This window comes from Lissotriton vulgaris, chromosome 6, assembly GCF_964263255.1.
Source record: "Lissotriton vulgaris chromosome 6, aLisVul1.2, whole genome shotgun sequence".
Taxonomy (NCBI): domain Eukaryota; kingdom Metazoa; phylum Chordata; class Amphibia; order Caudata; family Salamandridae; genus Lissotriton; species Lissotriton vulgaris.
In genome coordinates, this window is record NC_141694.1 from 720,552,337 (window position 1) to 720,840,694 (window position 288,358).

A 288,358-nucleotide genomic window follows, 5' to 3' on the forward strand; every position below is an offset into this window, starting at 1 on the left:
CTCCTTGATGAGGACTATGTTATCTTTGGAGGTGACTGTAACCAAATTATAGACCCTATTTTAGATAGACGTTCCTCTGTTAAATTTTTTAATTCTAAGATACATTCGCAATTCTCCTCTACTGTACGCCGTAAAACTCTAATTGATACTTGGAGATTGTGAAATCCTGATTTACAGGAATGCACTTTTTATTCCCCTCCTCATAATTCACAATCCAGGATTGATTACCTTTTCTTTAGCAAGCCCCTTTCTCAATTTCTTTCCTATGCTGAAATTGGCTCCATCCTAATATCAGATCATGCCCCTGTGTGTGTAGACTTTGATTTGTTACCTTTCTCTCCTCCTTCAGGTAGATGGCGTTTTAACAACGCCCTCTTATTAGATACTACTTTCACAGGCCAATTCACTTCTTTTGCTACTGAGTTCTTTTCCATTAATTCTAGCCCAGATTCTTCTCCGGTTATGATCTGGGACTCATTTAAAGCAGCAGCGAGAGGTTATTTTAAGCTAAAAATGCTCGACTACTATCCAAAATTAAACGCCTTGAATACTGTTATTACCGGTCTAATTCTGAAGCAACACTAAAAGATCTCCTTGATGCAAACATTTTTTTAATAAATCTTCTACAGAAGCTGCTTCCTCATATCTATTAAAGAGCAGTGCCCGTTACTACGGCCGTCAAAATAAGATGGGTAAACTACTTGCTAATTACTTAAAAATTCGACCTGATAGAATTGAAATGTATTCCATCCGCACTACTACAGGTGCCTTGCTGTTTAAAGACACTGACATTCTCAATCAATTTGTTACTTTTTTAAAAACCTTATACACCCCTGAGCATTCCCCTTCCTCAGAAGCCCTCTCATCTTTCTTTCACTCGATACGCTCTCCTTCTTCCCATGATACCGATTTCATCCATTTAGAATCTGATATTACTCTTTCAGAAATTAAGACTGCTGTAGCAAAACTAAAAAGGGGGAAAGCTCCTGCCCAGATGGCTTTACTATTGAATTCTACAATCACTTTGCGTCTTTTCTACTTCCAGAACTTTTAGGGCTTTTTCATTCCTTTGTTAAAGATGCCTCGTCCTCAGGTTCCTTTCAGGAAGCGGTAATATGTTTAATTCCCTAAGAAAATAAGGACCCTTCTTTATGTAAAAACTATCACCCAATTTCCTTAGTAAATTTAGACTATAAAATCTTCGCAAAGATTATTGCCCTTCCTCTTGATCCTGTTTTACCCAACATTATTGGCCCTGAGCAATCTGGTTTCGTTAAAGGACGTTTATCTTCCGACAATTCTAGAGTTTTCTTTAATATTTTAAATAGAGCGTCTTCTCTGGATTATCCTATTGCTGCAATTGCACTTGATGCTGAGAAAGCATTTGACAGGATTGGTTGGGAGTGTATGTTTCAGGCACTTAAATGGATAAGACTTCCTATTAAATTAATTTCATATATTTCTTTATTATATTCCAATCCCAGAGCATCTATCTTTGTTAATGGAAAGATCTAAGATTATTTGTCTCTTTTTAGAGGAGTCCGTAAAGGTTGCCCTTTATCACCTCTTCTTTTTATAATTGCTCTAGAACCCTTCTTGTCAAAACTTAGGTCAGATGATCGAATTACTGATTTTGACTGTGGTACATCTCAAGTTAAATTATCTGCTTATGCAGACGACATCTTTTATATTGTTCCAATCCTTCTACATTTCTTCCTGCTTTTCTTTCTCAGGTTGAATCTTTCTCTCAGTTGTCCGGATATCGGCTTAACTCTGACAAATGTGAGATTCTTCCCCTCAGCGTCCATTGTTTGAAACAGGATTTTGTTTCTACTGGTTTTTCTTGGAATCCTTCTAAGATTAAATATCTAGGTTTATGGTTTTCACCCACTATCTCTGAAACTTTGAAAGTAAATTTTGACCATCTTTTCAAATCCTTATCTGTCTCTATAGATCGATGGCACCCTCTTTTTCTTTCATGGTGGGGTCGCCTAGATCCTATTAAAATGATGCTGTCTCCTCTTATTCTCTATCTTTTATCTATGATTCCAATACATATTCCTATTTTCTACTTTAAAAAAATTGATTCTCTGCTATCCAAGTTTCTTTGGAAAAATAAATCTCCCCGAATAGCTCTCAAACACTCTTAAAGCGGACAAAACTTCGGGGGGGCTTAAATTTCCTGATTTTAAATCATATCACCTCGCCTTCTCTTTGAAACAATCTTCTTGTTGGCTTTCAACAGATCAAAGCTCTCATTCACCTATTTGGTTGGCTATTGAAAGATATTTGATAACTTTCATCTACAGAATATTCTCCAAGGGCTTGAACTGTGCTTGCCTCCTGCTGAAGTCTCAGGGACAAAAGACTTCACCTCCAGCTCTTTCCTGAATTTCCTTGCTGGGAATTCTGACTCCAGACGCAACGTGGGAGAAGGGAGCCTCCGCCGCATCTACCTGGAAGCGTGTGTTCATCGAAGCTGCCTGCTGTCATATCACCAAAGAAGCGTGACACCATCAAGAGAGTCACCATTGCATCACCTGAGAAGCGTGTAGCAGGGCTTGGTGCGGCTCCAAAGTACAGAGTCATCGCAAGGCTGCCAGGGAGTCATCTCATCGTCATTGCATCGCCGCATCAAGGGTGCCATTTTGTGCACCGCAACGGTCCCGCAGATCGAAACTCTACACATCACCTCTGCACCGGTAATGCTCCCGACGAGTCACTTATTCTGCTCAAGCATTAAGGCAGGACGCAACCGTTCCCCCGGATCACGGAATCGACGCATCTCCCCTGTTGCAAGCCTTTTGTTTACTTTGCGTTACACATCCACAGGCGTACTTTGCGTTACACATCCACAGGCGCGGTGAGTCCATTAGGGTGAATGGGCGTTGCCCCACCGAGCGTTCCCGTCACACGTCTAACTCTGACTCACCACAATGCAATCCCTGTATCCAGTCCCAGGCCGATAGAGGCAGTCGTCTAAGAAACCGGGCGGGGCAGCTCTACAGCAGTTCAGCTGCAAGTGTTTGATTGACGTGACATCCACCATAACAACACATAACAGGTGGTCTGGAAGCCCACAGCAGGAGTGCGCATGGTCAGCTTAGGGCTTAAACATTTTGCACCAGCCCTGAGCATGCGCACACTAGGCTGCTCATTAGAAGTGCGAGGGTTGTTTAATGCCACTCTTCTAATGAGCAGCCTAGTGCGCATGCTCGGGCTCGTCGCAAAAAATGTTAAACCCTAAACACAACATGCGCATTACTGCTCAACACAATCCTGGCGCTGCTGCTGGAGCAGCGTCTGGATTGGCTGAGAGCAGGTGGTATTTGCCAAGGCGCCAATGCGGGAGTCGGACCTCGGACCAGGAGGACTAGCAGAGGCGGTGCGGATCCGGTAAGTTTATTTTTGTTTATGAAGGTTTTTTTTAATCTCTCCGAGCGATCCCCGACACCCCCCCCTTCCCCCTTCCCCCGCGAGTATTGTAGCGTGAGCCATGGCCCACCCGTGACTGCTGCTGCTAAACCATATTTCTGCGCAGTTTAGTGTGAGGAAACTGCTGGCTGACAATATCTTGAATACGAAAGAAGGGGCCTCAAGTAGATTCCTCTGAGAACTGCGAGTGCTAAATCGAAATGCCCTTGACTCTGTCTGGATTCTTTCAAACCGAGCAGAAGTATTGCATTAGCACCAGTTTTATGGTCTCGGGTTTATACTTTTATTTTCTAACTCTGCCTTTCCGAAATGAAAATAAATGGCCTGTCCTGCGTTTGGAAGCAGCCGGTCAACTTTTCAGACTTGTGAAGGAAATACTAGAGCAATTGTGGTTGGAAATCCGTTTGGGCAGTAGCAACTTGATAGCCTGCAGGAAGGCCGAGCTCCCGATTTTTTCTCTGCACTTCCAGATAGAAAGGGAATGATAATCGCAATTAATCAATTTGAAACGTTTCCAAATAACTTGGTGAAGACAGCGCGCCTGCCTGATTATGTCTGTATTTTTATTGCATGTGGCAGGCCAGTCGTCTTGAATGACGGTACCTGTCTGTAGAGCTTGGTGACAGCCTAGGCTGTGTCGGTCAAATGGTCGTAGTTCTATGTTATACTAAACATTCACACTGACTGTGCCCACTTCTGTTTTGTATAAGCTGGTAAAAAGTGCTGCCTCGGGAGGCATGAAAGATACACAGCCCTTGAAGTACTGTATTTTTCACCCTCCCAAACCATGCTTCTTCGTCGCTTACTTAAAGTACCACAAGACAAGATGTTATATTGGCAGAGGCCTGTGGTGTGCCCTTACTGCTATTGCAGGCACTTCCGCTATTAGGATATATGGTTATGGGTGAATGTGTTTGTGTGAGAGAAGCTTGCACAATGGCGTCTGCTTGCACTGTTCCTTGCTGTTGGCAGAGCTTTGTCTGCTGCTGTGCTCCCTGTTACTGAATCTAGGTAAAGCTCATTCAAGTATACAGAAGCCAGACCTATTGACTTTGTTTCCATTCTTTACCATGCAGATTTGGCCATTTATGTTTTTTTTCTGGAATTGCGGCATCCCTGACTGTAATCTATGGTTGGCAAGCATTAGTACATTCAGAGGCACAGCGGGCGATGGTTGACCTGCGGCACCCGGGGGCTGCAGACAGAGAAGGGACAGGAGAGGGAGGGAGTCTATACTGTGCTGTATCCCTCACAGCTGCTTTAAGCATGGTCTTCATCACAATACTATGCCTTATCACATGAAACTACATTTTTGCATGGACTTCTACCACCATACTGTGCCTTTTCTGTTACAGCTGCTGTTAGCATGATTTACCTTTACCTTACTGTTAGTTATCCCTCTCCACTACCTTTAGCATAGTCTTCCATCACCAGGAGCTTTGAGGGGCAGAGAAGGAGCTACCTGAGGCTGAAGCTCCATGTGCCTCTTAGAACTGTCAGTCTCGTTCGCTACGCCTCCCTCGCCATAGGCCACTCATCCCGAACTTTTACGCCCCACGACTTTCAAATATCACCAGCCGCCCCTGCACATCCAGGTACTTTGTTGAGAACTTTGTTGCATTTATCATCAACTTGAACTAAGCAACTTTAATCATCTTTTAAGCAATCTGAAGTGTAGTATTGTGGATTTTTGTCGTTTGTGGTCTTGTGTTTAAGTCTATATAAAGAATACTTATTTTTATAAAAACCTGTGTTGTGTCCATCTGTAGTGTTTTCACCGTATTACTGTGTATATTCACAAATGCTTAACACACTGCCTCTGAGATAAGCCTGTCTGCTTGTGCAAGCTACCAAGGGGGTGAGCAGGGGTTATTAAGGAGTGTAATCCCCTTATCCTGACTTAGAAGTAAGGGTCCCTATTTGGACAAAGGTGAACACCATTGCCAACTAGAGACCCCCAGATCTAACAGATCCCTTATCTAAGAACGAAATAATTAATTTTAAGAATGTTAAAAATTACATTATCTTCACAGGAGCTCACAATATTCTAAAGTTTAATGAATTTTCATCCACATGTTTGTGATGAGAGACCCATCAAAAATAAGGTTGATCTATACATTTTCTGCAATACTTTACAAGTTTACTCTTTTTTTGTTAAAAAACCAACTCTGCCTATTCTTGGTGTAAAAGAGCTGCTATGAATATCGATTGTGGTGCGAGCGTTCGCCTCAAGCAGCAACAATGGTTACCTTGATGGGGTTCCCTTGTCTACCCAACTTTTCAAAATTTCAGATAAAAGTAATTCTGTGAGTTAACAATGAGTTGACTCACACAGGTTTGCCTATTCGTAGTACCTGAGAAGATGATATATTACTAACATTTGCCTAGTGAAAATTCCAGTTGACCAGTTAATATTTTTAATGAATCGAGTTGCAGGCAGCATTATTTTATCTACTGAACTGCTATGGAAAAATTGAATTGCTGATTCCACTTGCATCTAATTGTTCCTTGTCACGTCTTGTCTGATTTGGGTGTTGGTATTTAACTAGTGGGGTTTTCCTCATTTTTAACCGGGCTTCTATCATATATTGTCCGAAATCTCACATAATAGAAAATGATCTAGCACAAAACTGCTGTGATTGGTCAATAGGTATTTTCACCAGGGTCCTCCCGTAAAAGTGAACATATGGCTGCTGTATAAATACAAAATATAATGTAATGTGTGGGGTGTATGGAAGTAAAATGGAAATGGCTATAAAACAGTTAAAATGTGGTGTGTGTGATGAGTGGGAGATACACCGAGTATTGGTTACTAGTCGACACGTGCATGAGTAGGACCCCCATATCACATGCATACGCGACAAGGTTGCAAGAAAGCACGAGAAGTGTGGGGTGACGCGCTTGGGTGCCTACTGCGTCCCGTGCGCAGTTCTATGTCATTACTGTTTGTACAGTTCCCGCCTGCTCCTGGGAGAGGCAGGTACTCTACACCTGCGCTCCTTGTTTACTATCCCTGGCGTTGGTTCATAGTAATTTAAAAGCTTGCTTTCAGCACAAATACGAGCAGATATGCCATCAACAATGAACAGTGAGCGGAAACTAGAGGCATGGGACACGCGTGTGCGTGGTGAGGGGGCAGTACCGTCAGCGGTGATATAGCTTATAGCAGCACCGAGTTTTTTTTTGTCCCAGTCTCTCCCGGGACTGGTCCAGCCAGCGTGCGCGTGCTCCCTTCCTGCCTCTGAGCGCGCGCTGCTGCTGCTGGCGCAGGGGCGCGCGCGAGAGACTCAGGTGGAGGGCGCGCGCGACCCCGTCCCGCTCCCCTTTGAGCGCAGGAGTTTTTGCTGCCGTCAGTCCTGTGCTGGGGGAAGGGGGCAGGAGTGGAACCGCAGCTCTCGGCAGCCCATCACCTCTACAGATGCCCAGCCACTGCCACTGCCGCCGCCGGGACAAGAGGAGAGGTGAGAAAATGGAAGAATCAAAGCGGAGAGCTATAATAATGCGATAATAACCAGTGTGTGCGGGATATGTGGGAGGTGGTAGCTAGCGGCTTTTAAAGTTAGCATAGAGCGACAGCATGCATCCGGAGAGTGAGTGAGTGTACCAGCTCGCCTGCTTGTACTGGGTGCACCGAGTTGCTCCCGGCTTGGCGAGAGGCGCCGCCGCCCTTTCCTCGGCGCTGCTCCATGCCGTCTGCAGGTATCCGGTGTCCGCCGCTGCCCCGCGTGCAACCCTAGAACTGTGCGAGCGCGAGGACCCCGGGCGCACGTGGGCTGAGCTGACAGCTGCGCTGCTCGGGGTCTCTTACTTGCAGTGTGACCCGAGCTCTTGGTATCTGCCCATGGACTGTACGCTACTGCTAGATGTAGCTTTATAATGGTAATGGGCGAGGGAGATAAGAGGGCAGTGCCAAGGGGTGCCAACGTTGGCAAACGTCTCGTGAGGAGAATCCGGAAACCACATGCAGCAGCAGCAGCTCCCATGCCAGCTTGAAAGCAAGGGCACATGCACGGGTACCGGGGGTGGCGTGCACCGCCTGGAGCTTTCCAAGGTGCTTACTTCAGGCAGGATGGCCGCACTTCCAAAGTTGGGTGCCCTGTTACTAATCCAGCCCTTTTAAAATAGAAATATGGAAGCGTAGGTACTCACTATTAAGAGTACCTGTTTGCTGCTGAGAAGTGGCAGATATTACACAACACCAGTATTTCTTCTGCTCTGCCTGGCGTTGTCCCGCTAGCAAGCTGGCCCCCTTTAACTGCGGGATCCAAGATGCACCCATTTCTGTTCCCTTAATGTCGCCCATACGTTCGTCACTGTCCCGGCGTCACCGCGCCTACTTCTGTCCCAGGGAGAGCCCTGGCCTTCCTCCCTTTTATATTTAGAGCGTATTGGTCTCAGCCGCGTTTAGGAACCGGAGGGTCAGTTTACCTCAGTAAAGAGACCCACCCCACGAACCAGTGTGCACCATGCCACGCGTCCGTGATAGTGTTGGACACGACTGATTGATTATGAATCATTGTTGGTATTGATTAGCTGTTCTTAACGTGTTCAAAGAGGGGGGCCCGCCCCCTCCCCAGTCCCCTATCCTCAAACAAGAATGAAACTTCAGTATTTCATGGTTGAAGCATACATGGACTGTCAGGGCTCATGGCCGGGTACAGTGGAGCCCTGGACCTGACCATATCATAATTTCACTGAGGCATAGCGTCTGATATATAAGATTGACTCAATGCCCCATTAGTACTTGAGGTTCAACGCCCTAATATTATTACAAGCCGGCTGCTTCTCAAGCATGGTTTTACCATGCGTCTCAGTTATCCTAATATTTTGATAGGATCAATTCTCTTTGAAGTTCATTCACCCTGGCCTTTGTACTGCATATAGTTCACTGACAACATAAGGAGAACCATAGACTCAACTGACTTGCTAGATGTTCAAGCAGCAGGGTATTGAACTTTGGTATACTCTTGTAAGTCGAAAGCACTGTTAATGCTGTTGCCTTATATGTTTCCAGATTGAACAAGAAGACGCACTTTGAATGTTGGATCCTCGTGAGGACACCATGATGTCAGAAGCGAAGCCCGCAATGCATGGACTTCTTTCCTAGGCAGTCATCGTTTTTGTTCTTTCCTCTTCCGATGACAAACTCAAGATTGCCAACTCCCTGTCATCCAGTCAACTTTTAATATTTATACGCACTGAAGCACTGTCATACTTTTTGTCAACGGTGGCCATCATAAATGCTGATAATCTTGACTTGTTCAGCAACATGTGATGTAGCATCATACACCAAGCCAGGAGCATGGGGCATTCCCCGCATCCAGTACAGAGAACAAGAAGTGCAAGATAAAAAAAAAAAACATGGAGTAAATACTGCTTCAAACAGCCCAGCCATGGGAGAAAACCTAACTTTTTGGGAGAGTTTAATAGTTGGACACCCAGTGTGCTCAAAGTGGAAACCTGAGGCGGAGGGATCTATTTATCACCTTGCTAGTGTTATGTTCATTTTGGGCTACATGGGAGGGAGCGGTTACTCGGGCCTCCTTTACGTCTTCATTTTTATGAGTTTGGGTTTTCTCTGTTCTTTGTTCTGGGCTTGGCTGGACGCCTGCGCCGCAGATGTCTTCTCCTGGAACTTTGCTCTGTTTGTGATATGCATCGTACAGATCATCCACGTGGCGTATCAGCTACGGAACATCTCCTTCGATAAGGAATTCCAGGAGGTATACAATTCCCTTTTTCAACCACTGGGGATCTCCTTGACGGTGTTTGGGAAGATCATGTCATATTGCAATGCAGAAGTGATCACTTTGGAGAAGGAACACTGTTATGCAATGCAAGGAAAAACTCCAATCGACAAACTCTCCTTACTTGTATCAGGAAGGTTTGTGAAAATTTACTGTCTATTTTGATTGATGCCTTAATCAAACACTTGCATGTTTTCTCTCAATGTGCTGAGTTTTCAGATCCAGTGAACATATCAATCACACAGTAGTTCTGAATGGCATAATATTAGAGTTGTATAATCATAATAATATGAGAGGTATCTTTAAAGCACAAGAATTTTTCATTAGATACATTTTTGTACACGTAACTCCTCATTATTAGTCCCGTGTAAATCCTTAATTGGAATGTAAGTTTTGCTAAATTTACAGCACATCAACATGTTTTCCTTTAAGTTTGCACCAGGAAAAAATGATATAATGTGCACAGGAAAAACTGTTTAAAAAGCGGTAAAATCTGCAGTGTTGGAGGGACGCAACTTTGATGCTACAGTTCATCTGTCATTCCAACCACAAAATCCAGGGCCCTTGGAATGTGGCCTTCAGCTTCTTAAGCATTATTAACTGGTACTGTAGCTATTTCACGAGCTAATTTCCTTTTTATCCAGGTGAGGGTTCCTAATCCGAAGAAAAACACCCCAACAATGGTGAAGTGCAGTTATCCACATAATAATGCCCGTTGTGCCAGTCACTTAACCCTATTACAACCGGTTCCTTTTGGGACACAGTGACAGTCACACGACTCCTAAAAGTATGTAGTGCCTTTCCTTTAGCTTCTGTTGTAGCTCTATTCACTGAATGGTGTTAGGAACATGAGTTTCTCATGATGGCATGTGGTTCTTACTGTAACTCTGCACATGTTCTTTGATGACATCAGCTGTGGTTGAAGGAAGCAGTTAGCTGACTCATCTTGTAAAAGGTCCCTACAGATGCTGAACATTCACATATCACAGTTACAGTAGGAGCTATTCTTGCCTTGCCCCTGCTCTGTCATTCGATGACAGCAGGAGCCAGGAGAGAGAAAATAAATACAGACAACTGAAGTATCCTCACCTAAGCCAGAGTTCTTAGAATGCTAATGATTAACATCAATGTCTATTCTACCGGGCATTACCATGATATAATTGACTGCCATATGGTACAAAATATGCCAGTATAGCATATTGTTGAAGAAAACATTTGTCTTTATGGTTTTATAGTGCTAATGTACGTTGTTTTAGGCTGTGTAATAAATAGTCATATAGGAAGAAGCAAAGAAGTATCACCTCCAAACAAATTGGTATCAAGTGTACCCTAGCATTGTGTTCTAAAAGTGATAGCCAAGGCTGACTGCTTCTCTTAACATAGGCGTTGACAGCTCTCACAATGAATCCATTGTGTTGTCACCAGTACTGCCTTAACCGTGCAATACATTATTAATTAATGCTTGAGCAACTGAATCTGTATCACAGTGCAAATAATGGAATAATGCAGTGTATACCCAAGTTACCCTGCACAACAATTGATCACCACACATATATTTTTCCTAAAATGCTGCGTGGAGTTGGGATAGGACCCATACATTACAAATATGCATGTCCATGGCCATGGGATAACTGTTTCAAAAGAGATTTTGAGTACACGCCTCGGTTTATTTCAGCATCACAGGCAAGGTCCTTTTTTTTCACCACATTCCCTTCTACACATATGCAAAGCAATCAGTCCCTCCCTCTTTCTACTTCTATTGCACTCTACAGAGAGCAGGCGAGCTCCAGGAGACAGTCGAGTGAATGAATGCATATGTATCACACTAAACACCATGCAGTTGAATTTTGGAGTTCTCATCTCAAGGAATTCTAGGTAACCGAAGTGTACTAGGGTGCATTTTTAAGCACATTAGAGAGTAACGTTGGTAAAACCCTGTTAGCACTTATCCTGTTAGCACTTGAAATGGGGACTTTTAAGAAGTAGCCCCACAAATGTTTGAGAATTATAGTTTTAGAATATCCATAGGATATTACACAAGGAGCATTTAAAGACCAACTTTGTTGGGGCTATGGTGGCGTGTTGTTCCCAGCCCGGTTGAGGGCACAATCCTAACCTTACAACATACACTTGAATTTGCCTAGATTTCAAATGAGCATCATATGTAGGCTTCAGTTATCATCTTTAGTCAAAAAATGAACAGGGCTCTTCTAGTCAGGCGTATACCCAGGGGCACTCAACAAACCATGCTGTTTTACTGGGATTGAAGCCTGCGACCTGCGTGCCCTGCAGTATGCCTCTGCAGTTAGTGGATTAAACCAATGAGCTGTCTTACTGGTATTGGAATCAACAAGCTGGCGTATGCACATTGATCTGTGGAGCAGAGAGCCAAATATTCATTCTGTTCAGTGCACTTGAGTGACAAGTTCCATTCGTATAAGCATTTCAATGTAAGACTGACTTGACAGGCTGAGAGAGATGTACTGCCGTCAGTGACCACTCTAGACTCATATAATTTTCCATGCCTATTTCATTATACATAAGCGGTCAAGTGAACCTTCTGCTATGTGCCTGTCTTGGCTTTTCAGACAGCCGAACTTTACTTTCTGGGATGAGTCACTTCATTTTTACTATTATAAGTATTGGTTTAAACATTCCACTGTTCAGAGGGCTTTTTATTAGAAGTGTATTGAATGGCATGTGACAGAGCGCCACATGGCAACTGAGAGTAAGGTATGTCAAAAACAGATACGATAAAATCTAGCACATCGCTATAGCCGGTAATATACACTATTAATACTACTGAACCATGACAATTAAAGTGCTGAAAGTGGTTACGTTTGATGGTTATCGATCGATATGGTCAATGTGACAAGCGTTTAGCTACTTGCTACAAAGTCAGTTATCTATTACTTTGTTTCAGTAACTGCTACAAGAGAAACAAGCATTGGCAATGGTAGTAGGTCTGCTTTATAAGTGACAGTGAAAGTGCCTTTTAATACACAATATAGGCTGGGCACTCCGTTACTCAGTATACATGCATACTGGTACTCCTCCTTGCTTACATGCACCCGTTCACCCATCCATTGACTCTTTCTTGCATTCAGACACTCACCCATCCAAAGTTAAATACAGGCACAGAAACTCAACAAGAGTTTGCAAGCGGAAATGGTGGAAAGACTATGCCCTGGAAAAGAGAGCAATTTTTAAAAAGCATCTTAAGGATAATTAAGTCTTGTTATTGCAGGCAAAGTCTTCCTTTTGTTGCTGACAAGATAGTACAATCTGCAAATAAATCAAAGAACATTTTCAAAATTGTGTCAGAATTATCTAAACACGACAGACTATCTCTTCTCTTTTCTACTTCCAGAATTTGTGCAATATGTTAAACTCTTTCTATGTTGAAAAGATTAAAACTATAAAGGATAGCATCCCTCTTGGCAAGGACAAGACGTTAATTAACTCGGAGGATAGGAACCCTACACTGGCGTAACGAAAATTGAGGGGGGTCTGAGGTCTCCCTGCACGGTACATAGAGGGGCCCCCTCCGGGCTCTATGAGGAGCTCTCCCGCCAGAGTGCAGTGCAGAGGGGGCCCCCAGGAGCTTGGGGCCCCCCGCACCGCTGGGGATGCGGGGGCCTGTGTTACACCACTGGAACCCTACTATTTTAGCTACTTTCCCTTCTGTTAGCTAAGAACGCTTTTCCGAACTGCTGTCTAAGATCAAACAAGGCTCTCCAATAGACCCTTGTCTGTCTAGGGTTCTTAAAACAGTTTTTTTACATCATCCCTGTTCCCTCATTGTGCTTACTTAACTCTTCTTTTTCCCAAGGATGTGTGCCCAGATCCTGTAAGGATGCAGTTGTTATCCCTCTTCAGAAGAAATCTGGCAAAGATCCTTTATTGTTAAAAAATCATCATCTCATCTCTCCTTTACCTTTTTTGGTAAAGTTGTTAGACACTCACATAGTATAGTCTTTGTTCACATTTAGAGGAGTCACAATTCTTAGGTGTGTGTCAAGCTAATTTTCAACCTGCACTATGTACTCAGGCATTTATCTTGTCAGTGGTGGATGATATGCATCAGAGTGTAAAGAAGGCTCCATTTCTGTGTTGGTTCTACTGGATCTGTCAGCGGCTTAAGATACAGTCCACCATAATATATTGGTGGACCGGGTCAAAACTGCTGGGCTTTGCAGTGCAGCCTTCAACTGGATTAAATCTTTCCTGTAGAATCGGACCCAGTTAGTCTGGCTTGCCCCTTGTAGGGCACCAGAAGTAAATCTGGATTGCAGGCTACCACAAGGCTCCTCTTTAGCCCCACACCGTTTCAACAGCTACATCCATCAACTCATCCAAGCATTAAGAAACATGACCTGCAAAATCTACAAGTACACAGATGATTTACAGCTACTCTTTATGCTTGATGGCTGTTGGGCCTCTAAAGATAATTTCCAAAATAAGATGCATTTCCTCCATGATTGGATGAGTAGCAATTATCTCAAACTCGGTGCGGATAAAACAAAGCAGTAAATTGAATTATTGGAAAGACTCCATTTGGCCCATCAACATAGAGGATCTGGCACCCCCAAAGAATCGGCCAAAAGTTTGGGAGTCATTATTGATAATGAGCTATCCTTAAGATATCAGTTATGAGCAGTAATCTTGTCCGGTTTCTTATATCTCCGAAAAGGATTAAAAAAAAATAGCCAGATTCCTTACTTTCGAAGCCTGACCCAAGTGATCATGGCTTTGGTTATTTCCTGTCTTGATTATGCTAATTTTCGATATATTGGCTTACCAAAATGATCACTTATTAGACTTAAGATTGTTTAGAATCAAGCAGCACGCCACACCTAGAAACAGCCCAGAAACTGTCACATTACTCCTCTTTTGAGAGACCTTCATTGGCTCCATCTGGAGCAAAGAATTATCTTTAAAATTGGTTGCATTACTTTTAAGGCTCTTGCTGAAGAAGGCCTCTCTTTTATTAAATCCAGATTCAAGAAATATACCCAGAGCCGGAGACTTCACACTTCTTCCCAGAATCTTATGGCTATTCCCAAATAAAAAAAGAAAAGGACGGGTGGCATCAGATTCGCTGTGCTAGCTCAGCGGAACTGGAACTCCTTTCCTCTCAAATTTGGCTCTCTCTGGACTACTTGAAGTTCAGGCAGGCGCTAAAGACCTGCTATTTTGGAAGCACATTGTTAGTGCAATTTTGATGGAGTTCTTTGATTGTGTTCCTTCTCTGTACCTCAGAGCCAAGAAACCTTTTGGTGTACGTGCACTTAACAAGCTCTTATAACAGAAAGATTAAAACAATACAAGTATAAAAAACAAAATGACACTTTCTAAACTTAGTGGACATATACTTGCAATAGAAAGTAAAATAAAATAAGCATAGCAGACTATGACCATGCTGAAATAGCATTTCATTTATAACTTTATATCGATTTACATAGAAATCACAAAAGTTAAAGCAACATATACATTAAAAAAAGGGTAGTTGGGCTACTCATTATAATTGTCAGAAGACAGAACAGGAGTTATACAAAATGTCCAGTCGAGCACCTAAAATATCATTATAAAAATTTTATTAAATATATATAAAACATTAAAACACAATCACGGCAAAAACCTAAAATAGGGGCCCTGTAATAACAGAGAGAAGATGATGTCAATATAGGGCTGTACATAATAAATGGTTCAAAATACAAAGAGCCTATCAAAAGTGGACCGATGCCGCTGGCTCTTCTCTTTCCAGCGGAGTACCCATACCCAACCCAAATACTTACCTACTGCAATCACATACGGCCCTGCTACTGACGATTTAAGGGTTCTGAGAGCCTCTACGCAGGACCTCGTGCCCAAATTGGCACAAGTGGGTTTCAACCATCTAGATCTAGATTTGTTGTAAACGGGACAGACGATAAAGATGTGACCTGGTGTTTCAGTCAGGTCCGGACAAAATGGGCAGTTGCTAGATTGTGGGTTACCCTACTTCAGAGGTCTTCAAACTTTTGGATGCAGAGACCCCACTGTCAACATTTTTAAGCGTAAGGACCCCCTCCTGACAAAAATTTCTAAGCCTCTAGGTTATGAGGAAAGTGAGGACCAAATTATGCGACAGGCTTCACTAAATTGTGTGAGTTGAAAATGTAAATAATGTTCTGTGATGCTGCGTATTTCGGGGTAGCATTACTTTATTATTTAGAATTTTTTTAAACGCAGTAATACTGAGGAAAGATTTCACCCCATCAGTACCAGTTTATAACCAAAATACAGCAAATAACATCAGAAAGATGTCTAGTCAACCTCTGTGAAGGGCCTCCCAATCCGCAGGAATACGCGCTGCCACATTAGAAGCTCACCTGGCCATGGCTGGGAGCAGCAAGGGTGCATTTAAACCGTGGTGGTCTTGTGCAGAGTTAAGCAGTTTACCCATGCCCCTTTTCTCTCACCCCCTTCCTTCCATCCCTCTCTTCTCTCCTCTCCCAAACCGGATCCCTCTCTCACATTTCAGGCAGATGGTCATTAGCCCTAGGACACCTTTTGGTAACAGCAGCGCACTACAAATGTAAATAATAGGCAGAAGCAGGGGATCCACTAGACCCAAACTTCGGGGGTGGGGGGGTTAACACTCCCAGCCAGGGCTGGCCCTAGCACTGGTCGCACATGGTGCAACAGTCTTTCCACCTTCTCCATGAATTCCCTCACTACTACTCCCCAACAATACACCTCATCTCTCTATAGCACCTGTCTGACAAACATTTCATTTTTTATAGCGCACTCATAGTTTACTCACACTCAGTTCTGTGATGTGCATGGTACATCTTCTTTGTACCCGGCACTTTAACCTTCCACACTGTGTGGGTGACAAGAGTGCCTATGTGACTGCACGGTGAGCAATGCAACAGTGTGAGAGTATGGTAAAAGGAGGGACTGCGGGGTGAGTGAGATGACCATAGGAATTTGGGTTTGGCTGTAAGTGAGGAGTGGTACGAATTAGTGCATGGTTAGTGATGGCCTTGTTTGAGTGAGCTACAGATTGAGCAGTAAGGGGGGGGACAGGTGAGTGGAGTGTCACATGAGTGCAGGGTGAGAAGTGTGCTCGTGTGACTGCAGGGTGAGGTACAGAGTGAACAATGCAAGCGAATTTTTAGTGCAGAGTGATCACTGTGAGAGCAGGGTGAGCGGGTGAATGTTGTGAGTGCATGGTGATCAGTGTGAGTGCATGGTGATCAGTGTGAGTGCAGGGTGAGCGGGTGAATAGTGTGAGTGCATGGTGATCAGTGTGAGTGCATTGTGATCGCTATGAGTGCCTGGTGATCGCTATGAGTGCATGGTGATAGTGTGAGTGCATTGTGATCGCTGGGAGTGCATGGTGATCGCTATGAGTGCATGGTGATAGTGTGAGTGCATTGTGATCGCTGGGAGTGCAGGGTGAACGTGAAAGTGAAGGCGAGAATGAGAAGTGAGTCGTTTGAAAGCAGGGTGCATTCCCAGAAACTTGAAGCGTAGGTTTTCAGATATAAGTTAAACTATTGCTATAATGGCATTAATCATGGTTCGAGGGTGGAGGAAATAAATAATGTGCTGATCCTGCAACAAACTTCCAGTCTAATGATTAGGGTTACCAGCTCATTATTTTGATGACCCAGAAATAAGCAGTCACATACAGCTGTATTTTTTGCACTTATCTGTGAATACTTAGAACAGCAAATATAAATAGAAAGCACTTTTAATTGTGTTCTAGGGATGCCTCAATGATCCATGACTAATAATTAAAGAAAATAAAGACAGAAAAGTCACATCACTAATTAATACATACATTTTTATTTATAACTCAATTTAGTGTCAAGAGCAGGTCTCTGCAGGATCTTTAACCAACACATAGCAGGCATGTTTCTTTTGGCAACCCAACTTTATATTTCTTTTCATTAAATGCATTGTCACACTACAGCAGTAAGTGTAAAAATACAAATGTAAGGAATAGGCAGAATGGGGGCTCAGGGGGTACTGGAACCATAAAAAAACGAAGCTTTGGTAATCAGTTAACAAAGGCATGTAAATATGCTAATGGTCTTTAAAGACCTGTGAAAAACTCAGGCCGGAGATAAGACTCCAGACACTGCCCAGCCGAGGCCCCAGGAGCGCGAGCTGCACTGCAGTAGCCCGGGATGAGACACAGGATGGGGGACGAGGGGGGCTGAAGCCCTGGAGGCCATGGCAGAAGTGACACTGTGAAGGCGCGACCCCCTTTGCATTGCTCCACGGCCCCCCTGGGGGTTGCGCCCCACAGTTTGAAGACCCCTGCCCTACTTTGATGTAAAGGTGTTAATCGGAAGCGTTCCCACCCTAAACTGGTGGAATAGCTTCCTATCACGGGTTGATAGTATTATATCCCAATACCCCTCATATTTTGGCTCCTGTTTATAATCCAGGAAAACACCGGAGAGAGAAGAGCTAGGAGTGGCCACTATACGCTTCCTATTAACCAGAGTCAAGAAGGCAGCTGTAAACTCCAGTTTAGATGGAAATATACTGTCAGCCGGGGAGGTCCACAAGTGGCTCATCCCCATGTCTGACAGCGTATTTTTAACACTCCTGAACCACATCAATTTCTTATTTACGTCTAAATCCCAGACTTCCACCAAAGACAGGGCATAGTGTGTGAGTTCAGGGGTGACCCAAAGCCTTCTCCAATAGGCAACCATCCTGTAGTGCGCAACATCCCTAATTTGATGGCACCCTAGATCCAAATAAATGGTACTAAAGGGGTCGATTGGGGGAGACCAATTATCGATCACAGGAATTTATTCTGGGCCGTAGCAAGGCAGTCCAAGTTAGCATAGCCCCAAAGCTCTGCTCCATAAAGTAACGAGACATTGATTTTTGAGTTGTAAAGCTGGAGCGCCGGTGCTATAGGTTTTGTGTAGGACTGGTTGTGCTCCTTCAGCAGAACCCTGTTAGTTGGGCGTGCCCAACAGCTAAACAGTTTATCTGAGGCTTCCAGTTTATCCTTCTATCTATTAAATCGCCCAGATAAGAAAAAGTCTCCGTTTGTCCCAGAGATCCCTCATTCATGCTGACGACACCAGTAGCCTTTGAGGAGTTCGTCAGGACCATGTACTTGGTCTTGTCAACATTGACAACAAGATCATGGTCCCGACAGAACTCCTCAAATCTGGACAGGGCACGCTGAAGGCCCTGCCTAGTTTTAGAGAGAATGAGGGTGTTGTCCGCGAACATCAATAGCAGAACCCTAGACCCTGCTAGGGTGGGAGCATCAGTAGGGATATCCATAAAATATTGAACAACCCCGTTAATACATAGTGAGAAAAGAGTGGGGACAAGAACACACCCTTGTCTCACCCCCCTTTCGACCAGAAATGTGTGTGTAGTATCGCCCCTAGCATCCCATCTAACCTGTGCGAAATTATTTGTGTATATTTCACCACAAGAGCCAACAGATCTAATGACATACCTAGCCTTAGTAGTGTACACCACAACTTATTGCGCGGGACCAAGTCAAAAGTCGACTTAAGGTCCACGAATGCTGCAAAGACGGTACTCCTCCCTATAGTTACAGTTCGCCTATAAATAAGAATGAACCTCATAACCTGGTCGACAGTGCTAGTGCATTGTCGGAAACCTGCTTGGAGATTAGATAGAATAACATGCTCCTCAGGCCAGGCCTGAATTCTGCCAAGCACCACCCTTGCAATAACTTTTTGGATACAGTCTATTAGGCTAATGGACCTATAATTGTCCGGAATCGACCGGTCCCCTTTTTGAAAAATGGGAAGGATTACAGCTCCTGCCCAGGTATCTGGTATGCGGGCGCCCCTAGCGATGGCATTGGCTAGGAGTTGAATGTATGCAGCTCACTGTCCTATATCTTGGAGAAAGAGATCAGCTGGGATGCAATCTAACCCCGGGGCCCTGCCCTTGGGTACCCGGAGTAGAGCATTTTCTACCTCTAACTTTGTTATATATAGAGTTGGGATTGCATTAGGCATCTCAATGAAAGCGCTTGCTACTGTGTCACAGGCGAATTGGCTTTGGAAGTAGGAAACCCATTTCTGGGGCTCCACGTGGTTTGTGGGTACATTGGCTAGTGAGCCCCTACCCCATTTCACCAAATGCCGAAACACGGTCATATCTCTCATAGAACAAGCCTCCAAAAGAGCAATCCAATGCTCTTCGTCCCAATCTCTTTTAGCCACTAACTGGGCAGTCTTATAATCTAACCTCCATTTTCTGATTAGAGCCCTATCTTTTCTCCTGATAGCTGCTGCGAGTGATCTATAAGCAATCCGATAGGACAAATTATACCACTCAGCAGCTATCTGTCTGACGGGTTTTGTTGGATCAATACGTTTTGTGATAAAAAAACTTTTTGAGTTCACTAAAAAGGTGCTCGTGGACATCTACTGCTCTATTGCTCGAACCTTCCTGCCCTTCCACTGTCTGTAATGTTAACATGGCACTAGATACCAGCACATTCATTTGATTCACACACTCTGCTTTACATGCCACCTTTGACCAATTAAGGTGACGTGTGTTATTGGACATTTGAGCCTCAACAAAGTCAGGGGGGGCCAGTCCCTCTGCCGAAATAGAATTAAAAGAACTTAAAGAAAGTAGCAGAGGGTTATGGTCACTTTCGGGGCGGTCTATTACCGCCATATCCAGTAGGCTTGACCATTGCTCTTTACTAAGCAGAAAAAAGTCTATACGACTAGTGCGCTGGCCGCTATTGAAGGTTGGCATCCCTAGTTTATCCGAGTTAGTGCGCCCGTTAGCTGCTTCTCATCCCATGTTCCAGACAGAAAACGTTCATTTGAATAGCTGCACTAGACCATTTTTTGATGACGGCGAGATCCAGTGTAGGGATGGACCAGGGTTTATCCTCTTCTGCACTCAAATACGAATTGTGAATATCCAGGGGTTCGAACGTGCAGGTAAAGTCACCACCTATTAAAAGCTTGTCTTGCACTAGGTTATTTAATAGAAAAAAGTCTAAAATTGCAACCGCTTCCGATTCCTTGCCACCTTGCATGCCCCTTGAGTAGACATTAATGAGTAGCATGCCCGGTAGACTCCCCACTTGTAGCTTAATGATAAGGATATCCCTACAGTCGATGTAAATCTCCTCATGTTTAAAACTATGGGACTGCCTAACCCATGTAATCAAGCCCCCCTTGGGTTTATCATGCAATCCCTGTTCGGCCTCCTTAAAAAAATGTAAGTAACCAGGACGAAAAACATTTTCCACGGCCCATGTCTCTTGAAATAAAACAATATCTTGTGGCTCTATAAGTGTAGACCATTCACTGGAAGGAGTTTTGCTGGCCAATCCAGCAATATTCCAGGAGACTAATTATGGGCCGTTACCATCATTATGAGAATCAATATTGCTTAATTGTGGACATAGACCAGACCCTTGTACAGAGAGATTAGTTTCATTGCCGTGGCCAATCTCTACTGGATCATGACAGCAAGAAAGTGCTTCAAAGGGTCCTGGAGAGGATAGGTGTACTACACCCATGGTTAACGTTCTATGGCCATTCAAGGGGGCAAAAGTACTTGGATTCAAAACATTTACAGATGCACCCCTCCCCTGATTGACCACTATAGGGGGAACCGTATGAAAAGGAGATGTACAACTCAGTCAATCAATGTCCTCTAAGCTTGTAAATAACTCAAATCTATTATGAACAGGTATATTAAAACCATTGCTCATCAGTCCCTGGGACCCATTCCATTGAGGACCCCTTCTGGGGGTATGCGGAATGTTATTGCGGTAAAAAAAACCAAGCAGCATTATGCATATACCATCTATATTCAGATCTCTTGCCCCTGCCCTTTCTAGAATTGTTCTTACCAATTGGGGAGACCCGAAATTCAGCACCATTCAATCACCACTGCATATTTTGGGTGAGGTACCAACCCAGGAGGTCCTACGGATCATTTTAAAATTCTAAAAGAGATGGGTACCCAGCCCTTTTCTAGAGTTTAATAAGTGTAGTGCGTTGTTTTTGAGGGCTGACCAATGTTCCTCAGAGCCTGAATGCAGTATTGGGACGTTGGTCAGTATGATGGTATATGGTGTGGATTCGGGCGGTAACTTTAGGCAATCCCCAGGCTTAGAGAAGCCACCCCCGGGCCTTCCTGAATCACCGCCCTCATTCACCACCAACGATTTCCCTGTCCCGGCTGATGTAGGATGTGTGATTACCGGATTTGCAGAGGAGGCACACACTGTCTTACTGGTGCTAGCTACAGCGTCTGTAAAAGATGTAGGTTTAGCATGCACTATAACTGACCTAGGCTCCTTAGAGATACTAGCAGTCTCATTCCGTGTTTGTGATTTCGGGAGGAGAAGATGGTGCTCAATTGTTTTAAGCCTTACTTCAGTATCTGACAGCTTAGTTAGTACGGGCTCTAACATTGCAGCAATTCTTTCCTCCAATTTGGCAAGCAAGTGATCTTTAGGTTCTTTCACACCCTGACTTAGAGGAACATGTGCACTATTGCCAGGAGAGTTTTGGGAGTTTGTTGTTGTTAAAACTGAAAAACTACTTTTTTTTACCTTGGGCCACCCCTCTCGTTTTTGCCATTTTATTGGCTTGCAGTGTGGCTAGAGGCAAAGTGCCTGCTTTCCTTTTTTTTGACTGAGTAACTCCGTCCCTTTCCCTCTCCTGTATTGAATGTTGCTTACGAGTACGAACCTGTCTTGGGGGGGAAGGGGTAGGGATCTGAGTATTAGAGATATTGACTGCAGACAATGAGACTTCAGCTTGACTAGGCAGTGAACTCGCCGAATCTAACAATGTGCAATCTGGAATTAGAGCAATGGATGACTGAGAATCGGCAATAGGATCAACTAACAAAGCAAATATCGGTTCCAATGAGAGTCTCCTTTGGGTGAGCTGTATTTCGTGGGTAAGGACTGACCCCGCCCGCTGCAAAAAAAGCATGCAATGTGCCTACCACCCCGGGTCCCCCTATCCCCTTATGGCTACCTTTACTCATAATATTTTAAATAAATAAATAAGATCTAAAATAACTATTACAGATTCAGTTCACACTAACAAGTCCTTGTCAGCTCTGGCTCACAGATGAAAGGGAGGTGGCCCTGCCCTGTCTCCTCCTGGCTTCGATGGGTGCGGGATGGGCCCGCCCTTGCCCCGGGCTGCGCCCGCGAGTGTGCCGCGCTGCGGGTGCCCTTGAAATATCATTATATATAGTGTATTAATGTACTACAATTCAAACTTGGTTCACAGAAGACATTTGTCCATTATATTGGAAAGGTAAAACAGTGATACATTATGATAGTGCCATTCCAGGATGGCCATTTATAAAAGAGGATTCAGAAAAGGGGGTGGTGATGAACAGAGTGTCTGAATTAAGCAGACCACTCTTACCCAGTCCAAAGATCAGGGCTTGATCCATCACCGTTATTTATCTCACTGCACCATCCCAGCTCAGAACCTGGCTATATGCAAATCAGTCTGTCCCTGGCCCAGTGCATCATGGGAACAGGGCAGACTAAACTACCAAGCCAATTCTTCACCAGAAAGGAGACAAGCTACCGGGGACCGGTTTCTGGCATTTCAGCCGTCTTCGACCCAGCTTGCTTGAATCCTGATGGTGCAGTGAGAAAGGGACTCATGTCTGAGTATACCCTGCCACACCTATTGTGGCCAAAAACGATTCAGAAAAGGGGGTGGTGATGAACAGAGTGTCTGAATTAAGCAGACCACTCTTACCCAGTCCAAAGATCAGGGCTTGATCCATCACCGTTATTTATCTCACTGCACCATCCCAGCTCAGAACCTGGCTATATGCAAATCAGTCTGTCCCTGGCCCAGTGCATCATGGGAACAGGGCAGACTAAACTACCAAGCCAATTCTTCACCAGAAAGGAGACAAGCTACCGGGGACCGGTTTCTGGCATTTCAGCCGTCTTCAGCCCAGCTTGCTTGAATCCTGATGGTGCAGTGAGAAAGGGACTCATGTCTGAGTATACCCTGCCACACCTATTGTGGCCAAAAACGATTCAGAAAAGGGGGGTGGTGATGAACAGAGTGTCTGAATTAAGCAGACCACTCTTACCCAGTCCAAAGATCAGGGCTTGATCCATCACCGTTATTTATCTCACTGCACCATCCCAGCTCAGAACCTGGCTATATGCAAATCAGTCTGTCCCTGGCCCAGTGCATCATGGGAACAGGGCAGACTAAACTACCAAGCCGGTAGCTTGTTTCCTTCCCAGTGTAAGAATTGGCTTTTGTAGTTTGGTTTGCCCTGTTCCCATCATGCACTGGGACAGGAACAGACTAATTTGCATACAGCCAGGTTCTGAAACTGGGATGGTGCAGTGAGCTAAAAAACGGTGTTGGATCTAGCCCTGATCTCTTGACTGGGTGAGAGTATTCTGCTTAATTCAGAGACTCTGTCCCTCACCACCCCTTGTTGTAAATATTTATAAAAGAGCACAGCGTGTGGCCATCTGTGAATAGTATAGTGCATATTGTATCATTGTTATACTGATCGAAATTGGCTAACACGTTGCTTGTAAACATGACAACCATTTTGGAATGTAACACAGTGTAAATATAATGCACTCTCAAATTTCTATTGGCTTTAATATATGCCTTTCACAACAAATAAGTCAAACCTACTGCCTTTGTCTCAACTTTATATAGTAAACAGACCAGACCAATACCATCTGCCAAAACATTTCCCAGTATGTGGCAAGTTCACTTCCACTTTTTGCCCATTGGCGAATTCCTCTCTGGCACCTCACCATGGGCGTAACTGCCACTACAATAGCTGGAAGGGATATTACCCAGCGCAGTGTCAACAGTGGGCTGTGGATTGACACCTTTTTGTTTGATAAAGTTGAATCGAGCAAGAGCAGCGAGCGACAGTGTTAAAGTGGAAGAGGAATGAGACATGAAAGAGGGCAGCAGTGCTTGCTTCTTTCCTAGGTTATGGCTAGATCAGGTCACCTCCATTACTGTGCAGTCTGCTTCCGCAGCCCATCTGTCACTCATCGCTTTCTGCACATTTTTGTTTTTAAAGGTTGGGCAGGTTTACATTGATGAAAAGAAAATGGAGCGGTCAGGTCAACACGTATGATAGAGGCATGCAAGGGATTTTAGTGCATGCTCTCATGTATGCTATAGAGACACCATTTTTGTAAAACATGTAAGCACCTGTGAGGAATTCACTGCAGGAACAACACCAACAGGTGACATTAGATGTCATTCTTCCAGTGAATTTACCTGGAACCAACCGTGACAAAGCCAGCATTTACTATCTTTGTGTTGACAGCAGACTTCTTCTACTAAAATGCACTAGAGCATTGTGATGAGCAAGTGTGCATCAAACATGCCTGCCCCATCTATCCATGCTTTGCCTTCCCATTGCTTGGAGGTATATGGTACAGTGCCTCGTTAGTTAAAAAATGTGCCTGGGCTCAAATATTTTCTTATGTTTCCACCACCAGCGCTCCCATATGCTGCCATTGCCAAATCCCAAGCCCACCTACTTTAGAATCAACCTCATTCCCCTTTCTTCCATCATTCTATCCTTCTTGTCTTTCTATCTCACTTTCAGGTTATTTTCATCTCTGTGTCACCGTTTCCTATATTTCTTATTTTTGTTTCTCAATACTTTATTGAAAATTAAAGATGAATATCTCAAAATAAGTAATGCACAGTATAATAGATTCACAGGGTACATTGTCATTACAGGTGTATGTGTTCAATTGAGAAATACAACTGTGCAGAACAAAGGGAGGAAAGGGAGGAGGTTGAGGGTATACAAGGGACCAGGAACAAGTAGAGGGAGAGAGGAAAGGAAGGGGCTAGAGGAGGGGAGAAGATAAGGATGGGGGGGTGGGGGTAAATGGTTATATATCAACATGAAAGGCAGACACTGTTGCATCCTTGTTCATTTTCCGCCTTTTTCTTCTGCTCTGGGTCAAAGTCTCATGATGATACATAAGTTCCGGTCTCAAAAACATGAATCTGTAGCCACATGCACAAATTAAGCATTGGTGGTGTTGTCCTTGGAGGGCGTACTGCAGCTTGCACAGGCCCAGCATAGCAGGCCAGTGCTTGCAAGCAAATCATACCCAAATTGCATGTTGCTACTGTAAATTGGATAAGGTTCCCACCGGCGCTTCACACTGTCTGAGCCAGGGATGGAACATGTTGCAATTTGCAGCTTTCTTATACTTCCTTAAAGCAGTAGAGGAAGTTCTCCAAATACACGCCTCATAAAATGAGAAAAAGGTTGCATTGCCGGTCTTAGGCAAGCAGAGGCATGGCTCACAGCAGCGGCCCGTGCAGGTAAGAGCAGTGGGAAGAAGGGGGGATTTCGACAGACAACTGCGAGGTAAAATTAATTATTTATTTAATTTCCCTTGTCGTATGTCGAAATCCCCCCACCCGACGCCAACGTCTCACCGCTCTTACCTGCTCAGGCAGCGGCTGATGGCGTAGTATGTACACCTACATACTTGTAGCGCCGTGGCAAAGCCAACATAGCTTATAGATGCTTCTGGCTGTATAGCTTTAATATTTGGAATAACCGCGTTAAGGAAATAAAAGTGTTTATGTACACCGGTCCTTGAGAGGCAAATAGTAGCACCAAGTAAACATCACCTTTTGGTCACACATTTAAAAAGATGTTCAGTTTGAAGAAATTACCCACTTTAGAGAAAAGGCTCAAAAGGGGTCAAACACCTTCGTGCAGTTGATTGTGAGACAGTCCTTGGTTTGTTTTCAGTTGTCTGACAGAATGAGGTGACTCAACAGTCTCTGGAGGCTAAGCGCTAGCCCAAGTCATTGCATAACTTGAATGAAATGCAAATTGATGTAAACTGTGAAAATTTGGTAAAGGAAACAGATATAGAAAATTCCATTGTTCCTCTGCATTGCTAATATCCATGTTCAGATGCATCTTACGACGGTTGCATTAGCATTTCCCTCTTTTAAGAGTTTATTTCTGTGCACCTTCTGCATTACCTTGCTTTAATACATGTATCAAAATGTTCTCCCTTTGTTTGCTGGTCAGGTGCTCCTGTGCCCTATCAATGTGCACGGAGTAGATCACTAGATGCATTCGCTTGCATTACGAATGAATCATGAAAGTTGGATTGTGAAGCACTTTCGAAAAAAACTGGAAGATATTCCAGTATTAATTTGATTGGAGTAAATACAGTCAAGTTTTGGGATGGCCTACTTCCTAACTGGACTGTGAGGAATGTGTTTGTCTTTCTGAGTTCTAGTCTCATTCCTATCATGACCACCGGCATTTTCTGTAGACATTGTAAAATCTTCTGGGCTTTGCTTAAATCTACTCTGACTACTTAACAGAGATGTAATAACTTATTGATGTAGCCATATAGTCAAATGTTAGTACTGTACTAATTTTCATTACAGTTTCACAGTTTGACTTTCATTTTGTGGTTTGAATACATTTTGATTTTTAAAGCCTTTTCTGAAAAGTTGTATTTTGTTAGAGCGTTTTCTTGAGAAAAAGAAACACATTATGCATATTCAACAAAATATATTTTGTGTCAAATATGCAAATTGCATATTCTCATTAGAATCTATTTACTGGGGTGCTCCAGAATTTTTTTAACCCGTCAGCACCAATCTTATTTATCAAAATGTCACCCAAAATATATGAAGAATGTCTGACATATTAGTCTCAATTTGGTGAAAAGATTAACAAAGCAACACATGGCCTTTGCATAAAGGTTGCTAGTTTCGTATATATTCTTAGTTACATTATTACCCGCTTTTCTACAGTAATTAACTTTTGCCTTTATTTTTGCATAATTCAAATCACAATGTGAATTGCACCTTGGTTCAGCAACTGTGCCAAGCTAAATAGTTACACCATCTTTGGTTTCTGGGAGAACGGGAGACGACAATTCATTCAATAGGACAACGAAAGACACCAGTGCCGCATATTGTGTATGTTTGAGTACAAGAATTAATTAACAGATATCAATTATTGGACAAGCATAACCATCCCTACAAGTAAAACTAAGGTTATCCACTTCATTATGACTATTTACGCAATGGACTAGATTCAAAGAAGCACACAAATGTGTGGCTGCCACTGTGGCTGCGATTCTTTTGAGCTCAGATCTCTATTCCCTGTCCAGACTTGCTTTCACAGGAGGTCCAAGCTGCCAGAGCAGGTGCTTAGTCACATGGTTATGGTGAGATAACCTGATGCTGATTTCAGCATGGTCTCGTGCCTGTGCTCGCATCACCCATTTGAGTGCATTGCCATGTACCAGCCTTTAAAGGTCTACACGTTAACACACTGAATTATATTTGTACCCCTCGGACGGGGGATACTGCAATTTTGTATTTCACGAGACGAGAGGTTTAGTCAAGGTCTTTAGTGGTGAAGGCTGAGGACATTCCTGTTCCCTGTAAGCATAGCACCTTTCTGGGCTAGTTTAGGAATGCCATTGGGGATTAGAAGGGGTTCCAGCTGCAGATCTATGTGCTTCGTTCCGTGGAGGGCGGATGTATCTTCACTCCCCCTCACCAAAAGGAGGTGCTTTTCTTGATTTGGTAATTAGTGAATGAAGCCCAATGAATTTACTAGTGTAATCACACCACACATCCATTTCTGAAAGCAGGCTAACTTTGAAAGAGTAAAAGCAATTCCCAATTCCTATGGCTCTTCTTATTTGAGAATGCATTCATTCTATGGTAATGAAAGAAAAACTTTTGATCACACATAAAATGAACATAGCATCTATTAACAAATGTAGTCCAGTTCCGTCTTTTGGGTCATTCACTATTGAGCGTAATAATTATTTTAGCATAAGTTTGTCTGTTCCTCTCCATCCACGGGTGACCACATATATGTCTTGCATTCTACAAGAGTACATTTTACAAACGTTGCTTATAACCTGATTTTTGTTCTTACAAACAGTCCTGAAAAATCTATATCCATAAATGGATGCAATTTAGGTGCTTAGGGCCATATGTATCAAGCCTTTTGCGATTCGTTAAGGCCGAAATTCGCAGAATTTCGGCCTTAGCGAATCGCAAACGGCCTTTTTACCGATTTTGTAATGTATGAAAAGTTAGCAAAATAAGGAATCGCAAAAAATTGCGATTCCTTATTTTGCTTGAGCATTTAAAGAATCGCAATTTTGCCATTCCTTAAATGCTATGTATGAAGCTTTTTAGAATTGCGATTTCAGGTTTAGAAATCGCAAATTACCACCAACTTGTAGTTGGTGGTAATTAGCGATTTCTTGTAAATATGCACAATTGTGCATTTGTGAGGGTGGCATATGACGCACATACATGCCCATCGGGCATGTATGTGCGCCATATGCACACACATGTAATTTACAGGGGTGCAGCAGGGTGTCCTTGAGACACCCCTGCACCCTTGAAATAATTCTCAAATTGCGATTAGCAAATTGTGAATTCGCAAATTGAGAATTATTTCACAGTCATTGCTATGGGCCTCCTGGCCCATAGAAATTAATGGGAAATTATTCCTTATTTGCGAATTCGCAAATTGCAAATTCGCAAATAAGGTATGATTGGAAATCGCTAAAAAATACCGATTTTGTACATACATACCATTTAGCGATTTCTTAATAGCGATTCCTTAAAATTCGCTATTTAGAAATCGCAAATGGTGATGATGATACATATGGCCCTTTCTGTTGTTTACTCTATCAAAATATGCTGTACAATAAATATTGCCTCTAACTTGCATCTCCTACAGAATGTCACCTTGCAAACCTTCCCACAAAATTGTAAGACTTCCTGGGAGCATTCATTAGAACTCAGCTACTTTACGCATTTTCAAAAAATTCCTTTGAAATGTGAAAACTGGTTCTTTATGGAAAACACTCTTGGCCTAATTTAGAAGGCATTGTTTTGCAAATGTTATCCTTTATCTCTATTTTCTTTTGCTTTTCACAATTCTTTATAAAAGATTTCCACTAAACAGTAACCAAAATATCAAGGAAAAAATTAATGAATACAATCAATGTGCAGTAACTTCTTGTTTCTTTCCTTCACTTTGAATTGTATTCCATACAACGCAACACAACCACATAGCGCTTAAGTGAAATACATCTGATTAAAGATTACACGTTAAATATACATTACAAAACTAAAGACAACATTTCAGCAAATATCATCGCATACAGAAATCTAGGAGAGGGTGTCAGGAAATACTATTCACCCATTTCCCTTGGAAGGACGCAGTGTTTAGCAAAGGTCATCTCCCACAGTGAAGTTAAACAAGGTGTCATGAAAGCGTGTTCACCAATTCCACTTTTAAGGAAGTGCACTTTATAACAATGTTCTGTAAAGGTCAACTCCCACAGTTCATGTAGAGCACGTTGTCTGAAAAGTCTGTTCACTCATTCCACTTTGAAGGAAATTAACCTACTAATAGTGTGTTAGGAAATGACGCATATCTCACTGAAATAATCCAGTCTGCCTCTTGAATAAAGGTTACTCTTTCCAGTTTGGCAAGTTTAGGGAGCTCCTTTAACCAATCACCAATACAATGCTACTGGTTAGTACAAAGTCCGTATCCAGACTGTCATAATCAATCAATCTATCAGCGGTTTATAGAGCGCGGCTATGTATGTATTGCGACTTATATAGCGCACGTATCACCCGAAGGCATCAAGGCGCTTGCCTTGGGAACCCGTCCTGGCTTTTCCCTGTGAGATAACCCCTACTGGGCACCCCCAAGGTGGAGGCCAGGCATCCCGCAGCGGGTGGGCTACCGTAGTGGAGATTAAGCAAGCTATTGCCCAGAGTTGCAGCATGGGACCCCATGATTAGAGTAGGCACCGAGGCTAGAATTATCGAATCTTTGGACATTTTTGGGCTCAGGACCCTGCCGCGTCAGGACCCTGGTCCCGGGCCAGACCTCTGCATCAGGGTCTGCCGCTCTAATCGGTGAGCCACACTCCTCCACTTACCTGTGAGGGTCTTAATGCCCTTGGTGGGGGGGAGGGGTTGCTGATCTGTCTGGGTGTGGATGTTCAGTCAAAGGGCCAGGACTAGAGATCCTTCGTGAACTGTGTCAACAACACGGATTGCTCGTGGTAGAGGGGCAGGGTGTTCAAGGTCTTGGCGGTAAGGTAGAAGAAGGACCTTCTTCCAAGTTCTGGTCTTGTATATCCGTGGAACGGAGACCAGGGCGATTTGGGCAGAACAAAGTACTCTGGCAGCTGTGTGGAAGGCATGGTGGTGGTTCAGCTATTCTGGTCCTGCGTTGTGGAGAGCTTTGTAGGCATGTGTGAGGAACTTTAACGTGATTCTCTTGTTGATAGGGAGCCAGTGGAGTTTTTGGGGGTGTTGTGTCATGTGGTTGTGGCGGGGGATGTCGAGGACCAGTCTGGTTGCGGCATTTTGGACGTTCTGTCATTTCCTGAGCTGTGTCTATGTGACGCTTGAGTAGAGAGCGTTGCTGTATCCCAGTCTACTGGGGATGAGTGCGTGGGTGACCGTCTTTCCTGATTTTGTGGGGAGCCATCTGAAAGCCTTTTGAAGTAGGCGGAGCTTGTGGAAACAGGATAAGGCTACTGCGTTGATTTGGCGTTTCATTGAGAGCAAGGAATCCAGTATGATGCCAAAGTTGCATGTGTGGTCTGTACCAGTAGTTGTCTCAGGCTGAGGGGGTGAGTCCAGGATGAGTACTTCGATTTTGTGTGAGTTGAACTTGGGGCTGCTGCCTTGCATCCAGGTAGCGACTGCCTTCATTCTGTTGTGAAAGTTGCTTCTGGCAGTAGTGGATTCGTTAGTGAGGGAGATGATCAGCTGTGTGTCATCGGCACAGGAGTCCATAGCTTCTGACAATGGCTGCGAGGGGGCCATGTTGATGTTGAAGAGGCTGGGGTAAGGGACGAGCCATGCGGCACTCTGCAGCTGATCTCTGTAGGTTCCACGAAGAACGGGGGTAGTCTGACTCACTGTGTTCGGCCGGTCAGGAAGGAGTGGATCCAGTCCAGTGCCTTGTCGTGGATGCCAAATTGGGAGGTGTCAATGACATGGTTCTCTTCAATGAACTTGGACAGTTGGGCGTTGATGTCCTTATCGATGACCTTGGTTGGGAAGGGGAGGAGGGAGATGGGTCTGAAGTTCTTGAGGTCTGTTGGGTCGGGGGACGGTTTCTTCAGCATTGGGCTGATCTTGCCGTTTTTGTAGTCGTCTGTGTAGGTGGTGGTTTCGTTGGAGCAGTTGATCGTGCGGCAAAGCTGGGGGGCTATGGGGCGGCTGCTCTGTGGAAGATGTGGTATGGGCAGGGATCCGATGGCTCTCCTGAGTAGATGCTCTTCATGGTCTTGAAGGTGTGTTCTTTGGTGAACGGAGTCCAGTTGAGCACAATCTGTTGGGGAGCTGCTTGGTTGCAGGGTCTTGGGTGTTGAAGCCGTTGTAGTTCTGCATGATCTTCTGGTGGAAGAAGGTGCAGAGTTTGTTGCAGAGGTTTTGGATGGATGGGACTTCCATGGTCCCACTGTTAGGTCTGGCAAACTCCTTGACGATGGCGAAGAGTTCTTTGCGGTTTTGTGTGTTGGCATTTATATGGTCTTGGAAGGCCGTTTTCTTTGTGGTTTTGAGGAGAAGGTGGTGTGTGTTGACAGCAGATTTGAAGGTTTCGTGGGTTTCTAGGGTTTTGGTGTTCCCTCATCTCTTCTCTAGTATCGGCAGGTGCGTCTGGACTCGTGGAGGGCGGATGTGAACCAACTGGCTTTCTTAGCGTGTTGCTTGCCTGGTGTCTTCTTGAGGGGTGCAAGAGTGTCGGCACAGTTGGAGATCCATCTGTGAAGGTTGTGAGCTGCAGTGTTGGCATCTGTTGGTGTTAGCGGGGTGGTTGTGCCAAGGAAAAACAGGGTTGAGCGCGTGTCAGGCTGTGTGGGTCGGTGCGGTCACTAGCTGCTTGAGTCTGATGTCTGGGCGGTTCTCCAGTAGGGAGGCAGTGTTCTGGTCACTGGGGTTGTCTAGGTGGAAGTTGAGGTCCCCCAAGTAGGATGTACTCAGTGGATACGTAAGCCTGGGGTGCGATGAGGTCTATGATAGCATCGGTGAATGGCAGTCGGGGGGACCTGTAGAGGAGGGTGCCGTGGAGGGAGGTCTTGGGTTGGTCTGGATCTGGAAGTGTAGATGTTCTATGGCTGTCATTGGGTCGTTTGAGTGCTTGGTCAGTCGGAGGATGTTCTTGTGGGCGATGGTGATGCCTCCTCCTGGTCAGTCGTCGATAGCTCTCTATAGCCATAACTTTGTTAATGGACCGTAAGTAGGTTGCTGTACCTGTCATTAAGTACCACCATTCTTTTTGAGATGTTTGACCTTTACTCATAATCAAACTCACTCACTGTGTAACCTTATTTCATGAAACGAATGTTGAGGTTAGGGACACTAGCCTCTGGACTGGGCTCTCCAATAATAACGAAAACAAAGTTTTCTCATTAGATTATTCACATTTATTTCAGTTCAAACATTTCAAATTTGTGCTTTTAGACGTGATATTCATATTTCTTGCCAACATAATGAAACTCTTATGTTGTGTTAACCATCGTTGAGTTAATCCAAGCTTTCAAAATACCCAATGCATTTCGGGTCAAACAACAGCCATGACCCTTCGTCAGGGGTCTAGATAAAGGAAATCAAACAGGACCAAATTAGTCACCCGACATCATGATCGACAATATTGTCACCTCACTGTACAACTGGCTATATGGTAAAGGAAAACGGAAAATCATGGTGAAACAAAAACCCAAATGAACCAAAGTGAAATGCCTAATGCCTAGCTACACAATGCTAAAACGAGCAAAAGAAGGCTCCACCTTCGTGCTGTAGGAGAATCCTAGCGTTAGTTACTGGCTTTTAGTTGAAACGCTCTAGCATAGATATACACAAAGAACGAAGTGAAAATATCATATACAAACTTACAGGTTTAAACGCGCGTTCGCGCTTCCATGGACATCAACAGGTTAGTCGCTGTCCAACTAACTTCGTTCTCATAGGCTGCAAAGTATGTCACGTGATCGCGGTTGCAACCAATGGCGTTGCAGAACCGCGGTCATGTGAGGCGAGTATCTTAACTTCAAAACAAAAATACGGTGATCGCGCTAGATCAACATGCACCCTCGGTAAAAAGGTTTACCAGCGCGCAGTTAACGTAAGACATAATGGATTGCATGTAAAGTTGAAGAAATTAAACAAAAAACAGAAAGGACACGATGTCAGCATAATTAAACATTGCTACAACCAAACTTCATCTCATTGCAATTTGACACATGTGTAGGGAAACAGGATCTGGGCACAAGTCGATGGCAGTCATAAAACCCACGCATACTCAATGCGATCATTCAACCCCATGGGCTGGGCAGAGTTCAATTTTTTGATCCAGTAAAACTCTGCTTTGAGTCTTTGTTTCATAGGATCCATGTCAGGGCGCTGATGGATGACCTCTAGAACCATGAATTTTAACTGAGATATTTGGTGATTGAATTCTTTCCAATTGCACGCTATTGCTGACTTAAGGTTACTGAGCCTAATATTACTTTTATGTTCTGTGATACGGATTTTCACTTTGCGTTCGGTTTGTCCAACATATACCTTGCCACATGGGCACTTTATTGAGTATATACAATTCATAGTATCACAATTGCCAGAATACTCCAATTCAATGGGGAAACCTTTGGTTGGATGCATCATGGTATTTCCGCAGATGACGTTATTGCAATGGATGCAATTAAAACATTTGGACATTCCTTTCCAGTTCTTTTTGTCTTTACTCGGGGTATTCAGCAATTCTTTCATATTTTTAGATCTTTGATATGCGAAGGTGACATGATCATTGTATATATCTTTCAAGTCCGGCTCATTTTGTACCAGGTGCCAATGCTTGTTAATGATTCTTTTGATTTTTTCAGAATCCGTTGAATATTTAAGTACACACACAGTTTTTTGGGTGGTTGGTTTGATTTTGGGTGTCAATAGATCAATTCTCTTTATTTTGTCGACTTTAGCTATGGCTTGTATAAGAATATCATCAGGATACCCTCGTTTTTTGTACTTTGCTGTTTGTTGCAACATTGATTTTTTGGCTTGTTCTCCGTCCGATGTTATTCTCTTCAGTCGTGTATATTGCGAAAATGGCAAATGTTTTTTCAATGGCTCCGGATGGAAGCTTTGAACGAGTAAACTTGAGTTTCTGTCAGTAGGTTTTTGGAACACTTTGGTGCTGATCTCATGATTGGCAATGTTGATGTGTACGTCAAGAAAAGATATCGAGTCTTGAGATATGGTGTGGGTAAATTTGATCCTTTCGTTTTGATCATTGAGTATCTTAATGTTGTCTTCTAACTCTTCTCTGGAACCGCACCAAATCAAAAAAATGTCATCGATAAATCTTTTAAACATGGTGAGACCTTCAGTCCATGTTCGATTGCCAAGTATATGATCACTTTCAAATTTTTGCATAAAAATGTTCGCGTATGAGGGGGCCCCCCCAAAACCCATGGAAGTTCCATTGGATTGATTGTAAAATGCTCCATTCCATTCAAAATAGCTATGATACAGTGCATACTGCATCAGTTCCAATATCAAAACTCTCTGATGATCTTCTAAGTCACTGTTCAATAAACTCCATTCCAGAGCTTCAATGCCCTCTTTGTGTGGGATTGAAGTATACAATGCCACGACGTCAATCGTGCATAACCAGTATGTTTCGCTGTGTGATAGTTTCACACTGTTTAACATATTCAAAAAAGATGTGGTGTCCTTGATGTATGTAACGCTTTTCTGAACAAGCGGTTGTAAAAATTTGTCGACAAACTTACCAATTTGTTCCGAGATCGACCCACAGGCCGAGACGATGGGTCTGAATGGTGGTCTAATGGGGTCCTTATGTATCTTGGGCAACATGTAGAGTTGCGGTCTCCTAGGAAATTTGAGATGAAAGAAAGCATGAGTCTTCTGGCTTATCCATTTCATACTCAGAGCGTGGTCTACAATTTGATGCAAAATTTTTTGATACTCTGCTGTAGGATCTGCGGTAAGTGGTAGATAAATGTCTTGATTCTGAACATGGTCATTGACGCTGGATGTGTAGAATTCAGTGTCCATTACTATCAGGGCACCTCCCTTGTCGGCTTTTTGAAAGGTTAGATCTTTGTCTTTACTGAGGTTTTTTAAAGTGTTCCATTCTTTGATGCTTAAGTTTGATCTCTTGGATTTGCTGAAGGAAATTTTTTGAATTTCAGACATCACCGATCTCTCAAATGCTTCTAATGTTTTATGAGTGGTTGGAGCACAAAAGGTGCTCGGTGGTTTGAATTCTTGATCCCAAACTGGGATGAGATTGGTTTGACTTGTATCTTTAAAGAAATATTTCAATTTCAAGTTCCTAAAGAACTTAAAGAGTGAAATTTCCGTCTCTCCGATGTTGGACCTGTATGTTGGTACAAACGTAGTGCCTTTGTTTAGTACTGCCAGCTGCATGGAGGTTAATGGTTTCTCCGAGATGTTGATCACTAGGTTATTTTCTGTACTTGACTCCGTGTTCGCTTCGCGATTTCCTCTGCTGTTTCTTTTCCTTTTTGCCCTTCTTGTTGCGGCGTGGTAGGTGGAGCGTTTGCTGCTGGACTTATGTCTAAAAAAGTCGGTTGTGACACATTTGCTTGGCCAGTTGATACCACTTCTGTGTGTTTGCTGATTTTTGTTAATGGTGGTCTGTTTTGCGCAATATCTGTGTCGGATACTACACTTTCTTGAGAGGATGTAGTTGCTGATTGTTTTTGTTGAGATTGTGGTTGCCATTTCCTCTTATTGTATATTTCAGCCCAAGAATAAACCTCTTCCAGTTTATAGTCTAATGTATCACGGCGATACTTGCGGATTTTCCTTTCGTTCACCTCTTTAGCGTATCTATCAAGTTTCAAGTTTACCTCCTCCAATAGTTTGTCTAGATCACGAATATTATTCAGCTCCTCTTTCACAGTTTTGATCTCTTCTTCTATTTCTAACAACACTTTAGATAGTTCCTCGACTATCAACAGTATCAAGTCAAGGGAACACTTGTTCAAAATTTGGTACCACTTTTCCAAAATTTTTTTGTTGTTAGAGCAAAGCATCGGCTTGAGCGCTATCCTGAGTCCCCTGGGGATCCTTTGGTTTTTGTGGTAGTGTATTAGGGTGGTTGCGTGAAACCGTTGATTTATTTCCTTTTTGCTTATGTATTCGAATTGCCTGAGAATTTGCGCGGTAGTAGTTTTTTGAGGGGTGATGCGTCTGGTCTCCTGGATGAGTCCATATATTTCCTTGGCGGCTTCTGTTGTATAAACTAAAGTTTCTGCTCTATTGGTCGTAGAGAGTGCTATATCATCCAATTGCATTTTTATGATTGGTGCTCAAGGATATATGAGGCTGTAATCCTGTGACAACAAATTGTGTTATCCTGAGCACTCTGTAGACAATTTTAACAAAAATTGCTTTGAATTTCCTGGTGGGTGCCCTCGTCGTCGCACGTAGCCTGAACGTGCCTTAGAAAATGAAACGAATGTTGAGGTTAGGGACACTAGCCTCTGGACTGGGCTCTCCAATAATAACGAAAACAAAGTTTTCTCATTAGATTATTCACATTTATTTCAGTTCAAACATTTCAAATTTGTGCTTTTAGACGTGATATTCATATTTCTTGCCAACATAATGAAACTCTTATGTTGTGTTAACCATCGTTGAGTTAATCCAAGCTTTCAAAATACCCAATGCATTTCGGGTCAAACAACAGCCATGACCCTTCGTTAGGGGTCTAGATAAAGGAAATCAAACAGGACCAAATTAGTCACCCGACATCATGATCGACAATATTGTCACCTCACTGTACAACTGGCTATATGGTAAAGGAAAACGGAAAATCATGGTGAAACAAAAACCCAAATGAACCAAAGTGAAATGCCTAATGCCTAGCTACACAATGCTAAAACGAGCAAAAGAAGGCTCCACCTTCGTGCTGTAGGAGAATCCTAGCGTTAGTTACTGGCTTTTAGTTGAAACGCTCTAGCATAGATATACACAAAGAACGAAGTGAAAATATCATATACAAACTTACAGGTTTAAACGCGCGTTCGCGCTTCCATGGACATCAACAGGTTAGTCGCTGTCCAACTAACTTCGTTCTCATAGGCTGCAAAGTATGTCACGTGATCGCGGTTGCAACCAATGGCGTTGCAGAACCGCGGTCATGGGAGGCGAGTATCTTAACTTCAAAACAAAAATACGGTGATCGCGCTAGATCAACATGCACCCTCGGTAAAAAGGTTTACCAGCGCGCAGTTACCGTAAGACATAATGGATTGCATGTAAAGTTGAAGAAATTAAACAAAAAACAGAAAGGACACGATGTCAGCATAATTAAACATTGCTACAACCAAACTTCATCTCATTGCAATTTGACACATGTGTAGGGAAACAGGATCTGGGCACAAGTCGATGGCAGTCATAAAACCCACGCATACTCAATGCGATCATTCAACCCCATGGGCTGGGCAGAGTTCAATTTTTTGATCCAGTAAAACTCTGCTTTGAGTCTTTGTTTCATAGGATCCATGTCAGGGCGCTGATGGATGACCTCTAGAACCATGAATTTTAACTGAGATATTTGGTGATTGAATTCTTTCCAATGGCACGCTATTGCTGACTTAAGGTTGCTGAGCCTAATATTACTTTTATGTTGCAATGGGGAATTGGAGTATTCTGGCAATTGTGATACTATGAATTGTATATACTCAATAAAGTGCCCATGTGGCAAGGTATATGTTGGACAAACCGAACGCAAAGTGAAAATCCGTATCACAGAACATAAAAGTAATATTAGGCTCAGTAACCTTAAGTCAGCAATAGCGTGCCATTGGAAAGAATTCAATCACCAAATATCTCAGTTAAAATTCATGGTTCTAGAGGTCATCCATCAGCGCCCTGACATGGATCCTATGAAACAAAGACTCAAAGCAGAGTTTTACTAGATCAAAAAATTGAACTCTGCCCAGCCCATGGGGTTGAATGATCGCATTGAGTATGCGTGGGTTTTATGACTGCCATCGACTTGTGCCCAGATCCTGTTTCCCTACACATGTGTCAAATTGCAATGAGATGAAGTTTGGTTGTAGCAATGTTTAATTATGCTGACATCGTGTCCTTTCTGTTTTTTGTTTAATTTCTTCAACTTTACATGCAATCCATTATGTCTTACGTTAACTGCGCGCTGGTAAACCTTTTTACCGAGGGTGCATGTTGATCTAGCGCGATCACCGTATTTTTGTTTTGAAGTTAAGATACTCGCCTCACATGACCGCGGTTCTGCAACGCCATTGGTTGCAACCGCGATCACGTGACATACTTTGCAGCCTATGAGAACGAAGTTAGTTGGACAGCGACTAACCTGTTGATGTCCATGGAAGCGCGAACGCGCGTTTAAACCTGTAAGTTTGTATATGATATTTTCACTTCGTTCTTTGTGTATATCTATGCTAGAGCGTTTCAACTAAAAGCCAGTAACTAACGCTAGGATTCTCCTACAGCACGAAGGTGGAGCCTTCTTTTGCTCGTTTTAGCATTGTGTAGCTAGGCATTAGGCATTTCACTTTGGTTCATTTGGGTTTTTGTTTCACCATGATTTTCCGTTTTCCTTTACCATATAGCCAGTTGTACAGTGAGGTGACAATATTGTCGATCATGATGTCGGGTGACTAATTTGGTCCTGTTTGATTTCCTTTATCTAGACCCCTGACGAAGGGTCATGGCTGTTGTTTGACCCGAAATGCATTGGGTATTTTGAAAGCTTGGATTAACTCAACGATGGTTAACACAACATAAGAGTTTCATTATGTTGGCAAGAAATATGAATATCACGTCTAAAAGCACAAATTTGAAATGTTTGAACTGAAATAAATGTGAATAATCTAATGAGAAAACTTTGTTTTCGTTATTATTGGAGAGCCCAGTCCAGAGGCTAGTGTCCCTAACCTCAACATTCGTTTCATTTTCTAAGGCACGTTCAGGCTACGTGCGACGACGAGGGCACCCACCAGGAAATTCAAAGCAATTTTTGTTAAAATTGTCTACAGAGTGCTCAGGATAACACAATTTGTTGTCACAGGATTACAGCCTCATATATCCTTGAGCACCAATCTTAAAAATGCAATTGGATGATATAGCACTCTCTACGACCAATAGAGCAGAAACTTTAGTTTATACAACAGAAGCCGCCAAGGAAATATATGGACTCATCCAGGAGACCAGACGCATCACCCCTCAAAAAACTACTACCGCGCAAATTCTCAGGCAATTCGAATACATAAGCAAAAAGGAAATAAATCAACGGTTGCACGCAACCACCCTAATACACTACCACAAAAACCAAAGGATCCCCAGGGGACTCAGGATAGCGCTCAAGCCGATGCTTTGCTCTAACAACAAAAAATTTTTGGAAAAGTGGTACCAAATTTTGAACAAGTGTTCCCTTGACTTGATACTGTTGATAGTCGAGGAACTATCTAAAGTGTTGTTAGAAATAGAAGAAGAGATCAAAACTGTGAAAGAGGAGCTGAATAATATTCCTGATCTAGACAAACTATTGGAGGAGGTAAACTTGAAACTTGATAGATACGCTAAGGAGGTGAACGAAAGGAAAATCCGCAAGTATCGCCGTGATACATTAGACTATAAACTGGAAGAGGTTTATTCTTGGGCTGAAATATACAATAAGAGGAAATGGCAACCACAATCTCAACAAAAACAATCAGCAACCACATCCTCTCAAGAAAGTGTAGTATCCGACACAGATATTGCGCAAAACAGACCACCATTAACAAAAATCAGCAAACACACAGAAGTGGTATCAACTGGCCAAGCAAATGTGTCACAACCGACTTTTTTAGACATAAGTCCAGCAGCAAACGCTCCACCTACCACGCCGCAACAAGAAGGGCAAAAAGGAAAAGAAACAGCAGAGGAAATCGCGAAGCGAACACGGAGTCAAGTACAGAAAATAACCTAGTGATCAACATCTCGGAGAAACCATTAACCTCCATGCAGCTGGCAGTACTAAACAAAGGCACTACGTTTGTACCAACATACAGGTCCAACATCGGAGAGACGGAAATTTCACTCTTTAAGTTCTTTAGGAACTTGAAATTGAAATATTTCTTTAAAGATACAAGTCAAACCAATCTCATCCCAGTTTGGGATCAAGAATTCAAACCACGAGCACCTTTTGTGCTCCAACCACTCATAAAACATTAGAAGCATTTGAGAGATCGGTGATGTCTGAAATTCAAAAAATTTCCTTCAGCAAATCCAAGAGATCAAACTTAAGCATCAAAGAATGGAACACTTTAAAAAACCTCAGTAAAGACAAAGATCTAACCTTTCAAAAAGCCGACAAGGGAGGTGCCCTGATAGTAATGGACACTGAATTCTACACATCCAGCGTCAATGACCATGTTCAGAATCAAGACATTTATCTACCACTTACCGCAGATCCTACAGCAGAGTATCAAAAAATTTTGCATCAAATTGTAGACCACGCTCTGAGTATGAAATGGATAAGCCAGAAGACTCATGCTTTCTTTCATCTCAAATTTCCTAGGAGACCGCAACTCTACATGTTGCCCAAGATACATAAGGACCCCATTAGACCACCATTCAGACCCATCGTCTCGGCCTGTGGGTCGATCTCGGAACCAATTGGTAAGTTTGCCGACAAATTTTTACAACCGCTTGTTCAGAAAAGCGTTACATACATCAAGGACACCACATCTTTTTTGAATATGTTAAACAGTGTGAAACTATCACACAGCGAAACATACTGGTTATGCACGATTGACGTCGTGGCATTGTATACTTCAATCCCACACAAAGAGGGCATTGAAGCTCTGGAATGGAGTTTATTGAACAGTGACTTAGAAGATCATCAGAGAGTTTTGATATTGGAACTGATGCAGTATGCACTGTATCATAGCTATTTTGAATGGAATGGAGCATTTTACAATCAATCCAATGGAACTTCCATGGGTTTTGGGGGGGCCCCCTCATACGCGAACATTTTTATGCAAAAATTTGAAAGTGATCATATACTTGGCAATCGAACATGGACTGAAGGTCTCACCATGTTTAAAAGATTTATCGATGACATTTTTTTTTTTTTCTTTTCTTTCTTTTTTTTTTTGATTTGGTGCGGTTCCAGAGAAGAGTTAGAAGACAACATTAAGATACTCAATGATCAAAACGAAAGGATCAAATTTACCCACACCATATCTCAAGACTCGATATCTTTTCTTGACGTACACCTCAACATTGCCAATCATGAGATCAGCACCAAAGTGTTCCAAAAACCTACTCAAGTTTACTCTTTCAAAGCTTCCATCCGGAGCCATTGAAAAAACATTTGCCATTTTCGCAATATACACGACTGAAGAGAATAACATCGGACGGAGAACAAGCCAAAAAATCAATGTTGCAACAAACAGCAAAGTACAAAAAACGAGGGTATCCTGATGATATTCTTATACAAGCCATAGCTAAAGTCGACAAAATAAAGAGAATTGATCTATTGACACCCAAAATCAAACCAACCACCCAAAAAACTGTATGTGTACTTAAATATTCAACGGATTCTGAAAAAATCAAAAGAATCATTAACAAGCATTGGCACCTGGTACAAAATGAGCCGGACTTGAAAGATATATACAATGATCATGTCACCTTCGCATATCAAAGATCTAAAAATATGAAAGAATTGCTGAATACCCCGAGTAAAGACAAAAAGAACTGGAAAGGAATGTCCAAATGTTTTAATTGCATCCATTGCAATAACGTCATCTGCGGAAATACCATGATGCATCCAACCAAAGGTTTCCCCATTGAATTGGAGTATTCTGGCAATTGTGATACTATGAATTGTATATACTCAATAAAGTGCCCATGTGGCAAGGTATATGTTGGACAAACCGAACGCAAAGTGAAAATCCGTATCACAGAACATAAAAGTAATATTAGGCTCAGTAACCTTAAGTCAGCAATAGCGTGCAATTGGAAAGAATTCAATCACCAAATATCTCAGTTAAAATTCATGGTTCTAGAGGTCATCCATCAGCGCCCTGACATGGATCCTATGAAACAAAGACTCAAAGCAGAGTTTTACTGGATCAAAAAATTGAACTCTGCCCAGCCCATGGGGTTGAATGATCGCATTGAGTATGCGTGGGTTTTATGACTGCCATCGACTTGTGCCCAGATCCTGTTTCCCTACACATGTGTCAAATTGCAATGAGATGAAGTTTGGTTGTAGCAATGTTTAATTATGCTGACATCGTGTCCTTTCTGTTTTTTGTTTAATTTCTTCAACTTTACATGCAATCCATTATGTCTTACGTTAACTGCGCGCTGGTAAACCTTTTTACCGAGGGTGCATGTTGATCTAGCGCGATCACCGTATTTTTGTTTTGAAGTTAAGATACTCGCCTCACATGACCGCGGTTCTGCAACGCCATTGGTTGCAACCGCGATCACGTGACATACTTTGCAGCCTATGAGAACGAAGTTAGTTGGACAGCGACTAACCTGTTGATGTCCATGGAAGCGCGAACGCGCGTTTAAACCTGTAAGTTTGTATATGATATTTTCACTTCGTTCTTTGTGTATATCTATGCTAGAGCGTTTCAACTAAAAGCCAGTAACTAACGCTAGGATTCTCCTACAGCACGAAGGTGGAGCCTTTTTTAGCTCGTTTTAGCATTGTGTAGCTAGGCATTAGGCATTTCACTTTGGTTCATTTGGGTTTTTGTTTCACCATGATTTTCCGTTTTCCTTTACCATATAGCCAGTTGTACAGTGAGGTGACAATATTGTCGATCATGATGTCGGGTGACTAATTTGGTCCTGTTTGATTTCCTTTATCTAGACCCCTGACGAAGGGTCATGGCTGTTGTTTGACCCGAAATGCATTGGGTATTTTGAAAGCTTGGATTAACTCAACGATGGTTAACACAACATAAGAGTTTCATTATGTTGGCAAGAAATATGAATATCACGTCTAAAAGCACAAATTTGAAATGTTTGAACTGAAATAAATGTGAATAATCTAATGAGAAAACTTTGTTTTCGTTATTATTGGAGAGCCCAGTCCAGAGGCTAGTGTCCCTAACCTCAACATTCGTTTCATTTTCTAAGGCACGTTCAGGCTACGTGCGACGACGAGGGCACCCACCAGGAAATTCAAAGCAATTTTTGTTAAAATTGTCTACAGAGTGCTCAGGATAACACAATTTGTAACCTTATTTCATACCACAAAGGTTTTATGTGACATATGCAACTCAACAAACAGAGATGTTACACGCACTACCAAAGGGTTCCAAATTTGAATCAATGTCGCGTGCTACTGAGGAGTCACTTTCCAATCCTTCAAGTGTTGTGAATGAAAAATTTGGGGATGTCCCTCATTGCACAGCAGTAGAGCCCCACTAGGCATTTATTTTTAGGAAAGGAGTAAACTTGCCGATGAATTCAGTTGCAGGATAGCATTTATATCACATCAATTTCACACATGAATTGTCTTCAGGAAATCTTAAATTCAGATAATCCAATAGCATTATTCAATCATATTCATCATTCCCAATGCACTTGGCTGACATATGTAACTCAGCCAAGCAATCAATCACTTTTTATAGAGCAGCTAATCACCAGAGAGGGTATCCAGGCGCTTGCAGGGCCAGAGGGACTCAGTCGAATTGCCAGGTCTTGAGCACTTTCGGAAGAAGAGGTCCAGAGCACTGGAGGTAGGAGAAAGAGCATCCTCTGCTCGTGCTCCTGTTGATGCGGGAAGTGTGGGCAAGCGAGAAGGAGGCGTAGTTTAGTTGTCTGGATGGTTAGGTAAGTTCAGGTGTCGGTTGATGTATGTCAGTCCGAGGTTTTGTAGGGCCTAGTATGTGTGGGTCAGCAGCTTGAACTGGCATCTCTTTTGTACAGGGAGCTGGTGGAGTTCCATGAAATGAGTGGTGATGTGGGTCCGTTGGGTAAGTTTGAGTACAAGTCTTGCTCCTGCATTCTGAATGGTCTATAGTTGCCATAGTCGAGTCTGGTGGGGGTGGGGGTGAGTGCTTGTGTCCAGGTGCGTCAGGGAGAGGCTCCCCCATGAAGATTCAGGGGGAGCCACTTGAAAATCTTTCGCAGCATGCATAGAGTAAAGAAACAGTCAGAGGAGAATTGTCGACCTGGGACTTCATGGTGAGCTTGCTGTCAAGTATCATGCCAAAGTTTCTGGCATTGTCTGGTGGGGAGGTGTTTGTCCTAGTTCCGCGGGCCACCAGGAAGTGTTGTAGTTGCCAAAGATTAGTACTTCCATTTTATCAGTGTTTATGCTTCAGGCAGTTGTTTCTCATCCAGTTGGCGATGTTTTCCATGCACCTAGGAAAGATGTTTCCGGTAGTGGTGGGGTCCTTGGAGAGGGAGAGGATGAGTTGAATATCGTCTGCATATGATATGATGTTGAGTCTGTGGGATCTGACGATGTTGGCCAGCGGTGTCATATATGTGTTGAAGTGGCTGGGGCTGAGTGATGAGCCTTGCAGGACCAATGGGTCATGCAAGATATGCACCCATGCATGTTTTTTTGAAGTTGGATACAAACTCTAGTACTGACTGTGCAACTTAATTTAATTTCTTAGAAATTTAGTTTTGTGTTGAACAAATAAAAGCAAGTCGGTCTGCATAGGTCTGGTTTACATGGGTACTTTTGACAGTAGTACCCATTCTCACACCACCCTCCCTGCCAAGTACAAACTTTGCATTTTCGATATGGATGTCTCTAATTTCTGTTGCAGCAATGCAATCAGCAGATATTCAACCCTTCCCCCTCACTATCTCCCCCAAAATGAATGAAGCGGAGGCTGTTTCCTTACCAGCATTGGGCCAACACAAGTCAAAGAAGGGCATTAGACTTCCAGTTGTACTATGTTGATAGCCAATATATGCATTGTGCATTGCCAGAAGCATCAGGGGGACAGCCAACGTATGCAAATTGCAGGTTTTACATGCGGCATCCTTTAGTTGTAGAATTGTTCAGTTTTTATGTACTCTATCCATGTTCTTGCTATAATCAAGTGTAAAGATGGGCTTATGTGCTTCTGCAATCTGACCCCCAAACCCTGACAGAAAGTGCTTTAATCACGCACTATAATAAGAACATGTACTTTCCGTGTTATAGAATTTCAGCAGTAGCAGTTCATTGTAATACCCCTAGGCATTGCACTCACTTTTTTATATTTTTTTACGAATAAGTTCATGAAGTTGCAGTTGTTTTGAATTGACCCACAGTCCAAGCATTGTACAGCACAATACACAATGCTTCGTCTTGCAACACACAAACATAAAGCCACACACACATAGCGTGATCAGCATCCTCAAAAAAGGCAAATCGAACATCAACAAGTAGTATTAACTTTTAGTTTCAAACGGTATGCTTGCTACAAAGAAAAACAGGAATAAAACATTATTCACAAATTACTGACAGATATTGAATGAATGAAGAAACTGAAATGTAATTACATTTACAAAAATAGAAATAGAAGCAACTAAACAAAACTGCACAGATCATGCAAAGCTCCTAAGACGCAAAACATTAGATTTCAGTTCCACTAGTTCTGTTTCATACTAATCGTATTTATACGTGTGCTTCTTTTCCTTCCTCACATGTTCAAGTATGAAAACCAGAAGGCAGAGTACAAAGGCAGAAACTGCAGTGGTCAACCAGTTTAGTCAAGACCAGCTGCAAATCTCAGAAGTGTGTGTTGAATACAAAGATAGTAAGTAAATGTGATAGAGTGAGTCTACGAGATATTTCAGCAAGACCAAAATAAGTGCATCCAGTTTTCACCCCCTACTGTTGCAATCTCTTGACATGCCAGAAAGCTGTTTTGAAAAGTTTTGCACAATGCAGAAAATAAAGGCCTGTGGCAGTTGGCAATCTTGCCATCATGCCAAGGCAATACATTCTTGGGTGGTATCCCACTGCAAAGAGAAGCCTCTTCCCTTTCCAGTGCTACATTTTCTTCCTACTGTTCCTTTGTGCTAAGAGTGACTAGGTGCCAGGGAATGATTGAAACAATTCAGCATCAATGATCAAGTTACAGATAGCAGCACTTCAGACAGAAATATATATGGAAGAGGCAGCATTTAAAAGAGGAGCCTCTATGCCCACCTGGAAGGGATTTTTGCTAAAGACACCCATGCATTCTTCTTTACAGGAGGGCCATTAGTGGGCCTACAAAAGGATACCTGTTCAGTTATCGGTTGTTGCCATTCCACAACATGTATTCTTTTCATTGGAGCACTGGCAAAGCATCACGGGTCTTAATGAAGACCATATTAGGACGTGACCGCCACATCATTACTTCTACTGAGATAGGACAGAAGACAAGTCATTGTGGGTTCTGTGGAGGGTTTTGACGTGTACAGGAAGTGTGGCACCTTAAATGGTAGCGGTGTGTGTTAGGTAAAAAACAACAATAATGAAGACGGTGCAGCAAGGTCAGAGCAGACCCCAAAACCTCTGCAGAGAGTGGCCAGTGCCCACTCCGTAATTATGACAAGAATCCTGTGCACACGTTAAGCGAGGTGTATACATGTATCATGCTTAATCAAAAGAACACAATAGGTAGTAAATGGAAAAAAGTGGACACAATAGAAAGTCTTTTTGTTCTTCAAAGGATTGTATTTGACCTTCCTTTGTTAAAAGGAAACTTCAAAAGCAAATGACCAGCCAACACGTGTTTCGTCAAGCGGGCAAGGAGCCCGTGACTCTTCGGGGCTGTGGGTGAGATGAAAAACATAGTACAGTATGGAAAAATATGTACATTGCTTATTGTCTGTGAAATGGTGCATAGCGCAGAAGATCACCTTACGTGAATGAAAACCCTTATGGATGTGAAAGTGAGAAAAAAATAAATACATCCGACATGTTAGGTAGTGACATCACACATGAGATAGGTAGAGACCAGGTGAGGAAATATAAAAATATGGTTCCGTGAATACTGATACGAAACCCAAGAAATCAAAAAACAACCAATAGAAGAACAGAGTCGGTACTCTGGCTAGGAACCCAAAAAAGAGGATAACGTGACGCATGAGATGGTGAGAATTGGACTGGTAGGTAACAGTATCAACAGTAAGAATTATATAGGTTTAGAAAAAGTCAACCATACAGTCTGGAAAGTAAGTCTCATCAGTTATGCCGGCAATATAAATGAAAAAATCAAAAATACGTTCCATTCAAAAGAACAAGCAGATTGTCTAGTTAGACAGAGAAATTCAATCAACATTTCATTCATGGTTAAGGGTAAAAACCTGGACGATGCACAAAAAGCAAAACATTAGTACTTAGTGAAAGAACAGTGTTAAAACGGTCCAGGGGCAGTCAGAGACAGATGTTATCAGGTCATATAACTTACATGACATGCAGAAAGTGTTAATGTTTAAGGTGGCCACGAGGTGAGTGAAGAAAGAACGGTAAGGTCACCGTAGAAAAAGAAAAAAGTGGGGGTGGGCGGGTGGGAGCATACTGGTGCAGCAGCAAAAGTTTAGGCGAAAGAAATACCTGTAAGCACAAATGGGGTAACGGTCCTGTTGAAAGAAAAGAAAAGGCAGGGGGGCAGTAAGTAACAGGTGAAGGCAGGGAACCCACAAGAAAGTTAAGACGTGTGGGCATGAAACGTTGACTCACCGTATAGCCGGTGATATTTCCGACCCGGCGTCTGGGGTCTGGGTTGAAAGAATCAGTGATAGTGAGTCACTGTGGACTCAGAGTCGGGCGGGTACATCCGTCTCAAACCAGCTAATGCCTAGCAAAATAAAGTCAAAACGAGGGCATGAGATTCCAGACTAGCCCTTGTTATCTGGGGGGACTCTTTCCTGGATATAGCAGCGGAGAGACGGGTCCTGTCTTCCTAAGGGGCTGGCAAGTGAGGGAGGTGCCGGTACTCAGTAGTTATAATGGAAACGGGCGGGAAAACCTGGTGCCTAGTTAGAACGCTAGACCGCTAGACCGCTAACCCGTGCAGGAACAGGAAGTGAGTAAATCGCCGGTATCATCGACATAAAAAAGGGACCTAAATGTAGATCGCTTGAGACTGGGCTGGAGAGAAGAGTTACTCCTGGGGATGGCAATGTAATCAAGGCGGCTGATAATATTATAGCATTATAACATTATAAAGGTATAAAGGAGAAAAAAAGTAATAAAAATGGAATAAGTGAAAGCAATGAGAAAGAATATTAATAGGCATAACCTTCTGTACAAATCATCAGAATATTTTTAGTAAAGCTCCATTACCATTGTCAATCATGTACAAAGTCAAGCTACAAGCAGAGAGTAACATTGTGGAACACGAAATTTCAACAATATGAAATCAAAGTTTTGTGTATGTAATAAGAAAAACAAAATTGGCACAAAATGTACGTGCTGCAACAGAAAGAGTAAATGCCAGGAAGTATATGATAACAGCAAACAATGTTCGCAAACTTTGGAAAATTCATACAATAATATGACAAGGTGTCTAAAACGATGATAAGGATATGAGGCCATAGGCCCATGAGAAGTCAGGCATGAGCACATTAGAACAGACTGTTATGATGTGGATGCCAGTCAAAAAAGAGAACATAGGTCTGCGGGAAGCTGGAAAATCATTGTTATCCATGTATAGTCCAAATTTCATCATATTCCCCAAAAGTATTGTAACTCATGATCAGAGTTCTGGCCGTGGCGGACTGATTGTAGATGCATGATCCAACTGGCTTCTTGGCGTCTGAGCCTGAGTTTCCGGTTGCCACCTCTTATGTTCGCCTCAGTGATGTCTATGCCAAAGAATTGAAATCTTTTGTGCGTGCCTTGTGATGGGCGTGAAGCAACATGTAGAGCCATAGAGTAGCGTGCATCCTGCTGGTGGATTGCTCTTATGTGTTCACTGATGCGTTCCTTGAGAGCTCGAACGGTGCTGCCTACATATTGGCTTTTGCAGGTGCATTCTAGGACATAGGTTACATATTTTGTGTTACATGTGATGTGGTTGATTTCATATTTTTTTTGTTGAAGCTATGAAAACTCTTGGTTCCATGGCATGCCCATTTACAGACCCCAGAGCATCCGCATTTGAAGAAGCCTGTGGAGTGAGGCATGAGCCATGTAGTAATCTTGGGTGTTTGGCACAGTCGAGCTGAGTCTGATTTTCAGATTTTTTCCCCGTCTATATGTGATCAGTGGTCTGCGTCCGATCACGTCTTTCAAAACTCTGTCACCAAGAAGTATACTCCAGTGTTTAGTGAGACTTTTTTTCATTATGTAGCTTACTTCATTGTAGTCCATAATCAGTCTGACAGGTTGAGTCTTGTTATGAGCCGGTTCTTTTTTCTTAAGTATCATGCTTCTGTCAATTTTGCTAACCCTTGTAGATGCTCTACGTATTATGTGTGGTTTGTACCCTCTACTGGCAAACCTCTTTTCCATATCCGTTATGAATTTTTTTGCATTCTCGTTCTTCACTGCAATTGCGTCAAGCGCGGATAAATTCAACGTAGGGGATGTTGTCTGTCTGATGTGGTGGATGGGAACTCTCTGTCTGGGAAGACAAGTCAATCGGATCGTCCACATTAGAAGGGTCAAAATAATTTTATACTTGGGTCCGCCTTATGATCTGGCCACAGATTTTGTTGTGGGTGGGAACTTCTGTTTGTGCTTAAAACACAATTATGATTCAGGTGTAAATTTCACCGAACACTGAAGTTTGCTCCCCTGATTTGCGGGAGGATAAGCCTACAGGAAATCTAAGTGAAGTACAAAAAGTGAACTTTTGTACTCCCAGTAATGGATGGAATCATGCACAAATTACATCTGATTCCCCATTGCAGAATTCAAAACCAAAAACCAATACAGATTTCACACCTGCTAATGCTTTCAGTCGATTCTATCTAAAATTTGTGGGTATGCAGTTTGCACCCTCCAGAGCCCAAGAAAGTCAACATGTTTATGTTTTACTTTCATTGAACTTGTTTGTGCATTACTCTCATCGAATGTGTTTGTGCTTCACTGTTCACTTATTTGTCACTTTTTTGCTTTATTGTGTTCTTTTTATTGGATAATGCTACATTAATTAGGTGTACGAATGAAACTGGGAGAGTTGCTGCCCAAACCATATAGAAGGGGTAGAACTGAAAAAGGGGAGACTCTCCCTTTTCCTCAATTACCTATCCTATCCCTCGCGCTGTCCAGGAGCTGCATTAGGCCCCCTTGTATCAAACTCATAAAAAATGACCACCATAACCCAACATGAATCCCCTGGTGTCTAGTAGGATTTTCACATCCCATAGGGTCTGACTGGGGAGTGATGCCCTCATCCCAGAAGGAAAAAGGCTTTGACAACATTATTTATCTCATGGGGAAACAGGCCCTTTGTCTGAGTTGCTGCCTCCCAAATGCCCATACAACACACGGGGAATGGGGCCAGCTGGTGCCTATCAATTAGGTGGCAGCAGAGTAAATAAAAACGGATCTGGATACATCTAATGGCATATGAGGACAAAACTAAAAAAGAAAAAAAGCACAAAAGGGGAATGAGAGGAATATTTTAAGAGCGTGAATACATGTCCTCCAAAAATACAACATATCACATGCTATGGAACTGTCAAACTCTGATGTTTGTTTTACATAGACTAGTGTGGTTTAACTGCTCATGATCATTGTGTTCTCTAATGATGACTTGTGTATCAAGTCCTGTTGGGATTTCTCTTTAGGTTGAGTGAAAACATTAGTATAAAATTGGGAGCGCCCCTTACCCACTGATAGTGGTATGCCATCAGCATCTCCAACACGAGCAACAATCATGGTGCTCACCAAGCTCCAGGTGAACTCTTGGAGATATTTCATTTTGATATGTATTGAGTGAGATAACAAGAGTCCAAAATTGATGGAATTAAAATTGTCGGATTAGGGATTGTAAGTGTGTATGTTTCTTGAAGTAATAAATAAAAATCCTAGCCTCTACAAGTTTGAAAGCAAAGACCAAGAATGAGGATGTTGACTATTAGTCAATTGGGAGCAAGAGGAAAAACCCTAGTAGTGTCGACATCCTGCCATGATCCCTGAACAGGAATCCCTCAGGAAGGGGCATCTTTAGAAAGAGGAGACTGGTCCCTTAACAGTGGTGCATCTCCTGTCTTTTTGACTGCCCAGAGGTGGTGTTATGCCCCCAGGTGTGGATCGTATAAACAATTGCTCTTCCCACAAATTCATCCTTGGTGTCTAGTGGACTTGCTCCTTCCTTGGGTTGCTGGGCTTCTTTGCCCAAACCTTTCACTTCAGGAAGTGAAAGGTTTTCAATATGGTTGGTCCTTGTGCATGGGGTGCAGCCCTACCATTCCAAACTCCATGTTGTTCCAGTGGATGGATCAAAAATCATTCAGTGGTGTAATTTCCATGTTCTTGAGTGATTTTATGCCCCCAGGTAGGATCTTATTAAAATAATTGTCTCTGCTACACATCGCTGGTGTCTAGTGGGCTTTGTCCTTCCCTTGGGGTCTAGTCAGGCAGACCAGGTCTGGATGAACTCCCTCATGGAAGGGAAAAGGCTTTCACTTTTATTTCTAAAGTGGGAGGCGGGGATGGGTTGGTCCCATGCTGGGGGCAGGACACTCCCAGTCCATATTCTCTATTAGTCCAGCTAATTGATTCCTGTTCAGCTATAACAGTTCGACAAAAATCCTGGAATCCATTTGAGAGAGTCACCACTGAAAAAGGAGGGTTTCTCCCTTTACAACAGTGCTGCTTCCTTCTTCTTTACTGCCCCAGTTTGGGCTGAATAAAAAGAAAAGGTAGGATCAATGCCTTTTCAGCCCTCGTGGAAAGGGAACATTTCAGGCTGAATGGCCCTACATTCCAATTACCATGATGCTCAAGTGGTTAGATTCCTGCTTGGCGATTGGAGCTGTGCTATAATCCCCAAAAAGTAGTCGATTGTGGATGGGTAGAGATGCAAAGGGGTGATTCTCTGCTTTCCAATGGTGTCACTCCTTTGTTCGGAGATGCTTGGAACGAGGACTTAGTGTCTTTCCTTCAAGGCTCACCGTGCCTACAGATGTCCACATCATCCTCAAGTTAATGACAGAAATGCACCTTGACCAATTCAACGCAAGCATTAACCATTGGTCAGTAATATGAATATGGCACATTTGTCACCAATTATGCCAATTCTGAAATGTCGAAAGCCTTCAAGGACCCATCCTGCAAATCATTTACATGAATTCTTTTTGTCAGGGTTCTTAATGTTGACAAATGTGTCGAAATCCGACCCAAACAAAACTTGGTTGCCTCTAAAATCTGCCTCTAGAAAGTCTCCTATAACATTAACATATCCTGAAAGTCCATGTTGCCTATAATTACATTTTAACTGCTTACAAATGCTCACTTTAGGAGTGCTTAAAATGTTCCCGAATTGATCCTAACATTACCCATATTACAAAAAACAACGCAGAGGACGTGTTTCTCTCTCCCTAAACACATTCTAAAATGTCGAAGGCTTTTGGTCAACCAACCTGCAAATGAAAGACATTAAGCCCTTTTTCAGATCTATTTAAAGTTACTGTGTTGTGATCTACATGTTTCCAAAACACTTACATATCCTGAAAAATTGCAATGCTTTCAGCTGCCCATCTTGCTAATATATATTATTTTGCACGTTTCGTTTCGATCTGCTTAAGGTATGGTCATTGCCCAAAACATTAATCATTTACCTGCCTTTCTCATGGTACTCTGGGGACCCTACATCCATTTTTAGACTCCAATTTAACGTATCCTCTCTCTCAGCTGTTTGCATGGGAAGGTCAGTTGTTAAAGAAGGACAGGTGAATAGTCCTAAATTAAAACAGGACTTCTGAAGCATGCAGCGGGTGTAGGTATTATCCAGCTGATTAATTTGACTGGTTAACAGTATCCTTAGTTGCATTGAGCACCAGCACCAGTATATTGCAGTCTGTGTCTGCACGAATAACAATTTTTACATTTCCCAAATTGTACCGCTTCGATGTGTAGTGTGTGTGTAACTAGTTCTTGCAAACCCGTGTTCCATCATTTGACACAATAGCCTACAACAAGGGCCCAGAAAAAGCAATGAATGTAGATAACATGCATGATTGGCAACTAAATGCCTTGGACTATTCAGAATAGATTGAGGAAGAGAAGCCATGTCCTGGGGAAAGTTAATTGGCAAATGGCTAATTTTCTTAGCACTTTTGACACTTCAAGCAATATTGAGCTCTCTAAAACGTGCATAGTGGACATACCATGGTTTAAGGATGTCTTAAGAACGTGTGATACATTTTGGGGGTCAATATTTTGAGGCCAAGTATTTATGTTTTAAGTTAGACAAGTTAAGCAACTTTAATGGTCATTACTGTCTTGTTTGCAAGATCTGTTTTCATCCTTACGGGGGTAATAAGAGCCGTTTGATCCAGCTAGTACCTAGAACGTTCAAGGATCAGGACCACTGATATAAACATCCCTGGCACACAGAATATGATGTGCCTACAAACAATCATCCTTCAGGCCTTCTGCATCATCACACACTCCTACAAAACAACTGAAATTCTAGGTCTAAATGCACTTCGAGCCTAATTCACTCATATACATCCACACGTGACAACTGACAGCCAACACTTGAGAAAAACTTCATGTTCTTTCTCAGACTATCAGGTACCAATAAAATCTTTGTTGAGGACTTTACCAACTTTACCAACCATGTTACTACCATGTAACTAAATAACACAGGTTTCATCCAATTGAGGACTTCGCCTGCCTACAGTTCACTACCATCTAGAAAACCAAAGTAGTCCTGTTCAGTCTTCTTTCCATCGAAGTTCACCCAACCTCCCACCAATCTCACACAACAGATTGGACCTGGCTGTGATCTCCAGGCGCTCATTTCAGTGCACGCACTTCACATCTGTATTGATCAGCCCTCTTTTCAATCCAACTCTCCATCCTCAACACCTCACCCATGTCCAAAAAGAAATCCATCAAACAGCTTTTGTTATCTTTTGAGATTTTCCTCCTTGAAGTGCGAGCTAGGATCTCACCACCTTGGCACCTTCCACATCTAATTTAACCAAGTTTGCGCACTATAAAACTCAAAATTAAATAAGTAAATATGGATATCTGGTAGCTCAAATTAACTGCATTTTAAAAGTCTAACAGCGACAAGCACCCAACCCACACATTCAGAGTTGGTAAGCCCACACCCTTTGATCCAGGATGTAGGCACGAGGTAAATGAATACATATGGGGTGTCCATAAATAAAAGAAGCTAAAGCACAATTATCAGTCAGTCACTGATCAGAAAGTGCTTAAAAGCCCCAGAAAGTCAACCACTACATCCAAAGTTGCTTACTATCAGTTCAAATAACAAGAGCAGGGAACTTTTCAACACTTTCAAATCCATCTTTTCAAACGGAAAACAATACAGCAAAAAATTAATTACCACTGATGAATTCTTCATTAAGAAGATCAGCGAAATTCAATATAATTATACATGTAGCGTACAAACCAACACAATTTCAAACAATCCTCCCCTGCAACAACTAGAGTTGGACTTCTTTCAAGCATCTTACACTAAGCCACAGCCTACTCCATGATTACCATTGAGGGGTTTGGCTTCTCTGTAGCATGTAAGTAGCCACCATTGATGTTACAGATGAAGTCTTTTCCATAATGAACTGTGGTCACCAAAGTGCCATTGTACTGCTAGATTCATCAGCAGCTTTAAACACCAAAGACCAAGCACAAGGCTTAGAGCTAACCAAATGGGGCTTTCCAGATTTAAAAGCGGCATCAGACATGTCAAGGTCCTCCATTTCCCTTCCTTGCCCTCTAATCTTCATCCTCCAAATAAAAACCCATAGGCATCTTCCTTCATAATCACAGACACCTTTGAAATTGAAATGGATGTGAAAGTCTGGATCGATACTGACATATATTGACATATGTTCTGTTTGTCATTCATCTAATAGTCTCTGTCCGAAGATACAGGATCCACACAGATCAGAGGGAGTTGGAAGGCAAAAGAAAAATGGCCAAAACGGGACAGCTGGTGCAGTTAATCAGAGACTTTCTCTCTTGGCAAAACTATTTATATGCCTCTGATTTATGTTCAGGCACATTCAAATACAGAAGGAAAAATAAGTGACCTGTAGAAGTGTTTAATTAGAAAAGTTTACAATTTGGAAAGATCAAAGCATTAGAACGTTGCCGATAGATTTATCAAGGGAGAAATATACTGGTACAAAAATTCTGTATTTTGCTATTTCCAGGAAGACCAACTAAAAGAAAAGCCATAGGATTAGGGAACTTTTTGAATGCTTCTTTAGAACACAAGTGGCGTTTATATTGATTAAGTTCACACATTAGGTCTAACAAAAAAAAGGGCTAAAAAAGCACTAAAGTTCCATAAGAAGCCATGGGATTTGCAGGTTGGGTCTGGAACATAGAAAAGCGTGGAAGGTGCCTAGTTAAATGAGTTGTCTGCGCTCATTAATGCATATTAACAGCACTCTAAAAAGTACTTGATGTGGATAATCAGCATTGTAGGTCACAGAAAGCTTGGGAACGTATATGACAGCTGTAGTAATTGGGCATTTTATCTACTGTGTCATAAACTATATTGCGAACTTTGCATATAATCATTTTTCTTACTAATCGTCATAGAATTTCAAAACATTGCTTGCTGTAAAAAAAAAATCAGTTTTGGGCACCGAAAGCCATACGCATTTATTTTTTTATGAATTAACTTGTGCCCTGTGCAAAATGTAGAAGCAAACAAGTTTAGAACAGGTGCATTTTGTCACGTTACGTTTTTCCGCATGAGGTTTGTTTTACATTAAACGTTTTTAAAAGTTAATAAGTCTAATAATAATAATTCTCAATATGTACGGCCCAATGTCCAGATTTTTTTGAGCATTGGTTTGGAGAATGGGTAACATGGTGGAGACACTATTTGCAAACAACATATTCATTTTCAGGCACATTTGCTTAAATTAATATTTTTTATATTTGTTTTATTAGGTTTCATAACACAATTTAATAACATGCATACAGGCTTGCACAAAGACTCGTCTGGGGGCCGCGAACAGTACTCCTCTTACCCAAAAAGTACACAGTCTTAGTGCCAACAACCCAGCAGGGGGCAGGCGGCGTATTACACTCTTTACGCAGTACCCCTTACCAATAGGCTGAATCTCCCAAGTCAGCTCTATGTCCCTGGTTCGCATTCTAAATCCCTCTCTGTCTCAGGGTGTACCACTGCGATGCGTTTCAGCCTCATCTTGACAGTCCTCCCTCGCAGACTCAGACTCCTCCTCCCCTCTGTGTATCCCAGATCTCATGCTTGCCAGGGCCTCCACTATCTCGTACTTCTCTATGGGAAGCATTAGAAATTCCCTTTGCGTGTTTGAGAGTGTCGGGAGGTCGATGTCTTCCAAGTAGTCTAGAATCTCCTCATCTAGATCCCCTGCTCTTGAGGTGTACAAGTCTGCGTAGTAATGTCAGAACCACTTCGCTATGTCAGCTTCTTCCGTTAGGGTCTCTCCCTCCTCTGACTTCACTGCTGTGATTTGCGTTCTCCTCCGTTTCTCACTTAGCGCCCTCGCAAGTACCGATCCTGGTCTGTCTCCTTCTCCATACGTGCGCACTGACGCGTATTTCCCCACTACCCTGTCTGCCTCCTCATGGTATTCGTCTAGCAATACCTTAATCTCCTCTAGATCCCCGCCATTGGCCGTCACCTTACGCATTTCCAATTGCCCCAGTTTCTGTTCCAAGTCGGCTAATCTTTGTCTTATAGCTGTAAGGACCCCTGAGTGCTTAGTCATTGCTATACCCCGAACATAAACCTTAAACGCCTCCCATATTGTTTGAAAGCTGTCAACTGAGCCTACGTTTGCCTCAAAGTACGTTTCTATTGCCTCCACAAGCTCCCCTTTGAAAAGTGGGTCCAGCAGTGAGTAGGGTGGAAAACGCCATGTGAATGGTCGTATCGTTTTCTTAGGGTTAGTTAGGGCTAGCAGTAACGATGAATGGTCTGAGAGCGTACGTGGCAGAACTCTTCATTCTCTGATGTGACTTAGCAGTGACGCAGAGGCTAGCCAATAATCTATGCGAGTGTGTATGTTGTGGAGGGCTGAGTAGTGCGTGTATGAACCCTGTTCCAGATTGCTTATTCTCCACACGTCCTCGAGATCCATAGTGACCATCACAGTGTCTAGCATTTTAGCAGCCACAGCTGGCCTCCGTGTGGGGCACGCCGATCTGTCCAGGTCCGGGTCCCTCACCAAATTAAAATCCCCACCCCATTAAAACTGTGCTGTGTGGTATCTACGAGTGGCTGCTGGGCAAACTAAAACTTTGGGCAATCATAGTTAGGACCGTATACGTTCACTAACACCAAGTCCATACCCTGTCCCTTTCATCGACATATTACAAAACGCCCTTCTGAGTCCGCCCTCAGCAGTTTTAGTGAGTACGCTGACCTGGGGTTCACACATGTCAGCACGACCCTGGCATGTGCAGTGAAGCCTGCCGAGGTTATATTGCCTGCAAGTCCCCTGCTACGTAGCATTGCACTCGCCTGCGGGAGGTGGGTCTTCTGGAGCATGGCTATGTCGATATTCTGTCTATGTAGATAGCTCAAAACCTTGCGCAGCTTGCGGTGGTCGTTGAGCCCCCTGACATTCCACGTCAGCGCTGTTACACTATCTGCCCTACGAGTGCTATCCACCTCCGCCTGTCCTGCCATCTGTGCCATCACTGTATATAGTAGGTGCTGGTGTGCTGCGTGTAGTCAAATTGTGCCCTGTATGTAAAAACCAAAACAATCCCTCTGAACATTCCCAAATCCCTCTTCGCATCTCGTCCTTCCCCTCCCCCTCCCACAGTTGACCTCCCCCAACATGGTCACACAGTACCCCAAGACCCGCCCTACCCGCCACTTAACGCTCCACCCAAACACACCCCGTTACAGGTTCTTGTGGTGCTTAGCACGCGTGGGCAGAGGTCGTTCCGTCTACAAAGAATGTAGTTTTATCTTCCTTTGCCTAGTGCCCTTGCACCCCGTCGTCGTGATACCCCATCTGCATCATTTGATACTAAAAATTCTCATGCACGCCTGGTGCATACGCCTACGCTTGTATTGCTTATGGGCCCCTTCACCCCTGAGATGGGCAGTGCGTTCTCTGGTCCGGTCCGGAACACTCTCACTCTGTTGGCTATGAGCAGCTCTCTACTCCTCCCTCCCACAGGATGTTAGCACTTCACTGTATCAACCGTCTGTCCCTTTCCCCCCACCAGCAGAGAGTGGGACCAATCACAACAGGGCCTTGCCTCCCCTACCGCTAATGTTCAGCCTTGTCAGTGCTGCTCCTCCATCGAGCCACCAGTTGCCTCCTCAACCACCTGCTGTTCCGGGACTTTGCGTTGTTCTTTTGACCACCCCTTTAGTGCCTGCTGCAAGGCCTTCGGGTCCGTGAAGATGTGGGATCTTCCTTGCCAGTTCAAACGTAACCTTGCCGGGTACAGCATAGCATAGTCGATACCCAGGTCTCGCAGTTGCCTCTTCATGGGTGCAAAGTGTTTCTGTGCTTCCTGCACCCTCGCTGTAAAGTCCAGATAGATCGCAATATCCGAACCCTCAAACCTCAGCGACTTCTTCTCCCGTGCCATGTGCAATGCTGCGCCCTGTCTCTATAATTCAGCAATTTTGCAATTATGGGACGCGGAGGGGCTCCCGGCCGTGGTCGGGGGCCAAGGGATCGATGAGCTCGTTCCACTACGAACATTGTAGAAAAAACTCCTTCTCCAAGCAGCATGACCAACAGTTTCTCTACAAACAGTTCCATATTCCCCGCGGGGGTTGTCTCCGGCAGTCCAGTAATTCTCAGGCTGCAGCGCCGCGATTGGGCCTCCAAGTCCTCAGTCTTATCCTGCAAAAATTGCATGAGTTTACCCAGTGTCTTATGGTCCGAGTCTTGAGTGGTCTGCGCCTCCTTCACCTCCGTGATCCGTCTTTCCGACATGTCCAGTCTTTCTGCGTGCTTGTCCATTCTTTCCGCCATTCTATCCATTCTGTAGGTCAGGGCGTTCATTTTTGTGCCCAGTGACGCTATCTCCATCTGTAGACTCTTCTCCATAGGCAAGAGTAAACTGCGTATGTCCGTGCCGGCGGGTTAGCTCTTTCTTGCCAGCATTCTCGCGGCTTCCGCATCAGCTGCGTCGTGGGATTTCGAGCGTTTTTGATCAAATGACAGTTTAGTCTGTGTCTTATCTCCTCTTCCTATGTTGCCCCGGGATCTAAAGGGCCCGCACGCTGGTCCCCAATCCCGGCTCGATCGTAGGTTGTCCGCACTACTCAAAGGCGGGGGGAGAAGGTTCCCCCCAGCGACTTTCTCAGGAGGATAACTTGTGCGTGTTGGCCAGTTCTAGTTGGCGCCCGGGCCGGTCTGATCCTGGTACTTTTCACCTCCTCTTCGCGGTGCAGGTCACTCGCCCCTATGGGGAGCCGCAGCTTATCTTCCGCCACCCACTACGGCGGTCGTCCTGCGTACGTGCAGCAGCCCTACAGGACTCCTCCACGCTGCCGTGGGCCGTTATCCAAGGTATGCTGGGGGTGGTTCCCTGCACCGCACCGCAGTTCTACCCTCGACTGGTGCTCTCTCCTTCCCTGGCACACTGAGGGGGCCCCCCGAATAGGGAGTGCGCAGTCCGCGCCTCGCTCACCAGACCGAGGCGCTGCACCTTTGCAGGCCTGTCTCCTCCGTGGCACAGCTTACCCCTTATGTAAATAGGAGTTGGGCGGCTCCAGCGTTCACAAAATGTTGTATTCGGGCTATGAGGTACTCCTCTGCCGCCTGTATAGTGTCAATCTGCCCGCAGCCTCATTAGTCCTGCTCCTGCTCCCTTAGCCTGGGCCTCTCCAGACCCCCACCCCACCCGCTGCCCTTGCATTCACTCTCCGCTGCACAGAGGGGGGGGGGGGAGAACTCGTCACCTCTTCACGCTCCCGCACCAAAATGCCTCACCGCTGGCAGCCGAATCCGTCCTCCCTCCATTCTCGTGGCCGCCGGAGGCACTCCTCGGGCTCTACCGCACTTCTCTCCAGCGGTGCGGGGGTGCCTCCGGTCTTCCCGCTCGCTTCAGCTCTCCCTGCACAATGATTCCCACTTCATGGGGGCAAACGCCGCAGCTTCTCCTCTCTCTGGGGTATCCAATCCCACCGCGGGCTCACCCTCACTTTTCCCGCTGACTCCGGCCCGAGGGAGTCAACCGCCGCGGCTCCTCCTTCCCTCTGACACTCACAGTATCTCCAGGGCTCTGAGGTCCACAGCCAGACGCCGCGCTTGCCGCCGCTGCACGTCCAGTGACTCAGCTCCGCCTCGCCGCCCACTCCAGTCCGTGGCTTGGCGGCCCAGGAACCGCTCCTGCTTCTCTCCGCGGGTTCTCCGGGTTGCCACAGCCGAATTCTCTCTGGGTTTCCCCCACCTGCGCCGCTCAGCCTCCTTTTCACTTTATCCGAGAAGTAGAGCTAATGGGACATCAAATTATGCAGGATAATTGATGAATATGTGCACGACTAGACAGAGCTCTGGGCTCAAGCGGCCATCTTGGTTGAATAATTTGTTGCTTTTTTATTCAAAAGCTATCGAATTTTTCTGATCACTTTAGAGGAGAATCATGTTGTTTGCATCATGTCAAGGCAAATTATGCATGCTTATGCACTTATTGGCATATTTTGCCTTTTCCCGTTTTAGAATGTCCACTGATTGGTTAAAGCCACTTATGTCACTATGATATGCTGCACCCTTTAATGTCTTTAAAGACATTTTCATATTTTGGTCCATTTTACCTCAGAGATTGGATGGTACTGCAAGTGGTGGCACATGCTGAACTGATGGATAACAAATTCTTGCTATGTCAATTTACCTACAGTGTGGACAGTATTTCACATATATTGGCATGCTGAATATTGATAATCTGAGTTTATCTATCGTTTTATTGTACCACTGTACATATTTATGTCAGATGGTATTGCACAAATGATCTTAAGTGATAGGTTTAGCCAGACCCACCAATTCCTAAAAACAGATCTGCTACCATTGTGTTTTGTTATATTTTCTTTCGTTGTTAATTTTTCTAATGGGATGTAGATTGTGACGGCACCTGAATGAATTTCTGTAGTTTCCTTTTCCATAGAGATCACCCAAACTGTAGGTTTGTGCTGCTCAGAATCACATGTTTGAGAACATTCCTGGGTCTCCCTATCTGAAAACCCTGCTTCTGCTGTTGGGGTCACTGATCACAAAAATTTACTTTAAAGTAAGAACGGAGTGGGAGATGAATGCAGTCGACAGAGGACAGCTCCATGTCCCATGTCTTGCTCTCCTTCTTGTACTGCTTGAAGGATTCTGGAAAGGACACAATCCCAGAAGTCTCCCAGAGTAGGGTAACTCTCCCTTAGTTTGATGGCTGACCCTTTCAAATTGAATTATGCACCGGACTTAGATTTGCAGAAAGCACCTCTCTAACTTTCGAGTTTTGGAAATGTAAACCGGAGCGGCCCTGAAGCTCACGGAATGTCTTTGGACTAGGACCTGCATGTGCCCCGTGATTGCATACACAGGATGTGGAGCCGAAGTTTGCCCACTTCCTCCTGAACAAGTCTAAGCCTAAAGGCCCCCTTTGCTGGACTGCCATGCTGCTACTCCTGCCTCACCCTGAAGAAGCCCCCAGCCAGACCAAGGAGACCAAAGGACTGACATAGTACCCTGAAGATCGCACCACAAGACCTGAGTCTAGCTGCTGAAGAATTGAACTCTTGACTGGAGGTGGGCTGACTGAGAGACTGTTTGCTTCTTGTACAGGTAAGACAATGGTGGCTGCCTTATGAGCTCACCCTTTCCTGCAATGACTTTTATTTTATTTTATTTTATTAGCTTTGTCATTTAAATGTAATGCTTCTTGACATGCTGAGTGTGGCAGTCCGGCACAGGGGTTGGTAGCTGGCTGGAGCCCAGAGTGCTCTTGGACTTGTTGGCATGTGTCGATCTTGAAAGCCGAGGTCAGCATGCCTTCCCATAGTCCATATACTCAACACACACACATTCTGTCCCCTTCCTTTGCATGTATCCATGCACAGTAGCTACAAATGTGTTTGCTTGTTCTGTGCTGTTTAAAGGAAAGGTTTACAAACCCTTTAGTACCCCAAACTTTAATACCAAAGAGATACAAAGTGACCTATTTTGGTGCAAAGAATGATGTGTTCTGTAAGACTACCACATTAGTTCAGTGTCTTTCCATTCGAGGTGTATTCCGAGCTGTGCACACTTTAGAGTTTTGTGAAAACTAGAAGTTTGTGAACATTATAGATTTGCGTACACGATACAGCCAGGATAGCTGGTTTTATTGCTCTATTGCCATTACTTTTTTTGGGGGTTGTGATTACCATTTTCATTTCAAATTACTGATTTCTTCGTGAAATTACAGTACTAATTGAAGCCTACCTGTTTCATTTTGGTATTACCATTTCATTTCAGGTATTGTGGGTTGCTTTGTGTTTTGTAAAATACCACTATTCTGATTAACTGATTATACTGTGGATATGTTTTTTATATTTTATTAAAAATGTTGTATTCTCATACAACCTTGATTGAACATACATACTTTATTGTAACTTTCGTGCCTGTCTTGTAGTGTACCTAGATTCACCCTACACATCTCCCTCGAGTTAAGCCATAGCTGCTTATTCACATCTATCCTGTGAACCAAGGGGTTTAAATGATGCCGCTTTCTGTAAGGACATTAGTTTCTTTAGCAGTGGTTACCAGGAACCCTCAGCCTTCGACCTTTAGGAGAGCAGAGTGAAACCCTGTTACTGTCTATCTTGTAGAAACTGGCATGACAATTCCTCTATGCTGTTATAGGCTTTGTCAGTTTTGAAAGAATTGAGCCTTTAGTCCAAGATTTTCCTGCAAAGAGCTTTTCCCCACCTTCGTCAATGGTTTCACCACACTTCATCAAGCAGCTCCCATATGACATCTCCTCGGACACAGCCTGCTGCCTTGTCCTACTGAACTCTATCTTCTCCTGAACTTTTCTTCAAAATTTCTTCCAAGTACAATGGCAAGCCGAGAACAGACTCAATCCAACTTGTGTATCCAAACCACACTCCATCGTGGTTGACCCTAAGTTTTTACTTTGCCTTGGTCTCACGCAACCAGTTACCCGCGGTTGGCGCTTGGATCTTTTAGGTGCTAGATTTCACTAAAAGGTTTCAAAAATTCATAACTCCAGTTCTACTGATTAGATTTAATCAGTTTTGTGTCATTTGATTTATTAAAAGGTACCCTTTTTTCCCAAAATTGGTGTGGATTGTGTCTTGTGTTGTGTTTTCACTTTATTACTGTTTCTGTTCTGCATAAATATTCAGCACAGTGCTTCTAGATTAAGCCAGACTGCTTTTATGCCAAGCTACCAGAGGGTTAGGCACAGGTTAATTTTGTGGCTTTTGTGGTTCACCCTGACAAGGATTGTGGTTGTCACTTGAGTAGGGTTTTCACCCCCTCAATAAAAAACCCAATTTCTTACAACCAGAATTTGGTCACATTTGCAATATGGAGTTCCGTTTTGTTTTAACCTTTTTGGGTAAGTTACCACAAGGAGATACATTTACCTCTTCAGAGTTTTCCAAGTTTACACATCATTGACCATTCTACTTATATAACAAGTCTTCTGCTTTGCAATGGTGTACCTGTTTATAGGTGTTGAAGAGCAGCTACCTTTTTGATCCTTTTGCTCTCTGTTAAACATGTCTTTTATTGATTTTCTGCACATCTTCAAGTACAATGCAAAGAAATGTTGATTGTGATTCCCATTGAAAATGAATAGACAATGTCCTGTTTTCAGGATAATGTTACAGAAAAGAGCTATAAGATATCACAGCATGTGCTAATTTTATTATAACTTCGGTTGATAGTTAACTATGCCAGTCTAAGGGCCTGATGTAGAGTGCAGAAGATGGGTTACTTTGTCACAGGTATCGCGGATATCCATCCGCCCCATTACAAGTGCCATAGAATATAATGCACTTTGTATAAGGTGGCCGGGATAGCCACCATAGTTGTGACAATCTAAGCTATCCACAAAGCACTAAATGAGGACCCAATTTTTCAGCAGAGATTGAAGAGGTCTCTAAGAGGGGGCCATTTCAACATCTTTATGTAACCCAGCTACAGAGTAGGCTCCATGTGTGCACCATCAGGATTGTTGACTGGGTTTACTTTAGACATTGTCTCTAGCGGATGCCCTAATGTGTGTTGGGATGTCTTCCGTTGTTAGATGCTAATATCAGATGATGTCAGATGATAATATCCATTTGGCTTGACCATCTGAGTGTGGCCCATCAAGCACTTCACAATTGGTGGCCAGGTCTTCATGCATTTTTCACTGTTTTAGGTCCAAAGTATTTTTTCATGCATGATGTTTCTCTGTATAACCAGTCTCTCTTTTAAGGCCTCTGCCAGTCTGTTTTAGGTTTTGGTTAATTACTGAAAAAGCATGTCCTCACACTGAAATGGTTCTTTCCTAGCTGTTGCATCACAGTGTAAGCAAAGCATCATACTTTCAGTTTCGGTCCATTTGAATGTGTCTAGGAAGCCTGTGTGTTGCTGCTGCCTCCCAGGCCATTGCAGTCTGCCTCTTGGCAACTACCGTTTTAAAGTCAATAACCTGATATTCTGCATTAGCAGCAACCCCAAGAGACAGACCTCTGACTAGACCAGCTTAGGTCCCCTTGTTATAGTATACACTTTGTCTGTTACTCCCCTCCATAAAGGTGTCTCCTCTGTTTTACCCTTGTGGTAAACGTTGGCTGCTTTCACCCCACATCTATGGAAATTGTCAGGTACCCCAGCATACATTCTGCTAAGGCACTCCGGGGTCAGGTAGGTCCGTTGTAAGTAATTGAACTGTAATAGTTGGAAACTAGTGTTTCTGCACAATGAAGGTATGTAACTCTAGGTGTGGTCCCAGTCCTTGTCACCTGTTTCCTTATCTAAATCTCTCTCACTCAAAGGCTCTTATCTTGCTCAGGTCAGCATTATCTCGGTGGCATATTGTGTTTTCCAGTTGGGTTATCACTTTTCTCCCATGTCCTATCTTTAGGAGTGTGTGTGAGATTCTATGTTCTAATGGCTCACTGTTTTCACAGCGCCATGTGCATCTCATGATGGCAAACAGGAGACTGTGGAATATTTGTTGTCCGTTGGGATCGCAAATTTGTGTCTTAGATCCTCTAGAGGGAAACGTGTGCTGACTTTGGGAAAGTTGCCCACCCTAGATATGCATGCTATGGTCCATTTGCCTTCCTTTGGTGACCTCTCATCTAGTTCAAATTCAGGAAAACACCACAGCAGTGGATCTGGTGCATATGCTTTTTCACCTGAGTCTGAACGAAACCATTATCATGCTCTGCTCCACCAGCGCCCTGAGGGTCCAACTGCGATTCCCAGACCTCGCCCTCATATTAGCCATCAGAGTGATCACCATGAGATGGAAATCGCCTAGATGCCCCCCACTCTCAGTATGGCAGGTCGGCATGCTCAAATGGGGCAGTGCCGAAAACGCAGCAATTAGGCACTTAGGCGAGAGGAGGCAAGAGGATTGCGTAAACGCCCCATTTCCATGGACTGGGACATCATGCTAGAGGACGTTAGACAGAAAACCCTCCTACCTACACATACCACTACTTCCCCATGATTTGCCCAACACCATATGAAGGTGTAGAGCAGTGGATGCCCTACATACACTATTGCGTTCCAGCGAAACATCAACAATATTCAATAGTTAGTGGTAACCTAGGAATGTACGACAGACCGATCAGTAGGCACCAACTGTATTATACTTGTGAGGACTATAGGAGGTTGCATGGATATGGTAATCTACTGTTTAGTTTGTATCACTAATGACTTGGGAACGATTGAAAAAACACAAAATGTTAACATTACAAAATTCTTGATAAGACGCATGGGCGTCATGTTGTCACACTCAATAAAGTTTGCTTTAAAAAATCATGCTCTGCTCACCAACAAGAGTAGATTCTTGTTTTTGAGTACTATGCCCCGTGTTATGGCTAAGGTACTACCGTTATTCTGTTCTCACCCAAAATTAGTTCCACAAGTTGCAAAGACTTGTACTTACAGACATTGCAAGCAAAAGACATTACAGAATGGTGGATTTAGCTGTATATTTAGCTGATATATTTAGTCTCTGAAATAGTTCAAATTTTCTGGCCCCTGTCATAGTTGGATGAGTGAAGAGGACACGTTGACTGTTCCATACCTCACTCTAGCAGGAATAGGCATGATTTGCATTAATTTACGTTTAGGCCTGACAGGTCTTCCAGACATTTCGAAGGAGCAAATTGCCGAAGTCACTTCTGCTGGATCATTTAGCTTTTGGAGTACATCATTGCAGAGAGTGAAATACGACCCCTTCGACAGAGTTGGTCCCCTCACATGACAAGCCAGTGCTCCATTGCTGGTGTGAATAGTAAGGCAGACGGCTTGCATCCTTGTCGTGTGCCCCTCTTTACTGAACAGTAACAGCAGGGACAAATTTATCCAGCAAGCATTCCAGGGAGGAAGAGTTTGTAGCCAAACCACAGAGCGCACAGAGACACCACCATCATTTACCAGTGTCCTTTGGTCCTGATAAATTAACTATTAACAAGTGGCGTAACACAAGCCCCTGCGGCCCCTGCAGCGCAGCCCCCCCCCTCCAACCCTTCAGGGGGGGCATGAGGGGAGCCCCCATTCATCCAACTGCCACTGAACAGCAGTGAGATATGGGAGACTCAGTGGCCCCACTTCATATTCTGCAGGAGGGACTGATTATTTTTCATTACGCTACTGCTATTAACTCAATGACGTCAAACACATCAGCCTTTACATAAAACAGGTATGCATAGTACGACAAAACTATTGTATTTTAAATATGAACCTGAATAAAGCCAAGTAGTGTTAAGGCACATTTTTAACCAGTTCCACAGCAGCCATTTTTAAGTTTCGCCAAAACAGTGCATGCGCTGACTTTGTGAGACGTGTTATTTACACACAGTGGACTTACATCCCAAACCAGAGCTTACCATTTGAGCTACTTTTTTCTTTGCGCTCAAGCACTCCACATGAGTGCTTGTGCCTTTAATCTGTCTCCACATCTGTGTCCTCCTTTCATGTTGCTTCGTTTGTTGCACACATCTACAATGTACTCTATGCCACTGTACTTTTATGCCACTGCACTCTACACCACTGCACTTTATGCCTTTGCACTCTATGCCACTGTACTTTACTCTGCACTACTCTACGCCACTGCAGAGTATGACTGCACTCTATGCCACTGCACTTTATGACACTGTACTCTACGCCACTGCACTCTACTTTGTACCTCTCTATGCCACTGCACATTGCACCACTGCACTTTAATCTGCATCCCTCTACGCTATACCACTGCACTATATGCCTTTCTACTCTGCTCCGCTGCACTCTTCTCTGCACTACTCTATTCCGCTGCACCCTGTGCCACTGCACTCTACTCTCACCACTCTACTCTATGAAACTGCAGTCTACTCCACTGCACTCTATAAAGCTGCACTTTATGCCACTGTACTCTACGCCACTGCACTCTATTTTGCACCTCTCTATGCCACTGCACACTGCACCACTGCAATTTAATCTGCACCCCTCTACTCTACACCACTGCAATATGTGCCTTTCTACTCTGCTCCTCTGCACTCTTCTCTGCACTACTCTATTCCACTGCACCCTGTGCCACTGCACTCTACTCAGTACCACTCTACAACACTGCACTCTACGCCTCTGTACTCTACACCATGCTAGTCTACGACACTACACTCTCACCACTGTGCTGTACTCTGCACCACTCTACTCTATGCCTCTGCACTCTATGACACTGCACTCTACTCTGCACTGCTTCCCTCTACGCTACTGCACTCTATGCCACTCTACTCTGCACCGCTGCACCCTTTGCCACTACACTCTATACCACTCGTCTGTGCACCACTCTATGCTACTTCACTCTATGCCACTCTACTCTACTCTGCACCACACTCCTCTATGCCACTGCACTCTGTACCACTGCTCTCTACACTATTGCATTCTACTTTGTGCCACTGCAAACCACATCACTGCACTGTAGACCAATCTACTCCATGACACTGCACTCTACAACACTCTATACCAGTGCAGTATAGGCCAGTCTACTCTACTCTTCTGCACTGTACGCCACTCCACACCACTCTACGCCATGCCACTCTACTCTAAGATGTTTCATACCACTCTAGTGTACCCCACTCCACTCTACTGTTCTCAACCCTACTCTATGCAAATGCACTCTACGTCACTACCTGCTACACAACTCTACTCTACTCCAGTCCAGTTCTCTCTACTCCATGCAACTCAACTCTATTTTAGGCTTCTCCACTGTATGCCACTGTACGTCACTCCACTCTACACCGCTGTACTCTCCGCAACTCTACTCTAATCTCTGCCACCCCAAACCACTCTACACCACTCTAAACCACTCTACTCTACTGCATTCCACTCTAGGCCATTCCACACCACTCTACGCCAAGCCACTCCACGCCTCTCTACGCCAAGCCACTCCACGCCTCTCTACTCTACTCAACGCTGTTGTACAACATGGCTAAAGACATTGGCAAAGCCAATAACTTTTTTCGTAGGCAGAATCTGTTGGCTTTGCCAACGCTTGTTTCGTAAGTTTGAAAACAGACACAACTCCACATTCTGATCCCTGTCTCCCACACAAACTGAGGGAGAGAAACAGTGATAGGGTAAGAATATAAGTGGCACATTACAGTTACTTTACAAAGAACAGAGAAGGGTGACGAGTGGTTTTGTTTTCAATCTGTACTGACCAGGTATTATTTGCTCAACTCTAATGAATACAATTGTTTCTGCCCAATGTATAAAGACTGCTTATTACCAGGATCACATTTTGGACCATGATTTCCAAATCATTTTGGCATATTGTATTGATGTTTAATAAAGGCATATATTATGCTTATGTGGTGTACAAACACATACAATGAGATACAAAGCACGACTGTAGCAACAGAGCATTTTGTCATCTATAAAATATAGTGTAATGTGCTCAAGAGCTTAAGTTTCCTAAACAGTCAGCGGAGTGAGAATTAGGGGGCTTCCATGTTGCAAATCTCAGTATCCCAAGTCTAGTTTTGCCAGATGTAGTATGCCACTACAGTTAGTGGTTTGGTGCCGTCTTCTTGTTCTCCCATCATTCTGGTCATATGCAATCAGTTTGCAAATGTGTAAATTTACCTTCCACTTTAGTTTTAGGAGGGTACAAGGTCTGTGAATAAAGCAGCTAGTATAAGAACATCTTCCAGATTGTGAGGTCCTCTTTTATCCATCTCACTAGCTTGAGGTACATGTCTTCCATGATGGCCAATTTATTTATGTCCATTAATCAATCCTGGATCCCTGGCCAGTCTGGACTTTACAAGGAAACTGGCCTTTCTGCCAGTGTGAGGCTACCATTGTCACAGCCTTCACATTTACTTTCTGTGGGTGTCAGTGAGATATTTAGAAAGCAGGTTTAAATACTTTTAGACACTTGTCATTCTGTTAGTATTACTTGCCTACCTATAAACTGCTCCCATTAAAGATGTGTCCCTGGGTAGTCCAGTGTCATGTGTATGGATATGGTCACGGGGTGTGTTTCGTCTTTACTGTGCATACTATGTGGAATCTGTGATGCCAGAAGTTGAATTGTGGTAGCTTGAAGTTGACACCACTAGATGCTGTAGTGTGTACATGCTGTAGACCACTCTTTGTTAAGCAAGTCAATCCCCCACTCCATGCCAATTTTTCTTCAACAACAGTGGCGTCTTGCATGCCATTTTGTTTGCCGTCATATGTCCTTAAAGCTTTCTGTCATTTGTCACCATATGTCCAACATGCATCAGTAATAGACTACCACGGAATCATTGAGAAGATAAAAGAGACATTGTGGTATGGTTGGGAGAACTCTTTGTTATAGAAATGCAGAAGGGATATCCATACAAGATGGGGGTGCTTCCCCTCATTCTCCCAGATCTCAGACTGAATCCTTCTAACACTGATCTATTGTGCGTGAATGCATGATCTTGATTCATGTTTTCCTGATTCCCTCTAAACCAGTGTTTCTTAACCTTGTGACTTCTGTGGAACCGCACTTAATCATTACTGGAATCCAGGGCCCCTCATTGAGTCATTACTGGAATCTGAGGACTACAGCTTAATAACAAGTTCGATGATTTGAACCTCAGAACAATACATACAATACTTAAACTAGCATACATCAAAAAAATACACAAATTATTAAATATTTTATTTAACTCAGAAACAAATATAGTCAATTAAAGTTGTCATTTTAATGGAAAGGTTGGTGCTTTTCTAAATTCAACTGAGGCCACCCATTGTCCGTGCTATATTCTATTTGATACATTTGCACTGTTCAAATAAATCAATCTGTGGGCACCAACTTAGGGGGTCATTACGATTGCGGTGAATCCACATACTCTGGGCCGGCGGAAGCTACCGCCGGCCCGTAGTATGCGAATTCACCGCGGCGGACACACAAATGACCCCCAGCCAGATTAGGATGGCTGGGGGGTCAATTTTACGTCCGCCGCTTTTCCGTCGCGGTCGCCTTCCGACCGCAGCGGAAAAGTTCTAACATGGCTGGCGGTGTCTATTAGACACCGCCAGCCATATTAAGATTTGAATTTTGTAATGCCTTTCCGCGGCGGCAATGCCGCTACGAAAAGGCATACAGACTTTTCTTTGGGGCCTGTTGCGGGCCCCCCCTGGTGAAGGGGGGTGGGGGTGCACATGGTGGGTACCTATGGTATCCCTCTGCATTTGCATGCACAAAGCGGCAGGCACCGCGCGGTGCCTGCCGCTTTGTGCATACAAATGCACTGATTGCATTTTTAACATTGCGGCGGTTGCTGCTTCAAGCAGCACCCGCCGCAATGTTAAACATACAGGATGTGACCTCCAGAGTGGCGGTCACATCCTAATTTGTATGGAGGGACCGCCGCTGCCCCTGCGGACGGTCCCTCCTCCTCTGGGGTGGCGGACGGACGCAGGTCCGTTCGCCATCCTAATAGGGCCCTTAATTTTTAGAGAGCGTTATACATTTTAAATGATGCTTCTTTTTTATATTCACTTAATAACCTGTTCAAATTAATTGATTGTCTAAGCATTTGTGGACCCCTGGATAGGAGTAATGAACTTCCAGGGGCTCCCATACCACAGGTTAAGAAATCCTGCTCTACACCACTCCGATGCTTTCTATTGAGGCTCACAATATATGAATTTGACACATACATTTGAGTTTTGCCCATGTTTAGTAGGTAAAACAGTGAATGAAATTGAGCTATATCACTATTTCCCTGAGAGGGTTTGTTCAGGTTGTATGATGTTAGAACACATTCAGTTGCAACACATGCCTTTACCACGCATGCATTACAAAGCGAATGCCATTACTATGCATCAACTTTACCACGAATATGCCTTTACCACGCATACCTTTACAATAAATTTTGTTGTAAAAGCATGCATGTTCAGGGCATATTCGTGGGTAAGGTTTTCCCCGTCCCCGTGCCCCAAGTCCTAAAACTGGTCCCCTGCGGTCCCCACACCACCACTCATCAGTACTTTTTATTAAAAAATACCCCTGCCCTGTACTCCTGCCCTAGAAGCTGACCCCTCCCTCCCCACCACCCAGCCTCCGGTGATGCATGCGTGGTTAAGGTTATGTGGGGAAAGCTTAAGATCCAGTTTCATATATGCTCCATTGGTAGATGCATCAATCATTTTTGCGAGCGCAAGCGGCGCGAATCGCAAAATTCGGCCATTTGCGCCCGCAAAAATGGCATTTGAGATGCATCAAGGTTCATGCACTCGCAATTGCGAATTTAAGAATTCGCAAATAATTGCGAGTTCTCAAATTGCGATTGCATTTAAGGAATTGTAATTTGCGATTCCTTGAATGCAATGCATGACCATTCCAAGATTGCGAAATCGCAATCTGGGGTCGCTATTTACCGCGAATCCAAACTACGTGGTAAAAAGCAAAAACTTAGAAATATGCACTTTAATGCATTTTTTTAAGTTGTATATTACACACACACATGTCCTTGGGATATGTGTGTGCGCAGCACCAGTGAACATTACCATTTCAGGGGTGCAACAGGGTGTCCTTTGGACACCCTGGCACCCTTGAAATTGCGGCACATTTCCGATTCGGTAATTGCTAATCGCAAAAAAGGAATGGCTTTCCCATTCATTCCTATGGGCCTAAGGCCCATAGGTATGAATGGGAAAGCCATTCCTTATTTGCTTAGGCCCATAGGAATGAATGGGAAAGCCATTCCTTATTTGCGATTAGCAATTAGTGAATCGCAAATAATAAATCAGTAGGAATCGCAAATAACATTGCGATTCCTACATGCATCCCGTTTTGCGAGTCTTTAATAGCGATTCCTTAAAATTCGCTATTAAGGACTCGCAAAACATAACTTTGATGCATCGGGGGGTAAATCTCCAAATGTGCATCGACAAATACCTTTTATGGATATCTGCAACTCGAGCATTAGCAAAAATGACATTTGCAGTCTCTTCACTTCACCAGACTTTGTGTGTAGGTAACAGGGTATTATCACAGTAAGAGGTAGAGAATCTTACTGAAGGTAGGGAATAGTGCAGTGAGAGGGTACTGCTGGTAAACATGATCACCTCTTACTTTGAAGCTCAAGAGTACTACTTTAACCGCGGTTGACACTGCCACTGGGCAAAAGCAAGCAACAATTCATTTCAGGTTTCCAGGAGGTTTAGATGATTCTTTAATATTTATCTATTACTTTTCTTGCTCTGATTGCGTGGTTTATAGGAGAGTGTAATTCGACAGTTTACTGCTTATGTGGCTCATAGGATAGTGTAGTTTGGTGGCATAACTGCCTGTGTGGTTAATAGATGGGTGTAGGCAGGCATCTTGCTACTTGTACAGTTTATAGGAGAGTATAGTTGGGCAGCTTACTACTTGTGCTGTCTATGGGAGGGTATAATCGAGCATCTTATGCTGTATGGTTTCACATGAGGGTGCAGTAGGGCAGCTTGCTGCTTTTGTGGTTTACAGGTGGGTATAGTCTGTTTGTGTGGTTTAAAGGAAGGTTTAGATGGGCAGCTTGATTCTTGTGCTGTTTATAGAAAGTCATAGTAAGGGGTTTGTTGCTGTATGGCTTTTAGGAAGCCAGGTGTCTGCTCTTCACAGCTCCACCTCATAGCCATATCTTCCGTAGTGATGATTGAATGGTTATTTAAGTTGTTCCCTTCCGTGCTAATTGCATTGAGTGAATATCTTGTAGGGCCATGAGCAGCCTCCATGCCAATTCAAATGTACTTTAGGTTTGTTCACAATAGGAAGCTGTGTTTAATACGAAGGGTGATCACTCGTGACTGGCAAAATATAATGCGTGAAATTCCAATAAGCAATGAAAGACTTCTCAGTGGTTCGCTGATATCTAAAGGCACGCACCTGGGTATTCAGCTTTAGTCCCACATGAATCGCTTTTAAATTTTACTAGGAATTTCTTAGCCATTTGTTTTTGTATTGTCACTGCAATCGAATGTACAAGCTGCTTTTCAATCTCACACTGGCTCATGCAGCTCCATTTTCTTTACAGGCAGTACTGCACAATGCATTCTTTCTTCTTCAAAGGTCTCACAATATTAAAGCAGAGCTTTTAATATCATTTACTTTTTTCTTGGTAGAGATGTCACCGCTCATGCTCAATAACTGTTTTTAAACCTTTTTTGCTCCCCTGGCTGTGTGTCCACGTAGAAAAGGACCTCTCATCTGAACGAGAGGGCTGTCTAGATATTGTGGTTACTCATGACTGCAATATCCAAGAAGCACCTTCATTGAAATGCTGTATCTACATTCTGTCCGTGGTTGATTTATTAACGGATATCGCAGCATGCCGTTCGTAGTACTCAATAATAAGTCATAAATTCACCTGTTTAGTTCATCAGACATGCATCACAGGCATTGCATCTAACCCTGTCTCTTATTTCAGCGAGGAGCGCAATGTATGCTGTGCTTTCCACAGCTCCTTGAAAAGTCCCAGCATGCACCAGCTGAGTGCACATCATATCAATGTCTATGCACAACCATCCCAGCAATGGGTAATCCTTACTTTACCAGCCTGTTTCCTGAAAAGAGCTCTGACATACCACAGCCCCCTCTTGGTGGACTGATACTCTTCTGCTGCTATCCTGGAGTGTTTCTTGGGTTAATGGTATCATGCTGTACTTACTACATCTTGCAGCAGCCCACAGCCCACATGCTGCTCATCCTCTGTCCTAGGCTGACTGTCATCATTATGACTGGTGCTGGCAACGGCAAACCTTCTGTTGGGCATGCCCTTTATTTGATAGGGGTGTGGTTGTTCCATGCACAAATCTGCAACAGATTCCAGGGTGTTAGGGACCTTATACATCAGGAACTCCTAACGGTGGATGTTTTTTTTTGAGTTATATATATATAGAGCTGATGGAACCCAAAGACTATTAGAGCCCTTTACAACAAAGCGTAATAGGATACAAACTTGCACAACATCGGCAAATAAAAGAGAAATTTAATATTATTTACACTGGTGTGGCAAGTGTGAGCTATAGTAATCGTTGGCATCAGTATAACCCTATAACATTTAAAAGATATATACATTTGTGGTTGGAAGCGATTAAGGATATATAGAAAAGAGCAGTACTGCAGCAAGGTATGTACATTTTTTTTATTTTTAATATGCAGCTTTTGTAGGAAAGTGGCCAAGCAGGTGTGGAGTTAGCTCTGCTTGTGGTCCAGATCTGTAACCATGCACTTTATTCCTGGCGAGCTCACTGTGAGGGCAGATTTTTACCTAGTGCCAGGCTCCTCAGTCCAAGTCTCATAGTACAGAGAATGTGTTACTGGGCTGGATGTTTGACTTTTCCTTCTGTTGTGTTTTGACAATGGGTGGGTCTTGCAACCTGCCAGCCAAACCTACGTTGGGGTGAAGTGTCTCAGGGCTGTCTCTGCAGGTTGCATTGGAGAAAGGGATGGGTCCTGTGATCATTTGCAAAGCCTTGCCATTAGTGTGTGTAATCAGTCAGCCTGGGATCTGGGAGGGCCTCCGGCTGCTTGGGTAATGTGCTACCTAGGTGTTTGTGAAGTACTTGCGTGTGTGAGGGGTGGGGCCTATCACGCCTGTGTATCCAAGATGTTTACGTTGATTCCAGAGTTAGATTGCTGAGTTTAATGGCCTGTTATATATATTACTAGAGCATAGACCAGAACATTCCAGAACAAGATATGGGGTAGCATAGGGAATTCCCCCACTTCAAAGGCTGGCACCAGTTATACATTTTGGACTCTCAGAACATCTCTTCAGTGCACTCCTGGACCTGTGGAAGACTTCAGAAGGACTTCCTTATACTCCAGGGAACTACCCTGCTGCTTGAGGCCTACCTTGTTCTCCAGAGCGGGGGCGTAGCTAGGTGGGGGGGGGGGGTGGCGGTAGGGTCCGTAACTAATTTTGGGGCAGTGGCCGCGCGGCACTGGTGGCCCGTTGCGGTGGCCTTTCTCATTTGTTTGGGACACTAGTGTCAGTGTCCCAAATAAATGAGAAAGGCCACCGCAACGGGCCACCAGTGCCGCGCGCGCAGTCCTATTTGAAGTGCAGGCGCAAGCGCACCGCCACCTGCAGCTTGTAACTGCTGCCTGTAGTTTGCAGCCCACGCACGTCACCACCACCTAGCCCGTAACGTCGCACAAGCCTCTGCGCGCCAGGCGGAGGCGTCCTGTGGTGGCAGGCCGACGGAGCTGCAGGCAGAGAGAACTGTTAGGCGCGGAGTGGTCAGAGGGAGCGGTAAGTAGAGGTGGCGCTGGAAAGGAGTGTGAGTCAGGCGGATTCTAGATCGGCCAGCTTTTCTTGAGCCAGATCCGGGCCAGTCCCAAAAATCCATCTTATTTGTGTCCATGTGCGGGGTGCTAACACCAGCCCACAGTAGGCCAGAAAGAATTTCCTTTTTTGTGTTCCTTCTGACGTTGAACAGTTGGAGTTCATCCTGAACACAGTTGGGCACAGGCACTTTGCTCATCGGGGAAAAGTGAATTGTATTTACCATTTCACAAACTTGCATGACTTGAGGTATGAACATTTTGATTGAGACCGTCACCCTGCATGCTCTCTGAGAAAGTTGGATACAGGGTAGGATTGGGAATGAAAATAAGCCCGGGCACGCCAAAAAAAAAAAAATCGCCCCACATTTGCATGAACTCTCCTCAAATCACTGTTTTGGTGTAATCTTATAAAAAAACTTTAAGGGGGGGGGGGTAAAAGAATACACGCGTTAGTTTACAGTGGTGAAACAAGTGAGGCCACTTCTACTCAGGCCCCCTGCCCCCGCTCAGTATGTGCAGACATTAATGGGCCGGTCCGAGAGACAAAGGGAGTGACACCTCTGCTAAACGGAGGTAATGAGCGCCCATCCGTCTCTAGAAAGGCCACTTAGACTCCCACTGGGCCGCTGACTGTATCAGAAGAACAGAGACAGTGCCCAAATAGCCCCCCAGACTGCTAAAAAAAAGCAGCCCACAGCAGAACTCGAACACCGGCCCCTCGGGCATTGCCCGAATGCCACTCGTTACCAATCCAACCCTGGTTGGATACATCTGCCTATATTGTAAAAGTACACTAATAATAAAACCAACATTGTCTGAATACGTTGATTTTTATCACCAAAAAATAAGTGCTTACTAGTAGCCAGCAAAAACCATTTTCAACCTTAGATTGCAATAACAAAGATGCAGTTACATCCTATACACTGAACCAGCCACATGAGCCCTTTGTACTTTTGTTTGATGCTACAAACATGTAATCAGTGATGGACAGTGGCGTAACAGAAAATGATGCATTCCCCCTGCAAAATGTGATGAGGGGCCTCTGAGCCTCCCATATCTCACATGTACTCATTGACCTTAGAGCGAATGGTGGACCCTTGGAGGATTTGGGGTCCCTAAAGGGCTGGGCGCCCTTGCACCACAAGGGCTGCAGGGGGGTGCATTAGGCCCCTAGTGATGGAGCACACATTTCTCCAGCCAGTGCATTAACTGGCAGACACACATAGTCCCTGCTCCAGGTGCCTTAACCCAGCATTTTCAAAGGGCCAGATCACGTGGGTACACAGTGCCAGCAAACAAAACAAGCATTAACAATGCCTATAGGTCTGTCCTTGGCAAGCTGGTGCGATGACGCCTTGTAGCTTTAATGCAAGCATAGGCCTTGCCGCTTAAATTTGTCAGCAATATGCTTAAAATAAAAGTTTTTTTTTTTTCACGAACCATCATATAATTTTAATGCAGGGAAAGACAGAACCTGGGAATCGGGGCCAGGATTACCAAGACCAGGGAAGCCAGGTGGACGAAGGCCAGGAGAACTTGGTTCAGGAGTTGGACCAGTGCTGGGGAAGGCCAACGGAGCTGCAGGCAGAGAGAAACAATACAAATCTGCGAGAGGTAAAGGGATGTACCGCCCTAGGCTCGAAGCAATTAATTGGCGGACTACAGGCAGGTCAGCGCAGGGCAGGGCAGAGCCCAGAGGAAGGGTCCACGGCACTTTCTGAGAACACCGGGCGCAAGAAGTAAGTGATTACAAAGTACAAAAGTCTTGTGAATTCTGCTATAGGCACAGTTGTTCCAATGTGCTTCCGTATTCTCACTCCACTGAGTGGGGGTGAAGGAGGGTGTGTTTGTGGTATGTTTATAGCTTCTTTAGTTTCTTAAATTAAACTTGCCATGGGTTTATGGTGAACCTGTGTGTCAGTGTTGAGCTGTGATATCTTGCAACCATACAGCATAACGCTACACATTCTGCAGTAAACATGTGGTAGGTGCATACCATCTTGAAATAGTTTTTTCACGTGTGCTGCACTGGACAGTCCATGAACTGATTGGCTACAGACCTCCACTGTTTCACAGCCTAGCTAATGCATGCAGTAGATGACCCAAGGCCTGGTGATTGCGTGGGAGTGAACAGGTGAATGTGTGCGAGCAGGTGATTGCTTGGTACTGAGATCACAGAGAGCCATCATTGGGTCCGATCTGTGGAAGTTCTGCATGCTTTCACAGATACACAGCACCGAGGGACAATGGCTGTCTCTTCAAAGCACCAGACAGAGGGGCCCATTAGGATGGCGGGCGGATTGCCCCCGCCAGGCCAGCGGTGACCACCACTGGCCTGGCGGGGCCAATCCCCCCGCCATCCGCTCCGGAATAACCCCGCCATATTAGTATGGCTGGGGGGTCCGCGGCGGACGGAAAGACCGTCCGCCGCTTTTCCGCTCCGGAAAAGGGTTTATATGGTGGCGGTGTCTATCAGACACTGCCAGCCATATTAGCATGGGCGTCTGTCAATGCCCTTCCATGGCGGCAGGAAAGGCATGCGGAGACTCCCTGCAGGGGCCCGTTGCGGGCCCCCAGGGACTCCAGGGGGGGTGCACATGGGGGTACCTATGGTACCCCCAGCAGTTCCATGCACAGCATGGCAGGCCCCACGCGGTGCCTGCCATGCAGTGCATGGAAGTGCACAGCATGCCTTCCTGCAATTGTGGCGGGCGGTGCTGAGTGCACCGCCCGCCACAATGGTAGGAATGCAGGATGCGCCCGCCACTGTGGAGGGCCCATCCTAATGCTGCCCACGGGAACCCCGCCCTTATGGCGTGTGGTCCCTTTCACCGACAGGATGGCGGGTGGGCAAAGTCCGCCCGCCATCCTACTGGGCCCCTTAGTCTGTATCTACCTGCTCCACAGGGTTGTATGTGACTGTTAGAAACTTTCGAGATGAAATGCATTTACCATTTCATAGAAGCCGATCAATAGAGTTAGCAGGCTTATTGTTTAAGGTGTAAATGAAACCCTTCAGGATGTCATGATTGCAAAAAAAAGATCACAATATCAGCACTTTTGTAAAAATGCCTCGTATTTTACAAAAGTGACTGTGAAATTTGGATAATGCTTACATTTTTGCCCTCCCCACCGCCCACTCGTGAGGTTGGAGCACTGCATTTCTAAAATATTTTAGTGGCACAGCCCCTGCGTCTTCTGCAGCAGAGCAACTCTTTCTCTCCTCTTCGGCACAAATATCCAAAAACCATTTTAGATTGGTGTTGGAATCTCTGACTAACACCGGGTGGCACCTTACCCCAACTAATTTAGCAGCAGAAATAGGCTCCAGCCTCTGAAGTGGGGCCAATCTGTGCGTTCCCTCTCTTTGGTAATATAAAACCTGCGGGACTGTGAAACTGAATAGCTCCTCTGCACTTCTTTCTGGACTGACTAGTTATGTTTCAAAATCTCACTCTACACTACGATGCGGAAGGATTGGGTGTAGGAGTTGTAATACGTCAATAGCCAGCAAGATGGCCCAGCAAGTTAAGACCTCTAGTTTTACCTGCAGGTCAGAAGTTTGAATCGCAGTAAAATGGATCTTAGCCTTTCATCCTTTCAAGGTCGATAACCAGAGCACTCTATGAGTAATTATAGAATGTTATTTAATTTGCAAAAAAAACCAATTTACTGTCATTGTAGTAATGCTTCAGGTGCCAATAACTCTTATTTATTTGATGTTTTTGAAAAGTGCTCTTACAATTGTCCTTTCTCACATTCTCCATGTATCCAAGGCTGACATTCAGTTCTCCAGTGTGCAGCATTGAAGTAACAATTACCATGCAGTACTGTACCCTGCCTTCTCATCACACCTCATGTCACATGTGGTTTTTCTGAGTCCCCAGATAGATCATGCAGTCTGTGTGTTCTCCTTTGTACTGCCGGTTACCGGTGTATTCAACTGTGTAGCCTTGGACCATGTTATGTGTGTGCATGTAACTTGCATGATCGAGGTAACTATTAGCGGCTATACTACATGTCTCTCGGACCTCTTTCAAGTGTGTGCTGTACTTTTTCCCCAGCAATCGCCCCCCCCCCCCCCACCCCCTCCCTCCAGGGCGGCAATCTGAGGGGTAGCCCCGGGCGCCACAAGCTCTAGCTATGCCACTGCTCCAGAGGACTGCTGTGCTGCTATCAGATGACTGCCAGCCTCTTGAGGCCTTCCATACTTCCAGAAGGACTGAACCTGCTACCAGAGGCCTGCCTTGCTGCTTGAAGGAGAGATTATCATCTCTTGAATTAGGATTTCCAGAGTAACTCCATGGGCTATTTTGCTAGCCACCTGTGTGAGCTACAGAGACATTACAAGCTCAAGAGACTTTGAACTCTTCACCTAGCCTCTGCTGGAGTGAGGCCTATGGGGGCCCCAAGGTCCTGGAGCCTTGGAAGTGGTGTTAGAGGTGCAGCACCTGCCTAACCGTAAAAGTTGGGACTTGGAAAAATGTTCATCAAAAATCTTGTTCTGCTGGACCACCAGTGATAGTAGATCTCTTCGCTGGCAGCTTGCAGATTCCACCCGCTGCAGGTTTTCAACATCCAAAAAGCTGTCTAGGTCTGAAGGTAAAAACCTTCATTCTCCTGTGACAAGCTCCCCATCGAGGATGAGGACCTCATCAGTCTGTAAATACAGCTTTTCCTGCGGGGAGCATATTCCCACCATCATCAATAATTTCACTGTATCTTCATTCAGCGGCTCGGATACAGCTTGCTGCCGTACCCCTGTGAACTCTATCTTTTCCTGAACTTTTCTTTAAAATTTGTACTAAGTCCAAAAGTAAGCCAAGACCAGGCCCCATCCATCCTGTGTATCTGAACCGCACTCCATCGCAGCCGGCCTTAAGATACCAGATACCAGCATTTGACGCTTTGATCTTTTAGGTTTTAGATTTCAGTGAAAATGCTTATAAATTCCTAGCTCCCGTTCTACTGATTGGATTTAATTTGATTTTGTGTAATTTTGTTTATTAAAGTGTACCCTATTTTTCTCGATTGGTGTGGGATTTTTCTTGTGTTGTGTTTTCCCTTTGTTACTAATTGTGTGCTGCATCAATACATAGTACAGTACCTCTGAGTTAAGCCTGACTACTTTTGTTCCAAGCTACCGGAGGGTTAAGCACAAGTTAAATCAGGGACATTTGTGTTTCAACCTGACGAGGATTGTGGTTGTCGCTTGAGTAGGGTTTTTACCCCCTCAATCAAAAACCCATGCTCTTACAACCAGAATTTGGTCACATTTGCCATATGGCATTCGTTTTGTTTTAACCTTTTTGGATGAGTTACCAAAAGGAGGTACATTTAAAAGAAACCTCTTCAGAGTTGACACTGTGCCTCATAGCTTCTTTCAAGTTTACACATTATTCATTGACCATTCTGCTTAGATAACAAGGTTTCTGCTTTGCCATGGTGTACCTGTTTGTAGGTGTTGAAAAGCTACTACCTTTTGGTCCTTTTCTCCTTTAAAAAAATATATTTTATTGATTTTTAAAAAATCTTCCAGTACAATGCAAAGAATTCACGTTATTGCCATCGAAAATATCTAAACAGTGTTCGGTTTTTATGATATTGTTATTGTTCTCCCATCATTCTGGTCTGTTTGCACATTTGTTCATTTACCTTCCGCTTTAGTGTTAGGAGGGTACAAGGTATATAAATAAAGTAGCGACTATAAAAATATCTTCCAGAGTGTGAGGTCCTCTTTTAACCATCTCACTAGTTTAAGGTACATGTAATCCATGCTGACCAATTTATCTATGTCCATTAATCAATCCTGGATTACTGGGCAGTCTTGATTTTACAAGGAAAATGTCCTTTTTTGCTAGTGTGAGGCTACAATTGCCACCGCCTTCAAGTTTGCTTTCTGTGGGAGTCAGTGAGATATCTAGAAAGCAGGTCTAAAGACTTTTAGACACCCAAAATTCAGTGAGTGTTACTTGCCTGCCTATAGACTGCTCCCACTGAAGAGGTATCCCTGGGTAGTCCAGTGCCATGTGTGTGAATGTGGTCACTGTATGTTTTGTTTATATTGTGCATACTATGTGGAATCATATCTGTGATGCAAGAAGGTGAATTGTGGTAGCCTAAAGGTGACACCACTAGATGCTTTAGTGTGTACATGTTGTAGACAATTATTTGTGAAACAAGTCAATCCCCCACTCCACATCCATTTTTCTTCAATACCAGTGGCATCTTGCACATCTTCTTATGTGGCGCTATATGTCTTTGAAGCTTTCTGTCCTTTATAACCATTTGTCCAACACGCATCAGTTATAGACTACCACAGGATCGTTGAGGAGATAAAAGAGACTTGGTATTGTTGGGAGAATTCTTTATTATAGGAATGCAGAAGGTATATCCATGGGGGGTACTTCCCCTCCTTCACCCAGGTATCAGACTGAATCATTCTAACCCTGATCTATTGTGCATGATCTTAAATCATGTTTCCTGATTCCCTCTACACCAGTGGTTCTTAACCTTGTGACTTCTGTGGAACCCCACTTAATCATTACTGGTATCCAGGGGACCCCACAGAGTCATTTACTGGAAGATGAGGACCATGGCTTAAAACAATTTTGAAGATTTGAACCTCAGAACAATAGATAAAATACTGAAACAAGCATTCATTAAAAAAAATCATAAATTATTAAATAGTTTATTTAACTCAGAAATAAATATAGACTCTTAAAATGTTCATTTTAATGGAAATGTTGGGGCTTTTCTAAATTCAACTGAGGGTGTGCAGACTAATATCGAGTTGTAAATTTCGAACTACAGAAATATTGAGTCTTAAATATCGTCAGTGAGAAATATCGACAGTTAGAATATCGTGGTCAAGAACATCGATCTGAAGGTAAGAAATATTGTTTTAAAAAATATAGAAGTCAGTAATATCGTTTGCAAAAATATAGTTGTTTAAAATGTCGATTTTTAATTAGTGTTATGTATTTTTGTATATATTTTAAATGTATGTGCTTTTTTGTATAAGTATTGTGTATGTTTTTTAATATATGTGTTAAATATTTAGTAGTTATCAATTTTATTTCAATTCAATGTCAGGACAGAGGCGAGGATTATGCAGTCCTTTCTTCTCTTTATTATAATAGCACTTCAAAGAAAAAACCAATCAGCACATAACAACTGAACCACAACTCCCATGAGCACATGGGGCACAGTGTCCATAGTAACCATCAGCCAAAAACAATGCTGTCCGTCGTATAACTATCCATGACGTCCCTTCCTCTTCCTCTTTCTTCTCTGCTCGTCAGATAAGTCACTCTATTTTTTCCTCTCTGACGTACTTTGTGATTTAGTATTATTGTCTGCCTGTGAAATAGCGCTGTTTCTGTTGTGCGCTTTTTCTCTGTGTTTGGCTCTCGACGGTCGACAAGCGACGAGTTCTGCTTGCGCCGTCACCGTCGATCTAACGCAGACTGTGTGAGGCGCGCTCCGCGCTTCCTCGGCTCTGTGGGGCGCCATCGTTGTGAGAAGGCTGCGCTCGCGGTTCTTTCTCCCTTTGGTGTGAGTGTCGAGGCGAACTATTACGGCCTCACCAACCCTCGCATTTGACACCGGTTCGGTGCTTCTTGAGTGCGCTGTGCGCGACGACACCTAGTGGCGGTTTTCAGTTACCGCAGGTTGGTTTGACAGCTAGGCTGTCGAGCACAGGCGAGGGGGCTACCTTTCAGATTTTAGGTATAAGGTGTATTTTGTGCTCACACCCTCACAGAATGCAGTCTGCTGAGCAGTCACAAGCCTCCATTCAGGGGGAAGAGGAGTTATGCTGCACCCAACCCTTGCCGCCGGCGGTGGGTCGCGCGCTTTCTCAGGCACTGGACACGGTGCTGGCGCCCCTGCGGGAGAGAGTGGATGCCCTCACCCAAAGTATCCCCGGGGTGTTCGGTAACGCAGTGCCTGCTGACCGCGGACCCAGAGGTGCGCAAGGTGGAGGGAAAAAGTCAGCCAAGCGGCACGCGGGGCACCTGGAGGAGTTCGACCGATTACGGGACTCCTTCCGTAAGAGTGCGCGAATGCTGAAAAATATACCCTGCCGGGAGGGCTTCTACCCCAGAGAAGATGGCGAAGAGGTCGCCCCAGACTCAGACCATGAGGATGGTTTCCCCGTGGAGGGGGAGGGTGTTACCGAGGACGATGATTCCTCGGAGGAGGAGGATGAGTATACCGGGCGGCCCTGGCGCCCGGCGTCTCAGTCTTCGGGGTCTGTAACGGGAGAGGATAAAACTCCCGATATGTTTGATCCTACAAGGATTTACCATCCACGTTCATCGGAATGGACCACTGACCCCAAGGTCGCTGCATATGTGGCGGGAAAAGTTCGCCAACCCCTGGAGAAGGAGGTTCGGACCCGCATCCGAGGTGAGTGCCCTCGCCCAAAACTTGAGGGCAGAGTGGCGGCCACCCGGACATCGACGAGAAACTCTATGCGTTCTACGCTAAATTTATGAAGGACCCTAGGAAGGGCATAGATCGTTCCTGGCGCAACTGCCAGGATAAGCTCCTGGACGCCGTGGGCCCCGTGACCCAGATCATCCAGCTAGCCGAGAGGGCCAAGGAATCGGGGACGGCGATGTCCACGGAGGTCGTGGCAGGTTGGGCGCAGCGAGCTCTGTGCTTCCTGGGCAACGCGAACTGCGCGTTGGCAGCGGAACGGAAAAAGTCTCTCCTCATAAAAATAGATCCTAAGCTGGGAGATTTAGCCACCTCGGAGGCAGGGCCTATTGCACAAGGCAAGTTGTTCGGTGAGCCCTTCATAAAGGAATTGAATAAATTTGTCACTACCTTTTCGGCTCTGGACAGGGCGCAGACGTCCATCAACTGGTGCAAAATCTCCTCAGACCCTTGGGTGCTTCAGATGGTCCGGGGCTTCCGTATAGAGTTCTATGGCACCCCCTGTCAGAGGGTTCGCCCTCGCCCCTTGGTTTTTTCAAGGTTCTAATCGAAAACGAAGTGTTGGAACTCCTCAGGAAAGGAGCGATCCGCAGGACTCGCCTGTACCCTTCGGGGTTCTTAAGCAACATCTTCCTAGTCCAGAAAAAGGACAAAGGGTTTCGCCCGGTTATCAACCTGAGGGAATTCAACGAGTGGCTTGTTTACCGCCACTTCAAGATGGAGGGAATCCATCTGTTACGCGACATTCTACTCCAGGGGGACTGGATGGTTCGCCTGGACTTGAAGGACGCGTATCTCACGGTGCCGACCTTCCCGCCTCACAGGCGATTTCTACAGTTCTTGTGGAATGGGGAAGTCTTCGAGTTCCAAGCACTCCCCTTCACCCTCTCGTCGGCCCCATGGTGCTTTACGAAGCTCCTACGGCCGGTAGTGGAGACTCTCCATGAGAGAGGCGTCCGAATGATCATTTATCTCGACGACATCCTGATCATGGATCAGTCGCCGGACCAGCTTCGTTCCCACCTGAACATGACTATTGCCCTGCTCCAGGACCTGGGGTTTGTGGTAAATGCTCAAAAGTCCGAACTTTGACCGAGCAAACAGATGGCCTTTCTGGGTTTTCTCATAGATTCGGAGACGGCTTGCCTCAGCCTTCCGAAACAGAAGGTGACCAAGATTCACAAAGAACTCTCCCAGACTCTTCGGAGAGACAGAATCTCCCTTCGGCACCAGGCTCGGATAGTGGACCTCCTCTCATCCTCGATTCAGGCGATCTTCCCGGGCCCGTTACACTACAGGGCCCTTCAACGAATGAAGGCTCAGCATCTCCGGAAAGGACTCACCTACTCTGAACTCATCTCCCTCACGGAGGAGACGAGGACGGAGTTGCGCTGGTGGATAGAGCACATGAGTGAATGGAACGGGAGAGCGATCTTTGGATCCAGCCCGGACCTTATCATCGAATCGGATGCCAGCAGAGCGGGCTGGGGAGCCCGCGCGGCGAGATCTCGATGGGGGGCCGTTGGTCGGAGGACGAGCTTCAGCTTCACATCAATTGCCTAGAGCTCCTGGCGGGCTCCTTTGTGGTGAAGTCTTTGACCCAGAACAAGGTGTCGTGCTGCATCCTGCTGCGCATGGACAATGTGTCAGCGGTGCAATACATCAATCGCCTGGGGGGACCTCGGTCCCGGGCCCTAGCAAACCTAGCGAAAGACTTCTGGCACTATTGCCTGGAGAAGCGGATTTCGGTGTCGGTAGAATATCTCCCGGGCACGCAAAACTCGATTGCGGACTGGCACTCCAGGAACTTCCACGATTTTAGCGACTGGAGACTTCACTCGGCGGTCTTCCAGGCTCTGATGACCAGTTGGGGACCATTCTCGATAGATCTGTTCGCTTCCCGTCTCAACCGTCAACTCCCGAGGTTCGTGAGCTGGAGGCCGGACCCGGAGGCGACGGCAGTGGACGCATTTCTTCAGGACTGGTCACGGGAACAGGCTTACACGTTCCCTCCCTTTCTAATGATTCCTCGAGTAGCGGCGCAGGTTCGCCGACAGCAAGCATCGCTGGTACTGGTGACCCCCTTTTGGAGGGCCCAGGCCTGGTTTCCCCCACTGCTAGAACTGTCGTGGGATTGTCCGATTCGACTGCCCTTGTTCCCTTCGTTACTGTCGAGTCCCATGGGAGAGGGTCACCCGCTGGTACTTCAAGGGACCCTACACCTCATGGCGTGGAGGATTTCAGGGGACGTTGGCAAGACGGACGCCTTTCGGCGCACGCTGGGGAACTCATCAGCAGGGCTTGGGCCCCAGGTACGGTCAAAAGGTACCGATCGGCTTGGCAACTGTGGCGTCGTTGGTGTCTGGGGAGACACACGATCCCGTGGGGGCCGATGTTACCCACATCCTGAATTTTTTGGCCGAATTGACTCATTCGGGTTTGGCCTATAGGTCTGTCAACTCTTTCAGATCCGCCATTTCGGCGGGGCATGCCCACATAGATGGGAAGCCGGCGGGCAAACATCCTTGGGTTTGCAAGCTCATGAAGGGAGCTAGGCTCTCCAAGCACCCGGAACCCAGATATCAGAAACTCTGGGATGTCAATATCATCCTGCGCTTCCTTTGCTCCTGGCGCGATAACCAGTACCTGAACAGGAAGGAATTGTCGTCTAAGTTGGCAATCCTTTTGTGTCTCATTTCGTGCAAACGCGTCTCCGACGTGCGAGCACTGGATCTCACGGCACAGATGTTCACTCCAGAGGGAGTTACATTCACAGTCGCTAGAAGGACCAAAACTAATATCAGATCGGTCTCCTATCCGACGTTTCCGGATCAACCGAAGCTGTGTGTGGTGCGCTGCCTCAAGGCGTACGAGGACATGACGGTGGAGTATCGCCCTCTGGGAGAACGTCAGCTCCTCATCTCTCTACAGAAGCCGTTTAAGGCGGTTTCAACCCCTTCCATCGCTAGGTGGGTCTGTTGGATCATGACTGAAGCGGGGGTGGATGTGTATAGATTTGGAGCTCACTCCACGAGAGGAGCAATGGCATCTAAAGCCATTCAAGTGGGCGGTAGGTTAGAGGACATCATGGTGGCGGCGGATTGGTCCTCGGAATCCACGTTAAAAAAGTTTTACTTCAAGCCTATCTATGGCGCAGCGGAACTGGTGGTGGATAAGCTTTGAAACTGCATAATCCTCGCCTCCGTCCTGACACAGAATGAAAAATTTCTTAGCTATCGTAACGGAAAGTTTCAATTCTATTAAGGACTAGGAGGCGAGGATTATCCCTCCCGAGACTTGCTGGTCTCGACCCACCCGAACACCTTCGTAATCCAGTAAGTATTAATTTATGATTTATTCCGCTACTATGCTGATACAACATGATGTGTTGAATCAGGAAAATGGATATGTATGTAAACGAAATCTTAGTTTTCTCACATGGTATAGCTCTGTACTGCTGGTAATTGCTGTGTACTGCCTCTCTTGATTTCTTTCGGGAAAGAAGAGCTGGATAACGGTTGTCTTGTTTGATTTAGGACAAGATCAGAAGGATTGATGAGCGTTCCTGTGGCTATTTCCTCACTGAGAAGAAGAGGAAGAGGAAGGGACGTCATGGATAGTTATACGACGGACAGCATCGTTATTGGCTGATGGTTACTATGGACACTGTGCCCCATGTGCTCATGGGAGTTGTGGATCAGTTGTTATGTGCTGATTGTTTTTTTCTTTGAAGTGCTATTATAATAAAGAGAAGAAAGGACTGCATAATCCTCGCCTCCTAGTCCTTAATAGAATTGAAATTTTCCGTTATGATAGCTAGGAAATTTGTCATTACATTTTATGTTTTTTAGTTCAGTAGTGGGTTGTGGGTTGATAGGGGAATAGGGTGGGAAGTAATTTAATGATAAAACATTAATGATATTTTTATATCTATTTATTTGAGTCTTCATAGTGTTAATTGTGGGAAGTAATTTATTTTTTATTAATTTGTTGTTAATTAATAACAATTAATTCATTGAAAATTAAATATTGAAATTGTGTAATTTTGGTGTGGATTGTGGGGTTTATAGGGGTAAAGCGTGGGAAGTAATTCATTTTTATTTAATTAACGATTCGTTGTTAATTATTAATTAATTAAAAATGTAATATGGAAATTGTCTACTTAATTTTAGGTTCAGTTTGTGAGGTTTATAGGGGTAAATGTTTGGAAGTAATTTATTTTTAAATCATTAATAATTAGTTGTTAATTAACATTAATTAATTAATTGAAAATTAAATATAGAAATTGAGTAATTATTTTTAGGTGTGGGTTGTGGGTTTATAGGGGTAAAGGCTGGGAAGTAATTTATTATGAATACATAATTAGTTGTTAATATTATTTTAATAATTGAAAATAAATTTGGGAACTGTGTAACTAATTTTAGGAGTGGGTTGTGGGGTAAAGGGTGGGAAGGTAATTAATTGTTATGTGCTTTAATTTGCTTTTTAATTAATACTATTTATTTAATTGATAATTCATTATGTTAATTATGGAAGTACATTTAATTTTTAATTTAGATGTGGGTTGTGAATTGTGTGGTGTTATAGGGTAGGATGTAAATGAAATAAATGTATGTAATAATGTTTTTTTTAATAAATAATTTCTAAGTAAAAATGCTTGAAAAATATTTTTATACTTGATTTAATATAGTATTTGAAGGTATTTGTGATATGTATTTAACATTATAACATGTTTTTATTTTTTTAAATTTATAATAGTAAATATATTTGTATTTTAATTTGTAACATATTTATATATTTTCTTTAATTTATTATGTTTTTCAAATATTTTTTGTTGATATTTTGTTTTTAATTTTGAATTGACTGTAGTATGTATAGTAATGTTTATCCCTATGCAATCCAACTCTTTTCCTACTGTTGCACTGATTGGAGTGGGAATAGTAATTTTTACCCCTCTGCTATCCAACACTTTCCCTACTGTTGCACTGACTGGAGTGGGAATAGTAATTGTTACCCCTCCGCTATCCAACACTTTCCCTACTGTTGCACTCATAGGGGTGGGAATAGTAATTTTTACTTCTACGATAGCCAACACTTTCCCTACTGTTGCAATGACTAGAGTGGGAACAGTAATTTTTACAACTCCGCTATCCAACACTTTCCCAACTGTTGCACTCAGTAGACTACGAATAGTATTTCTTACCCCTCCGCTATCCAACACTTTCCCTGCTGTTGCACTGACTGCAGTGGGAATAGAAAATTGTATCACTCTGCTATCCAACACTTTTCCAACTGTTTAAATCGCTGGAGTGGGAATGGTAATTTTTACCCCTCTGCTTTCCAACTCTTTCCCTACTGTTGCACTGACTGCAGTAGGAATAGTACATTTTATCCCTCCTCTATCCCACAGGTTCCCTACTGCTGCACTCACTGGAGTGGGAATAATAATTCTTACCCCTCTGCTATCCACCACTTTCCCTACTGTTGCATTGACTGGAGTGGGAAATGTAAGTTTAATATTTTGTGATAGTTTAATGTTTTAATTAATAATAGAATGTTTTTTAACATACATTTTATGTAATTGGTATATGCATATATATTTATTTGTTACATTTTACATATATGTAAAATTATCAAATACATTTAAATTATTAGTTTATTAATTGTTTTACAGTAAATATGTATAATGATTATATATGTGTAATTACCTTTTCTAAATGAAGTTTCTTTGTTATTTTTGTTAAAATGTATATCAAATCTATTTATATGTTTGAAATTAAGTTTATTATTTAATATATTTAATATGTATTATTTCAGTATATATATATAAATATATATATGTTAAAAACAATACTTTTTACATCTATATCTGTCATCAATATTTTTATCTATATCTTTGAACTTACCTTTATAAATATACGATGTCGATATTTTTGACATCTATATTTATGACTCAATATTGTGGTATGGGGATGTTTTGGGGGTCGATGCTTTGTCAGTGAACCCAACGCATCATCTGTGCTGTATTTTGTTTGATACTTTGCACTGCTCCCATATATCCAACTGCGGGCACCAACTTAATTTTTTGTCTCTAATTTCAGGCCCTTTCACATTCACAGAACGATTAAAAAATTTCAATTTTACTTTTTGCTTCTTTCTTTATATCCACTTTATTAATCTGTTAAATTAATTAATTGTCTAAGCAGTCGTGGACCCCTGGGTAGGCGTAGTGGACTCCCGCTGGCCCCGTACCACAGGTTAAGAAATGCTGCTCCACACCACTCCAATGCTTTCTATTGAGGCCCACAATATGTGAATGTGAGACATACATTTGTGTTTTGCCATAATTAGTAGTTAAAACCGTGAATGAAATTGAGCTATGTCACCATTTACCTGAAGTGCAGAAGATGCACTTGTGTTTTTACTTTGCTTCTGGCTGTTCGGATCAGATTCAAACTTAAAATCTTTTTTCATATATGATCCATTGTGACCAAATCTCCTTATATGCATCAGCAAATACCTTTTATGGATAACTACAACTCGAGCACTAGCGATTGGTGGCATAACTACCTGTGTGGTTAATAGAAGGGCGTAGGCAGGCGTCTTGCTACTAGTATAGTTTATGGGGAGTATAGTTGGGCAGCTTACCGCTTGCTCTGTCTGTCTGGAAGGTATAATCGAGCTAGTTATGCTTGTATGGTTTTACATGAGTGTGCAGTAGGGCAGCTTGGTGCTTTTGTGGTTTACAGGTTTACAGGAGGGTATAGTCTAATGGCATACTGTTTGTGTGGTTTATAGGAAGGTTTAAATGGGCGGCTTGGTTCTTGTCTCGTTTATAGAAGGTCATAGTCAGGGGCTTGTTGCTGTATGGTTTTTAGGAAGCCAGTTGTCCGCTCTTCTCAGCTCCACCTCATAGCCATATCTTCCATAGCGCTGATTGGTTATTGAAGTTGGCTCCATTCTGTACTAATTGCTAATACCTAAAGCGAAAGTCTCGGGCCATGAGCAGCCTCCATGCCAATTCAAATGTCCTTCAGGTTTCTTCACAATAGGGAACTGTCTTTAATAAAAAAGAGTGATCACTCGTGGCTTGCAAAATATAATGCATGAATTTCCAATAAGCAATGAAAGACTTCTCAGTTGTTCGCTGATATCTGAAGGCACGCAACTTGGTATTCAGCTTTAGTCTCACATGAATCCTTTTACATTTTATAAGGAATTTGTTTTCATTCTGTTACTGCCATCGACTTTTATTAAAGGAGATTTCTACAGGCTGCTTACTGTTCAATCTCACACTGGCTCATGTAGCTCAATTTTCAGTACAGCCAGTACTTCACAATGCATGCTTTCTTCTTCAAATGTCTCACAATTTTATAGCAGAGCTTTTAATATCATTCACTTTTTTCTTGGTAGAGATTTCACAGTTCCTGCTTAATAACTGTTTTTTAAACCTTTGCAGGTGCTCAAAGCCATTGTAATTCGACCACCAGAGGCAGAGACAAGCACTTAATACCATATTGGCTCCCCTAGGTGTATATGCATGAAGAAGATCATGTCCATGTAGAAATGTACCTCAGATCTGAACGAGGGGGCTCTCTAGATATTGTGGTTAGGCATGACTGCAATATCCAAGACGCACCTTCATTGAAATGATGTATCTACATGCTGTACGTCATTAATTTATTAAGGGATGTTGCAGCAGGCAGTTGTGCTAACTATAACTCGCGCGCCCGCAATCCACTGCTGATGATGTCACATATTACATCATTCATGACATGGTCAGTGACAGGTGTTTGTGAAGATATTGTGTGTGTGTGTGTGTGTGTGTGTGTGTGGGTGTGTGTATGCGTGTGTGTGTGTGTGTTGGGGACTATCATGCTTGTGTATCCAAGATGATTAAGTTGATACTAGAGTTAGACTGCTGAGTTAATGGCCTGTTATATATATTACTAGAACATAGACCGGAACATTCCAGGACAAAATGTGGGGTAGCAGAGGGAATCCTTCCACTTCAAAGGCTGGCACCAGGTATAAATATTGGACCCTCAGAACAACTCCTCAGTACACTTCTGGACCTGTGGAAGACTTCAGAGGGACTGCCTTGTACTGCAGAGAACTACCCTGCTTCTTGAGGCCTGCCTTGTTCTCCAGAGGATTGCCTTGCTGCTACCATATGACTGCCTGCTCCTTGAGGTCTTCTGTGCTCCCAAAGGGACTGCCCTGCTGCCTTAAGCCTTCCTTGCTGCTTGAAGGAGAGAGGATCACCTCCTTGAACATTGGATTTCCAAAGAAACTCCATGGGCTATTTGGCTAGCCTCCTGTGTGAGCTACAGTGACATAACAAGCTGAAGAGCCTTTGAACTCTGCACCTAGCCTTTGCCTCTGGAGAAAGTCCTAACCCATGAAGTGATGCTTCAATGTCCTGGAGCCTTGGAAGTGGTGTTAGAGGTGCAGCTCCTGCCTAACCCTAAAAGTTGGGACTTGAAAATCTTTTCATCAAAAAGTACCAGAAGAACCGACAGAAGACCAGAACCTACGTGCCAAGCAATCCACTCAAGGTGCATCACCGCTCGGCCTGACTTTGCAATAGCTCTCACTATATTCTTCTCCTAAGCAGTAAATCGTGTTCCATGGAACCAGCAGTGGTGGTATCCAACCTCATGGAGTCCTCTATGCTTACACCTTGCAGCTTCACTCCTCTGGAGATTTTTGACATCCAAAAAGGCTGTCTAAGTCTGAAGATAAAATCTTCACTGGATTCCTCGGCAACAACCTCCCCATCGAGGATGAGGACCTCCTCGGTTTGGAAATCCAGCTTTTCCCTCAGAGAGTTTATTCCCCCCATCGTCAGTTACTTCAATGAAACTTCATCCAGCGGTTCCCCATCAATGCCACCTTGGACAAAGCCTGCCGCCATGCCCTGATGATCTCTAGCTTTTCCTGAACTTCCATTCAAAATTTCTTTTAAGTCTGAAAGTAAGCCAAGACTAGGCCCAATCCAACTTGTGTATCTGAACCGCACTCCATTGTGGTCGGCCTTAAGATACCAGATACCTGTGGTTGGCGCTTTGATCTTTTAGGTGCTAGATTTCGCTAAAAACATTTTAAAATTCATAACTCCAGTTCTACTGATTAGATTTAAATAGTTGCTATACTATTTATTTATTAAAATGTACCCTATTTTTCAAAATTGGTGTGGGTTTTTTCATGTGTTGTGTTTTCACTTTGTTAGTGATTGTGTGCTGCATACAAACGTAGAACAGCACCTCTGAGGTAAGCCTGAATAATTTTGCGCCAAGCTACCAGAGGGTTAAGCACAGGTTAAATTAGTGACTTTTGTGTTTCACCCTGACAAGGATTGTAGTTGTTGCTTCAGTAGGGTTTGCACCCCCTCAATCTAAAGTGCAATTAGTTACAACCAGAATTTGGTGACATGTGTCATATGGTGGTCGGTTTTGTTTTAACCTTTTTGAGTGTGTTATGACAAGGAGGTAGATTTACAAGAAACCTCTTCAGAGTTGAAACTGTGGCTCGTAGGTTCTTTCAAGTTTACACATCATTCCTTGATCTTTCTGCTTAGTTAACAAGGTTTCTGCTTTGCCATGGTGCATCTGTTTATAGGTGTTAAAGAGCAGCTACATTTTTGGTCCTTTTGCTCCTTTTAAAAATGTCTATTATTGTTTTTCTGAAAATCTTCAAGTACAGTGCAAAGAAATATTGAAACGTGATTGCCATCGAAAATATCTAAACAGTGTTCAGTTTTTTGGATATTGTTAAAGAAAAGTGTTATAAGATATCACAGCATGTGCTAATTGTTTTATAACTTTGTTTGAGAGTTAACTATGCCAGTCTAAGAGGCTGATGTAGAGTGCGGTAGATGGGTCACCTCGTCACAAGTATGGCAGATATCCTTCCGCCTCATTACAAGTGCCTGAGAATGTAATGCACTTTTTAGGATGTAGGCGGGATATCCGCCACATTTGTAACAAAGTAAGATATCCACTAAGCACTAAATCAGGTCCCACATTTTCAGCAGAGATTGCCAAACATCTGTGACTCATTTCAACATCTGTATGTAACCCAGCTACAGAGTAGGGTCCATGTTTGCTCCATCTGGACTGATGACTGGGTCGACTTTAGATGTTATCACTAGAGGATGCCCTAATGTGTACATGCTCTCCGTGCACTTTTTGTTATTAGTCACATAATGTATGAGGTTAAGTATCGTATATGCAATACAGGCTATCCGAGTGCAGTTGCACTTTGCAAATTTGCGATGCACGGAAGGTTTTCCTTTCCCATTTTGGACCATGATTTCCAAATCACTTTAGCATATTGTATTGATTTTCATTGAAGGCACATATGATGTATATGGTATACAAACAGATACAATGAGATGCAAAGCATGGATGTAACAATAGAGCATTTTGTCACCTATAGCCTGTAGTATGTTGTGCTCAATATCTTAGTTTTCTGAACGTTCAGTTGAGTGAGAATTTAGGGGGCTGTCATGTTGCAAATGTAAGTAACCCAAACCTATTTGTGCCAGGTGCAGCACCCCACTACAATTAGGGGGTTGACGCGGTCCTAGCATTCGCCCATCATTCTGATTATATGCAATCAATATGCACATTTGCTCATTTGCCTTTTGCTTTAGGTTTTTGAGGGTAAGTCCTCTGGATAAAGCTGCAACTATAACAACATTTTCCAGTTTGTGAGGTTCTCCTTCATTGATCTCACTAGTTTAAGGTACATGTCTTCTGTGTTGTCCAATACATCTATGGATTGCTAGGCAGTCTGGACTCTAAATGAAAACTGACTTTTATGCCATTGTGAAGCTACAGTTGTCACCGGCTTCTCGTTTGTGTTCTGTGAGAGTCAGCGAGATATGTAGAAAGCAAAACTAAATACTTAGACACCTGTAATTCAGGGAGTGTTACTAGCCTACCCATAACCTGCACCCAATGAAGAAATATGCCTGGCTAGTCCAGTCCCATGTGTATAAATGTGCTCACTGGGCATTAGATGCTGTAGTGTGCACATGCTGTAGATCATTGTTTGTTAGACAAGTTGATCCCGCTCTCACACCCATTTTTCTTGAACACCAGTGGCGCCTTGCACATTTCATTTTGTTTGGCTTTATATGCCTTTGAAGCTTTCTGTATCTTGTCTTCGTATTTCCAAATGGCATAAGTTATGCAATACCATAAGATCATTGAGAAGATAAAGGAGACTTTTTTTTCAAATGTATTTATTTGGTTAGTTCATCTTTTAAAAGACGCACGGGGTAAGACGCACTCTTGCATTCAGGGAGCCATCAGCGGCGCTCTTTCGTATTTCGGGAGGAGCTCCTCTGCCTTCGTTCACCAGCTGCATTCCCAAGCCTCCTGATTCTGCAGAGTCCCCAAAGAAGTAAAAAGAGGACTCTTTTGAGACGCCCTCAGTATGCGTACTGCGTTAGCAACGCAAGCTTCTGCCAAGGGTTCCAGTCTTGCAGCTGTGGACAGGTAGGGAGCGTTTTAGTCAGCTGCTTTTAATTGACATTTTATCCCCCTCCCCCGAAAAAGGGGGAGGAAAATAACTACAAGGGCAAGACTAATACCAATGTAAAGCTCTGTGTTCAGTGTTTATTGAAGTAGTGTGTGACAATGTCTGAGAGTGATACCTGGGAGACGCCTAGCCCTCCCCTCAGTTAAGATACTTTTTTGACAGGAAATTCTAATTTTTCCTGAAAGAGGCGATGGAAGCAGTTTTTGCTAAAAGGAAAAGGGATTCGCCCTCTGAGGGAGTAGTTTTTCTCCTTTTCAGAGAAAGATACCCCTTTATTAGTTAGGAAGAGAGTTAATGCAACTAAAAAAACGAAACACCTCATGAGTGAGGAGCCCTCCTTGGCCAGCCTGATTGCTGCAATAGACTGTGAACAATCCTTGGGGAGCCTGAGCACTACAAAAGACTGTAGTGTCCATAGGGCACAATTAGCAGTAGCGACCATGTCGCAATTGATATAAGTGTCCCTCACGGCACAAAGAGAATGAGAGGCCTTCATGGCACAAAAGACTGCAATTTTGATTCTGATGACCATTACTCAGATGGTATTGAGATAGAGGACGGGGCCGATTAATATGTCATTGATCCTCTGGAGACATTGGATAATGATTTCCTTGACGATTTAGATCAGCCTTTGAGTTCAAAGGCTATTAAAGACCCTTTTGGTATGGAAATGTTCAGTCATACCCGCATTACTCACCCAAAGTGCTAGGATTGGTGGCCTATGGACCATGTGACCTCCTTTATTAAATTCTGGTTCCGTAAGTTTCTAGCTAAAGAGACGCTGAATCAGATGAGAGCCGAATGTCATAGACATTTCCTGGATAATAAGTCTGGAATAACACCTAATTTGGACCTGGTGCTCTTCACTTTATTTTTTGTAAGTACAGTAGACATCCTCGGATAGGTCTTGAGCTGCCTTTAGTAGTGCCAAGACAACTTATTAGACACTCTAGGTCCACTAGCCAGGATTTTAGGATACGGCTGAGGAGGCCTCCTTTAAGGCCATGCCTGTAGATGTGGAACTTCTCTGAGGCTGGCGCCAACTGGCCTTACGCCTACTTGTCAATGCCAAAGATGTTTAATTGCTAAGAGGAGGGCTATTCTGATGAGGATCAGCCCAAAGTTGGGCGATCTTGCCAACAAAGAGGGACCCAAATGTCCTCCTTTTTGAGTAAAAGTTTTATTAAAACCCTGAGAAAATATGTCTTCAGTAAGGCACAAACTAATATGAGATGAATGTTCAATATTCAAATTTTTGTAGAGGCTTACAGAAGGGCCTGGCTCTCAGCTGTGGGCTACCAAGGTCCCAATATTACCATCAGGGTCATGGAAGGAGTTTCCGTGCAAACAGCAGTTTCTTCCCACAAAAGGGATAAACCCCTAACTCAAAAGGCAGCAGGGACAGATTCCAGTGAGGTGGAGATCAAGGTAAGACTCGGTCCTACAGATGGTTCTTCCCATTCAAAGGTATGGGTAAGGTTACGTTTCTTCGCCCAGAATTGGTCTGCCATAACAAAGGATTCTTGGGTGTTACAGACTGTGAAAGGTTTCAAAATAGAGTTTTGCCATGTTCCTTACTAAAAGTGTTGGCCAATGGAGTTGTCCTTAGATTAGGAGCAATCGACCCTGGTAGATACAGAGGTGGCACAAATGTTGTTCAAGGGGGCAATTTGTAGGGTCACAGACTCAGCAAAGGGTTTTATAGGTACTGTTTTCCTAGTGAAGAAGAAGGACTAGGGCTGCCAACCCATATTGAACTTGAAGGAACTGAACAGGTTTTTGGTTTACAGACACTTCCAGATGGAAGGGATCCATCTTTTGTGGGATATTTTACAAGAAAATGACTAGCTTGTGAAGTTGTATCTTAACCCGTTTGTTGCTTTGAACGTTCTGCGCCAGTGCTGAACGTTCAAAGAAATGGGTGTGGCCGCGCAGCACTGGCAAGGTAGTGCTCGCGACGACCGCTGGCCGACAGCAGCACTAAAGGGGTTAAAAATGCCTACATCACAATTCTTATGGATCTAGATTCTCACAAGTGTTTCCTTTTCAGTTGGACAGGTATGTTGTACCAGTTTTCCTGTCTTCCCTTTGGTCTATCATCAGCCCCATTGTGCTTCACTAGTCCTGAGCCCAGTAATTGCTTTATTAAGAAAGAGAGGAGTACGCATGCTGATTTATCTAGACAACATGTTACTGATCTCTCAGGATCAGGTAGACTTGCTGAAGCCCATAAAGTGGTCAATGGATCTCTTACAAGCCTTAGGGTTCATAATCAATGTGGAGAAGTCAATCATGATTCCTACACCGAACTTGGGTTTTCGGGCTCTTCAGGTGAGTACCAATATGACACAGCTTTGTCTCCCTCAGAAACAAATTGTCAAAGATCAAGAAAGAGGTAACTCATGTTCTAGCAAAGGAAGTGGTAACTTTTATAGGTCGGGCAAGAGTGGTAGGACGTTTGTCATCCTCCATTAAGTCTATGTCCCTAGGACCGTTGCATTACAGGGCTCTTCAGAGACTGAAATCCATGGATTTGAGAAAAGGTCTGTGGTGTGCAGATACAATTCCCCTGTCACAGGAGGCTTGAAAGGACTTTCAATGCTGTTTGAGCAATCTGGGCAGCTGGAACAGCAAGGCAATATTTGGTAATGCTCTGGAATTTACTGTAGAGTCAAATGCAAACAACCTTGGTTTGGGTACGAGATTAAGGGAGATTGAAACTGGGGGGAAATAGTTCAGGGAGGAACTATCCTACACATAAATTGCTTGGAGATGTTGGCAGGCCTAAACGCTTTGATGGGTTTTAAGTCCATTCTAACAAACAGCGTAGCATTGATCCGAATGATCAATTTCACTGCAGTATCCTATATCAATCATCTAGGGGGAAAGCAAGATCAAAACAGCTTGCAGATACAGCCATGGTAATTTTGTAATTTTGTTGGAATCAGAAAATTCTTTTGAATGTGCAGTTTATCCCTGGTCATCAGAACAAGAGAGCAGACTGGAAAGATTTTTGAGAGACTCTAGTGACTGGAAGCTGAGTCCTGTGTTTTTCCATAGGATTCTGAAGCTGTGGGGCCCTTTTCAGATAGATCTCTTTGCCAGCAAACTGGCTTTTCAGGTTGATCGGTATTACAGCTGGAGTTCAGTTCCCAAGGAACAGAGAGAATAGCTATGCGTTCCCTCCATTTGCACTGATCCCGAGGGTGTTAGTAAAAGTACAGAGGGAAGGATGCAGTAACTCGTTTTGGAGCATGCAAGTGGGGTTCCCCGGAGTAATGGAACTAGCTGTGGAAGTTCCCTGCATGATACTAGGAACTCCAGGCCTTTTAGAAGGGTAGAAAGGAGAGGAGCATCATTAAGTGCTAGAAGGAAACTTAAACCTTCTTCTCTGGAGGATTTCAGGAGATCTGATAGATCCTCTGGTCTTTCAGGTGAGGCTAAGAACCTATTGCATACGTCATGGGCACTAGGTACCAGGAAAAGATATACAGAAGTATGGAGAAAGTGGTGTAGTTGGTGCTTGGAAAGGAATGTAGATCATGTGGAGGCTCCTACAATAGAAGTAGCGAATTTCTTCGCAGAGTTGTTTAAGTCTGGCCTGTCTTAAACTGTTAAGTGTTACAGATCTTGTGTTTCAGAAGGGAATTCCCTGGCTAATGGTTTTTCTATTGGTAGTGATCATTTTATCCACAGAGTAATGACGGGATAACACCTAGGCGTCCACCTAGAGCTAGGTATGAATCCTAATGGAATGTTAATCTTATTTTGAACTGTTTGTCTCCTTGCCTGATAATTCCTATCTTTCCGGGAGATAGCTGTCACAGAAGTTGGCAACTTTACTCTGTCTAAAATCATTTAGAAGAGTATTGGATGTTTAGGCATTAGAGGGTTGTAATTGGTTTTATTCCCCGGATGGGTTCCACTTTGAGATCTGGAAGAGGACCAAAACTATGACTGAAAACATCTTTTATCCCTTTTTCAATGGGTGTAAGAAATTATGTGTGGTGAGTTGCATGAAAATTTATGAACAAATTATGCTGGAATTTAGACCAAATGGTGAGAATCAGCTATTTATTTCCTATGTTAAAACCTATAGGGCAGTTTCTACAGCTACTATTTCACGATGTGTGAGGGCAGGGATGTCTGAGGCAGGAATTGATATATCCAAGTACAGAGCTCACTCTTTTAGGGGTGCAATGGCCAGAAAAGTATTTTGGGCAGCTGGTAAACTCGCAGACATTCTTAAAGCTGCAGACTGGTCAAGTGCTAACACATTTGCAAGCTTTTATCTTAAGCCAGTGGAGCATGTGGGCAGTGATGCCTTGGGGAGCTTTAAACCTCCATAATGGTAGCCTATGGACTTGTAGTGAAATGACGTTTCTCCGATTAACATATAGAGAGAATCTTGATTTCTTTAGAGACAGTGGAGGCTAAAATTATCCCACCCACCACACACATTTAATTATCTTTCAGTGGTGTACTTGAAGTAGTTGTTTACTATAATTAATGTAAATATATAATTAATTTGATGTTTTTCCTTATGGGAGTGAAGGATATATATTTTAGAATTATTTTCTTGGTGTTATCACTTTGGTTTCGTCTTTTAAAGATAATTCTTTGCAGCAAGAATTTTCTGATTCAAGCCAAAGGAGCAGTGTTTGTTTTTAGCAGCTTAAAGCGGAAGATGCATAGTGATATGTAGTTATATATTGTATTGAAAATTCTAAGATCAAATGTTTTATTTATGATGTAGTTTATCTTTTTGAGTCTCGCCTAGGCAGCGCATGCGCTGTCTCGTCGAGAGATGCTGTATACAGTATAGTGGGGGAAGCCCAGCCCACTTTACAGCCATACATTTGATTGGCTTCAATAATAAGATCTGCATTTTGATTGGTTTTAGACTTCTAAGTCCCGCTTCTTGACTGCCATGTCATAATTTTTGCTCTTCCGAGGCTATCAGTCCCTTTACTTGTAAAACCGTTTTGTTCCCTGTCTCTCCCCGTTCCCTTCCACAGTTTGTAACTTCTTGTACCACAACCACCTCCCAACCCTCTCCCGTTCGTGCCTTCTTTCATGCCTGCACTTCCATTTAAAATGCAATAGGTCTCGGGTAAATCAGAGTCCTATTGTATTTTCAAAGCTTGTTTGCAGTGTGATTGGTGGGTGAATTCACACTCTGTGTTGCATGCACGCGATGCCTTACATCGTTCGCATGCGCAACAAAATAGTGGCATTCGTAATTCATGGCGGGAGGCAGAGACCGCACAAGCAGCGAAGCAGGACAAGGTGAAGTGCGGAGGGTTCACCTCCATCCTCTCCACCCACAGATCACCCGCCTGACTACACAATGCTTGTTTCTTGGCATTGCTGCTGTTTTCTTTTCTCCTCTTCAGCGGCGCTCCACTCCCAGGAATACAGAGTACTGCAGGGGTCGGTCAGGAGGAAGCACTCCCGCGGTCCGCATGTCTCCTCCGCTCTTGTCTCAGCAGCCCTTCTCCAAAACCTCAGACGCAACGGACCAGCACACAGCACCTTTCCCCCGGCCGCCAGGCTGTCGTGATCCCAGAGCAAGGTAAGGCTGTTGTGTGCAGGTACTCCTGCCCTTTATGGGACCCGGCGTCCCCACTGTGGCACACGCCGGTGCAGGGTGCCACCCCAGGACACCTCATAACCCACGCACAAACACAGTGTGTGCACCAGAGAAGGATGTGAATAGGAAGGGTGTGGTTAGGGAGCTGCTAGAAGGCACTGGTGGTTGGGGAAGCGATTTAGCCCCTATGGTGGGCACAACGGGTCAGTTTTTATTATAGCGGGCCTTCTTCATCAGTCTTATGGTTTCAGGGGGACCAGATGCTGCATTCCATTTTGCTGACCCAGGACAGCAGGCAGACCAGAGTTGAAGAAACCGCACAGTTCACAACTGAACCTACATGAAGCATGTGCCCCGAACATTTCACTTAATAGGAAAAGCCCACTTCTGCTCTGCAACTTGTCAGCCTTGCTCCCTTTTGTGTCACGTCCAGCGAACACTTCACACATCGCAGGAATTAAGTCAGTAGCCTTATCAACAGTAAGTGGGACATTTCTCCCAAATCCTGCGTCGGTTCAGCCCAAAATAGTTTTCTTCATGAAACTCTACACACAGCTGCTCACTCCTGCATGCCTAAAAAGGACAAAATTACCCTCACTTTTCGAAGCAGAAGTGCTCAATGCTTTTCATTCATGCTTTATATGGGGGCCAAAGTTCACTTGAGTAAAAAATATTTAGCAAGCTGTTGATAAACATCTGTTGCAGTGTTGGGTGGCTATGCAAACTGGGTGAAAAGTAAAGTGAGTGGGGCCTCGACTCAAAACTGCATAGGTTGATGGTAATGTGAAGGGGAGGAGCGCTTGCTGGTTGATACTCCCCAATACTACAATCTGCAAATGGGGATGGGATTGGCGTTCCTGACCTTTTGCTCTCCTCTGAGTGAACTAATATTGTTCAGCAGTAATCCTGCAAGGATCTTCCTCTACTGGCCGTATGATGACAAGATATGACTAACCTTCAAGCAGACGTAGAACGCTATTCGAGTTCCCGTTTTCTAAAACAACTGGGTCATACTACTTAATCGATTGTTACCCGAGAGTTAGCCAACTGACGTGGCCTTATTAACTCATATTCAAGATTCAACTTGTGTGTGACATTGTGCTCCACTGCCGTTTTCTGCCACTCTTATTTGGCTATTCTTCGAAAGTTCCAGGGAGTCTTTTCAGCATTGAAAATATTCCGTCCTGATGATGGTCTATATGACGACTGCCTTCTAGACCGAAACGTCGACAGTACATCATCTCCTGAAATGTTGCTTTGGCACAAACTTACAACCATTTTCTATTAATTAATTTAGGTTGTTTGCCTTATCCTTGAGGAGATGATGTTTCTAGTTGTGAGCTGTAGATAAAAAATTGCTTGTCTCTGTTCATGACCTCTGTATTTATCTCCCTTATTTTGTGTTAGTAAATATAAATTTGCCAAATATATTTCTTTCTCTGTGTGCTCTCTCTTTACCTTCCATTAATTTATTTTGATTGCTTACAAAGACTGTTATCCTGTGGATACAATTGAGTGTGTTACATTTGTACAACTCATAAATCACACTGACTATTTTCTAAATAAGTCCCTTGTAGCATACTCTGACCTTAAACATACAGTGCCCAAGCCAACAAGGGTTTATTGGGGTTTCTCCTGCCTATAACAAGATATGATAACAGCTCCACCCCATGGACTAGGAATGGTTATATTTATGCTGTATGCTTGTTTTGTTGGAAAGATATGGTTTGTTTTCAAGCTGATAGCACTGATTTTGTGAAGTTTGGTTGAAGGAACGAGCATCTGTAACAGCAAGGCTCCTATATTTTCAGCTATATAACCACCGAAGGCCCTGATATTATATTAAAAACAGAGCGTTAGACTATTTCCCGCTAAAAGGCAATATTTCTCTCCATGTCTTCCCATACCTGGCATGTCATACAGTTTGGTGCTTACTTTCCCTCCATGTTGAAAAATAGGAGATGTTTCACCATCCAGGCTAAGGTGCTGCATAGCTAAATACTTATAAGGTCCCAAAGGCGAGGCCGTTTGCATTGCAAATGCTTGTTTAAGGGGCAGAAATAAAAGGTTACTGCATAATGTTAGCCTCTGTTATCTTTAATGAAATTAAGATTCTCTCTGTATGTTAATCGGAGAATCGCCATTCCCTCTACACCAATGCTTCTTAACCATGTGACTTCTGTGGAACCCTACTTAATCATTACTAGAATCCAGGGACCACACATTGATTCATTATGGGAATCCTGAGAACCCACCTGAGTCATTACTAGAAGCCTGGGCCTCTGTCTAAGCAATATTGATTACTTGAACCTCAGAACAATCAAAAACATGGAAACAAGCATTCATCCAGCAAATACACAAATGATTTCTTTTTATTTAATTTACAAACAAATATAATAAATTAAAATATTAATTTTAATGGGATGGTTGGGGCTTTTCTAAATTCAACTGAGCCTGCCCATCGTCCATGCTATATTCTGTTTGAAGCATCTGCACTGTCCCACACTAATCAATCTGTAGGGACCAATTTATTTTGTCGCCAATTTCAATTCTTTAACAATTACAGAACGTTTTTAAATTTTCAATTTTACATCTTTATTTATATTTACTTTATTAATCTGTTAATATTGCTCAATTTGCTAAGTAATTGCAGACCCCCAGGGATCACCGGACCATAGGTTAAGAACTGCTGCTCTATACCACTCCAGTGCTTTCTATTGAGGTCCACAATATATGAATTTTACACATTCATTTGAGTTTTGCCCATGTTTAGTAGTTAAAACTGTGAATGAAATTGAGCTGTACCACTATTTCCCTGAGATGCTTTGTGCAAGGATGTAAACAGAATGCCCCTGCGTTTTTACTTTGCTTCTAGCTGTTCAGAGCAGATTTAAGCTTGAAATCCTTTTCAAGCTATGGTCCATTGTGACCAAATCTCCAAATGTGCATCGGCAAATGTCTTTTATGGATAACTACTGCTCAAGCATTAGCAAAAATGACATTTGCAGTGTTTTCATTTTTGTGTGAGTAGGCAACAGGGAATTATCACAGTAATAAGTAGAGAATCGTATTGTAAGATAGGGAATAGTGCAAGCAGAGTTTACTTCTGGTAAACATGATCACCTTTTACTTTGAAGCTCTAGAGTCGGGCTGGACTAGCCGCTGCGGGCTCTGGACATTTTTTGCGGTAGGCCGTCAGGGTGGGGGCCAATTTTGGGGCCCTGAGGGGCCATTTTTGTTACAGGACCGTTTTTGCAACATAGCTGCAATATCGGCCCCTGTAACAAAATCCTGGCAAACAGCTGGCCACCCCCCAAACCCCCCCCAGGGGGCCGGCCGAGCACTTTGCCAGGGCCGGTTTTGGTTCCTAGTCCGACCCTGCTCAAGAGTACTACTTAAACCTGATCTGGCCCTGCCACTGGGCACAAGCATGCAACAATTCATTTCTGATGTCCTGGACATTTACACGATTCATTAATATGTGAATATATTGCTCTTCTTACTCTGCTTGTGTGGTTTATAAGAGGGTGAAGTCTGGCAGCATACTGTTTGTGTTGTTCATAGGAGGATATAGTTGGCTGGCTTCTTGCTTGTTTATTTTATAGGAGAGTGTAACCTGAGAGCTTACTGATTGTGTGGCTTCCAGGATAGTATAGCTGGGTAGCATAACTGCCTATGTGGCTTAAATGATAGTGTAGCTGGGTGGCATAACTGCCTGCGAGGTTTATGGGATAGTGTAGCTCAGTGACTTAACTGCCTGTGTGGTTTATAGGATAGTGTAGCTGGGTTTATAGGAGGATGTAAGCAGGCGTGTTGCTACTCGTACATTTTATAGGAGAGTATTATCTAGATACTTCTGTTTGTATGTTTTTAAAGGAGGGTGCCTTAGGGCAGCTTTCTGCTTTTGTGCTTTACAGGAGGATGTAGTCTGGTGGCATACTATTTGTTCGGTTTATAGGAAGGTTTAGTCGGCGGCTTGATTCTTGTGTCGTTTATAGATTGTCATAGTCAGGGGCTTGTTGCTGTATGGTTTTTAGGAAGCCAGGTGTCTGCTCCTCTCAGCTCCACCTCATAGCCATATCTTCCATAGTGATGATTGAATGGTTATTGAAGTTGGCTCCCTTCCGTGCTTATTGCATTGACTATACCTAAAGCGAACGTCTCACAGGGCCATGAGCAGCCTCCATGCCAATTCAAATGTCCTTTAGGTTTGTTCACAACAGGGAGCTGGGTTTAATACAAGGAGTGATCATTCATGGCTTGCGAAATATAATGCTTGAATTTCTAATAAGCAATGAAAGACTTCTCAGTTGTTCCCTGATACCTAGAGGCACGTATCTTTATATTCAGCATTAGTTTCACATGGATAGCTTAACATTTTACAAAGAATTTCACAGCCATTTGTTTTCATGTTGTCATTGCAATCGACTTTTTGTAAAAAGATTTGTATAAGCTGCGTTTCCATCTCACACTGGCTCATGTAGCTCAATTTTCTTTACAGGCAGTACTGCACAATGCATGCTTTCTTCTTCAAAGTTCCCACAATTTTAAAGCAGAGCTTTTAAGATCATTCACTTTTTTCCTGGTATAGGTTTCACAGTTCCTGCTTAATAACAGTTTTTTAATCCTTTGCATGTGCTCAAATCCATTATGTTTCGACCACCAGAGGCAGAGACTAGCATTTAATATCATAATGGCTCCCGTAGGTGTCTGTGCACGAAGATCATGTCCATGTAGAAATGAACCTCAGATCTGAACGAGAGGGCTATTAGATTTGGCTATTCTGGTTGGCTAGGGTATGCACCCAAGGCAGGCAGAACCCACATCTCTAGTCAGGGCAAGGGAGTTACACACCAAAGATAACCCCTACTCGCACACTTAGTAGCTTGTCAGAGCAGTCAGGCTTATCCCCGGGGCAATGTGTAAAGCATTTGCACAACACACACACACAGACATGACACACTAGGCACACCACAAAAGAGACTCCACACAAGGTTATATACAAATATCACTGTATTATTTATAAGACACATAGACCACAATCATATGAATCACTTTGCCACTAGGCAATTGTCATAACCGGACATAGATCAGAAATCACTTTGCCCTAAGGCAAAAGGCAATTGTCATAACAGTTAGTGCACTTATAGGTTTTACATGTCATAAAGGAAACATTATAAAAACAACACTCTACACCATCGCTGTACATAGTAGACAGTTTCTGAAAAGGATGCTCGTCATACTATCATTGGCAGGTGTAGAAGCCATCAAGCATACCAATAGAGTATGAAATGCTGTAGTTATTGGTTAATATAAATCCCCAGATAATTTTGTGCTAGATCACCAAATCCATATCATACACGCACCAGAAGCAACATCTGCACTCCTCCTACAAGCTCTATGGTGCTATTGTTCCTCATGCGGCTGGTACTGAGCCACCAACCTCCAAAGTAGGTGTGGAAGCAGACACTTCCAAAACAGTAAACAAGTGCTCAGGGTATCTGGGCCTCCGTTGAGGTATCACCCGTCCAGATGACCAAGGTGCCATACCCCTGGTCTGGGCCCAATCAAACAAAAGGAGGAGGAGGTACCCGCAATGGCCACATTGGTGGGGAGACCCCTCCCTCACAAGCGGTTATTGGTCTGCAACCTTGCGGTGCTGATACAGCCTCGAGATATCCCATTGCAACCCCAACACCAGCCTCCTGGGGTTTGTTGGAGGGCCACTTTACCCTCTGACCACAGGCTCCGGGAGAAGGAGGCCCAAATCGTGGACGTCACCGGGAGACCTCGCTTAGTTCTCCCCTCTCCTGCTAGAGGGGTGACACCTTCCTTGACAACCCTGCCCACCGAAGGATGACAGCAGAGCTCCTCCGCTCCCTTAGGCTGCACACAGTGCAGCTTCCTTTCCCAAGGGAGGGGGCCGCGCTGAAAGGGGATTTTGTGGTGCAGTGCTGGAGCGAGCAGCCCGCACTCAGTTGCAGGATGAGGCCACACCTCAGCACAGATTTTTAGCACATTGGCAAATCGCTCCACATGAGATGTGGTGAAATAACCAGGAAGAGATGACCAAATACATTGCTCCGTGCACTGGGAGGCAGGCAACTCCCAATGTGCGCTATCTTCATGAAATCCAGCGCTACAGTGGCGGCTGGTGACATTTGAAAGTGGTGTGTCGTAAAACAATTGTGGTAGAGCCTGAACCACCTATGGGGTGTTCGGGGGGGGGGTATTTTCCCTCCAAAACAATTTTGAAAAATTAGTGGGCAAAAGGTGCATTTTCATGCAAATTTGAGAAAGCGGGAAGGTGTCAAACACTCTGAGATCTGATGACAAGGCACCAGAGCCAGACAGCAGGGAAAGCTCTGCAAACAGTACGTGTCCTTGACCAAACCAACTGAAACAGGCAGCTCGAACATGATGTCACCCACTCTGCGGCACAATACTGTATCACGGCTAGAGAGACTCTGCATTTTGGTTTTTAGCGGGGGTCTATGGCACATCCCAGCTATTATATGTATTCCTACTTACACACATGTATTGATTCATAATGCCCTCCTGTATCCCATTACCTCTGTGCCTAACTACACCTCACAACTGATCCTTTTTTCCATACCTGTGCCTGGTGCCATTTTCTTCTCTTTTTGCAATCACAAAAGCAATCTATTTCTCTACATTCCCACAATAATCTGTATTAAAACTAAATTATCAGTTAAAAACAGACATACTTTCATAATTACATAATCCCAATTCATATAAGCAAAAACGAATTACAGTTCATCAAATTTTTGTATACATCACTTTAACACTCTTATTACAAGGAAAGAAGGATAATTATAAGGTTGCTTCTTGTCAAGCAATGGTCTGTACACCATTCTTTTCACGACGAAAATTAAGCCTTCTTACTAATTGAGAAAAAAGTCACGTCGATCTCAGCTGCTTTTTTTTTTAACTACAAGTAAGGTTTGTTTTGGCAACAGCACAGGCATTACCAAGATATTCAACATCAAAAGTATAGCGCTTAGAAAGAGAAGCCCCTTATAATTATGGCACTGTCAAGCTGTTATCTTTTAAGTACCTGATTTTTCCTAATCTCGACATCAAGAAATCCTCATTTTTTAAAAGGCGGAGGTGGTAGAAAATTACTTAGGAAAAAGGTAAACGCAACTCAAATGTCTGGGGTAAAGAAAGGGAATTCACTTCTCTTTCCATCCACAATTCAACTGCAAGGCGAAAATCAATTTGGAAAGAAACGCGCATCCCCTTACATGCAGAATACCCTAAACGGCGGGACTCTGAACTACTAGACAGACCTGACAGAGTTCGAACGTACACAAAATATCTCTCAGGTTATTGTCTTACTCGCCCCTGCGCGCGCTTGAGGCAGCTGCATAACTCAGTGTTACTACTAGTACACGTTTCTCTCAACTCAGAGCACAACGAGAAAGATTTTCTGTTAGCACTTACGAGAGCCTTTCTAGCAAAACAACAAGCACTATTGTGTCAGCGTGTATACAATATAATGGAGAGCACGGGGGAGACACAGGGTTAAGTAAAAAAATGGATGTAAAATCGAGCGACATACTCTTCTGTGCTTTTATAAGCACGCTGATCCCACATGGTCTGAATATATTATGGTATGTATGCCAGAAGTGGAGTATAGATAAGAATGAATGAGGGGCGATTGTGTGTATGTAATGGGGCGCATCTAGCGATACAGTCTGTAAGGCCAGACAGAGGGGGTTCCAAAACAGTAGGTGATGATGCAATCTCCCTCCATACTTTCACCCCAGACTACGCTTTGGAATGGATACCCTTTCTCTGTTCCAGCCCCGGTGAGAATGCGTAAGAGACGGGGACATATGTCCAGTAAAGCAGGATTTCCTACAGTGCGCAACACAAACATGACAAGAAGTATTTATTAAAGAAACAAACAAAAAGAACAATACATTCGTCACACGTACTCAGACTGTAGAAATTCAAAAGGTGCACGTTATTTATTTTAGCGAAAAGCTGACAAGGGAACTGAGCCTTTCCTGCTCGTGGGCCGGGGTTCCGCGCTCTTCAAACAGCCAGGAACAGCTGCAACGTCACTGCCAACCCCTCTGTATCTGCTCCAGCAGCACCAGGATTGGATGAGGGCAGGGAGTTTCCCTGCCCATTAAGAGACCGGGGCTGCGGCATGAGGCAACCCTCGGTCTGTTAGGGGCAAGGCTACGGCGCATGTTTGGGCTAATAGTGGAAATTGCAAGCCCAAATATTAACATGCGCACTTGCTGTGACTAGTGCGTACAGCGCTGCTGTCACTCACTCCCAGACTGCTACCGCAGCCTCGCCCCCACCCCCCTCCCACCCCCTTCAGCGTCAGCGAGTGTCCCCCGGCCTCGTCTACTTCTCCGACGCTAATTCCAATCAGGAGTCCTGATTGAAATTATTAGCGTCAGAGAAGTAGAACGATTAAACAAAGAATTTGAATGGGGCCGGCCCTGTCATTGGTGAGGCAACGCCCCAGCGCCCCCAATGGATGCACCGCCACTTCAGGCAAAAAGCACTTTTGTAGATGAATAATACAGCACTCACTACACAATGTTTGACAAATGCTGAAAGAACAGTACAGTCCTTTCTCCTACTCCAGACAGGAGCAGCAACTGCAGGCTGTCCTACCCCCACACACCTCAGGGGCAGCACTCCTCACACAGTTCCTAGCCCTCCTTCCAAGCAGGACACTTAAATATCCAGCAAAGATCTTTCTTGAAATCTTTTATCTCCCTGGGATTTCCAACAGGAGGCAAGCACACACAAGCCCTTGGAGAGTCCTTCACAAGTAGGCTACCACAGCAGAGCAAGAAGAGTCAGCCCTTTTCCTCCACCACAGACAGAAGCAGCAACTGCAGGCCAGCACAACCCTCACTTAGAAAAGGCAGCTCTTCTCACATAATTCTCCCACTCTTCTTCTTGGCAGGGTCCTCTTGTTTCTTGAAGTAATATAAAGTTGAGGGGTTTTAGGTCCAATACTAATGCCCCATTTTGTCATTGTTCTCTTTGTGGCAAGGGTCTTTGAATCCATTCTAAACCAGTCCTGTCCTCCCTGGTGCAGTATGACCACAGGGGGCAGAGACAGCATTGTGAAAAGAAGACACAGCCTATTCAGGTGCAAGCAAAACTCCTTCCACCACTCTAAATGCAAACCAGGTCTGTTCAGGCCAGCGATGAGTCACCTAGGCAAGACAGGGCACACACCAACACCCCAGTGACTGTCTAGAGTGAATGCACATCCCCAGCTCCTGTCACTCCAACACCTGGTGCTGAATACACAAACAGTCAGAAGCACACTGGATGGGAAAGTAAGAAAATGCCCACTCTCTTAAAGTGGCATTTTCAAACACAGAATTTAAAAACTTCCTTCACCAAAAGGTGTGTTAATAAATTCTGAGTTCAGAGAGCCTATACCCAATTTCTCTACCTTGTCACTAGGAAAGTTATACTTGTAAGGTGTTACAAAGCTTCTCCCATATTAGCTTATGTGACAGATAGTGAAAAACGATACTGGCAGTAATTGCTTATCAGAACATGTCACACATACATATACATGCCCACCTTTCACATACATTGTAACCTGCCCATGGGGGTACCTAGGGCCTACCTTAGGGGTGCCTTACATGTATGAAAAAAGGAAGGTTTGGGCCTGACAAGTGGGTTCAATTGCCAGGGCAACATGGCAGTTAACAACTGTGCAAGCAGACACTATAGTGGTAGGTCCAAGACACATATCCAGGGCTACTCATATGGGTGGCACAACCAGTGCTGCAAGCCCACTAGTAGCAGTTGATTTACAGGCCCTGGCACACACACATGCACTTTACTAGGGATTTACCAGTTAATCAATATGCCAATCATGGATTACCAATCATATCACACCTTATGCAGAGAGAACATGCACATTAGCACTGATCAGCAGTGGCAAAGTGCCCAGAATACTATAGTCAGCAAAACCAGGGTCAGAAAAATAGGAGGCAAAAGGCAAAAAGTTTGGGGTAATCCTGCGAAAAGAGGCCAATTCCAACAAGGGCTCCCTAGATATTGTGGTTAGGCATTATTGCAAAATCCAAGAAGCACCTTCATTGAAATATTGTGTCTACATGCTGTCCTTCGTTAATTTACTAAGGAATATAGCAGCAGGAGAGTGGAGAGTTGTAGGAAGCACTATCTACAATGGACAGGGGTAAAATGACGGGTTCACCCCGAGATCAGGGTGCCTACATCAGCCAGAGGGTGGCCCTGTTAGCAGAATATACTGAAGAAGCTGAGCAGGAGGCACACTAACTACTTGGGTAAATATGTGAAGGCTCGCAGATATGGTGAGGGAGAAAGGCCAGCGCGCAGGCTCACTCGCTTACTTCGACCGCATTATACTCAGAACTACATTATTAAGCTTCGTGAGTGGGATGGAGCGGTGGCAATGGGCACGGCTACCATAGGACAGGCGTTGCTGCAATACTATAGAGACCTATATACTGCAAAAGAAACGACCAGTCCAGACGGGATTCAGGGATATCGCAATGAGATTACCTTGGTCTGGTTACCAGATGTGCATAGAAAGTTTCTCAGTGAGCCGTTTTCAGTAGATGAGATCGAGCAGGCCATCAAGGCTATTGATGGCTTCAAAGCCCCAGGTCTCGATGGCTTCACTGGGGTCTTTTATGAAACCTACAAGCACTTATTGGCCCCCCCATTTACTGGAATTGTACGTAGAAGCCTTGGAGGATGGAATACTGCACCCCCCCCCCCCTTATTCAGGGAAGCGGTCTTGATTCCTTTACCAAGGCCTGGTAAGGATCCCAAACAATGTGGCTCTTTTTTTATAATCAATTTTATTAGGTTTATTACAACAAAATAATTCATTGGTTGCAGTTCAATAGACGTCAGGAAAGAAAATAACAGTACATACGAACGTCATAAAGCAAGACTGTCCTTCACGGTGAACAAGACAGAACATACACAAGGGAGAGTTGCACATAGATGGGGATGGAGTAAAAATACAGTGAACAGGGAAATAGGCAGTTCCTCAAGGGGGAAGCATATGGAACCGTTTACCCCACACTTTATTAAATAAATCAGGGCACCCCCGAGCTTCCAACATGGCTTCCTCTTGGATCCCGCACCAGTCCACTCCCCTCCTCCAACCCTTTATCGTGGGCGCCTTACCCTGGGACCAGTGCGCTGCTATATCTCTCTTGGCCACCGCCGGAACCCCTGCAAGGACGAGACCTCCTGCATGCATCCAGGACCCTTGCCATAATGGCGTCTGCCGTGTTAGTTTCTGATCCCACCGCACATGGCGTAGGGCCATGCCCAGGCCAGAAACATCGTCTGGCGACCGGGGGCAGGGCCTGCGGGACTGGGCTGCTGTATAAAAAGGCCTGGATCTGTGGAAAGTCTGACGCACTGAGTTCCACCCGATATGCAGGGTCGGACCAGCTGCCCGCATACCAATCATGGATGACGATGAGCTTCGTAGCTAGGTAGTAGAGATGAAAGTTGGTTACCCCCATGCCTCCATCGAAGGGGGGGAATAAGACAGTGCGCCAGAGATAAGCATGGCCTACCCCCTCCCCAGAGAAACAGGGTGAGGACACTGTCCAACTCACGGAACCAGCTACTCGGCAGGTGGACAGTAATGTTTTGCATTATGTAAAGAAAACGCGGGAGGACCATCATTTTAAACAGTGCACTCCTTCCAAAAGGGTTAAGGGGGAGAGTCTGCCACCTCTTGATATCTGCCTTCATCTGGACGACCAAAGGCGTGACGTTTAGAGACCCATTTGAGTTCTGGCAGAAGAACTATCCAAACTCCAAGGTATTTGACCGAGTGCCTTCGAAGGGGGATGTCAGACTGCCAGTCAAAGCAGTCCCGGGAGGGGTGTAGGGGCACCAGGGTTGACTTTGCCGGGTTGAGGCGGAGTCCAGAGACCCGCTCAAATGCGACAAGGGTCACCAGACACCTGGGGCCAGAGCTATCAGGGTCTGTCAAATAAAGCAAAACGTTGTCTGTGTATAGGGCTATCTTGTCCACCTGACTCGAATCCCAGACCCATACCCGAATAAGTGGGTCCTGTCGGATGAGAGCCGCCAGGGGCTCCATCGCCAGCGCAAATAAGAGTGCCGAATGTGAACACCCCTGGCGCGTACCCCTATGGATCGGGAAGGAACAATGTGGCACTTATCGGCTACTTTCACTTCTTAACTTTGATTATAAAATCTTTTGGAAAAAAATGCTTTCGACAAGACTGACCTTACTTATGGAGCAGATTATAACTCCGGCACAAACTGGATTTATTAGACACAGATCCCCTGAGTTAAATCTTAGAACTTTCTTCTCGGTAGCAGTGGCTGCGTTTTAGACGCCGAAAAAGCATTTGATTCCATAGAATGGCCTTTCCTACATGCTGTTCGGGCTAAGATGGGTATCCCAAAAGGCTGCCTGGATTTAATTAAGTTGCTGTATACTACACCCTCCGCTCGTATCAGATTTAATGGCACAATAACGAGAGCCTTCCCCATAACTAGGGGTACTAGAAAGGGGTGGCCATTGTCCACGCTGTTGTTTATAATAGAGATGGACCCCCTCAGACGGTACTCATAGAAATAACACGCTTTGGAACTTTATCTGGCCTCCACATTAACTTGAGCAAATCTGAGGTTTTTTCCCTGACAGAAGTGAGAGATCGCTCGTGTGGGGATTTCCCGTTGCAGTGGTGTGTAGCCGAAACAAAGTATCTGTGAATCCACTTGCATAGAGACAAGGAACAAATATTACTGCTTAACTATGGCCCAGCAATGGACCGTTTACAGACACAAGTGAATACATGGATCAGGTTACCGTTATACATGGCTTGGCGTACAGCTATCATAAAAATGGTGGTGCTTCCCCGCTTACTTTACCTATTTACAAACATACCCATCCTGCTCACGAACGCTTTCTTCAAACAGCTCTGTACGTGTTTGACAAAACTGGTGTGGGGGGGGAAACAGCTCAGGGTGAATTGGAATACGCTCACTTTAACTTATGACAGAAGAGGTTTCGGGGTAACATATATGCATTTATATTTCTTAGTGGCACAATGTGGATATGCTCATCACTGGTATCACCTAGACGCGCGCATACCATATTCCACACAAGAAAGAGACTTAGCTCACCCAACTCCACTAAATGCACTCTTACCTAAGGGAATCCCACATGACTCGTGAGACATTCAAACATTGTCCACCACCTGCTGGGCATGGCAGAAACTGCTCAGTAAAACAGGGGGCGGGAGGTGGGGGGGGGGGGGGGGGGGATTATTATATTCGTATGCTTTGCCGATCTCAGCCGATCCTTGGATACTGCAGACTCTGGAAACTCTTGTTAGGCGCACTCTTACCCGAATGGGGGACCTATTTCCGAATGACCACGTTTGTTCCATATTTGACCAGTTTATATTAGCCCGAATACAGAAATCGTTGAGGGATCCTCTCCTCCTACCCCACTGAGCCTGAGGAATTCTCACCTCTTACTTTGATAATCACAGACAAGGGTGGCGAGCATATCACGTCACGTCTATACAAAGCATGCCTGGCACTGATGCCATCACAGGACACTAGAATTAGGAATGCTTGGTCGGAGGACATATTGCAACCACTTACAAATAAGGTGTGGAAGTATGCTGCGTGCAGACTAAGCTTGTTTCGTGCAACCACAGGCACAAAATGCTCCACAGCAGATAATTTGGATTAACAGTGAAAAATTCACACAATGCCCCAAATGCAACACATTAGCGGTCTCTTTCATACACATGCAATAGACATGCAGTACACTAGTTACATATTGGCAGGCCATATTTGACACATTTCAACAGATGACAGGACTGCAGATGAGACCCTCCCCGCTGTTAGCGTTGCTGGGGCATGTAGACGTGCTGCCCAAAAGCAGCCATAGATTTGTAGCAATAGCAATGCTCCTGGCAAAATGTGAGATAGTGTTTTGTTGGGGTACTAGGCAGAAACCCATTGTTAAAAGCTGGAGTTAGCAAGTATGACATATTGCGACACCACGAGTGAATGGTGTGCGGAGCTGCAGCCACTGGCATCACGCCCACAGGACAAATGGCAGCCTCTCAGAGAATACCTCCGACAACACGTGGAAAATATTGTGCAGACTAGCCAAAATCAACAACTTGGAGGCATAGCTTGTAAAAATAGAGGCATATCTGTAGGAACATCATGAAATAGAGTATTCTAGGGGGGAAATGGAAATGGCGACTAGTTATAAAAAGGCATGGGTAAAAAGCCCGGGTGAAACTCAATCCTTGTGTAGTAACTTAAAGGCGAACAGAGAATGTTACTTGTGCAACATAGGCATTGATGGAGATATCTTGTGACGATGTAAATGCATATAAATGTATCATTTAAGCAATGTGCACTGTTTAATTGAATATGAAAAATAAAGGTTTAAAAAAAAGGAATATAGCAACTGGCAGTACTCAACACTAAGTCATAAATCCGAGCAAGTCGACTGTTTAGTTCATCAGACATGCATCACAGGCATTGCATCTAACCCCATCTCATATTTCAGCAAGGACCACAATGTATTATGTGCTTTCCACAACTACTTGAAAAGTCCCAGCATGCACCTGCTGGGTGCACATCATATCAATGTAAATGCACAACCATCCCAGCAATGGGTAATCCTTACTTTACCGGCCTCTTTCCCCAAAAGAGCTCTGACATACCACAGCCCCCTCTTGGTGGACTGATAATCTTCTGCTGTTATCCTGGAGTGTTTGTTGGGTTAATAGTATCATACTACATCTTGCAGCACCTACTCCCCCACATGCTGCTCACAGGGGCAGCCTTAGGCATGTGCAAGCTGTGCACCTGCACAGGGCCTCCAAACCCCAGGGGCCTCCATGCCAATATATAGCCTTAATAAAATAATCCTCTGAGGATGGATACATATTTGCGTGGTGGCCCCTGGCAGGGATTTGGTGGCCTCCGGCTCTGTTCCACTTCCAAACACCCTGACCCCGCCCCCCTCCCTCTTCACTGGCCTCCGGGCCTGCGTTCCTACTGGTTCCTGCCCGGACACCCTCTTCCGGGGCCCCCTACCTACGCTCCCTGCCCAGGGCCGCCATGAGCCTAGAGCCGCCCCTGCTGCTCATTCTCTGTCCTAGGCTGACTGTCATTATTATGACTGGTGCTGGCAAAGGCAAACCTTCTGTTGTGCATGCCCTTTCTTTGAAAGGAGTGTGGTTGTTCTACGTACAAATCTATAACAGATGCCAGGGTGTTAGGGACCTTATACATCAGGAACTCCTAACGGTGGATGTTTATTTTAGAGGCTTTTTTTATATTACGCTGCTAGACCACAAAGAGTAGAAGAGCTCTTCACAACAAACTTGCACAGTATTTTGCAAATTAAAGAGAAACGTAATAATAATTACACTGGTGTGATAAGTTTGAGCGATATTAATGGTTGGCATCAATATAACCCTGGTGCATTTAAAAGGTATACACATTTGTGGTTGGAAGCAATTAAGCATATATAGAAAAGAGCAGTACTGCTGAAAGGTATGTAAAATATGTGTATATTTAATATGCAGCAGTTTTGGGAAAGTGGACAAGCAGGTGTGGAGTTTGCGCTGCTAGTGGTCCAGGTCTGTAACTATGCGTGTTATTGCCGGCCAGCTCACAGTGAGGGCAGATTTTTACCTAGTGTAAGGCTGTTCAGCCCTTGCCTAATACAAGGAGTGTGCTATTGGGTTTTATATTAGGTTTTCCTACTGTTTTGCATACATGTCAACCCTCCTGATTCAGACGGGAAACTACAGATTTCAAGGCTAGTCTCCCACCTCTCGATTCCTGCATGCAAAAACCTGATTCCTCTGCAGGCTTCAGCTGACAGGGCCTGGCAAGGGCGTCGGCGGTTGCCGCCGGCCGGGCTGTGGCAGAGTTACAGGGCAATTTGGAAGCAGAGAAGTTCAGCACTGGACCTCAGCGGGCAAATAGGGGTGCCAGAGCCTAAGACCTGGGGCCTCATGGGAGGTTCCGGGAATGCGTGTCGGCGCCCCATTCGTCCTTCGGGCGGTTGTGGGCCTGAGCAACCGGGGGTTTGCCTAGTACGCCCGCAAGGGGCGTGAGTATTATGTTTACCATAAGGGGAAGCACATGGTGGTTCGCCACGGTGCTGCCTGTCTCATCAGGCGGGCAGGTGGCGAGAATGCGGCCTGCCCTTGGATTGCCCGTAAGATAACCCACTATGATTACATAACGTTGTATGTAATAAAATAAACCTGCAACAGTTTCTTCCCAATATAACACTGGTGTCTAGTGTGTTATTTGTGGGATGCATGCTAATTGTGGGGTGGGGGGTCCTGTTGCCCTGAGGTGTCTATGCGGCTGCCAGAGGCCACGCAGTGGCCATCAGGAGGGCGGCCCGTTAGACACCGAGGGCTTCCCCCACGCCCCTCTCTAGCCTCTCTCCTCCCCCGGGCAGGCGGAGTCCCGAGGGGAGCTAGGAGGAGCTGAGTGGGCACGTCCGGTGCGGCAGACAGGGCGAGGGGTACTTAAGCACCCCTCGCCATTTTCCCTGCCTCTTTGCCGCACCGGACGCGTCGTAGTGTCCTCGCGGGGTGACACACATTTTCCCTCCCAACCTCTCACCCTGTGTGTCAGATTGTGGAGGACAGTTTGAACGTTTTAATGTTTTAATTTTCTTGCAGGCGGAGTTACAGGGCAATCCGGAAGCAAAGAAGTTCAGCACTGGACCTCAGCGGGCACATAGGGGTGCCAGAGCCTAAGACCTGGGGCCTCATGGGAGGTTCCGGGAACGCGTGTCGGCGCCCCACTCTTCCTTCGGGCGGTTGTGGGCCTGAGCAACCGGGGGTTTGCCTAGTACGCCCCGCAAGGGGCGTGAGTATTATGTTTACCATAAGGGGCAGCACTTGGTGGTTCGCTACGGTGCTGCCTGGCTCATCAGGCGGGCAGGTGGCGAGAATGCGGCCTGCCCTTGGATTGCCCGTAAGATAACCCACTATGATTACATAACGTTGTATGTAATAAAATAAACCTGCGACAGTTTCTTCCCAAAGTGTGGGGTGGGGGGATCCTGTCGCCCTGAAGTGTCTATGCGGCTGCCCGAGGCCACGCAGTGGCCATCTTGAGGGCGGCCCCTTAGACACCGAGGGCTTCCCCCGCCCCTCTCTAGCCTCTCTCCTCCCCCGGGCAGGCGGAGTCCCGAGGGGAGCTAGGAGGAGCTGAGTGGGCACGTCCGGTGCGGCAGGCAGGGCGAGGGGTACATAAGCCCCCCTCACCATCTTCTTTGCCTCTTTGCCGCATCGGACGCGTCGGAGTGTCCTCGCGGGATGACACACATTTTCCCTCCCAACCTCTCACCCTGTGTGTCAGATTGTGGAGGACAGTTTGAACGTTTTTAATGTTTTAATTTTCTTGCTGGCGGAGTTACAGGGCAATCCGGAAGCAGAGAAGTTCAGCACTGGATCTCAGCTGGCACATAGGGATGCCAGAGCCTAAGACCTGGGGCCTCATGGGAGGTTCCGGGAACACGTGTCGGCACCCCATTTGTCCTTCGGGCGGTTGTGGGCCTGTGCAACCGGGGGTTTGCCTAGTACGCCCCGCAAGGGGCGTGAGTATTATGTTTACCATAAGGGGCAGCACATGGTGGTTCGCCACGGTGCTGCCTGGCTCATCAGGCGGGCAGGTGGCGAGAATGCGGCCTGCCCTTGGATTGCCCGTAAGATAACCCACTATGATTACATAACGTTGTATGTAATAAAATAAGCCTTCAACAGTTTCTTCCCAATGTAACACTGGTGTCTAGTGTGTTATTTGCGGGATGCATGCTAAGTGTGGGGTGGGGGGGGGTCCTGTCGCCCTGAAGTGTCTATGCGTGTTATTGCCGGCCAGCTCACAGTGAGGGCAGATTTTTACCTAGTGTAAGGCTGTTCAGCCCTTGCCTAATACAAGGAGTGTGCTATTGGGTTTTATATTAGGTTTTCCTACTGTTTTGCATACATGTCAACCCTCCCGATTCAGACGGGAAACTACAGATTTCAAGGCTAGTCTCCCACCTCTCGATTCCTGCATGCAAAAACCTGATTCCTCTGCAGGCTTCAGCTGACAAGGCCTGGCAAGGGCGTAGCTAGACCTTTTGTCACCCATGGCGGCACAAGGCGTTTAGCGCCTCGACATTTGGATACAATGCCGATTGGGCTTCTTTTTTTCCGTAGCCAATAGAATGACGACATGAGAAAATGAGAATTTAAATATGCCGCTACTGTTTGAATAAGATTGGACTTAGTTACATCGGTCCACATTCAGTCACAAATGAGTTTAAACATCAGAGACGGTAAGCTTACTAATGGACACGATTTCAAGGGCTGTTCTCGTGGAGGCAAAGGGTTTCACTAGCAAATATGGAGGTGTAGGTGGTATTGATGCTCTGGAGGTTATATTTTGTTTACAGAAATGTGGAGCTCACGATTAGGAGTTATTTCGTTTTGTAAGAAGGATAAGTTTTGCGTTGGGAGATTAGTAGGTTATAGAATGTTGGCTGGGAAATGCATGTGATTATGTATACGCAGCATTTTTTTTATGTGAAATCACGAAAAACATTGGTCACAGAGTCTGTATGTGTAGTAAGTGTCTCAGATCAGTCAAAGATACATTGATTACGCTGCTGTTTTTTTTTTATTTTTAGATACCCTTGAAAAAGGGAATTATCCCGAAATGATTTGGGTGCTTTTATAGAAACTGTGACAAGTGGAAATTGGATACTCACTTATGCTACTGTGGATAGCCTGTAAGGGCAATATGAATGTGAAAAATGAAAAGAAGAAACATGAATATTTGGGGAAACATATGGAGGAAAAGTGGATAAAAAGTTGATTAAATAGTGATGAACTGTTGAAAAGATTTTGATTCATTTGATTCATGTATGGATTTGGCTTTGCAGCTTGATTGGAGACCTAATCAGGCTCCATTTTTCTTACATTTAATAAATGCGCAAATTGGCGGAGGGCTCATCTAGCTAGCACGCCTCAAATGCCTTTGAGCATCTGTTGAAGATTGGAGTACTTTGGAGTGCAATCTACCATTTTTGTTGACATTGAATGATTTCTCGGTCCACTGGTTTATTTGCACTCATTTCAAAAGTGGAACCATGGAACAGTGGGAAGGGAAACATGTAAAGCAACATCAGTGAAATTAAAATCAGTAGCACAGGCACCATCTTGGAAGCGTAATAGTACTTCCACTGCATATGATTTTGCTGGTGTTAAATTCTGCATTGGTCTGTACATGCTGCTTTAACTGACAGGACAACAGATGAAATGTTAAACCCTTATCTTTTTTTACACAATGAACTGTTTATTTACACGATGAACTGTTTCTTGATTATTATGGTTTCTTTATTAAGTTTGTGATATGTTTTTAGTTGGGTATGTGAGAGCTGCGAACACCATGCAGCTAGATGGCTCAGGTGTGCCGGGATATGTAGTACGAATGGGAGGGGGGGGCGGGGGGGTCGAGAAAAACAGCGTGCCGTTTGCAGCATGAAATAATTATGATGTTTGGTTTTGGTAAATACAGGTGGTGGTGCACCTGGAGATACTTAGTCGGAGGGAATACAAAAACAAATTGTTCACATGGGAGTCCATTTGGATACAATGGAGAACAGGGCTGCTTTGTTACCGTAATCGATAGAATGATTTCATGTCGCTACCATCTGAATAATATTGGACTTAGGGGCTCATTACAATGGCGAACGGACTTCAGCCTGTCGGCCATTGTTTTGGATTTGGGACCGGCCGCCTATGAGGTGGCCTCCCCACAATCCAAAATTCGATGCGACTGCTACCACGGAGGTCGCATCTTCTATACTTTGCATTGTGGCAGGGATGCGGTCAGCAGCCCCTGCCGCAATGCAAAGCAAAAGGCACTGCATATCCCTGCACTACATGGCAAGAACCATGTGGTGCCTGCCACATGGTGCAAGGATATGTAGGAGGGCACCATAGGTGCCCCCCAGTGCCCTTGCCCCAGGCCCGGGGATGAAGGGGGGGCCACTACGGGCCCCAAAATACTTTTCCGTCTGGCTTTTTGTGGCGGGTTGACCACCGCCAAACGACCAGCGGAAAGGGATATCATAATCCCAATGGCGGTGACTGGCAGGCATGACCGCAATGCTGGGCAATGTGAGTGCTCCGACAGGCGGTCGGAAAAGGACCACCTGTCGGAACCGGGGGCCGTCGGTCTTTTCATCCGCCACGCTTCCTCAACGCTTACCCCGCCATCATAATATGGTGGGCGGAAAAGCACAGTACGATGGTGAAGGACCACCATAAAGGCTGACAGGTCGAACGGGCATTGCTACAAAAGGGCGTTCAGAATAATAAGTAACCAGATTGAGCATGTTGCTGGTGGTGTGAGTGTGCTATGTAACAAGTTTCTTGAGACCAACTTCTAAGAGCAAATCAACCAGCAAAGAACTCTGAGGCTTTGATGGCATGCCAATTCAAATATTGACATTGACTAAGACTGTGGAATTAGTAATACATAGTAGAAGAGAGGAGTCGAAGTAATGAAAGTCAGTGCCAACATTGAGATCAGGATAGAGAGAAGATAAATTGCCACACAGTGCTTAGTGTGACTGGCATTGATGTGGAAAATTATGATTTCAGCAAAGAAAACAGTCTTACAAGTGATCCCTGCTGCAGGTGACTGGTGAATAATAGCTAAATCTCCATCTGATTTATTCTAGTGGTAAAGGCAGATAATCGTGTAATCAGGATGAACAGCCAAAAGAATATCAGAGCCTGAGAAGTCACTAAATATCAAGTTAAAATAAATATGTCACACCCACACTGGGACAATATTGCATCCAAGCCACATGAACAATTAATCAAGTCTACTAACTAAGCAGTAAGCATAATTGAATCCGTGAAAAATCGTGAACCACAACTGATCGAAACAAAGCCAAAGTCCTGAGCACATGCTTCAGAACACATAATGCACTAAACAGATCCATTGCAGGATAGATTTAGGCATCACTAGAGTCAGAAACTATTAAGTATGATTCATTACTAGACAATACATAACACAATCACATATAATGTCCACAGACCACCTTACCTCCGGTCTACAAGCATCCCGTAACTGTGATTTTGTAGAGAACCATAAGCAATTCAAAAGTGCCTTTAGTCAGAAGCTGATTCCTAGTTCAGATAGGACCATGTATGAATGCAAACAATTGATTGTGCAAGTTCACAACCAATGAGCTACTGTCTAAAACTAGCAATCAGCTTGTGTTAAATATATATTTTTTATGCTTACAGGTGGTACTTTTCAAACATATCTTTATTTGATTTTGTTCATTCATAGATATATATATATATATATATATATTATATATATATATATATATATATATATATATATATACATATATATACATATATATATATATATATATATATATATATATATATATATATATATATATATATATATATATATATATATATATATATATATATATATATATATATGTATATATATATCAAATCCAATTTCTGCAGCTTTCACTCTCCAGAAACACACGGACACTTCTTAGTGAAAAACAGCCTTTATTTCACTTCAAAGGCAACCAAGCTCGACACGTTTCAGGAACTCTCCTCCCTTGCTCACGAGTAATGGTGTGTCATTACTGATAGGTTTAAAATAAAGATGGGACATTTGCTAAACAAACAGAAAAAAAGCAGACTGAAACTGCTAAAATATAACGTGGTTGACTCTAATGGAAAACAGAGAAATTTGTAAGTTAATGATTTCGTCTTGCTTCATAAACATGATTATATAAAGTGCGCTATTAATTAAATTGGTGCATTTAAACGTCTGCGTGTAAACATTCTTAGGATTTTTAACAGTGTTAGTGTATTTCAACAACAAAAACTTTATCCAACAGCCATCCGCTGCAATTAGAAGCAGAGACTCACTACTTGCAGAGAGAGGTAAAAATGTAGTGGCCAAAGAAGATAGTACGACAAGATTCATTGTAAAACGTAGCCTCGGAAAATTTTGGTCTGTTTTAAAAACAGACCCAGACATTGCGGAATATGTAGAGACATACCCGCAAATAACTTTTAGAAAAGCTAAGTCATTAAAAGATGAGCTATGCAGTGCAGTAGAACCAGTGAAAGAAAAATTAAGGGGAATACAAGGTTTTTATCCTTGTAGAAACTGCAAGGCGTGCAGAAACAGTAAAAATTGCAAAGAAGTTAGGCTGTCGCCAAAAGCTAAACCCTTCGAAATACAAGAACACACATCATGTAATACCGAGTTTGCCGTGTATGCTTTGTTTTGCCCATGTGAGAAGGTCTATGTAGGTAGCACCATACATAAGGCAAAAATTAGGATTTTGGAACACTTGAGGGCAATCCCATTGCCAGACACTTACAATCAGAGCATAACCAGAACACAAATCTATTGAGATTTTGTGTACTCGATATGGTAAAACATGATGAAAGAGGAGGGAATAGGGTACAACGATTGCGAAGGCTAGTGTCAAGATTCATTATAAAATATCAGACAGTAGTCTCAATAGGTCATAATTGTGATGAGGAGCTAGGAACTCATCTGGGATAGGAAACGGAATGCGAGTGGTTTGTATCCTTGTATCCTCATTTCAGTTCTTGTGCAAACATCCTTTAACTGTATTTCTGTAGAATTAACTAAGATCTTGTAAATGTTTGAAAATGTTTCTGTTCTGGCATCTGAGAAGTCACCGTAGTTTGACAACCATTGAGGTATCTGTGGTTAATGACATTCAATAACTAAGTAATCATAATTTGTCTCACAATAACCGAAAGGTTTTTTAATCACGAATGGTGTTTTTATTTGAATTTTATGGGTTGATATACAATTTGTGTATTCTTTATAGATTCTAAAGGAGAGTATGAGAAGAAGAGGAAAATGAGATTTTGGCAGTCTTCATTATGAATCAAGTTGAATGAATGAAGAAGGTGACAACTTAAAAATGGACTAACGTTAACCCCTTCGATGCTCATGACGAGCTCAGCTCGTCATGAGGCACAGTGGAGCTGTGCTGATGACGAGCTGAGCTCGTCATGAACAATGGGATTTCCAGCAAGTCAGCACCAGAGGAAAATATCTCTAGCAGCGATGGTGTTAAGAATCACTCTGAACACTTTGGTGTTAAGCCTTGGGGCCAAATTTTCTGAATTCAGAAATAATACGTTTGCATGTTCAGCCCACTAGGGAGAGATACCTTGAGTGAATAGCAAAGAAAAATAGAGATTGGCATGAGGGAGAGATCGGCCGAATTTTAGTTTATATAATTGCAAAACTGAAGATAATTGCAGCGGATGGCTGTTGGATAAAGTTTTTGTTGTTGAAATACACGAACACTGTTAAAAACGCCTAAGAATGTTTACAAGCAGACGTTTAAATGCACCAATTTAATTAACAATGCACTTAATATAATCATGTTTATGAAGCAAGACGAAATCATTAATTTACAAATTTCTCTGTTTTCCATTAGAGTCAACCACGTTATATTTGAGCAGTTTCAGTCTGCTTTTTATTTCTGTTTGTTTAGCAAATGCCACATGTTTATTTAAAACCTATCAGTAATGACACACCATTACTCGTGAGCAAGGGAGGAGAGTTCCCGAAATGCGTTGAGTTTGGTTGCCTTTGAAGTGAAATAAAGGCTGTTTTCCACTAAGAAGTGTCCGTGTGTTTCTGGAGAGTGAAAGCTGCAGAAATTGGAGTTGATTTACGGGCTCGCAAGTCGCAACCCACACATGGACCGCCTTCGTAAGTGTCTGTGAGCATAGCGGAGCTCGGCGGCTGCCGGGTCATTTTGAATTTATATATATATATATATATATATATATATATATATATATCTTTTTTTTTAGGTCTTGCGCCTAGCGTTGCAGTGCGTAGCATTGCTCGCGCAGCGCGAGACCTCTTGTAAGGGGTTTAGAAAGCTGACCACATGCTCGTGTGTGTGATCAAGCTTTCCCCGGCAGGCATTGGCTTTCGCGTGTTTTAAAAAAAATAATAAATAAACGAGTGGGCAAAGGCGGTCACATGTCCGCCTTGGATTGGTGTCACTACAACGCATGCTTTTACATCGCATGCCTTTACAACGCGGTTTTTACCACGCAGTCCATTACAACGCATAATGCTTTTAGGCGCTGGATAGTGAATTTTTTAATTTACTATTCCAACTCCAGTCCCCGTGGATAGCAGGGAAGGTGTTGGATAGTAAATTAAATATATTCCCTATCCTAGAGCGCCCCCCAGCGCAATGCGTTGTAATGGTATGCGTTGTAATGGTTGCGATGTAATGGTAGTGCGTTGTAAAAAATGCGTTGTTTTTTGGTTCTCTTTCGGCCCCCATGAGATTCATACCTTACTAACTTAAGTTTACTTTCCGCAGGTAAGTTTACTTTCCACAGGTCTCATAGGCTTTCCAGGGACCCTTCTGGAGCAGCTAAAAAGACTCTTTTAATCTACATGCCGGCCCTTCTCTGAGACCAATTCCTGCCTGACTCTCAGAACGGACGAGGACGATTTCTGCGCCGTGTGCATGCACAAGCCAGCGGATTGTTACGTGACTAGTTATCATTTCCTGGCTAACGAGCAGTGTGACTTGGGGCCGAAGGTCACTTCTGCCTTTACCAAGATGGCAGCAGCCGTGTGCCAGTGCTACCGGGTAAGAGATGGAAACGGGGGCCTCCTTCACCATGAGTAAGGGTCTTTGGGGTTTGGCAAATGACAGTACTGGAGCACAGGGCTTGAGAGATAAAAGCAGCAACCCAGTGGCAGCGAGGGTGGCAGCAGCAGAAACCGGTAGAACGTTGCCCCCAAAACCTTGGGATGAAAAAGGAATATAAGATGACAGAGGACTGTAAGGAAGACATAAGAACAGAATAGACAGATGACAGACACTGGGGGTAGCATTACGACCTGAAGGGGGAAATTAAGGGTAAGAACTGGATCTTTGATTGGCCGATTTATGAGGAGGGTACGATTTTGGGAGGGAGGGAGGAAGGGAGAGATGTTTGAGTGTGGGGCAGAGGCATGCGGAAGACCAACCGGCGGGGTGTGGTGGTGGAAGATATTGTGTTATAACATAACCTTTTTTATAGCTCTTACTACTCCTGAGTTGGGTGGTGAAGTACTTGCCCACACGCATAGCTGCTAAGTTTCCAGATTGGTAATGTGTGTCATTATAATGGTTTAAGTGTACTCATGTGTGGCATTCTGCTCCTTATGTGTGAAACTGTGAGCAAAATGTAATTGCTATTTAACCGATCAGAAATAGCCTCCTGTGGCGCAACATAATGGACTTTAAGTACTGCTTACTATTTGATCAGCATACTTGAACTGAGGTAATGCTGCTAACTGTGCCATTGCCATTGATTTTACGTTAACTACTTCTGCATATAGCAGAGACCACCCACTATGAGCCTCGCAAAACAGTGCACACCATGACAGCTGTCAACCTTTCCTTTACCCCTTATCCTGTAGCCTAGATGCACATACTGGTGGCATCTAAATGCTGGTTATGATAATCTTTTTCTTCCTATTGACACCTTTTTTAGGCAGGATGACTTACAAAGAACAACTGCTACTAAGTTTACAGGTGCTCTCAAAATTGGGTGAAATTGTTGCAGTGTGGGTATATGCGGAAAGTTTAGCGAGTTTATTAATCTGAACTGAGCTGTTACAATGTATTTGCTGCTGAATAATTTCTTGGTGCAAGTTTACACCACACATGCTGTTTATTCAAGACACCAGAGCATTTTCAAGGCTCTCCACTCTAGCGGTACGCGGCACTCTAGGCTTGGATTTCAGCTTGATTTATTTCACTTCAATGCTCGGACCAACGCGTTTCAGCCAAACCTTGGCTTTTTTCCTGGTAAGTGAGCCATCATTTGTGTTTACCCTAAATCCCATTTCTGCCTTGAAGTGGCATTCTGGGATAATTAGTCAACAATTATTATATACATATTTACAGGTCATTGTGGCGCCAGGCCATCATGTTCAAAATACATTTTTTTAAAAGATATTTGGTGTATTTTAACAATGTAATTTCTAAATAGGGTATAGTACCTGGGCAGAAACTGCACCAGCATTCAGTCAAGTTGTTATTAGTTAATGATTGCTCTAGGCTCTCTCCGCATTTAGGCATCAGTTATTTTTTTTAATACCTAATCTAAGTTCACAAATTCAGGGATATAGTATTCATGTTTATTACATGACAGAGTTAACATATCAATTGTCAGAGCCTTTACGATATTGGGTTTCTTTCAAAGGTATTGTACCTAAAAAAACACATAGAAACAGAGTCTTAGAGTTCAGAATTATCAAGCAAGAGGATTTTTCATTTCAGTTTCAGCTCTTTTTCTATTGCTCCAAATGCACATAGAGTTCCTCATCAGTATTCATCCCTCTCAGCATTTTGGTCTTCAACCTTATGATGAAGCGGGATTCTGTTTGTCTTAGTTACTTCTGTCTGCTTCCGCCCCTTTCTTCTTGTTTCACCATGTAGATTCCATAGTATGACATTGCCTTCCAATCACTGTTCTGACAGGCTGCCATGTGTTTGGCCGTGGCATATGACATGTCCTTATTTTTCACTGCCCTGATGTGTTCCAAGATTCTTTTTTTCAGTGTACATGTCGTGCTGCCGATGTATTGCATTCCGCATTTGCATTCAATGATATATACAACATGTGTTGATGTGCATGTTATTTTCTCCTCGATTGGAATTGGTTTGCCATTTGGTTCATTACAGGTACTCTTTTTTTGTCCAATTTTGCACGCCTTGCAGACACTGCATCTCTTGAAACCTTTTTGTTGACTTGTGAGCCATTTTTCCTTCTGTGATCCTTTGAAATGGCTCTTAACAAGTTGATCTTTTAGTGACTCTGTTTTCCTGTAGGTGATCGTTGGTCTTTCACCCAGTATGTTGCCGATATCTGGATCCCCTGATATCAGGTGCCAATATTTCTTCATTTTATTTGCGATGATGCCACTCTCTTTACTGTAGGTTGTTATAAATCGTGGCGGACCTTGTTTCTCCTTCTGCGTCATTGTTTTTAAAATTAGTGTTTCTTCTCTTGTTTTGGTTGTGGCACGTTTTTTGCTTTTTTCAAGTATCCTCATGTTGTATCCTCTTGTTCTCAGTCTGGTCATCGTCTCCTGTATTTTCTCCTCTCCATCTGAGATTTTCGAGCAGTTTCGCTTCATGCAAATAATCTCACCATACGGTATGCTTGACATTAATGGTCTTGGATGGAAACTGGTTCCATGCAGTATGCTGTTGGTCGAGGTTTTCTTTCGAAACAAAGTTGAGTGTATTTGTTTGTTTTCAATATACACCTTAAGATCTTAAAAGTCTATTTCTTTCTTGCTGGTTGCACATGTGAATTTCAGACTCACTTCATTCTGGCAGAGTTTCGATTAGTATAGATTGAAGTCGTGTTGTGTTCCATTCCAGATTAAAAACAAATCATCTATGAAGCGGACCCATAGAATGATTTTGTCCAGGTCCGTTTGGTTTGCTGGATCCCATGCAATGGTTTTCTCCCTCCCTCCCATCGTTATATTTGCGTAGTTTAGTGAAAAAGATATGCCCATTGTGGTGCTGCATTCCTGTTTGTAGAGCTGATGATTAAATATAAAAATATTGTTGGTGAGACACAGTTTTATCATTTCAAAAAGCATGCTGGTGTGTTGCAGTTAATTGATGTTTCGTTGATTAAAAAAATAGCTGCATGCATTGAGCCCGATTTCATGTCTGATTGATGTGTATAAGGATACCATGTCAATGGTCACAAATAGATATTGATCATTCCATGTGATTACATTTAAAATTCTCAGAAAATCACCAGTGTCTTTGATATATGAACTCATGTTCTTGGCAATAGGTGCTAGGAATATATCAACATATTGAGAGACGCTGTCATAGAGGCTATCGCAAGACGAGACAATTGGTCTGCTCGGAGGGTTGATGATTGTTGTGTATTTTAGGAAGGAAGTAAATGGTCGGTGTTACTGGGAAATCCTTCACAAGGAACTTTAATTCATTGTCATTCAACAGTCCTTTATTTTTCCAATCTTGTAGGAGTTCATTTAATTGCAATGTTATTTTGTTAATCGGGTTGCTGTCCAATTTGCAGTAATTTGTAGTCATTTAGTTGACGCATTGCTTCATTTACATAGTCTTGGTTGTCCATAAGGACTATGTTTCCCCCTTTTTGTCAGCGGGTTTTATTATTAGATTTGTATCCTCTTTCAATGTCTTGATTGCATTTCTTTCTTTGCTTGTCAGATTTTTTCTTTTGCCCATGCTCCGTGTGTTCGGAATTTTTTCAATTTCTTCAATGATGGCTTCTGAGAAAAAATCAAATCGATTGCCTGGAGACAGCGTTGGGCAGAGTCTGAATTTCCGTTTCAAGCCGCTGTTGACTCTTTGGTCCGTTCTTACACCTAGGTGTTCAAAGAGCTGAGTTTCTGTTAGTTCTTCTTCATAATGATCGTAGGGAAGCCCAAATATGTTTTGCAGATCTGGTATCTCCTCAATTATCCAAGTAGCATCACTTTTTGCTTGTGGTTCATGCTCATTGATCGGTACATTGTTAGCTTTGTGTGCATGAATTTTTGCTAGCTTTAGTTTCCGAATAAATTTATATAAGTCAATTTTGACTTGTGTTGGATCAAAGTGTTTTTCCGGGCAAAATGACAAGCCTTTGTTTGATAATGATGTTTCATCCTCTGTTAGTACATATTGTCAGAGGTTAATTATTAAGTTCTCTCTTTGGAACTTAGAGGGTAGTATCTTTTCTTTTTTCTCTTCTGGTTTTTCTGGATTTTGTGAGTTGGTCTTTAGTCCTCTTCCCCGGCTTTGGTTTTGGTTTGACTCTCTGCCGCGACCCCTTCCTCTGGACATAGTCTTGACCAAATTCATGAGTCGCACCTCTTCTAAAAAATCGCATGGAGTGATGCTTCTTTCTCCATCATTTAATTTGCTTTCACTTATTTCCAACTCACTTGTGCTCACTGGGGTTCCTGTTGGCTGTTGAAATGGGAAGTTCATCTTGAGAGTATCGAAATGTTTCGCAAATGTAAGGATTCTACCTTGATCATAATCCCTTTCATCTCTTTTGAATTTCCTTTGTTTGCGTTCCTCAATCTCTGTTTCGTATTTTCCCAGCCTGCTGTCCATGTCTTTAAAAAATATATATATATATAAATATATATATTTATACAGTGTGTATCATTAGGAAATGTGTATGTAATCTGTAACTTTGCAGGATATATATATATGCCGTTAGGCACATTAGTATATCTCCATTTTCCTTCTCCTAGTTTATAAATATCATAAGGCCATCAAAACATTTCCTACAGGAGAAGATTGCCATCATTCATTTTGCTATGGAATACGAGGTTACATGGTAGGCCTTTAAGTCTGTTGTATATGTATGACAACAGACTTAAAGGCCTACCATGTAACCTCGAATTTGTACTTTTTTATTCTGCAGCAAAATGAATGATGGCAATCTTTTCCTGTCTAAAATGTTTTGATGGCTTTATGATATCTATAAACTCGGAGAAGAGAAATTGAGTTACACTAATGTGTCTAACGGCTTACACATGGGCTCGTTTACTTGGAAAACAGTATGTGGCTTTAAGAGCATGCAGTCCGCAAGCTCTCTGTGAAGACTTGAGCACTTAGGGCCGTATTGTTGACACTGGCACGTCCTGTGCTGTGATTGGAACTCTGCTGCTCTGTGTGTTTCAATATCGGCAAGATATGGAGAAATCGCAAGCTCTTGGCAAATGGTCCTGAAGATTGATTAAAAGTGGGCTTTTAGTATTTCTATTTTGCAAAGTATATGTGTGTTTTATTTTACTATTATGGCTCCCTTCAGCTTTCTTGGTGTCTAGCTTTGTTGAATTTGTATTGACTCCAGTCTGGTCCTTATGAGGAAGTTGTTTTGAGGCTCACTGCTGGTGGTGTCGTGCGCAGATGGGCAGACAGAGGTGTCGCAGGGATCAGTGTACAACTGCTGTAAGTCCGTCGACCTGGAGAAGAGTGGATGAAAAACAAAGTTGCTGCTCTGGGGGCAAGTCAGACAATGCGTGGTCACAGTGGCCAGACGCCTTGCTGGAACTCAAAAATAAGCAAGGATCTGCACCCTGATCAGCTTGGGGCACTGCTTGTTCAAATTGTGTCATGTTAATGATCATGAATTCGCTGTACTGACAAGAAAACGTGATGTTGAGAACCAAACTTGACTTGATTATAAGTGATGATGATTCCCCGTGCGCCTAGCAGAGTTTATGATTGATGATGTGTGAAGACACAGCAGTATGCGCACTGTCAGCTCCTTGTAGAGCGCCTGAATGCCTCCTGGGGTTAGTCCATGTATGCTATAATATACCTGACTAAAGCATTTTAGAACAGTGATGCGGACGCCATCAGTAAAATGCATTAGTCTCACCCCTGATGCGTGGTACCCTGGCAGGACAGCACACAGATATCTTACTGTAGTAATCGTGTTAGGAGACGCAGATCTTAGAAATTGTGGTGCATTGAAGGCGTTGTGAGGGATAAATCCCCGATTTACGTTTAAGATATGGTGGCAGAATGAGCTGTGCATGAACCTTTGTGGTACTTATAGTTATTATAAAATATATTGCAGCATTGTTTCTGTATTGGTTGCAGCATTAAGGTGGACAACTTACAATGTTATGAGGCTGAACAACCGTGTGGGCGAGAAGAGTGTGTGAAAAATGTGCCTGGGTTTACTGTCAGACAGACCTCCTTCTATGTGATCAGCATGGTAGTTTGATAATTGAGATCAAACTATATAGGTGGTGCGACCTGGAGTCTCTGGTTAAGTTGGAGTTAGCCGGTGTCTTGCATTGTTTGTTAGACTTTCTATAGCATGCCTATTTTAGTACTCTGCTTCTCCATTTGCTGTATGAGGCTGTAGTTGACTGAGGTATTTACAACAAGGGGTGGTGAGGGACAGAGTCTCTGAATTAAGCAGAAAGCTCTCACCCAGTCAAGAGATCAGGGCTAGATCCAACACCGTTTTTTAGCTCACTGCACCATCCCAGTTTCAGAACCTGGCTGTATGCAAATTAGTCTGTTCCTGTCCCAGTGCATGATGGGAACAGGGCAAACCAAACTACAAAAGCCAATTCTTACACTGGGAAGGAAACAAGCTCCCGGGGACCGGTTTCTGGCATTACAGCCGTCTTCGGCCCGGTTTGCTTGAATCCTGATGGTGCAATGAGCAAGGGTCTCACATCTGAGAATACCCTTCCACGCTTAGGGTGGACAAAAATATTTACAACAAGGGGTGGTGAGGGACAGAGTCTCTGAATTAAGCAGAAAGCTCTCACCCAGTCAAGAGATCAGGGCTAGATCCAACACCGTTTTTTAGCTCACTGCACCATCCCAGTTTCAGAACCTGGCTGTATGCAAATTAGTCTGTTCCTGTCCCAGTGCATGATGGGAACAGGGCAAACCAAACTACAAAAGCCAATTCTTACACTGGGAAGGAAACAAGCTCCCGGGGACCGGTTTCTGGCATTACAGCCGTCTTCGGCCCGGTTTGCTTGAATCCTGATGGTGCAATGAGCAAGGGTCTCACTTCTGAGAATACCCTTCCACGCTTAGGGTGGACAAAAATATTTACAACAAGGGGTGGTGAGGGACAGAGTCTCTGAATTAAGCAGAAAGCTCTCACCCAGTCAAGAGATCAGGGCTAGATCCAACACCGTTTTTTAGCTCACTGCACCAGTTGACTGAGGTAGCACACTTCTCATAGCTCTATTCTGATGTCATTTAATCTTATATCTATTAATCTGTACAAAAACAGGAGCGAGTGTTTGTCATGTAGCTTTTTGGGGTTATAGACGGATCTGAGCCAATGATGACTATTGAGTACTAGGGGAGGAAGGGGTCTGCGGAGAACACCATGATGGTGTCAATGCCTAGAGGACCGATGTTGGTATTGGAGACCACGGATTAAAGTGCTTGGATTTAATTTGTATAGTGGCAATACTACCAAAGCATCACTCCTGCCAGTTAGGGAAAGGTGCAGTCAGGTGGCCTTATCCTGGTTACAGAATTTATGTGATGTAGCTCTGCATGTTACTGCTCTTACTGTTATACTACAACTCTTGCAATACGAGAGAGCTGTCAGGGAGTGCGTTCCATGAATTAGATGGGGCAGTAGATGCACACTGTACTGGGATTTAAGCCTATTGTCCGTAATTATGAGAGCATAGTGCCCGTTTATAACGCCTCATGCAGAAGAAGTCTGCCCATCAGATTTTTCAGGAAATATGTGGTATGAGAGGATAATATTTTAAAGTACAGAAGGCGTTTTGCTATGTCCTGCCCCAAGAAATGTTTGAGAAATCAGAGAGACTTGTAGAAAATGTAGCTTTTAATGTGCATTTAACAGGGACGTTAGTTAATACTGCATAGCATTTTACACAGTGTTGTAGGGATTTCTATCTCTGAATTTTTGGGAAATGTGTGGCAAATAGTCAATGATGACACTTGGGAAAAGTATTTGAGATTTACTAGACACTTCTATTCGCAGCTGTTGTTTGGGGCATTTGAACTTCCTCTATTTGATTTTACTCAAGACATCACCTTACAGATGCAATGTTTGCACCCATCTTTCTGTGAATGACACCCAGAGACACTTTGATAACCCTCGTTGGCTAAACCATTTGATATAAAGATGTAAGACCAGTAAGATTGTTCAGACATTTAAGCATGCTCTTCTAGGATTTCTCCGTGATCTGAAGGTTGAATCTTCATCCCGGAAATGCCTATCCAGTGTTTTTATGCTTCTCCAGTTGACAGGAAGAATATTCATTTCGGTTGGGTGAGGAAAATTGTGAATACAAATATCTTGTGTGAAGCACAACAGCGCAATGGCAGTCTTACTAATATTTACATCATACTCCGTGGATGGGGGCATTTTTTTATATTGTGGAAATGTTTGTTTACCTGTGCTGGTCTTTCCGTTTAGCTCCAAGATGAAACCCGTATACTTAAACCAGTTTTTACATGTCAGCTGTGTGTTCTTTCTGGCTGTGGAGAAGGAAGTTCATACGGATCGAGTAAAATGGTCGTGCCAAATCTTCCCTGTCTTGCTGGTAATGTTAACGCATACCTCCATGTCACCAAGGAAGTAGTGCTACAATACAGGGTATCTGCATAACAACTTAAAGCATTTTGGGAGGTTTAGCCTTTTTTCACTTCAGTTGATCCAATTGAATTAACACATCTGAAATCAATTGTTAAATAAAAGCCCAGTATTCTAGCATTGCTTCCTTGTTGATTTGGATCCATCAAATACCCTACCTGCAATTAGCTTGGAGGCATACATTTTCCTAGATTGAAGAATGGGCACAATAGACAAGTGAGTTAAGCAATTTGTGTAGAGGTGTAGGTGGGTCAGGGTAGGTGATAGAGATCTTGCTGTTGTTTTACTGGGGGGCCGCGCTTGTGTTTCAGTGCTTTTTCAATTGCTTTTATTCATGTATAGCATACCTGGGCATCTTTACGTGTTCTGAAAGAGATGCAGTATATATTCACTTACTTGGACAAGTAATTTGTAAATCGCCTTCTAGCGACAAATACTCGGATCAGATATTCTGAGCCCGGTTCACAACCTACTTGAAAACAGTGGACAATGGTAGGTTTTCTTGTGAAGCAATACATTTTCCTAGTGATTTGAGTCTTTGATGGATATATTGGTCCGCAGATTCCTCACTTCATGAATATCCCCGGTAGCTCTCCAGCTCCATCAGGTGGTGCCACGCAAATGCAGGTGTGAAACTACACACTGAATTTGACAACATCTAACTATATTAGGTACCAACCAGCGCCCTGGCATCAGTCCCTGGTTTTCTTCTTCTATTCTGTGTGTATGATGCTCCCTCAGCACTTTACTGATGAAAATCATCAGTATTTTAACAACGACTAGGCCAAATGTTTTCTCCAAAAATCTTATGGTTTAAACACTGTTGCAGATGCTGCAAGAAAATGTTCTTGCTAGACAGACATTACATCTGCATGTTGTTATTAGTCTCGGAACACGATACCACGCACAGAGTCCTGTACTTCAATGCATCCAAAAGCCATCTTTCAGTGGGAGGCCAAGCTATTTGTACCAATCGCCCACAGTGACACGGCAAAGCAATCCCTGTCATCTTTAGATTAAGTCTCCTGAAAGGGAACGATCTCTGAAAAGAGCTTCCTATAAAAAGCACAAAAAGCACTTTACAAAGGAGAATGCTCCTCTTCCTCAATTAACCAGTCTTGCATATCGGGCCATTAGGAGTCTCAATGCTGTGCACTAAAACCACACTCTTATTTATTGTTAGCTGAAAAAGATCCGACTGGAGTTTCCAAATCCATTGGGCAACCCTGCAGAGCTCAAGGGCTTCCAGCTGGTAATGCTGGACTTGCCCAGGACATCTCCTGTACCAGCTGGGACACTCCCCAAGGCTGAGCATGATCTTGCAGGCTTGTTGACTCTGGCAGCCCTGATCATAAGACATCTCAGCTCCCTGCCTCCACAGGCTCCAGTACCATAGAAAAGTCGAAGCCTCCCATGGGGCTGCTTCAATTCTGGTCGAGGCTCCCATGGCGCTGTCAAAGACGTCGCCATCGGAGAACACTACGGCGCCACCCTTGGGGTTTTCTAAATTGGTCGAGATTTGCTGTGCAACAAAGGAGTAAAAAGCATGATTGAATGATAAACCCTTGATGGAAAACCTACCTAGAATTCAAAAATGTGCTGGGATTGAATTGTTTGACTCAGATGCGCCTGCAATGCCTAATAAGGATTATGGCAGAACAGAAGATGATGATTTAAAGGCTGCTAATCTCCTTCCCTACTATAACACTTAAGCCAGCTTGTATCTTGTTGATAAAATGCAAGAGTCCCCAATACTTTACCAGCAAGCATTGGCTTAGCCAATAGGTCTCACCTTTGTGACCTTATAAGTGTTTAGTTATCCAGCACAATATCCTTGGAAAAAATACATCAAGTGTTGCATGGCTAAACACTTACAAGGTCCCAAACGCGAGACCTATTGGCTATGCCAATGCTTTTTTTTGCTCCAGGATTGCCCAGAGATCTACATCCACCTCACTCCCTCGGTTTCTGATAAAGCATCTTCTGCTATAGGATTTCTCAGCCGCCCAGATTTGCCTCATTTATGGAGTTTCTGATAATGTATCTTCTAGTCCGTGATTTCACAGACCACATCCACGTCAATTCCTGTGTTTCTCGTAAGGTATCATCAGCCGCAGTTCCTCTGTTACTTGGTATTGCAGCAGAGAACCTTACATCTGCGATTATTTAAGCACGTTCTGGAGAATCTTTTGTGATACTAATGTTGTGTGTTATGTGTTGCAATCGCAAGTCAGGAAAACAAGGTATTCAGCTCTACAAAGTCCAATGTTGGAAAACGAGAATCTTCACAATGGTGCAACTCACACATCTGAAAATGTACCAATTAGTCGAAATGCTATCAGATTTTAGAATTATAACTTTTGTAACCTTACATATAGGAAATGTGTAGCATACTTCTTTAACTTAGGTAGAGAAAAATTAAAATGTCAAAGAATGAGCAGGCAACTGCTATCTTTTGAAGAGTTCATAGACAACTGATGCAGGTTCATAATAGTAAAACAAACATTTACAACGCAATAAGTCTCGCATTTGCAAGAGTTTAAGCTATTGGCATTGTAAATGACAATGCCTTTAACCCTTTGCATGTGTCGGACGGCCCCCGGCCGTCTGATGTCACGGAAGGCGTGTGCGGAAGACGGCCGGGGGCCGTCCTGACAACTCCCTGTCAGAAATCACCTGTACCGCGGCAGAATTCCCACCACGGTCAACAGGTTAATTTATCTGTTTTCAAAACCAACACATAACAAAAAGGCATTGTCATTTACAATGGCAGTATCTCAAACTCTCACAAATGCGAGACCTATTGCATTGCAAATGCTTGTTTTTTGGAGATCTCCAGTGATAGTCATACGCATATGAATAGTTCCACCCACATGCGGGAATCCAGGGGCACTTCTTCATAAAATATCTTCTTTAATGTAGACGTTCGCCTTTCTTCTGGAAGGCCTGTAGAATCACTTAAGAAAGAGCATAATATGCAACCTAAACACAGACTTCAGATTATACTTAGAAAAGGGACAAAGTCCCCACACATATGTATAATTTTAGGTCAGTGTTATTACAAAACAGTTTAAATATATCTCTTTCACAAACCCATTTCTTCACTTCAAAAGATGAAGGAAAGTTTGACAGTGGCACACTTAAAAGGGGCACTGAAAGGAGGCAGGTTTTGAGAGAGGGGAGAGTTGAGTGGATAGGTCTTGTTGAGCTGCTAGTCGTCAATGTCTCACACTAGGTAGTAGGCCGTAAAGGAGCCACACTCGATGTGTATATACCCTTTGTTCTTGACATAGTAGGTTTTTACTGCTGTAAAAGACAACCAATATTATAAGTTAATTTACTGTACATGCTGTATGATGAGAACTGTTTCAATAAATAGTGTTTTTTTAAACAAAAGGGCAGCAAGACAATGTAGCCCCATAGGCTGCCATGTATTTACCTTTAAGGACCCAGAGACCAACAGTATCCCATCATGCCTAGCAGGTGGCAGTTGACTCAGTTTATTTTTTCCACCACCTAGTGAGAGGATCCTGAAGCATTGATCTCAGCCTTTTAGGCTTTGTAAAAACAGATTCATTTGAAGTTTTTCAACATTCTCCCACTATTTCTGCTTTTTTCTGACCGACAATTCTGGCATTTTGTCAATTAATATGCCTTCTCTGTTTGACAAGTGTCCTGCATGTGGGAGGAAGAAGGCCAAATCTGACCCTCACACCATCTGTATTCTCTGCTTCCATCTAGTCATGTTCCAGAACATTACCAGCACTGCAAGCAATGTTCACTATGCACCCTAAGAGAAAGGGAAAACATTTGTCTTCATAGCAAGGAGGAAGAGCGCAGGCAACAAGTACAGTCTCAAGGTGAGACCACAGAGCAAGGAGAGGGTCAATCCTCTACCAGGACTCTGCCATCTATCTCTGAGGGACATGGAAGGTCCAAAAAAATGATTCAAGTCCAAAAAAAGAAATCTTTCCTGGTCGACGTCTAGGGGGTCAATGTCAAGGCAAGGTAGATCGATGCCTAAAGTTCATATGCCTTCGACGGCCACAGTAAGATCAATGTAAAGGTATGCAGACTCATCAACGCCAAGGAGCAGTTTGAGATTGAGGCATCGAAGGGGATCACCATCGTGGAGCAGATCATTGCAAAGCCGTTGACGGAGATCAATGTCGAGAAGCATTTCAATGTTGAGGAAAGAGGAAAAGAAATCTTCTCCTGATTCTGAATACTCAAGGGTATACTCCGCCTCTTCACCGATAGTGTTACCGGATTCTCCTCCTCCACCACCAACTCTTCCTCCTCCTCATCTGCCTCAACCTCCTCCTCCACCTAAACCACTGCTTCCTCCACCACCTCTCATGCCTATTCTACTGGCGCCAATCCCTGCACCCGTGGAACCACCAAGACCTGGATCGCACACAAAATCCAAGCATCTTTCACACCATCACAGGTTTCATGCCAAGCGTTCTCGCCATCGGAGCCATAGATCTTGTTCAAGATCAAGAACCAGAACACATACAAGATCTAGATGTCGATCAAGACATATGACTTCCTCATCTTCTTCTACAGGGCTGTATTCGCTAACATTGTCGGATTCTCAAGAACCTCGTATTTACCCTGTGCATGACATCACTACCTTCCAGGAGGTCTTTGTAAGAGGAGCTGCAAAGTTTAATATACAGATGTCAGTCCCCACACCTTATACATCTGTTATTTTTGAGACGCTCAACCAATGGTCAGCATCAAGATCATTGTTTCCATTAGTGCATAAGCTCTTATATCCAGCAAAGGATTTTTTTCTGATCCCCGCCTCACATAAAACTGCTCCTTCAAGGCTCCAAAAAAATATAGAACTCCCGAGCAAGATCCCCTCTTACTCCGATCAGATCCATTTCCTGACTCAGTAGTCACATTGGCAGCCAAGAAGCACCATGCTACCACTCCTGCTTCCTCATTACCACCTGATAAGTAAAGCAAAAAGCTGCACTCTGTAGGCACAAATGTTGTAAAACAGCAGCAACCACCATGGAAGCGGCTAGTGCAACTGCCCCCCTTGCCAGTTTAGAAAGAGCACTCTGGGACTCTATTCAACAATTTTCAGACGATCTTCCTAGAGACAAATGGGAAGACTTCCTGGAAGTAGTCTATGAAGGAATCCAATCAGGCCATCAGTGTAGTTCCTGACTCTTCCTTGTTAGCGGCACATAAACACTGTCATTGAAAAGCCTTAGGACATTCTTGGCTCAGACTTACAACTCTCAAACCAGAGTCTCAACAAAGGATCCTCATTCTTACTTTTTCTGGTTCTACCTTCTTCAGCAGCCATACTGATGATGAGATGGCTTGCATTAAATCTGAGACTTTTAAAGTAGTCGGCCTAGAAAGGCCAAAACAACAAAGATATTCGTTCAGGCCCTACCAGCGCCGGTTCTACCCTCAGAAAGTTCAAACCCCTTCTTGGTTTCAAGGTCGCCAGCAACAACAGCAGCAGTGACCTTACCATTCAGCACACAAGTCTCTCCACGACCTGGGCCCCAAGTACCTCAACGACCGCCTGACCTTCCACACGCCCACCCGCCAGCTACGGTCTGCCAGCCTCGCCCTTGCCGCCGTACCACGCATCGGAAGAGCCACCGCCAGTGGCAGATCCTTCTCCTACCTGGCGGCCAAGACATGGAACACCCTCCCCATCCACCTCCGGCTGACCCAGGACCACCTCTCCTTCAGGAAGCAACTGAAGACCTGGCTGTTCGAGCAGTAGCAAACCCCTACCCCAAGCGCCTTGAGACCCTCCCGGGTGAGTAGCGCGCTATACAAGTGTCATGATTGATTGATTGATTGATCGGCAGCAGCAAAGGCAGTCTGAAGAACGATCCTTGCAGCAGCCCACCCAAGGGGGTAAACCCACAACAGACACCATTCCATAATTCTTCCCTTCCCCCTCTTCCGTAACCCACTCTGGTAGGGATCTCTGATTTTATGACAGAGTGGCAAAAAACACAAATGATAGCTGGGATCTGAATATTGTTCGCAATGAATAGTCTCAGATCCACAAATCCTTCTCTGACTATACCACCAAAACCATCCAATCAACATCTGTACAGCTTCGGGAGTAAGTCAACATCCTGCTGCAGAAGCATGCAGTGGAGAACGTTCCAAACAAACAACGGACTACAATCATCTACTCTAGATATTTTCTGGTGAAGAAGAATGACAAATACAAATTCAGACCTATTCTCGTCTTGAAAATAGCCAATAAATTGATTCAGCGAAAAAGATTTTGGATGCTGGCATTGCATCAGGTCTACCCCCAATCACACCATGGAGATTGGCTCTGCTCATTGACCTAAAAGACGCGTGGTTTCATGTACCCATCACCAAGAAACATTGCAAGTTTTTGAGGTTTGTAGTGGGGCAGGACCATTATCAGTCCCAAGTTCTTCAATGTGGCCTCAAGTCAGCTCCCAGAACATTCTTGAAGTGCATTGCAGTAGTTGCTTCCCACCTAAGGAAGCGTTGAATCTTTGTCTACCCCTATCTAGATGAATGTTAATCAAGGCGTCCACTCCAACGGAAGCCTAGAGGCATTACAACTGGACATGCAAGGTCCTTCAAGGATTGAGTCTTCACATCAAGTACAAGTCAATTTCCACTGTGGTTTGGACTCTGCAGTATTTTGGGGCTACCATTGACACCATGGAGGCAAGAGTGTGTCCTTCGGAGAAGAGACTTTTATCTATCTGTTGGAAGTGTCGCTCTCGAATGAAAGCCTCTTATCCCACGGTGAGATCAGTGTAATCTCTTCTCAGCTGCATGACCTCATATATCTTCCTCACCCCAAATGCACGTCTCCACATGCGTCTCCTTCAGGAATGTCTTGAGGACCAGTGGGACCAAGCAAAGGCAACTGGGAAAACAAGATCATTCTCTCCCTTCATGCAAAGTATTCTCTAACATGGTGGTGTTCTCCAACCAATCTGCTTCAAGGAATGCCTTTTCCCTAACAGATCCCCTCTCAGACCATTGTGAGAGATGCATTATTACTGAGGTGGGGAGCCCACATGGATCATCTCCAAATTTAAGGCACATGTTCTTTGAGGGAGATGACATATCTTATCAATCTCCTCGAGCTTTGGGCAGTCCACCAAGTGCTAAAAGTGTTTTTCCCTTCATTTAAGACCTAGTCCCTGTTTTTCCAGATGGGCAACGCAAACACCATGTACTAACTCAACAAGCAGGTGTGAACAAGGTCAGACCCTTATCCTACAAAGCCCAAGTACTTTGGAAATGGCTCATAGCCAGGAACCTGCGGATCAAGGCAACTCACCTCCCAGGTGTACAAAATGTACAGGCAGACGCCCTCAGCAGGATTTTGCACGAAAACCATGAATGGGTCATTTACAATGACATGGTGCAAGACATCTTCAGGCTGTGAGGCTTTCCACACATAGACTTGTTTGCCACGACGGAGAATGAAAAATGGCAAAACTTCACCTCAAGATACTTCCAGCCATAAACTGTGAGGAATGTCATATGGATCGACTGGTCCAACAAATTTCTCTACACCTTTCCGCCGATCCCAGTGATCCCATCAGTCCTCATCAAGTTGTCCTACTCAAGAGCCATGCTCATCTTGATAGCCCCTGAAGTGGCCATGTCAATGGTGGTTCACGGACCTTCTTCATCTGTCACAGCATTCACTTTTCAAGCTGGCATGCAGACCAGACCTGCTAACCAAGTTTGGAAGCTAGATGGTTCACCCCAATCTCTCCTCCTTTCATTTGACAGCATGACTCCTGATCTAGTGCCAATTGGACACCTGAACCTGCCACAAGACTGCATGAACATCCCCAAAGAGGCTAAATGGGCATTAAACCATTCAACATATGCCTTCAGGTGGAAGAGACTTTGCCTTTGAAGTTCCTCCATATAACATAGACCCTACATTTTGTCAAGATGTCATTCTTCCCTATCTTCTTCACTTGGCAAAATCTGGCTTACAATTCTCTTCCATAAAAGTTGACAGCCCTTACTGCCTACAGAAAATGTCCTTCACAAACTTCTTTTTTGAAAATCCTGGTAATTAAGTGTTTTTAAAAGGTTTGAAGAACGTTTTACCTCCCATTAGGCACCCTCCCTTCCTTGGGAGCTTTACATAGTCCTTTCATTTTGTCATGCAGAAGCCTTTCGAACCCATTCACAATGCATCCCTGCAACATCTCTTGTGGAAAACTGCTTTTGTCGTAGCACTCACATAAGCTTGTAGGGTTAGCCAAATCCAGGATGTATGCTCTAACAAACCTTACACAGGTAATTCACTTGAATAAGGTAGTCATTAGGACTCACCTGAAATTCCTACCCAAGGTTATTTTGGATTTTCATGTCAATCAGACAATTTGTTTGCCAACCTTCTTTCATAATGTTTTACCCTGGGCTGAAAGATCTCTCCATTTCCTGGATGTAAGACAGATCTTGAACGTTTATCTAGATAAGACACACAACATGCACAGATCAGACAAACTGTTCGCTAATTATGACCCGGTCCATAAAGGTTTAGCCACTTCCAAAAAATCCATCTCCAGGTGGATAGTATCTTGCATACTACTGTGTTACCAAAACGCCAACAAAACATTGTCAGCTAGACCTAGGACACATTGTACTAGGGGCAAACCAGCTACTGACGCTTTAATAAGAAATGTCCCTATTGTGGAGATTTTAAAGCGGCCACACGGATATCTGGTCACACAATCCCCAAACTCTATTGTTTTGACTCGGATGAGCGGGCCGATGCTCTAGTGGGACAAGCTTCCCTCAGAAATGTATTTGCTTAATCCAGTCCTTCTTTTCTCCTCTGTTTTTCCACCGCATTTTGTGGGGATTAGCTTTTTATTCTACTCAAATGCTTATCACTATCAATGGGGATCCCCAAAGAGAGAAGGTATGGTTTCTTACCTGTAATCCCAGTTTTCTCTTGGGGGAGCCTCCATTGAAGTCATAATCAACCCCCCTGTCCCCAGTGAACATAACAGCGGAAATTATTGAATCTACTTATCACTAACACTTTTCATCTAAAAGAACTGAGGCAACTGCCACCTGTTAGGCATGATGGGATAATGGTGGTCTATGGGTCCTTAATGGTACAAACACTGTTTAATAAATACATAATAGCAGCCTATGGGGCTACACTGTCCTGCTATGCTTCATCTTTTACTTTTATATAAAAGGATTTGGGAAAGAGAATTAAACTTCTTTGTAATATCATTTACCTAAAGTTATACATATATATGAGTACTTTGACCATTTTACAAGTACAGTCTGAAAAATGTCACCACTATAGCCATTATTTACACTACATATTATACTCTTTCCTAAATGTTTCTACAGGCCTTAATGAAGAAAGGCAAACGCCTGCACTTAAGAAGATAGTCTATGAAGAATTGCTCCGGGATACATGCATGTGGGTGGAATTATTCATATGCTTATGACTTCAATAGAGATTCCTCCAAGACAAGAACTGAGATTAAAAGTAAGAAACCATACCATATATATTCACTGAAAAAATGAGGATGAAAGTAACGTTATAGTTGGGTGAATATGTCAGTGATAACATTAACACTTTGAACTGAAAAAAACACAGAAACTCCCTAGTTATAGTTGGCAGAGCTAATTATAACTAGCACCCCTGTCATGCACTGCTTATGACCTCCCATGTTAGTCATTCATGACGTGCTCTATGACATGACATATGAAATCACTGATGTCATCTCAAATGACGTCATTGATGACATCACTGATGGCATTAGAGCTATGAAAATAACTGCAAAATAGCTCAGAATAATATGAAGCATTATTATGTAATCGTAGATACAACTCCCTTAGATGTAGCAAACATGTGTTCTGTGCAACATTGACCCTGTCATATACACTTCATGCGTAGCCTAGTTAACACTTAATAATCATCCACGGATATATGGGAAAGCCTCATTTCATACATTGTTCAATATGCATACAAGTGTTCAGGGAAAGCTACTCAATGTTTGTTACAAAATGAAAGCCCTGCTTTTATCTGTATCAAACGTCTGACAGTTACTGAACCTACATTGAGAAATGAAATAGATATGGGTAGAAAAGTGGGTACTGTAAACAGTGTTCACTCTATGGGGAGCAGTTGCTCTGTACCACACTGTTTACAGACAGTAAAACTCTCATGAGAAATAAACTACAGAGTATTAAAAACTATATACAAAGAAGAGTGTACACTCTATGCAACACGTTGAGAAAAAAAAACCACTATTCACTTAAAATAACCAAGGTCTGAAGGTGGTAAATATCATACTACCTGCATCCTTCACACTGTGGTGAAAACCTTACAGGTAGCCCGTCTTCTGAATCAAAAGAAGCACATGTACTTGTTAACACTTTATGCCCACAGTCTTCAATGCTTTGTAGAAATTGTCACGCTGAGACGATTCAGTCTAAAAACTTAAGGCTGCTTACAGTACTATGTATGTAGCACGTAGAATCTTTGTCTTGTTGCAAACTTTTTCTGCAGAGCCTAAATATTTGTGTGAAAAAAGGCAGAACATGAGACTTCAACTGTCACCTGCACACAGGTTTACTCTTCAGTGCAAAGATTTATCATGTGTTCAATACCTCTACACAGTGATGATGTATTATGAGCACATGCATTTTGTAAACACTTACACCCATTAGATGGACACAGGTAGTACAAAATTAGGTAGCAAAGCATTATGGTAGTTACCCACTGATATGTAAACTATAAAACAAACTAACCCACTCATTGGATGCTGTCACTAGTGATTTCATGAGTGATGTTAATTGAGATGTCATCGATGATGTCATACAGTATGTCATAGAACATGTCATGAGTTATGTCATTTGAGGTCATAGGGAGTGCATGGTGGGGACGCAATATATAGTTAGTTCTGCTAATTATTGCTGGTCAATTTATGTTTTTTTCTCAGTTCAAGACATTAATGTTATCACTAACATATTCACCCAACTATAGCATTTCTTTAGCCTTTCTTTCTTTCAGTGAATTTTAGGTTTCTTTTTAACATAAAGTAATATTTTATCACCAAACGTAAACCCTCCCCTCCGCATGCATGGCCTTCACCCATGCACAGCAGGGGGTTGGCTAACCCATCCCACAGGCAGCCAACCCCCCATTGCTCATGGCATTTCGGCACGTTTTGTGTTGGGTCGGCCGTAAGGTCTGGCTGCATCCAACTGCCTACAGGCATCCAACCCCGTGCTGCACTCAGTCTTTGGCCATGCGGCACGAAGTGTTGACCAGAGGGCTTGGCCAAATTCCAAACAGGCTGCTAACACCACACCATGCACAGCCTTTGACGTGTTCAGCGTTGAGTTAGCCTTCAGACCCCAGGGATCTCTTCTCCTGAGGCAAAACATATATATAAGGGGAGTAGAGTATGGAGCCCCATCCCCAGACCCTAAGTGGCCCCCATCCCTGTAGCCTGTTCACATAAAAAGGGGGCGCCCTCATGGCCTTCCTCCACAGCCTTAAAAGGCCTTAGGGACCTTATTCCCCAAGGCCAAGTACAAAATAAACAGGGGAGTAGGGCACGTAGACCACCTCCCCGAGCCTTATGGGCCTGCCGACCCCATCCCCTGGAGCATTTAATTTTTTTTAAAGGGGATGGGGACCGTTTGACTCTGCTCCCCGATCCTTCTGAGGCCCCGTGGACCCCATTCTCCAGTGCCTCTGTTTTTAAAAAGTGGAGGAGGGCCACATGCCCCCCTCCCTAAGCCTTATTAGGCCCCAGGGACCCTATCACCCAGGGCCTTGTTACATTATAAAGGGGACGGTGGACACATGGCCCCCTCCCCGAGTCTTATTAGGTTCAGGGGACCCTATCCCCCAGAGCTGTGTTACATTATAAAGGGAAGGGGGGGTTGCATGGCCCCACTTCCCGAGCCTGATTGAGCTCAAGGAGCCTCATTCCCTATGGCCAACATTTAAATAAAAGAGGAGGGAGGCTTCCCCGAGCCTTGAAAAAACGCTGGGGACTCCATTCCCCAGGGCCACTACTTAAATTAAAAGGGAAGGAGCCGCACAGCCCACCTCCCTAAGCCATTATAGACCCCAGGGAGCCCACCCCCAGGGTCACATTCCATATGGGGAAAGGGCGCTGTATGCCCCCCTTCCCAAGCCTTTTTCGGCTCCAGGGACCCCATCCCCCTGGGCCCAATCAAATAAATATTGGGAGAGGAGTCACACGGCCCTTCTCCCCGAACCGTTGTTGGCCCAGGGGGCCCCATTCCTCAGGGACCCAATTTCAACAATGCAGGGCTTCTGCAGTTCGATAACCTATGGAGAGGGTTGCTTCAGCAAAAATACCTAGAGGCCTTGTTGGATGAGATGTGCAAGTGTTTTCAACATTATTGAATTTAGATGATGACAATGTAGGACATATGGTGCGGTTGGCATTTCGCCTCCATACATAATCGTGGGAAAACAGTGTGGAGGCAGGCGACACAGTGGTGGTTGCCCTGTGTTGCCCTCAGAGAGGGCATGACATTTTAAAAGTTGCCATTGCAGAACAAAGTGGTTCTCCTGGGGGATCAACAACTCCTGATGTTCCCTGACCTACAACTGGAGACGCTGGCAAGCATAAGGGCTATATTCGAAGGTTAAAGAGAGCTGGTGGCGAGAATTCTGGATGATTCTGTGAGCTTCCCTGCGCATCTGAGGAGGACATAGAACAGGAAGCAGTTTGTGTTTTCCCAAATGCTATCTTCGAAACTCTTTTTAGCCTATTAATCTGTGGACATTGGGCAATGATGTGTTAAAGTCAGGCAAATAAGGTCCTGATTCTCAAAGGTAAACTTCACTTTAATTAAGTTACTATTTTGGTTGATCTCTGGGTGTGGAACCTGAGTTGAGAATAGCCAGGGGTACTCCTGCAGCAAGAGGAATGCAGGAGCTGTAATGACTAAAATGATTTTAACACTGTAGCGGCTGGCAGGGAAAAAAATACCACCTGCCTCTTCGCTGGCCACTTCTCTCCTCTGCTTCTCCGGCGAGCCTGGAACAAGGAAGCATTCAGGCACCCCAGAACCAATCACAACTCTGAAATGCAGCGTGGTGATTGGTCTGAGTGCCGTGGATCGGCACTCAGATGGGGACTGTGGTCCTGGGCGTGTTCCCCACCAGGCTGTGTGAAGGGCTGGCCAAGCAGTCAGGCGCACTTGAAATGTGCAAACCACTCCTCCCTCTCTGTCTCCAGCCCGGTGAACACACTAAATGTTGATTCCAAAATATCGACTGCCCAAAATATCGAATAAAAAATATAGAAAGGACAGAATATCGAATTATCAAAGTATAGATAGGATAGAATATCAAAATTGGGGTAGGAAATATCGAATTCCACAATATCGAATTTTAGAATATAGATTTCCATAATATCGAATTTTATAATATAGATTTCCATAATATTGAATTTTTTTAGTGTTATGTATGGTAGTATGTATGTTAAAACTATGTATTATTTTCTAATGCATGTTTTAGTTTTTTTAAAGTAATCAATGTTATGTAATTTAATTTTTGCGTAATTTAATTCCGTAGCGGGTTGTGGGTTTATAGGGAAATAGGGTGGAAAGTAATTTAATTATAGTAAATTAAATATTAATTTTTATTTATATGTATTGATAATTAATTTATTGATAATTAATTATTAATTAAGAAATAATGTGTATTAATTGGTAAATAATTTGTATTCATTGATTAACTGATAATTAAGTTAACTGTATTTTTTATTATTAGGAGCGGGTTGTGGGTTTATAGGGAAATAGGGTGGGAAGTAATTTAATTATAGTAAATTAAATATTATTTTTATTTATATGTATTGATAATTAATTAATTGATAACTAATTTTTAATTGGTAATGAATTTTAATTAATTGGTAATTATTTTTTAAGAATTGGTAATTATTTTTTATGAATTGGTAAATAATTTTATTAATTGATTAATTGATAATTATGTTAATTGTATTTTTTATTATTAGGAGTGGGTTGTGGGTTTATTGGGGAATTGAGTAGGAAGTAATTTAATAGTAATAAAGTAAATATGTATTTGTATTTATATGTATTGATAATGAATTGATAATTAATTATTATTGGTAATTAATTTTTATTAATTGGTAATAAAAAATGAATTGGTAATTAATTGTTATTAATTGGTCAATATTTTTAATTAATTTTGTATTGATATTCATAATTAATGTAATCTTATTTTAATATTAAATCATTTCTTTCCCTACTGTTGCACTCTCTGGAGTGGCAATAGTAATTTTGACCCCTATGCTATCCTACGCTTTCCCTGCTGTTGCACTCTTTGGAGTGGGAATAGAAATTTTTACCCCCCGCTATCCAACGCTTTCCCTACTGTTGCACTCTCTGGAGTGGGAATAGTAATGTTTACCCCTCCGCTATCCAACGATTTCCCTACTGTTGCACTCTCTGGAGTGGGAATAGTAATTTTTACCCCCCCCCCGCGGTATCCAACGCTTTCCCTACTGTTACACTCTCTGGAGTGGGAATAGAATTTTTTACCCCTCCGCTATCCAACACTTTCCCTACTGTTGCTCTCACTGGAGTGGGAATAGTAATTTTCACCCCTATGCTATCCAACGCTTTCCCTACTGTTGCACTCACTGGAGTGGGAATAGTAATTTGTACACCTATGCTATCCAACGCTATCCCTACTGTTGCACTCTCTGGAGTGGGAATAGTAATTTTTACCCCCGCTATCCAACGCTTTCCCTACTGTTGCACTGTTTGGAGTGGAAATAGTAATTTTTACCTCTACGCTATCCAACGCTTTCTCTACTATTGCTCTCTGTGGAGTGGGAATAGTCATTTTTATCCCCCCCGCCCGCTATCCAACTCTATCCCTACTGTTGCACTCTCTGGAGTGGGAATAGTAATTTTCACCCCCCGCTATCCAAAGCTTTCCCTACGGTTTCATTCTCTGCAGTGGGAATAGTAATTTTTAACCCACGCTATCCAACACTTTCCCTACTGTTGCTCTCACTGGAGTGGGAATAGTAATTGTAACCCTTTCGCTATCCAATGCTTTCCCTACTGTTGCACTCTCTGGAGTGGGAATAGTAATTTTTACCCCTTCGCTATCCAACGCTTTCCCTACTGTTGCACTCTTTGGAGTGGGAATAGTAATGTTTACCCCTCCACTATCCAACGCTTTCCCTACTGTTGCACTCTTTGGAGTGGGAATAGTAATTTATACCCCTACGTTATCCAACGCTTTCCCTACTGTTACAGTCTCTGGAGTGGGAATAGTAATTTTTACCCCTACTCTATCCAACGCTTTCCCTACTGTTGCACTCTCTGGATTGGGAATAGTAATTTTTACCCCCCCGCCCTGCTATCCAACGCTTTCCCTACTGTTGCCCTGTTTGGAGTGGGAATAGTAATTTTTACCTCTACGCTATCCAATGCTTTCTCTACTATTGCACTCTGTGGAGTGGGAATAGTAATTTTTTCCCCTATGCTATCCAACGCTTTCCCTACTGGTGCCCTGTCTGGAGTGGGAATAGTAATTTTTACCTCCCCCCGCTATCCAACGCTTTCCCTACTGTTGCACTCTCTGGGGTGGGAATAGTAATTTTTAACTAACGCTATCCAACACTTTCCCTACTTTTGCTGTCACTGGAGTGGGAATAGTAATTTTTACCCCTACGCTATCCAACACTTTCCCTAATGTTGCACTCACTGGAGCGGGAAAAGTAATTTTAACCCCTAAGCTATCCAATGCTTTCCCTACTGTTGCAATCACTGGAGTGGGTTTAGTAATTTTTACCCCTACGCTATCCAACGCTTTCCCTACTGTTGCACTCACTGGAGTGGGAATAGTAATTTTTACCCCCCGCTATCCAACACTTACCCTACTGTTGCACTCACTGGAGTGGGAATAGTAATTTTAACCCCTATGCTATCCAACACTTTCCCTACTGTTGCACTCACTGGAGTGGGAATGGTAATTTTTACCCCCCGCTATCCAATGCTTTCCCTACTGTTGCACTCTTTGGAGTGGGAATAGAAATTTTTTCCCCTTACGCTATCAAACGCTTTCCCTACTGTTGCAATCACTGGAGTGAAAATAGTAATTTTTACCCTCTAACTATCCAACACATTTTCGACTTTTTTTACATTACCTTTATTATTTTTACATTTTAGGCTTTTATATATTATTTTAAGTATGTTTTGTTTTTAATATTTAATTATTTTTATATTATTTTTAATACATTTAAAAAATTCGATATTTTAGTTAACTATATTTTAACATTCTATATTTTGGATTCGATATGTTGGTACTTACCTGTTTGTAGATAGGGATTCTATATTTTGTACTTTGATATTTTGGAGTCGATATTTTGGGCATTCTATATTATGTCCCTCGATAATAAGTCACTGAACCCTCCAGCCCCGCTCCAACCCAGCCCCGAACCTGTGAAAAAGTAAAATGATGATAACTACGTTATCATTTTATTTTTCCTGCTCAAAGAGCAGTGGGGCGATGCTCCTCCACCTTAGCGTAGAAGGCGCCTCTGTTTTAACTCCCCATTATCTGTTGTTCTGTCTCCCTGCTATTTTCCATTTCCCATTTTTTGGAGTCTTTTAGACTCGCTGGCACGGTATAGCTAGAATGAGATAAATGAGTATGGCCGGGATGCCCGCCACCCCCTCCCAACACCAATTCCCCATGGGAGGAGACAGACACAAGTTTGAGCTTTTGGAAGGTGGGGGGGAGTGACCCCCCCGGCCGTATTTATTAAAATATGAAACAAAATTTAAAACTTTAAATTAAAACGTTTCATAAATTATGTACAATTTTACTTTCATTACATTTTGATCTCTAATACAAAGGTTTCCAAGCCGAGTCTAGCATCCTGAAAATGCATAACAATCTAAAATAAAATTGTACATCCTAGCATTAAGGGCCAACGGCAAGGTCTAAACCGGTGTCAGATCCCCACTACCAAATTCCTGCCATCACGGTGTGAGTGGCGCATGCGCAGAGGACTTTACCCTCGTTGCCAACTGTAACTTCCCTTGTCGTGGGGGCCCCCTTTCACTCGACGCCATCTTAAAGGTCGTCCGAGTTCCCGTGTGAGGTATCTGTAAGAAGGACAGCGTGGACTCCCCCCCCTTCCCCACACTCTCTTCCGCCGGAGCGGATATCCGGCCCCCGGGAAATTCGTAGGAGGGGCATATAGCCGTCTCCCCCCTGGGAGGGGCCTATGGCCATCTCCCCTAGGCGACCCATCCGTAGTGGGTGCTGCCTCCCTGTGGGAGGGGCCAATGGCCACCTCCCCCCGGGCGCTCCCATCCATACTGGGTGGCGCCCCCCCTAGGGACCTTGAAATCACTGCTCACCGATCATGACCTTACCGCCCGACCAAAATAAATACGACAATTGTTTTCACTACTAAGGAAAGAAAAAATACGCCTAATCTGTAACAACTTGATAATTCACCAACTTAGACATTACTACAAAGGGAAAAAAGTCCTAAAGCACAAGACAATTTTTATTATTTGATACACTCCTTCACTTTCCTACAAGGGAAAAAAGGCCTACACACATCTATTCAATCAAAGGCATACATCAATGCTGAGAAAATGTGACTGCATCTCTTTAATACATTCGAATATCACCAACAATTACTTTACTCAACAAACACTGCAAAAGGGGCTGGTGGGTGGGTCAAAATTGCTGCTTGTTCCGTCGAGGGCTCACGAGCAACGAGTGGTGCAGCCTTCCGAGCACTGGAACAAGAGGACGCTTTATTGGATTCCCGCTCTATTTATCCGTCTGCGGGAGGGCGGGGGCCCTCCTCGGGTACGCCCACCTGGGCGCGGTCTTCCGGGCGGGTGTCTAGGACAACCCCTTCTGGGCGGGAAGGGCGTGCTCCGGCTACGCCGCTTTGGGCATACCAGCCGAACCACGCCCCGCCCAAAATGGTTTCTCGGGGGGATCGGGGCACCCATCCATACGTTCGGGGGGACCGAGTGGTCTTCCCTTTCCATATGGCCGGGATGCCCGCCACCCCCTCCCAACACCAATTCCCCATGGGAGGAGACAGACACAAGTTTGAGCTTTTGGAAGGCGGGGGGGAGTGACCCCCCCGGCCGTATTTATTAAAATATGAAACAAAATTTAAAACTTTAAATTAAAACGTTTCATAAATTATGTACAATTTTACTTTCATTACATTTTGATGAAGACATGTTCTTTGGCTAACCTTAACAGATCTCTAAATCAAAGGTTTCCTAGCTGAGTCTAGCATCCTGAAAATGCATAACAATCTAAAATAAAATTGTACATCCTAGCATTAAGGGCCAACGTCAAGGTCTTAACCGGTGTCAGATCTCCACTACCAAATTCCCGCCATCACGGTGTGAGTGGCACATGCGCAGAGGACTTTACCCTCGTTGCCAACTGTAACTTCCCTTGTCGTGGGGGCCCCCTTTCACTCGACGCCATCTTAAAGGTCGTCCGAGTTCCCGTGTGAGGTATCTGTAAGAAGGACAGTGTGGACTCCCCCCCTTCCCCACACTCTCTTCCGCCGGAGCGGATATCCGGCCCCCGGGAAATTCGTAGGAGGGGCATATAGCCGTCTCCCCCCTGGGAGGGGCCTATGGCTGTCTCCCCCTAGGTGACCCATCCGTAGTGGGTGCCGCCTCCCTGTGGGAGGGGCCAATGGCCGCCTCCCCCCGGGCGCTCCCATCCATACTGGGTGGCGCCCCCCTAGGGACCTTGAAATCACTGCTCACCGATCATGACCTTACCGCCATAGGCCGGATAGTTGACCGACTATCCGGCCCCCCCACACCTCCTAAAGGTCATGCCTCCTCAATCCCCTTAGCCATGCTATGAAGTCTCCTATGAGTAAATCATTCCCCGCCCTGGACAGGTGAACCCCATCATTCAAGTAATAGTGATCCCCCCAAATACACCCATGGGAATGCTTTGCAAATGCGCAGAACGAAACAATTTCCCAATTTTATTGTTAACCCTCTTTACCGAGTGGTTCAACGCTGGTACAGAGAAACCGCCCCGCCAAACTCTCCTGGGGATCATGTGGGACCAGGCAATTGTGCACCCCGGGAGCCTCCTCGCCAACCAGCTGACTGCAGACAATATGTGTTCCACTAACACCCATCTTCCCAGTCTTACCAGGTCATTGCCCCCCAAGTGCACTATGATTACAGATGGCGGTGACCTTTGCCGCCCTAAGAGACCCTCCACAAACGATTGAAATTGGTCAAAACAGAGGCCTCCCTTTCCATGGAAGGTCACTCTGAACCCGTATTCCCCAGATGCGTGAGTCGCGTCACCTGCCATGAATACGTCCCCGGCGCGCCTCACGTATGAGTGGCCCACGACCCATACCACTTGCTCTCCAGTCGGTGATCCTTGACCGCTGGTCCTCTGGTGATGGGTTGATCCCAAATTCCGCCCCGCATCACAGGCTTGCGAAACTGTAATTCAAACAAAAGACAACAAGCGTGAGTGCATTTCGTCAGTCTTTTTACAACATGTGCAGTCGCACATACCTCTTGAAACAGTTCGAGGACCAACGGCCTAACTGTTTCACTTCTTCCGCACCCAGACCCCAAGCCGTAGCCTCTGTAGCGGCCCCTATTCTGAATGAGTGGGTCCCAAAATCGCACGGGTTCATGCCCGCCGCAGCAACTGTAAGTGCCAGCACCCTCTGAAACTGAAATTTCGTCAACGGGGTGCCATCCTTGTGTCTAAGCAGGCTCCCTCCCCATGTCGCCGGCCTCTGTGCCAGGTAATCCTCTAAATACACTATCGGGCAACTGGGGCTCCCTCGAGCGCGCTGCACAATAACACTACTCCCCAAAGCTTCCTGGTCTGTCTTGGACCTGGCTATCGAGATTAGCATAGAATCACACCGTATTTGAATGTGATCTCTGCATAGGCCTCCTTCCATATCCTTCTTGTTCCTCGCCACAAGTTCACTTACCCGCATGGCCCCATGGAATGCCAATGCGAAAGCCGCTCGGAACAGAACTACCTCGGAAGGGGAGGAGCATGTCTCATCAAGTTTTGCTAGTAGCAGAGACAATCTCTCTAAACCAATCGGGTGCCTTGTATCTTGTCTGCGACCCTCCAGGCGTTGCCAACCGCGGAGCGCCTTCCTGACTAAGAAGGAACCCGTTGGGTCCCGTATGCCGTGGAGCTGTGCCATTAATGATATGGCCGCCCTATGTCTGTTGGCAGTTGCGGCTGACCGGCCTTCTTTATGAAGCGCCACTAAGAACCCCAGGAAGGATTCCTCCTGCCCCCAGCTATGCCTCCCTGCCGGCCCTAAAAAGGCGCAGTATGAACGAAACACTCCCTCATAGGCTTTCCTCGTCCTGGGCGCTAAGCTGGCTGCCACGAGGTCCTGTAATCCGGGGCACCGATCAGCCATAGTGCTTCGGGGAACGGTGCCGCCACTAGATCCGCTGTAGGTAGATAGCCCCTGAAAGCCTGCATGTGTGAAACAGAGAGTGCAACAGCTGCATTATTCAGTACACCCGGCACATGTTTTGCCCTGAACTGTACATTCAATCTCATGCAACGTAACACAATCTCTTACAACAGTCTCAAGATCCACTTGCAGCGTGCTGCCTGCTGATTAATGCACTTGACCACTGTCATGTTGTCAGACCAAAACACTACTGAGCGGTCCCTAAACTCTTCTGGCCATGCCAACAGAGCCACCCAAATGGGAAACAGCTCCAAGAACCCAATGTTACCTGTTAGGCCACTGGAGTGCCACCATGTCGGCCATAATTGCGCTGACCATCGGCTACCAAGGATTGCGCCAAATCCCACGCTCCCAGCTGAGTCGGTCCATAAACCCAGTTCATCAGACGATGCTGGGGGTTTGTTCCACGCCACCCGACCGTTGAAGTCCGCCAGAAATGCCAACCAAATGCGCATATCCTGGCGAACCTCTGCCGACAGTCTCGTGCGGTGGTGTCCCTCCTTGAGGCCGGCCATAGCCTGTGCAATGGAACGTGAGAAGGGGCGAGCCATCGTTATTACTCTTAAGGCAAAGTTAAGCTGGCCCACTGTTTGTTGTAACTGGTGCAGGGTCACCTTCTCTTTACCCAGGCATTGTATTAAGGAAGCCCTGAACTTGGCCACCTTCTCCATAGGCAGACGGAAGCATCCCTCCACAGAATCGAGCTCAATTCCCAGAAACTCCAGTGAAGTAGATGGCCCCACTGTCTTACCTGGTGCCAATGGAACCCCAAACTCCTGCATGAGAATGCAGAAGTCCTGCAATGCTTGTGCACATTTCGTAGTGCCTGCCGGCCCTAAGAACAGGAAGTCGTCTAAATAGTGCATCACCTGTCTATGCCCAGTGGCCTCGGTGAACGCCCATTCCAAAAAACAGCTGAACATTTCAAAATAAGCACAAGAAATTGAGCAGCCCATGGGCATGCATTTATCCATGTAATACTTCCCTTGGAATGAAAATCCTAGCAAGCGCTGGTCCCGCGGGTATACCGGGAGCAACCTGAATGCTGATTCGATGTCTGACTTCGCCATCAGAGCACCGGGGCCCAGGTGATTCAATAGGTCGACAGCATCGTCGAACGATGCGTATCGAACTGAACAGACTTCCGGGTCAATGGCCTCATTCACCGAGGTCCCCCTCGGGGCCGACAGATTGTGAATGAGTCTATACTCCCCTGGGTCTTTCTTCGGAACCACTCCTAGAGGTGAACACACGAAATCCACCACTGGCGGGCATGGAAAAGGTCCTGCCACCCGTCCCAAGCTGACCTCTTTGGTAATTTTCTTGGCTGCCACTGCCGGGTTGCGTTGAACAGATAGCTGATTCTTACAAGAGGGGCTCCCCCGAAAATTCCCCGCAGGGATGTTGAAGCCATATAGGAAACCATTCCTCAAAATCCCGGCAGATACATGATCAGGGTATTTGTTCAGCCAGGGAGTCAAAGCCAGGATGTCAATGGGTGACGATGATTGCTTCCCAAGCATCACATCAATCCTGCTTGGATCCCCCCTTTCCTCCCGAACTACCGCTCTTGGACCTACAGCTACTTTCTGGGTGTGAGGAGTTCCCACAGCCCGCACAAGCATGCCGGAACCTACATGTTCCCTGGGGCCTGTTACAGTTACCTCTGTTGAAACCCCAACAAACCCCACGCTTGCCCCCATTCCCGCCGGCCTTGGGCTGTGATTCCCCACCGGCGCTTGCTCGAAAGGGCTGCGCCGGTCTTTGTTGAACTGTCCCAGACCCACTGCCGCCTGGCGAGGACGTACCCACCGATCCAGGCAAGAGCTGTTTGTGCCATGACACCGTGTCGAGACAATCCCATGTTAAAGTCACATCAAACTCTTTAGATTTTCGAAAGTTAACATCGTAACCCTTCCATTCATTCCCCCTGTACATTGTATAAAAATCCATGATCCTATTCTGGTAACATGATAGATCGGGCAACACTTCAGGTTTACGTTCCCCCATTACTGCTGTAAATATAGAAAAGGCCTTCACCCAGTTCGCTATGGTCTCGTCGACCCTAAATTCCGCCATCTTGGCCCGCCATACGCTGGGGTGCCACAAATCTTTCTGGGTCTTTGCGTACTCTATCTCACGATGGTCGGTCAACAATGAAAACATATTAATATATTTGTCCCCCCATATCATTTCCTTCGTGGCCGCCGGGATGTGCTGAGCCAACCTTTCCCGCCTCGAAGGCACTGAACTCTCCCCCACCATTGGCAATGAGTTCTTACCGGGTTCAAACGCCGTGTCCGCTGTCTTTTCTCGGACATCCGCCGTCGCTCCCGGTGCCACCTGTGGGGGAATAAAAGGAACATTCGTCGTCCCGGCTTCCCTTGACTGCCGTAACTGCTCAATTATCATCCTGGCTTCTTCGGCCGGATCCCCCGCAGCCACTGCCCCCCCTGTTTTCTTCTTTAGCCAGGGTAACACTGCCGCTAACTGAAGGGCCAGTTCTGGGGGCATCTGATCATCCTCAACCGGGGTTATAACAACGGGGATTGGTAGACCCACATCTGGTACCGGGCTGTCCACCGGCGCTACTGGGCCAGCTGGGGGCACCTCCGGGACTGGGCCCTCCCCGGTACCCGCCCTCTTCTTACTATGCTTCCCCCTACCCTCTGGGGCGACGCCGGGCAAGGCCGGTCCTATCACTTTCTTAGGCCGCCCGCGAGGTTGCTCTGGGCTGCTATATGTTTCTTAACCTCTGCCAAGCCCCGACCGATCGAATCCACTTTACCCAGTTTTCGGTCCATAACCGCCATTCGGTTTACCAAGGTGCGTAGCATTTTCTCCATCTCGGAGCTCTTTCCCGCTTTTTTGCCAGACATGCCTTCGGTTACTCCGTCCGACTTGATCGACAAGGTCCTAGATCCTCCACACGCCTGACACTGAAAGAGAAACAACAAAGATTACAAGTTCTAAAAATTGCTGCTTGTTCCGTCGAGGGCTCACGAGCAACGAGTGGTGCAGCCTTCCGAGCACTGGAACAAGAGGACGCTTCATTGGATTCCCGCCCTATTTATCCGTCTGCGGGAGGGCGGGGGCCCTCCTCGGGTACGCCCACCTGGGCGCGGTCTTCCAGGCGGGTGTCTAGGACAACCCCTTCTGGGCGGGAAGGGCATGCTCCGGCTACGCCGCTTTGGGCATACCAGCCGAACCACGCCCCCGCCCAAAATGGTTTCCCGGGGGGATCGGGGCACCCATCCATACGTTCGGAGGGACCGAGTGGTCTTCCCTTTCCAGGTTTCTTGTTGAACTAGGCTTGGTTCCATATGTTTGAAGTGTAAGGTGTTGTCTGTGCTTTTCACATACCTTGTAGTGTTTAAAATCTATAGATTACCATATGTAAACCTAAAAAACATAGAAATGCAGCACCAAGAGACATTTCTATTGTGCTTTGTAGAAACACAAGCCATCCATCCGTATTTAATGGCCACTGGATACAGATCTGGTTTAGTTCACTGTTAATGCGGAGATGAGATTCTGTGTTATGCATCCGATGAAGTATCTGAATTTCTGATGCCTCTACCCTGCTGAGGCTTGCCACATTTTTCATCAGGCTTATAGGACTTAACTCCGCATCTTAGGACGTTCTGTATCTGCCGCTACGAATGTGATATTCACGCAGGGTCGTAAACTAAGCATCCATTCCTAATGAATATTCGTGCCTACACAGTGGCGTGTACCTTTAACCCTCCACTGTCCCTCGCATGCCCCGAAGCATCGATTCGCCTTTCCTTTGTCTGTATTCACCATCATCAATCTACCTGACTGGTTCTTTTGTTCCTCACTGTAAAATGGCAGCATGAATAGTTTTATTTTCTCATTTTCTTTCTTACTGGAGAGATATGCCTTTTGCCGCCCCCTCATGGAGTAGGTAGCACCCGGGCTTCCCTGCCATGTCTTAGCTGCCTCCTCACAAGCCTCCCAATTAGTGCAGTGCACAGGAGCGTTCAAGAGTCCCCTAACCTTGTTTAGAATTGGTCTTCACTCACTTGGATCTGATCAGTATGTTAATCAGTATTAGTTCTGTGCTTTGCAACCATGACTTTTTCACCTCCTCTTAGATGGGCACATCTTTGTGCTTCATTTCTGAAACCTTCTTAATGTGCACAGCACTCTAGTTCGTTTTTAAAGCCTCTGCTTTGTGAGTTTATTCATTTATTTATTTAAGTTTTTCTCAATGGCAGTTCATGTGTTTCTCGTTGTTGGCAATGTTCTTATTCTAATCTTAATCGTTAAATTATTATTTTTTTAAATTATAAACCCAGGGGATTTTTATTTGTCAGTGTCCGGCAAAGACCAAAAAAGGCCTGTAAACCTTACTCCAACTGGAGAGTGATTCAATGCATTTTCACAAAAATTGCCATTTAAATGGACTACAAGTTGTTAGATTTCTGGGTTCACAAATAGCAGAGCTTGCCCGTCTGCCCCACCATGAAGACATACTTTGTAAGCAAAGTACAGTGAGGTGGCTACTGAGGATGGAAAGTATTACGCAAGTGACTGTATTATGGCTAGCAAGACTAGTGACGGCAATGATGAGAATGGTGCCCAGAATACTGCACCCAATTCAAGCCCCAAAGGAGAATCTGCAACCGGGATAGCGTAATCACCCCAGAAGCTGATTCATTGTTTTATCTGGAGTGATAATAGAGCCAGGCTCCTTTTCAGACAGGGAGCATGTCACCCTACTAATGAGGGGTTAGGTGTACTTGATCGTATAGGATACTTCAAGGTGGCCCAAGTTAGGTCTCCTTTTAACTTGGTTAGATAAGGCACAGAGAAACAGTGGTGCTTGGTGGATGATATGTCCGGTAACCTCTCTGGGAAGTCCCTTTTCGACCTTGAACCCGAGTCTGAAGAATGTATACAAGTCTCCCAATAACAAGGTTTACTTTGCAGGAATGGTCTAGAGAGGACAGAAAGGGAAACAAGCATGCTTCCCCCATCCTCAGACACACCGTTTTTCAGAAACCCATTTTTCTTTTCAGTAGTATGTAAGAAGTTCATTTTATGGGGAAAGTTGATTGTTCTCCTAAAGGAAAATTAAATTCTAATGGAGTAGTTTCTAGTAATCTCAACTGAAACACTAGGTAATGCAAACACCATCAAAAGGTGCAGTGAGACTGATTATACAATTTGAAAAATTGCATACAGAATTGGAAAGTTTAGAGTCATATGGTCTTAAAGTTTATAAAGCTGCAGGCAAAGGGCCATTTCAAAGAACAGGAGAGAAGGAACCAGGAACAAAAATGAATGACATAACAAGGTCAACCTTAATCATTGCGGCAATGCACTTTGCATGACATACTTAAGTAAAAGCACTTATGCCCAAGATCCTATAAACATAGACTTTACCTCTTCATAGGTTGACACAACTGGGGATGCATTTTATGTCCATAAGATTTCAGCTAGCCATTAAGGCACTAATTGCGAGTTTGTGGGAATTCGGGCTTGGATATAATTGGTCTGGAAATAATAATTCTAGCCAGTATCCCCACACCCTAATATAACTGGTGAGTATTTGGTTTACCGAGAGGCAGACACAAACTTACTAGGACCCAAATCCCTCATGTAGAGTCCGCTTCGAGCAGGTGGCAGAAGGGTTCTGGGGATTTGTGCTGGAGGGATGGGGAGCTTGATTGGGCAGGAGAGGTTGCACTTACAACGTGATCCGCGCATGATTTTACCGGCTCCTTTTTCTGGCTACTAAAACAGACCCAAAGTTCCAGCAACCAGAAAATCTGGGGTGGAGGGGAGAGAGAGAACATCAGGCCCCTAGTGATTGGGCAGAGCAGTATCCCACCTAGGAATACCACTCCACCTAACAGATAATGACCCCCACCCTATAAACTATCCTTTGTAAAGTATGAAAATGTTGCTTTTTTCATAACATTTAATTGACTGATGCAAACAACTATACAATTATGTTATATATTGTTTTATTTCCACAATTTCACCATTCAGAATAAAGACAGTTAATTTCAATATCAATATAATATTTGCATTGTTTTCACAGTGTTTTAGAATAAATGCAACTTGTTCTTACCTGCAATGCAATTAGCACATGAGGGCAAGGTTATCCCTTTAAGAAACTGGTTATTGATCTTCTGCTTTATCAAGTAGTATTTTTTTCTGCAGTGCTAATCATTTTACAGTTTATGAAAACTGAAATAGCGTTTGACAGATAGATTTTGAATGTTAACAAATGGAAGCCCATTCAGGATATATGTGTGCAGCCGTGTGTGTACTGAGCCCTGCAAATGAAAGACATTCATCCTCGTCTGTCAGGGAAATTAAAAATTAGTCATAGTACAAATGATCATTGAATCCAAAACAGGGAATCGGTGGTGCAAAAATGAGACATTACATACTTCCAAACATCCCTTTTTCTGCACATCTGCCTCCCCCCACCGCCCATCAAAGATGCACACCTTGTCTTTACATGTTTATTTCCACAGCTACATACCTGCCTCTATAAATTAATCCGTGCAAATGTATTGTAATAGATAACTGAAAATGGTCTGCTTTGTTGTAGATAATAGTCATATTTTCAGATTTTATAAACTGGGAGACTGCGGACATTGAGTACAAGGCTGTGGAAAGTGACTGCTGAACATATGTGGCATATAAAGACATCATTTCTATTAGTCTTAGTAAAACATAAGGTTCAGTCTAGCAGGCACATGACTCTAGGCCACAACCTTTATAATGTCGGCAACATCAGTTATAAAGGCTCCTTACAGATACTTCTTAGATAGTGGCGATCGGCTCTTTAGAGATTATCCGTTCCCCATTTCAAACACTACAGTTCTTCATTGAGCCTCCTAAATGTAAAAAAATGCCAGCATTTGTAAAGCGCACAGCTACCTCCGACGGAGGTGTCTCGGCGCTGGGGGCCGTCGGGAAGATTAAGCAAGCTATTGACCAGAGCCTGATCTATGCTTTCAGAACATCATTCAATCAACTAATCAATCAAGGCATTTATATAGCGCGCTACTCACCCGGAGGGTCTCAAGGCGCTTGGGAAGGGGAGGTCCGCTACTGCTCGAACAGCCAGGTCTTGAGCTGCTTCCTGAAGGCGAGGTGGTCTTGGGTCAGGCGGAAGGGGGTGGGGAGGGAGTTCCACATCTTGGCGGCCAGGTAGGAGAAGGACCTCTCTCCTGTGGTGGCTCTGCGGATGTGGGGAACGACAGCGAGGGCGCGGTTGGTCGATCGAAGCTGGCGTGTGGGAGTGTAGAAGTTGAGGCGGTTGTTGAGGTATCCTGGGCCTTGGTTGTGTAGGGCTTTGTGTGCGTGGGTGAGGAGTCGGAACGTGATCCTCTTGTTGACCGGGAGCCAGTGCAGGTCTCTCAGGTGTCCGGAGATGTGGCTGTGTCGGGGGATGTCCAGGATGAGTCTTGCTGAGGCGTTCTGGATCCGCTGGAGTCTCTTCTGGAGTTTGGCAGTGGTTCTGGCGTAGAGGGAGTTACCGTAGTCTAGTCGGCTGGTGACGAGTGCCTGGGTGACCGTCTTCCTGGTCTCAGTGGGGATCCACCGGAAGATCTTCCGTAGCATGCGCAGGATGTTGAAGCATGACGAGGAGACGGCGTTGACTTGTCTGGTCATGGAGAGGGAGGAGTCCAGGATGAAGCACAGGTTGCGTGCGTGGTCTGTTGGTTTGGGTGCGCTGCCCAGGGCGGGGGGCCACCAGGAGTCGTCCCAGGCAGAGGGTGATGATCCCAGGATGAGGACTTCCGTCTTGTCTGAGTTCAGTTTCAGGCGGCTGTTCATCATCCACTCGGCGACGTCTTTCATCCCTTCGTGTAGGTTGGTTCTGGCGGTGGCTGGGTCGTTGGTGAGGGAGAGGATCAGCTGGGTGTCGTCGGCGTAGGAGATGATGTTGAGGTTGTGTTGGCGTGCGATGGCCGCCCGGGGGCTCATGTAGACATTGAAGAGGGTGGGGCTGAGCGAGGAGCCTTGTGGAACGCCGCAGATGACTTCGGTGGCTTCTGATCTGAACGGGGGGAGGCGGACTCTCTGTGTCCTTCCGGTGAGGAAGGAGATGATCCATTCTAGCAACATGTACGAAGGGACCCCCTCGAAAGGTTAGTTGTGGCCAAGGAACAGAGGGGAACAAGAACAATGGTAATGTACGAACGTTCCTACAGTGGCCTGATAATTCAATTCCGCAGTTCTGTCTATAAATTTCCAAAACAGGTGACACAAAACAGATAATGTACCAAAATTATTCAAAACATATAAAAGTTTATTTTTTTCCTCTTTTTTACTTTTAGTTCTAGTTCATATAGATCCTGTTATCAATCAGAATCCATGATAAAGACACTGTTCAATTCATATCAAAAATACAGGACAAGTACAGATAAGTCATAAATATCTACAACAACAATGAGCAATACAAAATTATTAAATAATACCCCTTGGTAACAACTATATCTCTCACCATACTCTCGTGCTAACAATCATACCACACTCAACCTACAAACTAAGATGGAGAAAGGAACTGAATTAGTGATTAGCAAGATGACAATGCTAAACACGTGGGCCAAGATGTAACTTTGGGCTCCCGCTGCAGGTCTACGCGCGTTTCGGCAGCTTTAAGCCGCCTTCATCAGGACCTTTTTCATCGTGACTGTGCAGATACCAGGGGATCAGTTACATCAAACAGCAGTGAAATCACCAAGAGCGTCTTCAGTGTGTATCAAGGAACGGGGCGTCCTATGTTGCCAATAGGTAGCAGTTGCATCAAGCAGTAGTATAGTCACTAAGAGGCGTCTTCAGTACTTATCAGGAGGCATGGCGTCCTATGTTGCCAGTAGATAACTTTTTTACGGTATGAGACGTGATGAACTGCTAACAACGACCACGATTTCACAGCTTCTGGCGGAGGAGGCGTTGTGCGGTGCGGATACACGGCCCTCATTGCGGGTCTGCCGAGGGTACTGACTGTGGAGCAGTTTTTACGTAGATAAAGGACCCCCCTCGCAAATTGAAACTATGGTGTAAATTATGTCCGCTGACCGTCGCAGTCCCTAGCCTCTTTTCGACCGCTATTCTCTGTGAACAAGCTGTGAAATCGTGGTCGTTGTTAGCAGTTCATCACGTCTCATACCGTAAAAAAGTTATCTACTGGCAACATAGGACGCCATGCCTCCTGATAAGTACACAGTCACGATGAAAAAGGTCCTGATGAAGGCGGCTTAAAGCTGCCGAAACGCGCGTAGACCTGCAGCGGGAGCCCAAAGTTACATCTTGGCCCACGTGTTTAGCATTGTCATCTTGCTAATCACTAATTCAGTTCCTTTCTCCATCTTAGTTTGTAGGTTGAGTGTGGTATGATTGTTAGCACGAGAGTATGGTGAGAGATATAGTTGTTACCAAGGGGTATTATTTAATAATTTTGTATTGCTCATTGTTGTTGTAGATATTTATGACTTATCTGTACTTGTCCTGTATTTTTGATATGAATTGAACAGTGTCTTTATCATGGATTCTGATTGATAACAGGATCTATATGAACTAGAACTAAAAGTAAAAAAGAGGAAAAAAATAAACTTTTATATGTTTTGAATAATTTTGGTACATTATCTGTTTTGTGTCACCTGTTTTGGAAATTTATAGACAGAATTGCGGAATTGAATTATCAGGCCACTGTAGGAACGTTCGTACATTACCGATGATCCATTCTAGTGCATTCTCTTGGATTCCGACGTTGCTGAGGCGCTGCACTAGGGTGTGGTGACAGACAGTGTCGAATGCCGCGGAGAGGTCCAGTAGGATGAGGGCCGCTGTTTTCCCGTTGTCGAGCAGGGCTCGGATGTCATCAGTGGCTGCGATGAGGGCGGTCTCGGTGCTGTAGTTGGCCCGGAAGCTAGACTGCGAGCGGTCGAGGGATCCATTCGTCTCGAGGAAGGCGGCCAGCTGCTTGTTGACGGTCTTCTCGATGACTTTGGCCGGAAGCGGGAGGAGCGAGATGGGGCGGTAGTTCTTGAGGTCGGTGGGGTCTGCTGATGGTTTCTTCAGTAAAGCGCTGAGTTCGGCATGCTTCCAGCGGAGGTGTTGATGATGTCCCGTAAGTAGGACGCGATGACGGAGTCAGCCTTGTTGAAGACGTGGTGAGGGCAGGGGTCGGATGGTGATCCGGAGTGGATGGCGTTCATCGTGCGTAGGGTTTCCTCGGTGTTGATCGGGGTCCAGGCGCGGAGGGTGGTGGTGGGTGGTGCCGGTGCTGTCGTGGGGTGCGTTGGCTGTGTGCTGAAGCTGTTGTGTATGTCGGCGATCTTGCTGTGGAAGTACGAGGCGAGTGAGTTGCAGAGGTCTTGCGATGGAGTGACGTCGTTGTTTCCGGCGCTGGGGTTGGAGAGCTCTTTGACGATGTTGAAGAGTTCCTTGCTGTTGTGGGTGTTGTTGTCCAGTCGTTCCTTGAATGCGATTTTCTTGGTGGTGTGGATCAGTTGGTGGTGTTTTCGAGTGGCGCGCTTGAGGGTGGTCATGTTGTCTGGTGTAGGGTCTCTGCGCCAGGCTCTCTCGAGGACTTCTTGGAGCTCTTGAGTTCATCGGTGAACCATGGTGCTTTCTTACTGCCGGGTCTGCTGGGCGGGGTCCTCAGTGGGGCGAGGTCGTCTGCGCAGTTGCTGATCCACTTCGTGAGGTTGATGGCGGCCTGGCTGGGGTTTCCTGAGCTGGCGGGGGGGGGGTCCTGGCTCAGGGATGCGGCGAGCTGGGCGGCTGTTATCTTGTTCCAGCTTCTGCGGGCAACCTGTTGCTGGTGGTGGTGGATCGTGTTCTTTCTGTAGCTGAAGTGGACGCAGCTGTGGTCCGTCCAGTGGAGTCCGGTGGCGTGGCTGAAGGTGATGTCCTTGCTGGAGGAGAAGACGGGGTCGAGTGTGTGTCCGGCGTAGTGGGTGGGGGTGGTCACCAGCTGCTTGAGACCGAGGGTGGCAAGGTTGTCCAGCAGGGTGGCGGTGTTGCGGTCGTTGTTGTTTTCCAGGTGGAAGTTGAGGTCCCCGAGGAGGATGTAGTCAGCGGAGGGGAGGGCGTGCGGGCTGATGAAGTTGGCGATGTCTTCGCTGAATTGTGTGCGTGGTCCCGGGGGTCTGTAGATGAGGGTGCCTCTGAGGGTGGTCTTGGGGTCGGTGTGGATCTGGAAGTGCAGGTGTTCGGTGGCTGTGAGGGTGTCGTCGGCGTTGGTCGTGATGCCTCCTCCGGTCTGGTTGCCGCGGTCCCTCCGGGTGATCTTGTAGCCGTCTGGGATGGCGATGGCGATGTCGGGCGCTGAGGAGGCGTTCATCCAGGTTTCCGTGAGGAAGGCGATGTCTGGTGATGTTGTGTCGAGCAGGTTCCAGAGTTGGACGGCGTGTCTGTGGACGGAGCGGGTGTTGAGCAGGATGCACTTCAGGTGGTTGTTGCTGGTTCTCGGCTTGGTGGGTGCGGGTGCAGTGCAGGTCCTGATGCAGGAGAACTTGCAGGCGAGGCAGCTGAAGGGTCCGTGGGTGCATCTCGGGGTGGCTCCGTAGCATCCAGGGGTTCGGCCGGTGTTGAGTGCGTAGAGTTCGGTGGCGTCGTAGGTCCTGCGGGTGGGCTGGTGTATGCGGGGGCCAGGGGTCCGGGCGCTGGGCGCGGTCCAGGCGCTGACAGGAGCAGACGGGCTTACCTTTGGCGCGCCTTCAGCGCACAATCGGCACGCCCGCTGCGCATCAACGCTGCACGTACGCGCGGTCGCCATTTATGGCGAAGTGGGAGTGAGGGAGGAGCAGCTGGGAGGCGGGAGCGGGGAGGGCACAGAAGTAAAAGGGGGCGTGGCCGCACTCACGGTGGTGGGAAGCGGGGAGCGGGGAGCGGGGCGGGTGTGCACAGGGGACAGAAGCAGCGAAAACAGCACAGGGGGCCACACAAAACTGAGAATAAAGGCAAAATTACAAAATTACACTGAATAGGACAACAGTAAAACAGGAATGGCACGAAAGCAAGAGGATGCGTAGGAGACCACGCAAGCGGCGGGATGCGGGCTCAGTGAGGCTGAGGGCAGCGGCAGGTGGGAAACGCACACAGCAGCTGGTGTCCGTGCGGCGCGGGGGTGTCCTGAGAACAGGTCACACTCACCTGCGCAGCGCGATCGCCATTTATGGCCAAGTGGGAGGGAGGGAGGAGCAGCTGGGAGGCGGGAGCGGGGAGGGCGCAGAAGTAAAAGGGGGCGTGGCCGCACTCACGGCGGCGAGAAGCGGGGAGCAGGGCGGGTGTGCACAGGGGACATTATGTCATCAAATTGAGTTCTAAGCATTAGAGAGCTCTGTAATAAATAGAAGATGGCTGGATCAAGGAACTTGACAGAATTCTTTAATATGAAGTTGCAAGGTAACAAGACCGGACTCTCCTCTACAACAGCTAGCAGTAACTGCCTTAGAACAGAACCCAAAGGAACAGAACATAACAGCAAAATACATTCTGCATGTAAGCATTCTACTAACATGTTCCAGAAACACTAGAGCGAAACACTATGTACTACAAGCTCCTCAATGTAAGTGCCGATTCTGCCTCAAATTCTTTGAAAGGATATATGATTTCATCTGTTTTTCATGTATTTTTTTTGTGTTTATATGCTTTTCCATACTGTATTTATGCTTTACACGTTTAGTCATTGTTTTTTTATAATACACTTTCATTTTAACAAAAAGCGGACAGTTGATTTTTATTAACTCTTTCTGTAGAAAGTGTGTGACGTACATTACATATTACATTTTTTTAAACATTGACCACCTTTTAAAACATATCTGAATGTGTATTGACAATATTAGTTTTCTCTTGTTCATTTTTGAATTTATCCTGTTCTTCCAGTTTATCCAGTTTTCTAATTTGTAAGCGTGGTTGGGCCTAGAAGTCAGACGAACTTGAGCAAAAAGTACCATCTTAGCCTAAATATCAGAGCCTTATTCACAGAACTGGCCATTTCCAGATTGTGTGCGTGCATATTGCGGGAAATTTTACACCATCTTTAGTGTGGGAGAGGGAACTGATTTTCACAAAATTATTTCTATAAGAATTTTTTGGGATTTAACTGTGGCATTCAACATTGCACACCATTAACGTCTCTTGGATACTCTAAAAAGTGGAAGGGCACTGAGGGAACCATCTTGAAATAGTTCCTATCATACATAAATTCAATCCTTATCTCTTCAGATCGCACCTACCTATAAAAATTGTCAAATGTACCTCTGTCCAACTCTTTTAACTCATGGTATCTTACAAGCTGTGAGTCTAGTAGCCATCTTTACCAATCTCCAGTTCACACAGTAGGTGAGCTAATCAAAGATCTTGTTATATTCTTTAATCAATAACCATCAACAATCATTAAGCCAGCGCTCCCCACGCACGCCTTCTTTACAAAAGGAGTGGCTGGTAGCAGTGTTTCAGGTGACCACCCACAAGTGTGTCATATACAAAGTCCAGGACAGAGCGGAGATATTCCTACAGACATGGATGCACGTCCTCCATAACACAGTACAATGAAAATGGCAGAGGGTGGCGTCATGACCAGCCTACTGCACTGGGAGGGATATCCCCCACCCGGCATCAGACTCTCTTCGAATCTTCTGGAGATTCCACTCCCCATTAACCTTCCACCCCCCTCCCCCTTCTTTTCTAACTCTTTTCCCTCACTACTATCCCCCCCCCCTCCCACCAACCCTTTTTTTCTGTCTCTCTCCCCTGCTTGGACAAGCCACGCCTATGACGTGCAAGACCTCTACCAATAACATGGGACACCCTCCACAGCCCCCCCCCCCATTCCACTGCACCCCGGCTTGGGAGAATGTGACCTTCCTTTCTTATACTAAGTATGTAGCGCTGGATTCTTTCTATCCTGTTACCGAGGTCTAATACTCTTGAGGTCAACGTATGTAATGTAGGCTCTGTTCAATTCCCCCCTGGCCCCATCCCAAACCCCCCTCCCTCATTTTGTATTTTGTACTGCTTCAATGTATCCTTCCTTTGTGTCCTCAATAAAGAATTACAACACAAAAAAAAAATCATTATGCTTATCTTAAATCATACTCTTCTGAAACCACCTCCTGGATCTTGTAATCCTGATTGAAAGTGAAAGGCAGGAGTGAGCCTTATTTATCATTATATTGTGCATTCCTGTCCTTTCCTAGTGCTGGCGCTCTTTTGACTGTCTAGCGCCCACACAGGTAACTTTGCGTCATCGTGCAAGGGTGCCTGCATTGTAGCAAGGATTGTTTTTGTGCAGAAAGGGGCACCGACAAAAACAATCCTGAGAGACATTTTCCTTTTTCTATATGTGCTGCAGAAAGCAGCACACATAGAGGAAAAAACGAGAAATAAAGATATTTTTCCTCATTACGGCTCACCGAGGGAGGCGTAGCATTTGATGCATTCCCAGGTCTACCACTAATAGTAAATATGCGAATGCTCCAAAATCCATGAGTGGGTACACTCTCGCTCCACCCATGGAGCTCCCTGGGCAGAGTAACGCAAGGCAGCAATTTCCACTGGCTAGCGTTACTCCAGATTTATCAAGCCCTTCAGGGCCACACAAAGTGACCTTGCATGGCTTGAAAAATTTTATTTAGGTTTTGCGTTGGTTGCTCTTGTCGCAAGTAGCTGAAATGGAATTAGGCCCGTATTTACTAAACTTTCACATAACACAACACAGCGACGGAACTTGCTGTGCTACATTGCCTGTATGGGAGAAAGCAAAAATGCGCTATATTTTCAGAATTATGACATGTTTCTGCTCTCTCCTTGCACTGGTTTACTTGTTGCAGCCTAGCATCAAAGCAGGCACCCTTGTGCCACAACCAAAGGGTGCTGCGTTGAGGTCAGACATGTTTTAGTGCAGGAAGGTATAACTACCTGCACAAAAACTGTTCTAAGAGGCTTATTACTCTTTGTATAGTTGCTACCGAATGCAGCAAGCATGCAACAAGGAGAAATAAAGATATTTCCCCTCATTACCACAGTCTCAGGTAGGTGTACCATTTTGGCACAAACCCAGGTATTGAGACATTAGTAAATCTGGATTTGCGTCAGAATACATGGAAAGATGCACAGGAATGCCCATGCTCCACCCACAGAACGTCTACCCGCCGCAAGGTAACTGTCCTTTTTTTTTACTAAGCTATGCAAATTGGCCTTTGTGTGGTTTAGTAAATCCCGAAATACACTTTGCCTCGGGCAGTGTCAAAAATGTGACACAACCTGACCAAAATGTTAGAAAATCTGGGCCTTAATCCCTAAATTGGTAGACTGGCCTTTTTGTCTACATATCCACTGATTTTGTTTTGTAACCTAAAGATTTCTGACCAGACTAAAGTCGCACATTTTTATTTTTGCCAGTCCTGTCATTTGGAAACTATTTTTAGGTCTGGAATAAGCCAAACCTTTTGATTTTACTAATATTATATGAATAATATTCTTGCTCATGGGTGCTTTCAGCCAGGCCTTTTAATCAGTTGGTCTGTTTCTTGTGTCATTCACATTTTGCTTCTGCTCTCAGCAGCATAATGCAAATGATCATCTCACTTCGGCCACTTGCTAACTTTACTTGAGTGACAGCACTCTGCCCTTTCACAAGGAGCACACCATCATGCAAAGTATTTCATTCAGTGCCAGTGACTACTATGGTGATGTGTGCTTTTGAGCCCAATACATTTTTGAGTTTAACCAATTTTCCCCAGGGGCTTTCCCAATAATAAAGTTATGCAAAAAAAAAATTTAATTAAGCCAAAAAGCTGCTATCCAACGGCAGACTATTGTCTTTGCCAGTGCTTGTTTTACTTTTGATCCTGTTTTCATGACAATTTTAACATGTACATTATGAACAGTTTTGCTGCATTTTGTTAAATTACATGCTGATCCAAAACTGACCAGTCCACAAACTGAAGATCTGGCTGAATGGTAAGATGCCGGAGGAAGTCGCAAGTTATAAATACCTAGGAGTCTACCTATACAATAGATTCAATCGCCAAGAACAGAGGAACTACATTACAAAAAGGGCTGGTGTACTACATTTGCCTTCAGCACACTAGCAAAAAACTGCAATGCCCGTTTTTAAAACCACTGCTATCTGTGATAGCTGCAAGGCTCTTGCCAACACTATCTTATGGAGCTTCACCCAATATGGAAAAGACTCTACACTTCTGAACAAACAAATTGTTACCACCTATAAACAGACCTTCCTGCTTCCTAAAATGCATCACCAGCACAGGTGCAGCAGGAATTTGGACTAATTAGCAAATCATTAGGAAGGTTGTACTCCACCATAAAAAGCTGGTACAAAATAAAACTTAACTCAGAACACTCACAAATCACTAAAGCACTCTGGACAGAAGTGGAAAAAAGACAAAACGTCCTCATATAATAAATAGCTATGCAGAGCTCCCCAAACCACCAAGACAGGGGTCTGTGGAACAAAAACCTATTGTTCTCAGCTTTTAGAAATATTACCAACAAAATAGCAAGACTTCAATAGCTGGTAGAATATAAAAACACATGCATTGAAGGTAATCAACAACTATGACCCTCTAAAACAAGCACCTTACCTAAGCCTAACTTTTGTATTTGTAAAGAAACGACTGATGGCACTTTGGTTTTGGGGAGCTACCAACAATAGCGGACCAACCTAGTTGAAAATACAACGGTCCCTTACCATGCAGACTTTGTGGATTAAAAAAAGAGGACTTCATCCATCTGATTTGCAACGGTCCATACTTTTATCCAGCACGCGTTACCTTATTGCGACCTGACTTCAAATCGAGAAAGATCAGGAATGCAGGTCTGCCACCATTCAGTGCCACTACCCATTGAATCCTCAATTGAACTGTAAGCTGTTCAAAGTTTGAAGCTTCACGAACTTGCCTTAACAAAACATGGCCTAGCCCCCCCCCCAGCACTATTAATATCATAAATGGAACATTGGCACCACACTGACGTGAAATTTGTTTTAAAATTTCTTTTAACCGTCACATCATGAATGTTATATGTACTGTATGGTTTTATATTTATACATCTCAAAGTTTACATGTAACATTGTGACAGGTTTAATTAACCAAACAATAAAGTTTACTTAGAGTAAAAAAAATGCATGTACAACTACTATTATACTCTGTGGATGTTTTCAAATCTGCATTTATTATTGATAATTTCTGTGAGTGAAAGCTTCTAAGCTTCAAACATGAGACTTCATTACTACTCTGCAAAGAATACCACTGCATAGGGTGGAATTCTTGGTGGTGGTTTTTGAAAAGTTCAGTAAAATATAGACATACAGGATTGTGGTATGTCAAAGAGGTTTATTGGAAAGCACCCCATCCATCAGCTACCAGCAAGCAACTGATATTCAGGGAACACAAACAGGCATGACATTCTAGGTTCCAAAGAACCTTAAAGCAACAGGGTGAGGAAGACACTACACATCTTCCTTCTCAAAACAAAGCATAACTTCACAACAAAATGAAGTAAAAAGGTGTAATGCATAAAGAAGTCAATCTAAAGGAAAACACTAATAAAACAACATCTTAACAAACATAGTCCTTGAGGTAAGAAAGCATTTTCTTAGCACGAGAAGCTTTCATTGTATCACAAACATTAGACTCAACAGAAGATCTACTTACATTGGGTAAAGAATGAGAAATGTTCCTATTGACCACAACTACACGATTCACATTCCAAATTTTCCCATTCTCCAATTTTACAGAATTTCTGAAACATTTCACTACCCGCAAGGGAGTAGTATACTTTGACCATGACATAGCACCAACTGGAGCTTTAACACGAACAAAATCCCCAACTACCACCACACATTCCTTAACTCTTTTCCTGGAATCATAGGAAACCTTGTTTTTAGACTGCACAAACTCCTCCCTTTCTTTCCAAGCATTATAGTTTCTGTCTTTCAAACCTTTACCCCAAAACATCCAACCAGGAGAGAGAGTGGTATTTGGATTTCTACCTTTAAACAGTTCAAAAGGAGTTCTTTTAGTGGTGGGTTGTGGAGAAAATCTATGAGCCAAAATACATTTCTGCAACTCTTCTTTCCAATTCAAACAATTAACTCTAGAGAGTTGTATATTCTCCTTTATGACCCTATTGAACCTTTCAATTACACCATTAGAGTCTGGGTGATATACAGACGTCATTTTATGCTTAATCCCACAAGACAATAAAAATTCATCCATCATATTTGAACAAAATTGAGGTCCATTATCACTTAAAATTGATGTAGGAAATCCCTCCCTTCTGAAAACCTCCTTTAGAAAAGAAATCACAGAATAAGACGTGACTTCCGAGACAGAAGAAATCTCAACCCATCTGGAGTAGAGATCTATTAAAACGATTAGAAAAGGAGTTTTCTGTTCACCAGAAAGAGGGCCTACAATATCAATGGCAATATCAACCCAAGGACCAATAGGTAAATTCCTACAAACCATAGGTGCTGTTCTTGGTTGTAAAATGTTATCACTTACTTTACAATGTACACACTCCTTTCTATTTCCAGATCCATTCCAGGCCACCAGAAGGAACAACAAATCCTTTCCTTCGTTTTTACAATTCCTAGATGACCTTGATGAGCCTCCTCAATTATTCTTTTCCTCAAAGTGATAGGAGGAATTAATTTTGAGCCTCTTAACAAAACATTATTTTCAACAGACAACTCACTAAATACCAAGTGCCAAACTTTATCAAAAGACTTGTCAAGTTCTAAATTTTCCTGAATCATATTCCTTAACTTAGAAACAACCTCATTCTTTCCACATTCTTCCAACCACTCTTCCTCAAGTATTATTCCAGAAGTAATCTCACACACATTCACATCATCTTGACAGATCTCTTCCTCTTCAGAAAAACAATCTGCATCTCTAACCAATCTCGATAGGCAGTCGGCAGACACATTTTCCACACCAGGTATATTAGAAACAACCTCATCCTTTCCACATTCTTCCAACCACTCTTCATCAAGTATTATTCCAGAAGTAATCTCACACACATTCACCTCATCTTTACAGATCCCATCCTCGTCGCCAATGAAAAGTTCAGGAAAATATAGACATACAGGATTGTGGTATGTCAAAGAGGTTTATTGGAAAGCACCCCATCCATCAGCTACCAGCAAGCAACTGATATTCAGGGAACACAAACAGGCATGACATTCTAGGTTCCAAAGAACCTTAAAGCAACAAAGTGAGGAAGGCACTACAGTTTTCTTGGTGGTACAACAGTTATGTACATTTGCTGATGTGATGCCATTGCTTACAGGGCTCAATATGCCTGATGGTAAATTCCAAAATGCTGCCAACATCGATTATGCCCATAGACCACTACTTTATCATAACTTGAATGTTTGGTGCACTTACCTAAAGTACATTACATACAGCACCACTTGGTTCTGGTTTATGACCAACCCGTATTTGATTGTATTTCCTATAGGAAATTCTCAAGATACAGACATTCCATTTTCAGCAGTGCAGATTCCCGAGTAAGACAATTACCCCTGGTGCAAATGCCTTTACCAAAAGTGATAAAGTATTTACCACAAGCATTACGTTTACCACAACAGAGTGGATTTAATTTACGGTGGTTTCTAGAACTGGGGGTCTCTAGTTGGCAGAGGTAGGTAGCACTGTCCAAATAGGGACCCTTGCTTCTAATCAGGGTAAGGAGGAAACACTCTTCAGATAGCCCCTGCTCACCCCCTTGGTAGCTTGGCACGGGCAGTCAGGCTAATTGAAGGCAATGTGCAAAGTATTTGTACCAACACTCACAGTAACACAGCGAAAACACCACAAACAACTACATAAGACCAAAACGACAAAAATCCAACATACACAGTTCAAGAATATGGTTTCAAAAGAGTTCTTAAGGTTGCGTTAAAATAATCCACAGTTGCGTCACGTTTTAGCCAACAGTACCTTTAGATGCGACAAAAGTTCCAAATGAAAGTTGTAGCTTTGAAAAGCAAGCGATGCGTCACTCCTGAGACCCTGGGGAGGCAATGTGACAACCCTGCTGGACGTAGAGGGTATGTTGCGGTGACTGGTCTGTATGGGGAGGGATGCAATACCTTGCGTGGATTCCGGTGCGCAGGTTTCGGTGGAAGCAGTTCGCAAAAGGTACGATGCGACGATCTTTGGGGTGGAGGCGATCTCCGGTGCGAAGACGATGTGTGGCTCGGCGGCGATCTTCTCCTCTTGCGGCCCCTCAATGCGATGGCTCTGCGACGACTCCCGCAGCGACGTGATGTGGTCCGTAAGCCAGCGGTGTGACGATCTCACCCTGTGACGGCAGGCTCTGCGACGATACTCGCAGTGATGGTAATCTTTCCGCACCGGACTGGTGCATCCCGCAAACGAAGGATGCAATGACTCTTACAGCGGCAACAGGCGCTGCGACGATCTTGGCCTTCGTAGCGGCTGAAATTTGCTCGCACTGACCGGGATGCGCTCCGCAAGCGAGCGATGCAATAAAACTTGCAGAAAGTCTTTAAAATATTGGTTTCCAGCTTCCCAACACAGGTACAACTTCCAGAGGCACCACAACTGGCCCAAGCACTCTAGGAAGGACAGAACTCTCTCAGAAGAGTTCAGGGAAGCTGGGGGTGAAGTCCTTTTGTTCCTGGGACTTCTTAACAGGGAGCCAGCACTTCTCATTCCCTTGGAGATTCCTTCAAGCAAGGGGACACAGCACAAAGCAAAGTCCTTCCTCTCTCCTTGGCAGCAAAGCAACTGCAGGTCAGTCCAACAAAGCAACATCAGGACAGTCTTCCTTCTTCAGTCTTCCAGCTTTCTCCTTGGCAGAGGTTCCTTCTTGATTCCAGGATGATCTAATTTTCTGTAGTCTGGGGTCCTGTACTTATATCCCTAAACGTCTTTGTTCCCTTTGTGCAGGAGGGCTCTGAGCCCGATCTGAACCAGTTCTGGGTGTTCCTTGAGCACTTTGTTTTCCTGGCTTCTCCTTTCCTTTCAGAGAGCGGGCAGGGTCGTCAGCCGCCCAACAGGAGGTGGAGCCAGCATTGTGGGAGGCAGGCACAGCCCTATTCAGGCCCAGGTGCTATCCCCTCCCACCACTCAAGAGTGCAAGCACTCAGCCCAGGGCGGGCCCAGCCAGCCTCCTGGGAGCTCCCCAGCCCCTGTCACTCGCAAACCAGACAGTCAAGTCACAAACAGGACAAGGCACACAGAAAGGTCAGACAAGAGAACAGCAACTTTCTAAAAGTGCTGTTCTCAAACACTGGATTTAAAAACCACCTTTCCTAAAAGATGTGTTATTAAGTTCAGGGATACCAGACTTTTATGTCCCACCTTGCTCCTATGGGAAGATATGCTGGTAGCCACTGTAGCCAGCATTCCACATGATAGTCTATTGGCAAGGTAGCCTTAAAATAGTGAAAAACGAAAATGGCTGTCGTTCGCTACCAGAGCATGTCACCTGCACTAGTACATGCTCTACCGATCCCATACACTGCACCCTGCCCAAGGGGTTACCTTGGGCCATTCATAGGGGTGACCAATGTGCACAGAAAGGGAAGGGTTAGGCCTGGTCAGTGGGGACACTGACCAGGAGGACATGGCAGTTCACAGACTGCACACGGGCACTGTGGTGGCAGGCCTGAGACACCATTTTAGGGCTACTCATGTGGGTGGCACAATCAGTGCTGCAGGCCCACTAGTAACATTTAGATCACTAGCCCTGGCACACACAGTGCACTTTACTAGGGACTTCTTGGTAATACAAATATGCCAATCATGGATAAATAATCCCAATAACAATTTACACAGGGAGCACTTGCACGTTGACACTGATCAGCAGTGGCAAAGTGCCCAAAGCATCTAAACTAGGAAAAAACGAAATCCAGCACAGCTTCAAAAATACAGGAGGCAGAGGCAAAAAGACCGGGGAAAACACGCCAAAGATGCCAGGTCTAACAGTGGTGTTTTCGTCCCCTGTAATGGGCAGCTTTTTAACACTGTTAGTAGTCACCACATAAGTCCAGCAAATTTCGCTCCACTATTTACATGGTAATGATCAGAGTCTTATTAAATTTAACTGGACATTTTTCGTGGTTGACAGATTATAGATAACAGAACGAGCATTTCATAGTGATGCCACCACACAGCAACATCATGCTGTGGTAGGGCCGAGCAAACAGTGCAAGTACAGCACAGCTGCCTACTTTGTGTATGTAATGTTAAGCACACCGAACCAAGCAAAGGTCCTCATCCCCCATGTGATTAAAGGCAAAGGCCATGCTGACATCCTCGTGCCAACATTATGATTTTGGTGAGTACCCAGATGGTTTAGATTAGCTAGACATATTCTGCACTCATGCAGTAAGCACGAAGGTACTCCTGTAGGATCAAATATAGGAAGTTTCTACTACAAAAGCATTATCATTATCCTCTATGCTGTGTCCATTTTTACTTAATTTATGTTTTTCTTGCAAGAATATCATCAGTCATCAAGGCTCAAGATTTTATTTGCTAGTCTCTTGTTTGGAGCTTTTTATTGGTCTTTTAAAAAGATCTACTTTTGCCTCTTTTGATTATTTTCTGACAAACGAAGTGCGTTACTCTCTTACAGCTAGATTCATCATTTTGCAGTTTTGTGTGTCCTTAATAGCGATTATTAAGGAATCGCTATTAAGGACTTGCAAAACGGGATTCATGTAGGAATCGCAAAATAAATTGCGATTCCTACACATTCCTTTTTTGAGATTAGCAAATTGCTAATCGCAAATAAGGAATAACTCCCCATTCATTCCTATGGGCCGGCCCATAGGAATGAATGGGGAGTATTCCTTATTTGCGATTAGCAATTTGCTAATCGCAAATAAGATAGCGATTTCAAGGGTGCCAGGGGTGTCCAAAGGACACCCTGTAGCATCCCTGAAATGCACATTTACACAGGTGTTGCGCACACACATGTCCATAGGACATGTGTGTGTGTAACATGCAACAGAGAAAAATGCACTAAAGTGCATTTTTCTATTATTTCGCTATTTACCATGAAGTCAGACTTCGTGGTAAATAGCGGCCAAATATTGCGAATTCGCAATTTAAAATTGGTTAATGAATTGCATTTAAGGAATCTCTAATAGAGATTCCTTAAATGCAATTCCTCGCAAATATGTGATTTCGCAAATAGCGATTTTTGCATTTGGGATGATGTATCCCAAATGCAAAAATTGCGCTCGCAAAGGGCCAGATTCTCAGAATCTGGCCCTTTACGAGCGCAATTTCCTTTCATGAATCTAGCTGTTAATGAATTGCATTTAAGGAATCTCTAATAGAGATTCCTTAAATGCAATTCCTCGCAAATATGCGATTTCACAAATAGCGATTTTTGCATTTGGGATGATACATCCCAAATGCAAAAATTGCGCTCGCAAAGGGACAGATTCTCAGAATCTGGCTCTTTGCAAGCGCAATTTCCTTTCATGAATCTAGCTGTTAATCTCTCTTGACAATAAAGCGGTGAAAAATTACTTTTATATGAAATAGAAATTGTTTCCCGGGACATATCTGGCTTTTGTTTTGAGCACTCATTAAAAAGAAATTAAACATCAACGGCCATTGAATATATTCAGGAGTTTGAAAGTGGTAATTTAATTTGGTAGATTATTGCTACTGTACCAAATTTACCACACATTCTGTTGTGGCAAGCTGTAACCATCACTAACACTACATTTATTTATTACATGTTATCAAAACGCTTTATGTTATGTACTAGCTGTCTCTAGTCACTACCCAGTAATGAGAAATTAAAATATGCATTTAAAAAGCCAGTTATAGCTTACTGGTGGACACAAAAATGCATTCTGTAGCAATCGGTCAGCCTATAGTACAATGTAAGGTTGGCAGGAACTGCTGTTTCAAAGAGCAAGGATACCACTTAACCAGTGGATACGTATTTGTAGGGTACCAATAAGCACAGTTGTCAAAAAATGTAAATAAAATAAAAAGAAGACATATTTGTATGAGAAATTAGGTCACTTGATCCAATATAAAATACCCAACAGTTTCTAATGCAAGCGGCACATACTTTTTCAGCTTGTTCGAATTGGTAGGATGAATCTGACGACAGGTAATAATCGCACATATCACACACAAAAGGGAAGCACAGTTGAGGGTCCTAGTGTTAAATTATCCACACAAGCACTCTCTTAACATATGGACTGTAGCTGCAAGAGTATACAACAGGCACAGTTCTGTAACTCATTAGGTAGGTTTTCATTCATCAACCTGTCCGGGGGAAATCTTCGGGGTGGCTTATGACTACTAAGATCAAGTTGGTGTTCTCAAACGGCAAGGTTACTTAGTTGTATGGCCACTGCATTAATTCGAACTTTTTTCTGTGTCACTTTAAGTTCTGATGCTGTTATTTGCATTTACTGTGAGGCCAAATTAGTGGAAAGATGTATCCATCTGATTGTAGCTTTTACTATGAGAGATGCATTATGCCATCATCCTTGATTGTTTAAGGGACTTGCTTGGTAGCAGCCGCGGTCCATGCAGGTAACAGTGGTGAGGCGGTATAAGGGGGGATTTCGATGGACTATGCAGAGGGAAAATTAATTAATTATTTAATTTTCCCACTGCATCGTCCCTCGAAATACCCCCTAACCTGGCACCACCGCCCGCCGTTGTTAACTGCACGGACCGCAGCTGCTTGGTAAGAAGATCAAAGATTGTGATATACACTCACATGTGTCCTGATTGTTTTACAGCACGCCGTCACTGCTTCTGGTCAAAGCGGATTCTTACCTCACTTCTGAGGATTGAAATATGTTCTTTCCCGGGATCTTTCAGATTCTTTCAATGGCCATTCAGACCATAGACCTGGAGAGGAATGAGTGGCATTTTGGCTGAACAGTGCACATGTAAAAACTAAGTTAGACATCTGCATCAGAATCGCACCTAATAGCCATATGGGTGATTTGATTGATTGGGGGTACAAACTTTTCTGTCGATATATAATATGTATTTTCATTCTCTTCACATTCATAGTGTTTTTTAGATTAAACGACCCGTAAGACTATTGAAAAGGCAGAGGGAGCCAGTTATTAGCTCTAGGTTAATTTTCAGTTTGTCTCAAAAGTTCATCTGTTGTCAACTTATTGTTATCAATTCCTAAAAGTATTCATAGAGTGGGCTTTCGCCCCACGCAGAGTAGTATTTCTTTTCCTTCTCACAATATTGGCTATTTGGTGCATCAGTCCACTTTCTATTTATTAGTTACATTACAATGTATTATTTAAATAGAAAATATATATATAATTTGACAACGAACGAGGCATAAGAACGTGTAGATCGGCGATTATGTCAACTTTGAATCCAACAGACACCCGTCTGAACTGTTTATTACTAAAGTTCCTCGTGACTCACGCCCAAGCGTTAAAACAGAACCAGGCATCTTGCCCACATAAGGACAACATAACAGCGGTAGCTTTGAGAGAGGGCCCTCTTGAACCTAATAACATGTAAAAATCAGAACTCTTGGAACCACAAACTACATGAACTGCTTAGTTGTTCTCAAAAAACAAAGTGTTGCACTAGATTCAGAATGTTTTAGAATGAATTAATAGAGAATTTATCCAAACAAAAGGAAACTTTTTATAAGTAGTTGATTTTATAAAATGTATTGTTATGGTTTTAATTAACTGAAACAATAAACTTTTTCACTCACTAGTGTTTTTTAGATTAAACGACCCGTAAGACTATTGAACAGGCAGAGGGAGCCAGTTATTAGCTCTAGGTTAATTTTCAGTTTGTCTCAAAAGTTCATCTGTTGTCAACTTATTGTTATCAATTCCTAAAAGTATTCATAGAGTGGGCTTTCGCTCCACGCAGAGTAGTATTTCTTTTCCTTCTCACAATATTGGCTATTTGGTGCATCAGTCCACTTTCTATTTATTAGTTACATTACAATGTATTATTTAAATAGAAAATATATATTAACCTATTTAATGTTATTATTGTTAAATTATTTTTCAAATACAAAATATATTAAATGTTATAATTACTACATAACTTTTTGAAGCTGAAGTGGGTTAGTAAAAATATTTTATAATTAAATTTGTACTGTTTATATATTTTGTTAAATATTTATTTATATTTCTAACAATTTTAAATAATTTAATTTAATTTAACATATTTCCAGTTGGGTTTTATTTTAAGTCCCTACCTCCATTATTTTCTATGGGAGGGTGTTACAGTGCCTGTGGTTGGCCATGTGTAGTGCTGGACCTACTACAAAAGTGTAAGCTACTACAAAAGTGCAGTTTGTGAATACTGAAAAGTCGTAAACTTACTCAAAAATGTAGTTTTACAACAGGCCACTCCAGTTTCACTCTAAGGGCCCGATTACAATGCAGTTGGGAAATCTTCCTCATTGAATCGGGGGGTGGAAAATGGTTTCCGACCGACTCGGATTGGGAGAGTCCGATCAACCGATTATGATGAATCCGGGTGCTTTCAGATTCGATTTGGATGGACTCCCATTGACTTCTATGGGAGCCTATGTTCCTAACCGCATCGTAATGTGGCCCTCGGTCGGGAAGACACGTTCCCGGTCCGATTTAAAAGCAGCAAATGCCGATAGGAGGCCTTCCTAACCGCATCGTAATCAGGCCCTAGGTGGGAATGCTTTCCTAACCGCATCGTAATTGGGCCCTAAGAGTCAGTGAACTATTCACAGACCTGCTGATGTTACTTAGCCTTCTGCAGTTTTATATATCTCATACACATCAACTGCACAATCCTCCTCAGTTGGCAGAGCCTCAATTGCTCAAACTGAAATCTTAACATACCAGTCTTTTATCTTTTTAAAGCTCTGCCATTATGCCACAAGTGTGAGTTAGAGAACATTCACTAAAGAACATGCGGCATAGTATGTTCACTTTACAGAAAGAAAGTTAAAAAAATACAAAAAGGAAATTTGCCAACGCAGATAGTTACCAGACAACACTTCCAGTGGGATAGTACCCATTACCCATTTTACCTTCCTGACTGCTAATTACCACAATGTTACTGATATTTACACCATTTGTGTAATATATCACACCTTCAGAATCACCAGAAACATTTCTTCTAGTCTGTGCTCTACTGACTTTTTTTCATCATCGATCCTGAATGGCAATGCCATCCTCTCGGACATTGACTTCAGTCACAAGCATTCTAACATCTAAGTAATATTTATTATGTTGTCACAGCCCCATGAGTAAAATACATATAACCTAAAATCCACACACAACTGCTTCATCCTTTCCTTCTTCAGTTATGCATGCATGTACGTACGTATGTGGTATCGTATAGCATGAACCTAGCCAAAAATCAGCAACTCTCTGCACAGGATCAAAGGCAAAGATAGAGTCTAAGAGTGAGAGTAGGAAGGAATTACTGGGTTGTGAGAAGATAGATTAATTATTACCTGTGTTATGAGGTAGTGGTATTGAAAGAGGTGTCTCGTCAGCTCTTTCTAAATCCCCACTCGAACACACCAATAAAGACAGGTCAAATCTTACTTAAGTTCAAGTGTACTCCATTGTGTTGCAATTAACCCCTTCCCACGGCCCCCAGTACACACTTCTAAATCTGTAAAGTGGGGTACTGTTGAGAGGTAACCCATTAGACTAATACAAAACCTTTAACAGAAGAGGGTCCTAGGGAATCAATATTTAAAGACCAGGCAGTGTCCTATCCCCTATGTCCAACTAACCCATTAGACCCCTCATCTGTTGGTTAACCTCAATAGCAATGCAAGTTGCTGTTAAACCGGCTGATTCACAAGCGAAGTGGCATGTGTGTAGCTAAAGTATTGGTTATTTCCACAGGACTCATGTTCAAAACTATATTGCTTGGCACATGAGATTCCATGCACCACAATGAATTTGCTAATTAACTTTCTCCCACAGCTTCTGCTTGCATTACAACCTGTGTACTCCCCAAACATCTCCCCTGACCCAGGATCTGAGGCTTCCAGAACTGGCCCCCAAAAGTCACAGACTACAAGGGCGGTCTCTTGATAGGGCAGGGTAAGACCACAAATGTTTATAAGTCTCCAAGTGTCAAAATCATCCAGCATGACAAATTAGACAACTGTTTCTTTCTTCCACTTTTAAGGGGCTTATTACGATGTCAGTCGGAAAGGCTCTGAATGGGAGTCGTGTCTGCCGAATCCGATTTGGAATCCATCTTTCCGAATGACCAATTACGATAGTTGGATGGCGTACGGACTTTTCGAGTCGGGTCCGACTCGGTTCCGAATGACATTCAGGGTAATGGAGTTTTTCTGAGCCAACTCGTACAGGTCTATGGATTGGGTTTCCGATCGAGCAAATACTATGTTGGATTCAGACAGCTTTTTCCGAATCAGTTGTTCCGACATGGATCAGCTGTCGGAATCTGACTTTAGGGGCCCATAGCAGGCCCTCCATCACTCGAAGCCTTCCGGATGTGTCCCGTGGGGTACACAAGGGACCCCCTCTTTCCAACCATGCACAGTTTGGCAGGCACCAAGGGGTGTCCGCCACAGGGTGCACAATGTTCCCCAGACACCTCTTTCTTCAATGGGGGCTTGTGTATTCGGTCAGAACACAGGCTCCCATTGAATTCAATGGGAGTCTGACCAAATCGTATTCGGAAGCATTGTAATCTGTCAGTTGGATTCACCCATTCGGTCGGAAACAACTCCGAGATCGATTCGGTTGGAATGCTTTCCGAGCAACATTGTAATCAGACCCTTAGTCAGGGGGGCATCATGGGTATTGTTTATATACGCTTTTATGGAGCTCATGATGGCAAAGTTACATGGTTGAATGATCAGTGAATTAAGCTTACTTTCTTTTCAGTCACATGCAAGCACAATATCTCTGTCACCTTTTTGTGGGTGCGGATTGACAATGAGTTTAAGCAAATCAGTATATCTCCAAAACTTAGCACAGGTAGAGCCACATTACTTTTAATGGATACAAGCAGGTTAATGTCAGATTTAGAGCATCAAGGAGCCAAGTGTCAGGTTTATGGTCCACAGAAACACTGAGCCAGGACTGCTAACAGGATATGCTATACATGCAGGCTTAATATTTGTGTTTGTAGATTACAGCTAATTGAATTAAAATGAGTGCTGATTGCTCCACTGTGATGCCTTCCTCTGCACTAACACGAATGTATGATGTTACAACGCATACATTTAAAATGCATGCCTTTACAACGCACTTTTTACATCGCAACATCCTTTACAACGCATTCTTTTACATAGCATGTTATTACATCGCATTTTCAGAAGCCACCTTTACAACGCATTCCATTACATGGCATTATACCTTTAGAACGCATACCATTACAATACATACCATTACATTGCTTTTAAGGTAAGTGTTGGATAGTATAGGGGTAATACTTACTATTCTAACTCCAGTGAGTGCAACAGTAGGGTAAGTGTTGGATAGTGTAGGGGTAAATTACTATTTTAACTCCAGTGAGTGCAACAGTAGGGTAATTGTTGGATAGTGTAGGGGTAAAAATTACTATTCTAACACCAGTGAGTGCAACAGTAGGGTAAGTGTCAGATAGTGTAGGGGTACTATGCGTTGTAATGGTATGCGTTGTACTGACTTGCGATGTAATGCCTGCGTTATAGTGGCATGCATTGAAATGACAAGCGTTGTAGTGACATGCAATGTAATGGCTGCGTTGTAATGACATGCGATGTAAAGAATGTTGCGATGTAATGACTGCTATGTAAAGGTAGTGCGATGTAATGACTGCGTTGCAAAGGTTTTTTCTCATGGACACATTATACAATATGAAAATCAAACCACCTCAGCCCTTAAGATTGTCTCAACTCGATTTGACTAAGCTGTTACTTATTATTAAATGATTTGAAAGCACCTGGGCTGAACCCAGCCACTTAACAAAAAAACTAACTCGGACCTTGGTTTTAATAAAGCTTTTTGAAATTGTACAATGTAGTATTTTATGTGAAAGCACCTTCTATGGAAAACAAATCATTGAATCAGACCCTAAAAAATGTAATCTATCTGTTCGAGGCATATGGGCTGCAGATGGTACATTATGAATAGATCGCCATCTGGTGTTGGGCTCGGATGATTGCACTTTGTTTTTCTCTTGGAGAGTCTTTTGTATCTTGGTGACTCCTCCCTTGGTTGGTAGTGCGCATGGGCATCGGCTCCATCCTTAGATTGTTTTTTTCCGCCATCGGGTTCGGATGAGGATCGAGACGCTCCAGATCAACTTCAGAAGAAAGTGATTTATCGACGCGTATTCCCTTTCCAATTCGACGGTATTGTTATCGAACGCGTTCATTTTCCATTCCGACGCGTTGCAAATAAAAAATCGAAGAGAAAAACTTGAATCTACGTCGAAGAACAGGAGGCCTTTTTCGACGCAGTCAAGCCCGGGGTCCATGGAAAGAACTCCATTCAAAAAATGTCCAAAGTGTGGTGCTAAGTTCCCACACAAGGACCTACACGAGGTGTGCAACCTCTGTCTATCGCCTGAACACGAATCCAGGGACTGCAAAGCCTGCGCAGCATTCTCCTCCAAGCTAACGATTAGGAATCGTCGAGCTAGAAGACACGAGGTTTCCAGAATGCAGGCGGAAGCGATCCCGGAGTTGTTCGGAGACGACCAAATCGAGGAAGAAGAAGAAGAACAGTCGGGGTCGGAAGGGGACCAGTCGGAGACCGAGGAACTCATCGATCAACAAACCGTGAGTGACGACGTCCCCTTACCGAAAAACCGACCCCGTGCGGTAACGACCCCGCCCTCGGGCCCGGTCAAACCGCTGAAAAAAGTTTCCGACGCCCCGCCTTCGGGCCCGGCAACGAAACCGAAAATGAAACCGAAACACTCGGACTCCCACCATGTCGGATCCGACAAAAGGGCGACATCGACTTCGACACCGAGGCTACATGCAAAGGAAAGCTCGGTATCGAGACATTCCATGTCGAAACACAAATATGACTTATCGCCCAAGAGACACTCGATACCGAGAAAGTCGGAATCGAGCAAACATTCGGTGCCGAAAACAACAAGATCTGACGATCGAAAACAAAAGCACCTCTCGGAACCAGGACCTTCGGTACCGATTCAGGAGCAACAGACAGATCCCAAACAAAAGATCTTGTTTATTGATCCACAAACTGGGAAAGTGGTCACAAAGAAGAGAAAGAGTGAACAGTCAGAAGATAAACCTCTTCCTCCAAAAAAGAGAACAATGGGGACAAATATAACTCCTCCTGCTTCTCCTCGTCCAAGAGTCACACCCTCTTCTCCTATTCCTCACAATAAGACAAATGTTCCTACACCTTCCACACCAAGACCAGCTACACCTCAGTCAGATGTAGACAGTGATCTAGGGGAGGGAGAACCTCAAGGGGATGACGAAACTATCCCAGATGAGGAGGACCCATGGGAAAACTATGAATTAGGGTCAGATGAGGACAACGACCCACAGCTATATCCCTCAAAGCCTTCACCACCTGATGATAACACAGGATTTGTGCAGCTCATTAATAGGGCAGCAAAATATCACAAGCTAGATATGCACACAGAACCTCAAATAGAAGATTTCTTGTTAGAGACTCTACCTAATGCACAGAGAACATCAGGTACTCTTCCTATGTTAAAGGGTCTTCTTAGTCACACAGAGGAAATTTTCGAAAACCCAGTGAGAGCCAGGGTGTTAAACCCCAGAATTGATAAAAAATACAAAGCGGCTCCAAAGGACCCAATTTTTATTAGAGGACATGTACCCCTAGACTCGCTGGTGGTCTCAAACGCTCGCAAAAGAGCAAACTCACTATCTACAGGAGAGGCACCTCCACCAGATAAAGAGTCGAAGTTAATAGATGCATCAGGCAAAAGAGTAGCATCACAGGCAGCGAATAGCTGGCGTATAGCAAATACACAAGCACTACTCGCACGTTACGACAGGGCACATTATGATGAGTTAGAAAAACTTCTCATACATCTCCCAAAGGAACACCAGAAAAAGGCAGATCAATTAATACAGGAAGGTAAAATAATAACCAATACTTCCATTAAGTGTGCATTAGACGCAGCAGACACTGCAGCAAGGTCTATTAATACCAGTGTCATGCTAAGAAGGCATGCATGGCTTAGAATCTCTGGATTCAAACAAGAAGTGCAAACAGCCCTATTGAACAAACCATTTGATCAGAAAACATTGTTTGGTTCAAGCACAGACGAGGCATTAGAAAAAATGAAGAAAGATACGGAAACGGCTAAGTCAATGGGAGCATTGCAACAGCCAACACACAGAGGTTCCTTTCGTAGATCCACCTATAGAGGGGGCTCAAAGAACACAGGAACAAATCAGCAATCCACATCTTTCACACCAACATCACCCAGAGGTAATTCAAGAGGCAGTTACAGAGGTAACAACAATAAGGGTAGAGGCCGCGGAAATAATAACAACCGCAACGCCTCAACACCAAAACAGTGACTTCATAGAACTTCCCCCAGACCACATAACACCGGTCGGGGGACGTCTATCACAGTTCCTACCTGTCTGGGAAAACATCACGTCAGACAAGTGGGTGAGACAAATTATCCAACATGGTTATTGCCTAGAACTCACAGCTACCCCACCAAACATCCCCCCCAAACAGCGTCCAATGAGTCAAGATCATCTAACATTGTTAAGAGAAGAAGTTCTAGCACTTCTACAAAAGCATGCAATAGAGAAGGTCCCAAAGGATCAACAAGGAACGGGAGTATACTCTCTATACTTCCTGATCCCCAAAAAGGACGGGTCCCTAAGACCGATATTAGACCTCAGACCTCTCAATGCGTACATAAATTCGGAGCATTTCCACATGGTCACGCTCCAACAAGTACTCCCTTTACTGAAGAAAGGGGACTTTCTTTCTACACTGGATCTAAAAGACGCTTACTTTCATATCCCAATTCACAAAGCCCACAGGAAATACCTAAGGTTTGTGTTAGAAGGACAACACTATCAGTTCAAAGTCCTTCCGTTCGGTGTCACAACAGCACCAAGAGTTTTCACAAAATGTCTAGCTGTGGTGGCAGCACACCTAAGAAGACAACAAATACATGTCTTCCCATACTTGGACGATTGGCTAATAAAGGCCAAGTCAAAGAAAGAATGTCTTCACAACACACAGAAGACAATCCAATTGCTGCACCACCTAGGGTTCACGGTGAACTACAAAAAATCACACCTGCAACCAAACCAGATTCAGCAATACCTGGGGGCTACAGTAGACACAGAGAAGGCAATAGCATACCCCAACCCAATCAGAGTACAGACAATGGTCGGGTTAATACAAAGATTTCAACCACAACACTTACTACCAGCACGAGTGTTTATGCAACTATTAGGCATGATGTCCTCCTGCATACAGCTAATACCACATGCCAGACTACAAATGCGCCCACTACAAGAGTGTCTAGCGACACAGTGGAATCAGGCTCAAGGTCAGATTACGGATCTGGTGTTGGTAAACGACCGGACGCATCGCTCTCTGAAGTGGTGGAACACAGAAAACATTTCCAAGGGACGGTCGTTCCTAGAGCCAATTCCACAAGTGACGATAACAGCGGACGCATCGCTCTCCGGATGGGGAGCGCATATGGACAGATACACAGTACAGGGGAAGTGGAGTGTGCAGCAAAAGAAACTGCACATCAACTACCTAGAACTATTAGCAATATTTCTAGCACTAAAAGCTTTCCTAATACAAATAGCAGGAAAAGCAGTCCTGATCAGAACAGACAACATGACTGCAATGTATTATATTCAAAAACAGGGGGGGACACACTCTCTCCAACTGTCCAGACTAGCACAGGACATATGGAGATGGGCCATTCCTCAAAAGATCTACCTGTTAGCGGAACACCTACCAGGAGTTCAAAATCAAATAGCAGACATCCTAAGCAGACAGTCAGAACAAGTACACGAATGGGAGCTGCACGACCAAATACTACAGCCATTCTTCCAAAAATGGGGGCAACCAGAGATAGATCTGTTTGCCAATCATCAGAACGCAAAATGCAAAGAATTCGCATCCAGGTACCCACACCAAAGGTCCCAGGGCAATGCACTGTGGATAAATTGGTCCAACAAATTTGCTTACGCGTTCCCTCCTCTACCACTAATTCCATTACTGGTTCGGAAACTACAGCAACACTCAATGACAATGATACTAGTGGCACCCACGTGGGCAAGACAGCCGTGGTTCACCACGCTGCTACAACTCTCACAAGTACCACATCAAAAGCTAAGGTTATTACCCATGCATCTTACACAGAACCATGGAGAAATAATGCACCCAGATCCCAAACAACTGAACCTAGCGATCTGGCTCCTGAGGTCATAGAGTTTGGGTATTTAGATTTACCACCAGAATGCATGGAAATCATTAAACAAGCAAGACTTCCTACCACCAGAGCATGCTATGCAGCAAAATGGAAGAGGTTTGCTATACACTGTAACAGTAAGCACATCAACCCTCTGGACGTATCCACTAAACAAATCATTTGCTATTTATTACACCTACAGCAATGTAACCTAGCATATACCTCTATCAGAGTTCATCTCGCAGCCATAGCGGCGTACCTACAAAACAGGCAACATCTGTCACTGTTTAAAGTACCAGCAATTAAAGCTTTCATGGAAGGACTCAAAAGAGTCATTCCACCAAGAAGACCACCTTCCCCAGTCTGGAATCTCAACATAGTGCTTACCAGACTAATGGGGCCACCCTTTGAACCTATGCATAGGTGTGAAATACAATTCCTCACATGGAAGGTGGCCTTCCTCATAGCTATCACGTCACTTAGAAGAGTAAGTGAGCTGCAGGCTTTTACGATTCAAGAACCATTTATGCAGCTACACCAAAATAAAGTGGTTCTTAGAACAAACCCAAAATTCTTACCGAAGGTTATTTCAGCATTCCACATCAATCAGTCAGTGGAATTACCGGTTTTCTTTCCAAAACCACAAACAGTAGCTGAAAGAGCCCTACATACACTGGACGTTAGAAGGGCCATATTGTACTATATAGAAAGAACACAAACTTTCAGAAAGACAAAACAGCTATTTGTTGCGTTTTCTCCTACACATAAAGGCAATCCCATCTCCAAAGCGGGCATTGCCAGATGGATTGTAAAATGCATTCAAATATGCTACTTAAAGGCAAAGAGAACATTAACTGTTCCTCCTAGAGCTCACTCTACACATAAACTAGGAGCATCTATGGCATTTCTGGGAAACATTCCACTAGATGACATATGCAGAGCAGCTACCTGGGTTACACCGCACACCTTCACAAAGCACTATTGTGTAGATGTGCACACAACACAACAAGCTAGAGTGGGACAAGCAGTATTAAAAACATTGTTTCAGACAGTTGCAACAGACACGGGCGACCACCGCTAGGGAGAGAACTGCTGTATAGTCTATTCATAATGTACCATCTGCAGCCCATATGCCTCGAACGGAATATGCTACTTACCAGTATGCATTTGTTCTTGGCATAGAGGGCTGCAGAGTGGTACATGCCCTCCCAGCCTCCCCGGAAACCTGTGTCTGTTCCAACATTATCTTATTTAGATACACTTACATGGGCACTCTTATCTGTATTCTACTATACTACTCCATCTAACCCTACTATGGCAAAACAATCTAAGGATGGAGCCGATGCCCATGCGCACTACCAACCAAGGGAGGAGTCACCAAGATACAAAAGACTCTCCAAGAGAAAAACAAAGTGCAATCATCCGAGCCCAACACCAGATGGCGATCTATTCATAATGTACCACTCTGCAGCCCTCTATGCCAAGAACAGATGCATACTGGTAAGTAGCATATTCCATCTAGACCCTACACTAAGGGTCCGATTTCGATGTCGGACGTACCTGAGTCCATCTGCTTGATCTCAAACTGGGACCGACGACCTCCTGTCGGCGGGCCCAAACCAGCATGTAGGATGTGACCGAACAGTTCTTTACAATGGGAGCATGCATTCTTGTAAAGAGCAAAGGTGCTTTTCATCCCTTGAACCCGTGGCAGGCACCTCAAGGTGCCTGCCACCCGGTGCAGGGATTACCAGAGGGCACCATAGGTGCCCCCTTAGGCCTTGCACCCATGGGGGCCCCGCTGGTGGCCACCAAAGATTACGATGCAGTATAAACGGCTCCAACTAAAGGTCAGAGACGTTTCCTACAGCATCGTTATCAGCCCCTAAAAAGGAAAATGAGCTACATAGAAGTAAACACATGATCTGCGTGGTCGGTGAGAGTAATGGAGGAGTTGAAGCTATGATACATAATGGGAGGTTGCATGAGGTTCATCCTTGGAGCAAAAAGTATGACTGAACACTGCACAAAAGGAATTTCGACAAAGAATTGAAAGCAAGGCACTATAAAAAAGTACAAATATTAATAATTAATGAAAACATTTTTACAACTATTAATGTAAACATATGTACAGATTTAACCACATGGCTGCTGGGCGTTTTCCCCCCCTGTGCTGGAAATGCACTGATGCCACTATTCATGACGAGCTCAGCTCGTCATCAGCACACGACACCTTTGGGTGATGACGAGCTGAGCTCGTCATCAGCATCGAAAGGGTTAATGTTGGAAGAGTGTATGCTAACAAAAAGTTAAAGATTAAAATCAGTATTTGGAACTGCAGCATGGCATTGTGATATAGGTATCACAACCCCCTAGTAATTGTTTTGTTGCCTAGAGTTGGAAATTTCATAAAAATCTATTGACACATAAGGGAACATTACAAACCATAGAAATTCTGATACACTTAGTACATATCTTCTGAAGTAAAAGTGTATCTATTGCTCCTTCAGTTGTGTTGGAATGAAGTATGATTGGTGCATGTGAATTTATTGAGGGGTGCATGTTCGGGACAGAGGCATGGCAATGTGCAGAGGAACACATGAACCATGTGTCCCATCCTCTGTCCTGTCTCCAGGATTTGCAGGCATTTCTAATGTTATGTTATTAAATTATTTATTAAGCGCACTAACACTGATTAGTTTCTTGGCGCTGAGTTTGACAGTGACACAACAGAGGTAAAAGAATAGGATTTAAAAAGCTTGTCTGAAAAGCCAAGTCTTCAGTGCTTTCCGAAAAGGTAGAAGATCTTGACAGAGCCGAATTTCCAGTGGCAAGGTATTCCATAGGCGGGGGGCAAGTGCTGCAAACCTACGTCCACCAGAACGTTTAAGCTTGAACGGAGGGATCTGAAGAAGGCCTAGGTGGAGTGAGCGAAGGTTGCGGGGGGGAACATATCTGGTGATTATTTGGTTAATGAATTTGGGGCTTTTGCCATGCAGTGATTTAAAAATCATGCAGCCTGCCTTGAAGGCACAGCGTTGTGTGATCTGGAGCCAGTGCAGTTTAGTAAGAAGGGGGGTCGCTGCTTGCCACCTTGGTTGCTTCAGTATCATCCTGGCAGCATAGTTCTGTACCATCTGGAGACGCTTGAGTAGAAAGACTGGGAGACCCAAATAGATGGCGTTCACGTAATCCAGATGGGACAGAACAGTGGCAATCACAACCTGGGTAGTGGCCTCTAGCGTTAGTAATCGCCGAACATTCCTGATTCTTTTTAGCTGATAGAAACACTTGGAAACCACCTGGCCCACTTGTGCCTTTAATGAAAGGTCACTGTCCATGATGATTCCCAGCGTTTTAGCCGATGGTGATGGTTGTGGGGCTTGACCCAGGTCTAAGGGCCAGTATTGAGGGCCCCAGTGTTTAGCGCTGTCCCCAATCAATACCAGTTCTGTTTTCCCCGGGTTCAATTTCAGTTGATTTTGGTCCATCCAGAATGTAATAAACCTCATGGTTGACTGGAAGTGACTGACGGATTTTTCAGAGTTATCAATGGTGAAGAGTAATTGCAGATCATCTGCGTAGTTAAAGACTCTCACCTGTTTGTCCCTCAACGTTTGTATCAGGGGGAGTATATATATATATTGAAGAGGTGAGGTGACAAGGAGGAACCCTGTGGCACTCCGCATGGGGTAAGTTGTTTAACGCCAGTTAGGTCCCCCAGGCGTACCGCTTGTGAGCGGTCCTCCAAGAAGGATCTCAACCAACAGGCCGCTGTGCCCTGTATGCCGGCCTGTCCGACACGGTCGACCAAGATGTTGTGGTCGACCGTGTCGAACGGCGCCGACAGATCCAGGAGCACCAGTGCCTGGTGAAAGAGCATCTGTCTGCGCAATCTCGGAGAGTGTCCAACACCGCAGTGACTACTGCCTCCAAAGAGTGCGCAGGCCGAAATCCAGTCTGATGGGGGTCAAAGCAGGAGGACTCCTCCAAAAAGTTGGAGAGAATTTTCGCCACGTGTGCCTCTAAAATTTTGGCCAGGTAAGGCAACAACGAGATGGGCCTGTAGTTTGCCTTACATGCCGGGTCAGCCCCAGGTTTTTTCAATAGGAGTATGACCGTTGCTTCTTTGAAAGCAGACGGGACTATGCCCGACAATAGAGAGTCATTAAGGAAAGCAAGAACAGGGGTAGGGTAGGCGGAGAAGCATTCTTTCAGGATGTGGGGGGGGCAGATATCTAATGGGGAGCCAGAGTTAACTCTCGTCAGTAGCTCCGAAAGCTGGTCCTGAGTTATGGGTAAAAAGTTAGTGAGAGTGGCAGAACCGGTCTTGATTGCCATGCCAGTCATGATTGGAGTTTTTGATTGGGTAATGCTAGCTTTTATATCCTTGATTTTGTCACTGAAGTAAGTGTTGAATGAGTCACACAAACACTGGGTAGGAGTTACTTTAAGACGAACATTCTCCAAATTGGTCAGTTCATTAAAAACCGAAAAGATATCTTTAGATTTGTTTGTTGATTCTAGGATACGAGAAGAGAAATACTCTGTCTTCGCTGCAGAAATGGCATTCATGTATTCCTTCCTTGCCCTAGTATATTTAATTTTCCCCTCGGTGTCATAATCACGGCGCCACAGGCGTTCAAGATGCCGAAGGGCCAGTTTCCTGCTTTTCAAGTCGGCTGAGAACCATCTGTTGGCGTCCGTACAGTGTGCTAGTCTGATTGTTTTATAAGGAGCATGAAGGTTACTGGCCTCTTGTAGCCAGTTGGTTAGCGTGGCAACTGACAGATTTATGTCGTTATCCAAGGAAGGGACATCCTTGGCAAGTGACTGTAGGAAAGCATCCTTATCCATAGCATTCCAGTTTCTGGCTAATTTGCCAGTAAGTGGCAGCGTAGTTCTGATATACTCAACACAGATCTTAAATGCCAGGGATCTTAAGGTCTAAGATTTCCAGACTTAGGGGCCTATTAGGATGGCAGATGGACCAGCGTCCGTCTGCCACCCCCGAGGTGGAGGGACCGTCCGCAGGGGCAGCGGCGGTCCCTCTGTGCGAATTAGGATGTGATTGCCACCCTGGCGGTCACATCCTGCATATTTAACATTGCGGCGGGTGCTGCTTTAAGCAGCACCCGCCGCAAGGTTAAATATGCATGCTTTCCATTTGCATGCACAAAACGGCAGGCACCGCGTGGTGCCTGCCGCTTTGTGCATGCAAATGCTGGGGGGTACCATAGGTACACCCCATGTGCACCCCCACCCCCCCTTCACCCTGGGGGCCCGCAAGGGGCCCCAGAAGCAAAGTTCCACATGCTTTTCCATGGCGGAAAAGCTGCAGCGGAAAAGCATGTCTCACCACACATCCTAATTTGGCTGACGGTGTCTTGCAGACACCGCCACCAAATAGCGCTCATCATCCCGCGGATCAGCGGCAGACGCCGCCGCTGTTCCCAACGCCATCCCACCGCCATCCTAATCTGGCGGTGGGTGTTTTCTGTCACCGTGGCGGTGAATCCGCATCCTCCGGGCCGACGGTGGCTTCCACCGGCCCTGAGGATGCAGATTCATTGCCATCATAATCAACCCCTTTGCTTGCTGAGGATTTTTTTTATCCTACAGCTGCTTCCTTAAATAAATGTCCTGGTTTGGATGCTTAGGACTTTCTTAAAAGAAGTACAAGGTGTAAGCCGAGATAACCTATTATCATTTCTGAAGGGTGTTAAATGAAATGTTAGACCATATATAATTATACCAAAGTCATTTACATGTTCCCATGATACACTGCTAATCCTAACTACTTTGTTTTGCTAGGATCAGAGTGACAGTTGATGGAGAGTTTCTGCATTACATATTCCCACTTCAATTTCTGGATTCTCCCGAATGGGATTCACTTAGACCATCAGAAGAAGGAATTTTTCAGGTAACGTATGGGTAGTGTATTGAGCTTCTGATTTCTACGTTAGTTGTAGTAGTTGAAATGGAAAATTATATATTGAGAGACTGTATAGAAGGGTCATATGTTTTAAAAGTTGTACCATAATTGAGAACATTTATTCCTAAGTTGTGTTCATCTTCACTTGTTTACTTGTTCAATAATTGTTCTGTTGTGTCACCTTTAATAACTGCATGCCTATTGTGTTTTACGTTTATGCATTTTACAAATGCAAATGTTAAAAAGCAAGATGAATCCTTTTCAAATATACTCAGCCTAATGAGGATACATTTAGAATGTAGTAATAATGAACAAACTGTATGTTTTTATTATTTTTCTAGTGTTAACAGTGCGTACCTGCTGACTGAAGGTTTCAAACTAAACGTTCAGTATTAAGAGTTTCAACTACTGTCACTGAGTCTATATAATAGATTTGTCAATCGTTTTGTTTGGTCAGTGCCTTTTTTTGTCCAAGAGTGATATAAGGACACAGTAAAATCTTATTTATAATATTTGCAAGAAACTGTTCCAGCTTACAGGTTTTACAAGGCACTAATTTAAATGGGTTTCTAATGTGTTTCATTTCTGCACAGGAAACCAATATGTCGAATTTCCTCACATTATTTTGAGGATATGTCATACATAAAGGGTAAATTCGTGAAAGACTTGGGGTTTTCCCAAGTTCTAAATAAGCCATTTCAGCAAACAGGTCTGCTCACACTAAATAAAAAGGAAATTACCTCCTTTTCAGCCACATTGTATCAGACTTTCAATATTCTCTCATTTAAATTCTTCCTCTAACCAATTTAAGTTGGTGGCTAATCAATAAGTTGTTGACAAATGTCTCGTTGTTGGACAATGTGACAATTCACACTACAAAGATAAAGATAATACAAAAATATTGTCATGCACTGAGTCCAGTTATTGAACACCTAGTGCTACAGTAGTTGGACCGTGAGTCTGGCCGGATTTTCAAAGTTTTATAAAGGTCAAACATTTCTATGGTATATAATCGTGAGAGCCGGTGTTTACTTCCAGGGCCGGACTGGGAACCAAAACCGGCCCTGGCAAAGTGCTCGGCAGCCCAGTCCACCATGCCCCCCCACAGGCACGGCCCGTGCCGGTCGTTATACTGGGGCGGTGACGTCAGGCAGGGGAGGGTCAGGGTGGGGGGTTGTAAAATGCGGGATATGGACCATTAGAGGTAAGTACCAATAAAAATAAATAAAACGAATTTCGTTGCCCACGCTGCATCGCCAAATGTGATGCAGCGAGGGCAACGAAATTCGTTTTATTTATTTTTATCGGTACTTACCTCTAATGGTCCATATCCCGCATTTTACAACCCCCCACCATGACCCTCTCCTGCCTGACGTCACCGCCCCAGTATATCGACCGGCATGGGCCGTGCCTGCCCCCCCACCCCGGGGGGTTGGGGGCGACGCCGAGCTCTTTGACAGGACCGGTTTCGTCCGCGATTTTGTTACAGGACCCTGTAACAAAATCGGCCCCCAGGGGCCCAAAACCAGACCCCACCTGTGCGGTGCACCGGGTGATTGCCCGGTGTCCACTACGGCCAGTCCGGGCCTCTTTACTTCAGATGATTCTAAAGCTGTAGTGGATTATTAACAGCATTATTTGAAAATAAAATGTCAGTTGCTAAACTCGTGGAATCAATGCGTGAGCAAATGGGGTCTGTGATCCTGCTGGACCTAACTTTATTTTGTTCTTAAGAGTAACAGCAATATAAATATTGCTGGCTTCCAACTATTTTTACCTTAAAATGGGCAATGCATACCACCATTATGAGACAAAACAAAAACCACTGCCTATTGGCATGCTGCTTTTCGTAGTGGGTTCCTTAAAAGATAGGTTTATCTATTTTGGTACTGACTATTATGAATAGTTCTGCTGTTATAAGCTTTCGTATTGTATGAACTGTATTACAAATGTGGACAATATCTGCTGTAATTCATAAAAATAGGCAATGCATTCATGATCAATGCATTAGATATCTCACACACAGTCTGTACATTATGCATCTACCTTCATAATGAAATTTTCTTGAATGCACCGCTAGCCATTAGCAGACTACCATTAGAAGGGCTGATTTTAGAGCTGCATGCATACTAAATTGGCATGTGCATTAAGTCTGAAAGGATCACAACCAGCCTTCAAATGGAAAACACAAGAAATATTTATGTTAATTGTCACAATAGTCAATTTAGAATACTGACAAAGGTTTTCGCTATTAGTTATATTATTAACGTTCACATTTGCATGTCCCAATTATCGTTAGGAAGGTTGTTTTGCCAGTTGAGACCTTTTTGTTATTCTAAGATACAGTAATTTATCAACAATTACAGATCACTAAGCAGAAGTGCATAAAATGTCTCATTTTCGGTGAGACCGAACTATCCTATGGTAAACCCCCCACTCCTCATCTCACATCCACAGACAATCTCACCTAATAATAGCTAACCTAATGTACTAGCTAGCACAGTGTGTATACTGATTGTCCCATGAGGATGCCAAGCAGAAGTCCATGTCCAACCTGACCACTCTCGCCAAGCAGAAGATCAGTGCCAAACAAACTTTAGTCATTGCCATCAATCTAGTCTTTCGATGGGTCATTGTTGGGGCGTAAGAAAGGTCTACCTTATTGGCCAGGTAAACATTTATTTATTTGGAGTTGTTATAAAATGGCACGTGGACATATAGCCTCTGCAAAGCAATGGTGGGGGTTAGTTGAGAGTTTAAAAATCTCTAGTTGAGGTTAAGATGGGTAGAGTGACTAGTGGGGATTGTAGGTGGGGGTGTGGTGAAGTGGGCACTATCATACACATTTTATGGCACTGTGACGAGATACAAACCTACTGGATGAGGGTGCATGATGTTATGGGAGAAGTACTGGGGATGGTGATTCGACCGGAAGCCCGTAGATGTATATTGAATATTTGGAACCCACTGATTTGAATGGCTACCAGAAACAATGGGTGACGTTGGCGTGTATGGTGGCAAAACGTAACATTGCTCAATTGTGGGGAGCCAACCAATCACCACAGCCTGCCAAGTGGGTTCAGGATCTGGACTGGTGCATGTTTCGAGAGAGGGCTGTATATGTGGCTAGGGGCTGTCCTGAGAAATGGGGGAAGATTTTGGGGGCTTGGAATAGCCACTGGGGTGAAATATGTACGCCCCGATGACACTGAGAGATGATGCAACGCTGGAATTCCTGTGATCCCAATTATTATATATATTGTAATGATTATTTGCACGATCAACAGTAATGCCCCTATCATATTGTCAAGATTTGCGCACCTGATGTTTTTATTGGTTATGGTGTTCTTGTTTAATAAAAAGATTTGTAAAAAAAATCTCTAGTTGAATGCAAGGTTTATACCCCTTATCAGTATGGACTACCCTAGTAATCTCATCTTTTCTACAGTATGTCAGCTACAAGAATTCTGTTTTCAGCCGTTTCCTAAATAAGAGATGGTTGGATTATGCTCTGAAGGCGTAGTTCATAGCATTCCAGGATGGTTTCATATGGAACAGTAATAACTTACCATCCTGCTATTTCACCTGAAAATATGAGATTTCTATACTCAGTTCTGGATTACACAACTAGCGCTTTCAGATTGCTCTACAACAATTGCAGTGCAGGGCACTTAGAATTATGCAGCAGTGCAGTACCTACTTTTGATGGAGAGCTTATAGAATTATGCTACAAGTAAAGAAGGAAGAAGCCTAATTGTGCAGTGTGTCATGCAGCAATGTGTGATCAGATTGTGACACATGGTTTACAGGATTATGTTGAGTTTTGTTGCAAAAGAAGCAAATCATGTGATACAATCTGTGGCATTGGTATCCAGCTATTATGACATTTGAACACAAATTGGCTGAATGATGTGAACCTTAACAGGTTGGAAACCCAATTTTTACCCTTTGCGAGTCACTTGGATTCAACTCCACTTGCTTCCCTTGAACACCCCCACTGTCTTCAAAACCAGCTGCATATTTTACAAAGCCACCATGATCAGCATTCTTGCCTACCTGACTGACAAGCTCACCATCTCCATTGGCTCTTGGATAACCGCAGCAGGGCCTACTCCTTCTAAGTGCCCATTATCTGCATACCTGTAACCATCAGGATGGAGCTGATCCTGCTCCAATTTAGGAAAGATACACCAATTTACTAGTTACAAAATAATCAGAATGCAGAACAAACAAAACTACTTAATACAGGAAGTCTTAGCATCACTGTAGATGATTTGAAACATTTATTTAGAAGTGATAACACATTTAAAAAAATCAAACATGTTCAATGCTCATGTGAACAGATTGTGAGTGATATAGGTGCCAAACATGTATATTTATAAAACATTGTTCCAATAAAGTATTAAAATGCAAAAAGTTGAAATACAATGATATTTTTTATACTTATGTTTTTGTCAATGTTTCAATCCTGCTGAGTATTTTATGCCCATCATCCAAACACATGAAGGTGGAGAATTTCCAAAAAGAAAAAATAGGGGAGTAGTATTTCAATGGATGAGTAAACACTTAATAGAATGGCAACTGAGCTGAAAAAGTAAACATACACTGTTTGATGATGTTCATGAGTGTTTTACACAGTAGTAGGAATAAAGATATCTCTGAAACTCATAAGAATCTATGACATAATATCGACAGACAGATTATAGACATACAAAAATATCGACACAAAAATATCGACATCAAAAATATCGGAGTTCCATCTACATAAAGGTAAGTACAAAAATATCGAAAGAAAAAAAATATCGTAGTACAAAAATATTGTAGTTAAAAATATCGTTTTTTTAAATGTATTAATAATAATGTCAAAATAATTTAAAAATACATATAATTTAATAAATGATAAATATAAACATTAAAACATATTTTAAAAATAAAAACTAATACATATACATTTAAAATAAATAAAAAAACTCTACATATAAATTAATATATATACTTACTCCGCATATTGCAACAGTAGGGAAAGCGTTGGATAGCGTAGGGGTAAAAATTACTATTCCCACTCCAGATGGTGCAACAGTAGGGAAAGCGTTGGATAGCGTGGGGCAAAAATTGCTATTCCCACTCCAGAGAGTGCAACAGTAGGGAAAGCGTTGGATAGCGTAGGGGTAAAAGTTACTATTCCCACTCCAGAGAGTGCAACACTAGGGAAAGCATTGAATAGCTTAGGGGTAAAAATTACTATTCCCACTGCAAAGGGTGCAACAGTAGGGAAAGCGTTGGATAGCGTAGGGGTAAAAATTACTATTCCCACTCCAGAGGGTGCAACAGTAGGGAAAGCGTTGGATAGCGTAGGGGTAAAAATTACTATTCCCACTCCAAAGGGTGCAACAGTAGGGAAAGCGTTGGATAGCGTAGGGGTAAAAATTACTATTCCCACTCCAAAGGGTGCAACAGTAGGGAAAGCGTTGGATAGCGTAGGGGTAAAAATTACTATTCCCACTCCAAAGGGTGCAGCAGTAGGGAAAGCGTTGGATAGGGTAGGGGGTAAACATTACTATTCCCACTCCAGAGGGTGCAACAGTAGGGAAAGCGTTGGATAGCGTAGGGGTAAAAATTACTATTCCCACTCCAGAGGGTGCAACAGTAGGGAAAGCGTTGGATAGCATGGGGGTAAAAATTACTTCCCACACTACTCCCCCTTTAACACACAACACACTACACATACAAAAAAACACAGTTAATATAAATATCAATTAATCAATTAATAACAAATAATATTCTTACATTGATGTAAGTATTAATTAACTAATTAACACATTAATTACCAATTAATATTTAATTACCAATTAATAATTAATTAACAAGATATTTACAAGAATAAACAAATTTATTAATAAATTATTTATAATTAATATTATGAAATAATTAAAAAAACTAATGACCAATTAATTAATTAATTAACAATTAATTAACAATAAATACCAATAAATAAATACATTCTCTTTAATTAATTTAATTTAATTATGTCACACCCTATTCCCCTATAAACACGGAACCCACTACACATAAATAAATCACATAAAAAATGTAATAGTCATTTAATCACCTAATAATAATTCATTACCAATTAATTATTAATTAGCAATAACAAAAAATAATGAATAATACTACATTAACTCTAATTAATTTAATTAACTAATTAATATTAAATAATTGCCAATTAATTATTGATTTATAATTATTTATTAATCAAAAACATTTTAAAAAAAATATTAATTAATTAATTATAATTAAATTACTTCCCACCCTATTCCCCTATAAACCCACAACCCTCTCTGATACTAATTTCTAAACATACATTAAAAAACATGTTTAACAAACATAAACAACATAATAAAATACATAACACTAAACACAATTTCGATATTAGTAACATACATACCTTAATATCGATATTCTGTCTATCAATATTATTGCACATCGATATTCTATACCATCGAAATTAAAACATCGATATTATTGTATATCGATATTTTAATTTCAATATTTTGTCTCTCTACCACTCATAAATCGGGTGAGCGACAGTTTTGCAAGTGCACAACCACATGTAAGAGTCTGCTTACGGCGTAGCAAAGGAGGGACATATAAGAAAAATTGACACAACTCAACAAAAAAATGCACGTAAATACAACAAAAAAAGTTAACCTTAATGCTCATTCCTTTCATCTAAGGGACATAAAGGTCAATAAAATGTTGATGAGTCGATTTCCAATGTGTCGTCCACATAAGCAATTTAACTGTAGGTTCAGTGATGACCATTAGTAATTACTAAAAGTGGTGATCTTATTGATGCTGCATCAATTAGCCAGTTCAAAAGGGCAGCATGAGTAAGCATTATTTCCACAGTCTAGAACCACAACGATGTGCCCTGACCATCAGAGCCTCCTGAAAATGGAAGGTACATCAGCCTAGTGATGTCCCAGACATATGGGCTGATGTCTCAGTAAGCAGTTAGTATTTTGGATGTGCATGTCCAGACTTAGAAGGAATTTCAGGGAGGGACAACCTTGGAATCCAGTAATTGAATCATATTGTGGCATCAGTTAATATGTTTGTTGACATCAAAACCCAGAACTAGCATGTTATCATTCTAGAAGCGAACATTTAACCTACTTAGGGAAATAAATGAATAGAAAACCAAAAAATTATAACTTGAAAAATCAAACCGAGAAGCCCATCCTAAAAGGAAATGATTTCACGGAATGAACTTGGATTTCGACAAACAATATAAAAAATAAACAATGCGTCAGTGTCGTAAACTCAGACGGCATTCATGTTGACGTTAAGGCTCCAAAGGGGGTCAGAATTCTAGATATTGGAATGTCTGACCAAAGCGACCTTCAAGGGGACCCAACTGCTAAGCAGCTTGAGCAATCATAAAGAACTCTATTCAAGGAAACCAAAAAACAGTAAGATGTGGTGATTTTAATAAGTTTGATACAAATATATTATAATGACTGAAAACCATTAATCTAAATAAAAGTCTTAATCTAATTCATAGGAAAGAACTGCTGACCATCTTATGTTGTGGGGTTCAACAGGGCCTGAACACAAGTTGGCATTTCCGTTGCATGTTTAAAATTGCCGCTTTTAACATGCTTTGCACGGATATGATAGCATTTCTTAGTAGGCATATTATCAAGTTGTGTAGTATACTCCGTCCAAGGCTAGGAGCATTGAGCACAATACTCTTGTTTTTAGTTGTCCAGCTCAAGACAGCTCTGAGTAAAAAAAAACACACCAGCGCTGCATCTCTGACATAGTGCATTTGCAACAATGGTTTTATATATAAACCACTTTTGAACTTTATGCGCTAATAGGAGCTCTTCTATTGATTATCCTGTATGCTGTTACAGTGATGCAGTCCTGCTGATTGAAATCTCTATGCTGCTAATGAAAGCAGCCTGTTCTACATCAGCCTGGCTTCCTGATAGATCATACACAGGTGTGGGGAGTTTGGTTGTCCCAAGGGACCTGGCAGAGGGTACTCTCACTATGCTCGCAATAGTGTAAGTAGGAGTATTCATATATGCATTATCATATAGTCATATAATCACGCAATATTGTCAAGATAGTTGAATTGTTCATCTTCTTCACCATCCTTGTAATGATCATAACTACTTTATTTATTTCTGCCCATAATTCCAGCTCATGTTTTTTTACACAAGAAAACAATTGCTTCACTTAAATGTCTGAGAATCTAATTTGTACATTTCATGTGTCTCCCTCAGAGCATGTTATGTTATGTTATGTTATTGTAGAGTTTTGTTAAGCACTCAGCTACTCGGACCGAGTGTCCCGGCGCTGTCAGACCTAACAACAACACAACCATCGCGGCCGAGGGGAGAATAATTGCAGAACAACCACGTCTTCAACTCCTTCCTAAAAGACAAAAGAGTCCCGCTTTTCCTCAGTGACAGTGGCAGTGCATTCCAGGCTCGGGGAGCAAGATAACCAAAAGAGCGGCCCCCGATGCGAGTGCGCTTAATTGCCGGGTTAGTGGCCAGTGAAAGGGACGCAGAGCCAAGTGCTCTTGATGGAGTGTGAAATCCCAACCGCTTCGTAAGGTAACCTGCACCAGAGCCATGGAGGGCCTTAAATGCCAAGGTCAGTGTCTTAAACTCGATGCGTTTCCATATTGGAAGCCTGTGGAGGGATTTTAGCAGGCCCGCAGCATGAGACCTCCGGCCAAGGCCAAAAATGGCACGAGCGGACGATTTCTGCACCACCTGTAGGCGTGAAAGAAGATAATCAGGGAGGCCGAGGTAGAGTACGTTAGCGTAATCAAGCCTCGAACCTACCAGAGCCTGCACTGTACTTTTCCTGTAGGCAATAGATAAAAAAGGAAGGAATTTTATGAGCATTCTCAGCATTGATCTTGAACGTAGTGTCTAAAGTTAAAACTATATTATGAACTTGTAAAGTTATATCCTATGTGAGTTCTACAAAGTATGTTTTAGTGTTTTGTAACAGAAATACCTAATCCTACGGAAAACATGAGCATAGGCGTGATCTCTCTTACCTCAGTTATCAGGAATACATATGTTCTCGTCCATACTTCTATATGAGGAAACCTAATTACCATTTCTGTAATTGCCATCCTTCAGAGACCATATTTCGGGAGAAATAATAACACCCATAACATGAAGTAACTCTTGCTGCACAATATGAGCTAAATCGGTCACCTCCATTTAGTATTGCTCGCGTAAACCAAGTTTACATATAAATATATCAGTTTGTATCAAATCTCGTCAAGCGTATTAGAAAGTAAGGTAGTGCAAATTGCTGGTGTTTACACTGAAACCTAAGCCAAATCTGCCCCAAAAAAGGAAAGTATAAGGAGAGAAGTAGGAAAGTGAAATAAAACACCAATCTCCTATCACATTCAGTGATAATTTCTGTTATACATTCTGAGCGTAATCGATCTTCCACTAGAACCTTTATATTGTTGTAGCAAGTCGTGAGTATCATATTATTAATCACATATCTGATCTTGTCTTGAAGTAAATTAAAATGGCATAATAACAGTAGAGATAGGGTACTTGCCTGATTTGTTAGTCTTATCAGCCAAAATAAACAGTAGGAAGGAGAATGATTCCTACCAACACCAGTTACAGATCAAATCGCAGGCAGGGCAAATCATATGGCCACGTATTCATAATTTTACTGTTGGGTGTCACATGCTTCATGTTATATTATTGTAAATGGGCCACGTACAATAATTATATAGATACAGTAAATTTTGCAGCCCTTATCAGTTGTCACCCAGAAAATAGTGTTCTTTATGGTCGACGTTAAGATCATTCTCCACTGCCTTAAGCTTCATAATGCATAAGGTTTCATGCCTTCTAAATTGAAGTTCACAGTTACCACCACTTCTGTTTTTTTGTACTACTTCTATGCTGTAAAACTGAAAACTCTGGTGATGATCCTGTTGCTCACATGTCAAGGTATGTAATACAAAGGGTATTTTAGATCACCCTGCTACCCTGTCCTTTTCTGGTCATATTGTACTGCCCACGTAAACCTTAGTACACATGCATATGAGAATGTACACTATAAAACGTGTTAAACAATTGATATTATCCATAATATTATATATGGGACTATTGTAACCACACGATCTAACTTCTTTCTACACATGGTACAGTTTCCGAACTTGTCAAAACCTTTCATGTGTTTGGCTAGCCATGATGCTCTTTGGTTTGTCACTGGATAACCAGGGCTGATAATGATTCTGATTGTTCTTGCTTTGCGAAAAGTGATCTTAGGATACTTAGTTATATGAGGTAGGATTTTCTCCTCTTCTCTGGGTAGTTACCAGTGTCTGTTCAGCACTTTACCTATTTTATCCACACTCCTACCGTATGCAATAATAGGCCTAATGGTATCATATTGCTAACGGCCCCTCTTTCTAGTCTCTCTAAGTGTTGTGGGCCTGTCCGGTTTGGTTACCGTCTCAGTGGCTGCTGGAACTGTCTGTATATCATAACCTCTAGTTATGAACCTCAACTTAATGTCATTAATGTTCTTTCTGAATTCTGTATTAGAACTACAGTTTCTCCTTGCTCTGACCATTTTACCTTATGAGAAAGCCTAAAGTTGGTGTTTTGGGTGCACACTTGTTGCGTGTAGATTCACATTGCAAGTTGTTTCTTTTCTAAGCATGCTACTCTGTAGTTGATTATCACATGTATACAGCTTTGCATCCATAAACTGGATTGTCTCATGATTACAGTTCACTGCGAAAGACATATTACATGTGATAGAATTCAGGTATGTCATAGTTACATCAATTTTCCCCATCCAAATCATTAGGATATCATCAAGTAACCTGCCCTAGTAGTGAATATTATCCACCCATTTGGCACTACTTGGACCCCAGATCCATTCTTCCTCGAACCGTCCCATAAAGTGGTTCACATACGAGAGAGCAAATCTGGAGTCCATCTCAGTCCCGCAAGTGTAATGATACCATTTGTCTTCAAACAAAAAACATTGTTATGAAGTATCATGCGAATCAGATAAAATAATTTCTGTATGTGTTAGAAATTCAACAGGCCTCCTGTTAAGAAGTGTCTCATTGCTATCATACCAAACTCTAGTTGTATATTAGTATATAAAGACACCACATCCAGTATTACCAGCAACAAGTTATCCTCCCATACATTGTCACAAACCAAAGTCTCTGCAAGCTCGTCCTTCATCAAACTTGGACTACGCCCAATGCCCCAGGGAGCTGCCACAGATACTCAATTCAGGTGGCCCTTCACCAAGGTCCGTGTAGAATCAGGGCAGAGAAGGTGCACTTGCGTCAGCACATAAAAGAATTCTGGGTGACCCAATAAACCCTTGTAGGCTTGGGCAGGGAACAATATAGAGTAGAGAATGTCTACAAGGGATTTTATTTATACAATGTTTAAATTGATTTGTTAGCATAAGTCTTAAAGGTAACAATCTAACCCAAATGTATCCAAAGGATAACCCAAATAATTATTAATGACAATCACATTGAATGAGAAAAGAGGAAGCACACAGAGAGGCCTGTTTATATGAAAATATATATGTATTGTATTTCATAAATATGAAGAAAATCAATTCATGGGGATACAGTAAACAAATCACAAACAGATGTACGTATAAATCAACAAATCAATTCATAACAAAACATCAACTCCTTGAGATGGCAATGAATAACTAAGTTCACTTTTGTACATAAATTAACTTAGTTATTTAATGTGATTGTCATGAATAATTATTTGGGTTATCCTTTGGATACATTTGGGTTAGATTGTTGATAACTAACCTTTAAGACTTATGCTAACAAATCAATATAATCACTTGCGTCAGCAGCACCCCGGTTGTCTCCTCAGGTGTCCATAGATCGTTTTAGAAGAGATAGGCGGCCAGGCCAGTGGTGGGGACGTGGAGATGGGAAAAAGGCATCTAACCTGACCACTATCTTCGCCACGCCCCCTCCTGGTTTCAAATATCCATGAATTATTATGACACTTCAACTGCATTCTTGAATCTTATTATAAAATCAGTATCAGGTTTATTGAGCACTCTTTTTAGAAAACCAACTGAACACAGTACCTTATTACAATACATGTGTAAGCACCAGGTTGCTCTGAGGCATAGTCATCCTTTTGGTCAGTTCCTGCATATCCCATAGGACTGGGGCTTACAGCGGCGACCGCACTGGGCGTCGGCAGAGACGAACGCTTGTAGCAGTGAAACCAACGGTGGAGCCGGGATAAGGCTGAGGTCTGAACAAGTCAGGCGGGCCAACATCCAGCTGTAATTAAACTCCGGCTGGAGGAGAATTTGCCAGGCGACTCAGGAGAGACAACAAGGGTGGTGGCCGGGAGGCATTGCCTTGATTGCCCCCGCTGAACAACCGGGACCGGGAGAAGACTGCGGAGAGTGGACAGAGAAGAGGGTCAGCCCACAACCACCGTGCTTGACCCGCTGGCCTGGGACTTGCAGAAGGTGAGCACCCCAGCAGCTACGGGGACACCCAGTTGTGGAGATTACAGGGTGGAGCTGAGGTGAGGCCGTAGCCTGGGCACACTTAGAGGCCATGACCTGCGAGACCCCAGAGACGAGAGCCCCCAAGCGAGCCACATGGGACCAGATAGGGCAACGATACACTGCATTTCCGGCCGGTTTGGAAATGGCCCTAGTGATATGACGTGTGTGGTGACAGTGAGGCACTGCACCAACTCAATCCTACTGACCAACCAGGTGATAAGGTAGTACATTAGCTATACCTGCATTAGGAACACCCATGGGCCAACATACAGAGCCTATGAAGGTTAGATCTGGAATGCACTGAAAGGCGCCTATCCCCCTCCAAGCACTTGAGCAACTACTCAGAACCAGGGCAGGCAGTGACTGGAACCCACAAGGGGGGCATCATGAAATAGCGGGACACCCTGAACGAAGGGCCCAAACTACAGAAGAGACTAGACGGAGGGCATGCAATCACCCACAGCCCTGAAGTGGCCATAACAACACCTTCTTTTGTCAAGGCAGCGCATTGTGTGTGGAACATGACCAGGAGCCACACCTGTTAAGGGAGTCCTGGTAGAACCCAGCCTTTGCAGTGCCAAGCCCTCAAAACAGATTAGCCTGCGGTTTGCTATCCTTGTACCTTGACCCTATTTCCAACGGCCTTCAAGAGATCGTGTGGAGAACGCACGGGCAACAGAGTCTCGAAACTGCTTGGGACCCCAGCTTGACTTACCTATAGAGAAAAATGGTGACAGCCGCAGCAAGAAAGATCATACCATTAAAGATATGTTTTCTGGATCAGCCAAGGGTCCTGTGGGGGATCCTCTAGCCACCTTTGACGTGTTGAAGACCCAGGACCAGGCGGGTAGGAGAAAATAGTCACCCGATCCTTCATTGAATCCCTCTTCCTATCGCTCAAAGATGACCTACAGTTAGTCAAACAGGACCTGTTGCAAGATATTATAGTTCTCAAGAGAGATCTAGACTCTGGGGGTGACCGTGTTGTAACCCTGGAAGAACGAGGAAATAGTAGAGCAGAAGAACTGGAGTCCCTGCAGCAGGAGATAATCCGCCTTCAGGATCAACAGCTGTACCTCCAAGCCCATGCAAACAATTTAGATAATAGATCCCGCCGGAACAACATTCGTATAAGAGGAGTGGCGACAAAAGCAGATGGTGAGGACATCTTTGTATTTGCTAGAGACCTCTTCGGCTATATTATAGGGGCAGACACTGCTATCAAAATAGATCGTGCCCACAGAGTTGGGAGACCGCACCCAGATGGTACTCCCCTGGCAGACATATTAGTGTGTCTCCCTGACTTTCAGGTTAAAGAGGAAATCCTCCATAAAGGGCAGGAGAAACACCCTCTCATCTTCAGGAACCAGAGGCCAACACTGTTTCAAGACCTTTCAGCAATCACACTACAGTGAAGTAGTGAGCTCACACCAGCCATACAATCTATGGAATAAATGGGTGACCTAATCCTGGGGTCACCCCATTCACATTATTTTCTGCCTAGAGGGGAAACTCTTCCAGATGCGGTCTTTGACTGAAGCATGCCAAATTCTTGGCATTGACCAACAGCCAGAAGATCGCCCTACCATGCCCTCCTACCAATGTTCAAGAAGATGAAGATCCCAGGGAAGAAGCTGAGGGTGGGAAAGGGTGTGACGTGCCAAGAACCTGTTGAGATAGCAGATAGTCAGAAGTTGGTATTGCAATCGATCCTTGAGATCCTGGCACAGACAAATGTTCCGTAGAGAAGGAGGCAACTAACTCATGGCAGGTTGGCTGGGCGGGGCACGATCTGTGACTTTGGCCACATTTGGACCCTCTATTTATGAATCTCAGACCTGAGAGAAAGTCGAACTATTTTGGGATGAATTTATTACATACTTTCACTTACTAGTTGTTTAGAGATGGGGTGTTTCATTTGGGGTTCTTATATATTTCCGCTAAGGTTATACCACATTACATACATGATACCGAGTAGGGTTACCATTTCAGAAGCTGATCTGCATATCCGCCTCTTGCTTTCACATTAACTAGCATCACACTCTCCACATAGTCCAAATGTCAGCTGCTACTATTAAGGTAATCACCCTCAATGTGAAGGGCCTCAACAATCCAATTAAACGCAAACCAGTCCTTTTATAGCTGGAGAACTCATGAGCTGACTTGCCTACTCCAGGAGACACACATCCTCCCCGGAGATTGTCATTGCCTACGTTCTCGAGTGTTCCCTCACAAGTTCTTTTCCTCCACTTCCACAAAGAAGGGTAAATTAGGGCACAAAGGGCAGAAATCAATGGCAGACTCCTCACCTACCAGTTCATAGTAGGAGATCGACTCTTCATTATTGGGTTTAAATATACACGGAATGAGGGACCAGAGGCCTTCCTCTGTGCAGCACTGTGCGATGCACTTGCAACCGAGGAGAGAGGGGTGTTGATCGGGGTGACCTAAACTTGGTCTTAGACACTGACATGGATATATCTGCGCAGAGACATGATCAAACCGGGGCACTGTCTACGAGGAAGTTAGAGTGGATGAGAGATCTAGGAATCCAAGACCTGTGGAGAGATTCCCACCCTAACACATGCGCTACACGTTTTACTCCCATAAACACAGGACATATGCAAGGTTAGACAACATTCTGGGCACGAGGAGCATACAGCTCATCCTCACCGAGATCCTTGGTCCTCCCGGATCACTCATCTGTCACCCATACATTATCGACTCCAGTGGGGGGTCGATACTGGAGGTTACGAGATACAATGCTAAATCATCCCGCAGTGGTCTCTCAAATCCAAAAGGCTATAACCACCTATCTCACCCTGAACAACACACATGAAGTTTCTATTGCAACACTTTGGTAATCCCTTAATGCAGTTATTAGGGGAGAATTAATAGCTATTTCTGCTGCTGACTACAAGCTGCGGAAGGAGAAGAGAGAAGTCCTCTCCACCCAGATTAGAGAGCTAGAGAGCGTTCATCAACAAACTGGGATGCCGAGGATCTGGCCCCAATTGACAACACTGCGATCACAGTTCGCCAGTCTGGACTTAGAACCGGTGGAATATGCAGCGCTCCGTCTACATCACTTCTTTTATGTCAGGGGAGACAAATGCGGTCATCCCCTAGCCAGCAAATTGTGTGCACCATGGCAATCATCTGGTGTTCAATCCATACACACTTGCGACAAAGGGCACATCACTAAAGATAACAACATAGCAGATGCCTTTTGGGATTTCTACGCACAATTGTATACTGGCCAATCCCTTGACCCAGCTGATAGCTATGCCTACCTACAATATGCGCACATGTCACGGCTCACACCAGATCAAACGGAGGCTCTAGATGAAGCTATTCAGCCGGAAGAGGTTATATCAGCAATCTCTTGATTAAAGACGACAAAAGCACCAGGACCGGATGGATTCTCCTCTATATTTTACAAAACCTTTTGGCACATTCTGGACCCCATCCTCACTTGACTATTTAATTCTTTAACTACCCCCGGCAGATTACGGTCCACAATGCTTACGGCATCTATTGTTGTAATCCCCAAACCCGGCAAAGACAAGCATCAGGGTGGCTCTTATCAGCCAATTTCCTTGCTGAACATGGACATCAAATTGTTCAGGGTCATCCTAGCAGTTAGACTAAGCACACATATGCCCTCAATCGTCGACCTGGACTAGGCTGGGTTCAACCCTCAGAGACAGGCTGGAAACAACACCAAGCACATAATACACATCATAGAAAAAGCATTGAGAGCTACACGTGAGCTCTTGCTGCTAGCAATGGGCCCAGAAAAGGCCTTTGATAGGGTGCACTGGCCGTTTCTGGAACAGGTCCTTACCCACTTTGGCCTTGGTGAAAAGTTCAGGATGGAAATCCTGAATTGTTATCACTTGCCCACTGCGGTGGTTCTGTTCAACGGTCAAACCTCTGTCCCCTTCACAATTAAAAGAGACAAACACCAGGGATGCCCATTACCACCTTTATTATTTGCCCTAAATATTGAGCCACTAGCCCAGAGAATTTGAGATAACCCCAAGATTACAGGGGCAGTTTTTGGGGGCAAGCAACACACCATTAGCTTATTTACTGATGACATGTTGGTGACATTAGACCATCCAACCTTCGCCTTACTGGCATTCTTGACTGAGCTAGACAACTTTGTCCGGGCCTCCGGATTCCGGGTTAATATGGGAAAGTCACAGGCCCTGAACCTCTCCCTACCTCCAGAGCTGGTGAATCAACTTAAAGCACAACACCCCATCCAGTGGTTGACTACTACCCTTCCAGACCTGGAAACAGGTTGGGACCTACTCTCCAATTGACTTCCTTGATTAATTATCAATCCCTATTCCACCAGATCAGGAGAGAACTGAGGCGATGGAGACCCCTACAGATATCCTGGCTAGGCCGGGTAGCTGCAATAAAAATGACTATACTCCCTCAGATACTTTACTTTTTCCATACCCTCCTGCTGGCTCCACCAAAGGAAATGCTTACTAAATTACAAACGGAGATACTACAATATGTCTGGATGGGGAAGACTAGGTGTCCCAGATCGGTATCCCTATTACAGGGCCGCCCAAATGAGATATCTAGTGAAATGGTACCAACCAGAATCAGGAGAACCCTGGCTGTTTCAAGATAGGCCAGTGGCAGGTACGTCCCTTTCGAAGGTTCCATTTCTGCCAGGGGCACAGAGACCTCAAAACTTGTATCACTCCCTAATCACGCGAGCCACAATGGAAGCCTGGGTACATACTAGCGTCAAATGCGGCCTTACATCCTTCCCCTCCCCTATAACACCACTGTTCGAAAACCCAGATTTTAACCCTGGGTTTGACCCTAATGCGTTCACGGCATGGAGAAAAACAGAGTAGGGCTCAATGGGCCAAATGTTTGACGAAGAGGGGATTCTCCTGTTGCACCAAATGCGGGCAGACTTTAACCTCCCTGAGACTGAAATATTTCCCTTTCTGCAACTCCGTCACTGGTTTCTACATTCCAACAATAGGCCCAACATTCATAGACACCTTCCGTCATATGAGAAGAGGCTCCTCGCTAAAACCTCAGGGACGAGGCTCACTTCTGAGTTGTATTCCTTTCTGATACAAAGTAATAGCACATATACAAAGAAGGCCAACATAGGTGGGAGCAGGACCTGAGGCGCCAACTGAGTGACCAAGACTGGATGGATAGCTAGTACAGGGCTAGAAACACCGCATGCAACATATCTCTTACTGAAAACCTTTATTAAGGTTGTTTCGTACTGGTACTTTACACCTTCTGAACTGCTAAAAATGAATCCCAGCCACAGCGCTGATTGTTGAAGCGGTTGTGTAGCACAAGGCTCCTTGGTACACATTCCTCTGGGACTGCCCCAGCTCAGTCCTACTAGACGCAGATAATTTATGAGATTGATTCACATCTTCGCATGCAGAACTCAAGATTCCCCGCCTATATATTGCTAGGCCTACCCAACCCTCTCACATATCCCTTAAAATCCAGACAAGGCAAACAAATAAACCTGGCTTTAGGATATGCACTACAGAACATATTATAACATTGGGGCATATCGTCTATGGCATATTCTGGGCATGGAGAGACACTCGCAGACCAAGGTGCCTCTTTTGTGAAACTATGGGACCCCTTCTTGTCTATCCTTTCCCAAGAGTTCCGAGAATTGACTTGTCCAAAATACCTTCACATCCTGAGATTGATGGAGACAGATAGTAGCTCCAAGCCAGACACAACCTTGTAATGTGGATTAGAATTTTTCATAGTGTACATTAGGAAGGCGAAAATAGGTATGGAGGGACCAATGCTGGGGTTGTTTTTTTTAGTTTTATACGATAATATCATGTAATGAAACTTGCCCTTGGTTCCTGTGAAGAGTCGTAAAAGTATTGTCTTCGATATTGCATCATTCTAAATGTTAATTAAGAGATTTTAACCTAAATTTGAGACCATGGATGCTGAATTAAGCCATTCATCGAATGCTTTACCATGTCTTTATTTTCCTTTTAGAGCATGAAAGTATCATCAAAACACCTCCTCCATAACCAAATATATTTTAGGAAAGGAATCATATCAATGAAACTGTTATGTATTTTATCCACATACATAATGGCAAAGCTAGGTGCAAAATAAGCAAAAGTGGAAGTCCGCTTTACTTGTAGATAACACTCCCGAACTGGATATAATTTTAGTGAGTGCTATCTTAATAAGGAAAAGCAGGAAATCTTAACAGGACAGCATCCAAGTTGTGTTCCCTGACACAAATTCTATCTTTCTGTGGAATATTGGTGTATAAAGAGTCAATATCTAAACACAGTAACAATTCTTGACTTTATCAAAATGCAGATCTTCAATTTGATTGATAAGGTCACTACTAACTCTAATGTAAGAGAGGGGTTAGGAATCTATGTTCTTAAAAAAAACAAATCAGTGTATTTGCCAATAGGTTCCAAGATGGAACCACAACCTGAAAAAATTGCTATCTCAGTGGTTGATCAGGATTTTTATGAATTTTGGGAGGGTTGTAAATTCAAGAAGCTTTTTCTTCAAATTGTGTAGCATATTCTTCACAAGCTTATAGCAATGATTATGGTTGCATAGGTGTCTAATTATTTCCCTCTTATGTTTTACAGTGTCCTGTAATAGTGTCACTGTCCCTTATTGGCTGGTTTTATAATGATTTTGATATTGTTTTTAAGGGCCTTGGGGAGTGTTCTCTCTATTTTACTAATGTTGTAAGATATAGTTCGTCTAATTTTTTTTGTTTGCTCTATTTCTTTTGCATTAAAAGCACACATAGGTACAGCAGTTGCATAAGAAACAGTTATATACTGGGATAAGTTAACTGGGATGTTGTAAACACCACAACATACAGTCACATGAAATAAAGTACAGATGAATACAATTCATGTCATACTTTCTTATTAAAAAATTTCTGTCATAAAATGTCAAATATTTTGCTTGCATAAGAATGATTACAAGGTGAAATGTGGACGGGGGCCTAAGTCCTGTGTCATGATCACAGGTGGTACTACGTTTACCTGCAAAAAAGTTTTGGATATGATTTTGCTGAAACAAAACCTATATTTTTCTTACAAAGTGAATACTTAAAATTTAATTTGCTAGAAAAGATAACCCTTTCCTAAAGATAAAAATCTACACTGATGAAAAATATGTTTAGAAAATTAAAGATAAGATTAGTTTCATCTGTATTTCCGACCGTCATTGCTGCAATCATGGGGATTTGTTTTTCTGCTGCTATATTCTAAGGGATTAGAATCAACTTCAGAGAAAGTAGGATATCTCTTTTGTTTGGATCTGCGTCAAATGTGGGCTGTACTCAATTGCTGGTTATGCTGACTAGTTTGGGAATAAATTACTCAAGAAAATGTGAGTGAATATGTTCTTTATTATAGTTCTTTTCCGATATGGTTTTTATTTTACTGCTCGAGTGATCAACAGTTTGGTCCCCTTGAAGGTCACTGTGATCAGACCTTAAAATTTCCAGAATACTGACTGCCCTTTCGGGCCTTGATGTCAGCATTATTTATTTCTGATATTATTACTTGTCATAGTCTAGGTTTGTTCCCTAAAGTTATTTGTGTTTTGAGTGGCCTCCGCATTTTGATTATTTACATTACCAATTTTTTATTTTTTTTATTTATTTGTGCCTTTTGTAGGTGAGAGTACATGTCTAGAGCACTAATCTACCCTTTCTAGGTTTTAATATTAGCTTACTTACCAAGTGATATTACTGGGTTCCAAGTTTATCCTGCCTGGAAGTTATTTTTGAAACTGTACATTTACATCTAAAATTCTAACCCCTCACTCAAATGTCCACCAAATGTTTGGGTCCATCCCTATGTCCACTCACTGGCCATTTCAGCAAAGCTCTGATGCTCAGACCACATTTTTATGGTTCCAAACTGCAGAGGCAATGCCGACTCGCGCAGTCTTTTTAAACTGCCTAAATGATGTAGGATCAGTAATCACACTTACTATTAGTAATTAAGAATGTGCCAGCAGTCCTTTTTATCTAGTATACTTAATTCTTTTTACCCTTGATCTCTACAGTTACATTTGCTTATCTAAACCACACATTGGCAATTGACTCAGCACGTTTTGTGAAACATTTAGTCCCATAAATGTAAGTAATGAGCCTTGTGGCTCTCTTTTTGTTGTAGTTCCACCCATCTTTTTTTATCAAGTTGACACCTTTCTTGTAGGTATCTTTCCTCCACCATCATTTAAGAAGGCTCTCACATGTGGGTTGTCCACTTGCATGAGTCTCGCTGAGTTTCAGACATGTATCCTTTTCCTAGGACTATGTGAATGGCTGTCCCATTCTTATCTACACCAAATGGTGCGTGTGTGTATTTCTGCTCATTCCTCACTATATTAGTTTTTTCCATCTATTGAAATACTGCTTCACTATTTTTTTCCTTTGGAGGGCTGTGCTTAGTCTCCATATTCTTCAGTCCTGATTATGGCCTGTAAATTCTCAGCAGAGTTGACACATCATCAACATTAAAACAATAGTATAACTTGCCATTAACTGAACTCAGAAATATCATTGTACATCTACACTGTATATGTCAATAATTTATTGGTCCAAGCACATTTGGCATCTGTCACTGGTAATATGATAACATGATCACTGAGCAAGTTTCTTCTTTCTTTAAAAAAATATTAATCCTATGACATAATATGAATTGATGAGGCAACTTTGTTTGCTCAGAATTTTAAGTTGCTCCTCTTTTTAAAATAAACCACAAATGGAAGAAGGATCTTCTGAAGCTCCTCTTTAAAGAACATTACATCAAAATACAATGAAGTAACAGCCTACTTCTGTCCCCAAAACCCAGTTACCTCTTCAATCATTGGTGGGCTGTGTCTTTGCCTTTGACCCTTATGTATGGGTTTGTGCTATGCAAATATCACATATATACATACATTGAACACAAATAGGAATTGATACATAAGGGTTCGGAGTGATTTTAAAAAATGGATGGTTCTTAAAGAGAAATATTTTGAGATCCCCATTTATAGATCTTCAATTGTCTGGCAGTGATCTGTTTACCGAAAGTGCATCCACAGGTGACATTTGAATGTTGAGCAGCTTGTCTTGATGTTGTAGCCCACTCAGCATTCTTTTTTATTTGTGAGGAAAAGATCCCAAAACTAAGATATCTTCCCGTGCTTCAGGGACATTCTTCTATTTTCCTACCCAGCACTACCATGCTTCACATGGCGGTCCAGGGTAAGACAAATCAATGGTGGAAGCTCCACACTACATAGGCTGGCAGATCCACTAAAGTGACCTGGTGGCCCAATGGAAAGTCAAGAATCTCAAGAACTTTCACTTAGGCGAGAACTTTCACTTAGGCAGAACTTTCACTTAGGCAAGATGGCGTTGGCGTGGACAGTCGCTGACTGAGCGCTCTCCTGGAGCCCTGCGTGAGGAACCGTGCATTCGTGCAAAATGGGAGACATAAACCTGCCAGCCTGAATGTTAGGAAATAACTCACAAGGTGGAAAAAGAAAAAAAAGGAAGAAAAACAATCCATTGAAAGGATCGCGAAAGGGGCTGTGGAAAAAAGACTGTTGCCAGCTGACCTTTGATCCTTGAGCTGAACAGATACCTTCAGACACCCGAAGATATCACTGACATTCTCGGATATCGCCGACTGGTGTCTTCTACAGGTGGTCTGAGGGGAAGAAAAGCTTCGTCGGAGGGGAAATAATTGCAGAACCTAAAAAGAGACTGATGCCTGCCCTTTACTCCTAACCCCTAACTCCGTTTCTTGCCTTGGAGCTATCAATCCCTGACTCGGCGATCAGCCTGCTGGAGCTGGGGGCGAGGCAAAAGGCAGAAGGTGAGGAGCGGGGGTGCATTGTGTGGCGGCACTACTTGACCCTCAATGTTTTATCAAGGGAGCATAAGCAGCTTAGGCTGAATGGGGGGGGAAGTGTTTTCTGACACTTCTTCTCCGAGAACCATATTCCGAAGGCTCAGTAACAGTGAGACGCCATCAATCACATGTGCTAATCGGCTTCATGGGCTCTAAAACTTAGCTTCAAAGAGTGCTAAGATTAACGAGTGCTGAAAAAAGAAAAACAAGGAAAAATAAATAAAGAGAAAACCGAGGTGGGGTGTCCTGCTGAAGTTGTCGCTTCTGACCTGTCACATCCTGTCACATCCACCACTTATACAAAGGAGTTAAACAAACAAGATGCAGCAGCGAGTGATATACATTAAATTGTCACAGTGTTAATTGTGATACAAGGACCCCTTTGCTTTCGGCTTTGCTCTGCTGGTTCCATCAGGTTCCATCAGGGTGGCAAGGGAGGCTTTTGAACCCGAGACTTGCAGGGCATTTCCGAGGGGGAAAAGTCTAAATAAAAAAAAAAAATATATATATATATATATCCCAACATCCAACATCCTACATCCTGCAATGCGCGAGAAGCCTCGGTGTCTGAAAAACCAAGAACTCTACTCTCGGCCCCTAGACACCCCTATACGACAGCAAGTGGCGGATGGAGAGATAAAAATCTCTATACCGTGCTCTTTAAACACTGCAAACAAACTTAAGGGGGCCCTCAAGCGCCTACAATCTGACAGGCATCAGGTGCAAACAAAACGAAATTTTGAAAGTGATATCACCATACTCATTCCTCTGTGTCAATTGTACAACAACCGAAACACACAAGGACGGTGCATCACACTGAGTCTCTTGAGAATATTAAAAGAAGTGTCAAAACTTGCTAATTCAGGGCATGGATTAGTCACATTACAACCTGCACAACCAGCCCATACAATATCAATTGAGCGGACTATAGGGAGAGAAGAAATAGGGAAAATGCAGGAAAAGGGTACAGAAAAGGTGGAGAGTATCCAATGTGATCAGATGGAATCACGTGATCAAACTAGAGTGCCTGATCTATTCGATTCACTTAGGTCCCGATCAAACACCCTGGATGTCATGAGCGCCCAATGTTTTGAAGACTCTGAACTGACGAGGAGATACATGAGGCACAAGAACCGGATAATGTTCAATTATTAAAGCCATTACAGCCACTGCAGCAAAGACGAGAGACTAGAGGAACTAAAGCAAGGGAAGTTAAAAATAAGGATCAAGGACAAGTTAAAGGAAAAGATAGAGAAAAGGACAATGAAAAGGAGAAGGACAGAGGAAATAAAAAGGGTCCAGAAAAAGAGAAAAATAAAGACAAAGACAAGGTCAAAGGTGTCATCCAGAGCTGCAGTGACCAACACGGAGACCACGAAAAATCTAAAAAGGAAAAGAAGAATGATATGTATGCAGTCAAAATTAATGACATAGAAACAGGGAAAAGGAAAGATAAAGCCAAGGAGAGTTACAAGGAGAAGGAGAGAGAGAAAGACATTGTAGACACAGAAGAGCTGGAACTAATGGCAAAAAAAGCAAAACGGCTACAAACTATCAAGGATTTGAAAGCAAATGCAAAAGCAACTTTGCCTGGGCAATCAACTACTTCACAGCCTAGCATATTAAACATCTTTAGCCCACTGCCCAAAGCTGGGGTAAATAAAGGGCCAAGCCAAGAGCTAGTGGTCCAGGACCTAACGATAAAGAACGGGACAACCCAAAAATCTGCTCTGGGGATGAATCCTCATGCAACATCGAATACCCGAATGGACAAATTGCCTTTACCAGAAACGGATTCACATTCAGACGAATCTGAAGCAGATATATATGAAACTGGCATATCAACTTCTAGTGAGGCTAGTGATGTAAATAAAGAACAAGAACAAGAAGTATCAACCCAGGAAATATCAGGTCGTTCAGACACAAGGAACATAAGCAATCTTGGGCAAGGGAACACACCAAGGAAAAAACTAGAGAAAAGAAGAATAAGGAATAAAAGATTAAATAAAAGTACCTATGAAGAAACAACCGATCAAGGAAGTAACCCAGAATCCATCAATCCCCGAAAAAACTCAAAATCCAAAAATAAATTAAAGGGGGAAAAGATACTGGCTCAAGAATGCGAGGAGGATCCAACTGGGGACATCTCTCAATTCGATGAAGCGGATGAGCCGTCACTGAAAGATATATTATGCTCAATAAAAAAACTCCACAAAGATGTTAAAATGGAAACCCAAAAGCATCATTCAGCCATCCAACAACTGCAAGGCGCTGTAAATAAAGTGGGAAGTACATGTATAGAGATTTCCGAAAGAATGGTGTCAGTCGAATCACGAACCGACCATCTTGAGAACGAGGTTACCTACCTTCAGAGGAAGGAAAAAAAACAAGAAGGAATCATACAGGATCTATTGATAAAGGTCGAGGAACAAGAGAATAGATCAAGACGAAACAATCTGCGCTTCCTGGGGCTCGCAGAAGGCGTCGAGGAAAACGACCCCAGGGGGTACGTAATTAGACTTCTGAAATCAGCCCTTCCTGTACTTCAAAACTGGGATTTAGAGAAAGAAGTTCAACGAGCCCATCGGTTCCCCCTCACTCAGTCTAAGAAACCACAGATTCAACCTAAATTTCCAAGGGCAATACTGGTGTTTTTTGGAAACTTTCTACTTCGTGATACTATCTACGACTTAGCGCGTCCCACAAGCAAGAGAAAATACAACGGCTCAACATTTTTTGTGAGACCAGATTTTGCCCACGCCACCGTTGAAAGGAGGTGGAGGCTGAGACAGCTATTTTCTCCTTTTGAGCAAATTGGCGCTAAAGTGTTTTTACAGAACCCTGCTCGACTGAAAGTAATTTTTAGGGGAGCAACTCGCAGTTTCATCAGCAAAATACAGGCTGAAAATTACCTTAAAGAGATCTCAGAGACTGCAAAAGACAATACCAGAAAATGATTAAGAACTATATTTTCTCTTAAGATGTGGATTGGATAATAAGTTAAAATTCTTTATATCAATATTAGGTGTAGAACTTTTGTTTGGTCATAGACTTTCTCCCAATTTAATTATAATAATCACGTGGGGCTAAGGGGGGGAGTGCACTGAGGCGTACTGCTCAACGGACGCCCACACCTGGATCCGGCTGGACCCAGGATGCCTCAAAGGGGGGGGAGGGGAAAGGGGCACAGGACAGAATACAGGGAAAAGGACTGGGACATATCAAAACAAGGAAATTATACAAAAGGAACTCAAGTTACATGGAAGGGAAACAAGGGCAGTATTCACGTTTAAAGCATTAATCTTGGTTATACTAAACAGCTGGATCTGGCAAAAACTAGACAAAAACTTAAAGGCAGCGATAATGGTACTAGTAGCAAGGGTGGTAATGAGGGTAGAAAAGAAATGTTATCTCTTCAGTCTAAAAGGCTCAGGAATAATAAAGAGTAAAGATGAGCTCAAAAGTTAAGGTGTTAACAATGAATGTATGTGGGCTGAACGATAGGCTGAAAAGACAAAAGGTAGCTTTATTAATCAAAAACACCCAGGCAGAATTTATATGTTTACAAGAGACACACATAGAAGGTAACAAGTCTTTCTTGTTGGAACAATTGGGGCTGCACGTGCTGGCATATTCAAAACATGGGGCAAAGGTCAGGGGAGTGGCCATTTTAACTAAATTACCTAATGTTAACACTAGGAAGAAACTAGAAGATCCGTGGGGCAGGTGGGCCCTGATTGAGTGTCTGATCGGAGAAGCCTGGATCACTTTGGGGTCCGTCTATGGGTCAACGGAGGATGACCCTGAAGTATTCGAGTTCCTAGATATAGAACTGGCTACCTGGGCACCAAGAATGATCCTAGCAGGAGATTTCAACATTGACGGGGCGTCAGGTTTGGGACTGAATAATAGGGGCCTATACCAAGGAAGGAAAAAGAGGGTGTGCAGAGCAATTCGAAGTATGGCCAGTAACAATGCCTTTATGGATGTCTGGGAAGAGCTTAAAGTGGGCGAGGACGGCTTTACTTACTACTCGGCCCCCCATAGGAAGTGTGTCCGTTTGGATTACTTCTTCACCTCCGGATTACCTTCAAACACCCTCACGATAGCGAGGCTACCCCGTATTCTGTCTGATCATAACCCCCTATTATTGACAATAACGGGTAGCGGGCTTAAAAGACAGGCTATATCATGGACATTTGAAAGGGAACTCCTGACGGATATAGATTATATTACACACATGCACGCTTGGATAAAGGGCTTCTGGGATATCAACAGAGGGAGTACTAATCCAGAAAATGATTGGGATACCTTTAAAGCAGGGGTGCGAGGTGAAACACTGAGTTTCAGCCTAGCCAAACAGAAAAAGGAGAAAGCCAAGGTAGATCAAGTAAACAGCGATCTGTTGAAAGCAGAGCAGAGACTGGAACAGGCTATTACTGAGGGGTGGGAGCTGGAACAATATTTAATTGAGACCATGATGGCTAAAGCGGAAGCAGAAGAGACTATAGCAATAAAATCAGCTAAGATTTACAATGCTAAGAGAGAGCAATGCTATGAATACAGCGAAAGGGTAGGGCAAACACTTGCAACACGCACGAGACAGAGGATGGCAAAAGGTGAAATTAAAGAGATAAGAGACAGCGGGGGCAATATGGTTTCAGATAGGGAAGGCATCCTCGGGGTCTTTAGGGAGTTCTATAGCAAGCTTTATGAGGAGGAGCAGGACAGGGATCCTGCCGATATTCAGAGGTACCTGCAAGACCTACCAATTAAAACCCTACAGGAGATAGATAGGGACTCTCTCGAGATCTGCTTAGAGGCAGAAGAGATTAAGGAGGCTATACTCAGCCTACCCTCCGGAAAGGCTGCTGGGCCGGATTTGATACCCGGGGAATTTTACAAAGTGTTTTCTGCATCAATTATCTCAGAGCTAGTCAGGACACTTAGGGAGGCACAGGTGGGGCATTCTATACCAGCCAGCTGGGCAGGGGCAGATATTGTTATAATCCTTAAAAAAGGGAAACCCCCCGCAGAGCCCGGATCATACCGCCCGATTACACTGATTAATGCTGACCTAAAAATCTTCTCTAAAACATTAGCGAACAGACTTGCTAGGGTAATAGAGCAACTAGTAAGTATTAATCAGCATGGCTTTATTCCACACAGAGGAACTACACTCCATGTTAGAAAAATGATCATGCTATTTGATGTAAAAGGGGCGGAGGAGAAACCTATGGCAGCTATGTTACTAGATGCCGAAAAGGCCTTCGATCGTGTGGCGTGGGAATTCCTGTGGGCAGTATTAAGGAAAGGGAGAATCGGAGAAGGATTCATAAAATCAATACAATCATTGTATGTAGGACCAACGGCGTGTGTAAGGGTGAATGCAAGCCGCACTACCCCATTTAGAATTACACGGGGCACACGACAGGGGTGCCCATGCTCACCCCTGCTCTTTGCACTTTACATAGACCCATTAATTAAGAAATTGGAGCTAAATGATGGAATTAGGCCGCTAGACACTAAGATGGGGCTGATTAAGGTACTAGCATACGCAGATGATATTGCGATTATCACACCCTCACCATCAGAGGCCATCAGTAAAATAGAACAGGAGGCGGAGCAATTTGGGCGGGTCGCGGAGTACGCACTAAATAAAACTAAGACACAAATCATAAAGAACATATATGCAACATGCACGGATTCACGGGTGGTGGCTGAGGGGGTTTATCTAGGAATAACAATCACGGCTGACCTGGGCAATCTAGTGGACTTAAACACTTCTCCTATCATCGCGAAAGCGAAGAAGGATTTGGATAGGGTACATAATCTGCACATGTCTATAGTTGGCAGGGTAAATTATATTAAAATGAATCTCCTCCCGAAATTTTTATATATATTTAGAACTATACCTCTATTTTTTAGCCCACTTTTGTTTGGTAGAATAGAGCTCATAATAAACCGGTTTATTTGGTCACAGGGCAAAACAAGAAGGGCACTAAAATATATGGCAATACCAAGAGAGAGGGGGGGTGGGCACTACCCGATCTGAGACTCTATTACTGGGCAGCAGTGTTGCAGCAAATAACGGGCCTTATTGGCGGGGCCGAGATGGAAGAAGAATTCTATACCGGCTCGTTAGAGATCTTCGGTTTGATTTTAGGCGAGGAGGCACAGAATGTGTTCCTGAGATATACTGAACCGAGTTACTTCAAGAGAACCAGATTCAAGACCCTGGAGGCAGCCTATAAGGTGTGGAAGGCATTTAAAAAGAGCTTTGGACTGGGTAGATACCATGCATACACTAGGTTAGGGAATGATCCCACATTACCCCCAGAGATCTTTGCTGATACTGTTTTCAAGGAACCGGGACGGTTAGGAGTGAAAAGAATGGGGGATTTGATAGGCCCGCTAGGAGTGCGCCAATTCTCAGAGATACTGAGAAAATTTGGGGTCAGTACAAGGACGTTTTTTAAGTATTTGCAGACAAGAAGCTTATTGGCTGGAAAGAGAGGAGGACCTCTAGGATTTGGGACAATAGAATATTACAAATAATAGAAGGGGGACACAGCTGCACGATAAAAAGGTTCTATGCCGAACTTATAGCACACAGGGGAGATGACTTGGGTAAATTTGAAGCAAAATGGATGGATGCGCTAGGGATTCGGGAGGGGATCTTTGAGAAGTCATTGCGGATGGGACAGGAGGTTCTCCGCTCTTCTTCATTGCAAACCCAGCACTATAAGACCTTGTACAAGCTATACTACACCCCAGCCAGAATTGCACAGTGGGGGGGGCACACAAGGCATAACATGCCCAAGATGCGACAGCCAGGAGGCAGACATAGCTCACATGTTTGGCGAATGCCCGAACCTAGTTCCTCTGATAAAAGAAATCGAAGGGTTTTTAGATAGATCACTGAATTGTAAGTTAACAATGACACCCCAAGTAATATTAATGGGATTGGACGGGATTGGAGAACAACCACAGTTGGAGAACTTTCTGTTCGTAGCTATGGCAGTATTTCGTCTATGCATAGCTTCAGCATGGCGAGACAAGCTCCCCCCACTATGCAGCAATGGTTGGCCAGGCTTTTGTATATATACAACATGGAAAAAGCGCTATACGCCAGAAAAGGGAAGAATGCTAGATCCCTAGGTCTGCAGATCTGGAAACCAATAACAGATTGGAAGAATAGGGTGGCAGGGAACTTAGAACTTCCATAGGGCCTCAGGGCGGGTGTATAATGCAATCAGGAATATTATTCTAGCTGTATACATAGGGTTATGTTTGGTTATTCGCCCTTCAAGGGGTTTCTACCAGTTGTTTTTAATAATGCACTAGCTTACCCAGTATAATTTGCCAGTCTGAATTATTGTAAATTGTAACTTGAGATATAGTAATGTCATGGAAAAAAACGAAACTTGATTGTATTCTTTTGCTATTTTTCATGTCCTGTGCAGGGGGGGGGGAGGAGTTAAGGGAAAAAACGTTGTAAAAAATTTTTTTTTGAATAAAAACATTAAAAAAAAAAAAGGAAAGTCAAGAATCTCTGACAGCAGAGTCAGCTGAGGCTCCATTATCAGAAACAGGGTGGCTTCCCCACCTCTAAATGAGGCAGAAGGACCACAGATTTTTCCGGGAAGGCGCCCCACCAATTTCAGGTCGGGAAACCCAGAAGCATCCTTTTTGCATTTCTATCCTCTATCTCACAAATTTAAATACGTTAAAAAAATTATTTCCAGATAGATTCAGCGTAACACAAATCTAAATGTACATTAATGTAACATATGGTATGCCCTTTTTTTATTGTCATACCGGTTATGATTCAAAAACTAGATCTTGGAGTTTACTTCTTTGTTCACACTAAGGAGCTCCTGAAAGAAGTTGTAAATTTGAAGATGTTTACAGAAATATTGTCTGACTTAACATAATATTTATTGAATATCATCTACAAAAATATCATCTAATAATATTTAGGATACAATATTGATTTAAGAAATCATTCTGACAATTATATTTTGATACAACATCTCAGAGAACTCCGTTTTCAGTAATGGAAACCCCCTGCAAAATAGTTTTGTGTTTCAAATATTTGTTTTGTTAGTGTTGTAATTAGAAAATACATTGTAAGATTCAAGACATCTCATAATAAGAAATGCACATTTTTTTTTTTTAAATAACTGGTTTATGTTTGAAACAACTGCTGCTATGGGGGCTGTACGATGCGAACAGAAAAGGGGATATTTTACAATATTTAAAAAATATATGTAAATGTGTACGCATTTTGGTTTTGCTGCCAGAAAAAAGGCACATTCTTTCTTTGTGAATATATCCCTAAACCTGTATCTACCAGAAGAAATGTGATATTGAAGGGAACTAGGCATTCATATGAAAGTGTAAAAGTATTAAACACCTTTCAGTGCAACAGAGGATGGGTAACACTGAAACAGGTACATTAATCATTAGATTAAAAAGTGTTTCTCCAAAGAAAAAATGGTGAACATCCGAGTTGATCTTCATTTGTAAGATGGTGATGTTAACAGTCGTGCTTGAATTAAAAGTTGATGGAATAATAATAGATTTGAGCCCAAATTACAAGTTTGGTGTACTTAGGTGTGGGGATGCCGATTGGCCAGAAGTAACGTGCTTGGCGGTACACCTGCACTTAACTATGCCTATTACAAGTAACTCCTCAATGAAATAAGGGACAACCGCTGACCATGTGTTCCCTGTGGATTTTACACGAAGTAAAGTGCTTTAGTAGTGGCGGAGGAGAAGGTAGGATGTGACCTTGCATGGGGGAGCACTAAATGCTCCGCCAAGCCTTATAGAGTTGGGCAGGGACCTGGTCCAGACTGCACTTGCAGTCAAATCTCAAAGTGAATTTAACAACTGGTAAAATCATGTCCGATTTTTCTGCACCTGGGGTGATTTTCCTAACCACCCTGGGTACGATCCTTCCCTGCTCGTAATCAGGGCCTTGTTGCTGAAATGGCATATTCTGTCTCACCCAGATGCTCCATATCCCTTCCAATGTGCGACCCACAAAACCTGCATGGTGAACGAAGTAATTGTGGTAGGCAAGAGGAAACAATGAAAAAGGATGGATTAAATATGTTTAGAAAGTGAAATAAGCCAGCAATTTCAGTGAGAAACCAGAAAAACATTAAGATACAATCTATTAGAGGTTTGCAGCTGGTACCATAACATCAAGCACTGTAAATACCCATTTTCAATATTTCAATGTTTCAAACACATCTTGATTTCTTCAATTCTTACATTCCGTAGAGCATATATGAACTTTCAAAAATATAATTCTTAACCATGTGGCACTGCATTAGAAATAATTCCATGTCTAATATCCTATTTTGCAGGTGACCCTCATAGCAGATACAGACTGTCGATATATTGCATGGAGGAGAAAGAAACTGTACTTGCTCTTTGCAAAACACCGCTTCATTTCACGGCTCTTTTCGATTTTGATCCGAAGTGACATTGCAGACAAACTTTATGCCTTGAATGACAAGGTTCACGTGGGGAAGGGACTACGATTCGACATCAGGCTACCCAACTTCTACCATGTAGCAGTACCGGATTCGACTGATCATCACTTAAAAGAACAATTGCACAACAGTTCACCAAGGCAAAGCACACCCCTTCTTTGACTTGCTGCTCCTCAGTTCTGCCACCATTAATCCCAGCTTTTAATGGGAAACCTGAACAATCAGCATCATTGGATATTAATTCAGGGTGAATACAATGCTGAATTGAAGTGTTATGTGTCATATTCCTGTTTGGGATATGCTTGGACGTACTGTAAATTAGTTTACTTTTCATTCTCTCGTCTGTTTACCATCTGAGATAATGTAGCAATTGAGTACAATTATTGATTTTAATTTCAGGATTTCAGGGTTTATCCCTGATAGATATTCATGAAAAGCAATGAGTAGATACAAAGTTAATGTTAAGGTTATGTTTACTGGGATTGGAAAAATACATGGATTTTATTATTCCGAAGTTTTGAGTGAAGTAATGCTGGGTACAGGAAGTCTTAACCTCACAAAAATTGGCAGATGGTGCTCATCCCAGGCATCAGTGCCTCTTTCTGCACATTTCATTAACGGGAGAGTTTGATACAGTTATTGAATGCATATTATTATACAGTTCCCTAAAGAATTTCTCTGTGACTTTGTCATGGCTAAAATAAGGAAGGAATTGGTTATTTTTACTACCACCTTTCTAAATTGTGTAGCCTTTTCACAGGTATGCAGATTTTATTTTTTGCACCTAGAAAATACCGAGCAATTAAGGTGATGAAGTATCATCTGTTTGAATATTTTTGATTGCCTCATTTTCATCACATTGACAACTGAAAAAGTATGGACTATTATTAAGAAGCCAATTCATTGTGTACTTTTGTCACACAAAGTTTTGTTAACAGTTGCCAGTAGTGGTACATTGTTAACACGTTAAATATTTATTTTGGTATAGCAAGCTCAATTTTTGGTAGACCAATGACAGGAAGAGACATTCAATGTCAGGGTTTTTTCTTTGTTTTTCTGAGAGCTTAATCAGTTCAGATTTGAAGTCATTGTGCCTGGTAATCCATCTTCAACTACTGAAAAATTAGTGGCTAGGACAAATTCATGAATTTGCTGCATCCAAATACCTGAGAGAGATAGTACTTACCAACTCTATTTCTCCTTTTCAAGACAATCGAAGCTGAGTTTTGAGAAGTTACACTAACTTAGCAGTACGGTTGAGGACTGCATTACAGCTGAACCGCTTCATTCATCTTCATGTAATTTTGCATTTTCTAAAAGGCTCGTCTTATGTGCCTAAAAGTCTGGCATGGTACCATACCAGTTTGATGGGTTCTCTCTTTTACTAGTAAAATGTAGCCCCTAGAAAGATTTAGATGCTAAGGGAAACAAACTCATAATATGTGAATGGTGAGTCTATTTGAAATCATTCAATAAGAAATCATCCTGCAGAACATCTCTTCACATTTATTGGTGGACAGAATAGTACACAGAGGTTTGTTTTAAGAGTTTGACCTCATTTTATCGATGCATTTTGTTTTAAACAGGTAATTTCAAGGGTGTGTGCATTACTTTGCATCTGGTGATCACCTGAAATTGCAAAGATATTACATAGGAATATAGATGTAACAAACAGAACACAATGAACATGAAATACGGGAATTTGCAGAAATAGTATGTGCATACTGCCAAGTATTACCTACTGTATTTACCACATTTTATGATATTTAATTGTTTTTAGAGGTAAAATCTATTTTTCTGATGTTCATCAGTTGGGCTTCGAAAATAGTACGCACTCATCCGACTTCAAACAAAAATCTAATGAAAGGTACTTATTCTGCAGTAGTAAATACATCCTGAAATACAATATATTTTTCAACGTGCTTGCCAAACCAAGGTTTTAAAATCATACATTTCAGTCTTAACATTATTTAAACATTATACCAATGACTTTATGCGAAACCTAGTGCTGCAGGTCTTATTTTGTGTTCATTTTAACATCTTAGATTTGTAGCAAAAAGAATGTGTTGTTCTTTCCTCTAGAGGAGGAATGAGTTTGATAAATTGCATCAGGATAACCCATTCATATCAATAAAGTGAATTCGAAATGTCAACTCCTATTCTTCATTGTATTTTATGATCCATCCCCTTTTGATAAGCTGTTTTTGCATCATGTTAATAAAACCGAAGCACTATCACAGTCGAGATTTTGTGTTATTTTGCATTTTTATCATACTAGCTCAATCAAGAATACAAATCTTAAACAGTTATGTCATAATGCGCATCTTTATCCAGGAATGTATTGACTTTTTCATTGTTTAGAAAAGAAACTCATTCGGAAAAAAGTGTCTGAAAAGGTTGTCATAGTAATTTATCACAAACTATGAGATAATGGAATGACAGCTTTAGTAATGTGTTGTAACCTTTTCCTTTTTCAGAATTTAATTGTTAGTGGACATATCTAAAGGGGAATGGAGGAATTTGAGTAGGAAGATTTTCTGTGAGGATCACTTACATGAACATGCCAATGTTGTGCTCTTTCCATTGGCTTGCCACTTTGCTGCTTGGTTCTGGTGGTTGTTGGTCCAGTGTCAAGCAGTGCATCACATAAAGCAATGCCACCTTTGCATATAGAGATTCTTATTGTTGTTTTTTGTCACCCGCAATGATGATTAAAAAGATATAAATTGTGTCAATGTGGTTGAAATGTGAAAAGGCTGAATGGTTGGTATTTTTTTAAACATGTTTTCAAATGAGCTTTTCAGAGTTAACATTTATTGTGATTTGGCCCAACTTTTCATATTTTTTTATTTGTTTGTCGTAACTTAGTATGCACTTTAAAGCACTTGGTGCTACAAAAAATGCATTAGAACTATATAGCTTGCCTTTTTTTTCTCCCCTAAGTAGAAGATTATGACTAGTAATTGTGTGCTGAGGACAGTAGATAATACCACCAATCACCCTCGTTTATTAGACCTTGTATATTTGTGGGACATGGTTCTGCTAGATTTGAAAAGGGAATGTGACCGCTTGGTGATGACAAGTTAGAAGGAGTACTATTGCCTGCACTAATTTTTGATTACACTTAAGGGCTGCAGAGACACAATAGATATCTAGACTTCCTTTTATCACCCTTGTTTTGATGTCCATTTAGGAGGACCTGAGAAAGGCACATTTTCATTCTGCAAGTGAGCACTTGAAACGCACCTCAGCTTCCACAGTTTATCTTATGTGCTTGGGATTTACATCGCTGTGCCATTTTAGCCTTTAGGATCATCCTCCATTCACACATCTTCCACAAAAGTCACCCACCCCTTCTGGTTAATTATCAAAGTATATGCATTAATCAATTTCCATTCATATATATAAGCATTAACATGTCTTGAAAGGCATGCTAGGCATGCACAAGAACAAAGCCACACCGGTATGGAATGTTTTTTAAAGACAACGACTAACATGAATACAGACCACCAGCTATATTCTTAAAGTCACTTCCTAGCTCCAAAATCTAAACAATCCTCAAAAATTAAATTTTAGTGGAATCCTTTTTTCAAGTGTACACCTTAATCAGATATTCTGTTTTGTTTTACTGAATAATCTATTACATTTTGGGTGAACGGTTGTGGTGGTACATGCTGCTGTTGGACATCCCTGTGAAACACACCATCACAATCTGGATGGATGCTTGTTGATGAGGGTGTGCCTCCAATTGGCCGAAAGAGACTGGTTATATTTGCAAAGCGTATATCAGCTGGAAAAGAACAATAGTTTGTCTCGAACATTGACTCAAATGCCCCAGTGAATAAAGCCAGCTCTACTTTTGAGATGTCCAGGTACCCATAATACCCAAAAGGATGCTTTCCCAAAATACAGCACAATATTTGGAGGTAACATTGTTTTTCCCAAAAAGATGGACTGTGTTAATGGGTGCATGCTGGCTGTATGAAGGACCATGCAAGTGGTAATTGAATCTTGCTCTTCTATGACTTGCAAGCACTTCTTGAACCTGCACAATGTGTTTCTCTCCAGACTTAACCTTTGGTCTGTGGTGGTATGAATGCTACCATGCTCTTGGCATAAGAGAAGCATTGAGATGTAATATTGCAGCTGGAGACAAATTCATGATAAGGGTAAGTTTGAGTTTCCGTGATCTGGACTAGTAAACTTAAAGGCTTAACCCTAGCTTGCAATGCATGAAAGTAGTACATAGGCGCACGCACCTAGACTGGAAGTTTGTTCCCTTTCCGGGCTTAAATTGTATCTATGTGTATTAATACCAGCTATCTTCTCTTACAGTCTTCTGAACTGGACATCAAGTGCCCTACAGTAAAATGGTTGAGTCCATTTGTTCAGGGTCTAAAGTAAGACTTTTCCCTTTTCCTCAGAGGGCACAGGTATCTTGAGAAAAACGTGGCAGCAGCAAGTTACGGGTTCAGGCCCACTAAGGGACTTACAGCCCGATTCATCAAGCGAAATTGCGCTCGCAAAGGGCCAGATTATGAGAATCTGGCCCTTTGCGAGTGCAATTTTTGCATTTGGGATTCATCATCCGAAATGCAAAATTCGCTATTAGCGAAATCGCATATTTGCGAGGAATTGGATTTAAGGAATCTCTTTAGAGATTCCTTAAATGCAATTCATCAACCAATTAGAAATTGAGAAATCGCAATATTTGGTCGCAATTTACCACGCAGTCTGACTTCGTGGTAAATTTGCTAAAAACAGTAAAAAGCTCTTTAGTGAATTTTTTTCTTTTGCATGTTACACACACACATGTCCTTTGAACATGTGTGTGCGCAACACCTGTTCAAATGTGCATTTAAGGGGTGCTACAGGGTGTGCTTTGGACACCACTGGCACCCTTCAAATCGCTATCTTATTTGCGATTAGCAAATTGCTAATCGCAAATAAGGAATACTCCCCATTCATTCCTATGGGCCTTTTGGCCATTAGGAATGAATGGGGAGTTATTCCTTATTTGCGATTAGCAATTTGCTAATCGCAAATAAGGAATGTGTATGAATCGCATTTAATTTTGCGATTCCTACATGAATCCCGTTTTGCGAGTCTGTAATAGCGATTCCTTATGAATCGCTATTAAAGACTCGCAAAACGGGTCTTTGATGAATCTGGCTGTTAGGTCTTAGTAAGGGGTCCATTACATTTGGCCAGTGCCACCTGTTGGTCAAAACTTCTTAGGTGGCGCAACCTTAAAATATTCGAAGACATCAACATGCAACACGTTTAACAAAGCTTATTTTTACAACTGCAACATATTGTGCCCCGAAAAGCATCAACTCAGCAGAACCGTGTATCAGCTTTGTTTTTTCTCTCCTCGGTGCTCATGCATTATCCTCACACATCTGGTGGGCTGATAAGCTGCATTCATGTGCCCATATAGCTAAAATGTTATTCAGTCGTTTATTTGTCAGTTCAAATGTTTTTCAGTAGTTTATTTTTCAGTTTGAATTAATTAAATTCATCAACATACATTAAAAAGCATAGCAATGAAAACAAAAAGTTAAACACCCTTACATTCAAATTTCAGTAGTAATTCCTCAAAATTTTAGATACAAACTATCAACTTGGCAAGACAAGCAAGCAAACAAATAAAGTGACTTATGCAGATGTTAATATGAAAAGTGCAGTTAAATCTTAGCTCTGGGCTATTTAGATGTTATAAACCACGAGTAGTCAAAGTACGGCCCGCAGGCCGCCAGCAGCCCGGCAAGCCTTCCTTGGCGTGGACCTTGCAGACATCATACCTGTATTCTTTTTTTTTTTTTTTAAATACCAGCAAACACCACCGATTGCAACAGCACGGACTCAGAGAGCCTGCTCTATGGGGGCTGGGCGATTCCAATGATATTCAGAGGGGAGCTGCAGGGGCACTAAGAAAAGGTGAACAAAGACTCATTAACATGTAAATGGTCTTTTAAAGACCTGTGAAGTACTTGGGTGCGGCTGTGTGTGTGCCTGGGAGGCTGTCTCAGCCCAGGCTGACACACATGCGGGATGAGATGACAGAGAGTGACAGAGGACAGCAGGGACTGAAGGGGGGGGGGGGAATGGGGGGTTGGGACGCTTTGCGCCCCTTTTGCTAAACATGTTGGCATTAGCATTAAGAAATTGTGACTGTCATGTTCCCCGGGCCCACAGAACACACGCCAGACGTCGTGGTGCTACACAGGTATCTTTATTGGATTTGTATCATGGTTGGTCATACAGTGCCCATCGTCCTGCGACCTCTCGCCCTGAGGTCTGGTCATTCTCTGCCCTCCCTAATCCCTCCCCTGACCGGATGTGGTGTCCGGTGTCCCTTGTCCCTGACCCTCGCCTTGCAGGGTCCTAGTGCCACCTAGGCACAACATCTCCCCCTTTCTTTTTTTTTTTTTTTTAAATTTTTGAAAACCTTTATTGTGCATAAAGTAAAGTACAAATACGGGCCCACAACCATCCGGCCGGCCACGAAAACTTATGAAGCACGAATGCATGCAATACGGCGACATAGTAATACGTCATATCATCCGCTACTATTTAGAAATGAAACTGGAGGATGCCGCAATACCATGACACAGGAGCAATGAAGGTTAATTTTAAGTTTTTGTGCAACTATTGAGCTCAGGTCGTGCTGTTCCGGAAACATGGAAAATAATAAAATAAAGAGCAAGGTCCATGCAGGTGGGACATGACATTGGCTACAGTTCCCAACCGATCTCACATCTCGACAATCAAGTCCCCACCAGGCAGGATGGCAGCAAGATATCCACGCTACAATATCAGTCTCAACACCCCAGTCATGTCTCCGCCGCCACCCCTCACCCAGTATGCCTAAACACGGGCCAAGATGAAAGAGGGAAAATCATAGAAGAAGAGCAAAAAGAGGCACCATAGAAACTAACAAAAACTGAAATATAACCCCCCACCCTACACACATGCAGAGGCTATGGCCTACCCCCCCCCCCCCCAGCAGAGTGTCTGTCGCCCCATAAACCCGAAATATAGCAAGAGAAGAAGAAGAGAGGAATGAAGAGAAAGCAAAAGGATATAAACCAGTGATATAGGGAGCAAGAAAAGTTCTATCCTATAACTCCCACTAAAGAAAGGCCGGGAGGAGGGCCAGTTACACATATGCGCGGACACCGCCGGCCCAATAAACATTCTCCACCCCAATATCGGCAACAAATAGATTCAGCAAAAGTCTAACAGTGAGGGAGACTCAATTCACATTGTGCAATGAAACAGACCGGATTCGGGTCCCTCACAGTCTCCACCCGCCAGCGTATCAATGTAGCAAAGGGACCGCCTAGCCCTGGCCTGATCTGGGACTCATCCTCTCACCCACCCTCCGTGGTAGTCCAGTGCAGTCCAAGTTGGCGAAAGAAAATGGCCGCTTTGAGGAGGGGGGAGGTGCATAAACACAGAAGTATCGCCGCCTGTCCCCAAGAAGTGTACCTCCCTCAGTCACAAACTTTTCCGAAGTACACAAGCGACAAAAGTCACGAAGCAGGGAGATCAAAGACCCTAAGAAAGGAGCAGATGAAGGGCCATGAGGACAGGCTGCTGTCGTCCAAAGCAGCGAAGCTGTTAAACGAGGCATACAGTCAGGCACGGAGCAAAGGGGAGACAATGTTGCAGCCACAGTCCTGATGGGTGGCAACGAGTCGCTACAAGCCGCAGCAATAGCTACCTTAACCTCAGCAGTATCACTCGGAGGCGGCGGTGTGCTGATAGAATGTAGCAATACCAAATCCACACTCTGTCGGGGATGAACCTCCTGCTCCCGGCATAGAGCATGGGCACATGCATCAAGTTTCGCTCCCAATAAACTGTAGTTATGCGTCATCTCTGATCGTAGCTCACCCAAAGTCATTAACACATCCTTGTAGGTCCATTCAGGCTGTAGTTCCCTTAGCTCTGTACTCCCGAAGGAAGAATGTGCTCCGGCCCCCTGCACGATAGTGAGCTCACAGTCCCATGCTGAGGGCGCGTAGTCGTCCCCACATTGCAGGATAACAGGCATCGCCATCTTGCCCCCAATCCACCGGAGTGCTGGGGGAGAGGAAGGGGGGTCGCAGGGCGCGACCGATCAGCAGCTGTCGTCCCCAGAATACTCAGTATCCCCCTCGGTCTGCAGCGTAGGCAGGGAGCCGCCGGCAGGATGGTGAATTGGGCAGAGTAGAGAGGGGCTCACCGATGCCGGGCAGAGCAACAATGGGAGCCGATCAGTATCATGGCGGCCACGAACAAAGGAACCGCAGGCAAAGCACGTCTCATCCCTGTCCCCGTGTAACTCAGTGTACACGCGGTGATTCTTGGCGGCAGGCGGCGGCCGGGCAGTATACAAATGAAGATGCCTCTTCGCTGTTGCATAACCTCCGTAGCAAATCGGCCGTCTCGAGGCTAAGGCGATCCGTCCGATATCTTCTGTCTCCGGGCGGGTGGAGAATTCGGAGGAACACCGTCAGAACTAGCTCCGCTTCCCGCACATTGCAGTCCAAGAAACATCAGGATGGCAAGCAGGATTTCGGTGCGGGACTCCGGGGCCGGCGGTGCCGAGAGGCTGCACGTCCGCTCAGGTCGCCATCTTGGCTCCTCCCCCCATCTCCCCCTTTCCTGTAAACAAACTTTGCTTGCTCTTTGCTCCGCATCCCAAGAGAGCTCTCGCACGTCCGTTACTGCATCTCCGCCTCCTTACATCTCTTTGATCAGTCTTTTTGTCTTTTTGCATTCTCTTTTTGGTCGCTGTTCTCTGGCATCCGTTGGTCGCTCTGCCTCTGTCGCGTCTCATGTCTGCTCTTGCTTTGGCCCGTCTTCTTCTTTTGTTTTCAGTTCTTTGAAGTGAGAGCTGTTCCTTGTTATATGGTGCTGACCTGCTGATGCGGTGATCATGGGTCCAGTTATTTTTGTTACCTTCAGCGGGTCTCTGGAGAAAGCGCTGTCTGACTTCCTTGTTTGCCGCTGCCTCACGAGCACCATGTCCCCTACCTCTATTTTGCCAGTTGTCGCGTGCCTTCTTTGATCAGCATATTTCTTCATCTTCTCTTTCTGTTCCTGGTCTCTTCTGGCAATGTCTTTATGTTCTGCCTTCTCTTTTTCTTTGATTTGCGGCAGTCTTGTTCTGCTTGTTCGCCCTAGCACCAGCTCAGCGGGACATCTTCCCGTGGAGCTGTGCGGGGTATTTCGATAGTCCCTTAATACTTGACATAGGGCCTGGCCAATCAATATCTGTGTCAATTTCGCCCGTTGTACAGTCTTTTTGATGGTCCCCATGAACCGCTCTGCCATCCCGTTTGCTTGTGGCCACAGTGGTGTTATTCGCTGGTGGTTTATTCCCAGGTATGCCATAAATTTCTTGAATTCTTCCCCTGAGAATGGTGGACCATTGTCTGTTTTAAGAGTCTGAGGTGAGCCCCATGTTGCAAGAACATTATCTAGTACTGGTAACGTCGCGCTCCCTGAGGTCGATGATACAGGTCTCACTATGGGGAACCTTGAATACTCATCTATTATTACCAGCAGGTAGCTTCCTGTCTCCAGAGGGCCGTAGAAGTCTGCTGCGAGCTCCGTCCACACCGCTGTTGGTAACGGGGACATTTGCAGTGGTTCTGGTTTGGACGTCGGCCCCATTATTTGGCAGACGTGACAGTGCTGTCTAGTCCTGGGAACCATACCTTTTCCCGCAGCATCTTTTTTGTTGCTACCATGCCCCGGTGTGATTCGTGTGCTAGCTTCTTCTCAGGGTCCTGGGCATTACGATCCTTGGGCCTCTCATTATTATCCCTTGTTCACTTTCAGATAGTTCTTCGTTGATTCTTTTGAAGGCTAACAGCTCCTCCTTGTCTACTCCTCTTTCCACGCTGGTATTGGCGTTTACGTGTCTCCAGCGTTGTGCTTTGGTGATTTTCATGATCTCCTGCATGGTGTTGTCATTTTTTGTTTCGTGCTCCAGGTCTTCTAGTGTTATTGTTGCGGGCGTGCTTAGCTTCAGTGCGAAATTAAGGTATTCCTCTGCCATTGTCGTTGATTCCGAATTCTTTGGTAAGGGGTGCCGTGACACATAGTCAGCTGGATTTTGTTCTTTTCCGGACTTGTTGATTATTTTGAAATTGTAGTCCATCAATCTGATCCCCCATCTTTCTATCCTTGGCAGTATTTTCGCATTTGGGTTACCGGATATCGTTATCAGTGCGTGGTGATCCGTTATGATTGTGAAAGGCTTCCCGTAGATGAACATGTGGTAATGTTCGCAGGCCCATACCACTGCCAAGCTCTCCTTCTCTGGTTGGGAATATCCCTTCTCAATGTCTGACAGGCTCTTGCTCCCATAGGCCACTATATTTCTTTGGGAGTCTTTTCCTGGCTGATGCTGTGCTAAGATTGCCCCTAGTCCGACGGGACTCGCATTCACAGTTAGTTCTGTGCATAGTTTTGGGTCGAAGTATGCCTGGTGGTCCACCGCTGTCACGGCTTTCCTTATTTCTTCAAACCCTTTGTCGCACTCATTTGTCCACACGAAGCTCTGTCCTTGCTTTGTCAGCTCTCGTAGTGGGGCGCTTACAGTGGCAAAGTCTTTGATGTAGCGCGCGCAGTAGCTTGCTAGCCCTAGGAAAGACCTTACTTCTGCCACATCGGTGGGCTTCCTTGCCTTTTCTAGAGTCTCCACTTTGCTGTGATCCGGCCTCATTCCTCTTTTGGAAAAGATATGGCCGAAGAATACGAGTTCACTGCGCCCCAGTTCACATTTTTCTTCGTTGAGTGTCAGACCCTCATTCTCTAATTGCGAGCACACTTCTCTGAGTGCTTGGTCATGCTCTTCATCTGACTTTCCGAACACCAGAATATCGTCGCTGTAGTTTAGGCTGTTCTTGTCCGGCCTTATTATTTGTCTTATAGTCTCTTGAAAGATTTCTGCTGCAGACGAGATTCCGAAGCTCAGACGCTTGTACCTGAATAGGCCTAGGTGAGTGGAGAATGTTGTGATGTATCGCGACTGAGGGTCTAGTTCCAGTTGGTGGTACCCTTTGCATAGATCTCGTTTCGAGAATCTTCTTGTGCCTGTGAGACAGCTAATCATGTCGTCCAAATGTGGTCCAGGATGTCGCTCTCGCTCGATTCCTTTATTTGGGATCCTCATGTCCACACATATTCTTATTTTTGATTTGTCTTTCTTTGGGACGGCTACTATTGGTGATACCCATGGTGTCGGGCCATCTGCAGGCTCTATTATGTCCTGTTTTAGTAGCTCTTCCAGTTCTTCGGCCACTTGTGGCTGCAGGTGTATGGGCACTCTCCTGTGGTGTTGTGCAACTGGTCTGATCGTCTCATCAATGTGCAATGTTATCTGCCGTCCTTTTAGTTTTCCTAGTCCTTTTAGCAGTTAGGGGTATTCTTTCAAGATGCTTTCCTTGCTCGACATGTTATATGTCATCTCCATCAGCCCCATTACCTGGGCTGTGACGTTGCTCAAGAGGCATGGCGCGGGAATGTCTCCTTTTAGTACATGTATTTCTTCTCTGAGCCTTTGATCCTTGTATTGTAGTTCTTCTTTGAACTTTCCCAAGTTCATTACTGGTGTCTTCGCCCCCCAAGTGAACACTCGTACCCTCGATGGCTTTAGGACTGGTTGCACCTTCATTCTTTTGCACTCGGAGACGCACATAATGTTGCACGTCGCTCCGCTGTCCAGGACGAACTTCGTTTCGTGTGGTCCTACATTGATGGTTACCGATTCAGTCTTCTTTATTTTCTTTTTGTCCACCAGACATATTCTTTCTTCACTTTCTCCTTCCTCTTCGTCTGATTCTGTGGTGCCGTCTGTCATGAGGTACAGCCGTTCTGTTCTATCTTCCTCACTTTCTTCCCCTGATTCTGCCGACGAGCCTCGCACTCCCGCTTCCACGTGCCTGATGTGTCTGCTGGTTGGCATCCGTACCCTTCCAGGTCTTCCCCGGTCGTTTCTAAATTGTGTCCCTTGGCACACGCTGGCGTAGTGATTTCGCCCATTGCATTTGCGGCATGTCTGGCCAAAGGCTGGGCACTGCCCTCTGTACGGAAACTCCAGTCCACATCTGTAGCATGTTCCCTCTGGTTGCTTCTTCACTGCCTGGTCTCCCCTGTCTTTCCTCCAGTTTCCTGGCCGATTGTTGGTCGTCATTCGTTGTATCTGTTCTCCCCCTCTTGCCTTGCCTCGCTCTATCTCTTTTGCATGGGCTGTCGCTCTTGCTTCCCCCCTTCCTAGTGCGAGGATGTTTTCTAGGGAGAATGGTTCTTTTAGCATTCTGGCTCTAAATTCTGTGTCGCGGCATCCCTCAATAATACGCAGTCTTATTGCCTGCTCGTTGTCGAACTTGTCAAATTCGCAGTGGGTGACCAGTTTCCGCAGCCTTGTTGCGAATTCATCAAGGGACTCTTCCGCCTGTTGGAACGCGATCATGAAGCTATACCTCTCAAAGTCCACGTTTCTTTGTGGGTCGAACTTGGCCGTTAGACACGTCTTTAGCTTGTCGTAAGTGTCGATGTCTCCTTTTGGCAAGGTCACTAGCAAATCCTCGATCTCGTCTCCAACCAAATTTATGAACAGTCCTCGCTTCTTGGCTGCTGTAACATCAGTTGCATCTATGTAGTTTTCAAAGCGTCTCACCCACTTTTCCCATCTGATCCCCGTCTGTGGCTCAGACAAGCTAAATGGTAGTGGTCTCCTGTATTGAGCACTTGGTTTGGGGTCTGTCATTTGCACTGCCTCCTTTTTTCTTTATCTTGTCTCTTTCCTTTGTCTGTGATGCTCTCTATTGTTTTATTGTTCCTTGTCTCTTTGGTGGTCTTTATTTCCCTTTTGTGTCTTTATTTTTTTTTTTGTTGGCCCCTTCTTTCCATACACTTTGTTGTCCTTGCCAGTGCTTTTCTACACTTTGTTGTCTTTGTCAGTGCTTTGCTACACTTTTTTTTGCAATTACCCTTCTTCTTCGCGCTGTGCCTGGCCTCAAAATGGCCCCCGCGCTCGTTCTTGGTTCCTATTGGCTTGGAGGCCTGACTCTAAGATGGCCGCCGTCTTCTCGCGGGTCTTCGCGACCAATCACGATGCAGCCTGACTTAAAAATGGCCGCCGCGCTTATTCTTCATTTCTATTGGCTCTAACGCCGGGACTCTCGCGAGATCTTGCGCTGGCTTTGCAGTTCTTCGAAATTCGCGCTCTTGTTGCTGGCACTTACCGGTTTTGTTGCTTTTTCTTTTGCGGCGGTCGGGGTGGGCTCCCACGTCGCTGCTGACTTCTGGATGGCGCTTCACTCTTCCCTCTTCCTCTTGACCACGACACGATCCAGGGTGGGCTCCTGGTTTCAAATCGCGATTTCTGCACACAGGAACCTGATCCCGTCCTTCGTCGCCAGATGTCGTGTTCCCTGGGCCCACAAAACACACGCAAGACGTTATGGTGCTACACAGGTATCTTTATTGGATTTGTATCATGGTTGGTCATACAGCGCCCATCGTCCTGCGACCTCTCGCCCTGAGGTCTGGTCATTCTCTGCCCTCCCTAATCCCTCCCCTGACCGGATGTGGTGTCCGGTGTCCCTTGTCCCTGACCCTCGCCTTGCAGGGTCCTAGTGCCACCTGGGCACGACAGTGACCATTCTCGGTACCTTTGCAGAAACTTTTACTAATGGCTTTCATAGTTAATAATTCTCAAATTCAGAGCAGGAATTTTTTGGAAGCTCGGGCAAAATAAGATTTTGCGTTTGGGTACTCCCTTTGCCATGCAATCTGGTGCCAACTTCCAGCTGCAAGAGGCCAGGCAGTTGCCTACAGTGGCTTAATGTATCCCCGGACCTGGTTAATCTTTCAAGTATTGACATCTGAGAAGTCGCGTCTGTGGCATGACAACATTTTACATAATATTTCTACAATTTAAATAGCATTGCTTCTTCCCATTTGTGAACTTAGTAGCCTTTATTCCATTTCATCAACTGGTCTGCCTTTTCTGCCCTTTTTTCCTCAGCTTCTTTCTATATGTATGAGTGCCGAATGCAAATTGCTGCATGCGAGACATAAAGAGAATAAATCCTATTCTCTGCATTGCCACGTTAAGTGCTAAAAGGATGCTAAAATAATCAGATATTTGTGATGCGAGGTGATGAAGGGCAGCAGGGAGTGAGAGCCAGGTGAGATGGCAGAGGGCAGCAGGGACTGAGGAGGGGGGTGAGGTGACGAAGGGCAGCAGGGGGTAAAAGCTGGGTGAGATGGCAGAGGGTGACAGAGGACAGCAGTGACTAAGGGGGGTGAGGTGACAGAGGGCAGCAGGGAGTGAGAGCCAGGTGAGGTGAGACAGATAGAGACAGAGACAGATAAAGACATATAGAGACAGATAGAGGCAGAGACAGATAGAGACAGGGGCAGATAGATACTGGGTCTGACAGCTAGATAAAGGCAGAGACAGGGACAGACAGAGACAGATGGAGGCAGAGACAGACTGATAGAGACAGAGAGAGAGATAGACAGTTATTGAGACAGAGATAGAGACAGAGATAGAGGCAGGGACAGACAGAGACAGATAGAGGCAGAGACAGGCCAAGACAGGCAGAGACAGAGAGACGGAGAGGGAGACAGAGGGAGGGACACAGGGACAGACAGATTCAGATGGAGGTAGAGACAAATGGAGGTAGAGACAGATAGAGGTAGAGGTAGAGACAGACAGAGATAGACAGTGATAGAGACAGAGAGAGACAGATATAGAGACAGAGACAGACCAAGACAGACAGAGACAGAGAAACGGAGCGGGAGACAGGAACAGACAGAGACAGATAGAGGCAGAGACAGTGACAGAAACAGACAGATAGAGGCAGAGACAGAGAGGCAGAAGGACAGAGAGATGGAGAGGGACACAGAGGGAGACAGAGGGAGACTGGGGGAGGGAGCGGGATGGAGAGGGAAATAAAGGGAGACAGAGGGTGACAGAGGGAGGAAGACAGAGAGAGGGAGACAGGGAGAGAGAGGGAGACAGAGGGAGTCAGGGGGAGACTAAGTGAGGGAGAGGGAGACAGAGAGAGAGGGAGACTGAGAAAGAGGGAGACAGAGAGGGAGGAAGACAGAGTGTTAGGGAGATAGAGAGAGGGAAAGAGACAGAGAGAGGGAAGGAGACAGAGGGAGGGAGACAGAGAGAGAAGGAGACAGGGAGAGGGAGACAGACAGAGGGAGACAGACAGAGGGAGACAGACAGAGGAAGACAGACAGAGGAAGACAGAGGGAGGGAGGCAGAGGGGGGGAGACGGTCAGAGGGAGATGGACAGAGGTAGATGGACAGAGGGAGGGAGACAGAGGGAGGGAGACAGAGAAGGGAGACAGAGGGAGGGAGACAGAGAGAGGGAAGGAGACAGAGAGAGAAAGGGAGGGAGACTGAGAGGGAGACATAGAGAAAGAGAGGGAGACAAAGAGTGAGTGAGACAGAGCGAGACAGAGAGAGAGGGAGGGAGAGAGCGAGAGACAGAGAGAGGGAGGGGTAGAGATAGAGAGAGGGTGGGAGATAGAGAGAGGGAGGGAGATGGAGAGAGGGAGGGAGAGAGGGAGGGAGATAGGGAGAGAGAGAGAGAGAGAGAGACAGATGTGTGTATGCAGGGTCTGTTGGCTCAGTGGACGAAGGCATCCACTGCAGGGGCCTGTGTTCAACCTCATGGTCACAGGTTTTTTTTTTGCTCTATCCCCGCCCCCTCCCCCACTGACCAAGCCCCCTCCGGTGCGGCCCTCGGTCACAAACCACACTGTAAATTTGGCCCCCGAGAGAAAGTTTGCGAGTACCCATGTTATAAACCAAGCCGCTTGGATACATTTGGACACAGCAATCACAGCCATATTGTTAGTATCTGTTTTATAGATCCTCGATGGTTTCCAGAAATGCCTAATCCCCAGTGTTAAACAGAGTGGTTTGATCCATTTTAAGCAAAGATGTTTACATGCAGGACAAAAGAGTACATACTCAACATTTTTATAGCTACTGTCACATGCAGGACACATACCAGAATCTGACCTACAATCTGACCAGCTGCTCATAAAAGATGCCAGTGGGAGATTGCCCAGCCTTAATTGTACATAATATTTCCTGCAGAGCGGAGTTTGGAGGTAGTCTAAAAATTCCTCGAATTTATAGTCAGACTTTATATTTAGACAAGAGTTTGTTAAGCTCCCCAGCATCGATGAATTCATTCTTTTTTTGGACGCAGCGGCAAAAACTCTTTTTTACCATAGAAGATGCATTAGACGGAATAGAAGCTGCATTTGACCATAATTCTCTCTACCCCAAGTTAGCTAATGACTCTTTGATATGCCTCAGCCATGGGATGTTTGATGCTTGTGGTCTACTAATAACATCATGCAGCCCTTATCTAAAATGGTCTAGTTCTTTAGTAGAACTGACTCTGAACGCAACATAAATTGGTTTCAACCTATTGAGCACGCCTATTGGTTGCAAGGCTAAGTCTAAGTGCAGAGACAAGAGGGGAGTGCTCTATGGGAGCCTTAACAACGATCTTATTAGAGCATTCTGGGTACAAGGTCTTCAACATGGTTGTACGACAGAGGCATGCAGGGCTGAACCACGCATGCCTCTATAACGCGATCCCAACCATGAATGCGTCTTAACCGCACATTCCTTTTCCATGCATGGCTATGCCACGCAATTTCGTTTTAAAGGCATGATTGGTAAAGGGATATGCATGGTAAAGATCACCACTACCCTGACTCCCCTGCCATAAGCCCTAAAATTCTATCTTCCTACCAGGCCCCCCACCCTGAGTCCTAAAACCGACCCTGCCCTTAGAACTACCCATTCCCCTCCCCTGGCCCTAAGGCCTAAAACCCTGCCCTGCACTAAAAACTACCCCGACCTCCCTGCAATGAGCACTAAAACATTATTGAGCGCTGTCCTTAAAACTACCACACTTACTATGCCCTGAGGCCTTAAACCCTGCCCCTCTTTAAAAAAAGACAGCGACCTTAAAAGACCCCAGCCCCTAAAAACTCCCCCAAATTCAGCTCTTAAATTACTCTGACCCACACCCCCCTGATCTGAGCTGAAAACCCTGTTCCCTTTTAAAAAAGACTGCCCGCCCCCCAGCCCCGAACCCTAAAACTGACCCCACCCCTACAAACTACCCGCTAAACCCGGGCCCAGCCGTTAAAACTACTACCCCAATTCCCCCCCCCCCCCCCCCCCTTGAGGCCTAACAACGACCCCCACCCGTAAAAATTACCATTTCCCCAAACCTGGCCTTAGCCCCACTTGCCTGTCCATGTCCAGAGCTTCCTGTTCAAACGCTTCCTCTTCCTCTCACCGCCCATCCGAACACTAGACCGCAAATGCGTGGTTAAGGCAGATGCAAGTTCAGGTAAGCATTTATGCTTGTGGGGAAATGGCGCAAATGGCTCAGTCCGATCCGATTTGTAATGACGGTTTCCCCTTCAACATCACAATGGCCCCATAATTATGCTCCAGAAATTGCTGCGTTAACAGTTTGTGCTCTATAAATCTCCAATGCGGTGGAAATTGGATTTCTCGTAACCCCCCAAAAACATTTTATTGTGGCAGACACCCTGTATTTTTACAATAATTGCTAATTACAATTTGCTCACCCCATCTATCAGAGTCAGACAACCTAATGCCTAAATAATCAACATCCTTGACTCTTTCCAGGGCAGTAGCACACAGAGTTATTCTGCACTTAGACAACCTTGTTTTATCCCTGCTAATGTGGGTGAGTCATTCTCACAGTTAGACAAATAATTGGCAGCCATTTATTAATGAAAGGAATAATGTTGGTGCTAACCCATAACTCTGGCAAGCTCCTTTTTTATTTCAAATTCCCCTGTGAGTTCCCCATTATGGCCATTGCCTTCCTAAACAAAGTTGTCTGAGTATAAGCGGCAGATAATGGCTAGCACGTCAGGTGAAATTCCCAGATCTAGAAAGACTTGCCATAACTTGTCCCCTGGGACCATATCAAATGCTGAAAGCAATGTACAAACTACCCGCACTCATATTCACGATCTTCCACCTAATCAATAAGAATAGGACAGCTTGTCTACTGTGCTTATTTTGGATCTAAAACCAGCTTTGAATTGGCTTAACAAACAATTTCCTATCATCCAAGTGGTGAGTTTATCTAATATCTACTTGTAGAATATTTTTGCAGATTATCAATTAGGCTTATAATTGCCTGGTTCTATGCGAGATCCTTTTTCAAATATGGGTACGGTCCAGACCCTTCCACTTATCTGAAATTGGACCTTCCTGCAAGATTGCATTACTTATGGCATTTATATATGGTATCCATATGTCAACTTTAGATCGATAAAGATCAACTGGAACTTTATCAAGGCTGTGGCCTTCCCTGGATTCTGAGCTTCTAGAGCTGCCTCGGTGTCCGCCATGGAAGCGATAAGTATGAAGGGTTAGAAACGAACATTGCAGTCTCTGCCTACTAAAATTGCACACTTTTTGTTGCATGATTTTAACGAGTGATCCAGGTGTCATAAAGTAGGAGATTCTGTAGAGTTGTTAGTTGATCCATTATATACATTAAACAACAATATAACTTTGCCATCACATAAAGATAACTTTACGATAAGTATATCCTGGCATGGGCTAGAAATATCCTTTATTGTACACTGGAGAGACGTTTCTACCCATGTACATAGGCCACTGGCTGCCTGGCCTGCCAAAGAGTTTCTAGCCACAATGTAAAATCTTCTAAAGCCAGGTCTAAATACCCAAGTAGTCATCCAAGTCTCTTGTAGCAAACAAACATCAAAGGCATCAATGAAAGTGCCCAAATCGCTATTCAAAAATGTAGATTCTAAACCTGTAATTTTCCAGGAGACAACCGAAATGTTTTCTAAATTAAATACTTCTGGTTTCTGAGGCTTCTGAAGCACACATCGTAGAATCAAGAGGAATAGGTGTGGCGCAGCGGCCTGGGCGGCTGACTCCGAAACCCGGGGGCTCACGGTTCGATCCCCGGTGGCGGATCAGCCCAGCACCATGTGATTCTGGGGAAAAGATCACTTAATCTTCCTGACGGCCCCCAGCGCCTTGACACTCTCGGTTACTTGTTCGCACTTTGCAAATACTGGACATTTAATAGCCGTTCTTCTAAAGTTCCAGTACAGTGAAATGAGGTAAAAGCAACATGCTTGTTTAAGGCTGGTGTTTGTTTAAATATTATTGGAAACAAGGATTGCGTTCTCAAGTCCAAAATTTTAATTTACACGAGGAGCTGATTCCAAATTAAAAACCATCTTACAAAGAGTCTCAGTTGTTAAAAGCCTGGGGCCTTATTTATGAAGGACTTGCGCCGCCAATGCGTCACTTTTTCCCATGTTAAAAGTGACGCACCGGCGGCGCAAGTCCTTCATAAATAAGGCCCCTGGAATTTTTTGGAAATGTTCCCTTTTGACGAGTGTCACTGGGAGCTAGATGGCAAGTCAATAGGGTTAATAGTGGAGGCTTCAACTATCCTTTCTGTTTCAAGAGTAGCTATTTATATTGGGCGTTCTCAAGTAAAATCTGCAGGAGGCATTGGCACATCTAAGGCCAAGTGATAAAAGTCCTGTTGCTAAAGCTGCAATTTTAATATAGTCGCCATTACCGCTTGGATGGAGATAGCGCATTAAGCCCATTTTATCATTGCAAATAATGGAATAGCAGTGCCACACATGTCCAATCCAATGGATTATATTACTTGTTAAGGATTCTGTATCTTATTGGGTATGTTGTTTCAATTCCAATTTAGGGACATTGCCTATGAAAATTTCTCTCATCAGAGACAGGTGCATAATGGAGTAACTTTCGTATTTGCAGGTTATGGATGGTGAATGGTGCATTGGTCTCCGAAACAAATTACCCTAGTGACACGAAATTATTTAGTTGTATGTTGTATGTTGAAATGATGTGAATCTATTTCCTTACTACTACCATCCATATGTCCCCTCAAACGGGTGTCAATAGACGAAGATCTCTATCTTCTATGTTTACTTGCTTTTTGTACAGGTTAGCGGAGTAGATAGATAAGCCAGGGTAAGAGACATGAAGACTGGACGCACAGGCCCTGAAAGGATGTAAATCTCCCTGGTTTTTAAGAAGCATAAACAGGGCAAGCATTATTGCTAACCTGCAAGTCCCCCGCTAGCTGCACATAGTTCCCGGAGCTGAGGCAAACTATGACGAATTGTTTCTATCTGCTACAACAACGTTTTCTGCAGAGTGTGTCACTGGCCTCTTGTTCCTCCTCGCCCCCCCCCCCCCCTCCCCCGGGCTTAGAGCAGCTTTCCTCTTTATCATTTTACTAGCAGCCCGTCCCGACATTGTCCGGCTATGAATTGCTGCCGGCCAGTAGTATATTGTTTTGTAGGATTTTGTTTTGATAACATTTCTTATCTGTGACAGGCCTGTGAAATGCTCCGATTCACAGTGCACTGCTGATGCACTTAAGAGAGCGCATTCAGTAGTGTGTGAACTCGAGTTTCCCTACTTTATTTTTCCTTGCAATATTATATAGCGCAAACTCGACAACATGGCATGAGCACAATTTACATTACAGAAGAACACATTCATTTGTGGTAGGCACGGGGAGACAAAGCGATTTGCCTGGAATCACAGGATGTTGAGCTGATGCTGAGATTCGAACGTAGCTCCCCAGCTCTAAAGTTCGCAATTCTAGAGCTTGTGGCGGGAGGTGTGTCTAAAAGTGTATGTCGGTGCTGGCCATCAATGAGAGAGACCTGTGCATTTTTCAAATGGGTGGTGAAAAAATATGAGTATGTTGCTGGAGATGTGGGCCGCCGTGCCACCAATGTACTTACCGGAGGAGGGTAAGCAACCATTATTCCACAACTTTCTTTCCGCATGCCATCACTCCGCATACTTTCATTACAAAAGTACCATGACTCCGCAATGCCATTATAACGCATGGTTTTACATTTTATATGCTTTTACCATGCATACATTTACAACGAAATTCTTTGTAAATGCATGAATGGTAAAAGCATGTTTTTTTTAAATGTTTGGATAAGGTAAGTATGGGTATAGGGGTACATGTTTTGGGGTACTGAGGTATATGTTTTGGGATGTTTGGGTATTTTAAGGGTTCAGATATAGTTTTGGGTTATGAGGTACAGGGGTAGTTTTAGGGTTTAGGGTTAGGTATGGGTTTTGGGGTACAGGGGTGTTTTTAGGGTTCAGGGCTAGGTTTGGGTTTTGGGGTATAGGGGTATTTTTAGGGTTCAGGGGTAGGTTTGGGTTTTGGGGTACAGGGGTATGTTAAGGGTTCAGGGGTAGGTTTGGGTTTTGGGGTACAGGGGTATTTTTAGGTTCAGGGCTAGGTCTGGGTTTTGGGGTACAGGGGTATTTTAGGGTTCAGGGGTAGGTTTGGGTTTTGGGCTACATGGTTATTTTTAGGGTTCAGGGCTAGGTTTGGGTTTTGGGGTACAGGGGTATTTTTAGGATTCAAGGGTAGGTTTGGGTTTTGGGGTACAGGGGTATTTTAAGGGTTCAGAGCTAGGTTTGGGTTTTGGGGTACAGGGGTATTTTAGGGTTCAGGGGTAGGTTTGAGTTTTGGGGTACAGTGATATTTTTAGGGTTCAGGGCTAGGTTTGGGGTTTGGGGTACAGTGATATTTTTAGGGTCCAGGGCTAGGTTTGAGTTTTGGGGTACAGTGATATTTTTAGGGTTCAGGGCTAGGTTTAGGTTTTGGGGTACAGGGTATATTTATAGGGTTAAGATGGGTTAGTGTTTAAGGGTGTTGGGGTATTTTAAGGAGTAAGGGTGGGTTATGATTATGGGGTGCAGGGGTATTTAAAGGGAGCAGGGTGGGATTAGCACACAATATGAGACATGGCATGAAGGGCGGAACGTACCACACGCCCCCAGCGTTTGTCACGCCCCCAGCACACACTCACAGCACAACGCAGACACGCCCACAAGGGACTACTTTGCTGGCATGGTTCTTTTACCTTTTAAATGTATATGGTGGGTGTCTGCATAGCCTATGTCCTTCTGCTGCAACTGCCCTTTCCAACGCTGTATTGGGTTTTGTGATTGGTGCTGTGGTTCCTGAGATTACCCGCCTCAAAGGTTTGGGCTCTCTCTTTATTATATTAGTATGGGTAAGTGATTAAGGCCTAGATGTATCAAGCCGTTTGCGAATCGCAAAGCGAATTTCAGCCTTTGCGAATCGCAAACGGTCTTTTTGCATGTTTTGGCTTGCATAAAAAATTCGCAAATTAAGGAATCGCAAAAATTTGCAATTCCTTATTTTGCCATAGCATTTAAGGAATCGCAATTTTGCGATTCCTTCATTTTTCATTTGCAAATTTTGGTTAAGAAATCGCAAATTACCACCAAATTGTAGTTGATGGTAATTCGCGAATTCTTTTAAAAATGCACAATTTGGCATTTTTGAAGGTGGCATGTGACGCACACACATGCCCATAGGGCATGTATGTGCGCCATATGCACACACATGTACATTTCAGGGGTGCAGCAGGGTGTCCTTGAGACACCCCTGCACCCTTGAATTTATTCTCAATTTGAGATTCTCAAATTGCGAATCGCAAATTGAGATTTATTTCACAATCATTCCTATGGGCCTCCTGGCCCATAGGAATGAATGGGAAATTATTCCTTAATTGCAAATTCGCAATTAGCGAATTCGCAATTAAGGAAGATTAAGGAATTGCTAAAAAATAGCAAATTTTTACATACATGCCATTTTGCGATTTCTAAATAGCGATTCCTTAAAAATCGCTATTTAGAAATCGCAAAGGGGTATGTTGATATATCTACCCCTAACTTCTTGTAAACAACACTCCCCAAACAGTCAGGGAAGGTTAAGTCAGCAGCCAACAGCTCGCTTTGGGCCGATCTATATTCTAACGCAAAATAGAACAATAGGCATAAAAAAGAGTCAAATGCATGGATCCCACAAATACATTGTCCTCATCGAAGTATCTGCACGTCGGGAACAAGTACACTTGTAGCAAAACTAACAGGGGTGGCCCAGCCTCCTCCAGGCAATGACGGGCGAAGAGCTTTGCCGGGTGCGTCCCGCACAGTGGACAATTGTTTCACACTATATAGTGCTGCAGCGAGGTGGGCCCTGCGTCTTTTACCCCCCCTTGTCCTGTGGAATACTCCGGCTTGGAGTCTCTGGCCAGCGTGAATCACGGAGCGGGCAATCGTCTTGTGCTTTATAGTGCTGCAGCGAGATGGGGCCTGCCTCCACCACCCCCTCCTTGTTCTGTGGAATACTGGTAGTTGAAGTCCCTGGTCTGCGCATCCGTGATTTCAGTACATTCAGCACACTTATGTGTCATAGAAAAACACTGGATACCTTTCAGTGGGTGGACACCTCTTGGGTTCTTTGACTAAACCTTTAAGGAGCTACTTTGTAAAACAAATTAAGACTCTCAATTCTAATCTCTGAAAGACGTAGCTCAGCTGGACTCCTTATTTAGTTGACCACAAAATCCAGCATTATGAAATAAATATATAAGAATAAAAATCCATCAAACCTTTTCTATTTTTTTCCTCATTTGCCTCAAAACGCCATTCCACTTGCACCTTATCTGGGCTGTCCAGCCCTTTTTCTGGGAAAAAGAAAGTGGGTTCACACGGTAAGACCCTTGGAATGTGAAGACCCCTTCTTCAAAGCACATTTTCTGCAAGCAGCCCTGCTCCTTAGAAAAGTGCCAGCTGAGTCAGAGTGGGCTTAATCATCGGACCCCTGGTCTGGACTGCTTCCCTGTTGCCCAATCCATCTTAGTAAAGGTAGGGTGAAGGAAACCATCACTCTTGTATTAATGACTCAGGACAAATATGTTATGTTATCTGGTATTTATAAAGCGCACGGCTACTCTCAAGAATGTTCTAGGAGAAAAGACCACTTAACAGCATACAGAACTTCCCCTCGCAGCAGAATACGGCAGATCCTAATGTGGAAAACGCCATTTTTTCAGGTTCCTCCTAAAAGTAAGGAGGTCCTGTATCTGTGGAAGAGAGAGAGGTAGGCCATTCCATAGCCGAGAGGCGACCGCTTGAGAAGATCTTCCCCTTACCTGGGATAGCAGGACCTTTGGAGTCGAGATCAAAAGGTGAGCAGAGGCCCTCAAGGTACGCTGCGGTATATAAGATTGAAATCTCTCCCTATGACACTATGTCATCCCTCGGTACTGACCTCTGATTTAAAATGACGTTTCTGTTCACAAATGTTACAGAGTGGAAAGGTTAATAATGCTGACCTTGCAGGCCTTAAAAAATGTTAAAGTCATCATGAGAGGATATGGCAACAATACAAAGCTGATTATAGGAAAAATAAAAAAAATTACTCGACCTAAATCAAAAGAGATTTGTCAAGCATTTCAGTATTTTATGAACCCAACTTGTTTGCAATCTGGTCTGTTTCCAACTAAGAAAATCTAACACCATGAAGCTCTTCTTCATTAATAATGTCCATCTTGTACCACAGTCAATTTGGGGCTTTCAGGCAATTCATTATGTATCACTTCAAGAAAAAATATCTTTGTGAAAAAAACAATAAAACTGTTCTCTTTTTACAAAGAAGAGGATGCGGAAATAAAACAACAGTGAAACTCTCTCAAAGCCACCTCACTAATGTATGGTGCCTTACCAAGTTTGATGAAGAGTCATTCAACATCATTAATTCCATGCTCATATTTGTTAATTTGCATTCGACTCTCGGTGTGTGCCCCCAAATTAAAAACAAAACCCTTCATTACTCACATTTTAAAGAAGTCTACTTTAGAATTGGCTGTGCAGTGCTAATAGGGGAAGTGCACCCTTTCATGGAACAGGAGACCTTTTCAGCACATTTCATTCATGATTTTGAATCTAGCACGGGGAAGAGGCTTTTCTGGCCACAGAGACAGATAATATCTTAGCAAAAACGTTTGTGTAAGTACCAGGGCATACTTTCTATGCTAATTTTGGTTGGCTTGTGTCAGTCCTTTGATATGGTCGTTTGATTAACCATTTGCCATTAGTGGCAAGGAACCACAGGGTGGCAGTGGTAGGGTTCCATTCTTCTATCTACATATGTAGGGCCTCATTTACGAGAAGTGGCGCATCGCTGCTTTCACGCGTGAAAGCAGCGATGCACCACTTCTCAGTGCGCCCTCCTTGCGACACCAATGATGCGTCATATTTACAGTAAGACGCATCATGTCACAAGGAAGGACAGATACGTCAGTATAACTGATCTTCTGTCAGCGCAAAAAGTGGCCCACTGCTGGAGTTGTGTCCGAAGCCTGACGCAACTCCAGCAATGTTCCTTTCACATGGGGCAGCGAAATCTCATAGATTTTGCTGCGCCATTATACCTGACGCAGGTATAATGTAGCGCAGGGGTTTACGAAGTGACGCATCTACCTAGATGCGTCACTTCGTAAATATGGCGCAACATGGCGCATTTTTTACGCCTCTGGTGTGTCTCAAAAAGTGACGCACCGGTGGTGCAAAAGTGATGCAGGTGCTTATAAATAAGCCCCGAAGTTTTTAAAGGTAACATTCATTCTCAAGAGAAAGTAACTTGGCGCTATCAGTAGTCAAGAGAGTGGAGACAAATATTGTAGTCAAAGACACTGTTATATGTCATACAGTAAGATCTTTAGTATTTTCCTAAAGCAAAATAAAATAGGCTCATTCATGAGTGTAACTGTAAGAGAATTCAGTTGACAGGTTCCTGGGTACCTCCCCCTTTGAATTTCTTTAATTTAATCAGTAAAAAAAGGAGCAAAGCATGTGCAGAGGAACATACTTAGAGAAGTAGATAGGAAGGGTGGAGAAGCTAAGTTGTAGTGTCAATACAAAAAGCATCAAAACACCCAGTCATGAATGTATGAAAGCATCCTAAAAGCAAAGTTCAAGGAAAAAAAATGCAATTAATAACTGAGAATTAGTAGAAGCAAGATTTGGTCATCAAGACAATATAGTAAGGTAGTGACACCCGGGGATCAGATTGCCCGCTTTTCTCGCTGCATTTACTCGGCTGAGACAGCTACCACTAAAAGAGAGTTTGATGCGGTGTCTCAAGGTCTTTATTTTGATTCCACTTCTATATAGACTAATAGTCTGGGGTGGAAAAGGTGAAAAAACTATGGTACTCCTTGGCCCTCGCCATCTTCTAAACAACATTATCCTTGGCCCTCGCCATCTTCTAGACAACCTTTTACAAATGGCAAGTATTTTTTTCTAAAACTTTAGCTATTTATAAATTGTATAGGATGCATCAGGCAGTCAGGAAACTTGAATGGAATTGAAGTGCAAGTATCTTTTCTCAAACTATGGCAACCTGCTGAATGTCATAATTTGATGTGGGAGCCCTCATTCATGGTAGGTTTTATTATTCATTTGCTCTTTCTGTATCTTTTAAGCATACCAAAGTCAGTGCCTGCATGTCGTTCGAGAAGCCATAGACAGTGTAATCTTTAGTAAATGCAATAAGGGCTTGATGGCCACCTTGATAAAATATGTCTGTATAGAATTCACGATGTCATGCTTGCGCTTTAATTGCTTACATGGTTTGATTGCATCATATCTAAGTGAGAGACTTGTGTATTGTATGCTAAGGAAGGCTTGCGACCTTTAGAGCATCTTAGATTATATGTGCTTAAGTTCAGAAAGTTATAAGCTTTCCATTGTATATAATATATATTATATAACCAAATATGACTAAAATAAATAGTACAAAAAAAACAAGTCTTAGAAATAAGATCCTTGTGTTTTATTATGCGCTTTAGTACAGAAGGTCATAAGCTTCCCTTTATGTTTTTCCTTTGTCCGTAAGGTACTTATTTTCAATAGGGCTTGCTTTTAGCCCATTTAAAAAAAAAATTGGGCAGCTAAAGACAACAAATAGGATCCTTGTGTTTTACTAAATCCTGTATTTTAGACATACATCAAGCAAAGATAATCTGTTTACTTGTAGCTCCTTTGGGGCCAATATATCATATCTGCATTTTTATTCTGGCAATCTCTGTATTCCACTGCCTGCAGGTCCCACCTGAGGCAAGTGTAAACTGAACTACATTGATATAACATAAATTTGTTTTCAAAATCATTGGCCAACAGCAGTAGCAGCAGCCCTGCCATTTCAGATTAAACTAGTGAACTCAACAATAACTAAGGGGGTAATTACAATGATGGATGGACTTCAGTCTGTCCACCATTGTATCATATTTGGGACCACCGCCTACAAGGCGGCAAATTATGATGCGACCGCCATCGTGGTGGTCGCCTTGCCCATGTTTTGTATTGCGGCAGGTGCTGCGCCCTCCAGCACCTGCCGAAAGATAAAACAGACATCCCACACATATCCCTGCACTACGTGGCAGGCACCATGCGGTGCCTACCACAAAGTGTAGGGCTGAGTGTGTATGGGGCATCATAGGCGATGCCCCAGGGCCAATTCCCCTGGCCGAGGGGCCGCTACGGGCCCCCAAATCCATTTCCGCCTGGCGTTTTGCTGCGGTTTGACCACTGCAGAACTATTGGCAGAAAAGGATATTGCAATCCCTGTGGCGTTGCCTGTCAAGCGTCGCCGCCAGTCCGGGAATACAGGGAGGTCCAACAGGTGGTTGGATAAAGACCGCCAGTCTGGACCGTGGCAGTCGGTGATTCCAACCGCCACATGTCCAAATGCCATGATAATATGGTGGATGGAAATCACAGGTTACGATGGTCGAAGGACCGCCACTGACAGCGTGTCAGTGGCAGTCTTTTGGCCATCGTAATGAGGCCCTAAGTCTGATCTGCTTAGTTTGCCCATCCGTGATGTTATTTCAGAAGTTGCAGTGATGTTATCAATGATGTTACAGAAATGAGTATTATGTGGGGTAATTAGCTGTGCATGGCGAGGACAAGAGTTAAAGTTACCATAGGGCACGAGTTATAGTTACTAGACATAACTATAATTTGATTGGATAAGGGACCCATTTTTCCCACCAACCCTTTTGGATACATAGTTCTAAAGTTGGTGAAGTGCATCTGAGTGATCTGATTTGATGCTCCTAGAGAAACATTTCTTGTGGCTACAATTTCAGGACATGGCCACAGTCCATGCATCCTGAAAATGTTTTAAAAGACCATATAAGAGGACAGGGTGAGCACACCTGACCCCAAAACCATTGCAGGGCTCGCTGCCCCATATACTGTGCCCTGGGAAGCTCACCACCGGGACACAGAAGTTTCCATGGATGGGTGCGGGGTGCCAATATAGTTAGGTGAAAATTTCAGTGACAATGTAACCTTTTAAAATGAAAAAAAACACTGAAATTCCTTTGTTTTTTGAATTTCTGGATTTTAGGAGGATCTATAAATCTCAAATGTTCTATACCAAAGCGTTAACCCTGTAAAGCACGCTCTGCAACTTTGTTAATTGCTTGTATTTCAGAAAAAAATTATTTTCACCAAACAAAAAAAATATACACTTTTTGAGTAAAGTTCTACTTTCATGCCAAGTTTGGTGTAAATCTGTTTAGCAGTTTGTGCTGTGAGCACAAGAAAAGTTTCCTATGGACACTAAAATGGAAAATCATCTTCTTTCCTTTGCATGGATCTGTATGAAAATTGCATGCCAGACTTTAACTGACTACACCAAGCAATTGCCAAATTAGGTGCAAATCTTTCCATGGGGTCAAAAGTGATAAGTAAATAAAAAATGTCTTTTAATGGAAAGTGTGGCTGACCAATAACTATAAAGTGGTACACACATACACACTCCAGATTCTTTGGTAAATAGAAAGAGATCGTTTAGTGCTTTCGGTGTTTTTCAAAGCAAAGTACTAAATTCCTTCATTTCCACAAGATGAAAATAGATTCAGTTCATCCTTAGATAGATCCTAAATTGCAGAAGTACGGTCAAGACCTGCATTGTGAAGCGCAGCAGGGTGTCTCTGCATAACTGCTTCCTTCTATTCTCTTTCAGTATAAAGAAGTTGCAAGCATGAGGACTGCTGTGTCTGTGACTAGGTAACATGCTGGAGGTAACTTCCATCTCTCTGTTAGTTTTTTTCCTTCAAGGGTCCCTATCTGTGGCACTGTTGATCTGAGGTTATTTTTATTTCCCATGTGTATCATTGTTTGGAGCCACTATCCTTGTTCGCCTCATCTGTATGGTACCTCCACACCCTTTAGTTGCCTCTGACCAGTCTTTCTTTGGTTCATTGTCCCTCTAGCATCAGACTAATTGAAATCTTTATGCCCTCAGGCTCCTAGAATCTTGCTAAATGTGGACCCTTAGTCCTTCTTGACTAATGCAAGCTGGGACTACTTTGTGCTCTGGTCTATTATCCTGACGACGGTCTCTACTCCTGTGCCTCTTCATTTGCTCCACTATGGTCTACCTATCATGACCAACAGCCTTCTCTTAGATGCACAGTCGGTGAGCATACATATCAAAGTACACGAAATTGCAAATGGAGGTGGCTTCTATATTGCATGAGTGCTCTTGGAGGTTAGTATCTGGCTTGTATTTACTGTACTTTCAGGTCCAATCCCTCCTGCTTCCTCTGACCACATGTAGTCCTCCACCTGTCAACTCCTTTCTTTGGGACTGTGTTGATTGCTCGCCTGCTGTGTCGGTCATGTAACCTTCAATGTGTTAGGTTGTTGATGGCTGCTATGCATCCTTTTAGTTCGTATGGTGCTTTGGGCAATGACTGAGCACATCTAACGCTTGTCTTCGATGACAGTGAATATATGATGGACAAATGGATTGCCTTTGCATGGTTTGCAATTCACTTTTTGGTTGATGGTTCATCTAAGTTTCTTCTGTGTAACTGGAATAAGAGTATAAGAGCAGGGACATCTTAAAGATGTTGATAGCCCTGGGCCAAACATACTTGTGGGCCCCTTGTTCGGAACAGCTTTACATTTATGATACAATTTTCCCTCTTCCATGCACCCTTTGGCCAGGTCATTGACAGTGCACAGTCACACTCATCCAAATTCTAAATGTGTTTACATCTAATATTCAAGGATAGCAACCTGTGTTTTGAGTACTGTAACACAGCAGCAATTCACTAATATTACTGCAAATAATCTCCGATACCCTCCCATTTTTCATTCGCGAGGTCCTGTTTTGATCTAAAAGAAACCTATTTTATGGATGTTGCATGAAACATAAACAGCATTTCTCTGCAAAATGTCTGTAAAAGACTCTCACACATCACCCACATAAAAAATAAATCAAAGGAGAACAGTATTTATAACAATCTGTTTAAGAATTATTCAAGGTCATGGGGCAAGAATATTTGCAGAACTTAGCTGGCTCAATCAGGGGGGCCCTGGGCCAAAGCCCATTTTGGCAAAGCCTTAAAACATCTCTGTATAAGAGGAAGTCACTGACCTGGGAATTGTGAGAGATAAAGTCATAACACCTTTTACACTAGCTTTAGCAAAGCCTAGATTTATGAAAATACAGTTTTACCCGAAGTACTTCTGGCTTACGGTTTAGTATTGTATTGTATTGTAATTGTCCAGGTAGATCCTTTAGGTCGGAATGAGCATGCCATAGACAGGAGAACACAGTGCAGAATAGCTAAAAAGATTTCAGAAAAATAAGACTGTATGACTAGATGCTAATTTGGCGAGATAAAATGGTATAACAGTTACACTAAATTATTTACAAAGGTCTAATGGGAAACTAGTATAAGAGTCGGAAAATGCAGGTTGTATCAGCAAGGTGTTATGACACCAAGTTCCTCAAGTATTTTCTAAATTCAGAGCCATATTCTTGGGACGAATCTCACCAAGTTTAACCTGGAATGATTTTTACTCGAAAACCATTTTACCACCTTACTTGTAATGCTGATTTGGGTGGAAACTCTCGTTTGCGCCCACAATATCGCTCAAAATAAGAACCTGATTAGATTTACCTAGTGTTTACTGCTAGTAAGTAATGCATTGCTTTATTTACATTTTTATGACATTAGCAAATGAGAATTCATTATTTCCACTGTCCCCTGAGCAGGGGAGCTGCTACCTTTGGTGCACCAAGGGCAGAGGCACTGAGGCTAGTTAAACCCTTGTATTTGCTTTATTTACTACCCCTACAACAGGGAAAGGGGTAATTTTCCTTGCTTGTTCCAGAGCCCATGGCATCATTGATACACTACTGCCACTCAGATGGCACAATGATGTCACACTATTTGTATATGCATGATACTATGCAGCTGGGGCTCAGTGTGTTCACAGTGGCAGCAGTGGCAGCTCCTCAAGGGAGTGCTGCGGGGCGGTGGGCGGGGCAGGAAGGACAGGGTGGGGGTTAGTAAACTCCGGCATCAGGGGCGGCCTTAGGCATGTACAAGCTGTGCACCTGCACAGGGCCACCAAACCCCAGGGGTCACCACACCAATATATATCCTTAATATAATAATCCTCTAAGGATGGATACATATTTGCGTGGTGGCCCCTGGCAGGGATTTGGCGGCCTCTGGCTCTGTTCCACTTCCAAACACCCTGACCACCCTACGGTCCCTGCCCAGGGCCACCATGAGCCTAGTGCCGCCCCTGCGGGCATACTGCAGAACAGAGTTAATTAAATAAATAAATAAATCAAACTAATTACATTGCACGCACTGCAACGCCAAATGGCGATACAGCGCACTCAATGTCATTCATTTTATTTATTTATTTACGTAGCTCTGTTTGGCAGTATCCCCGAGTTTACTACCCCTCACCCTGCCCCTCCCCACCCCACCGCACCACCCCGCAGCACTCCCTCGAGGTGCTGCCCCTGAGTGGCAGTACAGTGATACCGTCCCTTCTTCCTTAAGGTACGCCTATATATGTTAAGTGTGTTCTGTTTTAGGCTTACATGAATAACCTGCACCTTTGGGGCGTTTTGGTGACCTGCTTTCAAAGTCCGTTTCATGTCTATGCTCACTCTGGACATTCTAATGCCATCACCTCCTGAAGTGTTCCTGATTTGAAAACCTATTTGCTGTCATATTAAGCCCTGTTTTTCTTTGAAATTGGTGCTGTGCTCGGCTTGCCTGAATCACAAAACACCTACCATATTTTTCCACGTAGCTCATCTTCGTTGCCTTTGAGATCCTTGGAACTTATTCTTTTAATGTTAATCTACTGAATTGAGAGACTCATTAATGAATTTTAAAAAGTTTGCTGACCATTTTTCAAAATTTGTAGATCATTAAATGCAATTAAAAAAGGTTCATCTTTGCGAATTCTTTCAAACAAATGACTTGGAACATCACACGCACAGAAAAAGAGAGGTTTGACATTTTGTTATAAAACAGTGGCATAGCAATGTCAGGTGGTACCCGGTGCAGAAAATTTCTTGTCACCTCCAGCTTGAGAAAAATGGCAAAAAAATATGTTGAAAACACATATTTTAGCCATTTTGTCACCACTCTCAGTGATGACACTTGTCACCCCCGGCTTGACAAAATGGCAAAAATATGTTTACTTGTGCAGGAAGGGGCCCCTTCCTGCACAACAACAGTCCATGGTGCAAGGGTGCCTGAGTTGGTGCTAGGCAGCACATTGTGCATCAGCGCAAGGAAAAGACAGGTATGCAGCAGTAATGTGAAATACAGCACATTCTGGCTCATTCACTCAGTGCAAGGTGGCTTGCTGCACTGCGTGAAAGTTTGATAAATCTTCCCCTCAATGTAGAACTGTTTCTCAGCTTTTAGATGGCATAAAGGTTTTTTGTAGTGCATTTGTTGCACAGGCATGTGAGATTTCCGTAAACATGAAAAAAATTGCACATACTAGTCAAAAAGGAAAGAAAATGATATTGTTAAACATTAACATAAATAGCATGCATTGCTGGTCGCAAGCCATATTTGGTGTTCAAAATGGCACCGTAGATGAGAAAGAGAGTTTATAATCCAGCATCCATCATAGTTCCCAGCAGACAAAGGTAAGCGAAGAACGTACGGTACAAGAGAGCAGCCCTCAATGACAAATTACTCAGGAAATTATCATGTGAAAGCCAAAAATACAGATTAGGAAGAAAAAGAAATAAAATTGAAAAATGATGCTAGGCAGTACAGCAAAACATATTCTGGATGCACAGTGATAGAATTCATACACACAATCCTTGAGTCTGACAGAACACGTTCTAATTCTACTCATCTACATGACCCGTGAAGCTTTGGTATTGCACAGGGCACTCATGTAAGTAAGAGCAGTTTGTAAATCTGCATGTCCACAGGCACCTCCATTCACCCCATGGTCATCAGCAATACACTCAGGGGTTTATTCACATGAACGTGTGATAACTACCGCAAGAGTAGTGTAATAGAACTTTCTACATCGCAGCCTATCGCAGGAAAACAACACCGTTACAATGTGGAATTCACAACGCAGCAGTAGCAAGCGATAGCTTGCCGAAACCACGGCCATTGTACGCATTACAACCACCTCATCGGCGATAAAAACACAAACCCCAACGTGAAAAAAACTGCGATGTGCCAAAGCGCAATAAGAAAATAGTGACAACCAGTGCGAGGTTAGAAATGCTCACAGGCAATGCGGGAAAAAAAGCACAAGAACCCCATACGGGTAATGTCACAGGACAAAATCCATCAAAATCGGAGTAGCACGGATGCACTCTGGCCAACTGCAGAGAACAACATGTACACCACAAAATCCAAGCCCCGTGAAAGAACAGAACCTACAGGCTCACTGCATGAAAGAGACGAGTGACAGACAAATCTGAGCTGCAGGAGCGACACACCCACCGTGCAGCATACGCACATAGGCAGGAGTGCACCTCGACATTGACAACATCCCGGTACAAACAGCTCCCCTACCACATTTGTACAAAGGACACAACTTGTTCCGCAATTGTGCACAACCTGGCAAATCACATCTGAAACCGCATGGAAATGTAACATGACAATGTACAAGTACAACCTGTAAACGAAAATATGTTTTAATCACACATGCAGTGCAGTTGGACATCTTCTACTATTGCATGATTGCCATGGATGGTCACAATGAGACGTTCTCATGAGAAGTAAGTGTCAATGATGGCATTCCTACGGGCCATTCCTGCTGCAGCTGCAGTGGGATGTAGGCCACCAGCCCCATCACCACCATCATCAGCCGGTACATCTGGAACTGGGATCCATGGGGCCCTGGTGCAAACACAGATGTTGTGCAACACACAACATGCAACAATCATCTTGCACACGATGTCTGGGCTGTACAGGAGCTTCCCACCTGTGCTGTCCAGGCACCGGAAACGTAACTTCAACACATCGAATGTGCGCTCCATGATGACCCTGGGGCATATGTAGGCCACAATGTACTGCCTCTGGGCGGGTGTGTTCGGGTCTCAGAGGGGTGTCATCATCCAAGGGCAGAGTGCATATTCTTGATCACCTGTGGTAATGCAGGGAGAAAAAAGTCAGTACTAGATTCGGCAGGATGTAATGGCAGGCCCACTAATCCAGTGACGCCTGTGCTGGCTGTGTGTGAGTGTAAGCCAGCCCTCAGGAAGTAGCTGGTGCTGGCAACTACACCAACAGTCATCAGGCACTCAGAAATGCAATGTCAGTACTACAAGGGTGGATGACACGTGTAGCCCTGGACGCACAGCAACAGATACTGGCCCACCGCCACGGAACGTTGAGCTGCGGGAGACTGGGGTAGGGTCATGAGGGCAGAGCAGTGCATTCAAATGTGTTATGGCTGCATTCCCCATCTCCACACGTTCAGCTGTTTTGTGGCTGTGGTGCGATGAAATGTCTGTATTGGGTGCAGGGGTAGCCCAGGATGTCCATGGAGTTCTGTGGTCGTGTCTGGTAGGTGGTCGTGTAGTTTGACATGTTGATTGTGGTTTGGTCACGTGTGCATCCCCACAGTTGTGCTTTGTGCACTGAAGGCTTTGGGATGTGTGGTGTGTTGATTAGGTCATTACCAACGAGTAGTCCCATTCCATATGTGCCATCCTGGAAGCGCTGGTTGATGATGGACTGTTGGAAGATGATGGAATCATACACATTGCCTTGATGATGACATTGGTGATTAGTCCCCTGTGGTCCACTATTTCCTGCACATTGATGGAATGTGTGTGTTTTCTGTTGCGGTAGTGGTGTGAAGTATGTGCAGGGGGCACAAGTGGGACATGTGCAGTCAATTTCCCCCAACACGGCCGGGAATCTGGATATGGTGTAGAAGCCTTGCTTGGTCTCCAACTGTTCCTGTGCAGTGTTGCGGAAGTGAAGGTACTGCGGTATGAAGCTTAGGATGGCATCCAGTACAGGTGTGATGAACTTTGATAGGCCTGGCTGTGAGACCCCTCGGACTCTGGCAGTTGTTGGTTGGAATGTACCAGAAGCCAACATGTGCAGCACACCCAGCAGCTTTGTCTGCGGGGGGATGTTGGTTCTCCACTGTGTTGGGACCATCAATTTGTAGGCGATGTGGGTCATGATACGGATGATGGTTCTCCTCTTGAGCCTGTAGTGGGCAATGACTTCCTCAGGCGTTAGGTCTGTGAGAGTGGTGCGTTTTTGTTAGGTCCGCTGTCTTGCTCTGCGCTGCCTCTGTGGTCGTTCAGGGATGGAGAGGGGCGGGTCCGGGTCCTGGGGGTGGTGGCGGTGGGTGTTGTGGCCCTGTTGAGGCTCTGAGCTGCATGATGAGTAGCTCCATGGTGTTGTTACTTTTCCGAGTGTGGCTGTGTGCAGGGCTCCGTTGCCTACTGCAGATAGTCTTCCGTCTTTACACCTGCTTGAGGCAGGTGTTAAATATCTGCGTCTACCGTGGCTTATCGGCTGTTTTTGGTTCGCATCGCAGATCTTTCAGTTTGTTGTGAAAGTGATGGTGTTTTTTTGTGTGTTTTTGCACGGGAACGCCTACTCTGCATCTCATTAGAGTTAGTTGCTGGTGTCCGCGCTGGTGTTAGGTTTTGGGGCAGTTATCGTGGGGAAAATGACGATATCTGCTGTTTACACCAGCTTGTGAATGGTAAGGTACATTTATCACAACTTTGGCTGCGATAAAGTGTCGTTAATTTGGCGATAGCTCATTGTGAATATCTCCCTCAGTACTCATCTCACTAGCACCCCGCAGCACTTGTGAATTGGTCCTAACCTTTATCAAGGTACCATCCTGGGCCAATACTTGTTTACCTGAGTATCAACACTCGCATTTTACCACCTGTCTGACATTTCACATCCTAACCCGTGTTATCTTCTTTGAAATACAAAACACCCACAGTCCTTTTGCATTCATATTTCCTTTTGACCTCTTGTTGCCTGACAATCCTCTCTGCCACAATTTTCCCATCAAGTTTCTCACTGGCCTCACAACACTTTTCCTCTTAAACCACCATGGACAAAGTTTAGCTATAGGATCCCTTCATCTACATAACATGAAAGGGCTCACTTCTGGTGTTGCTGTAGGTGTAATGCAATATAACTAGTTTTCCGGAATACTTTTCCCTTTCAAAAACCTCCTTACAAAATGTATTAATGCCATTGGTGGCGGCATGTCCACCAAACTGTACCTCAGACCATTTCCAATGGTAATCAACCAAAATTAGATCATAATACGAATCAATAAGTAGTTGTTAAACGGCCCCGAAATATCAAAATAACGTTTTCCCCAACGTTGCTTGGGTCAAACCACTGGAAACAGCACTGCAGACTTAGGGCCTAATTACGGGTTTGGTGGTCCATTGGACCACCAAACTCGCATTGGAGGTGCGGTGATGGTTGGGGACTGCCGCACCGGCCTTCCGACTGCCGTATTACAACTATGGCATTCGGACTGCCATAGGACCGCCACAACTGTCAGATGTCCGAGACCCCTGGTGATGTCGCAGAGTTCAGAGACTCCAATATGCTTGCTGCTGCGGCACTTCCAAGCATATTTGGAGTTTCCTTACCGGCACAGTTTTCATGGCGGTGAAGCCGCCATGAAAACTGTGGCTCTGAGGAAACAAATGGGGCACTACAGAGACCGTTTTTGCCTCGGGCCATGGGATGCATGCTGGGGAGCACATGGTGTGCCCACCTGTCTGCAGGCACCCCCTTTCCGACATGGCATGGACTGCACAGGTCATGCCGTGCATGGAGGGGCTTTGACGCTACCATTGCAGTGCCTTTTTAATAGGCACTGCTGTGGGAACACCAAAGGACTACCCGCCAGACCACCAGATAACTTGTAATCTGGGGGCGGGCGGAGGTGAGGTTTGGCGAAGTGGGAGCAGGGTAAAGGAGTGGCGACACGCTCCCACAGGGCCAAATTCATAATCAGGCGCCTATCCTTTAACATCCTCTCACTACCACTACAAACAATAAACTGCCTAACATAGCTCAAACGAATCATGCCATTAAGGTAGAGTGTCTAGTCTCAAATCTTGCTCCTGGCTCCTCGACAGACCCCCCCCTTGATAGACTCTAACCGGCTAACCCCCCTCCCCAACCCCCACCCCCCCAGCGCCTTGAGACCCACACGGGTGAGTAGTCGCACTTTAACAAATGCCTGATGGATTGAAATCTTTCTAATTGGCCCAACCTTCAAGGAGAAATTTCTTCACATACTTGATCATTCTTCCCCACCATTCTCCAGTCTTCCTCAGCAATATCGCTAACCTATTTGCTTCACCATCTGTAACAACAGCATCCAAATACTGCACCTCCTACCATTATCCACTTAAGAATTATATGGAAGTCAGCTTTCACATTTTTCTTACCATTTCACACATTTCACCTTGAAGTTATGCTCCTCGAGTCTTTTGGCCAACCATGCATGCAGTCAAGTTCCACTCCCTATTAGGAGACAAAATGCGCACTAGGGGTATATGGTCTGACTTTAATATACGTTGCTGACCCAAATGTATGGGAATATCATCAAGAATGGCGATAAAATTATCGCCCTTTTAGCGGCAGGAAACTTCCGCTAAAGCGGCGATAATAGGCTTGATAATATGCTCTCGTGAATTTCCATAGCAACACAGGTTCTGGTGTTAACCTGGGTGGCTATGGGAATTCACAAGGGCATATTATCAAGCCCATTATCACCGCTTTAGCAGCAGTTTCCTGCCGCTAAAGCGGCGATAATTCTATCGCCTTTCTTGATAATATGCCCCGTAGTTCCTACACTGCTTGATCTCCCCCTGTGAGAGTTGGGTTGTTAGTTTACTGGGGTGTTAGCCCTGGTCAAGCAACAGCCACAACCCCTAGCAGTGTGAATCACAAACCGTCTAAATTAACCTCTGTTTAACCCTGGGAACCTAGGCACAAAAAGCAGTCTGGCTTAACTTAGAGGCAATGGGTAAAGAATGTATGCAGCACTCAAACTGTAATAAAGTGAGTGAAAACACAACACAAGATACATCCTACTCAAATTTGGAAAAATAGAGTGCATTTTAATAAATTATTTAACACCAAAAGGACAAAATCCAATCAGTAGAACCAGAGCGATGAATTTTTCAAGTTTGAGCAAAACCAAGCTCCTAAAAGATCAAAGTGCCAACCACTGACATCTAGTCGTGTGTAACTGGGTAAAAGTAAAAAAAAAATGAGTGGTTACAAGACCTGGATTAGGCCCATCAGTGCTTACCTTCAAACTTAAAAAACATTCTTGAAAAAAAATTCTGAGAAGGTAAAGTTCAAAGGGGCAAGCATGCAGGTGGTGTCCGCGGAGGGAGCGTTGTCGTCGGGGAGCCTCTGGACGGATTTCAGCTTTCCTCTATTGTCTTGAGCTCAGAATAACCTCCAAAAGAGACTTCTTAGGCGTGACTTTGTGCCATGACACAGTGTGACCAGAATAGTCTACTTTGGTGAGAAACAGTTTACATTTGATTTTTTTCAATGTCTGACCATATGGCTCCTATATTTTACAAATCTCCATGATGTGAAGTATATGATCTTATTCATTCCTTGACCAAATCAAAATGTCATCTTGAAAGCACTTGACAAAAGTCTCCACATTTTTGAAAATATGATACATGGCCATCTGGAAAACTGAGGCCACGAGGACAAGTCCAACGTGTATTCTCCTGAACTGGTACAACCCTTGAGGACTAAAAAAGGCAATTCAAGATTTTGAATCTGGGAGTAATACAACCTGATTATATGCAGAACGGAGGCTTAAAGTTGAAAAGAGTTACACTTTCTTCCCTTTAATCACCGTAGCTCCAAGATTGCTCTCAACCAAAGCTTGTATCATCTGTTACACCAGTTTCTTCATGTATTGTGGCTTATATTTTCAGTGGCCCACATTTCTAAAGTTGATAAGCACATCCTATTGTTATATACATTTAATGTGTATGCATTCATGTCTAGTCATAGTGCTAAAGATATCTGTGCTTAGTTTACTTTTCAGCGGTTGCAACATGTATATGATAACATCAGCTTATGAAAAACCAGTTTCAATAGACCTTAACGAATAGACAGATTTGTTGAGTATTCCTAGCTGTTTTCCTTTGTTATAGCACACATCTGTATACCCCTTCTACTTCTTATCTTAACTGACTTCAACCATTTCTCCAAATGTTCTATAGCTTTGGCAGTTGCTATGGCATCCCAAGTCTTGGGGTCCCGTCACAAAGTAACCACAATTGTACTTATATCTCTACTTCTAACATGAACACTTTTCTGGTATCTTATTTCTTCTGCCATTGTACGAAGATTGCAAGTTATAAATTAAGCCCTCAGCACAGTCAGAATTTAAAGAAAAAACTGTTCCTCACTTAGAGTTTGAGCATAAAGTGTTTATCTTTCAAGAGCTAAACAACAACTAAGTAAAACCTAGCCTCCTTCCCCATTAACGTCTCACTGAATTAATTAAAGACTTTTGGATCCTTGTTCTTCTTGTGGAACCACTGGTTGTAAAGTGGTAGAACTACCTTCCCTTCTGAGCCAAGACAAAGGAAAAGGAAGTTTGGCAGCTTCAATGGCACACATGTGTCACAAATTCCTCCTTCCATGTACCGCAATGGGCTTGGCAGAATGTGGGAAATGGATCAAACTGCATTTCTGTTGACCAAATAAAATTGCCAACAGTCAGAAAAAATATACCCACTGGGCACAGCTCTGTCTGTAACAGAGCAAAAAGAACATATAGCAGATAAATGTAGGTCTAAGTCAATTTTGTGCATATAATGTACAACATATAATTTTGAACAATAGGGGTTGTTCTTATGTCAGAGATGAACAACTAAGAATGTGCTCCTGAATATGTAGACAATTACAGCAAAATCAATAGAGAACTCCTTAACCACTGACTGCTGCTTCAAATGCCGCTCCTTGAGGCTAAATTGAAGCCTGCCACATCTCCACTCTCCACTTAGAGAGATAAGCCGTGACCTGGAAGCACTGACAAAAACCCTGCAAACACCACACCTGTAGAAAAGAGTAGCATCCGATACTTCATGAAGATGCTCTCTCTGCTTACTACTACGGCTATGCAAGCTTGGAAGACCGGAGCACAGTCAGTGCGAATGGGCCTGCTGCTTTCTGATGAGCATGTGCACTGTACATTTAGAATCCCTTCCCGTTGTAATGCCAAACTTAAGCAGCTATGATCTTTTGGGAGCGTGCTTGATGATGCGTACACACTGCAACAAACTGTTGTGAGTGTGAGGAGTGTGCACTGAGAATGAGAATTAACCACTGTTAACTTTCCTTGCTTGCTAAGACTGCAAAATGAACATGAGTATCAGTCACACAAGCAGCTATTAACTGATTTGAGTGATTGATGCCTTGCATAAGCAGCTACTAATGGGTGTGAGTGTGAGGGGTAGACCACTGTTAACTTGTTTCAATCACAGCACACTGAGGGGAATTCAGAGTTCAAGAACCTGAAGTGGGGTTTCACTCTAGTAGGACCACTCACCTTTCTTAAATCAACCTTCTTGGGTGCAATTGGCTTCCTTGTTTCCGCGAGGTACTGCAGGAGCCCGAAGGAAGAAGCATCTGCTAGAAGTTGTGGGAAGGATTTCTGTGGTACATCACCTACTGCCCGGCAATTGCCACTTGATGCCCTAAACCTGCAAGGAGCACTCACCTTATTGATCCCGGGCTTCAGAACCCTGTACTGTCTAAACAGAGCCAGAGCCTCCTAGAAACAGTTGAGGAACTCAACATTGATGTTGGCAGTGATAAAAAGAGAACATTAACTCTGTGTGAATACATTCTGCTCTGCCATGTACTGCAAGGCCATATCAACTGCTTGGTTGTAAGGGTAGGGGGTTGGAGAAAGTGGGGTGGGGGATATTGTATGTGACTTTAGATATAAGAAATGAGTATGCAGAGTGTTAATCCTCCACCATTATTTTTAACGTCCCCTGGCCAACCACCAATGAAGTAGAACAAATGGAAAAAAGTATTTCACAATTATTCCATTGTTTGTGTGTCTAATTTGGATCTAGGGAGGAAGATTGCACTATTGTAACATTGTCTAGAAGCAGAGGGACACTAACTCCTAGAGCATCTACCTGATCTGAGTGCTGATGAACCCAGGGGCTTAAATGAATATGAAATAAGCTTTAAGAAATTGGATTATCATTTCCGTCCTAGGATCAGTACAATCATGGAGCGTTATCATTTTGAGAAGTGCTTACAAAAGTAAAGAGAAACAGTAGAAACATTTGTGTCTGAGTTGCGTGGCAGTCTCATGTAAGTTTGAAGAAAGAAATGATGAACGCATCGGGGGCCAGTTTTTCTTGAATTGAAAAATGTAATTGGTACAGGAGGAACTTTGGCTAAAAGAGGATCCTCCTTTGGGACACATGTCGTCTGTGGCAAAACTTGATGAGATGTGTGAAAGAAATTAATCAAGACACAAATATTGATGAATATGGACAATTGGTTAAGGGTGAGAAAAATGAGGTCCAGGTAGTAAAGGGCACTCCGATGACAAAGGGCAGGAGGAGTGTTGGCGCCTTCAAGGGGCAATGCTACAGATGTGGAAGGGTTGGTCACATGGTGCACACTAAGGAATGCTTAGTAAAGAAAGCTGCATGTAATAAGTGTGGGAGGGAAGGACATTTTATGACGTGCTATAGAAGTAGCTCTGGTAGGAAGAAATTTGAGAAACTCTAGAAAATATCAGAACATTTTCAACTAGATTAGAACAGTGGAACCTTGCTGTCACAAAGTTCCATAATGTAATTTGAGGAACCTGTGTGCAGAAAGTGTCCTGTAAATGAATCATGGAGGGTTTAGCAACCCCAGAGATGTGGTAAGGATAGAAAACCTCGATGTTGAACTCATGTTTGGTTCAAGCTCTAGACTAACAATAATCTCAGAGGAGGTATTTAATAGACTGTTAAAGAAACAGATTCAACTACACAAAATGAATATGCACCCTAGAGGGTTTGGTGGCTAGCCAATAAAGACAATAGGATACTTTGTGAGAAAGATTGAGTACAAAAGCAGATATAGGCAAAGTTTATGTTTCATGTGAAGAGGACAACATTTTAGAAGGGCTAGCACAAATAGACATAGGAGTTTATTGAATCCCAATGTTGAACCTCAAATACTGATTCAGAATATTAACAAGGATGTAGAGGTGGGAACTGATTTTGAGAAAGAATATGCTGAAGTATTCACAGAAAAGTTAGGATACCTCAAGCAACATATCCGCACGATAAGATTGAAGGAGAAAGCAGTTCCGGTGTCAGCTAAAGTATGAAGTCTTACCTTAAGCGTACAGAACACAGTGAATAAAAAATTGTGCAAAATAGGTGCAATTGAACTGTGGAAGCAACTGAATAGTTGCCACCAATTGTAGTGACAAGAAAAGCAGACAGCAATATTCGCCTGTGTGTTGAACTTGGGGCCCTCAACAAAAAGGTAGTTGACAAGTTCACTCTGCCAAGCATGACAGAGATGGTCACGACTGTAGCGGGAGCAAAACTCCTCTAAACATTAGATCTTGCATACACCTATTACCAGATCCACCTACACCCCAGATATGTAAAGCTCACTGCTTTCATCACACCCATGGGGGCATACAAATTTAAACGCATGCCGTTCGGCCTGGTAATGGTGGCATCAGTCTTTCAGAGAGTCATGCCTAATATACTGCCTGGAATCCTGGGGGTGTTCTTTTATCAGGACGATGTGCTAATATTTGGGAACTCTCAGGCACAACATTTTTTTTAACACAAAGTTTATTGAGGTTTTTAAACATACTACATGTTACCTACAATAATGTGTATATGATCCTGCATTAGAGATGGCATATTGTTTCAGGACTCTGCATTGTAACATCTAGGTACAGTACTGTTTCATATCATAATTAAGCATCATGTATTCCCCTACCACAACTTATAAACTGATTGAAGTCACTAATTGTATAGGTTTTATTTCTATGTATGGTAGGGTGTGCGTGCCTTAGTTGTTGCGGTTTTTCTAGTATAGTATATTAGGGCGGCATGAGTGTCTACATTTTGCTATGCGTTCCAGGGACACTCCACTGTGGTTATTCATTAATGGCATAGCGTTTTTTTCACAAAAAATGGAGGGGACATGATACAATACCGGGGGCTCTAGGAGACATTTGTGGCCTTGGCTCAGCTTGATCACAGGGCCCTAGTCATCAGGACATTCGGAGGATACTGACTACAATATGTGATGCAACCTAGGAGGTGTTAAGTATGCTCAAATTGAAAACTGAATAAACTTAAATCTAGCATTATGTCAGATTTTCTTTGGATATTCTAGCACCCCTGCCAAGACTTTATCCGAGATGTCCTTGCCAAGGTCTCCCTCCCATTTCACCTTCAAGGCTGTTAGCATTGTCATGAGGTTTTCTCGGAGCCCACAGTAGAGCCACCATACAAGATGACGCCCCTTTGTCCCATGGTGTGGAGAGAATGCAGGAATTTATGTGTTGCTGTCCATCCACCGCCCAGTACCAGCAAACATAATGAACTATGCATGCATGCGTAAGGAATAGGGTTTCAGGCAACTTGTGGGCATGTGCAAAGTCATTATACTTTATCAGTAATCCGTTGTCAAAGGGCGCCCCCATTGTTGATACTCCTGCCTGTTACCAAGGGCCAAGCCTACATGCAGTTAAGGTACCAGAAGATGTGGGCAGGCCACATAGTGGTACATTCAGTGCATAGGGCGCAGGTGTGGCTGTATATTTTTATGCTATTTTCTAATATGCCAATGCGGAATGTAGTCGTAATGTATCAGCCTGTATTGGTGTGTTTTTGTGACAAATCAACCTGTGAAACTGGCCTTGACCAAGATGAAGCACTGTATAATATATTTCTGCCAAATTATGTCCTGCTAGCCAATAGGATAGCCATTTTAGCTGGCCCACTATACAATAAGCTTTAAAGTCTGGGGCACCCACCCCACCGCCTTCTGAGGGCAGCCTCAATTTCACCAAGCTAATTTTGTGTCATCCCCGACCGCAAATCAGGTCCGCCAGGACATCATTCAGCATCCTGAACACCCACTGTGGCACAACTATTGGCAGATTGACAAGTTGATATAGTAGGTGTTGTATCATTATCATTTTTGCTAATACCAGGCGCCCTGCAACGGAAAGGGGCAAAGTAATCCAAAAGGCGACCTGTGTCTTGAGGGCAGCAACAGTCCAGGATCAGGTTATCTTCCATCAGGTCTGAACTCTCTCTATAGACCTGAATCCCAAGGTATCAGAGGGTCCCTGTAGCCACCAGTATCCGCAGTACGCCAAAGGTAAACATCTGTGCCATGTATGTGTCGGTAAATGAGTAAAAACAGGACTTTTCAGCGTTAATGCACAGACCGGACATGTTGGCCAAAAGAGGTGAATAAGTTAGCCACAACTGACTGATCCTCCCAAAGGTCTCTTAAATATAATATAATATTGTCTGCGTACAGCGATATTATATGCACTGCTGTGCCGATAGGAATACCATACTGCCCGGCCCTCATGGCGGATTCTCACTGCTAGAATAACAAGCATTGGTAATGCATTGGTTTTTCCTATGTGACGAATAATATGCTGTTTTTAATCAGTCACCATCCGGGACAAAGGAAAGAGCCCCATGACAAGCATTAGGAGAGTGGACAGGATGTGGTGCAGTGACCATAGCTGCTGACTTGAGAACTGGGGATCCCGGATCGAGTCTTGGCAGCACAACATCGTGTGATTCTGGGCAACTCAATTAATCTCTCCCAAGTTGCGCTATATAAATCTGCTGCAAGACGAAAAAGCAGAAACAGGCAAAACTTTATGAAAAATCGTTACACCAAAGCGGATGTTAATAGTATTTCTGCTATGGGAAACTGATAGGAGAAGCAATCAACAAGGCCCGTACTTTAGGTGCCAACCCAGTGCACTGCAAGGAAAGGGATTTGACCTTAACATTGTATCAATCCATCTTACTCCATGTTAAACAGTTAGTTCACCAGTGTTGTCAAAATGTATCCACACATGTAATCCAATCATTCAAAATCACTGCGTGGACAGCAAGATTCCTCCATAGTTTTTTATTATTTAACTTTAAAACTGTCTTCAGCGTGCCCGTCCGGGCTTCAACTGAAACATGTAGAGGTAAACAGTTCATACTCCATCACTTCACATAATTCCAACGAATGCATTTCGACCTCTCTTAAGACCTTCGTCGGGGGTAACTAAAAAACAGAAACAAACATCTGAGTCTTCACCTCATGCTTGTTACTACACAATATTTGGCGCCATCAGATGGGATTGTGGCTATTTTCCATCCAGAACAGGTGTTGAATGAGAGACCTGCCCATGCCTTCGTGCCACAGACCTCTAGGATAAAGTGAGTAAAGTGCTACATATGTTGCTGTGCCTCTCTCCTGCCTGACTGCTAGGCTGATTCCACTTATTATCCACGTCCTCCTCCATATGATGGAGTCTTGTCTCAGTTATAAATAAATTCAAGCAACACCTTATTGCCACTTAAGGGAACCATGATACTGTACTAAAACCAAATGAACATTCCCTCCCATACAAGCTCACGCTTCTAATCAGCCACACTAGAAGTCAAAATATGGGTTTTTGAACACAATTGACAGACATTGGTGATTTAACTTTTATGTTATATTCCAAAAGCTATCTTCTATCATAATGTGTGTGGATTCCATAGTACATTTAATAATCTGTTAGTTGAAACTACTGTGCACATCTCACCTTGAGAACCAGCATGGCAAGCGTCATAAATGTAGTTTCCATGCCTGCCCTTTTCTAGCTCTATCTGCAGTCCCAGAAAATAATTGGTCTCAATGGATTGCATGCACTAAGAAACATGTTGAAATCATAGATTAACTGGCTTTACTCCTGCATGAAAACAAGCTATACTTTATTTTATATCATTTTCTTAATTATGTTTCAAACAAAGATACAGAGACATTGTAAGGGCATGTGAGAGCTTGATGCATTATTTTGCAGATTCTGTAATGTACCTTGCCACAGATGACATGACATAGTGAATGGAGAGAAAAATAATCCCAACATGGATTAAAGAGCAAGAGGTGGGGGACAGAAAGGTATAGGGTGGTGTCCAGAGTTAGTTTTAATGCTTAAGGGAGGTCCATGGGAATTTGCCATAGTCTGGTGTGTAAGTTTGGTGGGGGGGGCTACGTGTTTGGGGTGCACATCAATATTGGGATGGGTCTGGTGATTGGGGGAGATTTTCTGTGGTGTTTGGGAGGATCCATGTGTGGAGTGTTCTAGAGAGGGTGTTGGCTCATGAATGCAAGTATGAAATGTGGAATATGTTGAACATCCAATGTGTTCTTCTCCTCTGAACCCTGTTCCTGTGAATTAGTCAAAGAGTCGTAAGGTTACCAAATGCGAGTGAATTTACTCTCTGTATACGTTAAGTTGGGCATGATCTGTTCCATGTGCAGGACTTGCCACATCTTGTGACAAGCTGTACGTTACAACTGTCTGGGCTTGGACGGAAGGAAATTATTCAACTAAATTGCTAAAGCAGAAAAGGAGGAGGACATACTTGAATGTGACGTGTTAATTGATGCAAAACTATGGATGCAAACTCACTTTGACGCATCCATGAGCATCATCATGGAGAGATACAACTTTTTTATCACTACAATGCACCTAGTGAAATGTATCTGGTGAAACCATTGAAGCATATATTACTACCTTAAGAATGCTTCCTATGGCTTTTGCATTTAATGACATAGACAAACTGATTCACACCCAAATAGTCTTGCATACAACTTGCACAAAAGCACAAGATAAGCTTTTGTGCCGTAGAATCCCAGTCTAGAAAAAGTAGCATCAATACTCAAAAGTATGGAAAGATTCACTAAAAATGCAAAACTTTTGAGCAAACCAGATTCTCAACATGGTGAAGTTAATATGGCGTATAAGGATGATGATGTCACTAGGCAACACAATTACTGAGGAAATAAAGAAAAAGATTCAGCACACAGAAAATCTGCGTGCTACAGATGTGGACTGGCATAACATCTAGAATCTGTGAACATGACATGCAAGGGACGTGGAAAAAGAGGCACTTCATGAGGTTATACAGATCAACATCAGGAAAGAAGGTATACACCATCAAAGAATAGAGGGCATTGGAAGATGAAGAAGAGTTATTAGAGAATTTGGTTTTACTGGTTGTTTTTTATAGGCAAGAATGTTGAGGAAAATCAACCAAGATGCAATATAAAGATTAATGGAGCTGCAGTGGATATCTTGGTTGTCACTGGTTCAAAAATAACCATAACATCTAAAGATATGTATGAACACCTCAAGAACAAAGAAACATTCAAAAGCATCAGAATAATACCTGGGGTGTTTGGAGGCTGCAAAATAATGATGGAAGGAGTATTAAATGATGACTTGGCATTTAATAGAGGAACTGTGGCAACAAAGTGTATGTCATTGATTATAACGTAAATATTCGGGTAGAGGCTGAGCTGCAAAGTCTAAAAATTGTGATCATTCCAAGCAAACCACCGTACATTTTAGTATACATGAATATGATTCATGTCTATACGCGGGGAACACAAGACCCTGTTTAGTAAGAAACATGGATGTGTCAGCAAATTTAAGAGTGTCATATGGGGCAAAGAATTTATATTGCAGACAGATCACAAACCATTAGTGTGCATTCTAGATGGTGGGGGTTCAGCCCCTCAAATAGCAAAACTATTTTGCAAGCTACCAAACCAGCTTAAGGTAGTCCATATTTCCATGCAGTTTAATGTGTCCCCAGATTACTTGTCTCAAGCCCAATATGAGGATGAAAGAAATGAGAGAGAGTCAGAAAGGAATGATTTTTTTAAAACATATTTTATTGAGTTTCAACACATCTTACAATACAACGCAAACGTGGCATATCATTCCAATCACCCCATCTTTCCATTCACCCTCTTCCCCTATCCAAAGCTTTATTATCAGCGTCGCTTTGCTATCCTGGTGGGGATTATATGAAAATAACATTTGCATTGTTGTGGTCTCAATTATAAACCAATCTATACCCAACTAACACCCAATCTATCCCTCCCCCGGTGCAATCTGTCTGCAATCATCCATTGTGCTTCTAATCGTGGTTCAGCTGTAGATACTCGCCCTGCTCAATGTACCTGGTTGTGCGGCGGCTCTACCCAAGGCGCATCTACCTGCGCCTATTCTTCCTCTGCATGGTGATCCATCAGTGCCTGAACTAGTGCTTCCCACGCGTTAGCATAGTCTAATGCCTTATCATTATTTAGCCGTCTTGCCTGTTGATATCTAATCGTGCTCTCACTCCCTGCCCATTTGATAAACTCCGTCTTCCATCTCTCAGTACTGGGGCCGCCTCTTGCCTTCCAATGTCTCGTAATCTCTCTCTTCGCTAGTAAGAGTCCCATGTCAATAAATTTGCTAGTCACATTAGTCTTGGAGGTATGAGGGAACCAGTGTAGTATGCACGTTGCTATGTCATAATGTAACTGACTGTCTGTGATCGTGGTCAAGATGTCTCCTATTTCCTCCCAATAATCTCCCAGGTTAGGGCATTCCCACAACATATGCTCTAGCTCTACTCTGGTTCTCAAGCATCTGGGGCACGCAGCATCCTCCACATGAAAATATTTCCTGATCTGACCCGGTGTTAGATATGCTCTATGTAGTATATAGAAATGTATCAATTGGAATCTTGCATTTCTCGTGCTTTTCCACGCCCTACACATTATCTGAGCCCATGTTGTCTCCGGTATAGGCCTCCCTATTCCCTATTCCCATTTCACTCTTAAGGTATCTAATGGTTTCAGTTCTTCGTTCAGCAGTCTAGAGTACAGGCATGTTACCGCTTTATAGGTCCCAGCCGCCATCGTCACATATTGGCAAGCTTGCTTCGTCTTTGGATCCTCTGTACCCCCTTTCCAATGCATTCTCAATGCACAAGCCAGAGCAGCATGCAGCAGACTCCCCCCCCCCCGGGCAAATCGTATCTTTCAATCAGTGTGTGGTAAGGCAGCAGTGCCCCGTCCTCATACAAATCCCTGATGACCTGGATTCCCATCCTCTCCTAATCCTGTAATGATGCCCAGTCTCCCCCATGGGGGAGAGCAGTCACCATGCCCAGTGGAATTTCAGGCATGTAAGGATGTAGCACTCCCGCTCGCCGCTACGATCGGTTCCAACACAGTCTCAAGGTCGTCTCTTCCATAGTCAGTTCCTTAAGGACCAACCTCGATTGCATGACTATAAAGGAGAGCACATGCTGTGGTATTCCTCTGTTTCTCAGGTGTTCCGGGCCCCGAAACTCCCTCGCTATCACCTTAGTTGAGCCACTAAGTAGTACAGTTCAAAATCAGGGACCGCTAGTCCACACTCCGCTTTTGGCTGTGTTAATGTTGCTTGGGCTATCCTTTTCCTACCAGAACCCCATATGAACTCCACTATCAGAGATTTCAATGCTTTAAACATCGAGCATGGTATCCAAACAGGCAGGGTTCTAAAAAAGTATAATAGCCTAGGTAGTGCCACCATTTTTAATAGGGCTATTCGGCCTGAGACCGATAGCGGGAGCGCCGCCCAAAAGGCCATGCTTCCCTTCAATGCTCTAATACATCTCCCTATGTTCCCTTCCAGCATGTCATTAGCTCCATGATAGACATGAACCCCATGGTATGCCAGACATGTCGGTTCGCACCGCAGCTCCTGAGACATCACAGGGGCCACCGCTCTCGGCTTCACCGGAAAAAGGCATGTTTTGGACCAGTTCACACGCAGGCCTGAGATATATCCAAAATCCGAAAGCAGCCCCGTTGCACTATCCATGGCCCCTTCTGCATCCTCCAAGTGTAGTAAAAAGTCATCCGCATATAGCGAAATGTACTTTCGGTCTCCCCTACATATATAGCAAGCCTCCATATCTCTCTCCTAACCTGGCGTGTGCCGCCAGTGGTTCCACTGCTAAGGCGAACAACAGGGGCGAGAGCGAGCACCCCTCTCTGGTTCCACGTGCCACCGGACATCGGGTTGATATCAGTGGTCCCACTCGTACTCTCGCCATCGCAGACGCATATAGCACCGTTGTCCAAGACACGAAGTCTTCCCCCACTCCAAACTGTTGTAGCGTCTTGTAGAGGTACAACCACTCTAAGCTGTCAAAGGCTTTTTCAATATCTACTGATAGAATCACAGGCTGTCGCGCCCTCAATTGATCTTCTTCCAAGATCCTCACCAGGCGCCGCACATTAGCAGCTGTGTTTCTCGTCAGGATAAAACCCGCTTGATCCTCATGAATCAGTGCGGTCATATGTTGCTGGAGGCGAGTCGCCAAAATCCTGCTCAGGATCTTGTAGTGAGTAGTTAGCATTGCCAACGGCGATATGAGGCCGTATCTGTCCCTACCCTACCAGCTTTCAGCAGTGGGATTATCAGCGCCTCCCGCATGAAGCCAGGAAGTTGCCCTAAGTCCTTCGCCTCACAATATACCTCCAACAACCTAGGAACCAGTAGGTCCACATACTTCCAGTAAAATTCCACAGGCAGCCCATCTACTCCCAGTGTCTTGTTGCGGGCCATATGTTTAATAGCACTCCTGATTTCTTCCAGCGTTATTGCACGGCCCAAATCTATCGCCTGCTCCTCCTCCAACTCTGGAAGCACCACCCCCCTAAAAAGCATCAATGGCCGCTCCCCTTGTCTTCAATGTGCTGCTATATAGCGTCTCATAGTACAGTAAGAAGTTATGAACTATCTCACTCTGGGAGTGTACCACCTCTCTGTCTCTATTTTCCAGTGCTAAAATGGGTGAGCCTCTCTTCGTCGGGTTAGCCAGCCAAGCAAGCAATGTCCCCGCTTTATCCCCTTCTGAATGCGTTTTTGTAAGATAGGTTTTGTAATCAAAGCACCGCAATCTCTCTACTGCTGAGGCTCTAGGTGCTGAGCTGTGTTGCGTGTATTTTTTTTTTATCTGCCTCTTGGTGTTCAAGATAAACTATAGATGAAAGAGAAAGCTTTTAATCCACTGGACAGCACAGTACTCAACTGACAATGGTAAGTAAAGAACATACAGTACAAGTGAGCAGCCATCAATAACAACCACACAGAAACTCTCCATGTGAAGACAAAGGAAACGCCAGAGTATTAGAAGTAGAAAACTATGCAGAAATGGAATACAGAGTAAGATAAACCGCCATGCTTACAGAGTGTGTACATTAACTGATGTCAATTTGCAAGCACGTTTACTACTGGCCATTCAGTGAATACCAGTGTGATGCTGCAAAGTTTGCTAAGCATTGCACGACTACAAGTAAAAATCCAAAATGTTCGTTGTGGCTAAAGTAGTTTGACATTGATACGGCGGGATTTTTGATCTCTTATCTGTTCACTATAGATCTGGATCCCACTCAGGTCGACTGGACCTTTGTTACCTGTCTTAGAGTAAAAAGCAACCCACTACTAAGTTAATCAGTTCAAGAATTTACGCAACTCTGAAGAATCACTTACCACGAATAAGTTTTAAGGTTTTATTATAAAGCCAAAGATAACTGGAGATACAAACATCTCAGAATAAGGTTCAAAAGATATACTGGCACCAATACAAACATGAATTCTCTAAATGATCTTAGGCGACAGAAGAATACCACCAAAACGAATTCAAAGATCAGCAAGATTGCAAGAATAGACACAAGTTGTAACTTGAGAGTCATTTACAAAAAGGAGAAAAGTTCAGGTTAGACTGTCCCTACACTAAACTAAGTGACATCCCTACTTAGCAGAATCTTAACCTAAAAAGGTGTCAGCCGTGGTGACTTCCAAAGAAGTGCACTCACTTTCACTTAGTCTCTATTGTAAATCTGTGCATCGCAGTTGTCCTCTCTGCCTACCCATCCGCTCTCTAAGGTTCCTCAGGCCATCTGCTCTAACTCCACCCAAGGGTGCTGTCCCTAATACAAAATCACAATTACAGTTGAAACGCCCTCAGAGACGCCCCTCACGTACACCCCTCACGTGGTGTCGGTTCTGGCTTTTTCCATACTGATACTCCTCTGGGCTTCTTGTTAGCGTTGACCTTGCTTCTCAGACTCTTCTCGGCCCGCCGGTACCCCCCAGGAAATTCCTGAAGCCTCCTCCAGGCCTGTGCCTGTCTCCCAGAACAGAGCTCTATTCATCACTCTCCTGATTGGAACCCCCTCGCACCTGCAAACAGACACCCATGAATTGGGCCCCAAATTCCGACCTCCAGCTTATCTTCCAAGTCGTAAAACTTCGAACATGGTCTGCAATTTATGCTTAACAAGACCCGATTTTAACTAGCACATGCAGATCAAAGAAACGACTTTATCTTTCCAGGCCTACTAAATTACTTGCAACAGGCCTGCACTCTGTGAACCTTTATTTCTTAGCCTAAAACAATATTGTAACCTATTACACTCTGATTATATGAAACACTTCTATAAAACGTAACTATAACGTATGATCAATAATATTCTAAATAATAGTAATCCATCTTATGTGAACTGTAAAGGCACGTTTTCGTTCTTCATACATTGCCATGAGGCCTGCACATTTCTACGTTTGGCAGCATTACATTTTTTCTGCAACAGCCACATAACATGGAATCCAATAGCATTCTAACATTTCTAAACATTGCTACATTTGCTTCACACTCTAAATATGCATTCTATATTAATTAAACACTCGTGACTATGTGCATTCTATATTTTCGACTCTCTTATGTGCTTTAACTAAATTTGTGCATCTTACATGTAAATATGGTGCACTTATACATTTTACTCAAATTGCGCTCTCTCAGTTCCCCACTTTGATGACCTCTAGGGGTCATCACCATCACAACGCCAACATTGGAAGAATGAATTGAATCAAACAGAACTCGTTGCAATGCTCCCTCGCTTTATCATTTCTAGAGCCCTCAGACTCCTGTATTGGTTATCCTGCATCGCAGCTAACCTCTGCTCCTGCTCTCTCATGGATCTTTGCAACCTATTTGACCTATACCATTGGTACAGTCTCACTAATCCCCATAGTGTGATGACACAAATCACTATTATGATGATAGGTTTCAGTATGTACCAAATGAAACTTTTCCCTAGGTTGGCAAACCAACCTCCAACTTTACCCATTCCGTGACCCACTTTTTCCCACACATTCACTTTTGACAGATCCTCAATTTCCTGATGGATTTCAGTTATGTTCCGTATGTACTTCTCAAGAGGTTTTGAATTGTCTGGAATGTAAGTACAACATTCCTGGACCTTCAAAGCCTTACAGACTCCGCCCTCTTTGGCTAACAGAACGTCTAGAGCAAGTCGGTTCTGAAGAACCATTGCCCTTATCGATTGCATCTCTCCCTCCACCAACATTAAAGATCTAGCAGTACTGGCGGATAATCTATCTACAACTGTTGCCAATCTCCTGATCTTGACATCATTCAGTATTCATCCTAGAAGAGGGAACATAGCACCAAATACGTCTCCAACTACCTCTGCTTCGCCTACATCCCTTCTCCCTCTGGCTTGAGTTTTTCCCTCTATGATCTCTAAATCCTTAGCGTGATATATTTTGGGGAAGACAATTGCCAAATAACAAGATTCGTACCAATTGTCTGGCAGTTTCATGTAGGCGTTTCTTCCACATACAAAATATACATTCGGAATCACTTGCATTCCCTTTAAGAAATCTTTCGTGTAGTATTCTAATTGGAAGGCATGTTCACAACTTACTTCTCCCACGAACACATTTTCATAGTAGGTCTTACCCCTATATATACGTAGCTTCCCTTTTTGTGTTCGATCTAAAGCTATTGGACCGTTACTACCCTTCCTTTTGTGTGACTTTTCCTCCTCGGTCCAATCTGTTTTCCACTGGCCTGAAGCCTTTAGAATCTTCTGCCTCCTGTAACGGTCATCCACCTGCCCTATAAACTTTTTCTCAATTTCTGATACCTTGCAGGTCAAATTATTTCTTCGGGCATGTGAAGTATCTAAAGTTTTCCAAGGAATGAAAAATTTCCCTAATCGATCCTCGCTCTTATAGTAGTCCCACTTATTCATATGCTTGTAAGCCGGGACTTCTGGTAACACAGCATCGAAATTTGAAAAATAGTACTCAAAGCTATCTCGTCCATAAAATATACTAAGCAGTAAACTACATGTAATCCATTAGGTCAATGGAAGATGATGATACCTAATACCTTTGTCTACTGAGGCAGGCAATTGCATGCAGACATAGCAATCCTTTGCCTCCATGGCATCGATGTATTCATACAGTAACTTGGCATAGGCATTTGACTTAAAGTTTCCCTGTGACTCATCTACGTGCAACCTACGAGCTTCTGCTGCTAGTAAAGCTTTATCCTTCACCGCATTGTCCCCCTTTTTACCAGCAGTAGTAGGTTTCGATGTTACCACAACCTTTGCTTCTTCTGTTGCTTTCGCTTCATTTTCATGTCCCATTATGTATGATACAGTAACTACTAAAACTATAAGAAAAATTACTCCTGCTAAAAGTGTGCCTATTATGCATTTGGCTTTGCTGTTCGGGTTGCCGGCCTCCATGGTCTCAAGACAGTGTAGTTTTAATCTCTTTTTTCAACACAAAGTCTTTTCTCTTTGTACCTTCAACAGTCTTTCTTTGCTTGTTCAGTCTTTTCGAACTACACCGTCAACTAAATGGAAGAGTCCCTAATTTTCTTCTTCTTCCACTTGGCGCTAGGTTATCTTCTCACTCTTGTTTATTTACAAAGTCTTTAGGTGTCAACAATCACCCGCGTTCCAGCAGCTCTAATCACGTATTCTAACAGCTCTAGGCGAAGAATGGTCTCCTCGAGCGCTGACACCGTTGTACCAAAAGTCGGAAATTCTGCTCTGTTTAAAACCAGTTCTCTTATTCTGCTCAGATAAGGAGGATTGGGAATCGTGAGTGTCAGCCACCCTTCAGCTTCTACTCCGGGTACCAACAACGCCACTTCCAACGTTATGATCGGATCAGTGCTGGTCACTGTCACTTCCCTCACCCTCCCGGATCTCCGTGCGCCAGACATCTGCTGCAAGGTAGGTCCACTCAGGAGTGGTGTATCTTCTGCAGGGTACACGCACCCTCTTTGATCTTCTCGGACCCTCCGTTTCTTGATTCTGTGCACCTTCGTCCAGATCTGAGTCTTCGCATATAGGAGCAAGGGTTCTTCCTGGAGATGACTTCAAGCTCGGCCTCTTCTCCCTTTCAGGCCAACTAGCTTCTCCACGCCTTGTTCTCCTATTTCTTGTCCTCACACTCGATTCTTGGTCACTTGCGGCTTGATCAGTGTCTGATTCGTACTCACAGCAGCTTTCCCCTTCTGTGGCAACGTCAGTTTCACTGTCGTCCTGTCCTTCTTCCACTTGGTCTGACACGCTCCCAGCTTCCTCCAACACCCCCACAGCTTGGCTGGTCTCCTCTAATGATTCTTCGTCAACAGCGGAATTTTCATCCGAGAGAGGAGCTGTTTCTTCCAGGGGTGCTGGAACTCTTCGTGTATGGGAGGCGTGTATCCAGTTGGGCAGCCCTCCACATTTAACAGCAGTATTCGTTGTCAAGATGATCTGGTAGGGTCCGCGCCAACGCACGTCCAAGCAATTCTTCCTGACGTGCTTTTTCACCACGACCCAATCACCAGGGCACAGGTCGTGGCACAGGTCTTTGGACGATGGAATTTCAGCAGCCTGCACCTGAAGAGACACAGAATGAATGGCATCAGAAAGTCCCTTGCAATAATCCAGGATCAGATCATCTGTGATATTCAACAAAGCTGCAGTTGGAACTGATGGCAGTCTCATTGCCCACCCATTAAAACCTCGTGTGGGGAGAGACCTGTTCTCCTGTCTGGTGTGCTACGTATGCTCATGAGTACCAATGGGAGTGCATCAGGCCAGCTTAAGGATGTCGATGAACACACTTTGGCAATTCGGGACTTTATCGTCCCATTGATCTGCTCCACAATTCCTGAAGCTTCTGGTCGATAGCTACAGTGCAACTTCTGATCAATATTCAATGCAGAGCAGAGCATCTTCACAACTTCGCTGTTGAAATGTGTTCCCCTATCTGATTCCACAGAGGCCGGTACCCCGAACCGTGGTATTAACTCTCTAAGCAACAACTTTGCTACTGTGAGTGTGTCACACCTGCGTGTAGGGTATGCCTCGACCCATCTGGAAAATATGCAGACAACCACCAGAACATACCTGAGGCGGTTGCATTTTGGCATCTCAATAAAGTCTAGTTGCATCCGGTTGAAAGGGCCACCAGACCTCCCAATGTGACTCAATGTAACTGGTGTCCTTTTTCCTACATTCAATTGCTGACATGTTACACATCGCTGACACACAGCTTCTGCTGCTACTCTAAATTTAGGGTTATACCAAGTCTGCCTAAATACCCGCAACATAGCATCTCTTCCTAGATGTACTGGGCCATGTATCTGTCTTGCCATTGGACTCACTAATTCATTTGGTAACACTGCCCTTCCATCTGCTGAAATCCACAAATCCATTTCACTTTTTACATAACCTGCAGTTTCCCATGTCTTTTTCTCGAAATCTGTTGCATTCTCTTGTATGCCTTTTAAATCATCCCAGGTGTCTACAGTTTCTAGCATCATGGTTAATTCTGTCTTTTCCTGTGTCCCACCCACTTCCACTTCTGGTGAAAGAGTATCCTTGCTCTGCACAGTAGCGTGCGACCTCGTCTGCGTATCTGTTTCCCTGGGATACAAAATCTGTGTTTTTCGTATGGGCTACACATTTGACAACGGCAATTGCTGCCGGACCTTGTAATGCTTCTAACAACAGTCGTACAAATTCCCCATTTCGAATAGGTGAACCTGAGGAGGTCATGTAACCTCTTTGAGACCACAATTGCCCATAGTCATGAACTACCCCGAAACCATATTGGCTATCGGTGTAAATGGTGACTCGAATTTTGCTTCCTGCTAAACAGGCACGTGTCAATGCAATGATTTCAGCTACCTGAGCGGAGTGTACTCCTTCCAGGCAAGCGGCTTCCACAACTCCAGTAATGGTGCAAACAGCATAAGCTGCTCTCAACTGACCAATATTGTCTCTTACACATGAACCATCAACAAAGAAAATTTCATCAGGGTCAGTCAACGGCTCATCCACAATATCTGGTCTCGGTTTGGTGCATAGTTCAGTCACATCAAGGCAATCGTGATCTTCACATTCTTCATCTTCTATATCATTAGGGAGCGGCATCAAAGTAGCAGGATTCAAAACAGAGTACCTCTTAAGGGTCACGTTCTCCGCAGCAAGAATAACTTGCTCGTAGCGCGTGAGCCTATTATTAGTCAAGTGCTGTGTTTTGGTCCTGGTCATTGACAATTCCACAGAATGAGGTACATACACCACTAATTGATGTCCCATTACTATGCTCTCGCACCTCTCAATGCTGACACCCGTTGCAGCGACGGATTTGAGACATCCGGGCAACGCTGCGGCTACTGGATCTAAAGTAGCCGAGAAGTATGCAACTGGTCTACGGGCATTTCCATGAATTTGGGCTAGAACTGACAAAGCACAACCTTCTCTTTCGCAACAGTAAAGTAAGAATGGTTTTTCGTAATCCGGCATTCCTAAAGCAGGAGCACGACACAAGTCCTCCCTCAGCTGTAGAAATGCCATCAAACAATCCTTGTCCCATGGTACCGGATCACTCACCTCCTTGTGCGTCGGTTTTTGTAAGGGCTTTGCCTTCAGGGAAAAGTTAGCTATCCACTGTCGGCAATAACCAACCATTCCTAGGAACATCCTGACCTCTCTTTGTGTCGTGGGCGAATTCATCTTCATGATCGCCTCTATCCTGTCTGGTGACACTTTCCGTTTTCCTTTTTCAATTCGGTGACCCAAGTACTGTACTTCTGTCAGACAGTACTGTAATTTGCTCGGAGACACCTTGTGTCCATTCTCAGCTAAATGGTTCAGCAAGGTGATGGTGTCTATTTTACAAGCTTCCTCTGTTTCTGACGCAACAAGTAGGTCGTCTATGTACTGAACTAGAACCGAGTTCTGTGGTAGTACTAGACTTTCAAGATTTTTCTTCAGCAGCTGGTTGAAAATCGATGGGCTTTCTGTATACCCCTGTGGGATACGACACCATGTTAATACGCGATTTTCCAGCTTAAATGCGAAAAGAAACTGGCTCTCCTCATCTAATGGGATTGAAAAGAAGGCCTGGCAAAGGTCAATCACTGTGAACTACTCAGCTTGGAATGGTATCTGAAACAATATCACTGATGGATTCTGTACCACTGGACAACATGAAACAACTATGTTATTAATCTTTCGGAGGTCCTGAACTATTCTGAATTTCCCACTAGGTTTCTGCAAACCCATAATCGGGGAGTTACAAGGACTACCCACGATTTCCTTCAGTATTCTCTGCTTAATCATGGAGTTGATCACGGGCTTTATTCCTGCAATCGTCTCCGGAGTCAATTTGTATTGAGGCGTTCTTGGATATTCAACATTTGGTTTTATCATGATTTTCACCGGTTCCACTCCTTTAATCAGTCCTATCTCTTCTCCAGTGAAATCCCACACTTCAGATGACACAGTATCCCTTAGGTCCCAAGTGAGCTCTTCCACCGTCAAGGTAGGATACAGTTCTATGCATACTTTAGAATTTGCAACCTTAAAGGTGGCATCATCGTCGTTAGTCTGTACCTCTACTCCTTGAGGCGTGCAGTATATTGTGCAATTTAGTTTGCACACTAAATCTCTTCCTAACAGACACACAGGACTAGAGTCGCATACTACAAACTGATGTTCATCACTGTATTTCCCTATTCTCACTAGCACTGGTTCCGTCAAAGGGCTAGTTATTCTCCTATTTGCGACTCCTACCACTTGAATGGTTTCTCCCGACATCGGCAGGTCCGGAACCACTGCTGATCTCAGAGTGGATCGAGTGGCCCCAGTATCCACCAAGAATGTCGTAGGACACCCTGCCACTTCAGCCTCAACAAACGGTCCTCTTTGATCCACCTCTAGAACTGCCCCGAGGGTACAGTCCTCTTCCCTACTCACACGCTGTCCAGTTAAAGGATCAACATATTAACACTCTTCTCCTCCTACCCAAAGAGGCATCTGTCTATAGGTCTTTCCCCCTGTCGCAATCTTGGGTGGTTGAGGGAACTGGGCTCGAGGGGCAAAAGTCCCCCCTTTGACCACCTTACCCTTGGGTACTGTCACCCCCTTTACTGGAATGGTCTGAACTTCTTCCTCCTCTATTTCCAGTTCTCCATTTTCAGGATTATAGGGACACTCGCGTTTCCAATGTCCCACCTGGTGACACTGGTGACACTTTGTCGTTTTCTTCAAAGTAGCCAAGTCTACTCTAGGTCTCGGATTTTCCTCGTTGTCCCTATTCTGATTATTTGGTCTCCTTCCCATGGTCCCTGTTCCCTGTTGCTGCTGTCCACCCTTTCCAGCCGACTGCATCTGAACCAACATCAGCTTCTCCTTAAGTTTTTTTGCTTTTGAATCTATTTCATCGCTGC

The 288,358-nt window shown here is 43.8% G+C and overlaps 1 protein-coding gene across 1 annotated transcript; it reads left to right on the forward strand.

The window, feature by feature from the left end:
• Window positions 1-6,734: 6,734 nt before the first annotated feature.
• POPDC3 (popeye domain cAMP effector 3) lies at window positions 6,735-230,533 on the forward strand. Its single transcript, XM_086926707.1, has 4 exons — window positions 6,735-6,896; window positions 8,450-9,319; window positions 196,150-196,258; window positions 228,183-230,533. The coding sequence occupies exons 2-4, from the start codon at window positions 8,676-8,678 to the stop codon at window positions 228,471-228,473; spliced, it is 1,044 nt and encodes a 347-aa protein (XP_086782833.1). The 5' UTR covers window positions 6,735-6,896; window positions 8,450-8,675; the 3' UTR covers window positions 228,474-230,533.
• Window positions 230,534-288,358: the final 57,825 nt, after the last annotated feature.

Excerpts from the sequence above, each read along its gene's own strand:
- POPDC3 (XM_086926707.1), top strand. The coding sequence starts at position 8,676 with ATGCTGATAATCTTGACTTGTTCAGCAACATGTGATGTAGCATCATAC. Across the intron at positions 9,320-196,149 it reads TCCTTACTTGTATCAGGAAG|GATCAGAGTGACAGTTGATG; the intron begins GTTTGTGAAAAT and ends TTGTTTTGCTAG. Across the intron at positions 196,259-228,182 it reads CAGAAGAAGGAATTTTTCAG|GTGACCCTCATAGCAGATAC; the intron begins GTAACGTATGGG and ends CCTATTTTGCAG.